The sequence below is a fragment of the Phyllobates terribilis genome, unplaced genomic scaffold, assembly GCF_046119375.1.
Source record: "Phyllobates terribilis strain yellow unplaced genomic scaffold, ASM4611937v1 Scaffold_2__4_contigs__length_985480577, whole genome shotgun sequence".
Classification (NCBI taxonomy): domain Eukaryota; kingdom Metazoa; phylum Chordata; class Amphibia; order Anura; family Dendrobatidae; genus Phyllobates; species Phyllobates terribilis.
The window spans coordinates 380,262,670-380,551,027 of NW_027362762.1; the positions used below are offsets into that span (position 1 = coordinate 380,262,670).

Below are 288,358 nucleotides of genomic sequence, written 5' to 3' on the forward strand. Positions count from 1 at the left end.
ACAGGCAAACACCACAATACCATACAATTGCCATTACATAATATTTACATAAGGCACAAGACACAATTCACATAACACTTTACATCATACAGAGGTGATTGGTGTCTTCAGGAGTAGGAATGTGACCGCAGTGGTCCACCATCCTTACAATTCACTGACAGCAAACCAATATCATGAAAATGTTCTAGAATTGAGACACAAAAGTAACTATTAAGTTGTTGAACTTTCGAATAAGGCCTCATTCGCAAGTTCATTGTTCATGTATGTGTTTTATCTGTAGTTTTTTTTCAAGTGATACAACATGTACCTATTGTCATCTATGGGGCTGGTCACATGTCCATGTTTGTTTTGTGTCTATGACAAAATCAATGATACATGTCGGATTTTATCGAATGATGGATTTTGATCCAAGTCAAACGATCAAAATCACCCATATAATCTATGGGTCCGTAAAAACCATGGACAGCACACGGATGCTATGTGTGTGTAGTCCATGTGCTGTCCGTTTATAACATTGCAAAGTGGAGGAGAAGCTTTGCAAAATTTTTTTATTTTGTTCGTGAAAATCACTGATGAAACGCTAATGGTAAAAAACGGCAAACTGACCAAACACTAATGAAAATTAGATCTAAAACACTGATGAAAATGAGACAGTTTTTTTCATGTATGGTACGGGAAAAATACCCTGATGTAAGAATAAGGCCTAAGCGTGGTAAAGCTTTATTCTCACATACATTTAAAACGTCTTTCACAATATTAAAACGTCCCTAAATGCGGAAATGTCCTAAGCCTAGAGCCCATCACTGAAGATGACTTCAAGCATAACCACACTAAAGTATTTCCACGTAATGTTTTCAGTGAAACGGTTCTACTGCACATGATGGAAATCTATAATCTAACATCTACATCTGATAACAAAAGAAGAACACGTATGGCAACATAAAAGTCATTTCTCACTGATCTCAGACATCAGCACAGTTTATGTAATGTAGCAGTACTGAATGTGATAGCTATTGGACAGGTACGTTTTCCGATCTATCATTATATACTTATGTCTCCAATGCTTTTTTAAATGTTTAACACTTGATGTTTAGAATGACATAATTTTATCTTTTACGTCATTAATAGTTTCTATGTATTACAGCAATGTTTAATTTATTTATTTTCTGTGACATGCTCAATTTTATGTTTAACCCCGAGCCAATTTTGACCTTAATGACCAGGCCACATATTTTAAATCTGACCAGTGTCACTTCATGTGGTAGTAACTCTGGAATGTTTCAACATGTCCCAGTGATTATGAGACTGTACTTTATGTTAGTGGTAAATATAGGTTGATAAGTTTTGCATTTATTTGTGAAAATATTTACATTTTTACATCTTTAAACCAGTTATTCATGTTGTACAAAATAATTAATAAAGAACATTTCCCATATGTCTACTTTATATTACAATCATTTTTCGAACATTATTTTGTTAGGATTTTAGAAGGGTAAAAAGTTGAGCAGCAATTCCATATTTTTTCAAGACATTTACAAAACCTGTTTCTTTAGGGACTTATTCATATTTAAATGGACTTTGAGGGTCCTATATTTTGGAAACTCCCCAGAAGTACTCAAATACTTCAAAACTGTTGTCAGAATTTTTTTTTTATCCCTTCAAGTGCTACACAGGAATTAATGCAAAGTGGAATGAAAAATAAATAAATTGTAATTTGTCCTCTAAAATGTTGCTTTAGCTCCAAATTTTTCACTTTTACCAGGAATAGCACGACAAAATGGACCCCAAATTTTGTCACCTGTTTTCTTCTGAGCATGCTGATAGCCTACGTGTGGCCAGAAACCTTAATTTGGACAAACGGCAGGGCTCAGAAGGGAATGAGCACCATTTGAATATTAGAACAAAAATTTGTCTGAAAAAGATTGCGGACACCATGTCGCATTTGCAGTGCCCCTAAAGTGCCTAAACCGCAGAAGCCCCCCAAAAGTGACCCCATTTTGGAAACTACACCCCTCAAGGATTTTATCCAAGGGTGTAACCCACTTTCTTCTGAGTGTGTCGATATCTCACATGTAGTCAAAAAGTTTGGACACACTGCAGGGCTCAGAAGGGAACAAGAGACATTTGTTATTTAGAATGTAAATTTGGCTGGATAGATTGCAGACACCATGTTTTATTTGCAGAGCCCCTGAGGTACCAGAACAGCAGAAACCCCCACAAGTGACCCCATTGTAGAAACTAGACCCATCAAGAAATTCATCTAGGTCTGTGTTGAGCATGTCGAGCCCACAGGTGGTTAAGGAACTTTTTAAAATGTAGATGTGAAAATGAAAATAATTTTTTTTACACTAAAATGTTGTTTTAGCCCCAAATTTGTAATTTTCACAATGGATAATAGGATAAAATGGGCCCCAGAATTTGTTACACAATTTGACCCTAACACGATACTACCCCATATATGGTCAAAAACTGCTGTTTGGACACATGGCAGGGCTCAGAAATGCAAGAGTGCTGTTTTATTTTTGGAGTGTAAATTTGTCTGGAATAGATTGTGAATGCTATGTCGCATTTGCAGAGACCCTGACATGCCAAAACAGCAGAAACCCCTCATAAGTGACCCCATTTTGGAAACTGCTCCCCTCAAGGAATTCATCCAGTGGTGTACTGAACATTTTGATCTTCCTTGGTTACTTCCTCTACTCTTAGCACAGCTCAGCACACAATTTCGGAGTCTTCTCTCATTCTCAATAATGTCGCTACAGTCCAGTAAGCAACAGTCCTAAACTCCAACCTGCGGCTCCACGTCCTTTTCTCCGTAGGAGAATTTTCTGTGCCAATATGGTGGCTACTCAGCTTCCTTTTCTACTGACGCCTCTAGACTTCCACACAGGGCATTTTCTCTTCATCTTACATCACCTTCCCATTCCTTTCTGTTACCTTACAGGCTGTCGAACCGTCCCGCTAGGCTTCCTGACCCAGGCCCAGGCGACACTTCTTCCTTCGCTCTCTCACTATTTCTATCCTGACTGTTATTCACTTTTCTTACAGCTTTCTCCTTTCTCTGCTGGGTCTTACTATCTGCTCGGTCGTCTCCCTCTCACGAAAAAACACAGAGGGCACCACCAAACAATATATATAAGGGATCAACCCAAAGCATGTCAAACTAAATCAAGATACAAAGGAGAAAAGAGACATCCCAAATAGGGAATCACTTCAAATTAGCTAATATTTATTGATTAGATAGAAAATAGACAAAACACACATCATTAAAAACAATTTAAAAAAAATGTGAATCACGAGAACATGATTATTGACTTGCTCATGGTAAAGCTAATGTCAAAAATACCTTCTGTGGATGATAAACCATAACTGTCGATTAAACCTATGTATAAAATTAAAGTGCAAGGTAAAATACCACAAGTAGTATCCCTTAGATCAAAGTAATAAATCAATAATCATAGATGTGCAACAGCAATAGTGCAGCAGAAAAAATGTGTCAATACACAAATCAGTGTCAAAACATGACCTGCCTAAATATCAAAAGATATAAGGATCAAAGGTTATCTAAGATATATACAGTATACTACTGGCACAATCTGGGAAAATGAAAGCCACAGACAATCCTGGCTGTTCAGAAATAATGCTTATACATGAAAGGTTAAAACAGGTAGTGGAGGTGGGAAAATCCCCACAGGTATTGCCACCGACATTGTGGCTTCTTCAGGGGTAATGCAATAATGCGATGTGTCCTAGATATATATATATATATATATATATATATATATATATATACATTTATCAGGTAATTAATTATGAAAGCCTTACCAGCTGAAGACAGAGCGTCAGCAATTGCACCAATGAAGCTTTGTGTGATCAAAGTGAGTAAAGTGTTGCTGAATGTAACGGGTCTGGGAGGCGGAACCTCTGAGCTACTATACAAGGGGGCGGTCCTTGTAAGGGAGCGGGTGGCGACCAGGCAGGCAGTCACAGCAGGTGACCGGGACAGTCTCTAGAAGAACGGGCAGGAGGTCACGGCAAGTGACCGGGGCAGTCTCTGGATGAACGGGCAGATGGTCACGGCAAGTGACCGGGGCAGTCTCTGGGTGAACGGGCAGATGGTCACGGTAAGTGACCGGGGCAGTCTCTGGGTAAAGGGTTGGTACGACCTGTGGCGGCTGATGGTAGACCTGAGCTCCCAGGTGAGCAGGCGAGAGTCTCTGGATAAACGGGTGGTCACAGCATGTGACGGCGGAGCCTCCAGGAAGACCCACAGACAGGCGGCAGATGAGCGCTCCCAGGTGAGCGGGCAGAAGTCTCTGGACAGGCGGGTGGTCACAGCACGTGACGGCAGAGCCTCCAGGTAGGCTAGCAGACAGGCAGCAGATGAGCGCTCCCAGGTGAGCGGGCAGGAGTCACTGGACAGGCAGGTGGTCACAGCACGCGACGGCGGAGCCTCCAGGTAGGCTAGCAGGCAGGTAGCAGATGTGCGCTCCCAGGTGAGCGGGCAAGCTGGTCCATAGACAGACTGACAAGAGTTGGAAGGCAGACCGTCGGACCTCAGGCAAGCAGGCAGGTAGTTGATGTGCGCTCCCAGGTGAGCGGGCAAGCTGGTCCTTAGACACACTGACAGGAGTTGTAAGGCAGACCGTCGGACCTCAGGCTAGCAGGCAGGTAGCAGAATATCAGGCAGGAATAAGACAGCAAGCTGGCAGGAATCTGGCAGGTATCTGGCAGGTAACTGGCAACGGGACCTGAGGGCTGAAGCAGAGTAGTGAACAGTGCAACAACATTGCTCGGGCACCTCCATTTTGGAGGAGGTGCCTTATATATGGTGAAGTCCTCCGGCCATTGGCCGGGGACTCCTTAGGACGGCGCGCGCGGCCCCTTTAAGAGGGAGGGAGAGCGCGCGCGCGCGCCCTAAGCACAGTGGCCGGGAAGGAGCGCGCGCTGCCAGCAGAGCGGGAGGAGGACGCCGGGCACGGAGCAGAGAGGTGAGGGGAACAGCGTCCCTGCCTAGCGGAGGGCAGGGACGCAGGCGCTACAGTACTCCCCCCTTTAGGCCCCCCCTTTTTTAGGCCAAACAGAAATTTAGCAAGGATGAGCGGGGCATGGATGTTCTCCCGGGGCTCCCACGTTCTCTCCTCAGGACCAAACCCCTTCCAATCTACTAGAAAAAAGGTCTTTCCTCTTACCCTTTTGGTGGCAAGAATGTTCTCTACCTCAAACTCGTCCTCAGCAGAAACCGGAGCAGGAGGCGTACCTGTAGACTTGGAAAAAGAGTTAAGTACCACAGGTTTGAGGAGAGATACATGGAAGGAGTTAGGGATCCGTAAGTTGGCCGGGAGTTTCAATTTATAGGCCACCGGGTTGATCTGACTGATGACCTCCAGAGGACCGATGAACCGAGGCCCTAACTTGTAAGAAGGTATCTTGAGTCGGACATATTTAGATGAGAGCCAGACTTTATCTCCAGGACGAAATTGTGGAGGATCCAGGCGTTTTTTGTCAGCGTGTCTTTTCATCCGTTCGGACGACTGAAGGAGTGCGGATCGGGTACTCTCCCAAATGGAGGAAAATTTGCTAACGAGAGATTCTGCAGCCGGGTTGTCCACAGAGGTGGAGACAGGAAAAGGAATCCGAGGATGCTGACCGAAGACTACAAAAAACGGGGATTTGGAGGAGGATTCGCTCTCGTGACTGTTATAAGAGAACTCGGCCCATGGTAGGAGATCCACCCAGTCTGAATGATGGGCATTAACGAAGTGCCGGAGGTAACTGGTCAGGTTCTGATTGATCTGCTCCAGTTGACGGTTGGACTGTGGGTGGTAAGCGGAAGAGAAGTCCAGGGTGACGTCTAGCAGTTTACAAGTGGCTCTCCAGAAGCGTGAGGTGAACTGTACCCCACGATCCGACACGATGTGGAGGGGCAGGCCATGAAGACGAAAGATGTGACGAATAAAGTCTTTAGCTAGCTCGGGTGCAGACGGGAGGCCTGGCAGGGGAACGAAATGAGCCATCTTGGAGAAGCGGTCAGCGACCACCCAAATGACCGTACAACCGGCAGAGACTGGGAGGTCAGTTATAAAGTCCATTGCTATATGCTGCCAGGGGGCAGCAGGTACAGAAAGCGGAAGGAGGTGACCGGCTGGCAGATGTCTCGGAACCTTGTTGCGGGCGCAGGACACACAGGCAGAAACAAAGTCTATTACGTCCTTGTGCAGGGTAGGCCACCAGTAGTGCCGGGTAATAAGCTGGAGGGTCTTTTTCTGACCGGCGTGGCCAGCCAGTTTAGACGAGTGACCCCAGTGAAGGATCTTCTCCCGATCAGGTACTGATACGAACGTCTTTCCGGGAGGGAGACGATTTAGACTCACGGGAGCCACCTGCATTACTCTGGCGGGATCGATGATGTGTTTCGGATCTTCCTCGAGATCAGACACCAGAAAGGATCGAGACAAGGCGTCCGCCTTGACGTTTTTGTCAGCCGGGCGAAAATGAAGAACAAAATCAAAGCGAGCAAAAAACAAGAACCACCGGGCTTGGCGCGGGTTAAGTCTCTGGGCATGCTGGAGGTAAGCCAAGTTCTTGTGGACAGTGTAAATTATTACCGGGTGAAGAGCCCCCTCGAGCAGGTAACATAGAATCATAGAATCATAGAATCATAGAATGGTAGAGTTGGAAGGGACCTCCTGGGTCATCTGGTCCAACCCCCTGCTCAAAGCAGGATTCACTAGATCAGGGTTCCCCAACTCCAGTCCTCAAGGCCCACCAACAGGTCATGTTTTCAGGATTTCCTTAGTATTGCACAGGTGATGTAACTATTGCCTGTGCTGATGATGGAATTATCACCTGTGCAATACTAAGGAAATCCTGAAAACATGACCTGTTGGTGGGCCTTGAGGACTGGAGTTGGGGAACCCTGCACTAGATCATCTCAGACAGATGTCTGTCCAGCCTCTGTTTGAAGACGTCCATTGAAGGGGAACTCACCACCTCTCGTGGCAGCCTGTTCCACTCATTAATCACCCTAACTGTCAAAAAGTTTTTTCTAATATCTAATCTGTGTCTCCTCCCATTTAGTTTCATCCCATTGCTTCGAGTTTTTCCTTGTGCAAATGAGAATAAAGATGATCCTTCTACAATGTGACAGCCCTTGACATATTTGTAGACAGCTATTAAGTCTCCTCTCAGTCTTCTTTTTTGCAAGATAAACATTCCCAAATCCTGCAACCGTTCCTCATAGGACATGGTTTGCAGACCAGTCACCATTCTGGTCGCTCTTCTCTGAACTTGCTCCAGTTTGTCTATGTCTTTTTTAAAATGTGGTGCCCAAAACTGTACACAGTATTCCAGATGAGGTCTGACCAAAGAGGAGTAAAGACCGATAATGACTTCACGTGATCTAGACTGTATGCTTCTGTTAATACATCCCAGAATTGTATTTGCCTTTTTTGCTGCTGCATCACACTGTTGACTCATGTTCAGTCTATGATCTATTAGTATACCTAAGTCTTTTTCACATGTACTGTTGCTTAGCTCTATTCCTCCCATTCTGTATATGCTTTTTTCATTTTTATTGCCCAGATGTAGTACTTTGCATTTTTCCCTGTTAAAAACCATTCTGTTGGTTGCTGCCCACTGCTCCAGTTTATTTAGGTCTTTTTGAATCCTCTCTCTCTCTTCTCTAGTATTAGCTATCCCTCCTAGCTTTGTGTCATCAGCAAATTTAATCAGTTTACCCTCAATTCCTTCATCTAAATCATTGATAAAGATGTTGAACAATACAGGTCCCAGGACGGAGCCCTGTGGTACCCCACTTGAGACATTCATCCAGCTGGATGTGAAGCCATTTACAACCACCCTTTGAGTCCGATCACTAAGCCAGTTATGAATCCACCTAACAGTTGCCTGGTCCATTGCATACTTGGTCATTTTTTCAATAAGGATGATGTGAGATACTTTGTCAAATGCTTTGCTGAAGTCAAGATATACTATATCTACAGCATTTCCCTGATCCACCCAGTCAGTGATTCTGTCATAGAAGGAAATTAAGTTAGTCTGACATGACTTGTTAGTTACAAACCCATGCTGACTCTGGTTAATCACTTCATTCTTATCCATGTACTTACATACATGTTGTTTAATAATTTGTTCAAAGATCTTTCCTGGTATAGAAGTCAGACTCACCGGCCTATAGTTCCCTGGGTCCACCTTCTTCCCCTTTTTGAAGATAGGAACAACATTTGCTCTTCTCCAGTCTTCTGGGACTTCTCCTGTTCTCCAAGAATTTTCAAAGATTATGGAGAGTGGTTCTAAAATTTCTTCTACGATCTCCTTCAGTACTCTGGGGTGTAATTCATCTGGACCTGGTGACTTGAACTCATTTATGTTAGCTAAATATTCCCTCACAATCTTTCTGTTTACAGATAACTTGGATTCCTCTATTCCTTTAAAAGGACAGTGAAGATCAGTTGATGTTACATTTTCTTTCTGAGAGAAAACAGATGCAAAATAGGAATTAAAAAGTTCGGCCTTCTCAACATCCTCTCTTACCATTTCTCCATTTTCATCCTGTAAAAATCGTATAGCATCTTTGACTTTTCTTTTACTTTTGACATACCCCCAAAATCCTTTTTTATTGCTTTTGACATCTCTTGCAAGCCTTAATTCATTGTCAGCTTTAGCTAACCTGATACGTGCCCTGCAGGATCTGCAGACTGCATTATAATCTTCTTTAGATATGCCTCCCTCTTTCCATTTAATAAACATTTCTTTCTTTCTTTTTAGCATGTGTTTAAGTTCTGTGTTCATCCATCCTGGTTTCCTTAAATGCTTCCCATTCTTCCTACTTTTCGGGATTGTTAACGATTGTGCTTTGAGAATCTCATTTTTAAAAATTTCCCATCCTTCCTGGACATTTTTGTCCTTAAGGACATCCAGCCATTGGATCCCTCCTATTCTCTTTCTGAGTCTCTTAAAATCTGCCTTTCTAAAATCTAACCTTGAAGTTTGAGTCTTCACATGTCTTCCTCCTCTAGTTATCCAAAATTTTATAATAGCATGATCGCTGCCTCCTAGGGTCCCAGCCACCTTTACCTCCTCAACCATTTCCTCCCTGTTTATAAGGATTAGATCCAAAGTAGCAGATCCCCTTGTTTTCTCCCCTACCTTTTGGAAGATAAAGTTGTCAGCAAGAGAGGATAAGAATTTGCTTGACCTGTTAGTTTTACTTGAGAGAGATTCCCAACAAATGTCTGGATAGTTGAAATCTCCCATGACCACTACGTCATATTTTTTTATTTTTTTATTTACGCCACTCCTCCAATGCCAGTTTGATGGCCAATAACTCTCGGTCTCCTATGGAATAATTGCGCTCTGAGGAGGAGAAGAGTTTAGAGAAGAAGCCGCAAGTTACCATCCTCCCGGAAGATGATTTTTGAGTAAGTACCGCTCCGGCTCCAGAGGAGGAGGCGTCAACTTCCAGGAAGAACTGCTTGTTGCCGTCCGGGCGATGCAGCACCGGGGCGGAAGAGAAGGCCTGTTTTAAGGAAAGAAAGGCCTCCTCTGCTTCGGGCGGCCACTCTTTGGGATTAGTACCCTTACGGGTGAGCGCGGAAATTGGGGCAGTCCGGGAAGAGAAGTGCGGTATGAAGAGGCGGTAGTAGTTGGCGAAGCCCAGGAACCGCTGAATGGCCTTCAACCCCTCCGGTCGAGGCCATTTCTCGATGGCAGACAGTTTCTCTGGATCCATTCGTAGGCCGGTCTGAGAAATAATGTAGCCCAAAAACGGAAGCGAGGTCTGCTCAAAGAGGCAGTTCTTGTATTTAGCGAAGAGGTGATTCTGCCTGAGCCTGAGCAGGACCTGACGAACGTCCCTCCGGTGAGTCTGGAGATCCGGAGAGAAGACCAAGATGTCGTCCAGGTACACCACTACGCAGGAGTAGAGAAGGTCCCGGAAGATGTCATTGACCAACTCTTGAAAGATGGCAGGAGCGTTACAGAGACCAAAGGGCATTACCAGATATTCATAGTGGCCGTCCCGGGTGTTGAATGCCGTCTTCCATTCATCCCCCTGACGGATACGAACCAGGTTGTACGCCCCACGGAGGTCCAGTTTGGTGAAGATTCTAGCCCCCCTCAGACGATCAAATAACTCCGGAATGAGCGGAAGGGGGTACTTATTCTTCACCGTGATCTGGTTAAGGCCTCTATGGTCTATACAGGGACGGAGAGAGCCGTCCTTCTTTTTGACGAAAAAGAAGCCTGCTCCCGCCGGGGAGGTAGATTTCCGGATGAATCCCCTGGCCAGATTCTCCTCAATATATTCGGACATCGACCGGGTCTCAGCAGCGGATAATGGATAAATACGCCCACGGGGAGGAGTAGTACCGGGTAACAGGTCGATAGGGCAGTCGTATGGTCTATGAGGGGGTAGTGTCTCTGCCTCCTTTTTATTAAAGACATCAGCATAAGACCAATAAGGAATCAGAAGTCCAGGTAGATTAGCTGGGGTAGGAGAAGGACGGACGGGATGGACGGGAACCAGACAGGTCTTAAGGCAGTCCTGTCCCCAGCGAAGGACTTCTCCGGTCTGCCAGTCAAGCACGGGTGCATGTCTCTGGAGCCAAGGTAGACCTAGCAAGAGGGCGTGAGAGAGTCCAGGCAGAACATGAAAGGAGATACTCTCAGAATGCAGCATTCCCACCTGCAGAGTAATGGATTCGGTGATGAGTTGGATGGGGCGTGGTAAGAGACCCCCATCCACGGCAGCAACAGACAAGGGTACAGCCAGAGGTTTGGTGGGGATGCGGTATTTCTCTACCAGGGACTGTGAAATAAGATTCCCGGCTGCTCCAGAGTCAAGTTGGGCTAGTTCGAAATAACGGTTCTCCCCGCAGAAGATTGAGACTGACAGCAGCAGAGATGGAGAGGATTTATTCTTGTCTAGGTCGACCTCTCTGGGCGAACCTAGACACAGGCGTTTCCCGACCTCTCCGGGCAGGCACGGATCCGGTGCTCCTTACTGCCACAGTAGAAGCAGCTCCCCTCGGCACGGCGTAAGTCCTGACGGGTTTTGACCATCTTGGTCTGGTCGACCTGCATAGGCTCAGGAGAGTGTACCTGGGGAGAGACGGATTTCAGAAAAGTAGGAGCTAGACGTGGAAACCTCCTCTCACGGGTGACCTCTTTGGCACGCTCCTGGAACCGTAGGTCAATCCGGGTGGCAAGAGTTATTAGGTCATCGAGAGTGGTAGGAATGTCCCGACCGGCAAGTTCATCTTTAATACGGCCGGACAGACGCTCCCAGAAGACGGATACCAGAGCGTCGTTATCCCAGGCCAGCTCCGAGGCAAGGGTACGGAACCGTATGGCATATTGGCCCACGGTGAGACTTCCCTGACGGAGGCGTAGCAGTGATGATGCGGATGAGGTCTTCCGTCCGGGTTCGTCGAAGACTTTCCGGAAAGCCGTGAGAAAGGCAGGCAAGTCGGACACCAGGGGGTCTCCTCTCTCCCATAGAGGATTTAGCCAGGCCAGGGCCTCCCCGGTGAGATGGGACATGATGAAGGCAATTTTGGTCCGGTCGGAGTTAAACTGGTGGGACAGGAGTTCAAAGTGCAGGGTGCACTGATTTATGAAGCCCCGAGCCTGGGCGGAGTCGCCTCCAAAGCGAGGAGGTGCAGAAAGCCGGGGTCCGGGGTAGGATACCATGGTATTAGTGGGCAGCGGAGCTGCCGGATTGCGAGTCATGGCACTGGCGGAGGTTGCTGGCGGAGCAGTCAGAGTGTCCAGGCGAGAATTGACATTCCGCAGGTGACCCAGGATGGACTCCTGTTGGGACCTCTGACGGGACAGTTCATGACTCAGGTCCGAGAGCGAGGGAGCTTGGGTGCCACCGAGTTCCATGGGCCCGAGCAAACTGTAACGGGTCTGGGAGGCGGAACCTCTAAGCTACTATACAAGGGGGCGGTCCTTGTAAGGGAGCGGGTGGCGACCAGGCAGGCAGTCACAGCAGGTGACCGGGACAGTCTCTAGAAGAACGGGCAGGAGGTCACGGCAAGTGACCGGGGCAGTCTCTGGATGAACGGGCAGATGGTCACGGCAAGTGACCGGGGCAGTCTCTGGGTGAACGGGCAGATGGTCACGGTAAGTGACCGGGGCAGTCTCTGGGTAAAGGGTTGGTACGACCTGTGGCGGCTGATGGTAGACGTGAGCTCCCAGGTGAGCAGGCGAGAGTCTCTGGATAAACGGGTGGTCACAGCATGTGACGGCGGAGCCTCCAGGAAGACCCACAGACAGGCGGCAGATGAGCGCTCCCAGGTGAGCGGGCAGAAGTCTCTGGACAGGCGGGTGGTCACAGCATGTGACGGCAGAGCCTCCAGGTAGGCTAGCAGACAGGCAGCAGATGAGCGCTCCCAGGTGAGCGGGCAGGAGTCACTGGACAGGCAGGTGGTCACAGCACGTGACGGCGGAGCCTCCAGGTAGGCTAGCAGGCAGGTAGCAGATGTGCGCTCCCAGGTGAGCGGGCAAGCTGGTCCATAGACAGACTGACAAGAGTTGGAAGGCAGACCGTCGGACCTCAGGCAAGCAGGCAGGTAGTTGATGTGCGCTCCCAGGTGAGTGGGCAAGCTGGTCCTTAGACAGACTGACAGGAGTTGTAAGGCAGACCGTCAGACCTCAGGCTAGCAGGCAGGTAGCAGAATATCAGGCAGGAATAAGACAGCAAGCTGGCAGGAATCTGGCAGGTAACTGGCAACGGGACCTGAGGGCTGAAGCAGAGTAGTGAACAGTGCAACAACATTGCTCGGGCACCTCCATTTTGGAGGAGGTGCCTTATATATGGTGAAGTCCTCCGGCCATTGGCCGGGGACTCCTTAGGACGGCGCGCGCAGCCCCTTTAAGAGGGAGGGAGAGCGCGCGCGCCCTAAGCACAGTGGCCGGGAAGGAGCGCGCGCTGCCAGCAGAGCGGGAGGAGGACGCCGGGCACGGAGCAGAGAGATGAGGGGAACAGCGTCCCTGCCTAGCAGAGGGCAGGGACGCCGGCGCTACACTGAACAGACAGACTGCGCATGCGCATTGTTCATTTGAATAAAGTTTGTTCTGAATGAGTACCACGCTAGGTGGAAGCATAATCACGCATGCACAGCGGCCAATGGATACCTATGTCTACGTGTCAAGCTCAAGGACCAGGACACTGAACATTAAAATCCATGCCACAAATGAAGGTATAAATGCTTAAGCGCAGACATCAAATACAAATCCCAAGCCAAGATAAAAACAACCGTGCACATGCTTGAGAGCAGATATACACAAAAGAAAGGGATATGCTATGTGCACATCCCAAATTTTAGAATATGGTCGCATATATTCTTAATTGTAGAGAGATCTTCTATGTATATCATAAAGTGCAAATGACAAGAAATAAAGGTCGTATAATGGTACAAAACCCTGGATAGGTACCTGTCTTTTATGCAAGCTCTCACTTTGAGTCCGTATCTTTCCTGCACATGGCAACTGATTTAATCAGCTGTCATGTGCCTTTAACAGCCGTGGGGGGATCGGAGCCCCCCGCACCTGTTAACCAGTTAAATCCTGCTTTCAATAACTGACAGCGGGATTTAACATGTGCCGGCTGGAAGCACGTTGTAAATCCCACCCATTAGCGTCCCTGTCACATGATCGCAGGAAGCCGATGGGTTGTCATGATAGCCTGGGGGGCCACAGAATCTTCCTGTGAACGCCGGCTTGTGACTGGCATTCATAGGAGATCATGATTTCTGAGAATCACTGCTTTGTATAGCACAAGCGATCAGATGATCGCATCTTCAAGCCTTCTAATGTGTCCATTAAATAAAATAAAAAATTTTAAAAAAGTTTTTAAATGCATGAAAAAAATAACAAAACACATAAGTTCAAATCACCCCCCTTATGCCTCATTAAAAAGAAAACAATTAAAAAAAATAAAATACACATCTGGTATTGCTGCATTCAGAAATGTCCGCTCTATCAAAATATAAAAACAATTAAGGAGATCGGTAAACAGCGTATGTGAAAAAAAATCAAAACGACGGAATTATGTGTTTTTTTGACCTCTGACGCAATAAAATGCAATAAGAGCCGATCAAAACATTGTATCTACCCCAAAAGGGCATCAATAAAAATGAAAGTTCAAGGCGCCAAAAATAAGCCCTCACCCAGCCCCAGATCCTTAAATATGGAGACACCATGAGCCTCGGAAAATAGCGACAAACACAAAAACTTTTTTTCATACAAATTTTAGAATTTTTTTTCACCACTTAAATAAAAAATAAACTATACATGTTTGGTATCAGCATACTCATACTGATCTGGGGAATCATATTGCCAAGTCAGTTTTACCATATAGTGAACAAGGTAAATAAAAAACCCTAAAAACAATTGTGGAATTGCACTTTTTTTACCTGGAATTATTTTCCCATTTTCCAGAACACTATATGGTAAATTCAATGGTGTCATTCAAAAGTGCAACTCGTCCCGCAAAAGAACAAGCCCTCATACGGCTATATTTACGGAAATATAAAAAAGTTATGGCTATTGGAAAAAGTGAAAGAAAAAACGAAAAAAAAAAATGGCCATGGCATGAAGGGGTTTAGCAGCTCGCTTACATTGCTGGTACCCAACAACTAAAGTGTAATAACTAATTAACGTGAATAAAACTGCATGTTTTTTCTGTCTTTATTAGGTTTGCCATGGAATTGTTTTGCAGATTTGTACTACTTGCCTCTTTATTTTCCTGTAAGTATTTCTCAGCCTTTGCAAACCATGTGAATTTTGTGTAGAACATGTAGCAGGTGAATAAATGTGATTGATTGGGTCCCATGTCTCCCAATGTACTGCATTGCTAAATCTCCCTCAATGAGGAGATGCCTGGTGGCTTAGAATGGAAATGTACATTCAGTATTATTCATAAAAATAAAACATTTATTTACCCATCTAAATAGGACGACATTTCTGTAATGATGAAATTCATAATATGTCTTTATATGGACCTTTTCTCCACTTCAAAGAGCTTCAGAATGATTGCCTACCTTCAATTTCCTAGAATTAAAGGGGATTTCTTATGAATGCAGCCCTTTTCTTTCTGCTGAATTTGAACGTCATAGAGGGGAGTTCCCTGGTAAGATAGCTGATCATCTCATTTCCCCATAGTTCCAACTAACTGAATGTCTGTAATGACATGTAATACTGTATTACATACAAGGCCTTCAACGTTTTTTTCCAAGCAATACCAGCTGATTACAGGAGGTTTTAAAAGCAAAACATTATTTGGCAGATTTCTGAGCCAGATTCAATCTGAAAAATGGTTATCATGACATGGTAACTATTTGCTGCCTGCAACCGCCATGAGTCGGAGCTTCTACCATTTGGATTTTTAAGGTTCAAAATGAGCTCAATAATTGCTGTATAAATCAATATGTAAGGAGCTCTATCAATCGGTGACGGCAGACGGCACATGTCATATCTAGAGCAGGATGCATCCAAAATAAAAAACACTAGGAAAATGCAGGAAGAATATGAGCAATTCTCCCTAAAAACCGCCTTTGAATGGGTTGTCCTAAGTTAGAAGGATATTTTTCTCCATAGGATAGGTGATAATTTGCTCATTGCTATAAGTTCCACCACTCCAATCCCAAGAATGGGACACTGCAATACCCCGTTTAATGGAATGGACTGGGGGTAAAATGTATGCACCACCACTCTATTCAATGGTTATGGGACTGCCAGAGATAGCTGAGTACAGCACAGACTATATCTGACAAAGAATATAGAGGTGGTGTGCATGCTCGACTGACTCTTCATTAAAGAAGTTGTCCAGGACTAATATATCAGTGCCCTATTCAAGTGTATGGGAGATAAACGACACTATGCAGCAGTGGCCACTACACAGTATATGGAGCTGCAGTGTTCTTCTCCGTATGCTGCTTATAGACAACCACTGCCGAGCAGATATCAGCTGATTAGTGGAAGTGCCGGGTTTCGACCCCCACACCAATCCCAAATTGCTGACCAATCCTACTAATAAGTCTCCAAGACAATTTGGTTAGGATGGTGTACTTCAAAGTCTTGCTCTCAGAAATAGTTGGAGTCCTTGCGGTGGGACCCCCAGTAATCTATCACCTATCCTGTGGAGGGGAAAGACAAAGGCAGCCACAATTTTTCCTGCAGCTGCCATGGTTTAGGACTGTCATGCAGAGACAAAATAAGGCAGTCAGAACTCTACCAGGAGGAGACATTCTGCCTCTGATCATATTACTCAATTTAGAAAATAGAAGAAAACATACGTATTGCATAGAGGACATGCATGAATGGATTTTTAATGTTACTTTTACAGTTTCTTCTAGTGTAATAATGGATGCAAATGAAGGCGAGGCATATGTTATACAATGCACGAACGATATGTCAATTAAGGCCAATGTCACATGGTATCGGCAAGCACATTCTGAGCTGATTTCTTCAAATGAAAGTGACCGTGTACACAGTACCGGAAATAATCTATGGTTTCTTCCAACATCTTTTGATGACACTGGGATATATTTCTGCATTTTAATGTAAGTTTTCTTGTTATTCCAGTAAAAAAAATTATACACATTCACGTAAATTGTATTTGAATCTTTACAAGTGTTAAGACCACCAGTAAAGGTAGAATGGAGATCCAAATGATGAAAAATATACTAGACAGGAGAAAACTTAGAGTTCAAAAGAGTTTTATAAAATTACAATTTTTTATTTCAAATGGTTAAAAACCATATTCAAAAATTTTATGCGACTCAAGATTTGATCACTGGTGAAAAATTAGTGGTATCAGACATACACATACCAAAAAGAAGATTTCTTTGATGAAATTTATTACAAGGTTTCTTATTTTCACATGTACTATTGATTTATAGAATAAAAATAAAAATGACGGTTTCTCTTTAAATATTGAAATGCTACCCAGAAGTCTTCTTAAAGGGGTTGTCCGGTCAAACTATGTTAAATAAATGAGAAAGAAGTAAATAAATAAAAAATGGGAAAGAAATAATGAAATAAAAAAAAACATTGTCTATCCAAATAGTCCCATCCCCGCTGAAGAAAAAAACAAACAAATGCGTCCAATATATAAAAATAATTGTTACAGAAAGGGAAACACATTTTAAAGTGTATTTTAGTGGTCCTTTGCGGTCATAAAAAAGGTGAAATACAGAAATGCATTTCCTTTATTTTCACACCATTATTACTCGATATCACTAAAAATATAAAAAAAAGAGAGTATGCAAATAACTTCAATATTAAGCCCCATTGTATCACGAAAAGAGATTCAAAAATTACTGAATAATCAAATGAGAAAATTTTTTACAGCTCTTTAAATTGGATGTAGGAAAAAACCCCTCAAAATATGCCTGGTCAGGAACAGGGGTAAATGGCCCAATTCTGAACTGGTTAACTTGTATGAAGCATTGAGATTTTGTATATACAGTATCTTTTAGTATTCTTATGTTATTTGCAGCCTTGATGACAGGTAGTTTGCCACATAATGATTACAAAGGGCAGAACCCTTTCATTCTTTACCTGCATGTATTTTATTCTGACTCTTCCCATATAATAACTTTTATTTTAGTTTGAAATGCGTGAGCGTGAGCCCTTGTTTAGTGGAAGCGCATCCTGGAGCTTTTAACATGAAATAATGATAACATTGTTTTTATTCAGTACTTATTCATTTATTTAGCTATATTTTTCCCATGTTAAAGCATCTGGATGAAACAAAAGCCATCAAAATATTAAAATGCAATAACCAATTGCGCAATATGGTAACGCATGATGATCGACCGTACAAATGTCAATCTTTTTCTTTTTTAATTTTTACAAACTTGAGGGAAAAATTAACTGTGGAGCTCAAAGCTCAAGCGCGCCTACAGAAGTCTATAAATGCTTCTATTTATCTCTGGCACAAATCTTTTTTTCTGTACAATTTTGGAGGTGTTAAGATCCAGAAAAAGAGATCAGTGCATCTTTGCCAGGAGGCATATTTTGTCCTTTGGAGACATGGATATGCTGCGTATAAGAAAATAGACACAGAAATATTCATCTTTGCTACACATTGGCAAAACACATCCCTGGGTGATTTTCAGATTCTCCGATCTTTATTCAAGAGGTTTTAAAGTATAAGCACCAGGTGACAAAAGTAGAATTTACTTAAATAGTGAGTCACAGGCAAGCATAAGAAAATACGGTATGATGGGCTTTATGGTATGATGGGCATTAGCATCATGTTTTCACTTTATAATAGAGCCATCATAGCTAATCAATGTACATTTTTACATGAATATCGGAAAATTATAATAGATTTTAATGACATTAAAATGGATATCTGTTGGTAGGATCAATATTCTGCCACCGATGTACGTGTGGCGAGATGTGTATGAGGGATGTGACACGGATCTCTGTATAAGCAATGGCATATAGCGTCAACTCACTGACCTGCGCTCCTGTTCCTCATGAACTGCACGTGGTAATCCGGAATGATGATGCAGTGATGAATTCAACAGATTTATTTACAGTTCTTGATGAGGTGAGATGAGGGAAGGTGAAGGATGAGGAAAGGGTAGGAATTGTAGGTATTAGAAGCGCCAGGTAAAGTGGTAACAAGAGAATCCTTTCTCCAGTCCTGCAACATGTGTAGTCAAGATGGATGTGATGAAAAAGAAGGAGGTGAGGAGAAGGAGATAGGAGGAGTTACAGACCAAAGGGGTTTGTGGGTAAAACACAAGAATAATACATGTTATAACATACAGTATTATAACAATGGCCAGTAGATGGCAGCAAAGTACAACAATACAATAATCCTGTAACATTAGGTAATACCAAAATGGCTGAAAGTCTTTCAAACAAAAAGCTGGACAGCACACTCCCCGTCTGAAATCCCTGGATTTCACTATGTTAACAGTCTTGAGGTGGAGGTGTTTTCCTGAAGTACTGAGGGATACCTCAACCTGAAAGACAAACAATGCATGCAATGCAACAATAACATATAACAAACGAGGTAGACGAATGTCTATAACAGTTCCTGAAGCAATCCAAAGGATGCCCATCTTGGGATTGGAGAAGCCGCACTAGGCCAAACTGCCTCCAACCCAATTGTAATCCAGTGGTTACAGTTCTTGGAAAGTTCCTTGTGGTTGAATGGATAGTCCTTAATTCTCAACCGACATAAGAAAGATGACCTCTGATATAGGCCTAATGAAAGATTTGTGGTCACCTTGCTTCGTGACTGTTACTTCCACCTTGCGCACCTTGCCATCTTCACTTGCAAAAGTTTTCAATATAAGTCCCATAGGCCATGCGTTTCTTTCCGCTTTCTGGTCTCTCATGAGAACAAGATCTCCTACTTGTAAGCTAGGTTTAACTTGTTGCCATTTTCTCCGTCCTTGAAGAAGATTAAGGTAATCCCTCTTCCATCTACTCCAGAAACAGTTAGCCAGATGTTGCACGTGTTTCCAACGCCTCTGATATTTGTTACCGGACACAGAGTCTTCAGGTGGATTAGGAACGGTTCCAAATTTCTGAGTGAGGAGAGTTGCTGGTGTAAGAATAGCAGGAGATTCTGAATCCGTAGATATGGGAACAAGTGGTCTTGAGTTTACAATAGCAGATACTTCTGCTAAGAAAGTGGTTAAGGTCTCATGAGTGAGTCTCAAGAGGTTTGAGTCCATCAACATAGACTCCAGTATCCGACGAGTGATGCCTATCGTTCTTTCCCATGATCCGCCCATATGGGAAGCGTGAGGAGGGTTGAAGACCCATGAACAGCCATTGTTTGCCAAGAAATCCTGGACTGCTGCTGAATCTAATTGTAGTTCTCGACAGGCATCTACAAAGTTTGTTCCACAATCAGACCTTATTTGCTTGACTGGTCCTCGTATGGCGAGGAATCGTCTTAAGGCATTGATAAAACTGGAGGAATCCATAGATTCTATTACTTCTATGTGTATTGCTCGTACACTCATGCATGTGAACAACACTGCCCAACGTTTACTTTGTGCGTGTCCGCCTCTGGTCCTATGTGCAGTGACTTCCCATGGGCCAAAAACGTCCAAACCAATATAGGTAAATGGTGGCTCTGTGCTTGTCCTATCAGCAGGCAAATCAGACATCTGTTGTTGTTGCAGTTTTCCTCTTGCCTTGCGACACTGAACACAAAGATGAATTAAATGGGAAACTTGTCTCTTTGCTCCCACAATCCAGAGGCCTGCAACTCTTAATAGAGACAGTGGCCTAGTAACAAGGTCAGTGTAACGGGTCTGGGAGGCGGAACCTCTGAGCAACTATACAAGGGGGCGGTCCTTGTAAGGAAGCGGGTGGCTCCCAGGGAAGACGGGCAGGTAGTCACGGCAAGTGACAGGGACAGTCTCTGGGTAGAAGGGCAGGTAGTCACGGCAAGTGACAGAGACAGTCTCTGGGTAGAAGGGCAGGTAGTCACGGCAAGTGACAGGGACAGTCTCTGAGTAGAAGGACAGGTACTCACGGCAAGTGACAGGGACAGTCTCTGGGTAGAAGGACAGCAGGCAGGTGGCTGGTGAGCGCTCCCAGGTGAGCGGGCGAGAGTCTTTGGACAGGCAGGTGGTCACGGCAAGTGACGGCAGAGCCTCCAGGTAGGCTAGCAGGCAGGTAGCAGGTGAGCGCTCCCAGGTGAGTGGGCAAGAGTCTCTGGACGGGCAGGTGGTCACGGCAAGTGACGGCAGAGCCTCCAGGTAGGCTAGCAGACAGGTAGCAGGTGAGCGCTCCCAGGTGAGCAGGCAAGAGTCTCTGGACAGGCAGGTGGTCACGGCAAGTGACGGCAGAGCCTCCAGGTAGGCTAGCAGACAGGTAGCAGGTGAGCGCTCCCAGGTGAGCAGGCAAGAGTCTCTGGACAGGCAGGTGGTCACGGCAAGTGACGGCAGAGCCTCCAGGTAGGCTAGCAGGCAGGTAGCAGATGAGCGCTCCCAGGTGAGCGGGCAGGCTGGTCTATAGACAGACTGACAGGTGTCGGAAGGCAGACCGTCGGACCGCAGGCTTGCAAGCAGGTAAACGGATATCAGGCAGGTATCAAGCAGGAATCTGGCAGGTGAGTGGCAGGAAACTGGTAACGGGACCTGAGGGCTGAAGCAGAGTGAAGGCTTTGCAACAACATTGCTCGGGCACCTCCATTTTGGAGGACGTGCCTTATATATGGTGAGGTCCTCCGGCCATTGGCCGGGGACTCCTTAGGACGGCGCGCAGCCCCTTTAAGAGAGGGGGAGCGCGCGCGCGCCTTAAGCACAGTGTCCGGGAAGCAGCGCGTGCTGCCAGCAGAGCGGGAGGAGGACGCCGGGCACGGAGTGGAGAGGTGAGGGGAACAGCGTCCCTGCCTAGCAGGAGGCAGGGATGCCGACGCTACAGTCAGCTGGGTTAACATGGGATGGAACATACTGCTATTGCTCAGGTTTAGAGGATTTCCTGATTCTTTCAACGCGGTTACTGACATAGACATAGAAGCGTTTTGTCTGGTTGTATATGTAGCCCAGAACAACCTTGCTGTCTGTGTAGAATCTTGTGTCATCCACGTGAATAGCTAGTTCATTCTGTATGAAGTCTGCAATCTCGACGGCTAGTACACCTCCACAGAGCTCAAGTCTGGGTATGGTGTGTTCAGGTTTAGGAGCCAATTTAGCCTTTCCAAATAGAAATCCAACATGGGCTTCATTGTTAGAGTCTATAACCTTCAAATAGGCAACAGCTGCAATAGCTTCCGTAGAGGCGTCGGAGAATATATGGATCTCTTTCCTTTGACTCGTAGCAAGAGATGCTGGAGTATAACAACGTGGTATGTGGATTTTATCTAAGGCACAAAGAGATTCCCTCCATGACTTCCACTTTAGTTGTTTGTCAGCAGGGAGTGGTGCGTCCCAGTCCTTAATAGACTCTGAGAGTTGCCTTAACAGAAGCTTGCCTTGTATAGTTAGGAGTGCGACAAACCCGAGTGGATCGTATAGACTGTTCACCACTGACAGAACCCCACACTTAGTAAATGTTTTTTCTGTACCACTAACCTGAAAGCTGAAGGAGTCCTTTAGCAAGTTCCATCTCAAACCCAGACTTCTCTGTACTGGTGGGTTGTCTGAACCTAGATTCAAGTCTCTGAATTCTGAAGCATAATCATCAGAGTGAAAAGCCTTCATGACAACAGCACTGTTGGAGGCAATTTTATGCAATCTTAAATGAGCTTTAGAAAGCATACCTTGTGTCCGTTTGAGCAGATCTATGGCTTCTTCCGCTGTGGGCAGGGATTTGAGACCGTCGTCCACGTAGAAGTCCTTTTCAACGAACTGTCTGTTGGGCGTCCTTCCTGAATTCTGCTTCACCATCAGAGGCGGTCCTACGTAGGCCGTATGTAGCAACTGCAGGAAAAGGGCTGTTTCCGAACACGTGCACCTTCATGCGGTATTCAACCATTTCCTTGCTGGTGTCGTTGTCTCGGTGCCATAGAAAACGGAGATAATTTCTGTGATCCTGTCGCACGATGAAACAATGGAACATTTGTTCATTGTCAGCAGTAATGGCAGCTGGCTCTTTTCTGAATCTCATGAGCACTCCCACCAGGTTATTAGTCAGGTTGGAACCAGTGAGGAGAACATCGTTCAGAGATACACCATCATGTTTGGCGCTTGAATCGAACACCACTCTGATTTGTTTAGGCTTTCTTGGATGGTATACGCCAAAGGAAGGTAAATACCAGCAATCTTCATTGGCTTGCAAGGGTGGAGCTAGCTCTGCGTGGTCATAGCAAAATATCTTCTCCATAAAGGCTACAAAATGGTCCTTCATTTCAGGCTTATTTCTCAATGTTCTCTGCAGTGAGGTGAACCTTGATAAGGCCTGTTCTTGGTTGTTAGGAAGCTTGGCCCTTGTAGCCTTGAAGGGTAAGGGAGCGACCCAACGGTCAGATTCGTTGTTGAAGAATCCACTGTCCATTATTTTAATAAATTCCTTGTCTGCTATGGATAAGGCCACCTTGTTGTCATCTTGTGTTGTGCGAAACACTGTTCTCCCTAAGTCGTCACCATAGGGAGTGGGAATGATGTCAGGCTCTTGGATGAAGTCAGAGAACCTTTCTTTCACTTCGTAGTGATGAGAGCATGGTTTGAAGTGAGTTGTGCGACCATTTTGAAGTACATACGTTTTAAAGGAGTTGACTTCGGATGCCTTGTGACTCTTATCCAGACATACATTGCCCACGATTACCCAGCCTAGGTCAAGTCTTTGGGTGTATGGAGCATCATCTGGGCCATTGCATTGTTGGCGCACCTTGTGGACCCTTAGAATGTCTCTCCCCAGTAGGATTAGAATATCAGCATTCGTGTCCAGAGGAGGAATTTCGTTAGTTAGGTGCCTCAAGTGGGGATGATGAAGCGTCGCTTCCGGAGTGGGAATTTCTTCCTTGATATCAGGTATCTGGTCACATTCAATTAAAGTTGGTAAAGGTATGTGCACGTTCTCCTTGATTGAAGAGATAATGTACCCAGAGGCTCTCCTACCAGAAGTCTCAATATGACCAGAACAGGTGTTGAGGAGGCGCAACACTGGTAACATACCCCTAGCTCCTTGAGAGTATCTCTGCGTTCCTGCAAAGTCTTTGCCCTGAATCCACAGCATTCCTTAAGTGGGTGAGGTCTTTTGTGAATAGGGCACATACGGTTACTGTCCATAGCCTTAGGAGCAACAGCGTTTGTTTTGGTAAAAGAGGGTGCAGTAAGTGGAACGTCAGTCTTTCTCACGGATACTGTGCTTCTTAACTCTCTACGTTTGGTGATGTTGTTATCATACCTTGTAGATGATGATGATGATAAAGCTGGTGGAGTAAGTTCAGTGAAGTCAAAGCTGGGATCATTCTTCTTCCGAGCTTGATCACTGACGAACCTGGAGAAATAGGAAAAGGGAGGAAAAGACACATTATGCTGTCCTTTATACCGTGAGCCGTGGTCTGCCCATTTATCCTGCATGCCTTTTGGCAACTTGAGAACTACTGGAGTCACACCATGAGCAGTATCAAGGTAGCTCAGTCCTGAAAGATGTGGATCTAATTTTGCCAATTCTATTTCCTTTAACAGGTCACTCAGGTCTTGCAGTTTTCGATTGTCCTTGTTAGTTATTTTTGGGAAGGCTTGCAGTTTCTTAAATAAGGCAAACTCTATGGCTTCTGAGCTGCCGTAGGTTTGCTCCAGTCTCTCCCATGCTGCAATAAGACCTGCATCTGAATATTCCACATGAATTGCCCTTATTGTCTTGATGCGCTCCGCTGATTCAGGACCTAACCAGTTGACAAGCAAATCTAGTTGTTCCTTGCCGGTGAGATTAAGGTCTTGGATTACTGCTTGAAAGGTCGATTTCCAGGCTCTATAATTTTCGGCACAATCATCAAACTTTGAGAGGCTGATGTTTATTAACTCCCTGCGAATCATATATCTGGCGAATTCAGACATGTCCGACCTCCCGGTCATAGTTGCAGGATTAACTTGCGGTATCCCTGGGGAATGTAAGTTCTCTGGCTTATATGACTGAGACGGATCAGGACGGAATGATGCGGCATGAGGGTTAAGTTGTGGTTTAGTCTCAATAGGGTCTACTGGCTGCGGCCTAAATTGTGGGTTAGTGCTGGAAGTTACCTTGTCGGCAGTAGGTGGCGACATTTCTTGGCTTACGGGTGCATCCGTGTGGTGGATTGGAGGTGGCGCTGGTACAGATGGTAAATATTTTAGCACATAGTCTGTAGTGCGATCAGCTGGGTCCTCCATTTCTTCTGGAATAGAGCAGTCCATATTAGCATCTTGACTTAGTGCTTGTTCAAGGACCTTCAGTTTAGCGAGGGCTGCTGCTTCTTCCCTTTCTGCTTGGAGTATTTTTAATTAAGTTTCCATCTCAGCTTCCTGCTTTTTTAATTGGGCTTCCATCTCAGCTTCCTGCTTTTTTAATTGGGCTTCCTGCTTTTTTAATTGGGCTCCCATCTCAGCTTCCTGCTTTTTTAATTGGGCTTCTACTTCAGCCTCCTTCCTAGCAAAGGAGGATCTTACTCTAGCTTCCTCTGCAGATGCACGGATTTCCAGTATCTTGTCAGACAATGTCGACTTCCTGGACTGAGATGATCTGGAAGACTGAGATGTGACTTTGGTCGAGGTTGTACGATGTGACCTAACCTCTTGGAGGTGTGCGATGCGGATACTGCCTTATCCTGGGCATCTCGCACTTTTGCAGTCTTTTCTTGGAGAAGAGTCTCCCTTTCAGCCAGCTCTGCTGGGGCATCATCCATATCACAGTTACTCAGGAATGCAATGTACTTAACAGACAGTCTCTGGTAGCGATCATAGGCGGCAGATAAACTCTTCAATTTGGCGGTTAAATCTGCTGCGTCATTGTTAGCACGTGGAAGAACTGCTAAATAATGATCAACTCTGCCCCATAAATGATCTATGTTATCATGGAGCTCATCTCTGGTTGACTGCAGTTTCTCTCTGACCTTTTGTGTTGGCTTGGTTACACATTTGGGTCGTACATCCTGCTCTGCAGTAAGTGTGGACTCTGCTCCTGGAGCATCTTTGGTGTCAGGAACATGATGTGCTTCTCCCACAAAGGGATCCACTGTGCCCTTTGTAGACATGCTTTAGCTAAGATGGTGGACGGTCATAGACTTGCTAGCAGACATGCATATGCACACAGATACTGAAGACTTAGGTCTCTTGTTACTAATCTACCACCGATGTACGTGGGGCGAGATGTGTCTGAGGGATGTGACACGGATCTCTGTATAAGCAATGGCATATAGCGTCAACTCACTGACCTGCGCTCCTGTTCCTCATGAACTGGACGTGGTAATCCGGAATGATGATGCAGTGATGAATTCAACAGATTTATTTACAGTTCTTGATGAGGTGAGATGAGGGAAGGTGAAGGATGAGGAAAGGGTAGGAATTGTAGGTATTAGAAGCGCCAGGTAAAGTGGTAACAAGAGAATCCTTTCTCCAGTCCTGCAGCATGTGTAGTCAAGATGGATGTGATGAAAAAGAAGGAGGTGAGGAGAAGAAGATAGGAGGAGTTACAGACCAAAGGGGTTTGTGGGTAAAGCACAAGAATAATACATGTTATAACATACAGTATTATAACAATGGCCAGTAGATGGCAGCAAAGTACAACAATAGAATAATCCTGTAACATTAGGTAATACCAAAATGGCTGAAAGTCTTTCAAACAAAAAGCTGGACAGCACAATCAACCCTCCTTTGCCATCTACATGGGTATACACAGGTCATAGATACAGTGGCATATATGTATGTATATATATATATATATATATATATATATATATATATATATATATATGCGCCCTCCTTCCTGGTATATATGTCCCTCATCCTGGTATATATATTGGCCATTCTGGCATTTGTCCCTTATCCTGGGCCCCATCCTGGTATATATATCCCCCAGCTTGGTATATGTCCCCTGTTCTGCCACTGTTCTTTATGTATAGAACAAAGTAAACTTATACATTATACTCACCAGGGGCGTACATAAAAGTCATGGCTTCATAGTTTCAGTATAATGCACCCCTCATAGTCCTCCATATAGTATAATGCATCCTATAGTCCTCCATTTAATATGCTGTACAGACGATAGTCATCCATGTAGTATAATGCACAGTTTATAGTCATCCATATTAGTATAATACACAGACCATATCCTTCATATATAATAATGCACAGCCCATAGTCCTCCATATAGTATAATGCACAGCCCATAGTCATCCATAAAGTATAATGCACCCCATAGTCATCCATAAAGTATAATGCACCCCCATAGTCATCCATAAAATATAATGCACAGCACATAATCATCCATAAAGTATAATGCATAACGCATAATCATTAATAAAGTATAATGCTCAGCCCATAGTGATCCATAAAGTATAATTCACAGCCGATAGTCATCCATAAAGTATAATGCACAGCCCATAGTCATCCATAAGTTATAATGCACAGCCCATAGTCACCCATAAAGTATAATGCACTCCCATAGTGATCCATAAAATATAATGCACCCCCATAGTCATCCATAAAGTATAATACACTTCATAGTAATTCATAAAGTATAATGCACCCCCATAGTCATCCATAAAGTATAAAGCACCCCATAATCACCCGTAAAGTATAATGCACCTCATAGTAATCCATAAAGTATATTGCACGTCTATAGTCATCCATAAAGTATAAAGCACCTCATAGTCATCTATAAAGTATAATGCACCCCTTAGTCATCCATAAAATATAATGCACCCCTTTGTCATTCATGTACTGGTTTGGTGACTGATTAAAATAAATAAATAAATAAACAATTATATTCACCTTCCCTTCACTCCCGGCATCCTCTTGTGAAACTGACAGCTGACTTCGGCGTGCAACGGGAGCATATGACATCACTGGCATGCGCCCCGTCAGATACAGTGACATCAGCTGCTGGCCTCTGATTGGTCAGCAGCATGTATTGTCACGCACTGACCCGAGGACATGCATCCAGTTGAAGTTTCTGCTGGCTTCAGCTGACCCCTCACCTACCGGGCCTATTCGCAGCGATGACTGCTGTCACCAGGGTGGTTACGCCCCTTCATAGAAAGTTGAATAAAGTGATACCTTGATATCTGCGATGTCTTATTCCAGAGAAATCCACATTTTTTTTAATTTTTAAATGAGCTGTTCAGATCTATGGGCCTGACAAAGATCTCCCTAAGAATCTGCCTCCATAGCTTATTTTAAATGAAAGGGGGAGAACTTTGTCTCATACAGTTGTGCTCAAAAGTTTACATACCCCGGCAGAATTTTTGCATTCTTGGCCTTGTTTCAGAGAATATGAATGATAACAAAAAAACTTTTTCTCTACTTGTGGTTATTGGTTGGGTGAGGCCATTTATTATCAAACTACTGTGTTTTCTCTTTTTAAATCTTAATGGCAACCAAAAACATCCAAATGACCCTGATCAAAAGTTCACATACCCTTGTGATTTTGGCCTGAGAACATGCACAGAATTTGATACAAATGGGTTTGAATGGCTACTAAAGGTAACATCCTCACCTGTGACCTGTTTGCTTGTAATCAGTGTGTGTGCATAAAAGCTGAGTGAGTTTCTGGGATCCAGACAGACTCTTGTATCTTTCATCCAGCCACTGACGTTTCTGGATTGTGAGTTATGGGAAAAGCAAAAGAATTGTCAACGTATCTACGGGAAAAGGTAGTTGAACTGTATAACACAGGAAAGGGATACAAAAAGATATCCAAACAAATGGAAAATCAGGGGCTCTGTAAAAACTAAACCACTGTCAGATAGACCAACAAAAATTTCGGCCACAACTGCCAGGAAAATTGTTTGGGATGCAAAGAAAAACCCACAAATAACATCAGCTGAAATTCTGGACTCTCTGAAAACTAGCGGTGTGGCTGTTTCAAGATGCACAATAAGGAGGCATTTGAAGAAAAATGGGCTGCATGGTCGATTTGCCAGAAGAAAGCCATTACTGCGCAAATGCCACAAAGTATCTCGCCTACAATACACCAAACAGCACAGAGACAAGCCTCAAAACTTCTGGAACAAGGTAATTTGGAGTGATGAGACCAAAATTTAACTTTTTGGCCACAACCATAAACGTTACATTTGGAGAGAGGTCAACAAGGCCTATGATGAAAGGAACACCATTCCTACTGTAAAGCACAGAGGTGGATCGCTGATGTTTTGGGGATGTGTGAGCTACAAAGGCAGAGGAACCTTGGTAAAAGTTGAAGGAAAGATGAATGCAGCATGTTATCAGCAAATACTGGAGGCAAATTTGCACTCATCAGCCCGGAAGCTGCGCATGGGATGTACTTGGACGTTCCAACATGACAATGATCCAAAACACAAGGCCAAGTCGACCTGTCATTGGCTACAGCAGAACAAAGTGAAGGTTCTGGAGTCGCCATCTCAGTCTCCTGACCTCAATATCATTGAGCCACTCTGGGGAGATCTCAAGCGCGCAGTTCATGCTAGACAGCCCAGGAATTTACAGGAACTGGAGGCTTTTTGCCAAGAAGAATGGGCAGCTTTACCATCTGTGAAAATAAAGAACCTCATCCACAACTACCACAAAAGACTTCAATCTCTCATTGATGTTAGAGGGGGCAATACACAGTATTAAGAACTGGGGTATGTGAACATTTGATCAAGGTCATTTGGATGTTTTTGGTTGTCATTAAGATTTAAAAATAGAAAACACAGTATTTTGACAATAAATTGCTTCACCCAATCAATAACTATGAGTGGAGAAAAAGTTTTTTTGTTATCATTCATATTTTCTGAAACAAGGCCACTGAAAGCCTATCTTGGAAGCAGGAGGATCAGTATGCCAATCTGAGCAAATGAGGCAGTGAAAGGCAAACGAGGTAATTAGACTGTACATGAAAAATGTATAGCCACTTTTTAGTCCCAGAGTCGATGGTCAATTTAAAGTACCACTCCAACATTTTTTTTATTTTACTGTTGGAGTGGTGTCACTAATCTAAGTTCCCTGCCCCTAGTCTCATACTTACCAGCCGTCATCTTCATCTATAATTGTCGCCACTCTGGTTGGTCTTCTGCAGATTGTAACCTGCTGGATCGCTCCAGTGTTTGCTGGGCATGCCGGAAGTCACTACTCAATGGAAATCTATGAGAGCCAGAATGAGAGCAGAACGAGCCCTTATAGGTTTACATTGAGAGCTTGTGACTTCTGGTCAGTCAGAAGTTGTGGTCACCAGATGTCGGATCAGCACCGAAGCAGTGCCAGGAACAACTGAAGACACCAGCTGGTAAGTACAAGACTAAGGTCAGGGTTCATACATTAGTTGAACCAACAAAAGCAGGAGTGGTGCTTTAAGTTTTGCAGTGGCCATAGTTTGCAGGCAGTATCCTGCATGTGTGTGGTATGTTTAACTCTATCATTTGTAAAGCTCTTACTTTAAAGGGAACAATGTTTGTACCGTCGCATTTCTAGTTTGATTGATATGATTTACATACGTTATTTTATACTTAACATATCCGTGTTATTTTGTTCTTAGAGAATACAACTGGTCTCCTAACTTTACTTTAAAAATACACCCCAAACTGTGCTCAAGTCTGGTACTTTATGAACCATTACGATTTTCATCTCTATCTTACCACATAGTTTGTCCAGATATTGATCTGTATGACAATAAAACCACCATCATTTGGTACAAGGTAAGAGACTGGTCAAATCATTTTAATTCATTTTAAATGTGTTCATGCCATATGCATGCCCAACAGCCATGGTGTCTATTAGGACTGCCACAAGTATGGCGGCATGTGCAAGTCTTAATGCTATGTCCCCAAAGTTTAGGATTTTGAATTGTAATAATAATTGTAAAATGTAGAGTAGATGGTGAGGTATTGCATAGATAAACACTATTTGTTGTATCTACTTTGATTACATACCAGGTTTATCTAATAATTTGACATCAAAACATCCAAAAAATAATAATTACATTAAGATGCTTCTCGGCTGTAGTGTATTTCTTGATTTGCTCAAATGTTATGCTCCTGAAATATGTTTGCGTGGCTTCAAAGTGCATAAAAGCAGGATGACTTCAGGAAACTGCATTCATGGAGCCTTGCTATAATGTTCTGTGGGCCTCAGACAACGCAGGAAGGATGAAGAAAAAAAGGAAAGGAACATACGACATAGGACCCAAATAATGAAAAAATACAAAATGTTTATTAGAGATAGTACATTAAAATACATGGAGCTTATAGGCACAGAGTGCCATGTGTACAATAGACGATAGGGACCCCACCAAGAACCCTCACAACAGCAGGAACAAAATATAGGCCAGCAGGTAAGGATATAGATTCTTTAAGACACTAAACTCCTAGCCAGTATTGAGAGAGCAAGGTGTCATAGAAAGTAGACAGGGTTATTGCAATAGTAAACTAGGCAGATATGGAGATGTGTCTAAATGCTAAAAATAGACCGCATGGCAGAAAGTTCAGGAGGTGATGACTTAGTAAAATATAGTCATAGTCATAACATACCAGAGGGGGAGGGGGGTCCACCCCTACGCACGTTTCGGACGCAGCCTTCTTCAGGGGGGGTGGGGTCCCTATCGTCTATTGTACACATGGCACTCTGTGCCTATAAGCTCCATGTATTTTAATGTACTATCTCTAATAAACATTTTGTATTTTTTCATTATTTGGGTCCTATGTCGTATGTTCCTTTCCTTTTTTTCTTCAGATGTTTATCTACGATACCCTTATACTGACTATCCTTTGTCCGCTCAATATGGTCTGAAATATTTTCTATAATGCGGACTGCTCTGTGGTATATATTCTCAACGCAGGAAGGATGTCAGGACTGAGCTATCAGTACAGGGGAGGAACCAAACTTCCTCCAAATGGTGCACCGCAGGTGGACATGTTCATAGAGACAGAAAAAAAGCCATTTTCACACAATATTTTGGTCAATATTTCGAATCAGTATCTGTAAGATGAAACCAGAATATAAGCAACAATGAATATTGATCTAGATAGAGTAGCGCGACAGAGGCCTCCACCTTACAGCTGTCGGAGGATTTTGGGGTACTATCATCTCTTATCACAGGCATTTGCAAGATATGACTGTATTTCAGATATACTTAAAGGGCTCATCCTGTCACTTGATATTGATTGATCATCAGTAGTATAGGTCATCATGAGTATCAAAATGGTGGGGGTCCAACACCTGACAGCACAACCAATCAAATGCTAGCAGGTCTGGCAGCGGCCAAATGTAAACAATGGACAGAACAGAATATCACAGCTCTGTTCTATGTATAGCAGGAGCAACTGCAGAACAATTCCTAATTAGTTGAATAGGCGATATTCTGCTGTACTCAACAACAGCTGCTACATACTGGACAAAGCAGTGCAGTGCAACCCCATTCATTTCATTGTGCACTTCCAGCCACTGCTGGAGCTGCTAGCAGCTGATTGGTGTAGGTATCGGGTGCGAGATAGGTCCTAAGTATAGGTCATTAATATCTTATGACTGTACAAGCCTTTTGAGTACATCAGCAACTGCAAAAATATCTTGCAAATTCCCCTAACAACAGATGATGGTGCATGGACAACCTCTTTAAAGGAACCTGTAAGCAGCGTTCTACCCCAAACTAATGGCATCTAAGCAAAGTCACGGTAAAGGAGGTAAAATTCAAACCTTAATTGTAGAAAAGCAATTTCCCACTTTTTAAAAATCCTTTGCACAATTTTTATACTACAGTATTGAGCGGCAAGTTCATTGGGGATGGCACTACACTTACAGTTCTCCTGCCTCCCTTCCTCTTTCTTTTGCCTGCCACTGGTCTGCAGCCATTGAACAGGCCACTCTTGTCTGAATGACCTCCCTCCTCTGCCTGAGAGCTCATACACACACCATTATACGCCCTGGCACAGTACATTCACAGTAAGGTCCTGATGACATTCCGAGACCAGGACGATCTGTCCAAGGATTGACGGCACTTGCACAAAATTTCAGGCGGAGAAGACAGGTACCTCAGACAAGAATGCCCTGTTAGTCAATCACCGAAGGCTGGTGGCAGGCAGAGAAAGAGGAAGAGGGGCAGTAGAGCAGTAAGCTGCACTTCCGGCTCATTGGTATAAATATTCTGGAAGGGATTTCTAAAAAATGAGAAATCGTTTATCTACAACAAAAGTATGAATTTAATCTCCTGAAGAGTGACTGCTTGGATGCCATTAGTTTGGGGTAGAAAATCCTGCTGACAGGTTCCCTTTTCTTCTCCTGGAGAAAGTATTTAAAATGCATGTGTATATTGAGACAATTCCTTTATGTGTATATTGAGACTACTCCTTTAATAATGATTTAACACAGGACTGTAAACCCATGAAAGGAAACCATAAAACCATTAAAAATGTTATTGTCGTCAATAATGCTACGTCATCAGATGCTGGAAACTACACATGCACATTTAGCTATGTGCATAATGGCAAAGCATATAATGTAACGCGGACCAGAACAGTAGAGATTGTAGGTAAGCATGCACTTACTATATGTCATCTTCTTATTTAATGTCTTTTTTTCTGAATGTATAGAACAGGGATTATATAGGTCTTTATTTATGCTCCATTATTAAAGATTTACTTTATATTAGTACTCAAGGAAAAATGAATTGCTTTTTAGGGCAATTTGTAGCGGTACAACATAAAATTGCAATTTTACAGTTCTAAAATCACAACTAATGATAGTTAATTTATGCGAGTGTTGCGTGATGGTCATGGCAGCTTGAGGGTTACAATGAATATTCGGTATCAATAGTTGCCAAGTAGCAGTTCGTTACATGACCCTAGTCTTAAACTTTGTAAACCTTGCCCCCCATTAGCAAGAATAATTCCAATCAAACAACTCCTTTAAATTGTATCAACCAATCACAATGAGTTTGAAGAATTTAACATACTCATTTCTTATTCTGACAGAACATCTTTACTGGATTCAGGTCAAAGCTCTGAATATGCAAATCCAAAACTTTAAAGTGTTTTTTTCTGATTTTATATACAAATAAATCATATCTATTAGAGATGATAAAACTTTTGAAATTCTAATTCGCCAGGTTCGGCAAATTTGTCTCAAAAATTCAATATGCAGTGAATACATTTGCCAAAAATTGCAATTGCCCTGAAAAGATGTGTACATACACTGAGGGCTTCTTGGACTGTATCCAATCTATTTCAATCTCTTTAACACAAACACAACCTTAGTAATGTCAGCGTGACCTCACCACAGGAACGAATGGTAACCAAGCAGTAACCAACAGCCCATTTAAGGGGAATCTGTCAGCAGGTTTTTGCTACCTCATCTGGGAGCAACATAAAGCTGTGAAACAGCTCCTGATTCCAGCGATGTATCACTTAGTTTTCTGGGTGCAGCAGTTGTGATACAATCAGAGTTTTTAGATATAGCATGTATCAGAGCTTAGCAAGTTAACGCCACCCACACCACTGATTAGCAGCTTTCTATGTACATTGTATATTGGCAGTGAGCTGCTAATCAGTGCTGGGGGCTGGGTTGGACCAGGATTTATGCGCAGCTAGTCCAGCAGTGATAATCTCCTGCTGAGAGAACACTCATTGTATTGAAACAACAGCACACACCCTAATAAGTGACACATCACTGAAATTAGTGTCTCAGACCCTACCTCTTGCCACCCTTAAATTGCTTAGCAAAAACCTTCAGACAGATTCCCTGGAATGACACAGTGCACTGACAGACTTTTCTTGTTATTTTTTTATTAAAAACAATCCAGAAACAATGATGCTTTCTGATTTGTGATCAGGAGGAACATTCTGTGCAGAACACTGACTCATACTGATGGTATTGCTGACAGAGGTAACATCATCCTGCTGTGACTGAGATGAGTGATGAGCCATATAATCCATAATGTCCTCTGTTTTCTCCCCACTAATATGCACGCTGGAGGCAATTGAGTGCAATTATGGCCTGCATTTGGTAGTACTATTACCTGAATGGCTGGTGCTAGTGGTGGTGCTTCTGCCAATAGCTCCCAGATTTTTGTGGTATGGAGTTTTTTTCTTTTACATTACTCTGTCCATTGCAATTGCCACTATTTTTTTTTACCAAACACTTTATACAACACTATCATTTAACTTTTGACAAGCTTTTCAACCCTTTCCAAAAAGGATGTAATAAGAAATGCAAAATGTAGCAACAGGCTGAAGTATAGGTGTGGGGGGTAAGGTTGTCAGATTGGACTAGCAAAACAACTGTGCAAAAACAGACATGCACAGAAAAAGGAAACCTGACAACTGTATCAACATCTATAAACTAATTATATTGCTGTATCTCTCTTTTAAGGCTGATACCAGGCAACCCCATTATGTGGGGAAGTTTTACAGTATATAATGCTCAAAGTTGCAATGTTCACAAGCAGCCACAGGATGCAAGGTTTTGGGGGGAGAGAGTGAGGTCTGATCAGGGGTCTCAGTCACACCTCAGTGGGAGTGCTATCAGCAGATGGGGCAAGGCTGATCCGCCCATAGTGCACATCTTTATGACTAGTCCTTTGAATATGAGGAAGAAGTTTGAAAAGGTGAGTATCACTATATACTGTAAACTTTCCCCACACAATAAGGTTGCGTGTAATTAACTTTAAAAGACAGATGCAGCCATATAATCAGTTTCAAGGTGTTGATCCAGCTTCAGGTTCCCTTAAAATGTCTACATTTTTTTCTACTTTTTATTAAAATTGAACCACTTTCCCAAAAATAGCAAAATATGAAAAGCTAGGTAGGTATCAACTAAAAATCCGGCACTTGCTACAGTCCATTGTATTGTGTTTAGAAGGAATAAAAATGTTTGCAACATTTTGTGAAGCAGGTAAATGTTGGGGGTTTGGCAAATTTTCTTCTGTATTTTTCAAAAACAAATATTCCACTCTTCACAAAAACAATTGCAGAAGAAATTCAAAAACGTAGTATAGTCACCTATGACAAGCAAGTTTACCATCTGACACCGATTTTCAATTATTTTTTTGTAAAAACTATTGTGCTGTCTTGTTTTTGCTTTTTAGAACATAAAGGATGAAGAAAAAATGTGTAATTGTAATTGAAATGAAGCCGGACAAATTCTAGCAACGCCATATTACGGATCAATTGAGTTTGGCATTGTTGCTGGCACTTCTCCTATCTTTCACGCACCCGTAGCAATTGAATATATGTATTGTTTACAGACAACTATACCTCACCTTCAGTGCTGCAGTTGTACAGCATATTACAGTCTAGACTCTAAGAGTATTTGTCCATTGCCTTAGACTTTTCTCTTCCTATCTATTGCTGAGCTCTGATGTCCAGTTACTGTCCTAAAACCACCCTAAAAATGCAGCTGCATTCACTGCTTAGGCTTTTATCAGGCTTTTATGATATTCCCTCCTAATTGGCTGTGCTATACCATGGGATTTGTTAACTGTAAGGCATACAGGAAAGTTCATGTCAGCCTTTTGTCACTGATACAATATTCTGCAATGTGGCAGTAGGCATTTTTTGGATAATTTGCGTAAATTGAATTCTATATTGTTCAAATTCCCAGAGATCTGTGAAATTCATAAAATTCAACTCAAAATCGATCTACATCATGCTGATTCAATCATCTCTAATATCTATTGTATGGTTGTATGTGAGTGATTCTGTTTTCTAATCTAGTCCATGTTCTATTCTGACACCTCTTTTTACTCTTTCATATAATGGTGACTGAACAGCTTCATTTACCTTTTAAGTTATCTAATCTTTTTTAATTAAACTTTTGAATTTACAGAAAAAACAAAAATGATAGAGCCCAAGTTTTACACTCCATTCAATGGTACTGTAGAGGCAGGACTCGGTGAGTTATGAGAGTTATTTATTCCTTATTCAGTATTGTATAAAATACAAAAAAACTATCTACAACTACCAAACTGCAATACAAAATTGTTGAGTTCAACAAAGTCGTATTTTAGTTTCTGTAATACAGATGATTTAGGTTTTTGGCTGAATTTTGCATGAAATTATATGTAAGGGTGTTTCACCATTTATCTGTGGCAATCACAACTGTGGTTATAAAGGGAGGTAATGTTCTACACAGTGCATAGTGTTTAACACTTTAAAGTCTCATTAATAGAAAAGTGTACGTACATGTCTACCATGTTTCTACTTCCAGAAAGTAAAACTTCTCTTTGATTTTCTGCAAACAACAAAACTTATATAAGCCTATTCACAAAAATATATAGCCAGAAAAATTGAATAATATAATATAACTCTTTATTAGGTAACAATATTAACATAAGGTTAAAAAGGCACAGTGAGTACACACTAAAGGCAACACAAAACAGCAGGAGGGGATGAGATAAATAATAAAGCAGTACAAGTATGTAAAGTAATTAAATGCCTGAAAGAGCATTTACTGTGGTATTGTAGTATATAGAATGAGCAATGAAACAATTGCAAGTTGAAGTTCCCTAAGAGGACTGAAAATGATGTGAAAAATTAACAAAAAAGTTTAAAAATAAAAACGATATTTGGTATAGTCGCATTTGTAAAAGTCTGATTAAAATAATACATATATATTAATAATATAATTAACCCTATCGTTAAAAATAATGCCAGAATTATGAGGTTTTTTTGGTCACGTCACATCCCTAAAAAAATATAATAATAAGCAATAAAGTATCGAATGTACATTAAATTGATATAAATAAAAATGTCTGCTGACCTCACAAAAAGCAAGCCCTCACTCAGCCCCATCAACAGAAAATAAAAATGTTATGGATCTCAGAAAATGGTGATACAAAGCAAAATCATTTTTTTTACAATATTTAGAATTTGTTTTAATCATTTATAGAGAAAAATGCATGTTTGGTATCGCTGTAATTGGACTGACGTGCACAATCATGTTCGAGGTCATTTTTACAGCACAATGAATGCCGCAGAAACAAAACCCAAAAAACAATGGCGGAATTGCATTTTTTTTTCCATATCCTACTACTTGAAATTTTTTCCCATGCTTCAGTACATTTTCTTGGTAAAATTAATGGTGCCATTCAAAACTACAACTCGTTCTGCAAAAAACAAGCCCTCATATGTCTATGTCGATGGAAATATTACAAAGTTAGGGCATTTTGACGAAGGCGAGTAAAAAACTAAACCACAAAAAATAAAAATGTTTGTCTTTAAAGGGTTAATAATAGTCATGGTACGGGACATGGACATTGTAAAGTTAGGCCAGGTTAAGACAAGTGGCTGTAAGCAATCTGTTTTGTCATCCATATTTCATCCATATGTCTGTTTTTACATCTGTATGACATACATATGGCATGCGTTTTTATATATCAACATTCATAAAATTACAAGACCAAATACAGTTTTCTATGTTAAGAATGGCAAAGGATCTATAAAGATTGGATGCTTTACGGATTATCGGCATGGGAACTCATTTTTTTGCACACCCATAGACTTGAATAGATGAGTCTCGTGTGAAATACAGAAGACACTACTGCATACTATGATTTTTTTCACATGGACCCTTGGGCAGTATTAAAAAAAATACTGATGTGAACAGCCCTTTTCAATACCATTAGTTGTTGTGCATACGTAAATAAAATAAAATACGCTTGTCTTAACAAGCCCTTAGGTGGCCTGGCAAGGGTTCAGACAGTGGGAATAGAACAATTTAAAGGGGAATTTATTTAAGGCAAAGTGAGTATGTAAATTAATTATGGTACTATAGTTTTAAGGAAAAGTAGCTGAACCCCAACAACAACTTGATGGATTTCATGATTGGCCCAGGATTCTGTAGTAATCATATAAACTGAAGCAATGACATTAGAAACACTACATTTCTGCTTTTTATTGCCTTAAAAATTTTCAAGATGTAAAATGGTCTATCGTACTTACATATTTCAAGCAAAAGCTAAGATAAAAACAAAATAAGCAAATACCCTGCAGTAGATAAATAAATTGCAATAGTGCATGAAAACAATATAGGGTACTTAGTTAACATAATTTTGATCAAAAGCCATCCCACCACATCAAGTTGACCCTATTCGGGATGGTCCTAACCTCTAGCATTAAAACCTTACCATATGTCAAGTGACGTAATGTGAATAAGGGCCGAGAAGGACTGAGACCCAGCTAATGGACACCCAGCCATGGGGAACTATATGAATGTAATGTCCAGCTTAAGGAAAAGGGAGCCAACATCCTTATTTTCACAAAGCACAAAAAACCTGAAGCAAAAACCTAAAGAGATAAACTGGAATATAAGTTGGTGTGCATGTAGGTGGATCTCAGTCCTTCTCAGCCCTTATTCACATTACGTCACTTGACATATGGTATGGTTTTAATACTAGAGGTTAGAGCAGTCCCTAATAGGGTCACCTTGACACAGTGGGATGGCTTTTACGTTTTTTTGATCAAAATTATGTTAACTAAGTACCCTATATTGTTTTCATGCACTATTGTAATTTACTTTTTTACTGCATGGAGTTTGCTTATTTTATTTTTTTCTTTATTTTTATCTGTTTAGTGGTTAGTGTGCGCCTACTTGCTGCATGCACACCAACTTATATTTCAGTTCATCTCTTTTTGTTACATATTTCAAGACCATTTGACATGTGATATATATTTATACTAGTTTGGGTTGTTTCTTTCCCCATTTATTCTCCATATACTGTATAATATTTATTTCTGGTCTCATGTTATTGTGTTACACTTATACCATGATAATTTTGATTCTTTTCCAGGTACATCAGTAAACCTGACTTGTTCTGCCTTGGTTTGTTTCACTTGTAGGGATTTCTATTATGTCTATTGGCAGATAAATAATACAGACGTGAATAATGGTTCAAGATTCATTGAAGTGATAAGGTACATTTATATATTATTCACTGCAGGGGACAAAAAGTATGATCATGGCTAACGAAAATGAAAGCACAATATGAAACATTTAATGGAATGATTATTAGTGATGCGCGAGCACTAAAATGCTCGAGTACTTGTTGCTCGGGTCGAGCACATTGGAATACTCAAGTGCTCGGTCCGAGTAACGAGCCCAATGTAAGTCTATGGGAAACTCGAGCATTTTTCAGGCGCCCCCCAGCGGTCTGCCGAGGGACTAAAAATTGCCCAAATCGATGTGAACAGTGCTCAAATGACATGAGAACAGCATGGGGAAGACCCCTGGAAGCATCTCTGACTCCCAGGTCACTGCTGTCAACAACGTTGTCAGAGGTATTACGCCACTTTTACGGACTCACAATAAAACATACAAAAACAAAAACAAAATGGATTTTCCTGGGAAAAATGTTAAGAAACATCCTTTCCAGGGTAATGACTTGTATATAAGGCAAAATAAATAACCAAAAACAAAAATGCTCCTCTATACCCTTGGCTATGTGCACACGTACCATTTTTGATTCGTTTTTCCACTTTTGCGTTGCTTTAACGGTGAAAAATGCATTCACCAGGAAATATCATTTTAACATTTTACTACCTTATGTGGCCATGTGGTGTGGGAGACATCAGACACATCCTGTTTCATTTATGATGGAGGGACTCTGAAAGTCACAAACACTATTTTTATAGGAACATCAGGTGGCCCTTACTATTCTTAAAGGGACAGCAGTTGGCTATGCTTTGTTGTTCCCATTATTAAAGAGTGGGTCTCCTATACTGTTATTGCATATGCAGTGACTGCAAGGGCTGCCAAAAATTTGGACACACTCCAATACCCCTTTGAAGAGACATAGAGGAGGGACTCAGTAAAAAAATTTTTCCCATTATAAAAGAGTGGGTCTCCTATAGTGGTAATGCCCATGCAGTGACTGCAAGGGCTGCCAAAATTTGGGAAAAACCCCAATACCAATTTAAAGACACACAGAGTAGGGCCACAGTAACGACATGTTCCCATTAGAAAGGAGCAGGTCTGCTATACAGTTATAGGGTATGCAGTGAGTCCAACGGCTGCCAAAATTTAGGAAATACCCCAATAACAATTTAAAGACTTATAGAGCTGGGCCACAGTAATGACATGTTCCTATTAGAAAGGAGTGGGTCTCCCATACTGTTTGCCTATGAAGTGAATGCAACAGTTGCCAAAAATTTGGAGGAACGCCAATGTTCCTTGCAAGAGACATGGAGGTCGGAGGGCCTCCTGAAAACAATGTTCCCATTATTAGGAAGTGGGTCTCCCATACTATTTGCCTATGCAGTGAATGCAACAGCTGCCAAAAATTTGGAGGAACTCTAATGTCCCTTGCAAGAGATGTAGAGGTCGGAGGGCTTCCAGAAAACAATGTTCCAATTATTAGGAAGTGGGTCTCCCATACTGTTTGCCTATACAGTGAATGCAATGGCTGCCAAAAATTTGGAGGAACTCCAATTCCCCTTGCAAGAGACGTATATATGGTGATATGGTAAATACTGTGGTGATATGGTGGTGGAGGATGAGGATGAGGAGAAGGAGGAGGACAAGAGCAAATAGACAAAATCAGGAAGCTTATACCCATGTCTGGGTGTGAAGATTGAGGTGCATGCAAATAGAGTTAGACCGCCCAAAAAAAAGACACTGTGTTTGAGTTTATGCTATGCTGCTATCATTCAGTGGTGTTGAGAAGTCTGGCCAGTTCATGCCACGTGTCCAGCTTAGATACCCAATAATTATAAGGCACAGAGGAATCATGGAGGACGTTGGTACGGTCGGCAAGGTACTCTCTCACCATCTTCTGAAACTTTGCACTCCTTGTGAGAGTACCCCATGCCTCAGGGCCTGTGCGATGGGAGGGTCTGAGAAAACTGTCCCAGAACTTTGACAGTGTTCCCCTGCCTCTGCTGGATTGCATTTGTGGCTCTCTCGCCTGTACTTCTTGGTTGTCCAACGAACTGTGACCTCTGCCACCAGCGTTTTCAGATGGGAATTGTTTAAATAATTCCGCAACAAGGGCCTTCTCATACTGCCCCATTTTATTAGGCCTGTCCTGCGCGGAAATAAGAAACAGAAAGTTCTGATTGTAGCATGGGTCTAGAAGTGTCACCAACCATTCATGACTGTCACCCAAAATTTGGACAACGCAAGGGTCACGGGAAAGGCAGCGTAACATAAACTCAGCCATGTATGCCAGACTGCAAAGAGGCAAGATTTCCGTGTCCTCACCAAGAGGACAACTGACCCTGCTCTCCTCCTCCTCCCTGTCCTCAGGCCATCCACCCTGAACAGACGGCATGACAGCTGTGCAGGTAGTACCATCTATAGCACAAGAAACTATCTCCTGTTCTTCCTCCTCCTCATTGTCATCCAATCCACATTGGGATGAGATGAGGCTGGGCTATGTGGAATCACCCTGTATAGTTCCTTGCACCATTTCATTGTGCTCCGCCTGCAATACATCCTCTTTCATTGTGAGCAGACAGCGTTTTAGAAGACAGAGAAGCGGGATGGTGAAGCTAATTATGATGTCATCGCCGCTCACCTCTTGGTGGACTCCTCAAAGTTTTAGAGTATGGTACAGATGTCTAACATCCATGTCCACTCCTGAGGTCTTATGTGTGGAGTCTGAACTGAATACCGACGGCCGTGTTGATGCTGGTAGTCAACAACTGCCCTCTCCTGCTCGCAAATCCTTCCCAACATCTGCAATGTAGAGTTCCAATGGGTGGTGACATCGCACACCAGTCAGTGAGCTGGAAGCTGCAAACGCTGCTGAAGCACGGCAAGGGCGGCGGAAGCTGTAGCTGACCTTCTAAAATGGGCACACACGCGGCATACTTTGACAAGCAGATACGACAGATCTGGGTAGGTTTTGAGAAACCGCTGAACCACGAGGTTAAGCACATGGGCCAGGCATGGTACGTGTGTGAGCTCGCCTTGCTTCAGAACCGCCACCACATTCTGGCCATTGTCCCACACGACCATGCCTGGCTGTAGGTTCAGCGGTGTGAGCCACAGATCTGCCTGCTCTTTCAGAGCTGTCCACAACTCTTGGTGTGCGGTTTGTCACCTAAGCATATTAGCTTCAGCACAGCCCGTTGCCGCTTGGCCAAGGCAGTGCTGCAATAATTCCAGCTTCTGACTGATGTGGTCATTTCGGAGATGGAGGCTGAAGAGGAGGAGGAGGTGCAGGAGCTGTAGAATGTGGGGGCAACCCTGATTGACCCAGGGCGTCGGGAGGACGTGTCCTGGCCCAAGGTCTGACTGGGTCCCGACTTCCACTATATTAACCCAGTGTGCCATCAGCGAGATGCACCGCCCCTGCCCACAAGCACTTGTCCTCGTGTCCGTGGTTAGGTGAACTTTCCCTGTAACTGCCTTGTTGAGGGCACTGATAATGTTGTGGGACACTTGCTTATGTAATGCAGGGATGGCACACCAGGAGAAATAGTGGCGGCTGGGGACCGAGTACCCAGGGACGGCCGCCGCCATCAGGTTGAGGAAATCTTCCATCTCCACGAGCCTAAAAGGCAACATTTTGAGCGCAAGCAGTCGCGAAATGTGTGAATTTAGTAGTGTGGCCTGTGGGGCGTTGGCTGCGTATTTGCGCTTGCGTTCCAAGGACTGAGGTAGGGACAACTGAACGCTGCCATGCGCCATGGACAGGGGATTGGCATACACGCACAACAGCGGAAGAAGCAGTGGTGTCACGCACAGACACTGTTTCTGAACCCTGGGGTTCGGCCCACTTAATCGGGTGCTTTGCTGCCATGTGCCTGATCATTCTGGTGGTGGTCAGGCTGCTAGTTTTGCCACCCCTGCTGATGCTGGCCTGGCAGGTGGTGCAAATGGCCTTTTTGGGGTTATCTGCAGAGTCTTTTAAAAACAACCAGATTCGGGAAGACCTATCAGTTGTACTGGCAACTTCCGTCATGTTGGTGTTATGGGGAACGCTTTCCCGCCTTGTGTCTGCGGCCACCACACTGCTTCTTTCTGCCTATTGTGATGCTACGCTCCCCTTCCCCTGTGTGCTGCTGTTCTCACTCTTCATGTCCCCCTGCCAGGTTGGGTCAGTTACTATATCATCCACCACCTCGTCTTCCACTTCCGCTCCCTGGTCCTCCTCCTGACTTTCTGGCAATTATGTCTCATCATCGTCCACCTCTTGCGACAATAATTGCACTTTCCCACCGTTGCCTTCATGTGACCGTGGCTGCTCAAATATTTGGGCATTGCTACACGTGTTCTCCTCTTGACTCTCTTGAAGCTGGCAGTGCGAGAGGCCCAAATCTACAAATGGAAAAGTGAACAGCTCTTCTGAGTGTCCAAGTGAGGGATCAGTTGTCTCCGGGCACTCGGCATGGTGGGAGGAAGGAGGATCAGGGTGAGGAATATGCGGTCCAGACTCACGGCTACTGAGACTTGACCGTGTGAAAGACAGGGTGGAAGTGGTGGTGGCAAAATGACTGGAAGTATTATCTGCTATCCATGCTAACAACTTTTTGACATTGCTCTGGGTTCAATAGTGGTGTGCTGCGGTCCCCTAGCAATTGGGACAGGAAAGTCGGGTGACAAGATGTGGGTGTTTGTTGTGGCACAATTTCAGCTTGCCCACGGCCTCACGCTCTGCATGCACCATCACCATCACGTCCACTTCCCCATCCCTTGCCACGCTCCTTGCCCATTTTAAATACAGGACAATATTTTCCACGTTCATTAGAATGGCTGATTTTGGAACACAGTTATATGAGAGATACGTCTGACAGAGAACCACGGTTTTAAATAGCAGGCTTGTAATTTAGTAATACTATTCTTCTCAGAGACTTAGTGTGAATAGCTTGACCGACACACTGCAACAAAATGAAAATGTAAGCCAATATTTTCCACTTTCAGTTCAAATTTCTGGATTTTTATCGCTGTAATATGGAAAAGATCTGACTGAATTCTGCAGTGCTAACAAGCAAATGGAGCAGAAAAAAATGTGCATTCTGGATTGTTTTTTAAGCAAATAATCAGGATTAAGATTAAAAAAAATTGTCCCTAGCCCCTGATATATGGGGCTATGTCTACAAATATCTGAAAGAACAGCAGCAGCAGGAATGTACTATGGACCCTCTTGCACTGTATCCATTGCAGTCTGCCACATACAGTACACTGCCTGCCTGCCTAACTTCTGCTATCACCTTCTCCACTGAAAATATGCACCTGGATTAGTCCTCAGAAGGACTGTTAGTTCACATGGATATTATAGATATATTTTGTGGAACACCTATTTTAATGCACGCGCCCGGACTGACTAGCGTGTGCGTGTATATGTAGTGATTCCACTGGACCGTACCGGAGAGTGAATGCCTGGAGGGGCGTAACTAAGTATCCACCCGATCCGACCAAGGTCGCACGACGGCATACGATGCCAGTGCACCAAGGAGGAACCGAGCAGAGGGACCAGGTGCTACTCCAGGTCAGACCCCGGACACGGCTGTTGACCCACACCGGGGAATACAGGAACAGGCAGGTTAGGCTGGCACACAGACGGGTGGATGCTGGCAAGCATGAATGGTATGCAAACAGGGAGGTACAGACAGGTACGGCCGGTATGTAGGTAGGTGGATGCTGGTAAGCACGACTGGTATGCAGGCAAGGAGCTACTGGCAGGTATGACAGGTTGGAGCACAGAGTGGATAGGTCCCAGTACAGACTGGGACTCAGGAACAGAACCGCAGATGTGGTGGACAAACACAGCTGAGTGAGGCCGCCCGGAGCGGCGAGCAAGAGCAGAGCAAGACGAGACCGCCTGGAGCGGTGAGCGAGAGTAGAGCAGGACGAGGCCACCTGGAGCGGTGAGCAAGAGTGGATCAGGACGAGACTGCCGGAGCAGTGAGCAAAGGAGCAGAGCGAGACTGCCGGAGCAGTGAGCAAAGGGTCAGAGCAGAGCGAGACTGCCGGAGCAGTGAGCAAAGGGTCAGAGCAGAGCGAGACTGCCGAAGCAGTGAGCAAAGGGTCAGAGCAGAGCGAGACTGCCGGAGCAGTGAGCAAAGGGTCAGAGCAGAGCGAGTCTGCCGGAGCAGTGAGCAAAGGGTCAGAGCAGAGCGAGTCTGCCGGTGCAGTGAGCAAAGGGTCAGAGCAGAGCGAGTCTGCCGGAGCAGTGAGCAAAGGGTCAGAGCAGAGCGAGTCTGCCGGAGCAGTGAGCAAAGGGCCAGAGCAGAGCGAGACTGCCGGAGCAGTGAGCAAAGGGTCAGAGCAGAGCGAGACTGCCTGGAGCGGTGAGCAAAGGCAGAGCAGAGCGAGACCGTCTGGAGCAGTAAGCTAAGGCAGAGCATGCAAGAGCCACCGGAGCGGTGAGCAAGGCAGAGCAGGCAAGAACCGCTGGAGCGGTGAGCAAGGCAGAGCAGGCAAGAACCGCCGGAGCGGTGAACAAGGCAGTGCAGGCAGAAACCGCCGGAGCGGCGAGCAAGGCAGGGCAGAGGGGACAGGGCTCTGTTCACACGGAACAGACAGGAAGGGAAAGGCAGAACCAGATACCCACAGGGTACTTGCAGTGAAGTAGCGAGTGGACCACAAACTCACAAACGGAAGTACAGTGACGAGCAGGAGTTAGGTACGAGTTCAGACTCTGCAGAAAAAGGGAAGATATGGGCGTAGAGAGAAACGGGAAACAGGCTGGAAGATAGTTAGGGCAGGAACAGACACTGGGAAAAGACACAGACAACAGATCTAGGTATGCGGCCCCTAGAGGACAGAAGGAACAGGCTAAGAGCATGTTCACATGGGCCTGGAAATACAGCCTCCAGGAAAGGCAGAAAGACAGCTGGCTAGAGTACACAGACAGGACACAGTTCAGACACGGGAACTGATACCGCAAGGCAGGAAACATAGACAGGACCTGGCACATCAGTGACAAGAAGCCAACTGACAGAACAAGATGCTCAAGCATGGATTCCAAGGAGGAGCTGACAGACAGCAATAGGCTAAGGACGCATTAGAGGTGTGTCTGCAGCAGCTACAAGAAACAGGAAGTTCGACGGGCGTCGCCCTAAGCAGCCAGAGCATAGCAAAGCAGACAGTATGGAAAGAAGCCAGAGTGGCAGTCTGGACTGGAAATCAAGTGCGCGCTCTTGCACAGTGGGAGATGGACCACTATGCAAGGACGCCGCCAGGTATGTTACACCTATACTAACTCTAAACAAGCAAATCTCTCCCTGACTCAGCAGCAGCAGCTCTGCCTACTCTGCCTGATTCCGGAGTGACTGTGACGAGCACAGCGGCGCCAGGTCTGAAATAGACCTGATGACGCTGTGTGGCCAGCCAATCACTGTAATGCCACAACCAACATGGCTACGGCATTACAGTGCAGGCCAAGCAATCCCTGCATGTTCATTGGCTCTCTAAAGAGCGCCAAACATGCATGGTGGGGACCCGAGTTTTCGCCCGAGCAACCCGGAAACACTCGCCGAGCGCCGAGCTTGACGAGCACCGTGATGCTCGGGCGAGTACTGAGCAGTGGCGAGCGCGTTCGCTCATCACTAATGATTATGACAGAAATGATGAAACTTAGTTTCTGATTAATTAGAAAATTAGGCCTTGTATACACAGAAAATATTATTATGTATAGTTTTTTTTACATTGTAAACAGCTATATATTAAATGTATATTAACTGGCAATACGTACCGTTAATCCAGAGAATCACCAGAAGAAGTTTCGGTTGATGCCATTCTAACAATTGTAAAAGTGCTGAAAGAAGACTATAACTCCAATTTTAGCTGCATAGCTGGCAATGATGAAGGAGTGATTCGACAATTTGTAGTCCTGAGACCACTAGGTAAGGCTGGCCATATATAAAACTGAATGCAGCTGCACTGTGAATGTTGAGATGAATGAATTTTTAGAAATCCACACATAGTAATAGTTTTTCACATGCCAACTGCAGCATGATGATGTATAGTCCCTCATACAAAATAGACTAATGTATGCTTTACCCGCCGATATCGGAGGGATTGGACACCGTTCTCATGTGTATTGGGGCCTCCTGTCTCTCCCGACAGATGATGAGAGAACTGGAACGTTAGACTTCTAACAGCCGATACTTTTGTTCTCTGGGACATAAGCTACATCAGGGGAATATAGAAGCAGCTCTCTCATAGAGAACACATGACTGAACACTCCTGTGTATGGAGGAATCTGGGGAGATAGCTGTCTGTCGAACAATCGGTTGGCCTCATATACAGTAAAATTCGGCTCAGCGCCGACTTATCTTCTGAATAACAAAAGGGTCGGCACTAAAATTTAGACTGCCCAAAATTTATCTCCCCTGGCATCATCTCTCAGGTGAGAGGTGGGAGGACAAAGGAATGTGATAGGTGTTATAAGAAGTGTGTATGTGCATCACTTCTTCTGTACTGTTTTCTTTTATAGAAGAAAATTAACATTTTAATGGCATGAATGAATTTAGTGGTAACTTAAAGGGAACCTGTCAGGCGTTTCGTGCTGCCAAACCGGATCTTGAGAGGTAATATATGTTGAAGATCCAGCTGTGGACCATTGCCAGAGACAAGACTAGTCCAGCTCCACCCACGGCTAGCTCTTCTAGCGCCCTAGCTGGTGACTGATAGGTCTATCCCTCTTGTGTTCAGAGGAAGAAACCTGTCAATCACCTGCAGCAGTGATGGGAAGAGCTGGCTGAGGGGCAGCGCTGGACTTATCTTTGGATCTTCAAACTGTATTATCAAAGTATATATTATCTCTGAAATTCTGGAGTTTTTCAGAGACTGTGATTCATGCTGCCTGCGGTTTTGGCTGCATAAATCGCCTGACCGGTACCCTTTAATTACTGGGTAATTTCTAAAGGCTCATTTGCATAGGCCACTGAAGACCCAAATTTATGTTCTTAGTAGTGATGAATGAGCATGTTCTGTTAACCCTTTCGGCCAGCATGCTCAGGTGCTCGCCGAGTATCTTCAGTGTGCTCGGGTGTTATGTTTTAGTCACTCCATGTGCATGATTTGCGACTGTTTGACAGCATTAATACATGTGAGGAATGCCTAAGAAACAAGTATTCCTCACATGTATTAAAGCTGTCAAACAGTCACAAATCATGCGCACGGAGTGATTAAAACATAACACCCGAGCACACTTAAGATACTCAGAAAACACCCGAGCATGCTCATAAATCTTGAGTAACGAGCATGATCGCTCATCATTAGTTCTTAGTAATGATAATAAGTTAATTACCGATCATTGTTCTCTGTAAACATACGCAGCTATCAGTATGTTGATAGTCGTTTCTTTTATTTAGCTATGAAAATCATTATTTCTTTAAATAGAGGATGAGCTGCCTATAATAATGCAAACTATATGATGATTGATGCATGCAACTATGGAAATGTAATAAGCAACAATGCTATATCATCGATATTGTCCTGATATGGCACTTTGTAACTATTGGCAATATGCCACTTGGTTACTATTTGTTCTTCTGTGTGTTATCACTACTTTTTGAAGTGCATATATTGTGGTTGTGTGCTAGATTATATGTTAATGGCTCTTAACTCTTTGCTATGACATTCATACTTAGTTAAAGGGGTATTCCCATCTCCAATATCCTATCCTAATATGTAGTAGGTGTAATGATAATAATATTTGCAAATACCTCCAATTTTAAATGTAGTATAGTTTTTCTGATTCGCTATGTCTCTTTCCTCATGTGACAGCATTGCAGGATCTTAGGTATCCAAGGTTACGACCACTAGTAAGTAGCTAACTGTCACTATATCAGTGGTCATAACCTTGGATACCTAAGGTCCTGTAATGCCTGCACATGAGAAAAGAGACATAGCGAATCAGAAAAACTATACTACATTTCTAATTAGAGGCATTTGCTAAATTTAGTATTATTAAACCTACTACATATTGGGATAGATAATATAAGCAAGGGATAACTAGAACGCCCAAAGTGTATCAAAAAATATCAGCAGCAATTGGACTAATTAAAATGACCTTTATTAGAAAATTATTAAAATCTATAAACTTCACAAAAACAACCAAAGGCTTGGTTTTGTGAAGTTTATAGATTTTAATAATTTTCTAATAAAGGTAATTTTAATTAGTCCAATTACTGCTGATATTTTCTTACATATTGGGATAGAATCTTGGAGATGGGTATACCCCTTTAAGTTATGTGATACCTACATCTACTCTTGTAGCTGTAAGTTAAATCATTATATTTTGGAAAGATTTTATAGATGTGATTTATAAATGATAGGTATTTTACTATTAGTATGTAATTTTGTAGGTATATAGATCCAATTTTTTATGTCTGAAATTTACTGGTTTATTTTCTATTTTATAGCTTTTAATAAAACACAGAACATTATTGTTGTGCTTGTCTGCCTGGGAATTCTATGTTGTCTACTGAATGCATTTAACACACGTCTGAAAATTGATTTAGTCCTACTATTCCGTGACATTTTCAAGAGTTACAGAGCAAGAAATAGTAAGTCTTTTTTTTGCATTTATTTTTTTATATTTATTCACACAGTAGACGGCTACAACTTAAAGGAAAAAAAAAAACAAGATGGAACTTTTGGGATTTAGGAAGGGATCATGGAAATATAAAGAGGAAACATTATAGATATTCTTAACCTTATCACTATTTTGACATTGTGTTTGGCTTTTTATTTTTTTTTTTTACAAAAGTTCATTTGTTTTAAAGACTACATCATACCTTACATTCAAATACTTGATTGCTTTGTTATTCAGATGGGAAGGATTATTATGACGCATATGTTATATATCCAAGAAGTTGTCATGAACAAGTATTGGATAATCCTATGGAATATTTTGTCAACACCATCTTACTTGATGTTTTGGAACATAAATGTGGATATAACCTTTTTCTCCCAGGAAGGAACACAGTTCCAGGAGAAGGTGAGATACATGTTCAGCTTACAAATCACAAGAGCAAGCAAAATAATTTTGCTAAATGAGTTACTTTTTTGCACTGATCCACCATTCCAATTTATATTGTCACCCAGAGCTGCTTTCACAACTTTCTTTAGCCCTCTGATCTACAATATTCTAAATGTGCCAATGCTTTATATGACCTCTGCTAAACCTGCACTTGCCCACTTAGGCTACGTTCCCACAATGAGTTTTTGGTGAGTTTTGTACGCTGTATATTTAAAAAAAAAATGCAAGTAACCTATTTTACTTAATGAATGCAGAAATGGAGCAGAAAATCTGCAACATCAAAAACTCATCGTGGGAAGGTAGCCTACTAAGTTCATTGGTATGCTCATGATGTGTGATAATGTTGTGATACTTAAAGGGAATCTGTCAGTAAGTTTTGCTATGTAATCTAAGAGAAGCATGATATAGGGCAAGAGTGCCTGATTCCAACTATGTGTCACTTACTGGACTGCTTGATTTAGTTTTGATAGAATCAATGTTTTCTCTGCTGTAGATGTAGCAGTGGTCAGAATGCTGAGCTGTGTATAACCTAACTCACATCCCATGAGCTTCCTGTATACAGTGTAGACGTCACTGCCATGCGCCCCCAGTCACGGGCTCGTCAATGTCAGCTGCTGGCCTCAGATTGGCCGGCGTCGTGTCATCAACTTATTCCAATGCAAGGAGCCACCGGATCCCCTGCGCCAAAATACATTTCAGCAGAATGGTGGTGACACCTAAGTCAGCTCCTGGCTCCTGTTCCAACTGTAGAAGACGAAACCACACAGCATGGGAGCGTGGCGAAAGGTGAGTAGAATTTTTTTTTCAATGTATTCCAAAACAGGGCACAGGATGGAGTGTGCCGCCCTCCCTGAGCAGATGGGGGATACTCGGAGCCGAGCCTTGCAGATGTTGGGGGGGGGGGATGCGGTCGTGGCCTTGACCCGTTCCATACCCAGGGCTGTCACATGAAAAATAATGGGCTTTTGGATGAGTGGTTGTTCGACTACGCCACCTGTGGTTCATGGTGAAGGCCACCAGCGCTGCAACAGTCCTCCGATGCTGATGTTCTGGCAGCTTGGTTGGTACTACTCCCCACAGGTGGAGTAGGCCTCAGGGCAGTGTTTGCACTCTGGGGAGTGTGGTGGGTAAAGTGCCGCGCAGGAATGAACAAGCGGAGGCGGTAAATGAAGTCATCCAGGTCTTTACTCACTTTAGATGCACTTTCATTCGCAAAGCTTCTCTCTGCTACACACGGCGCGCTGCGGCCACCAGGAAGGGGGTTCAGCACTTCCCAGGTAGATCAGGAACACCTGTCAAGACCCCGCTGGTGTGTTCCCCTCCTTAGTAAGTTCTCCCACTGGGTCCTTTCCTGACTGTGCGTGGTATGAACGTGGTGTAAGTCTGGGTCCCACTGGATAAACACAGATTGAGAGATACAGGTGGCGACTCCGCTCCGTCCATATCCCCCTGGGATCCACTAAGCCTCTGGGCTTTTCTGACTGAGACGTGAAGTGACAAAGTCAGATATCGGGGGCCGGTTACCCCTCTTGCGGCAGGAGTCCCTCTGGCTAGGCCAGAGTGAAGAATACAGGTGGTGACTCCGCTCCGTCCGTACCCTCCTGGGATCCTTTCGCCTAACTCAACAGCTCCCCTCCAAGGCCTTCTTAGAACAGGACCCTGACCGGGCAGAGACACTTGTTAACTCAGACCCGCTCCTCGTCTCAAGGAAAGAGAGCGAGGACCGTGAATCTTCAGCCAGCTACAGACTCTTGCTGGACCCTGACAGAAGACCCACAATCAAAGACCTTGAACTAAAGATGGCCACCTATTTTATATGATTCTACAAGTGCTTCCTGTAAGTGTTTCCTCCACCCTCACCCACTACTAGGTTCCCCCTATCTTTGGTTCCCCCCCATCTCTTCTATCCCGGAACGGGGCAGCACCCTGGTGCATTTAGGCCCTCTGCAGGACAGGAGTGGTGTAGTGTTGAGTGTGAAGTGGGGTCCTGGGTGATGCTCCATCCTTACCTGGAAAAGGAGATACCACACCTCTATCTGAGGTGCAGTACCCCTGTGGCACCTGAACCCTCAGGGGCGCCACATTCCCCCCTGGTGAAACACAGCACGTCCGCGGGCTGCAATAGAGTAAAGTATTGGTACAGACATTCAGAATTTTAAATGCTTTTGTAAACAGTAAAACAATCTTCCCTTTATGGGAGGTTTGGACACTTTTAACGTTGCAAGATATATATTGTATAAATATATAAAACATTAAAGAGACATTATGCATGTAGAAAATACTGTAAAAAGTACGGTAGAAAGTGCTAGTTCAGCAGCATGAGGCACCTGCCCAAAACCCTCAACGTAGGCCCTGGGGTGGCTGCAGGGCATGGAGATCCCGAGTTGGACCTCCAGTAGAGCCACACCAGACAGATTTTGCTTCTGAGGTCAGAGGTAGAAGTAGAAGTGGTTTTGCATAAAACCAATAAGGGGCACCTAAATAGGTCCAAACTATTTACAACGTGAGTCTGTCTCATGCTCTGCGTCTGCAGGGACAAATGTTTGTAGATATACGGGTGCAAAAAGGAAACACGAAAACAAAGAAAACATTCACACAACAGGGAGATGCATCCTCCGGGGCTGCTTAGCAGTGGTATCCCCACCGGGGAAACGGCTCATTCTTCTCAACGGAGCCTGACCGGTCCTCTGTAGGTAGGTGCGTGGGAGCATCCTCCTTGAATACCCTATGTACATCCAGGGCATACCACCCACGCTACCTGTGGTGGCGGGTGTAAGACACGAGATCACCCGGGTAGAGGTTCCGGCCAGGGTGGCCCTGCTCCAGCCGCGGCTCGACGTCCCGCCGGTTGACAAAGACGTCCCGGCTGAACTGTGGGCTATGAATGAAGCCCCATCTTGTCTCCTGGTGGAAGCGCACAATAAGGCCTTCTTCCCGGGGGCTTGGACGGGTGGCATCCGCCTGACGGGCCTGTGACTTGGCAGCCTTGGTGCGCACCTCTAGGTGCTCGCAGCGGATCCTCCTCCCTCGCCGCTCTTTGTCGAGCTGGAGGAGCTCCTTACGGCAGAACTCCTCCCGCTTCTGCGCTTCGGACTTGGTCTCCTGGGGAAAGCCCATCAGGTCGCCCCCCCTGGTTGTCCCAGGCAAACTCTTCTGCCGCCGGGCAGGTGACCGGAGGTGCAGGTAGCGGCAATAGCGGGGGTCATTGCGGGCCCTCTACTGGTGCGGACCAGTCCAGGTTGGGGCAGGTGTACACCCAGGTGAGTGCAGGGTTCTCCGGATTGGGAGTCGGGAGGCTTAGCAGGCCTCCGGGAGCGGCGGTGGCTTAGGCCTCGGCCTCCGGAGCCAAGAGTTGCTCCCAAACGACGGCGCCCGGGGAGAGGGGTGACGGCAGGAGATCTAGGAGGGCCTCGGTGCGTCCCGCGCCCGGGATAGGGGTTTCATCCTTACCCGCTCTTGGGCTGTACAGGGCCTCCTGGGCTTCCTCCGCCTGGGCTGAGGCCTCCATATTCAGGTGCGACAAGATCTGGCGGCGGGCTTTAATCTTCCGCAGCACCTCTTCCCTCCAACCAGCGGCGGCCAGTCGTTGGGCCTATTCGACCCTCCGGGTAAGATCCTGCGTTTCACCGCGGAGGAACTCGGCCTCCTCCGCAGTCAGGTGGATTCCCTCCATATTGAGGGAGGTAGCAGCTGGTGGGCCAGCGACGGAGGGCATCTCCTTGGCTGCGTCCATCTCTCCTGCAGGGTGCGGTCTGCTTCTCCTCCTCTTTACGGGGCGGCTCCAGGGCGGCTGGCTGACGGGCACTCCTTGGGACGTCCCATCCGTCTTGACGGACACTACTATGTGGACAGTCTCTGCTGGAGGGGGCGGTCGGCACTTTTGGCGCCATTGGGGAGCCAGGCCCACGATGGGAAGTCTTAGGTTGCTGTTGTTTTTGCACATAATGGCGTCCATTCTTCTTGGACGGGCGCCACATTGAGTGTGTAACGACAGTCTTTTGTGAAAGGCGCGCAGTACCCGGCGGCAATGGGGATTATCTTCTTCCATTGCTGCGGGCACGCAATCCTGCCGACTATGCCAGTTTTTGTGACGCCCTCCCTGAGCAGATGGGGGATACTCAGAGCCGGGCCTTGCAGATGTTGGGGGGGGAGGATGCAGTCGCGGCCTTGACCCATTCTGTGCCCAGGGCTGTCACATGAAAAATAATGGGCTTTTGGATGAGTGGTTGTTCGACTACGCCACCTGTGGTTTCTGGTGAAGGCCACCAGCGCTGCAACAGTCCTCCGATGCTGATGTTCTGGCAGCTTGGTTGGTACTGCTCCCCACAGGCGGAGTAGGCCTCAGGGCAGTGTTTGCACTCTGGGGAGTGTGGTGGGTAAAGTGCCGCGCAGGAATGAACAAGCGGAGGCGGTAAATGAAGTCATCCAGGTCTTTACTCACTTTAGATGCACTTTCAGCCGCAAAGCTTCTCTCTGCTACACACGGTGCGCTGCGGCCACCAGGAAGGGGGTTCAGCACTTCCCAGGTAGATCAGGAACACCTGTCAAGACCCCGCTGATGTGTTCCCCTCCTTAGTAAGTTCTCCCACTGGGTCCTTTCCTGACTGTGCGTGGTATGAACGTGGTGTAAGGCTGGGTCCCAATGGATAAACACAGATTGAAAGATACAGGTGGCGACCCCGCTCCGTCCGTATCCCCCTGGGATCCACTAAGCCTCTGGGCTTTTCTGACTGAGACGTGAAGTGACAAAGTCAGATATCGGGGGCCGGTTACCCCTCTTGCGGCAGGAGTCCCTCTGGCTAGGCCAGAGTGAAGAATACAGGTGGCGACTCCGCTCCGTCCGTACCCTCCTGGGATCCTTTCGCCTGTGGAGCCTAACTCCTCTGCTCCCCTCCAAGGCCTTCTTAGAACAGGACCCTGACCGGGCAGAGACACTTGTTAACTCAGACCCGCTCCTCGTCTCAAGGCCAGAGAGCGAGAACGGTGAATCTTCAGCCAGCTACAGACTCTTGCTGGACCCTGACAGAAGACCCACAATTAAAGACCTTGAACTAAAGATGGCCACCTATTTTATATGATTCTACAAGTGCTTCCTGTAAGTGTTTCCTCCACCCTCACCCACTACTAGGTTCCCCCTATCTTTGGTTCCCCCCCATCTCCTCCATCCCGGAACGGGGCAGCACCCTGGTGCATTTAGGCCCCCTGCAGGACAGGAGTGGTGTAGTGTTGAGTGTGAAGTGGGGTCCTGGGTGATGCTCCATCCTTACCTGGAAAAGGAGATACCACACCTCTATCTGAGGTGCAGTACCCCTGTGGCGACTGAACCCTCAGGGGCACCACAGGAGCACATTATACCTGGAAATGGGCCAGGATGGGGCACGTCATACAAGGAAAAGGACAAGGATGGAGAACATTATCAAAGGAAGGGGACCAGGATGGGGAACATTATACCTGTAAATAGACGAGAATGGGGCACGTTATTCCAGGAAAGGGACAAGGATGGGGCACATTATTGCAGGAAGGACGAGGATGGAGTGCATTATCCCAGAAAGGGGAATATTATCAAAGTAAGGGGACTAGGAAGGGACATATTATACAAGAATGGGACACATTATCAAACGAAGGGGACCAGGATGGGGCACATTATACCAGAATAGGGTACATTATACAGGATGAGAACCAGAATGGGGCATATTATACCTGAAAATGGACCAGGATGTGGCACATTATCAGAGGAAGAGGACCAGGATGGGGCACATTATACCAGAATAGGGTACATTATACCAGGAAGAGGACCAGAATGGGGCATATTATACCTGAAAATGGAGCAGGATGTGGCACATTATACCTGAAAATGGACCAGGATGGGGCACGTTATACAAGGAGAGGGACAAGGATGGAGAACATTATGAAAAGAAGGGGACCAGGATGGGGAACATTATAACTGTAAATGGACGAGGATGGGGCACGTTATACCAGGAAAGGGACAAGGATGGGGCACATTATCCCAGGAAGGACCAGGATGGGGTGCATTATCCCAGGAAGGGGAATATTATCAAAGTAAGGGGACTAGGAAGGGACATATTATACCAGAATGGGGCACATTATACCAGGAAGGGGACCAGGATGGGGTACATTATCAAAGGAAGGGGACCAGGATGGGGCACATTATACCAGAATAGGGTGCATTATACCAGGAAAAGGACCAGAATGGGGCATATTATACCTGAAAATGGAGCAGGATGTGGCACATTATACCTGCAAATGGACCAGGATGGGGCATATTATACATGGAGATGGACCAGAATGGGGCATATTACTCCTGGAAATGAACCAGGATGGAGCACATTATACCTGAAAATAGACCAGAATGGGGCACATTATACCTGGGAATGAACCAGGATGGAGCACATTATACAAGGAAGGTGACCAGGATGGGACACATTATACCTGGATGAGGCACAATATACCAGGAAGGGGACCTGGATAGGACACATTATACCTGGAAATGGACTAGGGTGGGGCAGATTATCCCAGGAAGGGGACCAGGATGGTGCATATTATACCTGGAAATGGACAAGGATGGGGTACATTATCCAAGGAAGGGGACCAGGATGGGGCAGATTATCCCAGGAAGCGGACCAGGATGGGGTACATTATCCCAGGAAGGGGACCAGAATGGGGTACATTATCCCAGGAAAGCGACCAGGATAGGGAACATTATCCCATGAAGGGGACCAGGATAGGGCACATTATGCACCATCCTGGTCCCCTTCCTGGTATATTATATGATATGGTATAGTATCTTATACCAGGAAGGGGCCCAGGAATAGGGCACATTAAATCAGGAAGGGAACCAGGATGAGACACATTATACCAGGAAGGTGACATATACCAGGAAGGGGACCAGGATGAGTGACATTATACTAGGAAACGGACCAGGATGGGGGACATTATACAAAGAAGGAAGCCATGTTGGGAGACATTATCTCATTATGGGGAACATTATTACTGGAAGGGGCGCCCCTTATTACGTACCATTCTATCTAATTATGTATGGGGGGGTCCCTTATTACATAGCTTCCTCTGAGTGGCTCAATCTACTGCTTTTTGAATAAATCTGTGCATAAAGACTGAAGAATGCCATGGTTTTTCTACTTCACTGAAGAATAGCATTTAAGTACCAAGAAGTTCCACATCATATTAGAAATGAAGACTGAGTGAACATGTGTGTGATTTGAAGGAGAGATCCTGTCTACACTGTAGGCATCCATTCCAGGTAGTAAACTATATAAGATCAGCTTCTGTACTTACCCTCCTCCTGCAAGTTATGAATGGTGTATAAAAAAGTAAATACCAAAAGTTACTGTCAAGTTGAACTGTTTTGTTGACATTATCCCATTTTATTGCTTTTAGACAAACTGTGTTAAAAAGGGAGCACTATCTGTTTATTGCAAGTGTGAATGGCGTGCACATTACAAGCACACACGAAGGTAGTCATGGGTAATTCTGGAAATGAGTATTGACCTAGTGTTTGCAGAGACTTCCAGAGGCACCAGGGCATTGTTAGACAAAAGGACAAAAAATGATCTAGAGTTTGTGAAACACTTTCTAAAAGCTCGCTCACGCTGCCATATAACACGGCGGAGTGCTGTGCGATGTTTTATCAGACAGCACTCAGCCCAATGTTATATTATGGGGCACTGCAGATTTGTGATTTCTTTTCCTCATGCTGATTCGGCATGACAAAATAATTGCAGCGTGATACGAGTGGCTTTGATATTCGGATCACGTGCACCCATACAAGTCTATGGGTGCGTGTGACACATTGGACTGCACTCGAATTTCATCCCAGTGCAGTCCGATGTACGCTCACAGAGACAATGAAGAAATTAAGTTCACCATCTTTTCTGCATCTGTTTTGCGGATCTCTCATGCGAGAAAATCGTATCACACTCAGATGACACTCAGATCAATCTCTGACAGAGTTTGAGCCGTATCAGCATGATCAGGTCGATTCTCTCGCATGAGAGAATATACCGCAGTGTCAGCGTACCCTTAGAGCAACAATGGCATGTGGCTTTGAGCAAGAGCCTTTAGCCACATTCAGGGTTAAACCTGACTACCAAGCCTCTACAAATGACTTCATAAATGCCCAGCAAGTGTGAGAGCTGTAACATTTTCTACCTCATCTAGAGACTGTAACCTTGCTGGTGTTCCACTTGAAGAGACAGTTACATTAAAGACAAATAAATATAATTTTTTTGCACCAACATATCTCAGTGAAAATCCATTGGTGCATAGTATCCATTTCTACCTGTCAGTAATGTGTCTCACACACGGTTGCTGATAGTTTATAGATTGTAGAAAATTCTGATGAATTAGAGGTCAGTTTTCCACAAAAAAAAAATTGTTGATTCATCCTCATATCTATATCAGATGTTTATTTTATAAAAACTAATTGTAGGAATTGGTTTCTCAACAGATATTGCAAATTCATCTACCGAAAATATAGAGAAAAGTCGAAGGCTCATTGTCATCCTTAGTTCTCAAGTGAAATCTATCGATTCTTTATATGACCAACAAGTTGGACTGCACAATGCTCTACTAAATAATATTAAGATGATTATTATCGCTCTGGATGATATTAATAAGGAGACAGAAATGCAGGAGTCTCTTAGATACATGATCAAGCAAAACGGGATTATAAAGTGGCAGGAAAAGTCAAAGAATAATTTGTCTCCTAACAGTAGATTTTGGAAGCTCGTGAGATATCAAATGCCTGGGTATGTAATATACCATCATTTCCATCAAATTCTATAAAAAAAATATATGTCTTCTAATTGTATCCTAAGAATAATCAAATTAGTCACTGGAGATGGGTTACTATTTTTAAGTTGCACAATAAAGAACCTGTAAACTTTCCAGGTTGGGGGGGGTTATCCTAGAATTTAATAATTTTGCAATCTTTTTTTTTCTTTTTACTGTTTTTTTTTTCCTTATTCATGGACAAACTACAGTGTTTTGTATGAGTTTTCCATGATATGATCACAATGTGTGAATCGACCCTTTAATTTTTTAAAGTTTGTCATGTTTCTATTGTGGATGTGGTGATGCTGCAGATGCATCGGCCTCAAGGTTAGGAAGATGGGGAGTAATATATTTTGGGGCAGATTTATTTATTGCAGCAGTTCAAAAATCTATAAGGGCTCATTCACGCCTGAATTTCACGTACGAATGCTATACATGCTTTTCACCAACAGCACTCGTACCTGTAATAGTCTATGGGGCCATTCACATGTCTGTGGAGACATGTCCGATTTTGATCCAAGGGTCAGATCAACATTGGCAATGCAAATCATTGGACGGCAAAAAAATCGGACGGCACCAGGATAACACCAGATTGTGGTCTGATTTTCGTGAATAACAGAATGAAGAAGGTGGAGATTTTTTTTTTCAAAATGGATAACACTCAGACCACACTGATCAAAGTCTGATCGGAATAATCAGTCCATTTTTCACCACGTGGAAAAAATCAGACACATGAATGAGCCCTACGACTGTGTCAGCAGTGTGGAGATATACAACTTGATTGCAGCTATGTGGCCATGTGTCATGGTGGTATATAGGTGGCTTATCTAGTCTAATACTGTGTGGCCAAGTTGAACGGTGACATGATTCATTTGCAGAATTCATGAGTTTGTTATGCATCTAGGGACATTTTAGATGAATACCGCCTTTGTCAGATTTCTGGATGAGATATCCAATATTTATTCTGTATATTTGGACTGAATTATAGGGACCTGACCACTCTCACCATACAGATACTTGTGATCGCTATATGTATTTTTGATCAATTTTAATTTCTTGTATCATTTATTATTTTTAGTTACTATGGTAACTGGCTGTGATGATTGGAAGCATAATTGGCCACATCTTGGATGTAAAAATGGATGAAATCATATGCAGTGGGATGTTAGATATTGGGTTGAAAATAACCCTATGATGTCAAAACCTTTCCTTTATACCTGAAAAGGTTACTTTAATACAATTGTCAACCAAGGGAAGCACAGAACTACAAGTGAGCGAGGAAGTATGTCCCCTCCACAAATATTGATTCAATTCATAATGAAATCAGAAAACATGGATCCCGGATCGGTGCACAAGGAGTACAACTTTGTCATCAGTTGAGTCGGGCTCAGGCTTTAAAAAACTAACTGGACATAACTGATAATCAGAACCTATCCGTAATACACAGGTATTTGGAAAGCCACCAAGCTGCCTTTTCCATAAGCACAATTTATTCATGCATATTTTTCATGTTCTATAATATTACAATTGTTGTTATACTCAGAAGTACTGGTATTGTGTCTGGAGATTCCCTCAAACAATAATCAGTTATTCTATATTATAAAAAAATTAACACCTTCAGTTAAGCTGTGAGTGGTCACTAAACAAAATCACACTGTTCAGAAAATGCTTTCAGAAGTATCAGGGGTGTGATCCTAGATGATTCTCATGGTCCTGACCCACTTTTCCCTGGATTGTATTTCCGTACCTGAGAGGCACCTATGATAACTGTTGGCTAAACTTCTGAGCTATCTCTCCTGATGCCCCCAAATACATGTTTTCAACAGGAATAGAGCAGAAAGACACATCTGACAGTTGCTTATATCTCTTGAAAACAAAAGGATCATCCATTGAAATTCCAAAGTCCTCTTCCTTCTCAGGAGACTCTCACACACATCACATGGTTGGCAGTTCCTGCCGACATTGGATGAATTTCATCTAATGAGTATTGGGGCATTTGTGATGTCGATACGCTTAGACTAATAGGAGCTAACAGGTGCAAAGGAGCCCCCCAGCACCATGCCACACAATACAACATTTTCTATGTTATGTGGGCAACCCCTATACATTTACATAAGACTGTACTTGCTAACATGCTATGGATTTTCTATACCAGCATTATCCAATGTAACAAGTATACTCTTCTAACAAGATGCTTATTTTAAGTAACATCATGCTAGTCCTACGTAACAAAAAAAAAGAGTATTCTTAGTGGTTAACATTAAAAACTTTTAAAGGGAATCTGTCACCCCCTGGCACTTATCTGACCTCTATTATGGGCAAACAGGTGATAGAAATGTAAATCTATACCTACCTGTATGCCTCATATTAGAGGTCTTGTTGCTCTGAAATGTCTTATTATTCAGTCAAGTTTCTAATGATTGCAGGCCCGAGGTCTCGAAGACTCCTGTGGTAATTACAATGCTTCCCCCCTCCCCTGCACGTCACAGTGCCCTGTGATGTGCAGTTGCAGCAGCCAAATCCTGGCACTGTGACATGCAGGGGAGGGGGAAACATTATAATTCACACAGAAGGCAGGGATTTCTTCCAGTCCTCGGGCCTGCAAGCATCAGAAACTTGTAGGAATAAAAAGACATTTCACAGCAACAAGACCTCTAATATGAGGCATACAGGTAAGTATAGATTTACATTTCTATCACCTGCATGCCCATATTAGAGGTCAGACAAGTGCCAGGGGGTGACAGATTCCCTTTAATGGCTATCTCAAAAGGCAATGACAAATAGTAAGGTCCAAGAGGTGTTTGAAACAGAAAGGAAATATTAAAAATCCAACCATGCAATACCCACTATGCAATAAACTTGTGTTACAGGACTGTTGAGAGACTAAGAATCCATCTTTTACATGTCTTCCGCAGCGTTGAGAGTTACGTCCATGTGTAGTTTGAAACACGGAAAAACTATTTGCCATAACCTTTCACATTTCAGATAAGCACTAAAAAGTAGCAACCACTGAGGACTCTCAATTTTTATTTTCTCCACTGGCTAACTAGATGGTAAAAAAATAAACATTTAATAAGGTTATCCGATATAATACCTGTTATTCATTCTATGTAGAAAAACGTATTATCATGTAATGTAATGCCTACCCTAATCAATGTAAAGTTAGTAACCTTCTTACTATATGTATCCTTATATTTATCCTTGTAGTATAATTCTTATAATACTTGTATGTATAAATGCATCAACATGCTTATCCTATGTAATAACCTTGCCCTATGTATCATTATAATTATCCTATGTAATACAATTCTTAGTCTATGTATTAATACACTTATCTCATGAAATACAATTCCCTTTCTATGTATCCATGCTTACCCAGTGTAATAATCCTCACCAAGTCTTTCCTATGAAACACCTTCTTTATTCCATATATCATGTTTATTTTAAGGAATACCACTTTAACTCCATATATCAACATGCTTTACCCTATGTAGGAACGTTCTTATTTTATGTAACACTATGCTTGTCCTAAGAAATAAACTTTAGTTTTTTTATGTAACACAACACTTATCCTATAAAATAACTTTTTTTTCTATGTTGTTCCTGTGTATTCTTTTTTATATAATGCTAATGCTTTGTAATAATATTAATACATTATGTAATGTTGTCCTCATTCTACATAGCAACATGCTTATATTTTACTCTAGTAATTGATGGAATAGAAAAGGTATTGAATAATTAGTCCACACTTATGATGTTGTATTTTTTATATAGAAATCTCTCAATATTACTATAACTGTACAATGCACTACTTTTATCCAGTATTACAAACAATTATATTCATAGCAACCTCAGCATAACAAGTTATACAAAATATAGAAATCAAAAAGTGCACGTTTCGTCCTTTTTCTCCCAAAAAACAGGCGACATAAATCATATGCAGCATGACTCATAATCTGGCTTTTAATATATGATCTTCTGTACAAATATAATGTTGTCTAATAAAGAATATCTGGGATTATTTACAATCATGGATCAGCAAAAAGTGATAGTATAACTTTAATTTTTACATAAGATTCTCTTTGGAGGAACATAAGGGATGTGTTTTTGGCAGATTTCAGTCATAGGTGCAGATATATGGATTTGTGAGTCTCACATTGGCTTTTAATTTAAGTCACGTAACAAGGCTTGTTAAAGGGTCGATATTGACTTTTAGGATTGCTACTTCCTATAAGTGGCACTAGAGTTCTACTCCTCTTTCGCTCTGAAGAAACAATTTGCATATTTCCCAGAGGAGCATTTCAGTTTAAAAGTCTCCTCACCTTGACATACTTAACATGTCACTCTCCACAAGGAGAAATGTTACCCCTTGGATATGCTAAAGTGCAGAAATTTAAAAAAGTGCCACATTTTGTGTGTTGCATGTCATCATTTTTTATAGCCTATAGGCCTAGTTCCGGCCCCAATGAACATGAAAAAAGTGTGCTTCATTAAACACCACAAAAAATGGTGTTTTTTTCCTAATGAAAAATAAATAAGCTGTGTGTAAAGGCATCCTAACTAGGCAATTCCATTACATTTAGTGTGCTACGTGATTTTGTGAACACCAGCCATGTCCCTCCAGATTGTGATGTGCATATTTGATTTGCAGATTTTAGCAACCAGAGGATTTTATTAAACAGCATGCATGAAAAGCACGCCTGAGTGCACAATGAATAGGTACACTTGCTGATTATATACTGTAGATCTTGTGCATGACTATTTTGGGTTCTAAAACAAATTGTGCTCATGCACAAATTGCTCTGGTAATAAATTATTTCAGTCTGCAATGAGCTGTAATAAGGTCTTCTGTTCCTTTGTTTTAGCGATCAGTGTGCAGGAATATATAAAGTGCAGTTATAGAGTTATTTTCAACTTTCGATACGCATGGTATTTACACACTCTGCCACCAGATGGAGCCATATTAACATAACATGATAAGCCTGCAACATCTGGCAACACAACAATGACAAATCATGGGCAAGATCGGGCTGTTACAATGGCGTCTTATTTAGACTGCAGATGAAAAGATCCTGATTAAATGCAGACTTTTTATTTAATTCTCCTAAAGCAATTTTTTTGTAGTTTTTTTCATGTAGCCATGTATTATTGTGTAGACCACATCCCTGACATGCCTCAGCTACAGCTCTGCATGCTATTAAAGGGAATCTATCACCAGGTATTTGCTATCTCATCTGAGAGCAGCATAATATAGGAAAAGAGACCCTGATTCCAACGAGGTATCACTTAGTTTACTGAGTGCAGCAGTTGTGATATAAGCAGATTTCTCAGATGCAGCATGAAGCAGAGCTGAGAAAGCTAACCCGGCCCACACCACAGCTTTCTGTGTACATTGTCTATTGACAGTGAGCTGCTAATCAATTGTGGGGGTGTGGATGGACCATGTATCACGCGGTGACTAGTCTGGTCAGTGCTGATCACCTGCTGATAAAGCACTCATTGTACAGAAACAACAGCACACAGCCTAATAAGTGACACATTGCTGAAATCAGAGTCTCAGCCCCTTCCTCATTCTGCCCTCAGATTACATAGCACAAACCTGCGGACGGATTCTCATAAAGTGGTCACAAGTGGAGTTCTCAGTGCAAGAAATTTGCCAATTCTCGAAGGAGTCCAGTAACCTCCCTGGTGTTATGGGAAAATGAACAAGTATGTTCTAGATCTTAGCAGTAATCATACAGATCCTAAACCACTGTCATTGTGTTATGAAAAATAAAATGCACCAAAGTTAAAATCTGATTAACAAATGGTCACTTGAAACAATAAAGTAATAAAAAGCAAAAATACATCTTAAAATGTATCCACATAAGAGATACCAGTAGTAAGAAAATTCCTATTGATGAACTCTTTTTCTGCCTTAGACTTATTTTTTGCAAAAAGAATGGGAGAGGGCATGAATCTAAACGTGGTCAATTGTTTTGTTATCATAGATATGAAAAATGAACATATAAATGCAAATGGAACTTTTGTGCTATTTCTAGTGTGTTTAAAAAATACAAAAAAACCCCTAAAGCTACTATTGCCCGATGCCACTATGATGTTTATGGTGCAATTATAAATGAACTACGCAATTTGTTTTGTAGCGTTTTGGTTTAGTGATGTTTTTAACGCTGCATGCTCTGGGTAGGGGACGGACATATCACTGGTGGAACCTGTGCATCCGACAGGGGCACAAGAGGTAAGGGGGGCATAGACAGAACTATTGGCCTGTAAAGGGCCCATATACTGTTCTTGCACAGGGGCCCTTTTCTGTCTGTGTCTGCCACTGACTAGGGTTTGGTGTTATAAAAACTCTATGAAAAACGCTTGAAATGTATGTATTTTACAAAAAATAAAACAATGCTAAAAATGGTGCGAGAAGGAGGCTTGATGCTTCCCTTAATGATAAGCCATTTTAAAAATAGATATCTAGGGATTTGGTAATATTCTGTATAATGCTGTATACAGCCCACTATTACAGCACTTGATGACATGTTCTGATTTCGCTATAGAAACTAGCGCGATTCATGACACCTTTTTTGCCATCTTGTCATCAGCGTACAGATTGCGGTAATGTGAAGTGTAAATGGACCAACAGTAAAGGGGAAGCCGCAGCGTCTTGTAAGTTGAGAAACTAAAATTCAGAATACCTAGAAGTTTTCTTGAATTGCGATAAGTTATACAATTTGTCTTATTCAATTCAATACAATTCAGTGCCATTCAGTTAAAAAATAAACATTTACATTAAACATGTGTTTTTAACAGGGAAGCTTATGGATGATGGATGGCTAATGAATAGTTGAAGTCAGCGGCCATCTAGGATAAAATGCATATGGAAAAGAAAAAAATATATATTTTTTTCAGGTCTGTTAAAGCATTTGGCGCCATACATCTCAAGTTTGGAAACGTCTTAAAAGAGACTGACTGAACTTGTTAAATGGGTTAAATGACAAAGTGCTTATAATATCAAACAATTTTACAATTTATTTTTTTATTAATAATCCTCTCCATTCTCAAAAACTCAGGGATTTTAATTCTACGGTTCTGGGTCATTACCTAGGTTACCGGCCACCATTGCAGCTTATCAGAAGTGGCCATTCTCCAGTGCAAGGAGATTCTATTCCATTCTGCTCTATGCTATAAAACCTGCAAGCACTGCTCTGATACTGGACAGATTGTTGGATTTTTCCAGCTTCAGTGCTCCTGGTGCTGCAGGGACAAAGCTGCATTTACTTGTAGAATGGGAAAACACATAATTTAGGCCAACGCCGCAGCCATACCGCTGGTCCAAACTGACAATCATCAGGCGCACATAGCTCCCCATCAAGCAGTAAGCCGGGAGGCAGGGGAGCAGTGTGCCACCCACTTGCAGTGTGAACATACCCCTATCTGTCCTCTCTGGGCTCCATAGTCTGCCTTTGTCGGCCACAGCAACCAATCATAGTGCAGCTTTTATTTTACCAGAGCTGTTTAAAACATGAAAGCTGAGCTGTGATTGGTTGCTGAGGGCAACAAGGGCAGTTTCTCTTTTAAGATACTATAGATAACTGAGACTCACTGGTATTTTTATTGAATTTAGAGTTTGGTGGAGTCCAGAAACAAATATCTATGCTTTTAATGAGAAAAATATATGATTTAATGGCTGGTATTTTTTCACTTGCTGTAAGGAAGAATAATGGTTATGTAATGCGCATACATGATCTGTGATAAAAGAACTACAGAATGGAACCAAAGTCAATGAGGTAGGCAAAAGTCAGACCTTTATGGATAATATCCAGAGCAGTGAGCACTTTTGGATATTGATTAAATTAGATAAGTTTATTTCAGAATTTTTAAGCCACTGACTTTTTATTGACATTGTTAGAAAGACCCTTTAAAGAAGCACTCCTCCTCCCATCAAAGTTTTTATCCTCTTAATATATTGCAGTCATATTATATAGCACTTTGTACTTACAATTGCTCATTTTGCCTTTCTACCCAGATAATTCTTCTGTTTTCCATTAGGTCTATGGCATCACATGATTAAAAACTGACAGCTGAATCCTTCTAAGCTCTATGTAGAAACAGGAGGTCAATTTTCTCTGCACAAGTCATTGTAAACTTTTATGGCAGGGGAGAGGAGCAGAGCAGCTGTGTCAGGAGGTGGAGGGGGATGATAAATGCAGGGACAAGAGACTTCCTGTTACATAGAGCAGAGAAAACAGAATTATCTGGGTAGAAAGGCAAAATGAGCAATTGTAAGTACACGGTGCTATATTATATGACTGCAATATATTAAGAGGATAAAAACTTTGATGGGAAGAGGAGTGCTTCTTTAAGATATTCATAATCTTTGAAAGTGAAAAGACCCTTAATGATTTATTTTACATTTATTTCAGATTCCTACAGAATGTAATATTATAGGAATAGCTAAGCAAAACTTTGCCGATTCCATGTTAAAGTGAATGTCAGGATGGTTCACTTCCCAAACTAGCCATTTGGGCATGTAAGTCTTGAAACATAAGGCAATCTGTACTTTTAGTTAAGCAATCTGCTGCTCCATTACTGAAAAAAAGGGTATGATCAGAGCACCTCCTGAGCCTTTGTCTCCCTGCCTTTATACCCAGCCATGTGCCACCGAAGCACCAAGCAGATGTCAAGCAGGAGGACCCAGGTGGTTAATAGAGCCTGGAGGCATGTGCTCCGATCACACACAGAGCACTTCAGCTTCATTTGCATAAGGAATAAAAGATTGTTGGGTTTTTTTTGCTTACATATAGATACAGATTGTCTTATCTTTTGAAGACTCTCAGGCTGACAAATTTTCTTTAAGATAGAACTAAATCAAGCTAGTTTGTAATATTCCTATGTATTTCTTGCCATTAATAACACCATTATTATACTTCTAGTTGTATTATTAGTGCTGATAATAATATATTTGTTTGTAAATTCCCATCTGGTAATATTTAACTTGCAACCAGGTCTGGACAAATACATGAGATCAGATAGTGTTTCAAAAATGATGGTTCCACTTTTTTTAGACATCAACATCCAAACCAAGGAGCGAATCCACCTCCAGCTGTGACTTGGAGGATAAATAATGGTACAGATGCTCCAGTGTGAACACATTTTGAGGTTGTCAGACTGTTTGCAGAGTAGTTTCAGGTACTACCAGCTCTATTTGGTCAGAGAGACAATGCAGACGGCATGTTCATAGCTCTTCCTCAATGCACTTCTAGATTCTACAAGTGATTAAAGTACTGAACATTAAGCCTTGTTGTTGAAAACTTGACACAAAGGAAATATTTATAAAAAGGGCTACAAGAAGCACTGCTTGCTGCAGAACGCTGTCCATGTCGAGCCGTCCGTGAGCCCAGAACCATCGCTCCCATTAGCACTAAACAGAATTTCTTTGCAATTTCTTTCTGCAGATGTTGCACAAGTTCACTGTGTAGTGTGACCCCATCTGCTGTCAAGACCCTTATTCTGAAATGGAATAATGAGCAGAAACTGCTGGACCTTTAGTCTGCTGATGATTATCAGGCTTATTACCTGTGATTGTATGTATCATGTGTCTGAGAGACTATTAGTTCTTCTTGGTGTAATCTGCTGCTGTAATCCTAAGGATGCTTGATGCTGGGAGTAAGTGGGCAGAATCAAAGTATCGGTCTGATCTTTTCGTAAAGTGCTTGTTGCTGCCACCTAGTAGTGAATACAATAAAATTAAAACAGTATTTCTATTAGTTTACATTTTCTTTGATACATGTTAGGTTGTGAAATGACATGAAAAGGTCAATGGCGGAATATATCTCTTAAAGCAAACAGTACCTATCATTTCAAGTGACTGTTCAGAAAAAGCTGAAAAACTTGAGGAATATCACTGTTTCTGACCATTATATGACTTGCATGCTGCATTTTCATCAGTTTTCTTCTCTGCAGATTCTCTTCCTAAGGCCATGGCTCCACTAACAGTATTTGGTCAGTATTCAGTCAGTATTTTTTCTCAGGAGTGGAAGCCAAAACCAGGAGTGGGTGATAAATGCAGAATTGGTGACTTGTTTCTATTATACCTTTTCTCTGATTGTTCCTCTCCTGGTTTTGGTTCCCAATCCTGAGAAAAAATACTGACTGAATACTGACAAAATACTGATAGAAGCAGCAACAGCATGGAAGACATTATATAGCAGCATGGAGAATATTATTCAGTAGTATTGAGCTGTGTGTCTGTGAATCCAGCACTGTAGTGAGATATAACAACTGCTTGACACTGAAGTAAAAGTCTGTGTTTGTCTCACTGGCTGCTCCTCATTCCTCTCTCCTGACCTCTACATAGAGTATGATAGGTGGTGTAACCTGACACCTCACTGTGATGGCAGTCCATCTTGCTTTGACTAAAACGGATATGATGCATTTTTTCAGAGTGAGTGGTAAGTTAAATGGAATCTGTCAGAAACGTTTACGCCAGCCCGCCCAGCTCCCTTGAAACATTAATATGATTTTATAAGCAAGTCAATCACTTTTTGACCCGAAGCACTACTTCAGCAGTGGAAAAACATGTTTTGAAGTTGTGCCTGAAAGTTCATTGGGGTGGGATGATTCACTTCCAGCTTCTCAGCCTTGCACTGTATTTCCTACCTAGCAAATCAATCACTTGACTAATTGACAGGTCATTTGCTCTGATACATGGCCATTGACCTGTCAGTCATCAGGGGACGGTGCTGCTATGTAGGAAATACAGTGTGAGGCTGAGAAGTTAGGAGTGCATCGTCACACCCCAATGCACATCCAGACACAACTTCAAAATGTGATTTCTCACTGCTGGAGCAGTGCTTTAGGCTTATTAAGGAATTGACTGTCTCACCTTTTAAAGGGCTACACAGTCATATAAAGGATTTTGGGGGTTAACGTTTTTGACAGGTTACCATTATGAAATCAGAGGAAGAAGAAGTAGATCAGAAGTACAGAAAAAAAAACAGATTTCTCTGATAAGATACATTACAAAGTTTCTTCTATTCGCTTGTACTATAAACTTAGGCTAAGTTTGTTGAAACAACAATGACTATTAAATGGGAAAAGGCTTACGTGAATGAATGGAAAGACTGCCATGCATTATGTGAATGAGAAAGCTGGAATATTCCACTTTGATTTCAATCTAAGAATAACCTGTTTCCTTGACAACTCCTGCATTATCTTCTGCTTACATTATTTCTCAAACGACAATTGCATAAACTATTTTCTTTTTCAGATCAAATAAAACATTTAGCTTTACAAAAAATAGATTTTCTCCTATGTACTCATCTGTAGAACAGCCAAACTACTAAATAGCAGAAGGAAAATGGAACCTGGAATAATTGCAACTTTAGTCCAAGTCAATATTTCTGCTGTCACTCAAGCAATATTAACCCCTTAATGCAATATCACATATATATATGTATGATTTTGGGAGGTTGCAGCATGTGGAGAGGGATCAAGAGCTGAGCTTTCTGTGTTACATAGTGAGTCTTGCGCTAGCGGCCAGAGATGAGCTCCAAACCGCTGTGGTTAACTATTTACACGCCACTGTCAATTTCTGACAGTGAAGTTTAAATAGACACAAGCGTTGGTGCATGGGTGCGCAAGCTACCGTTGGGTCCCTTAGACTCAATCAATCAAATGGCACCAATGTGTTACTATGACAGCCTGGGGCAAGCTGATGCCCCCACAGTTTCCTTTTTGGTAGTCCCTAGCACAAGGCTGATCTCCAAAGGAGACTGAGATTTACATTATATAATACAAAATATTCAGTATTGCAGTATATACCATAAGCGATCTCAGGTTCAAGTCTCCAAAGGGGACTAAAGTAACAAAGTAAAAAAATATTTTAAAAGTTTAAAAAAATATATATTTTCCTCCATTAAAAATAAAGAAATTAAAAAATGAAACAATAATTAAATTTGATGTCACTGAATTAGTAAAAGTCCAGTCTAACAAAATATAAAAAGGAATCTGATCGATAAATGCCATACAAAGAAGAAAAATCAAAATGCCAGGATTGCAGTTTTTCAGGCATCACTCTTCCCTAAGAAAATGCAAAAGCAAAAAAACAAACTAAACATCACATCTACCCCAAAATGGTATGAATAAAACAATTAGCTTTACCATTGCAAAAGCAAAACCAAAATAATATTGGTGGAACTGCAATTTTTTTTTTACAATTTCACCACACTTGGAATTTTTTTTCCCATTTTCTAGTACATTGAATGTTAAAATGAATGGTGTCATACAAATGTACAACTTGTCCCACAAAAAAAACCAAGCTCTCATATATATCGCTATGTTGGTGGAAAAATAAAATAGTTATGGCTCCTGTAAAAAGGGGAGGAAAAACAAAGCACAATAAATGAAAAATTGACAGGGTCCTTAAAGGGAACCGGTCACGTCCTAGTTGCTATGTACACTGCACCCATAGCGTTGTTAGTGATCCAATGTGCATCACTAACAAGCTGTTTTCATGAAAATTGGTGGTAGTATAATGATTTTATAACATTTAGTATACTTAGATCCTACCTGCATTTTCAGTCATAGGGGCGTGCTTGTCATATTCAGTCATGGGCAGTACCACATTCACTCACTGCTGGCGCCGCCCACGTATTTGAATCCTGCTCCCGGCAAGCGCTGATATTGTGGGGTGCAGGCGCACTTGTATATGTCTGGCCGCCTGCGCAGTGAGGCTGTGTGATTACCAGTTTCACTGCACATGCACCGGGAGCATAGCGCGTCATAGAGCATGCGCAGTGAAGCTGTGTAGCTTGCAGCTGCACTGTGCATGTGTAGAACGAGCAAAAAAGCTTGTAAAGGGACTTCAACATGACGTTTCAAGGATGGAGCGAGACTGCCATCTACTGGCCAGAGACAGTCAAGCGGAACCAAAATATACAAAGGAAGTTGCAGGGAGGGCAGATTCAGAGGCTGGACCCGATCAGGTGACTTCCAGGAAGGAGTTGAGAGAGATAAGAGGCCAGCGCGCCAAACCTGAGGGGTCTTTGGCGCCAAGCAGCAGAGAGGAGCAGAGGTGCTCCCTGCGTCCTGAGAAACCCCGCGTGACAGGCCAAATCCAGAGGCCTGAGAGGTGCTCCAGCCGGGCACCGGTAAAAGAGCTCCGGATCCCTCACAGTTGTGACTCGAGTGCTGTGCCTGCTGAGGATACTAGGAACCTGATCGCGGTGCTGAGTGAGTTCGCGGAACCCGACGTCGGCCGCCGACAGACGAGGCCTGGACCCCCCTATCCAAGGCTCGAGAGACTGCCCCCAACAGCCAAGCAGAGAGGAGCTGCATACGTGAGCAGGGCCGTCACTTCCACTGCTCACCCACGGTACCGGGGACAATTGGGTATAAGTACTCAGGTTGGGAGGGGAACGGTTGGGGCTAAAGTAGCACAACATGATTTAATTGAATTCATCTGGAAAGAGACTCACGGCCTAGCGGGAATAACCGGTGACCCCCGCTAGGGCCAAATTCACGGTTAAAGAACTTGTGTGGTGCTTCTCATGCTTGAGGGCATCACCTTACTTTAAGAGACTGCACCTTATTTTAAGAGACTGCGCCTTACTTTGAGAAATTTCGTATTTTTCTGATATTTCAAACCACTGTTCATTACCCTTGTTGCTAATCCCTTGTTTCAGTATACCTGTTGTATAAAACTGTTTACAAACATCTCTGACTGTTCTCGCCTTGTGTCTCTGTGCGTTGCATTCCGGTACCTGCATTACATTTGGCGTAGTCGGCAGGATGCAACATTCAGACGCAGAGATGGCGGATCAGTCTGTGGCTGGGTCCGGCCGGAGCCATATACCCCTGGGGGCTATGCTCAGCCATCTTCCCAAGTTTACAGGGGATGGCATGTCACTTTGGGACTGGGCAGAAAGACTGAGAAGTATGCTACGTATGTATCCCCTTGACCCTCTAGCCCAGGCGGAGCTGGCCCTCCTAACCCTTGATGGAGAGGCCCGACAGACTGTGATGTACCGCCCACCTGGGGACCGTGACACCGTGGATAAAGTGATAAAAATTCTAGAGGACATGCACGGTGACACTACAGATTTGGGACACTGGCGCTTACGGTTGTTTCAGCGGGTCCAAGGGGAAAATGAGACAGTAAATCAGTATGTTAATGCATTACAGGAAGTGACGGCCCATATCACTAAGAAAACTCGAGATGGGAACCGAGGACTGGGACCATTGGATGAGGTGTTGCGTGACCAACTGATTGCTGGCTTGAAAGACCCTTCCCTGAGGCAGATCCTGAAGGAGCGGCTGCGATTGAGCCCTGATATGGGCTTCCTGGAGGTAGGGGCTGAAGCTAGAGTCCTGGAGAGAGAAGTTCCTGTTCTCAAAGCCACAGTTAGAAGTCATGAGGCAATTGCTCCTGGATTCACCAACCAAGAGCCTGATTGTGTACGGGAAATACGTCAGGAAATTCGAGACATTCGGGGTGAGCTGAACTCTATTAGGAAGACTCCTACTGCCCCCTTGCCGACGGACCGTACTGGTCAACGCGGACGGAGACCAGAACGAGAAAGACGTTCCTATCCGGCCCCAGCACGACATGTACCCGACCTATTGGCAGAACGAGGACCGGAGTGCTGGACCTGCGGAGGTAGGGGGCATATCTCCAAAGACTGTCCCAACCGAGAAAGGAGGAGGAGGGGACAGCCGTTAAACTAAAATGCCCCACGGTTGTGGAGCATACCGTGGGGTCTCGAGCTTCAGAGAGTAGAAGAGGGAGCTCTGAAGACATTGTCTCCGAGAGGCCCATTATCTGGGCTGAATTCAATGGACAGCGGATCCGCTGTTTGATGGACACCGGGTCTCAAGTGACCACTATGCCTGAGACGTACTTCCAAAGTCACTTTCCTGAAGTCGCTCGTTCCTGCCGGGAACCCACTGTCAAACTGGTGGCGGCTAATCAACTACCTATCCCAGTAGCCGGAGTAGTATGGATGTCCGTGCGGGCATGTGGAAAGGACCTCGGTCGAAAAGGGATTGTACTGACCACCGGGCCCGGAGGCGATGGGCCCATTGTAACCCTGGGCATGAATGTGCTGAAAGAAGTCGGACAGTTCCTGGCTGAGGGCTGTAGCAAAAACAACTGGATCCGCGCCACTCGAGACCCAGCTAACAAGAGAGTGTTCCAGCACCTCGTGCGGGTCAGTCAGATTCAAAAGTTGCCCACTACCTCCCAGTACCTTGGTAAGGTATCGATACCGCCCGAAGCCACAATGACACTGCCGGTGGGACAGACTGTACTCACTTTGCCGGTGCTGGCACATGTGTCCTTAGAGGGCGTGGACATTCAAGTTGAACCAGTGGAGGGAGAAGAAGCGCCCTCTGGACTCCTGATTGCTCGAACTCTGGCCACCGTGCGGCACGGTCGAGTACCCGTGCGCTGCATCAATTTAAGTGGCACCAGTTTACAGTTGTTGCCCCGACAAGAGGTGGCGCGAGTGTGCGTAATGCCGGAGGCCCTTACTAGAGCTGACGCTATAGGGCTGGCACCTGTGGAAGGAAAACCATGGACCCTAGAGGTGTCCCTCAATAGCCAGGAACATAGAAGAGAACCGTTGGCTGGACGCCACCTCCTGGAAGAAATGGAAGCTAACCTGACTGAGTTTTCTGCTGGACAAGTAAGGCAGATCGAACAACTTCTACAGCGATATCAGGGAGTGTTTGCACAGCATGAAGATGATTTCGGGAGCACTCGGGACATTCAGCACGAAATACCCACCGGAAATACTGCTCCCATCCGAGAGAGATATCGGCAGATCCCGCCTCAAATGTATCAGGAGGTGAAAGAGCTGTTGGCCCACATGTTGCGGAATGGTGTGATCCGAGAAAGCCAGAGCCCCTGGGCGGCTCCGATCGTGCTGGTCCGAAAGAATGACGGTACCCTGAGATTCTGCGTAGACTATCAGAAGCTGAATGCCTGTACAGTACGGGACTCCTATCCACTCCCCCGAATCGAAGAGTCTCTATCTGCACTAGGGAGCGCCAAATTTTTCTCCTCCCTCGACTTGGCCAGTGGCTATTGGCAGGTCCCAGTAGCTGAGAAGGATCGTCCGAAGACAGCTTTTGTTCTCCCTATGGGCCTGTTTGAGTTCAATCGAATGCCGTTCGGACTAACAAATGCGCCAGGAACCTTCCAACGGCTGATGGAGAGATGCTTGGGGGACCTCAACTTTGAAGCCATTTTAATATATCTGGACGATATAATTATCTATTCCGCAACGTTTGAGGATCATCTCCGCCGATTGGAACAAGTGTTAGAACGGCTACAAAGGCATGGCCTGAAAATTAAGCCTCGTAAGTGTCGTCTCTTCAAACGAGAGATTGAATATCTGGGGCACACTGTGTCCAGTGCAGGGGTGCACCCCACTGCAGAGAAAGTAGCTGCCGTGCAGAAGTTGGCCACGCCCGCCAATCTAAGGGAACTAAGGGCATTCCTGGGGCTCGCTGGATACTACCGCAGATTCATTAAAGACTTCGCTAAGATTGCGAACCCGCTCAACGAATTGCTGAGAGGAACAGCCGGGGGAGCCAAGCGGCAGCCCATTCAGTGGGGCCCACGACAAGAAGAGGCATTCCGAGCATTGAAAATGGCGCTAACAGATGCCCCGATTCTGGCCTACGCTGACTTTTCGCAGCCGTTCATGTTGTACACTGATGGAAGCTTGCATGGGCTGGGAGCAGTGCTGGCTAAAGTACAAGGAGGGAAAGAGCGAGTGATCGCGTATGCCAGCAGGTCACTCCGAGATACGGAGAAGAATCCGGACAACTACAGTTCGTTTAAGCTGGAGCTACTGGCACTGGTGTGGGCCATGACCGAGAACTTTGCTGAGTACCTGTCAGGGTCAGAAGTGCAAGTGCGGACAGATAACAACCCTTTGGCCCACTTGGAGAACGCCAAACTGGGCGCGTTAGAACAGCGGTGGGTCGCAAGGATGTCCAAATTCCAGTATAAAATCGCCTATCGGTCCAAGGCCCTGAACACACATGCAGATGCCCTGTCCCGGGTCACTCAGGCGGGGCCGAAGAAGGACAGAGATGAGGAGCTCGAAGGCGACGAGATCCCGGATTTCAGCCAGTTCGCCGCTGCTGTGGTCGACGCCCAAGAGACCAGAGGGGAGCCGAGGCCCACTCAGATTCTGGGCCGTTCAAGAGACGATTGGATACATCTGCAGCAATCCGACCCGGAGCTAGCAAAGTTGAGAGAATGGGTCGCCCTTAATCAGAGACCCGACCAGGAAACCAGAGCCGCTTCACTTCCAACTACCCTACAAATCCTAGGCCAGTGGGAGAGGCTCCTCCTGAAGGACGGCTTGCTATGCCGAAGAATCCAGCTGCCTCGAGAGTTTGATGTTACCTGGCAAGTGGTAGTTCCAGGAGCGCTAGTAACACAGCTAGCCCAAGAAGCTCATAGAAGAGGTGCTCACTTCGGAGTAGAAAAGACCTTCCGGTGGTTGCAACGGCTGGTGTATTGGCCTCAACTGCGACAAGAAGTCGAGGGGGTCTGCCGAACATGTCGCCAGTGTGAGTTGAACAAGCCCCCGGAGCAAAGAGCTCCCATTCAGACCATCCGAACTTCTGCCCCCTTGGAAGTCTTGATGATTGACTACTTGATGGTAGGAACTTCATACAGCGCTTATGGACACTGTTTAGTCATGACTGATCACTTCACCAAGTTTGCAGTAGTGACGCCCACTAAAGATCAGACGGCAGAAGCCGCAGCCAAGGCCATCTGTCAAGATTTCATCCGGATTTATGGGTGCCCGAAGCGAATACATTCTGACCAGGGGGCCTGCTTCCAAGGACGAGTGATGGATGAGCTATACCGCATCTATGGGATCGACCGTTCCCGGACAACGCCCTACCACCCGCAAGGGAACGGTGCATGTGAGCGCTTTAACCGAACCCTGTTGCAAATGTTGCGAACACTGGAAGCGGACAAAAAGATGAAGTGGCCCGAATTCGTGTCCGAGCTGGTGTGGGTGTATAATAATCGAGTTCATGCAACCACCGGCTACACCCCCTACATGTTGCTGTTTGGAAGAAGTGGCCGAGAAATCACCGAACTGGAGCTAGACTCAGAAGACCCCGGTCCGGGCAGTAGCCCAAGTACCTGGATTCGAGAACACCAGCGTCGACTCCATACCGTGAGAAGACTGGTTGCTCAGAAGTTTCAGGAAGTAGAGCATGCAGTTCGGCCCCCGACCACAGGTGGATCGCTTCAGCCAGGAGACCGAGTGCTGGTGAGGGCTAAACGATTTGGGAGTAAGCTGGACCATCGTTGGGAGGCAATACCATATTGGGTGGTGAAGAAGGTTCACCCAGGCAACCCTGTCTACGAGGTTAGGCCCGAAGGGGATGACGCCGCGACATCCAGGGTGTTGCACCGTAATATGTTGCGACCTTGCTCCTCTGAAGCAGAAGTCTGTAACAGGGCTGGGCCCTCAGACGTGTTGGCTGAATTGCCACATACAGGAACCTTGGGGGATGAAGAAGGGTGGGCCACAATGCAGTTGGGCCCATCAGAACCGTTGATGCCACTCCCGAGTGGAAGTCAGAATGAGTCAGGAAATGATTTGCAATCCCCAGTAGTTGATTCCTCGGATCTCCCGGAGTCTCCTCCGCAAGAAGAGCCCCGCAGAACTGAGCGGGCTAATGCCGGAATTCCTCCTAACCGGTATGCTCAGGAAGAGTTTATCTGGTCTCGAATCCAACAGAAAACGCAGGAGTGTGCCCAACTCCTGTCTGAGCTTGCACTGCCTGGAAGGAGACATCAATTCTGCGAGGAGTCCACTCGCCCGAGGACTGGCGAGCAAAAAGGAGGGAGGAATGTAGAACGAGCAAAAAAGCTTGTAAAGGAACTTCAACATGACGTTTCAAGGATGGAGCGAGACTGCCATCTACTGGCCAGAGACAGTCAAGCGGAACCAAAATATACAAAGTAAGTTGCAGGGAGGGCAGATTCAGAGGCTGGACCCGATCAGGTGACTTCCAGGAAGGAGTTGAGAGAGATAAGAGGCCAGCACGCCAAACCTGAGGGGTCTTTGGCGCCAAGCAGCAGAGAGGAGCAGACGTGCTCCCTGCGTCCTAAGAAACCCCGCGTGACAGGCCAAATCCAGAGGCCTGAGAGGTGCTCCAGCCGGGCACCGGTAAAAGAGCTCCGGATCCCTCACAGTTGTGACTCGAGTGCTGTGCCTGCTGAGGATACTAGGAACCTGATCGCGGTGCTGAGTGAGTTCGCGGAACCCGACGTCGGCCGCCGACAGACGAGGCCTGGACCCCCCTATCCAAGGCTCGAGAGACTGTCCCCAACAGCCAAGCAGAGAGGAGCTGCATACGTGAGCAGGGCCGTCACTTCCACTGCTCACCCACGGTACCGGGGACAATTGGGTTTAAGTACTCAGGCTGGGAGGGGAACGGTTGGGGCTAAAGTAGCACAACATGATTTAATTGAATTCATCCGGAAAGAGACTCACGGCCTAGCGGGAATAACCGGTGACCCCCGCTAGGGCCAAATTCACTGTTAAAGAACTTGTGTGGTGCTTCTCATGCTTGAGGGCATCACCTTACTTTAAGAGACTGCGCCTTATTTTAAGAGACTGCGCCTTACTTTGAGAAATTTCGTATTTTTCTGATATTTCAAACCACTGTTCATTACCCTTGTTGCTAATCCCTTGTTTCAGTATACCTGTTGTATAAAACTGTTTACAAACATCTCTGACTGTTCTCGCCTTGTGTCTCTGTGCGTTGCATTCCGGTACCTGCATTACACATGCGCTATGACGCGCTATTCCCCGCACATGCGCAGTGAGGCTGGTAATCACACAGCCTCACTGCGCAGGCGGCCAGACATATACAAGTGCGCCTGCGCCCCACAATATCAGCGCTTGCCGGGAGCAGGATTCAAATACATGGACGGCGCCAGCAGTGAGTGAATGCTGCTCCCGCCCATGACTGAATATGACAAGCACGCCCCTATGACTGAAAATGCAGGTAGGATCTAAGTATATTAAACATTATAAAATCATTATAGCTGCACCAATTTTCATGAAAACAGCTTGCTAGTGATGCACATTGCATCACTAACAAAGCTATGGGGGCAGTCTAGAGGGCAGCTAGGACGTGACAGGTTCCCTTTAAGAGGTTAAATAACTTTTCCAACAAATGTAGTGAATCTATCAAGACCTCATTGGAACATACCTGGATAAATTGCCGTTGTGGCTGCTGAACTTGCATATGTGGGATGTTTTGCTGTTGGGTAGAATGTGGTGTTGTAAAGCCAGGGTGTAAGATTGCTTGACCCATTAGCACAATAGGACCATTATTGACAGAAGTTTGCACTTCCAGGCTTCTGAATATTTGTGGGCTTTGTGAATATCTGCTACATAAAAGAAGAAAGAATGTTAAGTCTTTTGCATCTAAAGATGCATATTCTTTTAGATGAAAGTTTCACAAGGTTCCCTAAAGGTGGGCTATTAGATGAATGTTCATTTGACTATCAGATGTCTCTTGAGCAGTGCACATCTTTTCCAGTCTCTTTAACATCCTCGCTGTGAGTGGGCGGGCATTCCTCTTTGATGGACAGTTCTGGTCAGTAGCAGAACTTGTGCTGAGCTTTATCTTTCTACTGTAACACATTGAGCTGTCAGTGCTTTTTCTTCTACCCTGTTATCACTATATTTGCATGTATTGACAACAGGTCATTGAAAAAGCACATGGCTCTGGAAAGTGAGAGCAATGATTAGGAGAGCTGCTGTGGAAGCAGCTATAGATAGTTACATAGTTACATAGATACATAGTTTATAAGGCCGAAAAAAGACAAGCGTCCATCCAGTTCAGCCTATTTCTTGTGCACTGCAGCTATTCCGCAGCGTTGATCCAGGGGAAGGCAAAAAAAAAACATGCGGTATAGGCCAATTTACATCATTGAGGAAAAATTCACTTCCCGACACCAATCTGGCAGTCAGATTAAATCCCTGGATTAATTAACTATCACTAAGCATAAGATGTAATTTTATTGTTCTCAAGAAAGGCGTCCAGGCCTCTCTTGAACTCATTAAGTGAGTTGGACATCACCACTTCCTCTCCCAGAGAGTTCCAGAGTCTCACGGCTCTGACCGTAAAGAATCCCCTTCTATGCTGGTGCAGGAACCTCCTTTCCTCCAGACGCATAGTGTGCCCACTCGTCTTTGTCAACATCCTTGGTATAAACAGGTCATGGGAGAGATCTCTGTACTGCCCCCTGATGTATTTATACATGTTTATGAGGTCTCCCCTAAGCCTTCTCTTTTCCAACGTAAATAGGCCTAATTTTGCCAACTTCTCTGGGTATTCTAGTCCCTCCATTCCCTTTATTACCTTAGTCGCCCTCCTTTGTACCCTCTCTAGCTCCAATATGTCTTTCCTGAGCACCGGAGCCCAGAACTGTGCACAATATTCTAAGTGCGGCCTTACCAGCGCTTTATACAGAGGAAGAACAATGTTCTCATCATATGCCCCTATTCCTCTTCTGATGCATGCCATGACTCTATTTGCCTTCGCAGCTGCTGCCTGACACTGGGCACTCCAATTTAATTTGCTATTAACCAAGACGCCCAGGTCCTTCTCCATGTCAGATTTCCCCAACGGTTTCCCATTTAATATGTATGGGTGACTGCAGATGGGGGCTAGGGCCTGTGATTTTGCAGTACAGATAACAAGTCAGGAGTTGACAGGGAGAGGGAGGAGCTAACTGCTCTTTAGAAGTCAATGGCCTTGAAGGAAGTGGCTGGGATTTCAGGAGTTAACTCCTCAGACAGGAATGTAACTACTGTTCATACTAGGACAGTCTCTGGTGGTCAGTCTCCTTGGCAACACACTGTACACTATGTAAGATAAAAGTGCTCATGGCAGAAGAATGAAAGCAGATAGAAAAAGAAAGTCAATTTCAAACTTATGTATTTTCATGCTGCCTAAATAAATATACTAATTTCATAACATGAGAATATCCCTTTAATCACTTCATAATATGGGTTTAAAAGTTATAATACAGATTGTCATAAATATGTAGTAGGTGCCACCTCTGATGACCTCCGTACGTGACCCTCTGATGTTTTATCTTGATAATTTTGCATAATATAGATTACAATGTTTCAGAAACAGGAACAGTTCAAGATGCTCTTTAATGCATTATTTAAAAGAAACATTCAAATAGTATTTTTCTATATTAGTGACCACTCTAGTTACATACTTAGTCTGATGTCCACTATCTGACGATCTTCTTGTGCTACATGAGCTTGGCATCATTGGCTGGATAGGTTGACTGAGGAGAAGTCTAAAGTATAAAAACAAAATCAATGATTCAATTAACACGGTATTGCAAACGTCCACAAATATAAGAAACAGAATTATTGAAGGAGTGTTCAATACTTTTTTCTCTGCATGGCTTAGTCTTTCCTGCTTTCTATGTGTCCCACTCTGAATTAATTCTCACTTTAAAATAAGAGCAGAGAGTTGAGGCATATAACAGAAGGTTGATTTGCAGCAAACAATTTGCATTATAACAAAATTTTATTAAATACTATAAATAGATTATTACATACAGTATATATAGTACTTTACATACGAGTTGACCTTCTGACGAAACTACAGAGGCGGTGAAACGCGCGTCAGGTGCCACTAGCAGAGTGCATATTACTCTCACTATGTCTACAGGTAATTGACTACACTATTATGATCCTATACAGCATTATACATAATTGATAAGGATCTATTGACATTTGTGAACATACATATTTTATTTGGACCTGTTACCAATACATGTCATCACTTTTGTTGCAGATACATTATTCTCTATGCAAACTCATAATATTTGATTGATATATCTAATTATGTTAGGGAAAACATTTAACTGCTTCTTAATATCTACATGAGAGGATATGCATCTCTTCCTTATGGTTTCTGTTATCACACTCCACTACGACAATGGATTTTTAACTCGTATGTAAAGTACTATATATATTGTATGTTATAATCTATTTATAATATTTAATAAAATGTTGTTATACTTTATCATTTTTGATCTTGTGCTCCTTCATGGTCCCTTTTGGTTATATCACTAAGTTTGAAGGGATCATTTTATTGTTATGAGGAATATTGTTGGTTTCATAATTTGCATTATAAATGAACAAAAAGGGTTCCATAGGATGCCTCACTGGAACCTATTGCTCGCCTCTGACAGATCATGTCAAGAGAGGTGATGGTAGGGCAATCTAAACTTTAACACCTGATTTGATGATCTTCAGGAGATAAGTTGCTGCCAGAGGTATCTAGCAGCAGCTTTCTCCAGACACCCCTTTGAAAACATATGAACACTTGGTCTAGCCGAATATTCATGGATATGAAGGGGGTGTTGGGTGAGATAGATGAAGGCTGAATGAGCACTCAGTCATTAGCTATTTATCAGCTATTTTATGTGTATGTCTAGCTTTAGAATTCAAGTATAACCTGCATTAAATAAGCATCTAAGAAGATGATTTGTATAGAGCAGGGGTTCCCAACCCGTGGTTCGGGAGCCACATGTGGCTTGCGGGCCCCTAATGTGTGGCTCGCGGTTGTCTAGCACCATGTCTAGCAAACCGTTATGAAGAGAAGGTCTCCAGATGGTGACTTTGGTGTGTTGTCCCGGACAGTATATGCATATACAGGCCGAGGGGGCAGAGGAGGATATATTGTAGGCTGGAGATAGGATGATACTGCTATTTAGAGGAGTGCTTCATGCTGGATGCAGAAATGTGAAGATGCTTGATGCGAGAATACCAAATGGGTGTAAAGTGGAAACCTCTGAATCTAAGTATACTGCTTATAAGGGAGGGAGGCACATGATCTCCGTATGCTTTCCATGTCGAAGCTTTGGGTGGGTGGAAGGTGCTGAATGTGGCTTGTGATCATATCTCAGGGCTGAAAGTCGCTCTCAAGGTAAGAAAGGTTGGGGATCACTGGTATAGAGCCTAAAAGGAATATCATTGTGATAGAGAATAAAGAGACCTTGACCCAAAAGTTCATTATTACTTGGTATACAAATTACTTCTCTTCAGATATATGTAATTTTTTGGGAGCCTATGGAAGCTTAATTGCCAAAAGATGGCATGTAATGAAATATATGCTAGAGATATACTTTTTTTAAAAAATATTCAACATACAAGTCATACATCTCTGGATATGATAGATTTAGGCCATGTTCGTGTAGGCATTGGAGGCTTCAACAGGTCAGAGCTTCCATTAAAAATACCGGATTGAATGATGGACACCATCGCAGAAACCGAAGAGCCCTATAATATACAATAGGTTCCATCGGGCGATGTTCTTTGATGGAGCAGAGCAATGCAGATAATAAAGCCAGTGACAACAGAGGACTTCGATGTAAAGAAGGGCACATCTGTATGGAAATGGGTGTGGAGGATTATGGAAAACCCACATTATTGTTTATATGTGTTATTTTATATTATTTTCTAGTTGTAATTGTAAGTAACAAAATAATGGTTGCAGAAATACTAGTTGGCAAGAATTAGTTCAGTACCTTATTCAAGGTGTAAAAGTATTGATTACATTTAGGAAGCATTTTAAATCAGGAAAATACATGCAAAATGAAATATAATAAAAAAAATACACAAAGTATTATATATTGTGATGTTACGGAAAATGTTGGTATAGGAATATTCTCACCTGAGCTGTCTGTCATGAGACTCATGACTGAAATTTGGAGTTCTTTGCTGGCTGTTATCCTGCTGCACACCAGCAGAGGGTGCTGTATTTATATTCTGGGACAATGATGTGGGAGAGTTGAGTTGAGAGGTAGGAATTATAGTGGATGAGTGGCCACTGCTTGATAGTCCAGACATGCTTCCCAATGCTTTCTGTGCCTAAAACACATTCCCATGTTTTAAAATCACAGTAGTTAACAATCAGATAATTTAGGTAATTTAGTTTCATTAATTAAGGGCTTGCTGGTCTTTAACATTAACTTTTTGTTACATATAGAGAGTCTCCTGGCAGTAGGTTGTCTCCCTGCAGGAGCCCCTAGAGATCAGCTATTCAGTTCTCCTGCAGCCCCAATATAGGAAAATAATACATTACAGTCATTCAGTAGGAACTTCAACCCCCTTAATAATGCAACTTTGTTTCGGCCTTAAAAGAGTGTTCCAATGGCCTTAAAAGAGTGTTCCAACATACAAAGCCATTTTCCTCCTAAATCCCTATCTATTTAATGCCATAATCTAAACTAATTTCTAATATACTTGAATTAAAAATTCCCTATCCTTCCCTAACTACTCTAACTGCTTTTCTATATTTTTTTACTACTTTTACAATCTTTTTTAAGTATCCCAATGCATGCTGGGATACTGAAATAAAGCATCAAGATGCAGAGGCTGCAGTCACTGTCATAGCCTCTGCTCTCTCCCTGAAATGAAGTGTCATCAGTGACACTCGTTTCAGAATCTGGGCTAGTTCCTGAGCAATGTGCACAGTGCACAATATCAGTGCGCACTAACAGTGTGCTCTGGTGTTGGCTCGTTATTGAGGATTTGAGCCGGCAAGAGAGCGCACGCTGTCATTGTGCACATCGTACAGTGACAAAGCAGGACTAGCCGAGCTCCTGAAACAAGCATCACTGATGACACTTAGTTTCAGGCAAGAGGCAGTGACTAAGATAATCAAACGAAGCAACATCAAAAAAGGAAATAGTAGAAAAACATCACTCTACATCATGAGGTAACAAAAACCTGGTGACAGATTTCCTTTAAAATTTTATACAGAATTAAAAAATCATTGCATTTTTTTCTAAAAACAGCGTCACACAAGGCTGTATGTGGTATTGCAGCTCAGCTCAATTCAGTTCAGATTGAGCATTAATATCATACACAATCCAATCAATGGACAGGAGTGATGCTATGTCTGGAAGAAATGAAACATGTTTTTTTGACATTTTAAGAACATGACAATGTTTTATAAAATCAGTAACTTTTACGTAGCTATATGAGGGTTGTGCTTTTCAATACGAGTTGTAATTTACAATGTCACTATTTTGGAGTACATATACTGTAAGTTATTGATTCATTTTTATCAACTCTTTCTGAAGGCTTGGCATAAAAAAACAGCAATTCTGCAATTATTTCTTTTACGTTTTCATTTTTGCATCTTCCACAATGCTGTATAAATATGTTACGTTTATTCTGCCGGTTGATACGATTATGGTGTTACTAAACTTATAGAGGTTTTTTTATGTTAGGAGTGTTGTGGAGATAATACTTGATATTGATGTTTTTAAAAAAAAAAAAAAAAAAAAAAATAAGGAAACATCCTCTTGACAGCTTTTTATTCCCTTTTTTTAAGGGAGAGGGCTTAAAAAAAGCAATTCTGCCTTTTCTTTTTTAGTTTTTTTTTTTTTAGATTTTTTATCAAAGAATAAAATTATATTCAGAAAAGCTACTATATCATAAAATAATAAGAAGGTAAAGCAAGAAGCCACCGATAAGTGTTCCTTGAGAAGCATAAATAAAAATGGCATGCTACCTTGCAGGATTTGCCATCTCTCATCACTGAAGCAGGTGGCATCAGATGCTGGTTTGGAATCTGAGAGATTGGCATCTGCCCTGGAGCTGAAGTAGTAGACATCATTTGTTCTTGTGGAGGTATTGTGCCAGATCTAAGATGCATTTGCTGTTGCTGGTGGTCACTCTGTGGTATATTACTAAGGCTCACAGAAATAATCTGAGGCTGGCAGAAAAGTTCAAAGGATATTATTTAACAAAATTGAAGAGTGGACCAGCATCAACACAGCATTTTTTATTGTGCTTTTAAGGTGGCTATCAATTATCACTCCAAAGTCAATATTAAATTTTAAAAAATGTCTAAATATATAACATTTTGGTTTTTGGCGTTTTGGTTGTGCTTTTGGAGTCAGTGTTACCATAGTACCATGTGAATGAGTTCTATTCCTGACAGAATGGTGGAGCGATGACACTCACTTGTAATGTAGGATCCTGAACCATACTCAGCTGCTCCTGGATCTTTTGCAGCTCCTCCTGTTGCCACCTTATATTGGCCTGGATGTTCAGTCTCCTCTGTTCCAGTTGGTTTTTTAAAGTTTGGAAAATCCCATGTGTAGAAAACTAAGAATGTAAAGTAAATTTCCTGTGTGAGAATTGGTCATCATGAGAGCACATCTACAATGTGTTCTTACAGTGCCGCTCACCATTATTGGCACCCCTTCATTTTTTTTCATAGACTGTACAATATCTTCAGAAATAAAATTTATTCTTTTTCAACCATTCCTGTGTACTTTAGATGTGTGTGTGGACGAGGATGGACAACCCATCTGCCGCCGCTGCAATCAACCCGGACATATGGCAAGGTACTGTCCTTTAAACTGGCACAACCTGGGGTAGAGGGCCAACCCCCAGGAAAAAGATCACCAGGCCCATCGAACTGGCGCGACAAATATGTGGGAGGACGTCCAGTCTTGCCTGTGGTACTGGATGGCATTCCTATGAGTGCCCTACTGGACACCGGGTCACAGGTCACCACCATCCCGTACGTGCTCTTCAAGCAGTACTGGAATGACTCGGATATAACCCGCTACCCTGACGACGACTTGAGTATTATTGCCAGCAATGGTCAACCCGTGCCGCAGATCGGATTCAAAGAGGTGACCATTAAAATCGGTAGAGTCGAACTGGCAGCACAGGGACTGATCATTGTGGACATTGACAAGCGCGAGAGTCACCCAAAGATAACGCTAGGAACTAATGTGATTGAAAATTGTCTTGCAGAGGTGATTTTCATTTTACAGCAGGTTGCCAAGAACGCCAGCTCCGGCCAGCAGCGAGTGCTCCAAAAAGAGATCCGGGCACTGATGCGACGGCAACAAGTGGAACTCTCCGGCGGTGAGATTGGTAGCGTAAGAATGTGTGACCCTTTCCCTATTGCCATACCCCCGAAAAGTGAAATGATGATTTGGTGCCGGGCAGCTATTGGTCTGAGAGGTAGAGATTACCAGGCCATGGTAGAGCCAGTCTACTCAGACAGTAGGCCCACCATTTTGACAGCCCGGGGGGTAGTTGATGTACGCCATGGGAGGGTACCCGTTCGCATAATAAATATTGGGAAAAGGGAAGTATACCTGCCCCGGTATGCTACGCTAGCCAAATTATATACTATCAACCAAAATTCTATACAGTCTGTGGAACCCTTGCCTCCATCTCATCCGGAGGAAGGTAACGGCTCTGAGAAAATAATGGAGGATTGGTGTCAGCAACTACATTTGGGTACTGACTCCACTCCCTCCCACCAGAAACAGGGAGTCTACCGGGTGGTTCAAGAGTACGAGAGAGTGTTTAGTAAACACCCGTTAGACTTCGGGCGAGTCAAGGGGGTAGAACACCACATCCCCACGGGAGACCATCCTCCCATAAAAGAGAGGTATCGGCCCGTACCCCCTGCACACTACCAACACGCCAAGGGGATGCTTAGAGACATGAAGGAGGCTGGGGTAATCAGGGATAGCTGTAGCCCCTGGGCAGCTCCACTAGTCTTGGTCAAAAAGAAAGACAACACCATGAGAATGTGTGTAGATTACCGGAAAATTAACTGTATCACACACAAAGATGCGTACCCCTTACCAAGAATAGAGGAGTCTTTGGCTGCTTTAAAATCTGCTAACTTCTTCTCCACCTTGGAGGGTAGCGGGTACTGGCAGGTTCCTGTAGCAGAGGCGGATCGGGAGAAGACCGCATTCACCACCCCGATGGGACTTAGCGAGTTTACCTGCATGCCGTTTGGACTCTGCAACGCACCAGGAACCTTCCAGCGATTGATGGAGTGCTGTCTGGGACACCGGAACTTTGAGACGGTCCTGTTATACCTGGACGATGTCATCGTCTACTCCAAGACCTACGAGGACCAGCTGAAGCACCTGGCGGAAGTGTTTGAAGCTCTGGCAAGTTACGGCCTAAAGGTGAAACCTTCCAAGTGTCACCTCCTGAAGCCAAAGGTGCAGTACCTGGGACACGTGGTGAGAGCTGACGGAGTGGCTCCCGACCTTGATAAGATCACCGCAATTAAGGAATGGCCAAGCCCCTCCAGCGTAAAGGAAGTGAGGCAGTTCCTCGGGTTGGTAGGCTACTACCGAAGGTTCATTCCCGGTTTCACCAAAAAGGCAGCTCCTATGCAGGACCTCCTGATAGGCCAGTCCAGGAAGGCCAAGAACCAGAAGCCGCCCTTCAGATGGGAGAAGTTGGAAGAAGAGTCCTTCCGCCAGCTGAAGATGGCCCTCACGGGGGATGAAATCCTGGTGTACCCTGATTATAGCCAGCCCTTTATCCTCTACACCGACGCCAGTAACATCGGGCTAGGAGCCGTACTATCCCAGATCCAGCAGGGGAAAGAACGGGTAATTGCTTACGCCAGCCGAAAACTGCGACCCACCGAAAGAAACCCTGAGAATTACAGCTCATTTAAGCTAGAGTTCCTGGCAGTGGTGTGGGCAGTCACCGAACACTTTAAGCACTACCTCGCTTCTTCCCGGTTCACCGTGTACACGGATAACAACCCGTTGACACACCTGGACACTGCAAGACTCGGTGCCCTAGAGCAGAGATGGATGGCCCGCTTGTCCAACTATGAGTTTACAATCAAATACCGGGCAGGACGCTCCAATACCAACGCAGACGCCCTGTCCAGGATGCCAAACCTACCGGACGTAGGGGAAGATTCAGAGGAACTGGAAGAAGTTGAGCTCCCCGCGTTCCACCGTCATGGGACTATCCAGTATTCCCACCGTGTAAGAAGTAAGCAAACCGCTACGTTCAACCCCTTACCTCATTACAACTGGGTGGAGACGCAAGACAGTGACCCTGCCGTCCATCTGGTAAAGGAGATGCTGACTCGGCCAGATGCACGCCTTGACCCAGACGCTCCGGAGGAAGCCAAGCAACTGTGGGCTGAGAAGAGTCGACTGTTCCTTTACAAGGGAAAGTTGTGCCGCAGAATGGTTAACTCCCGGACGCATGAACTAATCTGGCAAGTAGTGGTGCCAAGAAGAGACGCAGCTATGGTGATGGAGGCATACCACGACGGAGCTGGGCATTTCGGATGGAAGAAGCTGGAGTTCCTGCTGCGCGGGCGGTTCCATTGGGTAGGCATGAGAGGAACCATCGAGAGGTGGTGCAGAGACTGTGGCCCATGCAACTTAAGAAGGAGGGACCGTGCCAGCCAGAAGACTCCCCTGCGGTCCATCATCACCAGACAGCCGTTGGAACTGGTAGCCTTGGATCATGTAAAACTGACCCCAAGCAGAAGTGGCTACGTCTACGCGTTAACCATCGTGGATCACTACTCCCGGTTCTTGGTTGTCGTCCCCGTCAAGGACTTAACGGCTCACACAGCAGCTAGAGCCTTCCAGCAGCACTTCTGCCGTCCGCATGGATACCCGGAGCAGGTGCTGACGGACCAGGGGCCTGCCTTTGAAGCGGAGGTCTTCCAGGAGTTCTGCACCCTGTATGGATGCCGGAAGATAAGAACAACACCCTATCACCCGCAAACTAATGGACTTTGTGAGAAAATGAACCAGGTGGTGATAGATCTCCTGAAAACATTGCCCCTGGAGGAACGCAGTCTGTGGCCTGAGAAGCTGCCCGACCTGGTGGACCTATACAACCACATCCCTGTAGGTTCCACCAACTGTACCCCGGCTTACCTAATGAGGGCAAGACCTGGTAAGCTTCCTGTTGATCTGGAGATAGGAGTCCTGACACCCGAGGACACTTCACCAGAAGCCAACTGGGACACAGAGAGGCAGCAGCAATACCGAAAAGTACAGGAGAGCGTGGAGCGTAGTCTCTGTCAAGCTAGGGAAAGACAAGAGAAAACTTACAACCAGTATGCTCCCGCTGTTCCCCTGGTGCCCGGAGAGCAGGTCTTGAAGAGGAAAAGACGGCTCCACAAGTTGGACGACCAATGGGAGAAGGACCCGTACACCGTACTGCCCTCAAGCCACGACAACCCGAAGATCTGTACAATCAGTAAAGACGGAGGGGAAACCACAGCCATTGTATCCCGGGATCACCTAAAGAAGTGTCCCGAACAGCTACGGAACCCTGAAGAGGAACAAGAAGACCCTCGACCCGTAGAGGAAAGGGAAGATATGGTTAGCACTGTGCTCGGAGACTTCCCTCGGTCTTGGACTCAAGTCAATGGTGCTGTTGTGGTACCCGTCCTCACGTTCCTCCAACCAGCATCCCAAGTGCCTACGGAGACACAGGTAGAACTGGAAGAACAGCCGGTCCAGGAGGCAGAAGGCCCCACACAAGCAGACCAGGAAAATCAACCCTCTGCTTATAGTGAGCCTGCCATACCCCTAGTGAGCCAAAGAGTCCGTAGACGGCTGCCCAGTTTACCCTTGACAGCCCCTATACCCTGTAGCTCAGGACCAATCAACCAGCTCCGTAGGTCCACTAGGGTCACTAGAGGCCAGCTGCCCATACGGTGGAGGATCTAAATGTTCAAGCTATTTTATTAATGTTTACCTGTTTATTGTTGCTTGTGTATAATTATGTGTTTCTAGTTATTTATAGGAGTCTTTGGTGGATTTACCGGGAATCCTTTGTGCATATAGTTGGAGCGTAACCCAGGACGGACTGAAAGACTGTTAAGGACTCGGGGCAGGACAGACCCCTACCTGGTTACGTCTCCCTGTGTTGGTGAAATGGACACCCTTGTTTTCCTCAAAAGTTACACCCGGTTGCAGACACGCCGTGACCACCTTATGTGTTGTCTCTATCAGAATGTTATTGTTTGCACCTTGTTATGTTTACAAAAGTATGTTTAGTCCCGGAGTACTAACTTTCACTAGGGGGGAATGTGGCACCCCAGGGGTCTGGTCTCCACAGTAATAGCAATGTTATGTCTGAGAGCAGGTGGGAGGTCTCTTGGTCAGGAATCCTATGCATGCCACACCTCCTGCCCAGTCCTGGGAGGGGAAGAACTTCCCCTATATAAAACTGGGGCTGAGGCAGGGTTAGAAAGAAGAAGAGGAGCAGCATAGGAAAGAAAGATCAGGAGCTCAGTGGGAGCAGTGCTAAAAGGAATCAGGGGCTGGCAGCTGAAGAGCTCGCCCTGATTGAAGAGTTACCACCGGACCCGGAGTCCGAGGCTGTGGGGATTAACCCAGACCCAGCAGCAGAAACCGCCCGGCAGGGGATTTCAGGTCCTCTGGCCAAGAAACCCGAAGGCACGGTCACACGCGTGGGACCAGCACCGCCGTCGTGGAGCGGAAGCCACTAGAAGGCCCCGAGTCACCGGCCATACGGGTGAGCACCACACGGTACACTCAGGGACGTGGGCTACCTTTACCCGCCTCTAGCAAGGAAGCCAGAAGAGTACAATTAGTTGGGGAGGCCTACAACTCCGCCTGGCCAAGGGGGATCCCATCTGCTCAAGGACTGACCAGGCCCCGACCGCTAGCCAGTACTCCGGGAGGGTCTATCTTTGTCACCAGTAAAGACCCTGAACTACACCGCATCGTCTCTGAGTGGTTCCTACTACCCCCATCATCCACGTCGGCTGCCCTGAGGCCATACCCCTCCCGTTGGGGGTTATACCATCCACGCTGCACCATCCTTCCACCGGCCTCAGCGGTCTGCCCTGCAGCGGCAGCTCCATAGCTGCATTCAACGGGTGGCGTAGTCGTCCTACATCTACTGCTAATATACTGCCACTCAGCTTGACTCCCTGGGCACGGACCGGGTCACCGCCACGAGACTACTACCCCTATCAGATCCGGCTCCGGGTAGGCTCCCGCGTGCGCAACGCTACTCAGCACAGGCCCAGGGGCGCGTCATGTGCTTTTGGGTCTTTGTCTTGCTGGAAGGCCCATGATCTTCGACTCAAACCAAGTTTTCTAACACTAGTTACCTACTCTAGACTGGTCATAGATGTGGAAAATTCTTGCTGCAACCATGTTTAACATGCATAAAAAGTCACATATGAGCATTTTTAACCTACAGGTGATTCACGAAACTTTATAAGATTTAGATGTGAAAACGAAAAAATTTGATTTTTTTCCACTAAAATACTGATTTAGCACCAAATTTATAATTTACACAAGGGGTAATAGGAGAAAATGGACTCCATAATTTGTCATGCAATTTTTACCGAACGTGGCAGTACCCTATATGTGGTTGTACACTACTGTTTGAGCACAAAGCGGGAATCAGATGGGAAGGAGCACAACTTGGCTATAAGAACACAGATTCCGTTTCAATAGATTGTTGGTGCCATTAGTCGAGCCCCTGAGATGCCAGATCTTCATAGATTATTTTAATGGTTAATGGACTTTTTGAGTTCAAGTTCGATGCAGCTCCAAGACAAGAGAAAGTAAGCATTACACAGTTTCCATTAAAATCCATGGGCTATCTAAGTAATGCTGACTGCACAGATCTTTCAGACAAGAATAAACTGTTAATATTCACTCCCCAATATTGCCAAAAAAAAGAGAATCCTGAGGAGTAGAAGCCCCACTATGATCTTAACAGTCCCTAACAAGGTGTATGAAAATGGGGTTTTCTAAACGAGACAACTACTTTCAGTACTCCTCATATCTGATCTTATACTATGTCATCACATGCTCTTTTTATTGGTGATTTTAGAGAAGATTCAGCAATTAACGTGAGGTGTATATTGAGTTATGCTTTTCCAAGTGACTCACAATGAATGGTTCTGCGTTCAGTCGCCTTCTCAGTGCCGGTCACCTACCTGGGAAATACAAGTTGTCTCACTTTGCAGAGGATTTTCTGGTATCAAATGTTGTTGGACATCACATTGCTGAGCTGGAACCGAGGCCTATGACAATGACACAATGTGACAACCTGAGCCTTCATGAACAGACCATTGATGAGTTGTATGTATGTTATCAGGTCTAAATGTTACTTTATTTACTTTATACAATTTTTCAAAACAGAATAGTTGTAAGGTAAGTTACAATTAAAATGTATTTTTTTGTTTTTTTAGGAGGAGACTGTATGGAAAAGACAAAAACTTCAGTTCTTCAATGCATAGACTATATTATAAATAATCACTGATTAAAAAGTACCTGACAGCTGATATAACCAGGACAGCATGTATCATTTTATCAGGCACTAGTGGCATGATTCCAGCCAGATAGATTTAACTCTTAATCACAGTTTAATTTCCGCCAGGGACCGAGTAGCATGAGAGACTAGTCGTACAGGCAAGTATCCGGGGTTCCTCCCTGCCCGCTGCCAGTAACTGACAGATCGCTCTCTGCGAGCGTATATAGGGGGAGCCCTATCACTCCAGGGGAGAAGTCGCTGGGAACCCACCTGCCCGACTAGTCTCCTGTGCGGTGGTTTTCAAACTATATTTTTTTTTTAAACGCCGCAGCATTTCAGAGTTAAACATATACAGTGCTGGCCAAAAGTATTGGCACCCCTGCAATTCTGTCAGATAATACTCAGTTTCTTCCTGAAAATGATTGCAATCACAAATTCTTTGGTCTTATTCTCTTCATTTAATTTGCTTGCAAGGAAAAAACACAAAAGAGAATGAAGCAAAAATCAAATCATTGATCATTTCACACAAAACTCCAAAAAAGGGCCGGACAAAAGTATTAGCACCCTCAGCCTAATACTTGGTTGCACAACTTTAGCCAAAATAACTGTGAACAACGGCTTCTGGTAACCATCAATGAGTTTCTTACAATGCTCTGCTGGAATTGTAGACCATTCTTCTTTGGCAAACTGCTCCAGGTCCCTGATATTTGAAGGGTGCCTTCTCCAAACTGCCATTTTGAGATCTCTCCACAGGTGTTCTATGAGATTCAGGTCTGGACTCATTGCTGGCCATCTTAGAAGTCTCCAGTCCTTTCTCTCAAACCATTTTATAGTGCTTTTGGAAGTGTGTTTTGGGTCATTCTCCTTCTGGAAGACCCATGACCTCTGAGGGAGACCCAGCTTTCTCACACTGGACCCTACATTATGCTGCAAAATTTGTTGGTAGTCTTCAGACTTCATAATGCCATGCACACGGTCAAGCAGTCCAGTGCCAGAGGCAGCAAAGCAACCCCAAAACATCAGGGAACCTCCGCCATGTTTGACTGTAGGGACCGTGTTCTTTTCTTTGAATGCCTCTTTTTTTTTCCAGTACACTCTATGTTAATGCTTTTTACCAAAAAGCTCTACTTTTGTCTCATCTGACCAGAGAACATTCTTCCAAAACGTTTTAGGCTTTCTCAGGTAAGTTTTGGCAAATTCCAGCCTGGCTTTTTTATGTCTCGGGGTAAGAAGTGGGGTCTTCCTGGGTATCCTACCATACAGTCCCTTTTCATTCAGACGCCGACGGATAGTACGGGTTGACACTGTTGTACCCTCGGACTGCAGGGCAGCTTGAACTTGTTTGGATGTTAGTCAAGGTTCTTTAGCCATCATCCGCACAATCTAGCGTTGAAATCTCTCGTCAATTTTTCTTTTCCGTCCACATCTAGGGAGGTTAGCCACAGTGCCATGGGCTTTAAACTTCTTGATGACACTGCGCACGGAAGACACAGGAACATTCAGGTCTTTGGAGATGGACTTGTAGCCTTGAGATTGCTCATGCTTCCTCACAATTTGGTTTCTCAAGTCCTCAGACAGTTCTTTGGTCTTCTTTCTTTTCTCCATGCTCAATGTGGTGCACACAAGGACACAGGACAGAGGTTGAGTCAACTTTAATCCATGTTAACTGGCTGTAAGTGTGATTTAGTTATTGCCAACACCTGTTAGGTGCCACAGGTAAGTTACAGGTGCTGTTAATTACACGAATTAGAGAAGCATCACATGATTTTTTAAAGGGTGCCAATACTTTTGTCCACCCCCTTTTTTAGGCTTGGTGTGGAATTATATCCAATTTGGCTTTAGGGCAATACTTTTTGTGTTTTTTTCATTGAAGACAAATTAAATGAAGAGAATAATATCAAAGAATTTGTGATTGCAATCATTTTCAGGAAGAAACTGAGTATTATCTGACAGAATTGCAGGGGTGCCAATACTTTTGGCCAGCACTGTATGCATGAGATCATACAGCCATGGCCTGATAAATGCTGCCTCTTGGATCGGGCAGCATACACCTGCTGTCTTGTTCCCTTTAAAGTGAAAAGCAGTGAAATTGATCTAATGTGTCATAGATACACACCACATTCTAAGCACATTAACAATTATTTCCAAGGGCTGTTATTACTAAAGAAGCACTACTCCTGCCATCAAAGTTTTTATCCTCTTAATATATTGCAGTGATCATATTACCGTATTTTTCGGACCATAAGACGCACTTTTTTTCCCACAAATTTGGGAGGAAAATGGGGGGTGCGCCTTATGGTCCGAACGCAACTTACCGGTGGTGGTGGAGCGGGATCGCAGGGCAGCGGCGGAAGAAGAGGTGAGGCGGGCCGGTATCTGGCTGGGGGCCGGGCCTGGCCGGGTACCGGGGCTGGTGTATTGCTGTGAGCGGAGTTAGCAAAGCAGAGTGAGAGGCTTCCGGTGGCCGCGGCCATGTTCCTGAAGCTGTGCTCTACAGGAAAATGGCCGCCGGAGCCAGCGCATGTGCTCTGTCGAGTCGGCGGACATTTTCCTGTAGAGCACAGTTTCAGGAACATGGCCGCGGCCACCGGAAGCCGCTCACTCTGCTCTGCAAACTCCGCTCACAGCAATACGCCGGCCCTGGTACCCGGCCAGGCCCGGCCCCCAGCCAGATACCGGCCCGCCTCACCTCTTGTTCCGACCGTTGCCCTGCGATCCCGCTCCACCAGCACCCCAGGCCAGGCACCTGCACCCCAGGCCAGGCACCTGCACCAGCACCCCAGGCCAGGCACCAGCACCAGCATGCCAGGCACCAGCACCCCAGGCCAGGCACCAGCACCCCAGGCCAGGCACCAGCAACCCAGGCCCCCGCACCAGCACCCCAGGCCCCCAGCACCAGCACCCCAGGCCCCCAGCACCAGCACCCCAGGCCCCCAGCACTAGCACCCCAGGCCCCCACACCAGCACCCCAGGCCCCCAGCACCAGCACCCCAGGCCACCAGCACCCCAGGCCCCCAGCACCAGCACCCCAGGTAGCAGGGCACCAGATCCCCAGCCACCAGGTACCAGCATGCCTACACTTCCGCCGGCTTCCTGAAGGACCCAGCCTCCTGTGACCCCCAGCTCCACCGCCCCCCAGGTAAGATACCTATTCAGACTATAAGACGGACCCCCATCTTATAAAAAATTATTTTTTCCTATTTTCCACCCTAAAATTTGGGGTGCGTCTTATGGTCCGGTGCGTCTTATAGTCCGAAAAATACAGTATATGGCACTGTGTACTTACAATTGCTCATTTTGCCCTTCTATTCAGTTAATTCTTCTCTTTTCCATTAGATCTATGACATCACATGAGTAAAAACTGACTAGATGAATCATTCTATGCTCTGGGTAGAAACTGGAAGTCAATTTTCCCAGCATGACTCATGAGACACTGCAAAAGTCTATGGCAGGGGGACGAGGGAGTATATGGGTCAGGAGCTGAAGAAAGGAATGATAAGTACAGGGAAAAGAGACTTCCTGTTTCTACAAACAGAGAAAAGAGAAGAATTAGCTGGGTAGAAAGGCAAAATAAGCAATTGTAAGTACACGGTGCTATATAATATGATGACTGCAGTATATTAATAGGATAAAAACTTTGATGGGAGGAGTGTTTTTTTAATGTTTTGTCAGTTTTTCAGTAATTCTTGAAATCAATGGTGGTTCAAGATTACGGACATCATTTATTTAATCTCAAAGGTATCTGGATTAAACCCCTGAGGGTTTGGTCGCCACAGAGGTACTGCATCTCACCCAGAGGTGTGTTATCTCACTCTCAGGTAAGAAAGGAGTACAGCTCAGGACCCTAACACCAGCATTCACTACACCACATTTCCGGGGGACAGGGCGAGATTGCTCCTATGGGAGAGCACAGTCCCTGGCTGGAGTGGGGGGAACCACCTAGAAAGGGGGAAACATGTAGTGGATGGGGTGGAGGAAGTAGACCCTGGGAGCACTTGAAAGGAAGCTGTATAAAAGAGGGAACCATCTTAGATCAGTGTTCAGTCAGAGGAGGAAAGTGACAGGAGCAGAGGCTCTGTATGAGCTCTGCTCCAGAGGCGGGCCTAGTCAGGAGGCCCAAGTCTGAAGAGAAGGAGAAGCAAGGAGGAGAGGGAGCAGGAAAGGCTCCAGGAGTGGAAGAGAAGGGACCCTAGGGGTACGGGCTGTGCAGGAAGCCACCACCCGTATGCCCGCTGCTACCAGGAGGTAGAGGGGTCAGGCCAGATAAGGGGAACCGGTCCCTCAACTAGTGGAGAACTGCAAGGCTCAACTAGAAACCGGAGGCTGCAGCACTTTATGTACCGTTAGCCAAAAGTCCACACCAGTCTCACTAAGAAGGTAGCCACATAGGACCCAGGGGACAGAACATACGTCGCCCGCCAAGGCCCGCGGGTACCGGATTGGAGTCACTAGGTGTGAGGTGCAGGGAAGAGGCCAGTGAAAGGACACACAGAAGGGGGTCCTGCTAAGTACTCCGGAGCTACCTGGGGGTGGACTGAGCCCCTCACTGAGTAAACACAGGACGACTTGGGAAGTCGTGATCTGCAGCGATGACTTGGAATGAAACAACTGTGAGTAAAGTACCTGAGACTGCATCCCATTGACTCCGCGTTTATTACTGACTCCCTGCACAATAACCACCATCATCCACACACACTGCCCTGAAGCTACACTCTTCCTGTGGGGAGTTATACCACCCTTGCTGCCAAACGATCAGTTTCAGAGGACTGTTCCACAGTGGCGGCCTCGTCGGCCGCACTCCACAGGTGGCGTAGTCGGATATTATAAAAACCCATATATACAAATTCCCCTTGGATTGACCGCCCTGGGTCACGGACCGGGTCACCGCCACAGTGACTACAACCCCCTGCATCTACCGGCCCGGCTCCGGGTACCCCATGGCCCAGGGGGCGCGTCAGATACTCAGTAGATTCCTTTAAAAAATTGAGAATAACAAAGTATGGAATTCAACAAGATTGGTGATTTATAGGTTGAGGCCATGTGCACACGTTGAGTATTTGGTGAGTTTTTTACCTCAGTATTTGTAAGCCAAAACCAAGAGTGGGTGATAAATACAGAAGTGGTGACGTGTTTCTATTATACTTTTTCTTTGACTGTTCCACTCCTGATTTTAGCTTAGATATACTGAGGTAAAATACAGACCAAATACTGAACGTGTGCATGTGGCCTTAATGTTTACTTGCTGTTACAATGGTTTGCATATTGTAGGGCCAACTGGCTCTTATCTCACTCTAGGAAATGAATCATCTGATTTTTAGATAATTTCCAACACCAGTTACAGCTGTTAACTATCCATGATTCCATGATTATATTTTACCATTCTCACACCTCATCAGTGGTGATATAGTATCTTTAGATGCACCTCTAGCCACATTTCTTTAAGATGAAAGCATAAGTAAGCAACAGAACTAACAACGTAGGTGGCAATTCATCAAAGCTTTTCTGCTACAAAAGTGGCATAAAAGATTTGAAAAGTCGCAAAAAATTTGTGAAACCTGGAGTTGTGCAAAGTTTTATCAACTTTTGGCATCTTCAAGCCAATTTGAATCTCGTAACGGTTGAGCTGTGGAGAAGCTGGGAGCGGAACAGGGCATGGCTATGCGCACCTGTCAAATTCATGAAACTAGCATTTTCTACACCAGAAATGCTACTCCAGCATTTCCGGTAAGGTACACAGGCGCAGGCCACTGTGATAAGAAGCAGAATTCATTAAGTCTCTCTTCTGCTCCAGTTGGTCTCTTCTACTCCAGCAAGACTGGCAAACACCAGTTTCGATTAATCATCCCCATTATCTTTTACTGAGAGCCCATGTTTATGTACAGTATATGTTGGTTGAAAAAGAAAGACAGAATGTTTCAGCAATGTTAAGAGAAGAAACAATAAAAAGCTGAAATTTCCAACTTAAAAGATCACCACTTTCTGCTGGTAGCCTAAGAGCCTGCATAACAATTTAACAATTTTATTTTTATTTTTTTTAATATTTCTACCTGCCAAGTAGCTGCTGATCTATTGTGTTAATAGGATAATATTGTTCACTTATGAAATTTAAATAAAGCCATAGAATAAAGTTAATCAAATTGAAATGAAATAGTTGAAATAGTGCATCATGGCAGAACAAATTACATTTCAAAGAATTATACTAAGCAATGATAAATTTACTAGCTCGCAAGCTCTTAAACCCTTATTCATAAAGGCAAAAAAACACAAAAGAAGATACAATGTAGATACATTATTCTGTAACTCAGAAACTTATATTATTTCATTAGAATCAACCATTACAGATTCATACCTGAACTGGGGCGGGCTGATTCATTCTCTGTAGTGGAACGTCATGCTGAATACTAGAAACTCTTTCAAATGACTTAATGCCTGAGGTCTGCTTTGAAGGTGTAGCTGTTAAAATAATACTTTAGCTGTTAGATAATCTTTTTATATAAGGATGCCTATACACATTAGTCTAATGTTGATAAAAATGTCCAATTTCAATTGTAACGAACGTTCGTTAGCTGAAATGTAACAACAAATGGGCATAGGGAGCACTGAATATTCATTCTCCTTAATAGCACGCACAGTGTCAGCAGCCGCTAGCTTCCTGCAGCGGCCGGGCGATCACGTGTTCCAGCTATTAGAGCGTGAATATTCACTACTCCCCACTCCCATGGGCGTGAGGAGTAGTGAACATTCATGCTCTTTAATTGCGGGCACACGCGATTCCCCAGCAGCTGCTTGCACTATTAAGGAGAGCGAACAGTCACTGCTCCCCACGTCCATAGTCCTGGCGTGGGGAACAGTGACTATTCTGGTTGCTGATCTCAGCATCTGAGGGTGCATAGCAGTGACGTTATGCGCGGCTCACATGCTGAGATCAGCTGCTGGCAGCAGAACAGGACGAAGCACTGGAGCAGAGGGAAGTAAGGTGAGTAGAATCGTTTATTTTTTTGTGTGCAATGTGATGGGGATGGGGGTGCCATGCATGCCAATATGGGGGTGCCATGCATACCAGAATGGGGGTGCCATGCATACCAATATGGGGGTGCCATGCATACCTGGATGGGGGTGCCATGCATGCCAGGAAGGTGGTGCCATTCATACCAGGGTGGGGATGGGGTCGCCATGCATACCAGGATGGGGATGGGAGTGCCATGTATACCAGGATGGTGGTGCCATGTATACCAGGATGGGGATGGGGGTGCCATGCATACCAAGATGGGGATGAGGGTGCCATGCATACCAAGATGGGGGTGTCATGCATACCAGGATGGGGGTGCCATACATACCAGGAAGAGGGTGCCATACATACCAGAGTGGGGATGGAGTCGCCTTGCATACCAGGATGGGGATGGGGATGCCATGCATACCAGGATGAGGAGCCATGCATACCAGGGTGGTGGTGCCATGTATAGCAGGATGGGGATGGGGGTGCTATGCATACCAGGATGGGGATAAGGGTGCCATGCATACCAGGATGGGGGTTCCATGCATACCAGGATGGGGGTGCCATGCATACCAGAATGGGGGTGCCATGCATATGGGGGGACCATGTATACCAGGATGGGGATGAGGGCCACGTATAACAGGAAGGTGAGGCCATATATACCAGGATGGGGGCATATATATACCAGGATAGGGGATATTAGTACAGAATTGGGGAACATTACCCCTATAACAGTGTCAGCAGCAGACCCCCTCCCCCATAACAGTGAGTCATGACCACATTTTTTGCTTTCATTTTTTTTTCTACTTTTCTCCTCTAAAACCTAGGTGCGTCTTAGGCTATGTTCACACATGTTGGGTTTATCAACGTCACAAATCTGCAGCAAAACCTAATTTCTGGCGGGAAATCAGCTGCATAAAAAACGCAGGTTTTGCTGCATTTTTTGTGCGTTTTTTTCATGTCCTTCTGTTTCTATTTATGCATGTACATACAGTTCTGTGAAATAAAAGAACCCCATTCTATTTTGCCATCAAAAATGCTGAAAAAACACTGATGCAAATTTTGGTGCATTTTTGATGCGTTTTTTCAGAGTTTTTTCACCACCCATTACTTCCTATGGGTGAAAAAACACTGACAGAAGTGACATTCTCTGTTTTCCAAAAACCCAACCAAGGCACAAAATACGCAACAGCAAAAAAAAAACATGATGTGTGAACAAAGAATTCTGGTTTCTCATAGACTTTGCTGGTACTGCAAAAAGCAGCTGAAAATATGCATAAAAATCTTCAGAAAAAAGCGCCGAAAAATCCAACATGTGTGAACATAGCCTTATGGTTTGGTGTGTCTTATAGTCTGAAAAATACGGTATCCACTACAGTGCATGAAGACTGGTAACCCATACTGATTATGCAACATCATTGCTTATTGCACAACATTAATATTAATGTCTTCCATAATATGTAATTCTAAGATGGGATATGGATTTTTAGATTTGTAAGCTAGCAGCAGACAGACATTTGCATCTCCCTTTTATGTCATGGTGCATGTCACAAAAAGTTTAAAGCGCAATATTAAATATCACTTCTCCATATCTGGTTGTTTCACACTCTGAAACAGTGATCATCTTATCTTAGTGATCATCTGCTCCTGATGCACTTCCATTTCACTTCTTTACTTACATGCAGCTTCTGCGGTTTGAGAAGATATATGTGAGCTCCTTGAGGAAACAGAGGGGGAACAACTGCGACTGAGTTGTGAGGCACTGACTTCAAGCATGTTAAAATGCTTTTCACTGTCCACACTTAGGTCTTTGTCCTGAACGTTTGTTGGAAAAAAGAAAAAAGTGATTATATAATGTGCTGGTCTAACCTTTCACACGGAATAAAGGCTGTACCCTATCATCTACTTACTATTACTATGATTATTTATTCTTACTGGTGTACGTTCACTTTATAGTTCTGGAAACATAAGCAGAACATCACACTGACCTAGAATTATGCCGTAATGGATCCATCTTATGAAAAGAATGGACATAAAGAACACTAGTCATCCGAGAGAGATAGTCCAGGGTCGGCCTTTCAAAGTATGTTTTCTCAGAAATGCCACTGCATTTCAGATTTAGGCCATGGCCCCACTATCAGTATTATATTATTGGTCAGTATTCGGTCAGTATTTTCGGTCGGTGGGGGTCAAAACCAGGTGAGGATCAATCAGAGAAAAGGTATAATAGAAACAAGTCACCAATTCTTCATTTATCACCCACTCCCGGTTTGCCTCCCACTCCTGAGAAAAAATACTGACTGAATACTGACCAAATACTGATAGTGGGGCAGTGGCCTAAGGCTGTGTTCCCATGATGAATTTTTGGTGAGTTTTGGGTGTTGCTTATTTTCTGCAGCATTTCTGCATCTATCAGGTAAATTAGGTTACTTGCGTTTTTTTCCATGCATTTTTAATCGCGTTTTTGATGCTATAATTTTTTACTCTAGATGGTATGTCATGTTTTATATAATGCTGCTTTGTTTGCCCCCTGAGGAAGCAAGACGGCGAAAGCGCGCGTTTGGGGTCTGGGCAGGAGATCCACCCTTGCAGCTTGTCATGGGTAATTTTCTGTTAATTTTCTTGACATTGGTCTTAACTGTATGTGATAACTGATGTGCACGCCATGGGACTGTATATGTTCACTTAGAACTCTGATCCCCCTTTTTGCATTACTCTATATTTGCCCCTCGTTGGTGCACCTTGAGGACAAACGAAGATACTTATGGGGTTTTGTTTCTGACTAGGTCCCTAGTCTCACTTAGATAATTTCTGCATACCCTTGTGCACACATACCTAATCTATTGAGTGGTACTAAATAGGTTGTGTGATATCATGTTTTTCCACATAAGTATAGGTTGCTCTTTGATCAACTGCAATTGAGGTTGTTTTTCCTTGCCCTTCTACTGGGTTCTGTGCACTGTTTTACTTTAATTTATTATTGGTTATGTATAATGTGCCATGCAATATAATTTTTAATGAAAATCAATAAAGTATTATTTTTTAGAAATAGCTTCAACTCTATGTCCTCTGTTTTCTAATATAAAATAAGTAAGTTTATTGCTAACAGACCAACACAAAAAAATTAAAACCACTAAAAAGGAACAAAAAAGGCCATAGTAATTAGACAGACTGGAACACTATATTCTTAAATCATCTGCCTGAGTATACAAAAAAGCCCATTAGAAAATACAGCATGATATTAAGAAAACATGATGTAAGCAATGCAAATTTAAGCAAACTGTAGTCTATCTTGTCTATCTGCCAGATATAAAGAAAGTGCAATAGTGCATTCCAAAAAATGGTAATTATATATTCAGATGTCTTGTTTAAATATATAAAGTGTATAAGATAGATAAGTATATAATGGCTATGTACATATAGTCTAATGGAAAGACACACTGCTATATAGGTTAAGGTATGTATCACCTAGATAGTAAACCTAATTGTATTATACTGCTTGCACAATGATCAAATAAAATACTTAAACATTGCTATAATATATCAAGGCTAAAAAGGTAACCTGTCAAAATAAACAGAACAGACCACTATGGAAGGAAATGCCCAAGTGCCGTACGCGTATTGCCACTCAAAGATGTGGCTTCATCACGGCCTCACAGAAAGGAGAAGATGGAGAATTTTTTTTTCTCCATCTTCTCATCTGAGAGAATCGGATCACACTGTGTCTGTGGTCACAATCTGATCAAACTCTGACCAGAGTTTGATCAAAGTGTCATTTGCATAACTAACCCGATTCTCTCAGATGAAAGAATATACTGCCGTCTACACCTGCACTAACACATACTGTTCAAAGCTTACTTTACATGTCATTTCATGAATTTTTAATGGTTTTAAATTGTTTTTTGGCTATGTTTCTGTATCAATAAAATTATAATTTCATTTTATGGTGATCCCTGTATATATGGCATGTTTCTTTTCCTTGTTGTTCAATACTGTGCAAGGGTGCAATAATACAGCCAGTATCAGACTCATACTGCCCATTGTTCAGGCAGGATGAATCTCATGATCTGTTCCCTTTAATCGCCTGATCTTTTTGTTCTGCAGGCAGATTACTTCACTCTGCCCATAGTGAACACATCAACACTCAATTTAGATCACAATTCCTACTGTATGCAATCGTGCCGCCAGGCTTTACTTCATGCTGGACAAGGTTTGGGCAGAATGAATCAAGAGACAGGTTCCCTTTAGACAGAGACCCACTGCCTAAAACAAGGAAACCTATATTGAAAATGAATGCATAATAATGCATAATAATTTCCAGGAAAATAGATAGTATATAATTAAATAATGGTATCCAACTAGAGAAATCATATATATTTTTTATTACTGCTACAAAATAAAACCTTATAATTGTATCAATTTTTCAGTTGAAAAATCACTACATTTCTAGTTTTTCAACTACAAAGAGAAAAGTACACCTAGCTACAGTAATTGTTTGCACAACTAGTAGATGACAGGCCATCAGCGCTTATATCACAACAAAAAATCCACCCATAGGCGTAGGCGTATTATGATTACAAAGGGATACTTCAATTTAGTCCCACATCATTTTATATTTATCTGCTGGCTGCGTTTGTATTTTTCCTCAAGTCAGAGATCTGCTAAAATGGTTGTCATTAAAACAATATAACATTCTCCCACATCATAAACTATATATTCCTCAGTGCTTAAAAGGTATTCCCATCTCCAACATCCTATCCTAATATGTAGTAGGTGTAATAATAATAATATTAGCAATTAGAATTAGAAATGTAGTATAGTTTTTCTGATTTGCTATGTCTCTTTTCTCATGTGCAGGCATTGCAGGACCTTAGGTATCCATGGTTATGACCACTAGCAACTAGCTGTCACTATATCAGTGGTCATAACCATGAATTCCTAAGGTCCTGCAATGCCTGCACATGAGAAAAGAGACATAGCAAATCAGAAAAACTATATTACATTTCTAATACTAATTGCTAATATTATTATTATTACCATAAAGTTAAATGAAGCATGAAGAAGAACGGTGGCACTCACCATGGGCTGGAACAAACGACAATCTTTATTACAAAGAAAACATCAAGGGATGTGGACCAGTAGAAACGCATTCCAGCTCGAAATGGCTGTAGTCCAGCTGCACACTCCCCCGCATTCCTCTGGTCCCCGCAGCTCCTTGATGTTTTCTTTGTAATAAAGATTGGCGTTTGTTCCAGCCCATGGTGAGTGCCACCGTTCTTCTTCATGCCTCATTTATCTTTATGGGACTGTTTGCTTTCGTGAAGCACCGCGGACCATTGGGCTTCTTACGACTTGATTCGAAGTGAGGACTGGTGGATCCTGATTTAATGAGGTTTAGTGCCGGCTTTTTTCTTTTTTACTGTAAACATTATTATTATTACTAGTGTTGAGCATTCCGATACTGAAATATCGGGTATCGGCCGATATTCGTGGTATCGGAATTCCGATACTTAATTCCGATACTTTTACAATATCGAATACCGGAATCGGAAGTTCCCATAATGCCTGCGCTCTGCAGTGTCTGTGAAGGATGACAAGTTGGATGGCAGCGCGATCCAGCCTGTCATCAGAATGCCATCCCAGCGGGGGAGAATTCTCCTGATTGTTTAAAAGCCGGCACGCGGTAAAAATTAGGACCGGGCGGGGAGCACAGCACCAAGGAGCGGGGAGCGAAGGACCCGGGCGGGGAAGCCGGCAATGAAAAGACTTCAACGCCGGCTTTCCCGTTCTGTGCTGCGCCTTCCCGCCGGTTATTTCAAATGAACAGCTGAGGTATCAGGTGATGCTGATCAGCTGTTCATTTGAAGTAGCCGCGGTGCCCTCAGAGGGTTCATGTGAGTTCATGCTTGACTGCATTGCATGAACTCACATGAACTTTCCCACGGCCGCACAGGTCAGCCTCACCTCCCAGACCATCAGACCGGTCATGATTAGTGTGTGTGCGGGTGTCTGTGCGAGTGTGTGCGGGGTGTCTGCGCGATGTTTGTGCGGGTGTGCGCGGTGTCTGTGCGTGCAGGCAGACATAGGCCGATGTGACACTACTACTCCCATCGGCCTATGTCTGTCCCCCGTCCACTCCTGCCAGCAGGATCAGCTCGATGGGAGCAGTAGTTCCCATCAGCCTGATCCTGCTATTTAAATTGCCCTACTGTGCCCCACAAAAATAGGGAGAAGCTCCACGTTTTTTTTTTTTTTTTAATTATTTCATGAAATTCATGGAATAATTAAGAAAAAAAGGGCTTCCCTATATTGTTGTGTCCAACCAGGTACAAATAGGCAGCTGGTGGTTGGGGGCAGCCCGTTCCTGCCTGCTGTACCTGGCTGGACACAAATATAGTGCGAAGCCCCACGTCAATTGTTTTTTAATTATTTCAGGAAATTCATGAAATAATTAAAAAAAATTGATGCGGGGCTTCGCCCTATATTTGTGTCCAGTCAGGTACAGCAGGCAGGAACGGGCTGCCCCCAACCACCAGCTGCCTATTTGTACCTAGCCGGACACAACAATATAGGGAAGCCCTTTTTTTCTTAATTATTCCATGAATTTCATGAATTTAAAAAAAAAATACGTGGAGCTTCGCCCTATTTTTGTGTCCAGCCAGGTACAACTAGGCAGCTGGGGGCTGGAATCTGCAGCGCAGGGAGGCCCAAGCTTTCTGGGCCCCACCCGCTGCAAATTGCAGTCCGCAGCCGCCCCGGAAAATGGCGCGTTCATAGAAGCGCCATCTTCTGGCGCTGTACCCAACTCATCCAGGGCCCTGGTGCGGTGGCTCACTGGGTAATAAAGGGGTTAAGGCCAGCTTGGCATTATCAGCTGGCCCTAAGCCCGAAATTCATGGGGTCACGCCAATATTAGACATGACCGCCATGAATTTCTAGTAAAGTATTTAAAAAAAACACAAACACCCAGAATAAAGTCCTTTAATTGAAATAAAGACACAATTCTTTATTGTTCTAAATTAAACCATACTTACCGTCACGCCCATTCCAGCTGAAGCCAACGATCTCCTTCAATAAAAGAAAAATAATAAAGCAACATCATCCTTACCTTTCCATGGTTCCCACGACAGCTTCAGCTCTGCTACATCGAGATGACAGGCTGGACCGCAGCAGAACGCTGCCATCCAGCCTGTCATCCCGCACACACTGAGAAGCGCAGGCATGCTTGCGCTCCTCAGTGTCAGGCTGTGACGGCATCCAGATGAGCCGAGGTCATGTCCAATGAACTCGGCTCACCTCATGCACGTCACTGACAGCGTGGGAAAATTCGTTGGCTTCAGCTGGAATGGGCGTGACTGTAAGTATGGTTTAATTTAGAACAATAAAGAAATGTGTGTTTATTTCAATTAAAGGACTTTATTCTGGGTGTTTGTGTTTTTTTTAACTTTGACTATGGGGTTAGTAATGGGGGCGTCTTATAGACGCCTCTCCATTACTAACCTGGGCTTGATGTCAGCTGGCATTATAAGCTGACATCAACCCCAACCCTATTACCCCCTGCCACCGCTACAGGGCAGTGGGAAGAGCGAGGCTAAGTGCCAGAATTGGCGCATCCTATGGATGCGCCATTTCTGGGGCGGCTGACGGCTGGTGTTTCTAGCCTGGGAGGGGGCCAATATTCATGGCACCCTTCCTGGGCTATTAAAATCAGCCCCCAGCTGTCTGCCTAGCCTTTGCTAGCTATTAAATTAGGGGGGACCCCACGTTATTTTTTTGGGGGGGTTCCCCCATTTTAATAGCTAGTAAAGGCTAGGTATTCAGCTGGGGGCTGATATTAGTAGCCTGGGAAGCTCCGTGGGTATTACCCCCTTCCCAGGCTTCAAACATCTGCCCCAGCCGTCTGCTTAACCTCCGCTAGAGCCTAAAATTAAGGGGAACCCCACGCCAATTTTTTTTTAAATAAATCCTTTATTTTAACACTAAATGACAAGTACAGTAATCAACACTGTCACTGTACTTCATATATATGTGACTGACATGTTTCTATCTATCTAATCTATGTGTGAAGCTCTATTCTTTCTGTTATAAATTATCGGGTACCGCTGCTGAATTGCCGGCCGGCTTTTTTAAAGAGATGGTGCACGAAAACACTAATATTTTTTTAAATAAATCCTTTACACTAAATGACAAGTACAGTAACCAACACTGTCACTGTACTTCATATATATGTGACTGACATGGTTCTATCTACCTAATCTATGTGTGAAGCTCTATTCTTTCTGTTGTAAATTGTCGGGTACCGGTGTATGCCGCTGATGAATTGCCGGCTTTTCATGTCATTCTACATTATTCTTAGTTGTTTTACTTCATGTAGAATTAACCTACAAGGAAAGAAAGGGTTTATTTTCATTCCGATATTTGTGTCCCATTGACTTGCATTGGTTTCCGGTATCGGAATCGGCGATATCCGATACTTTTTGGGTATCGGCCCGATCCAATCCGATACGATATTTCCTGACATCGGAAGGTATCGCTCAACACTAATTATTACACATACTACATATTGGGATAGGATGTTGGAAATGGGAATACCCCTTTAACTATTAAATTGTTTGAAAGATTATATTGTGAAAATTCAGCTTAGTGTATTTAGTTTATTGAGGTGATAAACTAAAATGTTAATATACTGGTTACTAGGAGCAAACTAGAGAAAAGTCCTGCTTCAGAGCATAATAGATTGCTTCACTGTCGATAATAAGCAAGTGACAGGTGACCCCTTAGGCTGGGTTCAGGCAGTTATCTAAAGAGGATTTTAAAATGGATCCTTTTCCAAAATATTTCATATTCATGTCTATAGAAAACCAACTTTTCTGCTCATATGATGAGGTTTTTTAACTTTTTTTGCTTTTACTTGCATGCAGGCGGTGACCGGAAGCAGGAAGCAGCGGGACCGGAAGTGGGACCGCGCGGGGAGTGTGCACGTGGGCTGTGGTGAGTGGCGTGCGGCGTGGTCCGACTAGGCTCGCGGCCCTCCGGTGAGGGAGCCAGGCGGAGGTGACCGAGTGGACCGGAGGCGACCGGAGGGACGAGCGATAGAGAGCGCTAGAGAGCGCTGTGACAGCGTGCAGCGCCGGCCGGCGGAGGGCGCCAAGTGGTGGTGACCAGGAGGACCGGTAAGAGGCGACCGGAGGGACGAGCGCGCTGTGATAGCGTGCAGCGTCCCTAGAGGAGGTGAGTGAGGGGCAGGAGGCCGCGATAAGCGGCCCTACTGAACCCAGTGTGTGCTGTACTGTATTATATTTGTATCTGTATTGTAATTGTATTGTATTCCCCAGTCCATATTTAATTGATCACCCCCCCATCCATATTTAATTGATCACCCCCGTCCATATTTAAATTGTTCCCCCTGATCACCCCCCGTCCATATTTAACTGATCCCCCTGACCACATTTAAATTGACCCCCCCGTCCTCATTTAATTGATCCCGACCACCCCCCGTCCATATTAAAGTGATCCCCCTGACCACATTTAACTGATTGACCCCCCCAGCCCATAATCGATTAATCCCCCTTGTCCTATTTAATAGATTCCTCTTGTCCACTTTTACTGATCCCCAGTCCCTATCTATTTGCCTTATCCCCCACCATATTTAATTAACCCATGTCCATAATTAATCGATTGATTTCCCAGTCCACAATTAATTATTTCCCCAGTCCATATTTATTGATATTATTGATACTTATTGATCCCCAGTCCTCAATTAATTAACCCACCGTCCATACATATTTATTTGCTTTACCCCTTATCCTATTCAATTAACCCCCAGACCATAATTAATTGATTGATTCCCCCGTCCACAATTAATTATTTCCCCAGTCCATACTTATTGATCCCCAGTCCATAGTTAATTGACACACCGTCCATACTTAATTAATCCACCTGACCCACTCAGCTGATTCCCCCGTCCATACTTAATTGATACTTAATTGATCCCCCGTCCATACTTAACTGATCCCGTGCCGATATCTAATCAATACACTTGAACATCCCTAATTGATCCCCGTCCATACACCTATATATAAATAATTGTGTTTTGTACTTGTACATATATACTGACTGTATCCCCATATTTAGAATGACGTCCATGTTGGCCGGTGCCGTGCAGTGTACATCTTGCGCAATGTATGCATCTCTCCATACCGCTGCGAGAGATGTGAGCATATCGTGCACTTGGAAGCCCAAATCCTGGATCTAAGTGCTCAGATAGCGGTACTGAGGAGCATCGACAACATGGAACGGAGTTTGCTGCTCACCGAGCAGACACTCAATGAGTCAACACTGGGGGTGGAGCATAGACCTAAATAAACTGGAGCAGTGGGCAGCAACCAACAGAATGGTTTTTAACAGGGAAAAATGCAAAGTACTACATCTGGGCAATAAAAATGAAAAAAGCATATACAGAATGGGAGGAATAGAGCTAAGCAACAGTACATGTGAAAAAGACTTAGGTATACTAATAGATCATAGACTGAACATGAGTCAACAGTGTGATGCAGCAGCAAAAAAGGCAAATACAATTCTGGGATGTATTAACAGAAGCATACAGTCTAGATCACGTGAAGTCATTATCGGTCTTTACTCCTCTTTGGTCAGACCTCATCTGGAATACTGTGTACAGTTTTGGGCACCACATTTTAAAAAAGACATAGACAAACTGGAGCAAGTTCAGAGAAGAGCGACCAGAATGGTGACTAGTCTGCAAACCATGTCCTATGAGGAACGGTTGCAGGATTTGGGAATGTTTAGCTTGCAAAAAAGAAGACTGAGAGGAGACTTAATAGCTGTCTACAAATATGTCAAGGGCTGTCACATTGTAGAAGGATCATCTTTATTCTCATTTGCACAAGGAAAGACTAGAAGCAATGGGATGAAACTAAATGGGAGGAGACACAGATTAGATATTAGAAAAAACTTTTTGACAGTTAGGGTGATTAATGAGTGGAACAGGCTGCCACGAGAGGTGGTGAGTTCCCCTTCAATGGACGTCTTCAAACAGAGGCTGGACAGACATCTGTCTGAGATGATCTAGTGAATCCTGCTTTGAGCAAGGGGTTGGACCAGATGACCCAGGAGGTCCCTTCCAACTCTACCATTCTATGATTCTATGATAGTGCGGAAGTGCAGGCTGAACAGGCAGGGAGCTGGGTAACAGTTAGAAGGGATAGAGGGAAGAAGTATAGGAAGGCTGGTTCAGAACCGGCATTATTGGAGCACGACAGATCCTCTGACCGCCGGGGGAGTGTATGCTCCAGTAATGAGGGGGAGGGGGGAAGTGTACAGTCATGGCCAAAAGTATTGAGAATGAGACAAATAGTAATTTTTCCAAAGTTTACTGCTTCATTTTTTGTAATGGCAATTTGCATATACTCCTGAATGTCAAAGAGTGATCAGCTTAACAGCAATTACTGTACTTGCAAAGTCAATATTTGCCCAGAAAATAAACTTTAACCCCCAAAACACATTTCAACATCATTGCAGTCCTGCCTTAAAAGGAGCAGCTAACATCGTTTTAGTGATTGATCCATTAACACAGGTGTGGGTGTTGATGAGGACAGGGCTGGCGATCAATCAGTCATGATTAAGTAAGAATGACATCACTGGACACTTTAAAAGGAGGCTGGTTCTTGGTATCATTGTTTCTCTTCAGTTAACCATGGTTATCTCTAAAGAAACACGTGCAGCCATCATTGCACTGCACAAAAATGGCCTAACAGGGAAGAGTATCGCAGCTACAAAGATTGCACCTCAGTCAACAATCTATCGCATCATCAAGAACTTCAAAGAGAGAGCTTCCATTGTTGTCAAAAAGGCTCCAGGGCGCCCAAGAAAGACCAGCAAGCGCCAGGACCATATCTTAAAACTGTTTCAGCTGCGGGATCGGACTACCAGCAGTGCCGAGCTTGCTCAGGAATGGCAGCAGGCTGGTGTGAGTGCTTCTGCATGCACTGTGAGGCGGAGACTCTTTGAGCAAGGGCTGGTTTCAAGGAGGGCAGCAAAGAAGCCACTTCTCTCCAGAAAAAACATCAGGAACCGACTGATATTCTGCAAAAGGTACAGGGAGTGGACTGCTGAGGACTGGGGCAAAGTCATTTTCTCTGATGCATCCCCTTTTCGATTGTTTGGGACATCTGGAAAACAGCTTATTCGGAGAAGAAGAGGTGAGCGCTACCACCAGTCTTGTCTCATGCCAACTGTAAAGCATCCTGAAACCATTCATGTGTGGGGTTGCTTCTCAGCCAAGGGAATCGGCTCACTCACAGTCTTGCCTAAAAACACAGCCATGAATAAAGAATGGTACCAGAATGTCCTCCAAGAGCAACTTCTCCCAACCGTCCAAGAGCAGTTTGGCGCCCAACAATGCCTTTTCCAGCATGATGGAGCACCTTGCCAAGGTGATAACTAATGGCTCATGGAACAAAACATAGAGATTTTGGGTCCATGGCCTGGAAACTCCCCAGATCTTAATCCCATTGTGAACTTGTGGTCAATCATCAAGAGATGGGTGGACAAACAAAAACCAACAAATTCTGGCAAAATGCAAGCATTGATTATGCAAGAATGGACTGCTATCAGTCAGGATTTGGTCCAAAAGTTGATTGAGAGCATGCCAGGGAGAATTAAAGAGGTCTTGAAGAAGAAGGGGCAACACTGCAAATATTGACTTGCTGCATTAACTCATTCTAACTGTCAATATAACCTATTGGTACTCATAATATGATTGCAATTATATTTCTGTATGTGATATAAACATCAGACAAACACTAATAAAAACCAGAGGCCAGCAGATCATGTGAAAATATAATTTTGGTGTCATTCTCAAAACTTTTGGCCATGACTGTAGGGCAGGCTAGACAGGTCCTGGTAGTGGGTGACTCTATTATTAGGGGGACAGACAGGGCAATCTGTCACAAAGACCGGGATCGCCGAACGGTGTGCTGCCTCCCTGGCGCTCGAGTCTGGCACATCGCGGATCGGGTTGACAGATTACTGAGAGGGGCTGGCGAAGACCCAGCGGTCATGGTCCACATTGGCACCAATGACAAAGTGAGTGGTAGATGGAGGGTCCTTAAAAATGATTTCAGGGATCTAGGTAGGAAGCTTAGGGCAAGGACCTCCAAGGTAGTTTTCTCAGAAATACTACCAATCCCGCGAGCCACACAGGAGCGCCAAAGGGAGGTTAGGGAGGTGAATAAGTGGCTAAAGAGTTGGTGTAAGGCAGAAGGGTTTGGGTTCATGGAGAACTGGGCCGACTTCGCGGTCGGCTACAGGCTCTACCGTAGGGACGGGCTGCACCTCAATGGGGAGGGTGCAGCCGTGCTGGGGAAGAAGATGGCTAACTGGTTGGAGGAGTATTTAAACTAGAGACGGGGGGGGGGATAGTGAATATAATGAGGGTGGAGAGGGGGGTGGGGATAGCACAGTTAGATCATTAGAGAAGAGTAGGATGCTAAATAACCCCAAAATTTTATCTTGCATGCTGACTAACACAAGAAGCCTGGCCAATAAGGCGGATGAGCTACGGGCGCTTATATCGGAGGAGAGGTATGACATCGTAGGTATAACAGAGACTTGGCTAGACGATAGCTACGACTGGGCGGTAAATTTATTAGATTATAGTTTATTTAGAAGGGACCGGAAACAGGGGAAAGGCGGAGGAGTCTGCTTATATGTAAAGTCATGTCTAAAGCCCAGACTAAGGGAAGATATAGGAGAGGGAGAAGAGGGGGTCGAGTCCATGTGGGTAGAGATAGAGGGAACTAAAAATAATAATAAAATATTACTGGGGGTCTGCTATAAGCCACCCAATATAACAGAGGAGAATGAGAAACTGCTATTAGGACAAATAGACAAAGTAGCAAAAAATAATGAAGTGATTGTAATGGGGGATTTCAACTACCCGGATATTGACTGGGAAACAGAAACCTGTAGATCTCAGAAAGGAAAAAGGTTCTTGACAAATATTAAGGATAATTATCTCTCCCAACTAGTGCAGGAACCAACGAGAGGGAAGGCCGTGTTGGACTTAATATTGACTAATAGGCCTGATAGAATAACTGAGGTACAGATAGGGGGGCACCTAGGTAATAGCGATCATAATATTATCAATTTCAAAATGCCCTTCAGTAGGGTTATCAATAAGGGAACAACAAAAACATTAAACTTTAGGAGGGCGAAGTTTGATCAGCTGATAGAAAACCTTCAACTTATTGACTGGGACAAAGTACTTAATCAAAGGAATACGAATAGTAAATGGGAAACCTTCAAAATAATTCTGAATACTCAGTGCGAGAGGTATATACCGTATGGGAATAAAAGGGCCAGAAACAAGAGGAAACCAATATGGTTGAATAAGAACGTAAAAGGGGCGTTAAATAGCAAAAAAGAGGCATTCAAGAGATTAAAACAGGAAAACAGTAAGGAGGCACTAATGTGTTACAAGGAAAAAACGAGAACCTGTAAAAAACAAATAAAAATAGCGAAGGAGGAAACAGAGAGACGTATTGCTAGGGAAAGTAGATCAAATCCCAAACTGTTCTTTACGTATATAAATAGTAAAAGGGTTAAATCGGATAATATTGGACCGATAAAAAGTGATGAAGGCAAAATCATAGAGAAAGATGAGGATAAAGCTAATCTATTAAATACATTTTTTTCGTCAACTTTCACAAAGGAAAAAGAACTAACAGGCGAAATGAGAAGGGACAAGCTTAATCCACCACTAAGTATGACAAATCTAACCCAAGTTGGGGTACAGAAACGCCTCAGTAACATTAAAATAAACAAATCACCAGGACCTGATGGCATACACCCACGGGTACTAAGGGAACTAAGTAATGTGATAGACAGACCATTATATCTTATATTTAAGGACTCTGTTGAGACTGGGTCTGTACCACTTGATTGGCGACAGGCGAATGTAGTGCCAATATTCAAAAAGGGAGCAAAAAGTGACGCCGGAAACTATCGGCCGGTGAGTCTGACGTCCGTTGTGGGCAAAATTTTTGAAGGCTTTATTAATGAGGCAATTATGGAGCATCTTGATGCTAATAATCTTTTAATCCCGAACCAACATGGATTCATGAGGAATCGCTCCTGCCAAACAAACCTGATTGACTTCTACGAGGAGGTTAGCTCTCGATTAGATCAGGGGGAACCAGTGGATGTCGTGTATCTCGACTTCTCAAAAGCGTTCGATAGCGTGCCACATAATAGGTTGGTATACAAAATGAGAATGATGGGGCTGGGGGAAAATGTCTGTAAGTGGGTAGCTAACTGGCTAAAGGATAGAAGGCAGAGGGTGGTTATAAATGGAATATACTCAGAATGGGTAAGCGTCACTAGTGGGGTACCACAGGGGTCTGTACTAGGCCCAATGTTATTTAATATCTTTATTAACAACATAGTCACCGGGTTAAATAGTAAAATATCAATATTTGCAGATGACACAAAGTTATGTAAAACAATTAATACAAAAGAGGATAGTGAAGACCTACAGAGGGATTTGGATAAGCTGGGTAGGTGGAGCATTAAATGGCAAATGAGGTTTAATGAGGAGAAATGTAAGGTCATACATATGGGAAGGAAAAATGGAAGTCACCAGTACTCACTGAATGGGAAATCATTGGGGAATTCAGAGATGGAGAAGGACTTGGGCATCTTAATTGATAGTAAACTAAATTGGAGTGCCCAAAGTCAGGCGGCTGCTGTAAGGGCAAACAGGGTAATGGGATGTATCAGAAGAGGTATAGCTGCAAAGGATGAGAACATTGTTCTTCCACTGTACAAAGCACTGGTCACACCACACTTGGAATACTGTGCTCAGTTATGGGCCCCAATATATAGAAAGGATATAAATGAGCTTGAAAAGGTACAAAGGAGGGCAACAAAATTAATAAGGGGAATGGAGGGACTGCAATACCCAGAGAGGTTGGCAAAACTAGGACTATTCAGCCTGGAAAAGAGAAGGTTGAGGGGGGACATAATAAATGTGTACAAATATGTTAGGGGACAGTATAGAGATCTTGCCAGGGATTTGTTCAAAAGGAGGGATATTGCGGTAACAAGAGGGCACTCACTAAGACTGGAAGAGAAAAGGTTTCAGCACCAGCATAGGAAGGGGTTCTTTACGGTAAGAGCAGTGAGAATATGGAATTCACTGAGTGAGGAGACGGTAATGTCGGATTCACTACACCAGTTCAAGCGGGGACTGGATGCTTTTCTAGATACCAGGCAGATTTCAGCATATACTTAAAAATAGAATAAAATAGTAAGTTGATACAGGGATTTATTCTGACTGCTGGTTTCAGAGTCGGGAGGGAATTTTTCCTCAGGTGAAGATTGGCCAAATCATTTGGGGTTTTTGCCCTCCTCTGGATCAACTTTAGCAACCACATAACTTACAGGTCGAACTTGATGGACGCAAGTCTTTATTCGGCTTTACTAACTATACTATATATAGCACCATTAATTTCCATAGCGCTTTACAGACATCATCATCAAATGTCCTCATTGGGGCTCATGATATAAATTTCCTATCAATATGTCTTTGGTGTGTGGGAGGAAAGCCACAAAAAATGGGAGAATATACTAACTCCTTACAGATGTTGCCCTTGGTGGATTTGAACCCTGGACCCCAGCAATATAAGGCAACAGCATTAACCAACTGAGCGCTGTGCTGCCCCAATGAAGTTTTGGAAACCTTACTGTGGAAAAAAATAAGTGGTACGGACATCACTTTTTTGAAGCTGATTCCTCATGGATAAAAGTCAAGTCAAAAAGTTACAAAACGAAAATAAAAACCACTCCAAAAACCTATTCAAAATTGCTTTTGGAATAAAATAATGTTTCTAAAAAAGAAACAAGGCATTGGATTTTTCCACCTCCAGGCCTAGGCCTGGTTCAGACTGCTGTATTGTCAGTCAGATTGCTGTCCGTGTGCTTGACAGACAGGAATACTGATCCAATGATAACCAGAGTGCCTGTGGACACCAACAATTTTTCACATGGAAAAAAATTTCAGCAAACGGACCAGACTACTGCACCTCAATAGCTTTCAATTTGCATTCAGGACTGGCTCAGGTTTTAGTACAGCTGTCTGAATGTGGCCTTAGGCTGAAATCACACACTTTGCATTTTTCACTTGATGGCATTTTGGAATGTTTTTTGTTTTTTTACAATGTTCTTTGGTGTGTTTATTTTTCAAACGTATATGACTGTGTGTGTATGTGCCTGCAATAAAACAGCCCTGTATTACAGATAGGCAACGGAGACAAGTACTGTTAACACCTGTCAATCACGCATTTGAATATAAAAATAGAATTAGTACCTTTAGTGAGGATGTGACAATGGCTTCTGATGAGGTATTATCTATATTCATTTTTTGTCTCCTTTCCACTCGAACATCTGCATAACTGCTTTTTAAATAACATAATGTTAGTTTAAAGCGTGACATGCAAGTAATATTACTTAAAATCCATTACCAGTTAATAATATTCATAATTCCTAAAATTGTATGCCACGATATGTCTACTGGCATGTATACACACAAATATATTTCAATAATATTCATTGTCAGAACAACGGCATGTAATTCCAAGTGTTGAATATGAAACACTTCTTTCACCTAGATATCCTAGATGAAATTAATGACATACATATAAATCAGTGTCTGACTGTGGTGCCAGGGCCCCCCACTATCCAACTCTAGGGCCCCACTTTTCAGCTACATGCAAATGTGATATTATCCTCAATCACAAATTTATATAACAATGAACTGGGTAGATTGGTAAATGAATAAGATGCTGCCTTTGTCTGTACATAGTGATTCAAGTATATTGTACCAAGTATTGCTCATATTAGAGGGTGGTGGCCACTCTGCACAGGGGCCCACCAGAGGATTCTCCTGTTCTCCTGTGGGCCAGTCCAAGCCTGCATACAATTATATATGTATAACTGCAAATATTGAAAGAAACACTCCCTTTAGTTTTTTCCCTAAATCGATGTAAATGTTAGTGTATTGTCAGTGTGTTAATAAATTCACCGACTGCCATCTTCCCTGTTTTCCAGCTCCATTCTGCTTTTCTGAGTCACTTGAGGCAGATTCCAACTTTCCAGATCACACTGAGCTTTTTGTGTGAGCCAGAAGTGGCTTTTACAATGTAAGTCTATGGCGCCTTGTTCTGACGCTCAATAGGCGTATACTGTAAAAGACTCATCTGAGTAACACAGAGGGCAGTGTGATCTGGAGAGTCTGAATTGCTGCCACTTGGCTCGAGAAGAGCAGAATGGAGCTATATACCGGATGAGATGGCTTGTGAGTATATGAACATATTAACATTACACTAACATTTACACAGGTTTAGGGAAAACAATTACCCGGAGCGCTTCTTTAAGTGAAAATGCAACTAAAAGTTTCCTATTTCTGCCAATTTGTTTAACTTTACAACAACTTACACCAATTTCATGCCCATTTGTATAACTTTTTGCACAATTTACACCCAGATCTAACAGATCATTTTGGCACATGAATAAAAAGTATTTGAAAACATTTTATGTAATTAAAAATGGTGCTAAGTTTAGTAGTCACGTGCCAAATATAAAGAAGAGTAACTAAACCTTTAAAAATGGTTTTTTTCATCCTCTTAATGGAATGCAGATCGGTGAAGTGTGCAGTTCAGGAGACAGGAGAGCACATTTCCTACCTGAGTGTGCACTAGGGTGGTCCTTACTTTCTTAAGTGTGTTTTCTTCAGTAGCCACCCCTTGATTCTGTTTCTATATGTAAACTAAAAATGCAGAAAATATTTCAGCCAGATACACACAGATCAAGGCTGTGTGCCCACGATGCGTTTTTTAAGCGTTTCCGCAGCTGCAAAAACACTGCAGAAACGCTTAAAAACCGCATGGTAGAAGGTTTGCCATGTTCCCCAATGATAATCCGCATGTGCTGTGCACATGCTGCGGAAATTTCCGCTGCGGATTATCATTGCGGAAAAAAACGCAGCACTACCACTTATTTTGCGGAAGTGCAGCGTTTTAGCCGCCATTGACTTGCATTAGAACGCATGTATTCCGCTTCACTAGATAAGCACATGCGGAATACATGCGTTCAATGTGCGGATGGTACCCAGGTCTAGAGGAGAGGAGACTCTCTTCCGGACCCGGGTACCATAGAAAACTGTGAAAAAAAAGAATAAAATAAAAAATATACATTATACTTACCTTCTGATGGCCCGCAGTGCGCTCGTCCTCCCTTGCCGGCAGATCGCGATGGACTGGAGGACCTGCGCTGACGTCATAGTCATGTGACGGGTCACGCGACACTGATGTCGGCAGGTCCTTCAGTGTACCGCGATCTGCCGGCAGCCAGAGCGCGAAGCAAAACTGCGGGGGCCATCGGAAGGTAAGTATAGATTGATTTTTTATTTTATACCATTCTTTAGGTCACAGTATATAAATCCATGCCGGTTGCTTGGATTTATATAGTGTGGCCAAGTTGTCAAGCACTTTCCAAGTGATGCTAAAATCGCTTGGAAATCGCTTGTCAACCCGCATGCGGAAATGCAAGTGAAGAACGCATCACATCCGCTTGTCCCTGGCAGGAAAAACGCATGTACAATCTGCATGTACAATCCGCATGTACAATCCGCATGTACAATCCGCATGTACAATCAGCATGTACAATCAGCATGTACAATGCGCATGCGTTTTTTCTGCCAGGGAGATGCAGAAACGCTCAGGAAAAAATCCGGAGCATTTCTGCATCATGGGCACATAGCATTAGGGTTCCCTAGCAATAGCCGAGTCCCATATGCACCTAGTCTAAAAGATCTGAATGTGGCAGGACAGCGCAAGTAGGGATACAATAGAAAGCATAATCTATGCTATTTTTTTTACACTCCACTTTGTATGTGCAGCTGCTATGCAGTTCTGTCTCCTGGTCGATCTGCTTGCAATTAAGAGGATGAAAAAAATATAATACATTTTATCAAAGGTTTACCTATGTTATGCTGGCGTGTCCTTTAATAAAATAAAATAAAACTTAAAGGACACGTTGGGGTCCACCGGACTGCAGAGGAGCTGCAGCAGCTGAGTCCCAGAGGAAAGTTCAGCTAAGCACAGAGAAAGAAATGAACTAGTGTGTTAAGTGCACACACTAGTAGTAACTGAACAAGGTACAATGCTGGGAGTTAACAACACTCGAGAAACGAAACTAATAAACTTCTGCACTGCAAGACACCGCTATGCAGAGCAGGAAGGATTTGGCAGCATGAAACGCCAGAGCACTAGATGGCGGCGTATAGAGCTGCAGATAGCTGCAGGCCAGGAAAGGCCTGGAACCTAAGTTCCTAAAGAGGAGGAGGATCTCTGCAGCACCCAACACATGGGTGTAAAAGCGGCAGTGTGACCACACATACAATGGCGGACCCTGGAGTACTGGATCGGTAGCAAGGACGCCTCCGTGGCGTGGACACCAACCGGTGAACAGACACGGTAGAGAATTCTGCTCACAGCATTCCCCTAGCCCTAATTGATGGATAGGATAATTATGGAGCTTTCAGCAGGAACCCTTGACAATGACTCACACACACTGCATTTACTGCCAGAGACCTCACCCCAGGTTAGAAAGAGATATACTAGGCACCGGGGTGGAGCCCACGGAGCCCTTAAATACACTAGAGACAGCCCCAGCCCCCAAGACAACCAACCACGCTGTACCAGACAGCAGGGGGCATGGCTTAGCGGCACATGCCCGCAAGGGACGTGGCTTAGTGGCACATGAGCAGAAATGCAGAAACCACACTTAGATTCCCTAGAACGGAACCTAAATGCTGACAATTACTGACCAGCAGGAAAGGGCCTGGCCGGACGCCACGAGAAAGCCCTTCTCTTGCGTACCGGCCTAACAACCTACTCTTTGACGAATGTACGTAGCCTTAGCATTAACAGTCGCCCAAAAATCTTCTTTTGATGTGTGGCACCCCAGGGGTCTGGTTTCCACAGTAATAGCAATATTACGTCTGTGAGCAGGTGGGAGGTCTCCTGGGCAGGAATCCTAAGCATGCCACACCTCCTGCCCAGTCCTGGGAGGGGAAGAACTTCCCCTACATAAACTGGGGCTGAGGCAGGGTTAGGAGAGAGGAGTTCCAGACAGAGACGGAGTCTGGTCTGGACACGCAGAAACAGGGACAGAGAGACATCAGGAGCTCTGTAGGAGCCAAGGAGAAGCGCCAGGGGCTGGAGCTGTGCAGAGCTCGCCCTGGGAGAAGGTACTAAAACCGGACACAGGAGTCCGAGGCTGTGGGGACTAAGATATACCCAGCAGCAGAATCCATCCGGCAGGGGATTCCAGGTCCTCTGGCCATAAAAGCCCAGAGGCTCAGTCACAACGAAGGGACCAGCACCGCCATTCCGGAGCGGAGGCTAACAGGAGGCCCCAGGTCACCAGCCACACGGGTGAGCACCACACGGTATACCCAGGGACGTGGGCTACTTGTAACCGCCGAAAGCAGGGTAGCCAGGAAGGGTACAGACTAACGGGAAGGCCTACAACTCCACCTGGCCAGGGGAACTCCGGCTTACTCGCAGACTAACCAGGCCCCAACTACTAGCCAGTACTCCCGGGGGAATTTGCCTTGTACCATCAGTAAAGACCCTGAACTGTACCCTCGCGTCTCCGTGCTTCCTTGTCGCACCATTAGTGCTGGGACATCCACACCATCACTCCCAACATCAACCTCATCCTCTGCCCTGAGGCCATACCCCTCCCGTTGGGGGTTATACCATCCACGCTGCACATCCGTACCACCGGCCTCAGCGGACTGCCCTGCAGCGGCGGCTTCATAGCCGCATTCAACGGGTGGCGTAGTCGGACACTAATACCATCATACCAATAACTGCCACTTAGTTTGACCACCCTGGGCACGGACCGGGTCACCGCCACACGAAGACTACTACCCCCATCGGATCCGGCTCCGGGTATTCCCCGCGCGCACGCGCGCCACACTACAGCACTGGCCCAGGGGGTGAGTCAGATGCATTACAGGCAGTTGTCAAGAGATCAAACTGTTAGAGCTCCATAAATAGAGGCTTGAACCTCTTTGGCTTCCTTTGGGAACCTATCACCAGAAAAATGCTATTAACATGGGGTTTATCTACAAGTTAATAGTGTTATTAACCTGCCCGGCGCCTGCACTTAGCCAAAAGCTGCGGGAAGAAAATTAACTTTATTCCCCCCCCGCAGCATTCCGGGTTCAGTCAAGTGGGCAGCGCAGACGCAGGTCCAGTCACCGCTCTGAGAATACGATGTGTGATATGCTAATGACACTCGGCTCCAGCTCTACAGCGAGCGTGAGCCCAGTGTCAGTGCTCTGTGCTCCGGTTCTCGCATGAGAGGATCACAGCACAGGTGCGGAGGAGACAGGGAAAGTAATTTCTCCATCTCCTCCATGACCTGACTTGGCGTGTATCGGACTGCACTGGGATGACATCCGAGTGCAGCCTGATGTTTCACTCACACCTATAGACTTGTATGGGTGCGTGTGAGATGAGTCTCGCTGCCAATCGCAGCATGCCGCAATTGTTCTCTCATGCCGAATTGGCATAAGAAAATAATCGCTGATGTGCACTGCCCCACAGTATAACATTGGGCTGAGGCTATCTGATAAAACATTGGATAGCACTTGGTCATGTCATACGCTCGTGTGAGTGATGCCTGAAAATAGCACCGTTCCTTGTAGGGAACCTTACAGGAAGAGGAACCATGGCTTTAGTTTAAAAACCTATTGGATAGTTTATGTTCAAATGCAAATGAGGTTCTCATGACACATTAGGTGGGGCAATGTAGTCCGAAGCACCCGAATTTCAAAAGTTTCCCCAGTTAGCTCAGCACTCAGCAATGCAGCGGGGGCAGAGCTAGCTGGCAAAACTGGTAGAGGAAAGGCAATGCAAAGGGCAACTCCATTGTATATGAACCTAAAGAATGTTTTCTCCAAATATTATCAAGTGCATACTAAAGGTATCAGCTTAGCATAAGGTCCCTTCCAAAGACACATGCTTACTCTAATAGAGATCAGACTTATTTTGAAGGTGAAGATTCACATTAACAGAAAATACTACATAAACTACTGTACCTCACAACAGAATGTGTGCAAACAATGAACTCGGGCTTGGAATTCCACTGATGGTAAGTAATATAGTAATGAGTCTGAAGCCAGATCCACTGTTGACCTTTGGTAAGAAATCGATAGCAGCAAGACTTTCCTTTTCCAAATTGCATTACTTTTCAAAGAAATAAATACATTTTGTTAATTTTTTTTACTAAAAAATAAGATTCCAATTCAATCTGCTTTATCAAAATACTATAAATAAGCAACACATTTTCAACACATAAAATAAATTGACACATTCAATTTGTCATACGTTAACCCCTTCACCCCCCCCCCCCTGTTTTCAACTTCCAATTTCACCTTATGAGGTAATGACTCTGGAACACTTCAACGGATCCCGCTGATTCTGAGACTGTTTTTTCATTACATATTGTAATTTATGTTTGTGGTAAATTTAGCTCGATATTTTTTGTGTTTATTTGTGAAAATATCAGAATTTTGGTGAAAAGTTTGCAGTTTTCAAACTTTTACATTTTATTTCCTTAAACCAGAGTTATATCACACAAAATAGTTAATAAATAACATTTCCTACATGTCTACTTTAAATCACCATCATTTTTTAAACATAATTTTTTTTTTGTTAGGAAGTTAGAAGGGTTAAAAGTTTATTAGTAATTTCTCAGTTTTCAAATAAAATTTACAAAACCATTTTTTGCAGGGACCACATCACATTTGAAGCGACTTTGAGGGGCCTATGTGACAGAGAATACCAAAAAAGTATTCTCCATACTGTATCCATACTGGGGATACAGCAGGGTTCAGAAGGGAAGCAGCACCATTTGACTTTTTGAGCGCAAAATGGACTGGAATCGATATTGGACGCCATGTCACATTTGCAAAGCCCCCAGTGTGCCTAAACAGTGGAAAGCTCCCATAATTACCCCATTTTGGAAACTACACCCCTCAAGGAATTTATATAGACGTGTAGTGAGCACCTTGAACTGTAAATTGAGCGGAGAAAATAAAAAAATAAAATTTTCCCACAAAAATGTTGCTTTAGCCCCAAATTTTGCATTTTCAGAAGATTAACAAGAGAAAATGGACAGTACAATTTGTTGTGCAATTTCTAATGAGTACACCGATACCCCATAGGGTATCCCCCATGTTTGGGCGCATGGCAGGGCTTGGAAGGCAAAGAGCACTATTTGACTTTTGGAGCACAAAATTGGCTGGAATAGATAGCGTCACTATGTCAAGTTTGCAGAACCTCTGATGTGCCTGAACAGTGGAAGCTCCCCAAAAGTGACCCCATTTTGGAAACTACACCCTTCAAGGAATTTATCTAGAGGTGTTGTAAGCACTTTGAACGCGCAGGTGCTTCACAGAATTGCATTTTTCCCACAAAAATGTTGCTTTAGCCCCAAACTGTTAATTTTCACAAGGGTAATAGGAAAAAATGAACCATATAATCTGTTGTGCAATTTCTCTTGAGTACACCGATAACCCATATCTGGAGGAAAACAACTGTTTGGGCAACAAGCAGGCTCGGAAGTGAAGGATCGTTATTTGACTTATCGAGCACAGGTTTTGCAGAAATAGCCTGCAGGCGCCATGACGCATTTGAAGAGCCGCTAAGGTGCCAAACCAGCATAAACCACCCACATGTGACCCCATTTGGAACTCCTCAGTACACCTCTTGAGGAATTCGTCTAGGGGTGTAATGAGCATTCTAAACTCACATATAATTCACAGAATTGTCTAACACTAGGCTGCAGAAATGAAAAATATTTTTTTCCATTAAAATATTATTTTCAAAAGGGTTATTAGGAAGGAATGGACCACATAATTTTTGCCTGAGTTCGTCAATACACCATATGTGGTTGATAACTTCTTTTCAGGCACAGTGCAAAGCTCAAAAGGGAAGGAGCGCCATATTGAAATGCAGATTTTTCTGCTACGGTTAGTGGGCATCATGTCACATTGGCAAGACCCCATTTTACAAGCTGAAACCCTCAGTGAATACATCTAGTTATGTAGTGAGCATATTAACACTACAGGTGTGCCACGGAATTTTAAACCATTCTGTGAAGAACTAATAATTACATTACATTTTTATCATTAAAGTACTGCTTTAGCCCCAGATTTTAATGTCAAACATGTGGATGCTAACTAACTGCGGTCAAAGCACATTGTGGGGCTCAGATGAGAGGGAGACATTTGAATTTAGGAGCACAGATTTCCCTAGATTACTTTTGGTGGGAGCCATGTCGCTTTCCAGAGTCTTTGTGCCACCAGTAACTTAGACACCCCCTATATTTCTGTTAACAGGTGACAGACCAGAGTGGGGACTTGTTTTTTGTGGGTTGAGGTGAAGCTTTTATTGGTGGTATTTTGGGGTTCAGAACATTTTGGATCAGTTCACATTTATCTTGTGCTCTACGCTGAGCACTTACATCAGGGTTTCGACCTAAATATCTAAAACACATGATTCAAATGAAGCCCCAGACAGATCCATTCACTATAATGAGGCAGCAGAGTTACTTTGGCCTCTGTTTAGCGGTGTCCGATTTTTCAGAAGCGCACAAAACTGTGGCCAACAATATTTTTCTCATATGTATTATTAGAGAAATCTGCTTCTTTTCTGTCCTCAAAATTCTCATTTCATCGGTAAAATGTGTCTTTAGTGAAGACAGACTTTCCCATTACTTACATAGAAGATGGCGGTTGGTGCTCATAATGTTGTTTGGAGAGTAGTAACTGACGTTTCAGGAGAACTTGCAGCAGAATGCCTGTGTCTGCCATCAAGCATCTACCTCAAGAAAGTTTTAACAAACCAACTGCCATCTCCTATTTCAGAAATGGGAAAATCTGTCTTCATTAAATACGATGATAATGTATGTAAAGAACTGCGGAATATGTTGGCGCTATATAAAAATAAAGATTATATTATTATTATATACAGATTTTATTCATGAATTGAGAATAAAAGGTCAATCCAGGAAAGAAAAGAAGCACATTTTTCTGATAAGATATATTACAAAGTTGATTATTTTGATATGTACTATTGATATATGAAATAAAAATTAAAATGATGTTTACTCCTTAAAGGGAACCTGTCATGTCCCAAAACGCTATTATCCTGCAGATATAGGGTTAAGCTGCAGGCTAATAGCATTCTAAAGCCATGCTGCTGCTGCACTAGAGGGCTGGCTGCCAGGAGAAAATAGATTGCATTCCTTCCTGTAGCCTCCAGCTTTCAGTCACAGAGGCTCGGCCGGCCTGGCTTCAGTCACCGCTCAGTATATAGTGAGTGGTGGTTGTAACCATGCCCCAGCATTGCCTGACAACCAACTCTGCAAAGCATCAGTACAAAGCAGGTTATCAGTTAGTGCCGGTGGCGTGGTTAAAGCCGCTGCTCACTGTGTACTGAGCCGTGACTGAAGCCACACTTGCCGTGCCTCTATGACTGAAAGCCAGAGGCTGCCGGGAGGAATAAAGTTAATTTCCTCCCAACAACCCAGCTTTCAGTGCGGCAGGTGCACAGCTTTAGAATAGCGTTTTTGGACATGACAGGTTCCCTTTAACAATGGTACTGGAGAATGTGAAAAAAGTTCCCTACTGCTGCATGCTCGTATATAAACAACTATAAAGAGGAAAAAACTTTTCTTATGGGTTGGTAGATTTATTGAAGCACTGTTTATCACATGAAATGCAATGCAACAGCTGGGCAATAATTACTATTTGTAGCTATATAGCAAAGTGAACAAAAATCTATTGTTTAATACATTTTAATTTATGAATTTAATAAATGTAGTTTAATCAATTTAGAACATCCAGATTTCAGTTTGATCACCTAATCCACATATGAACCATCATTCATAATTCATTGAAAAATAATTCATAATTCATAAACAGGATAGGTGATAAATATATCACCTACTGTACTATATCACCTACCACCATTTCTGTATTCTATGGCACTGACTAATAGAGGCATTCTGTCAATTTCATACAAGTGATTAGAATGGTGCTAATGCACCTCTACATCTCATAACCCCCAGCGATCATACATTTATCATCTATTCTGTGGAGTCCAGTGGGCAGTCCTATACAGTAATTGACAGCTATCGCTACAAGCACATCTATGCATAGAATTCTGCCAATCAGTGAGCCTGATTACTGTACTCCTAAGTAAGCTGAGAAGTAGAAATTTCAATGAAAAGATTGCATCATACCAAAGTTGTCCCATAAATTACTATATATGTAGACATCATGACTACATCATGTATATACTATTATAAGAGCACTTACAATGTTCGTGACATTTGGCTAATATATCTAGGTCATCTACATGATAATAATCATATCCTGATGTTCCAAGAACCTCAAAAGGTAAGTATCCTATAATTGGTGGAGCCCTGTATGGAAGAAGAAAACAAATGCTTAAAGGGATTTAGCTTTTTTCTTTCTATTTATATAAGTGTCATGAACATTCGAGCGTTAGATAATTATAACTATTATTGTATTACGCTACACAATGCAGATATAGCTGTAAAATTGCACAACTGTTAGAAAACAGAAATTCATCATCTGAAACCTTTTACTGAGACACTTTACAGTATAGTTAGACACAAACACCAGTGCTTTGGCCCATGGACATATTCTCACCTGTGATCGAGAGATAGAAATTTCCATTCAAGACTATGTCTTGAAGTAAATTCTTCATATGAATCCTCCACAGTACACATTTCCTAGAAATTAAAAGAAAAATCAGTTTTCTTTTTCCATTACACAAAATAATCTCTAGCTCAAATTACTATCACAAGATATATGGGCAAAAACTGCAATACAATTGATGGAACACTTACTGCACATGCAACGTGAAGACGTTTTATATCCCATGTCTTTCGTACTGATATTTTTGAAAAAAGACAAATAACATATTTTCTTTAAGATATTTCAAGAACAAGTGATTGGGATTAGTCTACTACTATGTGTAGTAATACACCAACCAAAGAAATTGGGAATAACTGCAGCACTAGACACAAGAGTGTGGATGAAGAAGCGTCCTCTTTCCTGTACTCAAGTGAAACTGCTATTTTTGCAGGGCAATCCCCAACATACCGGTACAGTTGAAAATGATCTTTATGTAGCTCTATAAACCTAATGATGCTGCTCTTTAGCTGTCATATCTTAGTCCAATGTAATGTAATTTTTTTACACTTAGTAAGTTATAAAGGAACCATCACTCACCTTTAGGAACTGTGGTGTTGCAAGTCGGACTGTAGCAATGAAGCACACTTGTTTACCAAGCTGTGCTCGGTACGTTCTTGAAACTGCCCCCTCAAAGCCATTACATGAAGATAGAGGCACTGAAACGACACCATATATATGATAACTAGTGGCAATATATATAGATTACCAGGTCGCATACATTCATATAAACAAATACTTATTTTCAAGTCTCAAAAACATCAGCATCCTTCCTAAGAAATGAGAAAAAAATATTCTGACTTATTTTGTTATGAAAGAATGCAAAAGAGTGGAGCATCACTGTAGCAGGGTACTTCACAAAGTGTGGGTGAAAATCAATGTCGTATCTGGGGGGGGGGGGGGCAGACGGGGCATGTGCCCTGGGCGCAGCTGGCAGAGGGATGCAGTCAGGCCGCCTAATGCGGCCGTCCGATGTGTCTCCCCCAGGGGCTGCATTCTGCCGCCTCCCGGACTGGGAGTCGGCAATTGTCTGAGCAGGGTGTCAACTTGACACCCAGCTCAGAGAAGCTGCAGCTTGCCGGCTCCCAGAGTTGAAGCTCTGATCTCAGGACCAGAGCGACACAAGCAGCGTGATCAGGTCATGTGATCACGCTGCTGATGTCACTCACCGGCGCTGCAGCTGCAGAGGTGCACATTGATGGACAGTGCTCTGTGCTTCAGAGCTGAAGACACCGAAGATGGAATGAAGGTGAAGATTCATTGTGGGGGGTGATTTACTATAGGGGGGTGATATATTGTATGGCTGGGAGAGTGATTTATTATGGGGGGTGATTTATGGCATGGCTGGGGGGTGATTTACTGTGGGGGTGATTTATGGTATGGCTAGGGGGTGATTTACTATGGGGGGGTGATTTATTGTATGGTTGGGGTGAGATTTACTGTGGGGGTGATTTATGGTATGGCTGGGGGTAAATTTAATATAGGGGGAGATTTATTGTATGTCCGGGGGTGATTTACTGTGGTGGGTGATTTATGGTATGGCTGGGGGAAATTTATTGTATGGCTGTGGGTGATTTACTATGGGGGGTGATTTATGGTATGGCTAGGGGGTGATTTACTATGGGGGGTAATTAATTGTATGGCTGGGGGGAGATTTACTGTGGGGGTGATTTATGGTATGGCTGGGGGGAGATTTCCTATAGGGGGAGATTTATTGTATTAATGGGGAGAGATTTATTGTATGGCTAGGGGTGATTTACTAAGGGGGGTGATTCATGGTATGGCTGGGGAGAGATTTATGGTATGGCTGGGGGGAGATTTATGGTATGGCTGGGGAAGATTTACTATGGGGGTAATTTATTATATGGCTGAGAGTGATTTTCTATGGGGGTGATTTATGGTATGGCTGTGGAAGATTTACTATGGGGGGAGATTTATTGTATGGCTAGGGAAGATTTACTATGGGGGGAGATTTATTGTATGGCTGGGGAATGTTTATTATATTGCTGGGGGAGATTTATTGTATGGCTGGGGGAAGATTTAGTGTGGGGGAGATTTATTGTATGGGTAGGGGAGATGTACTGTGGGGGAGGGGTGGAGGGGATTTTGTGTGTGGGTAATTGGTGCGGTAACAGAATGGGTAGAATGGGTGCATACGCAATATGGGGAGCGAAGGAGGGGAATGTATGCGGACACAGTATGGGGAGCGAGGGTGATGTGATGTGATATGTGCAGGCACAGTATGGGGAATTGGGAGGGATGTGGGAGGGTAAATATATGAGGAGACAGTATGGTTAGCAGGGGGATGTGAGGGAAGACAGTATGTGGAGGGGAGGGGTAAATAATGGGGGGATAAAAGTGTGAGTGGGCACAGAATAGAGACTGAGTAGTGTTGGGGGTGTAGTATGGGACACAGTGTGAGAGGATAGTGTGAAGTAAGGGCCCAGTATGGAAAGAAGAGGGCAGTGTGGAGGGCATGTACCATAAGAGGGACAATGTGGGGGTCATATTTTGTGCAGGGAATATAGTGAAGGGCAATTATTTATTCAGGGGCTCAGCATATTTTTATTCAGGAGCATTATAATGACACTTTTATCTTTAAGGGCGTCATGTGGCTGCAGAAGACCGGACAAGGTGGAAGTCTGCAGAGACGAGCTGTGGACGAGAAAAGTCATCATGGCGTCTAGACAAGATGAAAAAGAAAGAGAACGACTCCAGAGACAGTGTCATCCAGGTACCTGAATGTAAATGTTTTTTGTGACACTGACTAATTCTCATATTTTTATTTATGTTAGGAACATTAAAGGGGTTGTTTAAGTTTCTGATGAGTCTGCAGTCATTCTATGTGACTTGCAGACTTTAATCTCAAACCTGGACAAGCCCTTTAATTATAAAATGAAGCCCTGTAGCCAATTCTAACAGTGTGTAATATACTCGCTGTCAGGATTCAGCTCTGCTTGCAGGTTCCAGCAGTCATCACATGGATACCTCACTCATATGCGATTTTCAATCTTACGGTCATGTGACAATGAGCTTCTCTTTCTGCTTCAATCAGTTTTTCACCGAACATTGAAAGAATTAGGAAGAGCAGCTCATCAGCACGTGACTAAGTGTGCAAATCGCATATGTGCTTGGAGGGCGCCAAACTGAACTCTTGCCCCGGGTGCCATAAAGCCTAGATACACTTCTGGTGCAAATCCTTCCAAAGGCCAGAGTTGAAGATATCTAAAGCAACCACTCACTATATGGTTCCCAACTCCTAATATAGTAATCAGAATAAAACCCTGGTTCATCCTCCCATCTGTAGAAACCGTATTTTTCAAGAAAGGCTTTTTATTCAAGGGAATCTGTCAGTAGGATCAACCCACCTAAGCCGTCTATATGGGCATGTAGGTCAAAGTAAGCTGAATAAAATGATACCTTGATATCTGTGATTTGAAGTTCTCTTCCAGAGAAATCCACATTTTTCTTATATGTAAATGAGCTGTTAATATCTATGGTATCTCATAGATCTCCCTGAGATTCTGCCTCCAGAGCTTATTTTAAATGAATGGAGGCGTTACCAATGTGAGACATGTAATAACTGACAGTCTGTTCTTCTGTAACACATGTGCCGGAATGCAACGCACAGAGACACAAGGCGGGAACAGTCAGGGGTTGATATAACCACTTTATATGTATAACAACTATTATGCAAGGGGGTTAGTAACAAGGGTAATAAAAATCAACTTGGAATAACAATAAGAAATATCTTTCAGTGAATAACAGTAAAGTTCTTCGCAAAAGTATGATGTATCCAGTCGTGGGAGTCACCATGTGAGTTCTCTTTGTATGGCCCTAGTGGGCGTCACCGGTTCATCCCGCTAGGCTGCAAGTCTCTTCCGGATAAAGTCTATCAGATTCCGTTTAGCCTCCCACGCACCAACTGGCCCCCACCCAACCTGAGATCTTAATCCCAACTGTCCCCAGTACGGTAGGTGAAAGTTGCAGTTCCCTCTCAGCTCGTCTCGGCTTGACCATCGATGGTAGTCTCTCACGCTTGCAGTAAGGGGATCCAGACCTCGGATCTCGACAGGCGGAGTCGGATCCCGGGAACTTACTGTGTGGGGCGCAGGTCCTGACTCTAAGCAACATGCGCAGGGCTCAGGGTGCTTCTGTAAGGGATCCGGGGCTTCTCAGGCAGTGTTCGGCTCTGGTGCAACACGAGCCTCCGGCTGAGGCCTGTCGCTCTGTGCTCCGCAGTCCCTCTGGAGCACGTCTGCTCCACTCTGCAGCCTGGTGCCGAATCTCCCTATGTCTTGGCATGCTCTTTCTCCTTCCTGGATGTCACCTGATCAGGTCTAGCATCTGAATCTGCTCACCCTTCAACTCTTCTAAGATAACTTGGTTCCGCTTGATTGCGTCTGGCCAGCAGATGGCAATCTCTCCTCATCTTTGGCATATCCTGCAAGAGTTATTATGATGGCTTTTTGCCTCCTACTACATTTTTGATCTACTTGTCTCACACTGGTAACTCCCCCTTTCATTTAAATAAGCTCTGGAGGCAAATTCTCATGCAGATCAGTGTCCTGCCCATAGATCCAAACAGCTCATTTACATATTAAGATAAATATGACTTTCTCTGGAATAAGACATCAGATCGCAGATATCATAGGTATCATTGTATTCAACTTTCTGTGACTTACATGTCTATGTAGATGGCTTAGGAGGGATGATCCTACTGACTGATTCCCTTTAACTTTAATATACAAACCATAACAATATCGTGTGGAGTAGATTTAATAGTTTCTCTCCCCTGGCAATAAAGAATCCCATCTGTGATGATGGTGAAACCCTCAACTGAAAATCCACATTGGTGGTGCTTGTTCTCTTTTGATGTGCAGTGCATTATCTAATTGCTCAGTGGTACTACTTAATGTCACTAGAGTGGTAGAACTGAATCAATAAGGATACTTTCACAGGACAGTACTTGACCGGTATTATTGCAGTGTGGTCTAACCATCTAACCTGTAGGATGGGTTTATATGGGTGACTGAAAAATTGTTCATTTTATAGCCAGAAAAAAACAGAAGATTTTTCATCCACATTGTCATCCATATGTACGTTTTATATATCTGTTTGGCATCCATTTTTTACATGAGCAATTTAATAAGTAATAAAGGTCAAATACAGTTTCCTATCATTAGAATTGCAATGAATCCGTCAAAAACGCATGACATACAGATGATGACCTATATGTGATCGTTTTTTATGCACCCACTGCCTCATAATGATGGAACTCTGATCCAAAATACAGACCAAAGTAATGCATGCTGGGATTTCTTACACTCGGATCAGTGGTCCATGTGTAAAAATATCCATGTGGACTACCACATTGGTTTGCATTGGTCAGTGTGCTGTCCGTATGCTATCAGTTTTGCATGTGGACAGCAAACAGACGTTTAATACATTCATCTGAATGAGCCCTGATACAGAATCTGTCAACAGGGTTTTGCCACTTAATCTGAGAGCGGCATAATGCAGAGACAGACTGTTTTATCATCTGTAGATTATCGCTAGAGGACTAGTAAACTTGCAAACAAGCAGTCCTCTATATTCATGAGCTCTGTATAACCCCGCCCCCATCATCGATAGGCAGGTTTCTGCCTATGCACAGTGTACACAGAAAGCTGCCAATGGGTGCTGGTGAGGATATGCAGAGCTCAGCATTCAGAAAACTGGTAGATCTGTAAGAGATTTGATATAAACTACACTAAGCATCCTAGTAAGTGATACATCACTGGAAACAGGGTCTCTTCCCCTACATCATGCTGCTCTCTGATGGAATAGCAAAATCCTGGTGACAGATTCCCTTTCAAAACACAGGTGAAGTGCCAGAAAGTCTAAACCTGCTTGGGTCTCTTATTCTCTTCAAATCACTACAATAACAGAATATAACCCAGTGTATGAAGGACCCATAATACAACAATAGTTTACACAACTGCTACCCTTCTTTTTGCATTTGGATATGTTATAGTTGTATATAAGCTAAGTAGTCGTGTCCTGTAAAATAAGAACAAGTTGCCTAAAACAATAAATCATTTAAAAAATATTGTAATTCTTGTATAAACATAAACCGAAGTAAAAAGCCAAAATCAGAATTAAACTCTGCCTTTGCTTTGAATTCTTTTTGCCACGAAGGGCTTGATGAGATATACTGGGCGGCAGCTCTCTGAACACAATTATGCATTCCTCCCACCACTGTGCTCTTTACATGCTATAAACATGCTTTGGGCCTCAGAGGTGAAATGAGGGCAATGAATATCACCGCCCGAGGGGACGGGAAGGAAATGCAGCGCGGTTTCTGGAAGGCACACTGAGGAATTTCTAAAGAGGATGACCTATTTGGAAAGACACCAGTGGCATTACAATTGCTGGTGTATGGAATAAAGCACAGCAAACAAAGAATAGAAAATCATGATCAGATTACTCTCAAGCTTGTGTTGTATTCATAGGAAAAGAAAGTGCAAAAGTCTCTAACTAGTGACTCATGTAACTAACAATGCAACAAAAATCGCCATTTACTAAAAACTAAACAGGTAAAGCCATGCAAGTCATTAATAAGGAACATAAGGCTACAACAGAGGCTTAGAGGGGTTGTCCGGTCTTCTAATTAAAGTCTACAGTCACTCTAAGTGATATCAGACTTCTGAATCTTTACAGCATGCACGCCGCCTGCTGTCAGGATTCCCCAGAATTGCCAGCGAGAGCCAGAACTGCAATTATGAGATTTATACTTCTGGTCACATTCAGACTAGACGTCCTCGGCCTCGATCAATTCACTTGTATTGAGCAACGCCAAGCATGTCCTATCGGCACAAGACTGCGTGTATGCAAATCACATACTTGACCAGCAACACTAGAGAATCCTGTAAAGATTCAATCAATAGCCAAATATGGACAAAAACACCCATAATTAATAATAATTACCAAAATATATATATAAAACATTTAAAGAGTAACCAATGAATAGAGAATACCTATAAATTACTCCTTAAACTAAAAGAAATACTTAACAATACACATATGTTAATAAAACAAATTTTAATACATACAGAATTACTCAAATAAAAAGGTTAAACCACCCCATAAAACCCAGAAAGAAGGGGATGGTGTGGTAAATGATAAATCTCAATATGATTTAATGTAATCAATCAAGTATATCGTATACCATTCAGGCAGTAAGGATACAATGCCAACAAATATACATGACAATGGGAAACATGATGTAGGAACTCAAAGCATGAAGTAAAAACTGAGCAGCATAATAAACATAACTGAAAATCCCCAGATATGAGTATATACCACTCAAAGAGAGCTCCTAGCACTGTCCAGCAGTACAAAAGCAAAAGTACCCATGAGCCAAAGAAACACCACACTGCCCAGTACCCTGATGCGCGTTTCTCATGCAGCTTGTACAGGGAGTTAATCCCTGCAGCGTGCACACTGTATGCTGTCAAGATTCTCCAGTATTGCCAGAGCAAGCAGTCACATGCTATGCAAACTTCAGGCCACATTCCAACTAGATGTGCTCTGCCTCGCTCAATTCACTTGTAATTTGTAAGGCCAAGCATGTCCAATCAGCATGTGACTGCACGTATGGAAATCTCATATTTGCGGTCACATGACTACCTGCTCTCACCAGCAACAGTAGAGAATCCTGACAGCATGCAATGCATGAATGCATGCTCTATAAAGATTCAGAAGTCTGCAGTCACAGAGTGATTTCAGACTTCATTACATTAAAAAATGTATTGACAATTGTAACTTTTTGCTATGATTTTCCATAGGGAATACTTTAGTAGTTAGCCACATTATAGTATGGGCAGACTTTGACAAACTTCCAGTGACAGATTTGTGTGTTATTCTCGGGCACAATCCCTACCACAAGCACTGGACCAGCAGATCTGTTAAAAAGATTGTCAGAGAATAAGATACAGATCCCACTATTGAATCAACAAATCTTTTGAAGCAACCTATTATCTGTTGGCGTATGAACAGCTGCTGAACAGTGGGGAGTCCACTCTACATGCAGCTGGGTTCTGGGACCCCAAATAAGTGCAACTCTTCCACTCTTGACACACTGATAGCAACACCGCAGAAAAATGCTAGCACAGGCTTCCAGTATCCGTTGTTTCAGATGCTGCACATCTCGTATCTTCACAGCATAGACAATTACCTTCAGATGACCCCAAAGATAAAAGTCTAAGGGGGTCAGATCGGGAGACCTTGGTGGCCATTCAACTGGCCCACGATGACCAATCCACTTTCCAGGAAACTGTTCATGTAGGAATGCTCGGACCTGACACCCATAATGTGGTGGTGCACCATCTTGTTGGAAAAACTCAGGGAACGTGCCATCGTCAGTACATAAAGAGGGCAACACATCATCATGTAGCAATTTCAGATATCCAGTGGCATTGAGGTTTCCATTGATGAAGAATGGCCCCACTATCTTTGTACCCCATATACCACACTATACCATCAAGATACAAGATGGGCAGCATCTGAAACAACGGATACTGGAAGCCTGTGCTAGCATTTCTTCTGTGGTGTTGCTATCAGTGTGTCAAGAGTGGGAGAAGAGGGTTGCATTGACAATCCAACACAATGGGCATCACTTTGAACACATTTTATAAGTGGTCATAAACTTGTAAAAAACTCATGAAAGAATAAAGTTACGTTAAAACCAAGCACACCAAATTATCAATAAGTTTAATGTGTCACATGACCCTCTTCCCATTGAAAAAAATAAAGTTGGATCCAAAATGGCCGACTTCAAAATGGCCACCATGGTCACCACCCATCTGGAAAAGTTTTCCCCCTCCCATATACTAATGTGCCACAAACAGGAAGTTGATATCACCAACCATTCCCATTTAATTTAGGTGTATCCATATAAATGGCCCACCCTGTACTTTTCCTTTGATTGTTCCTCTCCTGATTTTGGTTTATAAATACTGAGGCAAATACTGAATGTGTGAACGTGGCCTTACACAAATTCCTAGAAATTTCCTTGACTTGAATCCTTATTTGTAAAGGAGAATAGCTGCATAATATGGTGCCATATTCAGACATTATGTGGCAGCACGTGGATGGCCCATGGCTCTGTAGGAGCAGGTATTGCGCATGCGCCCGACTCTGACAGACACTTGAAACTTTATTTCTTTTTCCTTTGTCCTGTCCGAGGTACTGATGCCCCTTTCTGAACACTATAGGGCCAGATGTGCAGTTTTGTATTAACTGATATGGCACGTGGCATACTTTTTTTAAGAATCAATTAATAAATGAGTGTGCATAGAGTGCAACACAATGAATAAAAGACAGTCTGAAAGAATAAAGAATGTTTTACCGGTACTTACCATTGCTACAAGAACGGAAGTTTCCCATAAACTTTATATATTCATATGTTGGAAATTCTTTGGGATTTAGAGTTCCTCTCAAAAGATGACAACAAAATTCCAGACTGTTGTCAGCTTTATAGAAAAAAAAAAGATCATTAGAAAAGTCTAAAAAAAAAGTGCCATTAAAAACCATATAAAGAAAAAATGTCAAATGTCTGAACATATTAGCTGTTTTCATTATATAACTTGAAAATTGTTGATGTTCGTTCTTTAATTTTGGATATTGGAGGTGGAGACAAACAATCGTGACTACGGTTATCTGAGGTCATTATATACAATTTTCCATTTTTAGTGCCCTGTGACTCACTTAATCACATCCATCAAAGAGTGATGTCACCATCTGTAAAATACTTAGAATTATAGGACCTATGATAAGATTTAGAAGTTTCCTGAATGAAGGTAGAAATTAAAATGTAAGTTGTCTTTTTGATGAAAAAATATAATTACAGAGTGAAACATTTAAGACATTTGCTGACAGGACATGACAACTCACAAAAATTACCAGTATTGCCTGTTTAGGTGTGTGGATCAGCAATGTTAACAAAAGCTAAAGTGGATGTAACAAAGAGCAGTACTCCTTGTAAATTTCCAAGTCAAAATTCACACTTGCAAAAATTTAGCAGATTCCATTGCAGAAATGCTGCAGATTTGTTGCATATTTCACCCTTTGCATTGAAGAAGGTCGAAGACACTGCGACATCCGCAGTTTAAATTGATGGGCTGTGTTCAAATCCACAGAGCCGGTCAATTGACGCGGTGGATATTCTCCACAGTGTTTATGTGAGATTTTCTGAAATCTCATTCACAGCGTCGCTACTATAATACACAGTGCCAGAAAATCCCAACAGAAAATCCGCCATGTCGGAATACCATTAAAGGGAATTTGTCAGCAGGATTTCACCCCCTCCAAACTATTTACATGCGCATGCACATGTAAGTCCAGCAATACCTATCTTTTACTAAAAAACTCAGGATTTCAATTGATATGCAATTGAGACTGAAGAGCTGTTTTTAGATTTGACGCCTTTATCACTCCAGCTCTATTCCCCCCAACCCAGCACCAATTTCTTATGCTTCACTGACAGCCTCTATGTTACAATATATACAGTACATATTTATCTGTATGTGTGTCTCCAAATGTGGTAAGAAGACACATACTGTAAAAAAATAGGGGGTGGTCTATTCTAAGATATATACACTGCTCAAAACAATAAAGGGAACACTCAAATAACACATCCTAGATCTGAATGAATGAAATATTCTCATTGAATACTTTGTTCTGTACAAAGTTGAATGTGCTGACAACAAAATCACACAAAAATCCAAAATGGAAATCAAATTTATTAACCAATGGAGGCCTGGATTTGGAGTCACCACCAAAATTAAAGTGGAAAAACACACTACAGGCTGATCCAACTTTGATGTAATCTCCTTAAAATAAGTCAAAATGAGCCTCAGTATTGTGTGTGGCCTCCACGTGCCTGTATGACCTCCCTACAACGCCTGGGCATGCTCCTGATGAGGTTGCGGATGGTCTCCTCACACCATTACTGACCCACAGCCAAACTGGTCATGCTGAAGGATGTTGCAGGCAGCAGATCGCTCTCCACGGAGTCTCCAGACTCTGTCATGTCTGTCACATGTGCTCAGTGTGAACCTGCTTTCATCTGTGAAGAGCACAGGGCGCCAGTGCCGACTTTGCCAATCCTGGTGTTCTGTGACAAATGCCAAGCGTCCTGCACGGTGTTGGGCTGTGAGCACAACCCCCATCTGTGGACGTCGGGCACTCATACCACCCTCGTGGAGTCGGTTTCTGACCGTTTGTGCAGACACATGCACATTTGTGGCCTGTTGGAGGTCATTTTGCAGGGTTCTGGCAGTGCTCCTCCTGTTCCTCCTTGCACAAAGGCAGAGGTAGCCTGATGGGTTGTTGCCCTCTTACATCCTTCAGCATGACCAGTTTGGCAGTGGATCAGTAATGGTGTGGGGAGGCATTTCTTTGGAGGGACGCACAGCCCTCCATGTGCTCGCCAGAGGTAGCCTGACTGCCATTAGGTACCGAGATGAGATCCTCAGACCCCTTGTGAGACCATATGCTGGTGCGGTTGGCCCTGGGTTCCTCCTAATGCAGGACAATGCCAGACCTCATGTGGCTGGAGTGTGCCAGCAGTTCCTGCAAGATGAAGGCATTGAAGCTATGGACTGGCCCACCCGTTCCCCAGACCTGAATCCGATTCAGCACATCTGGGACATCATGTCTCGCTCCATCCACCAACATCACATTGTACCACAGACTGTCCAGGAGTTGGCGGATGCTTTAGTCCAGGTCTGGGAGGAGATCCCACAGGAGACCATCCACAACCTCATCAGGAGCATGCCCAGGCATTGTAGGGAGGTCATACAGGCACGTGGAGGCCACACACAATACTGAGCCTCATTTTGACTTGTTTTAAGGACATTACATCAAAGTTGGATCAGCCTGTAGTGTGTTTTTCCACTTTAATTTTGGAGGTGACTCCAAATCCAGGCCTCCATTGGTTAATAAATTTGATTTCCATTGATGATTTTTGTGTGATTTTGTTGTCAGCACATTCAACTTTGTACAGAACAAAGTATTCAATGAGAATATTTCATTCATTCAGAGCTAGGGTGTGTTATTTGAGTGTTCCCTTTATTTTTTGAGCAGTGTACATATATATATGCATATACATATATATATATATATATATATATATCTGTATAGACTATGATCGAATTAAAAATTTGTAACAGATCTAGATCAGGGAGGATTTATTTTAAAGGTGTTGTACAGGACATATTGATGACTAGTGTTGAGCATTCTGATACTGAAATATCGGGTATCGGCCGATATTCGCGGTATCGGAATTCCGATACTTAATTCCGATACTTTTACAATATCGAATACCGGAATCGGAAGTTCCCATAATGCCTGCGCTCTGCAGTGTCTCTGAAGGATGACAAGCTGGATGGCAGCGCTCAGCTGCGATCCAGCCTGTCATCAAAATGCCATCCCAGCGTGGGAGAATTCTCCTGATCGTTTAAAAGCCGGCGGGCGGTAAAAAGCCGGCGGCTTTAAAACAATCGCACAGCCCCATACTGCTTCCCCGCAGCCTCCCACCCCGATCCTCCGCTCCCCTCGCCACCTCCCATCCCGATCGTAAGTTAGGACCGGGCGGGGAGCGCAGCACCAAGGAGCGGGGAGCGAAGGACCCGGGCGGGGAAGCCGGCAGTGAAAAGACTTCACCGCCGGCTTTCCCGTTCTGTGCTGCGCTTTCCCGCCGGTTATTTCAAATGAACAGCTGAGGTATCAGGTGATGCCGATCAGCTGTTCATTTGAAGTAGCCGCGGTGCCCTCAGAGGGTTCATGTGAGTTCATGCTTGACTGCATTGCATGAACTCACATGAACTTTCCCACGGCCGCACAGGTCAGCCTCACCTCCCAGACGATCAGACCCATCATGATTGGTGTGTGCGGGGTGTCTGTGCGTGTGTCTGCGAGTGTGTGCGGGGTGTCTGTGCGATGTCTGCGGGTGTGTGCGGTGTCTGTGCGATGTGTGCGGTGTCTGTGCGATGTGTGCGGGTGTGTGCGGTGTCTGTGCGATGTGTGCGGGTGTGCGGGTGTGTGCGTGCAGGCAGACATAGGCCGATGTGACACTACTACTCCCATCGGCCTATGTCTGTCCCCGGTCCACTCGTGCCAGCAGGATCAGCTCAATGGGAGCAGTAGTTCCCATCAGCCTGATCCTGCTATTTAAATTGCCCTACTGTGTCCCCAATAAATTTTAAATACATGTCATTGGTGGCCAGTGGTTACCTACAATAAATTAGTTTATACATTACCTGTCCCCGCCGATCGCCACCTAAAATAAAGTAAAAAATAAAAAACTACACCTATACTCACCTAGACACCTAATTCCCTGAAGCCATCAATCTCCTGTAATAAAATATAAAATAATAAACCACAACCTTATCATTACCACTCCGTAGTAGTCCACGAGTGTCCCACGATGATCTCCAGTTTAGAGCAGCCACATAGAATGTGACCGCTCTGAACCGCTGCCGCCGCTAGAATAACGGGGCCGTAAAGCAGCCCCGTCATTGCATAAGCGGGTTCGCCGGAGTTCAGGCAGCGCTGCTCCGGTTAGCTCCTTTACGGCCCTGCTGTATCGTGAGAAATTCCCACGGTACAGCAGTGCCGTAAAGGAGGTCTCCGGAGCTGCGCTGCCTGAATGCACTCCGGTGACCTCAGTCAGTGGCTCCCGCTGCCGGAAGCGGACGTGTTCCCGGCAGCGTGAGCTTACAGCAGCCATGCACAGCTGTCACCATCTCCAGATGTGACAGCTGTGCATGGGAGATCAGCGCAGGAACGTGGACAGGTAACTATTTTTTTTAAGCAAACTAAGAATTAAATAAAATGGTGTGTTTTATTTCAAATAAATTATTTTTTTCTGGGTGTAGTGTGTTTTTTCTTTTTAACACTTTGTAGGTTAGTAATGGGGGTGTCTTATAGACGCCCATCATTACTAACCTGGGCTTCATGGCAGCTGGCGCTGACATGAACCCCAACCCTATTGCCCCCTGCCACCGCACCAGGGCAGCGTGGAAGAGCGAGGCTAAGTGCCCGAATTGGCGCATCCTATGGATGCGCCATTTCTGGGGCGGCTGACGGCTGGTGTTTCTAGCCTGGGAGGGGGCCAATATTCATGGCACCCTTCCTGGGCTATTAATATCAGCCCCCAGCTGTCTGCCTAGCCTTTGCTAGCTATTAAATAGGGGGTACCCCACGTCATTTTTTGGGGGGGGTCCCCCATTTTAATAGCTAGTAAAGGCTAGGTATTCAGCTGGGGGCTGATATTAGTAGTCTGGGAAGCTCCGTGGGTATTACCCACTTCCCAGGCTTCAAACATCTACCCCAGCCGTCTGCTTAACCTCCGCTAGAGACTAAAATTATGGGGAATCCCACGGCAATTTTTTTTTAAATAAATCCTTTATTTTAACACTAAATTACATTTGAGGAGTCAATAAAGATGCAGTCCCTAAATTATTATTTATTTTTTAATTAATTTTTCCCAAAAATTTTTACGTGGGCTTTGCCATATTTTTGTATGCCAGCCAGGTACAGCATCCAGCTTCTATGAACGCGCCATTTTCCGGGGCGGCTGCGGACTGCAATTTGCACCGGGGGGGGCAGAAAGCTTGGGCCTCCCTGTGCTGCAGATTCCATCCCCCAGCTGCCTAGTTGTACCTGGCTGGACACACAAATAGGGAGAAGCCCCACGTATTTTTTTTTTAAATTATTTCATGAAATTCATGAAATAATAAAGAAAAAAAGGGCTTCCCTATATTGTTGTGTCCGGCCAGGTACAAATAGGCAGCTGGTGGTTGGGCGCAGCCCGTTCCTGCCTGCTGTACCTGGCTGGACACAAATATAGTGCGAAGCCCCACGTCAATTTTTTTTTAATTATATCAGGAAATTCATGAAATAATTTAAAAAAAATTGACGTGGGGCTTCGCACTATATTTGTGTCCAGCCAGGTACAGCAGGCAGGAACGGGCTGCCCCCAACCACCAGCTGCCTATTTGTACCTGGTTGGACACAACAATATAGGGAAGCCCTTTTTTTCTTAATTATTTCATGAATTTCATGAAATAATTAAAAAAAAAAATACGTGGGGCTTCGCCCTATTTTTGTGTCCAGCCAGGTACAACTAGGCAGCTGGGGGCTGGAATCCGCAGCACAGGGAGGCCCAAGCTTTCTGGGCCCCCCCGCCCGCTGCAAATTGCAGTCCGCAGCCGCCCCGGAAAATGGCGCGTTCATAGAAGCGCCATCTTCTGGCGCTGTACCCAACTCATCCAGGGCCCTGGTGCGGTGGCTCACTGGGTAATAAAGGGGTTAACGCCAGCTTGGCATTATCAGCTGGCCCTAAGCCCGAAATTCATGGGGTCACGCCAATATTAGACATGACCACCATGAATTTCTAGTAAAGTATTTAAAAAAAACACAACACCCAGAAAAAGTCCTTTAATTGAAATAAACACACAATTCTTTATTGTTCTAAATTAAACCATACTTACCGTCACGCCCATTCCAGCTGAAGCCAACGATCTCCTGCAATAAAAGAAAAATAATAAAGCAACCTCATCCTTACCTTTCCATGGTTCCCAGGACAGCTTCAACTCTGCTACATCGAGATGACAGGCTGGACCGGAGCAGAACGCTGCCATCCAGCCTGTCATCCCGCAAACACTGAGAAGCGCAGGCATGCTTGCGCTCCTCAGTGTCTCTCTGTGACGGCATAAAGGTGAGCCGAGGTCATGTCCAATGAACTCAGCTCACCTCATGCACGTCACTGACAGCGTGGGAAAATTCTCCTGCACTGAGCGCTTCAGCGTGAGAATTTTCCCACGCTGTCAGTGACGTGAATGAGGTGAGATCATGTCCAATGAACTCAGCTCACCTCATGCACGTCACTGACAGCGTGGGAAAATTCTCACGCTGAAGCGCTGAGTGCAGGAGAATTTTCCCACGCTGTCAGTGACGTGCATGAGGTGAGCCGAGTTCATTGGACATGAGCTCACCTCATGCACGTCACTGACACCGTGGGAGAATTCTCACGCTGAAGCGCTGAGTGCAGGAGAATTCTCCCACGCTGTCAGTGACGTGCATGAGGTGAGTTGAGTTCATTGGACATGAACTCGGCTCATCTGGATGCCATCACAGAGAGACACTGAGGAGCGCAAGCATGTCTGCGCTTCTCAGTGTCTGCGGGATGACAGGCTGGATGGCAGCGTTCTGCTGCGGTCCAGCCTGTTATCTCGATGTAGCAGAGCTGGACCCGTCCTGGGAACCATGGGAAGGTAAGGATGATGTTGCTTTATTATTTTTCTTTTATTGCAGGAGATCGTTGGCTTCAGCTGGAATGGGCGTGACGGTAAGTATAGTTTAATTTAGAACAATAAAGAATTGTGTGTTTATTTCAATTAAAGGACTTTATTCTGGGTGTTTGTGTTTTTTTTTTAACTTTGACTATGGGGTTAGTAATGGGGGTGTCTTATAGACGCCTCTCCATTACTAACCTGGGCTTGATGTCAGCTGGCATTATAAGCTGACATCAACCCCAACCCTATTACCCCACTGCCACCGCTACTGGGCAGTGGGAAGAGCGAGGCTAAGTGCCAGAATTGGCGCATCCTATGGATGCGCCATTTCTGGGGCGGCTGACAACTGGTGTTTCTAGCCTGGGAGGGGGCCAATATTCATGGCACCCTTCCTGGGCTATTAATATCAGCCCCCAGCTGTCTGCCTAGCCTTTGCTAGCTATTAAATTAGGGGGGACCCACGTCATTTTTTTGGGGGTTCCCCATTTTAATAGCTAGTAAAGGCTAGGTATTCAGCTGGGGGCTGATATTAGTAGCCTGGGAAGCTCCGTGGGTATTACCCCCTTCCCAGGCTTCAAACATCTGCCCCAGCCGTCTGCTTAACCTCCGCTAGAGACTAAAATTAAGGGGAACCCCATGCCAATTTTTTTTTAAATAAATCCTTTATTTTAACACTAAATGACAAATACAGTAATCAACACTGTCACTGTACTTCATATATATGTGACTGACATGTTTCTATCTATCTAATCTATGTGTGATGCTCTATTCTGTCTGTTATAAATTGTCGGGTACCGCTGCTGAATTGCCGGCCGGCTTTTTTAAAGAGACGGTGCATGAAAACACAATTATTTTTTTAAATAAATCCTTTACACTAAATGACAAGTACAGTAATCAACACTGTCACTGTACTTCTTATATATGTGACTGACATGTTTCTATGTATCTAATCTATGTGTGATATTCTATTCTTTCTGTTGTAAATTGTCGGGTACCGGTGTATGCCGCTGATGAATTGCCGGCTTTTCGCGTAATACATTCTACATTATTCTTAGTTGTTTTACTTCATGTAGAATTAACCTACAAGGAAAGAAAGGGTTTATTTTCATTCCGATATTTGTGTCCCATTGACTTGCATTGGTTTCCGGTATCGGAATCGGCGATATCCGATACTTTTTGGGTATCGGTCCGATCCAATCCGATACGATATTTCCTGATATCGGAAGGTATCGCTCAACACTATTGATGACCAATCCGTGAGTACATCTGGCACCCCCATCAAGCAGCTGATTTCTGCTCCAGCAGCGGCTGGATGTAGAGAACTGCAGCTCCATTCATTGTTCAGTGGTTGCAGCAGAGTACTATAGTTTATCTCCCATTCAAGAAAATAGATTTTAGAGAAATAAGCGAAAGGTGAATACTTATTGTTAAAGGGGTCTTCCAGTGAAGATAATTTATCACCTATTGAGAGGAAAGGTGATAACTTATTGTGCTTTCACATTGTGTTTTGATACCCTGTCGGGGCTTACATCCGAACCTTCTGCAGAACAGGATTCGGATGTATGCGCTGATGGACTATAGTGGTGCTCACAGAGTAAACGTGTGCTCTGACGTGCAACATTTTCGGGCATATACACCTACTGGAGGCGGACACCCAGATATAGTAGACTGTGTCTGAGTGTCTACTTCCAGTAGACATATACGCCCGAAAATTATGCACGATAGAGCACACATTGACTCTGTCAGCACCATTATAGTTTAATGATACACCGATGCACCGATGCCTCTTCCCTGTGCCAGTCATTGCACTGGTTGCCCACCCAATACAGAGTTCAATATAAACTTATCACTCTTACCCACAAAGCTCTCCACGATTCAGCACCACCCTACATCTCCTCCCTCGTCTCAGACTACCACCCTACCTGTGCCCTCCGTTCTGCTAATGACTTAAAACTAAAATCCTCCTTAATCCGAACCTCCCACTCCTGTCTCCAAGATTTCTCAAGTGCTGCGCCAATTCTTTGGAATGCACTACCTCGGACAATTCGATGAATTCTCAATACCCGCAGTTTTAAGCGTGCCCTAAAAACCCATTTCTTTAGACTGGCCTATCGCCTCCACACACTTATCTAACTGTCCCAGTTTGGCCTATATCAAAATTTTCTTCAAAATCATGTTCATACCATCCATGCACTGATTAACCTCTGTCTGTACTGTACACATACTGGCTGATGACCAGTTCATGTAGTGTTTTGTACTTACCCTGTTTATTATATTAAGGCTTTATTATACAATATATGTACATTTTACCCTTTGTGCCCCCCTCTATTTCCTCATAGACTGTAAGCTTGCGAGCAGGGTCCTCACTCCTTTTACTGTAATATCTGAGTTATGCTTATTCTGTAATGTCTTTTTGTCTGTTCAAGACCCCCATAAATTGTAAAGTGCTGTGGAATATGTTGGCACTATAGAAATAAAAATTATTATTATTATTATAATGTCCGAATCCCCTTTTGCAGGGGGGAGGTTCGGACATAAGCCCTGACTGGGCCACCGAGCATGTAGCAAAACACAATGTGAAAGCACCCTTATAGATCGGTAGGGTCCAACAACGGAATGGGACACTTTTATCCCAGTTAGAATTGAATAACAATGCCCATGCCTGACCGCTGCTCCATTTATTCTCTGTGAGGCGGCTGAGCGCTTTGTTTGGCTTTTTCTGACAATGCCATAGAAAATAAATGGAGTAATGTTCGGTGATGAAAGTTCCATGTTTCTTCGAATGGTGTGAATTTCAATGGACGCACCCTCATCGATCAATAAATGATCACCTATCCCGAAGATAGGTGATAACCGATCTTCACCAGACAGACGCTTTAATTGTACTAAGGTTTTTGTATAAGCATTATCAATAAGAAATCAATTTACTCTTCTTTTCCTTTAATACATTTGCCAGTCACTGTGACTGTCAGGAGGTGGGTCCACACTTCACATCATGTCCACACTTTGGCTGCGTAGTGACCACTATGTCTGGCCCCATCCCAAGTATATTATTATTTTTTGCGTGAGCACATAGGAAGGAACATTAAACTTACCATTTAGATAGCTGAGAGATGCAGAATCTGTTACAAGCATATGTGAAGACAGAATTTTATAGATGTCAGAATGCTCTTGCTCTGGTAAAAAATTCAACAGATTTTGATCCAAGATATCTGACTGTAGAGAGAAAAATAACTAGGTAAGTTAACATTTAATCTAATGAATGTACTTCTGTCATTTTATATATGGTTGTAGCAAAGAAAGCAAAATATAATATTAGAATAATATAAGGAGAAATATACACCAGTGCCTATTTCTACATACAAGTATGTCCTTATACAGTAGGTAGGTCCTTACAGTCCCAAGCCCTTTTTCAGGTCCTGAACAGTTTTCATGGTGATCCAAGCCTGGCAAGGTGATCCAAGCCTGGCAATAACTTTTACAAGGGGTCTCCACTGTTTTAAAATGCTAACATCAGAGAAGTTAAGTGCCGGTATGAGAAGTTTGCTCCTATCCTGGCAGCTGGAGCACAAGCAATAACTTCCACCGCTGATTTCTTAGATACACTGGCAGTACCAGCAGAATCACAAATGTGCAAGGATAACATGGAAATCTGCCTGCTGCTTTTCTGTTTGTAGAAGCTCTGAAGTTTAACAAATAGACTTCACTTATCTTAGTTCTCATTTTTAAAAATGTTCACTTTCAAAATGTTATCCATAGAGGACAGATAATTCTGCAACTCGACTGTCTGATATGACAGAAAACCAAATTCAGACAATAAGCACAGTGTAAACAGAGCACATACACTGTGTGCACAATTATTAGACGAGTATTTCGACAATATCATCATTTGATGCATATTTTTCAATTCCAAACTGTGTAAACTTCAATTCTTATTGGATTAAGCAAATCTGGTGATGTGTACTTGTGTCATGGGGAGAGTGTTGCCTAAGGATATCAACACCCTTTAGTCTTACAGATGGACGCAGCACTCTTGAAATTGCTAAGATATTGGGGAGTGATCAAAAGTTTTGATGTAAATAGTCAACAGGGTCGTAAAAAACATGTTGAGAAAAAAAGACGCACATTAACTGCCAAAGATTTGAGCAGAATCAGGTCCAAGAACCCATTATCCTCCAATGCTGTCATATTCCAGAACTGCAACTTCCATGGAGTGCCCAGAATTACAAGCTGTTCAGTGCTAAGAGACATGGCCAAGGTAAGGAAGGCTGAAACCCGACCACCACTGAATAGGATACTAAAGTAGAAACTTCAAGACTGGGCCAAGAAATATCTGAAGACAGATTTTTCAAAGGTTTTATAGACTGATAAGATAAGAGTGACTCTTGATGGACTAGATGGATGGGCCCGAGGCTGGTTCAGTAAAGGGCACAGACCTCCACTTCAACTCACACATGAGTAAGGTGGGGTACTGCTATGGTCTGTTATTATTAAAGATGAGCTAGTTGGACCTTTTTGGGAAAGACGATGTACTCAAAATTAACTCCCAAACCTACTGCCAATAGTTGCTCAATAATTATGCAACCATAGATATTCTCTTAAGAAAGACAAAGCCTCACATTTACATTCTTAAATATTCAGGTTTATTAACATTTCGGATTGACTGATAGCACTGTAGTTGTTCAATAATAAAATTGGATATCAAAAATACAAATTGCCTAATAATTGTGCACACAGTGTATACAAGGGTTGACTCTTCTGCTCAACCTCTTCTTAGAACGAAGCTGCGATGATGAAACAATTGACGTGGATTCAGTTTCTCTAAAACTGAATGATCAGCTGCTATTATTGGGGGAAGCGCAGAATCTAATTTTATATGATGCCTTATCAATATGTTTGCCACCTTTTTACCAAAAAATACTTGGATTAACAAGGAGTGGGATTTTATGCTTTGATCTTTGAATTTACCTGCCATGTATGATCTTGGGTCATAGGAATTGTAACTGCAGCAGACTGAGTTATTTGATCTAGCAGTAAAATGTGTAGACAGGCCAAAGAGATATATACACCAAACAGACCCTGCAAAATACAGTTTTAACCCACCCTAAGTGAGTATGCTCCTATGCTTCTGATTACAGGCAGTGTACTATTTCTAGCTCTGTACCCATTACAATCCACTATAGGTGAAAAACCCACACTTGTTCTAGTCCTGACACTCCTAACCTTCAAAGAGTTGGATGGCCTGCAAAATAGGAGGTAAATTGAGTATTCACTGTTTTTTATAGAAAAATTCAATTGCAGGTAAAAATATTTTACTTTTTCCAGTCACTAAATCCAAATATCAGCTGTGGCAGGAATTTATTTGCCAGGTGGAGCAGCTATCTGCTGTGGGGAATAATTAGAGTAGGTGCAGATCGATTCGCAGAAGTGGACGGGGTCCTGCAAATCGATTTGTACCAGCTTTAATATTGAGACCAATAACAATAGACAAGTCATGAAAAATAAACATCCAGACACCAGGAAAATGTAACAAATATTGTAGTCTGTACACTAAGTGAATGCCATCATAATAAACTTATCTAGAAATTACTTATCTAGAAATGAAGTGCTCTTGTGTCCTGCACAACTTTGCGGTTTTCATGTCAATTTGCAGATTTTTTCTTATGTGCAAGACAGAAAAAATATGTTGTTGCCTGGAAACTATTAATAAGTAGGCTAGCTTCAGAAGACTGTCCTTTATTTTGCTTTTTGTTTATTCTACGACATGGCAGGCTCTTTTATTTCTGTGATTCCCATTAATCCATACCCATTCAAATGGACTGATATTACATGCCCAAGTGACAGCAATGGCACGTTTTTGTTGCAGTGTGAAGGTGAAAATTATACAATATTGTAGAACATGCTAGAACTATTTTGAAAGACACAATTAGGGCAAAACAGTTATAAAAACTATATTTACACAGGACTGGTGTCAACACTTGGCATTGCAAGGGTGCAGTATACACAAGGGGGTTCACTACTATCTGTCCCATTGCAGCATCCTCTCCACTGCATCTTGCGGGCTTATGGCAATATATAGGGAGCCGGCAACGAATCTGGTTGACCTCTTTAGTTTCACACCTGACAAATAGCTGTGGTGCCAGATCACTGTCTTTAAGGGTATGTGCACACAATGTCTTTTTCAGAAGGATTCCAACTGAAAGTGACCTGAATAAGCGCTAAAAAATGGATAAATATACAGTACAGACCAAAAGTTTGGACACACCTTCTCATATAAATTTTTTTCTGTATTTTCATGACTATGAAAAATGTACATTCACACTGAAGGCATCAAAACTATGAATTAATACATGTGGAATTATATACTTAACAAAAAAGTGTGAAACAACTGAAAATATGTCTTATATTCTAGGTTCTTCAAAGTAGTCACCTTTTGCTTTGATGACTGCTTTGCACACTCTTGATGAGCTTCAAGAGGTAGTCACCGGAAATGGTTTTCACTTCACAGGTGTGCCCTGTCAGGTTTAATAAGTGGGATTTCTTGCCTTATAAATGGGGTCCTACTGAATAGACTGTTAGAATTTGTATTATGGCAAGAAAAAAGCAGCTAAGTAAAGAAAAACGAGTGGCCATCATTACTTTAAGAAATGAAGGTCAGTCAGTCTGAAAAATTTGGAAAACTTTGAAAGTGTCCCCAAGTGCAGTTGCAAAAGCCATCAAGAGCTACAAAGAAACTGGCTCACATGAGGACCGCCCCAGGAAGGAAGACCAAGAGTCACCTCTGCTTCTGAGGATAAGTTTATCCAAGTCACCAGCCTCAGAAATCGCAGGTTAACAGCAGCTCAGATTACAGACCAGGTCAATGCCGCAGAGAGTTCTAGCAGCAGACACATCTCTACAACAACTGTTAAGAGGAGACTTTGTGCAGCAGGCCTTCATGGTAAAATAGCTGCTAGGAAACCACTGCTAAGGACAGGCAACAAGCAGAAAAGTCTTGTTTGGGCTAAAGAACACAAGGAATGGACATAAGACCAGTGGAAATCTGTGCTTTGGTCTGATGAGTCCAAATTTGAGATCTTTGGTTCCAACCACCGTGTCTTTGTGCGACGCAGAAAAGGTGAACGGATGGACTCTACATGCCTGGTTCCCACCGTGAAGCATGGAGGAGGAGGTGTGATGGTGTGGGGGTGCTTTGCTGGTGACACTGGGATTTACTCAAAATTGAAGACATACTGAACCAGCATGGCTACCACAGCATCTTACAGCGGCATGCTATTCCATCCGGTTTGCGTTTAGTTGGACCATCATTTATTTTTCAACAGGACAATGACCCCAAACACACCTCCAGGCTGTGTAACGGCTATTTGACCAAGAAGGAGAGTGATGGGGTGCTACGCCAGATGACCTGGCCTCCACAGTCACCAGACCTGAACCCAATCGAGATGATTTGGGGTGAGCTGGACCGCAGAGTGAAGGCAAAAGGGCCAACAAGTGCTAAGCATCTCTGGGAACTCCTTCAAGATTGTTGGAAGACCATTTCCGGTGACTACCTCTTGGAGCTCATCAAGAGAATGCCAAGAGTGTGCAAAGCAGTCATCAAAGCAAAAAGTGGCTACTTTGAAGAACCTAGAATATAAGACATATTTTCAGTTGTTTCACACTTTTTTGTTAAGTATATAATTCCACATGTGTTAATTCATAGTTTTGATGTCTTCTGTGTAAATGTACAATTTTCATAGTCATGAAAATACAGAAAAATCTTTAAATGAGAAGGTGTGTCCAAACTTTTGGTCTGTACTGTATGTACTGCAATGTCAAAATGACTTGCTGTGCTGTTCCGTCTTTTTGTCATTTCTTTTAACCGCCTAAGGCTTTGAAAGCTGTGAAGCGGCTAAAATAAGTGACTGATCCATTCTTCTGGCAGCTTATGTCACTATGCTACATATGGTGTAAAAAACGCAGAAGGCAAGACCATCGCAAATGAAGTCCAAAAAGACATCCACCACAAAAAAATTCAGATACTGCTGGTGTTTTACTGAAGTTTCTTCTGCTTCAAAGTCTATATGGGTATGCCAACATCCTAAAGACGTCATGTTCATATCAGTTTATACGTCTATTACTTTCAGCCAGCCTTCTCCAGTCATGGATGTAAAACATTGGTCTCCCTTGCAATCTTTCCCAGTAACACTAGTAGGCCCACAACCCAGGCAACCCCATTATTATTATTTTAAACCTGCAATGGGCACAGTTCCCCCTTGCCCCAGTAGCTTTGCTTCACACTATCCTTTCCAGCAGCCAAGTGACCATGAGGCCGCATCCACACATCCGTGTGTCATGGTTTGTGATTCATGAACTGGCCGCGGTCTCCTGACCCAACGCCAACAGCCTCATAGGCAAATATGAGGTTGTCCAGTTCCTGTAAGGAGATCTGCAACCAGTCCATGCATCGTAGTCCGTACTGTAGAGCAACGCATGGACGTGTGAATTTGACCTTATATTGTATGTCACAGGGAATATCTGTGAAGAAGCAGCAGCGCTCAACCAAAACACAAAACAAAAAACTACAGAGCCTGGTGCAAATGACTTTTCAACAAAAATACTTTCCCACAGAATATCTTTAAATTACACCAATTAGTGATATCATATTAATTGTCATCAGCAATATGTCTGCACATTTAATAGGAACACCCCACTTTCGGGACTTACTACACTGCTCAAAAAATAAAGGGAACACTCAAATAACACATCCTAGATCTGAATGAATGAAATATTCTCATTGAATACTTTGTTCCGTACAAAGTTGAATGTGCTGACAACAAAATCACACAAAAATCATCAATGGAAATCAAATTTATTAACCAATGGAGGCCTGGATTTGGAGTCACCCCCAAAATTAAAGTGGAAAAACACACTATAGGCTGATCCAACTTTGATGTAATGTCCTAAAAACAAGTCAAAATGAGCCTCAGTATTGTGTGTGGCCTCCACGTGCCTGTATGACCTCCCGACAATGCCTGGGCATGTTACTGATGAGGTTGCGGATGGTCTCCTGTGGGATCTCCTCCCAGACCTGGACTAAAGCATCCACCAACTCCTGTATAGTTTGTGTTGCAACATGACGTTGGTGGATGGAGCGAGAGGCTACCTCTGGCGAGCACATGGAGGGCTGTGCGGCCCTCCAAAGAAATGCCACCCCACACCATTACTGACCCACGGCCAAACCGGTCATGCTGAAGGATGTTGCAGGCAGCAGATTGCTCTCCACGGAGTCTCCAGACTCTGTCACATCTGTCACATGTGCTCAGTGTGAACCTGTTTTCATCTGTGAAGAGCACAGGCACCAGTGGCGACTTTGCCAATCCTGGTGTTCTGTGGCAAATGCCAAGCGTCCTGCACGGTGTTGGGCTGTGAGCACAACCCCCATCTGTGGACGTCGGGCCCTCATACCACCCTCATGGAGTCGGTTTCTAACCGTTTGTGCAGACACATGCACATTTGTGGCCTGTTGGATGTAATTTTGCAGGGTTCTGGCAGTGCTCCTCCTGTTCCTCCTTGCACAAAGGCGGAGGTAGCGGTCCTGCTACTGGGTTGTTGCCCTCTTACGGCCCCCTCCTTGTCTCCTGGTGTACTGGCCTGTCTCCTGGTAGCGCCTCCAGCCTCTGGACACTATGCTGACAGACACAGCTTGCATTGATGTGCCATCCTGGATGAGCTGCACTACCTGAGCAACTTCTGTGGGTTGTAGAGTCCGTCTCATGCTACCACGAATGTGAAAGCACAACCAACATTCAAAGGTGACCAAAACTTCAGCCAGAAAGCATTGGTACTGCGATGTGGTCTGTGGTCCCCACCTGCAGAACCACTCCTTTATTGAGGGTGTCTTGATAATTGCCAATAATTTCCATCTATTGTTTATTCCATTTGCACAACAGCATGTGAAATTGATTGTCACTCAGTGTTGCTTCCTAAGTGGACAGTTTGATTTCACAGAAGTTTGATTTACTTGGAGTTATATTCTGTTGTTTAAGTGTTCCCTTTATATTTTTGAGCAGTGTATATATCAGGTGCTGTATTGCACATTTGTAAAATACAACATTTAGTAAAATGTATTTGCTGACATGAATATATCTCTATTTAGTTCATTATATCTGCTGTCTATTTATTCAGCTTTACTTTTTAAGAAGTATGACCATACATTTTTCACATATTGAGTCTCTTCTGATATGATGAGTACATTTGATATTACAAATATACAAGTGCATCTCACAAAATTAGAATATCATCAAAAAGTTAATTTATTTCAGTTCTTCAACAGAAAAAGTGAAATTCATATATCATATAGAGTCATTACAAACAGAGTGATCTATTTCAAGTGTTTATTTCTGTTAATGTTGATGATTATGGCTTACAGCCAATGAAAACACAAAAGTCATTATCTCAGTAAATTAGAATACTTTATAACAACGGCTTGAAAAATGTTTTTAAAATCCGAAATGTTGGCCTACTGAAATATATGATCAGTAAATACACTCAATACTTGGTCGGGGCTCCTTTTGCATCAATTACTGCATCAATGTGGCGTGGCATGGAGGCGATCAGCCTAATTTTGTGAAAAGCACCTGTATGTAACTCTTGTACTATTTTTGGTAAAAAAGAAAAAAAAACTTACTGGTAAATGCCCAAGTAGTGGTGTGATACTATCAGAGACATAGATGATACTCCCATCTGTTGTAACCACTATAATAAAGCCATCAAGTGCCTATAGAATCAAGAGAACAACAGCTTGTTATCAGCAAAGAGAGGACATCAAGTATTTGACATTTTTTTATTTTGTTTGTTTGTTTGTTGTGTAATACCTTAAAGCTATTAGAAGTCAAATAAAAAGATAAGAAAGAGAGAAAATTGTATATATAATTAATTATACTGCTTAAAGGGGAACAAACTCTGGTAATAACAAAAAGTTCATTCACTAAATAGAGTACGGAGTATGTCTATTGTCTGTACTGTCCTATTTTGTTTAAGGAAGCACTTCCGGAAAACATTGGAGCCCCTAAATCTTTTTAAACATGTCTGTAATGTAGTATAAACTATTTCAATAGAACTATACTACATTAGGTGATAACATTTTTGCTGGTATGTAGGCAGTGATATGATTAATGTAAAAATTATATGTTTTATATATGGGCAAAAGTGGTTCCCTCAATAAATAGCTTTGGTAGTCCCCTTATTGGATGGCTAACATAGTGCCTGGAAAAATCAGCCTTGGCGCCATGTTGCTGGAGGCTATTGTCACTGCTCCACTATGGGCAAAGCCTGTGATGATGTGATGCGGAGACCCTTTGCACCTGGACTTGGAGGGCTACATGTGTGTCTATATAAGGGTCTCACTGAGTTTGTCCCACTTATTAGATGGATTTGAGCTTTTAAGGTATAATGAGATCTACTTGCTGATGGAAGCTTCTTTTGGGGGGTGAGAAACTACAGTGGCTGCACAGAAGTTGATTTGTATCAGTCAATAGTTATGGCTTTTTGATTTTTTTTTACTGTGGCTTATCTTATAGGTTAAATAATATTACAGTTTGAATGATTGGAGTTTTACGGATGTGGCAATATCACATTTTTTGTTCTTTTTTAATTTCTTTATTTTTGTTTTGGAAAAAACTGATTTAAAATTTTAGGATTTTATACATTTTTTTATTTTTAAAAACTTTTTAAAATTACTTTTTATTTTTTTTAGTTTTCTTAGGGAACTTAAACCTACAATCTTTTGATCACTTTTACTATATACTGTAATACTTTAGCATAGCAGGATATCCTGAAAATAATGATCTCTTCTTAAGCTCAACTATGTTTGAATACGCATACATAGAATAAAAATAATCTATTGCTTGGTTTTGTGTTAATGTTATTTTTAGTTGTTAGTAGAGATGACCATTGTAAATATTTAGTGCAAAATGTATAAAAAGATATATATACCTGTAGCAGAAAAGCTTTCTTTCTGGGCATGCATATGTTTGTGGAGATTAATGGTAATGTGGGTTCTATGCTATAATATAGCCTCTATGCAATCTATCTCTTGCTGTGCAATCTAAGAGCAGCGTGATGTAGGGGCAGAGACCCTGATTCCAGCGAACAGAATCCTTGTTTTCTCTGCTGTAGATGTAGCAGTGGTCAGAATACTGAGCTATCTATATCCCCACCCACACTCCTGATTGTCAGCTTCCTGTGTACACTGCGTATTGTCAGCAAGCTGCCAATCAGTGGATGGGGCCAGGGTTACACAGATTAGGAGGACTGCCCTGCATGTGAGACCTGGTCCGGCAGTGATAATCACCTGCTGATAAAGCACTGATTGTATTGAAACTACAGCACACAGCCTAATAAGTGAGACATCCTTAGAATAAGGTTTCTGTCCCTACATTATGCTGCTCTCAGATTAAATAGCAAAAACTGCTGACAGATTCCCTTTAAACGTTCAGCTAGATTATGGTATATTACAAATGTATTTAGCAACACATAAATAGCATCTCTACCCAAACACATACCACACACATACACTTTTATATTCAGCTTATGGTCTTTCTACTCTGAAGTGATCATGATCCACAATGCTCTACACCATGGTCGAGTGATTTTTTTATGAGAGACTAATAGTTTGTCATCAGAGCACAAATCCACTAAACATTGTGTAATTATTGTCAAACTTTTGTATTCTAATGACAGTCTCAGTATTTGCCCAATTTGATTTACAGAAATGTGAAAAATTATGTAGACTTTAAATACAAGTTATAATTTTTCCAACCAACTTGAATTTTTTTCATAAGTGGCAAGACTGTAAGAACATTATAATCAGTATAAAAGAACACAGAATGTTGGGCACCAATAGCAGATTTATAAACCTACTAATTGTCCAACACTAAAGTATTGAAACTATCAGCTGTATCTGGAATTTGCACCTACAGCCTTGAGAACGCGCTTACCTCCAGCATCAATTGGGTGAACTCTTCATTACTAAGGAATGATGGTTTCCAGTCTGGATGGATGTCGCTGCCCTCTGTTTCAGCTGTAATTTCTGCACCAGAAGACAAGATATAAAAACCTCTTAGGATATGCATCCCAGTAAAAGAATCTAATCAAGAAGTAAAGAATGAATGCTCTATGCTGTTTATTAGATTCATTCCCTAGCAGGTTGCACACTAGAGTACATTATTTCAGTAGGGTGCAGAGCAGGAGGAAACTTGATTTACTGTAGCCCTTTACTTTCTCTCTGCTGAGAGAGATAGATATTACAAAAGTGAAAAAGATAGCTACAAATTATTTATATCAAAATGATCCATGATGTCACTGATGCTTTTCAGAAATGACAATGGAAACCAAACTAAGTAAATCATCTGGTGTTATTTTGCCACAATCTTAGCAGCAAAACCCTCATGGCATCTGCTGATCAGCCTTCAGCAGCATTTGGTCTCATTTCTCAGTACCTTACGGTTTTAGAAAAAGATTTTGGTGAGATTATTTGAATGAACTCTTAAGTCCTGTCTCAACCTTTTAAGAAAATAATGTTTCTTGCTTAGCATGGTTTTCTTCCTCCAAATACTGTTGCGATTAAATTTGCACAAGGGCGCCTTAAAAGGGTTTTCCATTTTCAGGAAAGTCGTGTCCCCAGGTGAAGTTTGTTGTAGAAAAAAAACCACCAACTTTGCTTTATTAACCCTCTGCAGGTTCAGCACTGTGTCTCCACCACCGTCCTGCGGTGTTATTGTCGGACGCTCTGATGTTACATCAACAGCACTGTAGCCAATTAATGAGCTCAGCGGCTCATGCTGTCTACATGGGCAGAGCCGCTAAGCTCACTGATTGGCTGCAGCGCAGTCAACATGACATCAGCATTGCCAACAACAACAGACGCTGGGGCAGCAGTGAAGACTCAGCGCTGGATCTATGGGGGGTAAATAAAGCACAAAAACTTGGACACATCTTTCCTAAAGACAAATAACCCTTTAAACATATTCCTGCAGAATTTGATGTCCCAATTTAGAATTTAGTTTCATCAGTAATCAAATGTAAATAAACATCTCCACACCAGAATATTGCTATTGTATTTCATAATTCATATAAATCCATGTTACAATTGAGTATTTTTTTCTTTGTCCTAAGCATTGCTTTATATTTTTCTTGTTTTACAATATTTTTGGCTAAACTTTAAAGTAAATAATTCACGACTACAAGAGCTCAGATCCTTTGAAATGATTTTGTGTTCTTTGGTGACCCTATCATGTTACTTACTGTTGGAGTTATTTTTGTTGAACGTCTGACTACTCTTGAGTAGTGTTGAGCATTCCGATACTGTAATATCGGGTATCGGCCGATATTCGCAGTATCGGAGTTCCGATACTGAGTTCCGATATTTTTACAATATCGGACACTGGAATCGGAAGTTCCCATAATGCCTGCGCTCTGCAGTGTCTCTGAAGGATGACAAGCAGGATGGCAGCGCTCAGCTGCGATCCAGCCTGTCATCAGAATGTCATCCCAGCGTGGGAGAATTCTCCTGATTGTTTAAAAGCCGGCGGCTTTTAAACAATCACTCAGCCCCATACTCGCTTCCCCGCAGCCTCCCACCCCGATCCTCCGCTCCCCTCGCCACCTCTCATCCCGATCGTAAGTTAGGACCGGGCGGGGAGCGCAGCACCAAGGAGCGGGGAGCGAATGACCCGGGCGGGGAAGCCGGCGGTGAAAAGACTTCACCGCCGGCTTTCCCGTTCTGTGCTGCGCTTTCCCGCCGGTTATTTCAAATGAACAGCTGAGGTATCAGGTGATGCTGATCAGCTGCTCATTTGAAGTAGCCGCGGTGCCCTCAGAGGGTTCATGTGAGTTTATGCTTCACTGCATTGCATGAACTCACATGAACTTTCCCACGGCCGCACAGGTCAGCCTCACCTCCCAGACCATCAGCCCCGTCATGATTGGTGTGTGCGTGCAGGCAGACATAGGTCGATGTGATAGTACTACTACCATCGGCCTATGTCTGTCCCCCGTCCACTCGTGCCAGCAGGATCAGCTCGATGGGAGCAGTAGTTCCCATCAGCCTGATCCTGCTATTTAAATTGCCCTACTGTGTCCCCAATAAATTTTAAATACATTTCATTGGTGGCCAGTGGTTACCTAAAATAAATTAGTTTATACATTACCTGTCCCCGCCGATCGCCACCTAAAATAAAGTAAAAAATAAAAAAATACACCTATACTCACCTAGACACCTAATTCCCCGAAGCCATCGATCTCCTGTAATAAAATATAAAATAATAAACCACAACCTTATCCTTACCCCTCCGTAGTAGTCCACGAGTGTCCCACGATGATCTCCAGTTTAGAGCAGCCACATAGAATGTGACCGCTCTGAACCGCTGCCGACGCTGGAATGACGGGGCCGTAAAGCGTCCCCGTCATTGCATAAGCGGGTTCGCCGGAGTTCAGGCAGCGCTGCTCCGGTCAGCTCCTTTACGGCCCTGCTGTACCGTGAGAAATTCCCACGGTACAGCAGTGCCATAAAGGAAGTCTCCGGAGCTGCGCTGCCTGAATGCACTCCGGTGACCTCAGTCAGGGCTCACGCTGCCGGGAGCGGATGTGTTCCCGGCAGCGTGAGCTTACAGCAGCCATGCACAGCTGTCACCATCTTCAGATGTGACAGCTGTGCATGGGAGATCAGCGCAGGAACGTGGACAGGTAACTATTTTTTTTAGTAAACTTTATTGTTCTAAATTAAACCATACTTACCATCACGCCCATTCCAGCTGAAGCCAACGATCTCCTGCAATAAAAGAAAAATAATAAAGCAACATCATCCTTACCTTTCCATGGTTCCCAGGAGGGCTCCAGCTCTGCTTTATCGAGATGACAGGCTGGACCGCAGCAGAACGCTGCCATCCAGCCTGTCATCCCGCAGACACCGAGAAGCGCAGGCATGCTTGCGCTCCTCAGTGTCAGGCTGTAACGGCATCCCGATGAGCCGAATCTCTCACGCTCACCGCATGCGCAGGAGAATTCTCCCACGCTGTCAGTGACGTGCATGAGGTGAGCTGAGTTCATTGTCGGCTCATCGGGATGCCGTCACATCGGCTCATCGGGATGCCGTATTACCCTCTTCCCAGGCTTCAAACATCTGCCCCAGCTGTCTGCTTAACCTCCGCTAGAGACTAAAATTACGGGGAACCCCACGCCAATTTTTTTTTTAATAAATCCTTTATTTTAACACTAAATGACAAGTACAGTAAGCAACACTGTCACTGTACTTCATATATATGTGACTGACATGTTTCTATCTATCTAATCTATGTGTGAAGCTCTATTCTTTCTGTTCTAAATTGTCGGGTACCGGTGTATGCCACTGCTGAATTGCCGGCTTTTCATGTTTCACTGTGAGCACTGTTCCCATCGATTTGGGCAACCACCTCCCCCAATACATTCTACATTATTGTTAGTTGTTTTCCTTCCTGTAGAATTAACCTACAAGGAAAGAAAGGGTTTATTTTCATTCCGATATTTGTGTCCCATTGACTTGCATTGGTTTCCGGTATCGGAATCGGCGATATCCGATACTTTTTGGGTATCGGCCCAATCCAATCCAATCCGATATTTCCTGATATCGGAAGGTATCGCTCAACACTACTCTTGAGTAAACCATACGGTCCACATTTATTAATAGAATTGTGGAATATTTTACTCCTAAATAGTGTCTTATTTGCTGTGTAGTACATTTATCAGTCACTTGTGTTAGACTTTAGAGCCATTTGCATCATGAAAATCAGTATGAAAAAGTGGAGTGAGAAATGCATGTGACTTATTGTTTGGCCAAGATTTAGATATGTTGAAAAAAAACCCTGCAAATTACAAAAAAAGCTACATTTCCACTCCTCACAGACCCTTGTTACTGACTTTTCAAAATGTGTTTCATTTTGTACCAGTGGTTTTCCTAGGGATTTTTATTTTGTTTAGAAATGCCAATGTGACTGGCAGCAGAAGTGAAGAGACTGACAGAGAGGAAAGATATGGTGGAGCAAGAAAGGAGACAAACCTTCATATAGTTATGGCCGAAAGTGTTGGCACTCTTGAAATTGTTCTAGAAAATGAAGTATTTCTCCCAGGAAATTATTGCAATTACACATTTTTTGTTATACACATGTTTATTTCCTTTGTGTGTATTGGAACAACAGAAAAAAACTGAGAAAAAAGGCAAATTGGACATAACCCCAAAAAACCCATAGCAAAGAGAGCAGGCAACGCTGACGAGAATATTCACCAGATGGCGCCTCTGTATAGCGGTACCATTACTGCTATCCACAGGCGCCAGAGACAAAGAAGAAGATGAATGTGTATTACTTCGTGGAATCATTTTATTAATACATAGATGAATGAGGGCTAGTGTGGGGGGTCTTTATTCAAATAAAGTTTTTTTTCTGTGCGTGTGTTTATTTATTTTTACTATTGGGCTAGCAATGGGGGTGTCTGATATTTGCAGGTTGGGAATGACCCAATAACCATGGGCATTTCCAGCCTATTAATATCAGCTCACAAGTGTCTGCTTTTCCTTAGCTGGTTAATAAAAATAGAGGGGATCCCACGCAGTTTTCTTCATTTATGTATTTATTTGTTACTAATTAACTAATAAATAAAAGAAAAACTAAGGTTACCTGAGTTCACAGCATCGGGTGTCGTGGCAGCTGTGAGGCCCAGAAACCTTAAGGCAGACTTTAAGGTTACTGGAGTTAACACCTGGAGGCTGTGAACTGAAGTTACCAGAGTTCACAGCCTCCATGTGTTCCAGCAGCTGGAAACTCCAGTAACCTTAAAGTCTACCTTAAAGGCTACCTTAAGGTTTTCGAGCCTCACAGCTGCCTGGAGTCCCGGTGGCTGTGAACTCTGGTAACCTAAAGGGCCTCAGTTCAGTTCACCACAGTTCACAGCGGCCGGTTCTCACAAGGACAGTGTGAGTGCCGGACTGATGAGTGCCGATTTCGGACTTGTGCTCACTCATTAGTCTGGCACTCGCACTGCCCTTGTGAGAACCGGCCGCTGTGAGTTGAGGTGATGTCAGTAAGGATACCTCAGTTCACAGCAGTGCTGCCCTTGTGAGAACCGGCCGCTGTGAACTGAGATAACCTTACTGACGTCACCTCAGTTCACAGCAGCCGGGTCTTGCAGAGCTCAGCGCAAGACCCGGCAGTAGCTGCTGCTCCAGTCTATGGAGCTGCGTTCTCTGAACGGAGCTCCATAGACTGGATGAAGAGGACTGGGATCGTCAAGGGACCTGCAGATTATGTATTATGGCAGACCTTGTGGATTATTGTTTTTTTATTATTAATTATTTTAATAAATGGAGGAAAGAGGGAAATTGTTTGGGAGTTTTTTTTTTAAATAAAGATTTTTTTTCAGTCTGTTTTCTTCTCTTTTTATTTACTTGGTTAGTAATAGAGGTGTCTGATAGATGCCTGTCCATTACTAACCTGTGGGCTTGATGTCAATAGACATTATACAGCTGACATCAACCCCACAATCCCATTACCCCGATTGCCACCTCACCAGGGCAATCAGGAAGAGCCGAGGCTAAGCGCCAGAATGGATTCGCCATTTCTGGGGTGCATGAGGGCTAGTCTTTTTAGGCTGGGAAGGGGCCAATATCCATGGCCCTTCCCAGCCTACTAATATCAGCCCCCAGCTGTCTGTTTTCCCTTGGCTGGTTATTAAAAATAGGGGCGGACCCCACATATTTTTTTCATTTATTTATTAGTACTTTTCATTCATTTATTCATTTATTGGTCATTAATTGATAGACGCCACCCCATTTCTAACCTCTGGTCTTGATGTCAGTGAACATTACACAGCTGACATCAACCCCAAATATTATCCTGCATGCCAACGCACAAGGACAAGTGGGAAGAGCCGGGCAAAGCGCCAGAATTGGCGCATCTAATGTATGCGCCTTTTCTGGGGAGGCTGTGGGCTATTTTTAGGCTGGGGAGGGCCAAATATCCACGGAAATTCCCAGTCTGAGAATACCAGCCCTCGGCTGTCTGCTTTACCTTGGCTGGTTATCAAAAATGAGGGGGACCCCACGCCATTTTTTTAAATGATTTATTTAAATAATAAAATCAAACGGCGGTGGGGTCCCTCTATTTTTGATAAACAGCCAAGTTTGGGTTCACTCATCCCTAATTGTAAGCCATTTAAACAATTTTGTCCGTGGACCAAAAACCTATGTACACTTTCTCAACTACATTTTTTTATTGTCCATTTAAAATGAAAAAATGCAACTTTGCAATAGGACTTGATGCAAAATGTCCTAAAGTTTTGTTTCTACTCTGTCTATGCAGACTTATGTGTCTCCATTGTAACAAGTTACAGACAAAACCTGTATAGTCTGCTCCTGCAGTTATATTTCCTTCTATCTGTAAGTTACTTCTTGGTAACTTTCCAAATGTATGCTGACTAGTGTTGAGCGATACCTTCCGATATCAGGAAATATCGTATCGGATTGGATCGGACCGATACTCAAAAAGTATCGGATATCGCCGATTCCGATACCGGAAACCAATGCAAATCAATGGGACACAAATATCGGAATGAAAATAAACCCTTTCTTTCCTTGTTGGTTAATTCTACATGAAGTAAAACAACTAAAAATAATGTAGAATGTATTATGCGAAAAGCCGGCAATTCATCAGCGCATACACCGGTACCCGACAATTTACAACAGAAAGAATAGAGCTTCACACATAGATTAGATAGATAGAAACATGTCAGTCACATATATATGAAGTACAGTGACAGTGTTGCTTAATGTACTTGTCATTTAGTGCAAAGGATTTATTAAAAAAAATATTAGTGTTTTCATGCACCGTCTCTTTAAAAAAGCCGGCCGGCAATTCAGCATCTGTACCCGACAATTTATAACAGACAGAATAGAGCATCACACATAGATTAGATAGATAGAAACATGTCAGTCACATATATATGAAGTACAGTGACAGTGTTGCTTACTGTACTTGTCATTTAGTGTAAAGGATTTATTTAAAAAAATAATAGTGTTTTAATGCACCGTCTCTTTAAGAAAGCCGGCCGGCAATTCAGCATCGGTACCCGATAATTTAGAATAGAAGGAATAGAGAATCATACATAGATTAGATAGATAGAAACATGTCAGTCACATATATATGAAGTACAGTGACAGTGTTGCTTAATGTACTTGTCATTTAGTGCAAAGGATTTATTAAAAAAAATATTAGTGTTTTCATGCACCGTCTCTTTAAAAAAGCCGGCCGGCAATTCAGCATCTGTACCCGACAATTTAGAATAGAAGGAATAGAGAATCATACATAGATTAGATAGATAGAAACATGTCAGTCACATATATATGAAGTACAGTGACAGTGTTGATTACTGTACTTGTCATTTAGTGTTAAAATAAAGGATTTATTAAAAAAAAATTGGCGTGGGGTTCCCCTTAATTTTAGTCTCTAGCGGAGGTTAAGCAGACAGCTGGGGCAGATGTTTGAAGCCTGGGAAGGGGGTAATACCAGGGCCGGCGACAGCACCCGGCGCACCCGGACAAGTGCCGGGGCCCTGAGCAGGCAGAGGGGCCCACTGGCAGTCGCGCACCCGCCGGGCTATGGGCGGAGGAGAGCGATGTCAGCGCCCGCCCTTCTCTCCCGCTTGCTCAGGGCCCCAGCAGCCGGATACTTACCTCTCCCCGTGCCTCCGCAGATCCACTGTCTTCCTGCTCTGCGCTCCCTGTGACGTCTCAGGTCAGAGGGCGCGGTGACGTCCTTCCACCGCGCGCTCCCCTGATCCGTCACAGGGAGCGCAGAGCGGGAAGTCGCCGCCGACGCTGGAGTCCGGACCCGAGCAGCTGCAGCAGGTGAGGAGGAGGGAGCTGAGTATTTGAGTTTTTTTTTTTTTTTAATGTATGGAGGCATGGGGCATAATATGGGGGGTGGGGGGGGGGGTGACATTCTGCATGGGGCATTATAAAGAGAGGGGGTGACATCCTGCATGGGACATTATAAAGAGGGGGGGTGACATCCTGCATGGGACCTTATAAAGAGGGGGGGTACATCCTGCATGGGGCATTATAAAGAGGAGGGGTGACGGCCTGCATGGGGCATTATAAGGGGGGGTGGGACAGCCTGCATGGGGCATTATAAGGGGGGGGGGGACAGCCTGCATAGTGCATTATATGGGGGGAACAGCCTGCATGGAGTATTATAAGGGGGGGGGACAGCCTGTTTGGGGCATTATGTGGGGGGTAACAGCCTGCATGGAGCATTATAAGGGGGGGGACAGCCTGTATGGGGCATTATGTGGGGGGTAACAGCCTGCATGCAGCATTATATGGGGGCCAGTATCCTGTATGGAGCGTTATAAGGGGACCAGTATCCTGTATGGAGCGTTATATGGGGGCCAGTATCCTGTATGGAGCTTTATAAGGGGGACCAGTATCCTGTATGGAGCGTTATATGGGGGCCAGTATCCTGTATGGAGCTTTATAAGGGGACCAGTATCCTGTATGGAGCGTTATATGGGGGCCAGTATTCCGTATGGAGCCTTATATGGGGGCCAGTATTCCGTATGGGGCCTTATATGGAGGCCAGTATTCCGCATGGGGCCTTATATGGGGGCCAGTATTCCATATGGGGCCTTATATGGAGGCCAGTATTCTGTGTGGAGCGATTCGCCGGTTTCTGAGCTATTGTGGAATTTACAATAGATATCGCTCATGTAATGTAAGAAGTGAAATCTTTGCATTGTGCTATATATATATATTTCTCTGCGGTATCTGTGCATCATGAATCGTGGTATGTATTAAAGGGGCCCACTGAGACTCTTTCGCCCGGGGCCCAGAAAAACCTGGAGCCGGCCCTGGGTAATACCCACGGAGCTTCCCAGGCTGCTAATATCAGCCCCCAGCGGAATACTTAGCCTTTACTAGCTATTAAAATGGGGGACCCCCAAAAAAAATAACGTGGGGTTCCCCCTAATTTAATAGCTAGCAAAGGCTAGGCAGACAGCTGGGGGCTGATATTAATAGCCCAGGAAGGGTGCCATGAATATTGGCCCCCTCCCAGGCTAGAAACACCAGCCGTCAGCCGCCCCAGAAATGGCGCATCCATAGGATGTGCCAATTCTGGCACTTAGCCTCGCTCTTCCCACTGCCCTGTAGCGGTGGCAGTGGGGTAATAGGGTTGGGGTTGATGTCAGCTTATAATGCCAGCTGACATCAAGCCCAGGTTAGTAATGGAGAGGCGTCTATAAGACACCCCCATTACAAACCCCATAGTCAAAGTTAAAAAAAAAAACACAAACACCCAGAATAAAGTCCTTTAATTGAAATAAACACACAATTCTTTATTGTTCTAAATTAAACCATACTTACCATCACGCCCATTCCAGCTGAAGCCAATGATCTCCTGCAATAAAAGAAAAATAATAAAGCAACCTCATCCTTACCTTTCCATGGTTCCCACGATGGCTCCAGCTCTGCTACATCGAGATGACAGGCTGGACCGCAGGAGAAAGCTGCCATCCAGCCTGTCATCCCGCAGACACTGAGAAGCGCAGGCATGCTTGCGCTCCTCAGTGTCTCTCTGTGACGGCATCCAGATGAGCCGAGTTCATGTCCAATGAACTCAGCTCACCTCATGTACGTCACTGACAGCGTGGGAAAATTCTCACGCTGAAGCGCTGAGTGCAGGAGAATTTTCCCACGCTGTCAGTGACGTGCATGAGGTGAAGTCATGTCCAATGAACTCGGCTCACCTCATGCACGTCACTGACAGCGTGGGATAATTCTCCTGCACTCAGTGCTTCAGCGTTAGAATTTTCCCACGCTGTCAGTGACGTGCATGAGGTGAGGTCATGTCCAATGAACTCAGCTCACCTCATGCATGTCACTGACAGCGTGGGAGAATTCTCACGTTGAAGCGCTGAGTGCAGGAGAATTCTCCCACGCTGTCAGTGACGTGAATGAGGTGAGCTGAGTTCATTGGACATGACCTCACCTCATGCACGTCACTGACAGTGTGGGAAAATTCTCCTGCACTCAGCGCTTCAGCGTGAGAATTTTCCCACGCTGTCAGTGACGTACATGAGGTGAGCTGAGTTCATTGGACATGAACTCGGCTCATCTGGATGACGTCACAGAGAGACACTGAGGAGCGCAAGCATGCTTGCGCTTCTCAGTGTCTGCGGGATGACAGGCTGGATGGCAGCGTTCTGCTGCGGTCCAGCCTGTCATCTCGATGTAGCAGAGCTGAAGCTGTCGTGGGATCCATGGGAAGGTAAGGATGATGTTGCTTTATTATTTTTCTTTTATTGCAGGAGATCGTTGGCTTCAGCTGGAATGGGTGTGATGGTAAGTATGGTTTAATTTAGAACAATAAAGAATTGTGTCTTTATTTCAATTAAAGGACTTTATTCTGGGTGTTGTGTTTTTTTTAAATACTTTACTAGAAATTCATGGTGGTCATGTCTAATATTGGCGTGACCCCATGAATTTCGGGCTTAGGGCCAGCTGATAATGCCAAGCTGGCCTTAACCCCTTTATTACCCAGTGAGCCACCGCACCAGGGCCCTGGATGAGTTGGGTACAGCGCCAGAAGATGGCGCTTCTATGAACGCGCCATTTTCCGGGGCGGCTGCGGACTGCAATTTGCAGCGGGTGGGGCCCAGAAAGTTTGGGTCTCCCTGCGCTGCAGATTCCAGCCCCCAGCTCCCTAGTTGTACCTGGCTGGACACAAAAATAGGGCGAAGCTCCACGTATTTTTTTTTTAAATTATTTCATGAAATTCATGAAATAATTAAGAAAAAAAGGGCTTCCCTATATTGTTGTGTCCGGCCAGGTACAAATAGGCAGCTGGTGGTTGGGGGCAGTCCGTTCCTGCCTGCTGTACCTGGCTGGACACAAATATAGTGCGAAGCCCCACGTCAATTTTTTTTAAATTATTTCATGAATTTCCTGAAATAATTAAAAAAAAATTGACGTCGGGCTTCGCACTATATTTGTGTCCAGCCAGGTACAGCAGGCAGGAACGGGCTGCCCCCAACCACCAACTGCCTATTTGTACCTGGCCGGACACAACAATATCGGGAAGCCCTTTTTTAAAAAAAATATTTCATGAAATAATTAAAAAAAAAAATACGTGGGGCTTCTCCCTATTTTTGTGTCCAGCCAGGTACAACTAGGCAGCTGGGGGATGGAATCTGCAGCGCAGGGAGGCCCAAGCTTTCTGGTCCTCCCCCCCACTGCAAATTGCAGTCCGCAGCCACCCCAGAAAATGGCGCGTTCATAGAAGCTGGATGCTGTACCTGGCTGGCATACAAAAATATGGCAAAGCCCACGTCAAAATTTTTGGGAAAAATTAATTAAAAAATAAATAATAATTTAGGGACTGCATCTTTATTAACTCCTCAAATGTCATTTAGTGTTAAAATAAAGGATTTATTTAAAAAAAAATTGGCGTGGGATGCCCCATAATTTTAGTCTCTAGCGGAGGTTAAGCAGACGGCTGGGGCAGATGTTTGAAGCCTGGGAAGTGGGTAATACCCACGGAGCTTCCCAGACTACTAATATCAGCCCCCAGCTGAATACCTAGCCTTTACTAGCTATTAAAATGGGGGACCCCCCAAAAGAAATGACGTGGGGTCCCCCCTATTTTAATATCTAGCAAAGGCTAGGCAGACAGCTGGGGGCTGATATTAATAGCCCAGGAAGGGTGCCATGAATATTGGCCCCCTCCCAGGCTAGAAACACAAGCCGTCAGCCGCCCCAGAAATGGCGCATCCATAGGATGCGCCAATTCTGGCACTTAGACTCGCTCTTCCACGCTGCCCTGGTGCGGTGGCAGGGGGTAATGGGGCTGGGGTTCATGTCAGCGCCAGCTGCCATGAAGCCCAGGTTAGTAATGATGGGCGTCTATAAGACACCCCCATTACTAACCTACAAAGTGTTAAAAAGAAAACACACACTACACCCAGAAAAAAATAATTTATTTGAAATAAAACACACCATTTTATTTCATTCTTAGTTTACTAAAAAAAAATAGTTACCTGTCCACGTTCCTGCGCTGATCTCCCATGCACAGCCGTCACATCTGGAGATGGTGACAGCTGTGCATGGCTGCTGTAAGCTCACACTGCCGGGAACACGTCCGCTCCCGGCAGCGGGAGCCACTGACTGAGGTCACCGGAGTGCATTCAGGCAGCGCAGCTCCGGAGACCTTTACGGCACTGCTGTACCGTGGGAATTTCTCACTATACAGCAGGGCCGTAAAGGAGCTAACCGAAGCAGCGCTGCCTGAACTCCAGCGAACCCGCTTATGCAATGACGGGGCTGCTTTACGGCCCCATCATTCTAGCGGCGGCAGCGGTTCAGAGCGGTCACATTCTATGTGGCTGCTCTGAACTGGAGATCATCGTGGGACACTCGTGGACTACTACGGAGGGGTAAGGATAAGGTTGTGGTTTATTATTTTATATTTTATTACAGGAGATCGATGGCTTCGGGGAATTAGGTGTCTAGGTGAGTATAGGTGTAGTTTTTTATTTTTTAATTTATTTTAGGTGGCGATCAGGGGGGACAGGTAATGTATGAACTAATTTATTGTAGGCTACCACTGGCCACCAATGACATGTATTTAACATTTATTGGGGACACAGTAGGGCAATTTAAATAGCAGGATCAGGCTGAGGGGAACTACTGCTCCCATCGAGCTGATCCTGCTGGCACGAGTGGACGGGGGACAGACATAGGCCGATGGGAGTAGTAGTGTCACATCGGCCTATGTCTGCCTGCACGCACACACCCCCAGACATCGCACAGACACCGCGCACACCCGCAGACATCGCACAGACACCGCACACAGCCGCAGACACCGCACACACCCGCAGACACCGCACACACCCGCAGACACCGCACAGACACCCCACACACCGCGCACACCCGCACAGACACCCACACACACCAATCATGACCGGTCTGGGAGGTGAGGCTGACCTGTGCGACCGTGGGAAAGTTCATGTGAGTTCATGCAGTCAAGCATGAACTCACATGAACCCTCCGAGGGCACCGCGGCGACTTCAAATGAACAGCTGATCGGCATCACCTGATACCTCAGCTGTTCATTTGAAATAACCGACGGGAAAGCGCAGCACAGAACGGGAAAGCCGGCGGTGAAGTCTTTTCACTGCCGGCTTCCCCGCCCGGGTCGTTCGCTCCCCGCTCCTTGGTGCTGCGCTCCCCGCCCGGTCCTAACTTACGATCGGGATGGGAGGTGGCGAGGGGAGCGGAGGATCGGGGTGGGAGGCTGCGGGGAAGCAGTATGGGGCTGTGTGATTGTTTAAAAGCCGGCGGCTTTTTACCGCGCGCCGGCTTTTAAACAATCAGGAGAATTCTCCCACGCTGGGATGGCATTCTGATGACAGGCTGGATCGCAGCTGAGCGCTGCCATCCAGGTTGTCATCCTTCAGAGACACTGCAGAGCGCAGGCATTATGGGAACTTCCGATTCCGGTATTCGATATTGTAAAAGTATCGGAATTAAGTATCGGAATTCCGATACCGCGAATATCGGCCGATACCCGATATTTCAGTATCGGAATGCTCAACACTAATGCTGACATAAAATAGCATCAATGTGGGGCACGGCAATAAAAATAGCTAATTATGATATACTACTTATCTTCATTTTAAATGACCACTCTGAATTAGTAAGCTGGACACTTTTGGAATGGAAAAGTTATTTCAACTTGCCATTGCAAATATTAATTGATAATTTGCTTTAGTCTTTTTTTGAAGAAAGGATGGGAGTGAGTAGTTGTGTGTGGCACTGGATTTGGTTTTAGCTGCCAGGAAGAGTAATGTGGCGGCCAAAAGCTGCACAGCGGATTATTTAGGAAGTAGGATTGTTGTTGTTTTTTAATAGTTTTCATTTAAAATGTTATCAAAGGGTTCTGGGTAAGGCAATGGTAGCGGAATCCTGCACCATCCAGCAAAAAAACATTTATATGTTAAACATGTACTTTTTAAAAAAAACATTTGAGCCCATGGGTTACAGATGAATGCCGACTGCCTGGTGGATGGAAAAAAATGGATATGGTAAATATATGTTTTTAGAAGGCATCTGTCAGATGTATCTTGCCTGATAAATATCAAATTTAGAGACAAATTAAAGAAGGACACATCAGTGCTCATCCGAAATAAGTAATAATATCCATTCATTGTGGAAACAAGTGACTTTACCATTATGTTTTTGTAGGAAGCCAATAACTTTTTCCAACACGGTGGTTTTGTCCATCTTGCGGGCATTCCCGGGAAGCATGATGCTGAGCTCCTTGATAAGTACATTGAACTGATCACGCCTCTTTTTCTCAGACCTGTTACGTACAGCCCTAGAGAAACAAACATGTCAGTAAAAGTGAAAAAATAAAGGGGTTAGGAGATTGAGGAAGGAGTATACGATTATAAATGTAGGAACTTGCACATGTTGCTGTTCTTACCTCTTTGCTCTATCTTTCTCATCTCCATCCATTAGCTTCTCCACCACACTATTCTTCCTGTGAAAAGAGAAGGGAGTTGCTGTTTAAATGAGAAAAACAAAATCAGACTTTGTTTCTTTTTCTGTAATTCCAAGTGAGTCATGTCATCATTTACTGGAACATAATCCTTTGACATACAAAAAATGTTTCTGACAACACCTTGAGTATTCATTTCATGGGCAAGTTTCAAATAATGGGGAATGTAGACATCATTTTGAGAAAACACTTTTTTTAGTTCCATAGTGCTTTACAGACATTATTTTCACTATCCCCATTGGGGCTCAAAATCTAAAATCCCAATCAGTATGTTTTGGAGTGTGAGAGAAAACCAGGATACCCAAAGAAAACCCATGCAAACACAGAAATGCAGATGTTGTCCTGGGTAGGATTTGAACCCAGGTTCCCAGCACTATAAGGCTACAGTGCTAACCACTGAGCTACCATGCTCACTAGGTCATTTAAGTTACATTTTAGCTATCAATTATAAAAGTATCATTTATTAATCTCCTTAATACCACAAACAACATCTACAACTTAGTTCAGAATTTAGGGAAAGAAGTGGTGGAGGGGAAGAAGTGGCTCATAAGTGAAGAAAGAATCATATTTCTCTGATAAAATATGTTAAGAAATTTCTTATATTCTCTTGTACTATTGATTTATGAAAAGTTTGTTGACAGTACAGTTCCCATTTAAGTACAGTAGAAGAGTGACTGAAAGGATTATATACTGTATTATGAATTGTTACCTTTTTATGCAGCATCGAACAATAAAATGTTGTTAAAAGAATGTATATTTTCATAATCATAGTAATAATACGTTTTTATTAAAGTTATTGTTTAAGCCTAAAAATTGTGGTATATCTCTGGGAGATGCTTTAACCATTAACGACTGCTGATATTCCTTTTAACAGTGGTCATTAATGGGCCTTATTCCTCGGTGCTGAGGAACAAGTGAATAGCATCGCCCCGTGGCTGATATTCCCACGGGTGACAGCTCTACATGACAGCTGATACTGCGGTATTGGCCCCTGCTGGTTTTGAATCCGATCAGGACCGATTAACCCCAGGTATCTAAGTGGTTAAAAGGGGCTTAAAAAAAACATTGCCAGGACAAACTACCCGCGATTGTAATCCTGGGTGCAGATTGTTACCAGTGTACTCTGAGGTCATCTGATGACCCAAGGGTACGGTGGCCTGTGAGATCCTGCTATAAGCAGGATCAAAGCAAAAATTATACTTGTCCCACAGTGAGACTAAAAGGAAAAGTAAAAAAAACAGTTACATAAATATGTAAGAAAGTAAAAAAAACAGAAAAAAGAGCACAAAAATCTTGAAATCCACTAAAAAAAAGGTTTTGTAATAAAACAAAAATAAACAAAAAAAAAGTACACATAATTGGTATCGCCATATCAGGAACCACCTGATCTATAGGACTGGCATGTTATTTATTCTGTACGGCGAACACTGTAAAAAATATTAAAAAACACGCCAAAAATGTTGCTTCTTCATCATACTGACAAAAAAAAGATTAAAAAGCGATCAAAAAGCCATAGGTAGAAAAAATGGTATAAATGAAAACACTAAACCGCCCCACAAAACACAAGCCCTAATATGGCTCATTCGGCAAAAAAATGAAAAAAAAAATTACAGCTCTCAAAATATGGAGGTTCAAAATCAAATTAATTTTAGTAAAATATTGATTTTAATCTGTAAAAGTAGCAAAGCATAAAAAAACAATATACACACATGGTCAAAATTGTTGGTACCCCCCCCCTCCCCGTTTAATGAAAGAAAAACCCACAATGGTCACAGAAATAACTTGAATCTGACAAAAGTAATAAATTAAAAATCTCTGAAAATGAACAAATGAAAGTCAGACATTGCTTTTCAACCCTGCTTCCACAGAATTTAAAAAAAATTAAACTCATGAAATAGGCTTGGACAGAAATGATGGTACTCTTAACTTAATATTTTATTGAACAACCTTTTGAGGCAATCACTGCAATCAAACGATTCCTTTAACTGTCAATGAGACTTCTGCACCTCTCGACAGGTATTTTGGCCCACTCCTCATGAGCAAACTACTCCAGTTGTCTTGTGTTTGAAGGTTGCATTTTCCAGACGGCATGTTTCAGCTCTTTCCAAAGATGCTCAATAGGATTTAGGTCAGGGCTCATAGAAGGTCGCTTCAGAATAGTCCAATGTTTTCCTCTTAGCCATTCTTGGGTGTTTTTAGCTGTGTGTTTTGGGTCATTATCCTGTTGCAAGACCCATGACCTGTGACTGAGACCAAGTTTTCTGACACTGGGCAGCACATTTCTCTCTAGAATCCCTTGATAGTCTTGAGATTTAATTGTACTCTGCACAGATTCAAGACACCCTGTGCCAGATGCAACAAATAAGCCCCAGAACATAACAGAGCCTTCTCCATGTTTCACAGTAGGGACAGTGTTCTTTTCTTGATATGCTTCATTTTTTCGTCTGTGAACATAGAGCTCATGTGCCTTGCCAATAACTTCCATTTTTGTCTCATCTGTCCATAGGACATTCTCCCAGTAGCTTTGTGGCTTGTCAACATGTAGTTTGGCAAATTCCAGTCTGGATTTTTTATGATTTTTTTTCAACAATGGTGTTCTCCTTGGTCGTCTCCCATGAAGACCACTTTGGATCAAACAACGACGGATGGTGTAATCTGACAGTGATGTTCCTTGAGCTTGAAGTTCACCTTTAATCTCTTCAGAAGTTATCCTGGGCTCTTTTGTTACCATTCGTATTATCCATCTCTTTGATTTGTCATCAATTTTCCTCCTGCGGCCACGTCCAGGGAGGTTGACTACAGTCCCATGGATCTTACATTTCTGAATAATATGTGCAACTGTAGTCACAGGAACATTAAGCTGCTTGGAGATGGTCTTATAACCTTTACCTTTAACATGCTTGTCCATAATTTTCTTTCTAATCTCCTGAGACAACTCTTTCCTTTGCTTTCTCTGGTCCATGTTGAGTCTGGTACACACCATGTCACCAAACAGCACAGTGAGTATCTGTAGCCCTATATAGAGGCCCACTGACTGGTTACAAGATTGTAGACACCTATGATGCTAATTAGTGGACACAACTTGATTTAATATGTTCCTTTTGTCAAATTATTTTCAGGGGTACCATCAGTTCTGTCCAGGCCTATTTCATGAGTTTAATTTTTTTTTTAATTTTGTGGAAGCAGGGTTGAAAAGCAATGTCTGACTTTCATTTGTTCATTTTCATAGATTTTTAATTTATTATTACTTTTTGTCAGATTCAAGTTATTTCTGTGACCATTGTGGGATTTTCTTTCATTTAACGAGGGGTGGGGTACCAACAATTTTGACCACGTGTGTAAATATAGCATCGCTGTAATCGAACTGACCAGAAGAATAAATCGGTCTTATCACTTTTACCACATGGTGAACTGTGCAAAACATGAAAAGTAAAAAACAATAATTGAATTGCTGGTTTTTGTTCATTCTGCGTCTGAAAAATGTGATTAAAAAGCAATCAAAAATTGCTATGTACCCAAAAATAGTACCAAAAAATCTCCAACTCGTTTCGCAAAAAAAAGCCCTCATACAGTTCTGTTCGCCAAAAACTAAAATAGTTACAGCTGTCAGAGTATGGCGATGAAAAAACTATTTTATAAAAAAGCATTATAACTCTGTGATAGCAGCAAAACATAAAAAAAAACTATTATATACAGTACAGACCAAAAGTTTGGACACACCTTCTCATTTAAAGATTTTTCTGTATTTTCATGACTTTGAAAATTGTACATTCACACTGAAGGCATCAAAACTATGAATTAACACATGTGGAATTATATACTTAACAAAAAAGTGTGAAACAACTGAAAATATGTCTTATATTCTAGGTTCTTCAAAGAAGCCACCTTTTGCTTTGATGAATGCTTTGCACACTCTTGGCATTCTCTTGCTGAGCTTCAAGAGGTAGTCAACGGAAATGGTCTTCCAACAATCTTGAAGGAGTTCCCAGAGATGCTTAGCACTTGTTGGCCCTTTTGCCTTCACTCTGCGGTCCAGCTCACCCCAAACCATCTTGATTGGGTTCAGGTCTGGTGACTGTGGAGGCCAGGTAAAAAAAAATGAAAAATTTTAATATGACGACCTAATGTTATCAAATTCTGTGTAGTACCTGTGAGTTTAAAATGCTCACTAAACCCATGAACAAAAGGGGTGAGGATTCCAAAATTGCATCACTTGTTGGTGGTTTCTGCTGTTTAGGTACCTTAGGGGCCCTGTAAATGCGGCATGGTGCACGCAATATATTTCAGCTAAATTTGTGTTCCAAAATTCAAATGATGCTCCTTCCCTTCCAAGTCTTGAAATTTGTCAGGTTTCTGACCACTCAAAGGAAACTTGATAACAAATTGTGGAGTCCATTTTGCCATGCTATCCCTTATAAAAGTGAAAAAATTGGTGCTAAAGCAACATTTTAGAGGCAAATTTAAAAAAAAATTTTCTCATTTCACTTTGCATTAATTCCTTTGTAGCACCTGAAGGGTTAAAACATTTCCTGACAGCAGTTTTGAAGTATTTGAGATGTGCGTTTTTTAAAATGGTATCACTTTTGGGGAGTTTCCAATATATAGGCCCCTCAAGATCCATTTAAATCTGAATAGGTCCCTAACTAAACAGGTTTTGTACATTTTTTGAAAAAATTGTTGTTTTAACCCTTCTAAAATGATGTAGATGTAAAGTAGACATATGGGAAATGTTATTTATGAATTGTTTTCTACAGCATGACTAACTGGTCTAAGGATATAAAAAGGTAAAGTTTGAAAATTACAAATTTTTTTACATTTTCCCCAAAATTCCAATATTTTTGCAAATAAATGGAAAATGTATCGACCTAAATTTACCACTAATATAAAGTACAATGTGTCACGAAACAATATTCTCAGAATCACTGGGACATGTTGAAGCGTTCCAGAGTTATTACCACATGAAGTGACACTAGTCATATTTTGCCTGGTCATTAAGATCACTAGCATCACTAGCGGGTTAATAGGTGTGGTTTGCTGTGACCCACACCTGAAAAGTATTGCCTCCTATCTGCCTCTCTCATGTTGACTACAATGGAGCAATCATGCATCCTCCAAAGTAAGGTGAGTAAAACCATCAGGAGATGAGACAGCATAGCATTTTTCATGCTTTTTCTTTGCTCTAGCAATCAGCAAACAGAAGTTGGACCCTAAGTGATTGGTGGTATACTACAGCAGTGAGCCACTATTGTCTACAGACGTGACATGTAAAATTTGAGTATTTAGATGTTGTATAAGACAACCTAAAATCCATCAACAGCAATGGAATAACAGATTCTTCTGCAGCACCTATTTATTAATTATTATTTATTTCACTCATTTGTATTAATTCTACAGCTCTGTACAGACATCATCATCTCTATCCCCATTGGAGCTTACAAACTTAATTCCCTATCAGTCTTTGGAGTGTGGGAGGAGACCGGAGAACCCAGAGGAAAATCATGCAAACATATGGAGAACATACAAGCTTCTTGTAGATGTTGTTTTCCCTTCCATTATATTGTTAAGTAAAACTAAACACAAGTAATGCTTGAAAGACAATAAAGAAAGCGGAGATATGTGGAATATGAGTATTCAATATTTTATATATCCCCTTTTGAAAAGTGATAGTATGAAAATAATAAAAAATAACATTTCAAAGTCTTATGCTTGCTTTTAAGATGTATCCAATTTTTAGGAAGCAGAGGAAAAAAATAAACATTTTTCATTAATAAAACCAATTTAGCTATATATAAACTGAGGTTTAAGAGTATCATGATCCATGGTAAAACATTTTCACAAAATATTGTATTGGGAATAAATCCTATATACTTAAGACATTGCTTGAAAACATAATACAGTCAACTGAGTCACACACATTCTGATGCGACGGCCAAAGGAAAAAGCCACCATATTTCAGAGCTTTTTCTTATTCCCCTTAGTGAACAGAGTACTGCATGCCATCTTACAGAATATCTTCAGTTTCTTTCATCAGAAATATTTCCCGTGCCCATCCTCCTTTAGCCATGCTAAACTGGATTAGCCTGCTCTCTGCAAACACTAAAAGTAGGTCAGTTTAGGAACATTATTATACGGTGACAATGTGACTGCTGAAGTCTGCTCCCAATCATATTTTATATGAGCTGACAAGTCAGACTGTGGATGTAATGACTGATACCAATTCTTTGCTTCACAATACTCTATAAAAGGGATTTTCTACACCTCTGACTATCAACAGGAATGTCAACCACATTCCAGGAGATTCTGAACTACACTCTTCATGCTTCAAAGGGCCTTCAAGGCTAAATATTCGGTCTAGGGCTCTACTTCATGCTTGTCACATATTTGGAAAACAAAGTAGGGCACATTTTTTAGAACTTAGTTGCCAGTTTTATTTTCCCAGAAATGGTAGTGGATCTCTGGTGTGAATTTTGCATGGGTATAAGGGGCAACATTTATCATTGCGGAGAGTGACATGCCAGTATGAGGAATTGTATAGGATTTACAATGCTCCTCTGGGAAATTTAAGTATGCAGAAAAAAAGAAGACTTGAATTCTAGTGAAACCAATTGGAAGTAGCAATTGTAAAAGTCAATATCGACCCTTTAATGAGCTTTGTTGTATGACTTAAGATAAATGTCAAACAAAACACTTTAATTGCAGATATGTATTTCAGGGTGTTTGCCCCTCATCAGTGCAAAGCAAGAGGTCTGATTTGGCTGGATGACAGGCCTCTGACATAGGTCTAAGGGGTAATGTATTTTACCATGTGATAGAGATAATGGTGTGGACTGGTCAAAATTGTATTATTAATATATTGAATAGTTAAAAATGAAGAATAAAAGAAACATGTTATGGCAAATTATACAGATATGTCTGAACATTTGTTCATAAGTACTCATACTATTCACATGAATTAAATGTATACCAACTAGTATATGTATTTAACAGTAAAGGACAAACTTCCTTTCAGCTTCTGACAAGCTGCTGTTATAAATCTTGCAAAATCAATAGCCAGCAAAATCAGCTTTTCCCACAACAGGAAATCATGGCTCTCGCTATCCAAAGCTGTGCGCTTTTTCAAATGCCATGCTTCCTCTACTTGGAAATATACTGATAAAATTGTACACTTCAGAACAAATCACTGATAGCTGAATGTGTTCTAGCGGAACTTGTGCCGAGCTTTATAGTTCTACTAATACTACAGTTCTGCTGCTCACCACAACTGTCACTCAAGGTGGAGTGCACACCCTGCCAAAAATCAGGAAGTAAGAAGACTGCATAGCCCCGAGTTGCTCAAGAGACAACTTGAGAATACCCCTTTGAAGTGTAAATCTATGCCAGATAATAGTTGGTGTAAATTTTACTTTTTGGTGCACGAGCAGGCAATGATGTGTAAATTTATTAAAAGGAGATCGTTCTTAAAAAAAATATGGGCATTTTAACAAAGTATGGCTCAAGTCTGACATTTAGATCCAATAGATTGTAAGCCCATGAGGGCAGGGTCCTCTCCCCCTCTGTACCAGTCTGTCACTATTTGTTCATTGTACTTTATATATGTATTTTGTATGTAAACCCCCTTCACATGTACAGCACCATGGAATCAATGGTGCTATAAAAATAAATAATAATAAGGTAGAACAGACTTAAATTTTCCCCATTATACATCAGTTGGAGCACATTGTCGGGACTGCAAATCCTCAGTAGTTTTACCACATGTAATGTACAATACAAAATTATACATACCATATGCAATACAACTCAAGTGTCAGGGCACTATTATTTGCAGAGCCTACATAGTAAATTTCCCTTGAAGCGACGCCACGTTGGTAACACTGCTCTAGTTTTCATAATAAATGTCATTATTAAAAAGTAAACTAGGTGTGATGCTAATTCTGTGTATTTTACCTGAAGTCATTATAATACCCCACAGCATGTTTCTAAACGATTTTTCTCATATTAAACTGCATACTTCTTACCAGCATTTTAAAGTCACGTTTAGATCTTCTATATTAATGTTTTGTGGGACCTTTAAGATTATGGCAAATGATGAGATCTTGGTTGATATACTGCATTTAGAATAAACCATTATAATTAAAGAGTTGCAACTGTTTAGATTGTAAACTTTCTTTCTTTGTTTTATATTAGTCTGTATTCACGTTTTCCAATCTATTGGAAATATATGTCAGGAGAATTCTTCTTCCTATACAGTACCTTCATCAGAAGGCTGAGATGTATGCCATTGTGTGGGCACATAGTTGGCATACTTAACCCTTCGTCTGCTTTTGTGAGCAGTTTTTTTTAACTGTATCCCTCTGCATAGGCAAGCACCGGAGTATACACTTTCCTACATGGTAAATAGAAGTTATGTTGGTTCCATACTAGCCTGGCATATGCCAGATGGACACTTAGGTATAAATTGGGTGAATGGGGCCCTATGTACAATTTCTCTTAATACAAAATTATTTGCAGTGCAGTCCCTTGACGTCAAAATTGCTGCTAGAATCTAAATTGTTACTTTCTACTAATATGCCTATTATAGACCACCATCAATGCATCAGTCAGCAACTGTAGACTATATGTGCATTTAATCAAACCATAAGAAATGAAACATGGAAAAGTGAAGCCAAAGAGAACAAAGAGATAATCAATCATTGCTTTCCTTAAAGAAGACCTGTCAGGTCCCCCAAGCCTCCAGCATTACTATTTAGAGCCCTAAATCCTGCACTCCAATCATGTCTCTGATAAGTGTTTCTATTCCTTGCCCTTGCAGATTTCACCTCTTCTTTCCCTTGATGATCCTTTCTGACTCTCAAGAGGTGCTCAAAGTCTTTGTTCACAAGTGACTATTGTGGCCAGTCAATGGCCAGCATTATGGTGCCACACTACTGGCATCATCGTTTAGTGATAACAGCCGAGATGCCAGAAATATGGCATATGCCATTAATAGCTTATGTAACCAAAGATCGGGAGCACTAATGGAGGGTCAGCACCAGATCGTACTGCTTTTCACTAACCCTTTGAAGGATATAAATATTTTACAAATTCCTCATTTTCAGCTAAATTTAAAGTCTCAGGTTGCATCTCTGTCTTTGTCCTGACACCTATTTTCTGCTATAGTCCAGTAAACAGCTCATATGCATCTCTTTGACAAGAACCAAGAAAGGCCCAGACATTTGTCTGCACCACCTTTTTTTGCAATTGTTAAAATCTGCTACCCCAATTGATTATAACCACATAATTATTATTATTTATTGTTATAGCGCCATTTATTCCATGGCGCTTTACATGTGAAAAGGGGTATACATAGCAAAAACAAGTACAATAATCTTGAACACAATGTGACAGCGACTGGTACAGGAGGAGCGAGGACCCTGCCCGCGAGGGCTCACAATCTATTAGGGATGGGTGAGGATACATTAGGTGAGGGTAGAGATGGTCATGCAGCGGTGGTTACTGCAGGTTGTAGGCTTGTCGGAAGAGGTGGGTCTTCAGGCTCCTTTTGAAGGTTTCCACGGTCTACGAGAGTCTGATGTGTTGAGGTAGAGAGTTCCAGAGTAGGGGGGAAGCACGGGAGAAATCTTGTGTGCGATTGTGGGAGGAGGAGATAAGAGGGGAGTTGAGAAGGAGATCTTGTGAGGATCAGAGGTTGCGGTCGGGTATGTAACGGGAGACTAGGTCAGAGATATATGGAGGAGACAGGTTGTGAATGGCTTTGTATGCCATGGTTAGGGTTTTGAACTGGAGTCTCTGAGCAATGGGGAGCCAGTGAAGAGATTGACAGAGAGGAGAGGCCGGGGAATAGCGGGGGGACAGGTGGATTAGTCAGGCAGCAGAGTTTAGGATAGATTGGAGGGGTGCAACAGTGGTAGAAGGGAGGCCACAGAGCAGGAGGTTGCAGTAGTCGAGGCGGGAGATGATGAGGGCATGCACTAGTGTTTTTGAAGATTCATGGTTGAGGAATGTGCGGATCCGGGAGATATTTTTGAGTTGGAGTCGGCAGGAAGTGGAAAAGGCTTGGATATGTGGTTTGAAGGAGAGATCAGAGTCCAGGGTTACTCCAAGGCAGCGAGCTTGGGGGACTGGGGAGAGTGGACAGCCATTGACATTGATAGATAGGTCAGTTGGGGGAGGTGAATGGGATGGCGGAAAGATGATGAATTCTGTTTTGTCCATGTTAAGTTTTAGAAATCTATCAGAGAAGAAGGATGAAATGGCGGACAGACATTGTGGGATTTTGGTTAGTAGGGAGGAGATATCGGGTCCAGAGAGGTAAATCTGTGTGTCATCAGCATAGAGGTGATAATGAAAGCCATGGGACTCTATGAGCAGCCCCATAATAGCATCTAGTCCTTTGATAGCAAGGCCTCTATATAAGTGACAATTTACAGATGGACAAATAAACATTAAAGAGGATCTGTCACCAGATTTTCACAATGCAAACTTCATACGTTAAAATAGATATCAGACTCGATGAGGTTGGTGTACTTATTTTGAAAATCTATGTCAAAATAGCTGTATTATCATTTATGAAAGTTTAACTTAATTCCAGCCCACCTAGCCTGACCTGATTGGCAGCTCCTCAGTGTCCCTCCTGCTGTGGAGATCTCACACTGCTCAGTACAAGCTGCAGCTGTCAGTCAGGCTGGGTGGGCGGTGACTGAATACATTTGGAATCATAAGCTATGTCAATCTATAAATTAACTTATAATATGTTCATTTAAATATCTGGATTATACAGCCATGCTGACATGGATCTTCAAAGTAAGTACACCAGTCTAATTAAGTATAAGATATCTTTTTAACAAGGTATGCAGTTTACATTGTGAAATATGGTGACAGGGTCAAGATATTATGTTTTAAAGTCTGCATTCATAGATTTAGTGGAGCACAAATTCTTTAATTATAACTGCCTGTGATTGACCTGAGAAGGATTCTTCCGACAAAAAATGGGGAGGAGTATATAAACGGTAACCCTGTTTCTGACTTAAGCACTTTGTAATTTTAAAGGGAACATGCCATGTCAAATAACAATATTTACCAGCAGATATAGGGTTAATCTGTAGATTAATAGAAATAGGAAGGTGCCCAGCCCAGTCACCATACTGAAAGCGTCGCTCCTGGGAGAAAATGAACTTTATTCCTCCTGGTAGCTGCTGAATTTCAGTCATTCAGTCATACATGTGGAGGCTACAGTCACTGCTCGCAGCAATGTAAGGTGGCTATAAGCACGCCCCAATACTCTGACTGACAGCCGGCTCTGCAGTGCATCTGTGTACAGCAAGTTGTCAGTCAAAGTGCAAATGCTGACAGTTGCTCCACAGTGCTGTGAGTGATGACTGTAGCCTCTCCATGCACACCTTCATGACTGAAAGTCGACAGCTACCTGGAGGAATAAAGCTCAATTTCTCTGGGTACCCGCGGTTTCAAAATGACGGCCGGGCACCTTCCTAATGCTATTTGCCTGCAGATTTACCCCATATCTGCAGGTAAATAGCATTATCTGACGTGATAAGTTACCTTTAGGCTGAGTTCACATGATGCGTTTTTAATGCGTTTCCGCGGCGTTTTTGCAGTTGCGTAAACGCCGCGGAAACGCATTAAAAACGCATGGTAGAAGGGCAGCAATGTTCCTGTAGCACCCTGAGGGCTCGGTTGCTACAGGGGTATTGCACCTCAACCCAGAGGTGTGGTATTCCACTCCCGGGTAAGGATAGAGTGTGGGACTGAGCTCAGTAGGCTGCATGCACTACATTCACCTCATTTCCGGGGGACAGATCAATGGTACTCCCACTAGGTGAATGTGCAGGTACGACAGTGTCTGTCCCTGGCTGGAGTGGGGAGGGGGGTGGAACATCCCAGCAGTGTAGGGACAGATAGGGGAGGGCTTCTGGACATAGAGGTAGGAGCCCATTGGGTGCTAGTCACCTGGGCTCACACATAGAGGGAGTATATATGGTGGGCACCATCTGGAGACAGGGTCAGTCTGTCAGGAGAGTGAGTTCAGAGAGGAGCTCAGCCAAGAGGGCTGACAGGGAGCTGTGGCTCCGGCTGGGCCCAGCTCCAGAGCCAGGCTTCAGGAAGAAGGAGACAGAAGGGCCCAGAGGCACAATAAGAGAGGGAGCCCTGAGAACCCATGAGTGACCAAAAAGGGTGAAGGGTTGGCACAGTGAGGTACCGGATCCCAAGCTGGCAGAGGCGAATAATCCTTAACCAGGAACTGGAGGTCGCGGCCAAGCTTTGGCACGACCCCCCACCACATCCTTCAGAAAGGCAGACCACGCATAGGGTCAGGGAAGCCGGGAAAGGTTTCACCATCAAGAGGCCCGAGGGAGCCGGACAAAGGTGGATCCCTGGTGGGGACGGCCGGTAGAAAGGCAGAGAGGGGAGCTCTGGACCACGCTCTAGAGATACCTGGGGGGATGGCCGAGTCCTTGACCTGGTGGATGCAGCACGGCTCGGGTGGTCACTGCTGGCCGAAGTGACCGGAACAACAAAAGTGAGTAAAGCTTGGAAACCGCACTTCACGTCTCTGTGTTGATTACCGCACCGGCACCATCAGTCCTGGGACACCCACATCATCATTTCCCACAAACACTGCCCTGAGGCCATACCCCTCCCGTTGGGGGTTATACCAACAAAGCTGCACTGATATACCACCAGCCTCAGCGGACTGTTCTGCAGCGGCGGCTTCAGAGTCGCGATCAACGGGTGGCGTAGTCGATCAATTTAACATCTACTGCCATAGACTGCCACTTAGTTTGACACCCTGGGCACGGACCGGGTCACCGCCACAAGGACTACTACCCCTATCCAGATCCGGCTCCGGGTATCCCCTGAACATGGCCCAGGGGGCGCGTCATTCCCCAATTGAAATCCGCATGTGCTGTGCCCATGATGCAGATTTTTCCGCAGCGAAATCGCTGCGCTCAAAAATCCGCAGCATGTCAATTAATTTTGAGTAAACGTGGCGTTTTCGCCGTCATTGACTTGCATTAGAAAGCGCCAATTCCGCAAGACTGCATTTGTACTTGCGCTATTGGCGCGTTCTAATGTGCGGATGGTACCCGGGTGTGAAGGAGAGGAGAGTCTCATCCACACCCAGGTACCATTAAAAAAGCTGTAGAAAAAGAATAAAATAAAAAATAAATGTATACTTACCTTCTGTCGGCCCGCGCTGCGCTCCTGCTTGGTTCTCAGCACTTTGCAGTGAGTTGAAGGACCTGCGCTGACGTCAGAGTCATGTGACGGGTCACGTGACGCTGACGTCGGCAGGTCTTTCAATTCAAAGTTGCCGGCGAGGGAGAACGGATTGAGCAGGACAGCGCGGACCATCGGAGGGTAAAGTATACATTTATTTTTTATTTTTACCACTTTCTCGGGTCACACTATATAAATCCATGCCGGTTGCATGGATTTATATAGTGTGACCTAGTTGTCAAGCACTTTCCAGGTGATGCTATAATCGCCTGGAAAGCGCTTGTCAATCCACATGCGGAAACGCATGTGGAAACGCATGGGAATCCGCATGTATTCCGCAGGAAAAACGCATGCACAATCTGCATGCGTTTTTTCTGCCAGGGAGATGCAGAAATGATGCAGAAATTTTCTGCTTCATTTCTGCATCGTGTGCACATACCCTTAGGCTATATGCCCACGATGCAGAAATGCTCCGGATTTTTTCCTAAGCGTTTCTGCATCTCCCTGGCAGAAAAAACGCATGCGGATTTTACATGCGGATTGTACATGCGGATTGTACATGCGGATTGTACACGCGGATTGTACATGCATTTTCCTGCCAGGGACAAGTGGATGTGAAGCGTTCTTCACATGCATTTCCGCATGCGGGTTGACAAGCGCTTTCCAAGCGATTTTAGCATCACTTGGAAAGTGCTTGACAACTTGGTCACACTATATAAATCCATGCAACCGGCATGGATTTATATAGTGTGACCGTAAAGAATGTTAAAATATAAATATTATGCTTACCTTCTGATGGCCCCCGGAGTCTTTATCCGATGCGTCTCGGCTTGCCGGCAGCTCGCGGTACACTGAAAGGACCTGAAGACGTCAGCGGTCGCGTGACCCGTCACATGACTAAATGACGTCATGGCAGGTCCTTGAGTCTACCGCGATCTGCCAGCAAGCCAGGACAAAGACACCAGGGGCCATCAGAAGGTAAGTATAATATTTATTTTTTATTTTATTCTTTTTTTTACAGTTTCCATGGTATCCGGGTCCGGAGGAGAGTCTCCTCTCCTCCAGACTCGGGTACCATCTGCACATTGAAACGCATGGAATCCGCATTTACAGATCCAGTGATGCGGATTCCATGCGTTCCAATGCAAGTCAATGGCGGCGAAAACGCATCACTTTTGCAAAATAATTGGTAGTGCTGCGTTTTTTCCGCAATGATAATCCGCAGTGGAAATTTCCGCAGCATGTGCACAGCACATGCAGATTAGGGTTGGGGAACATGGCTGACCTTCTACCATGCGTTTCTGCAGCGGAATTGCCGCTGCGGAAACACTTAAAAAACGCATCGTGGGCACACAGCCTTACAATTGACATTATTCAACCTCTAGTATGAAAAGAGTTAATGAAATAATAGTTGTTTATACATACACACAACACATTTGTTTCCCAGCTAATGATTGCAAGATAAATAGTTTTGCAATCCTAGTTCAACTTGAGTCATTTACCTCATGTGCCCTGAAGAAATAAGCTTGCTAAGAAAACAAGAGAGCGCCAATTGTGAAACTACCGCACACTCGCCTAATTGATTTTTGGATCAAGTCTGCAAAAGAACAAGAATGAAAATCATAGCTGTAATAAAAACACACATTTGGTATAGCAAGTATGAGTTGTGATGAGAGGTGGAAGGATCACCCAAGACAGATCTGGTGGCCACTAAATTACTTGAACAACCTGAATAGGGTGATGGGGCGATAGCTTGAAAAAAAAGGCTGTCTTTGAAGATGGATATGATTGTTGTATGCTTATGACGCGCCCCTGGGCCTGTGTCACGCTGCGTTGCGCACGCGGGAGCTTACCCGGAGCCGGATCTCTTGAGGGTTGTAGTCTCGTGGCGGTGACCCGGTCCGTGCCCAGGGAGTCAAACTGAGCGGCGACGTATCAGCGGTAGATGTTGTACGACTACGCCACCCGTTGAATGCAGCTATGGAGCTGCCGCTGCAGGACAGTCCGCTGAGGCCGGTGGATGGATGGTGCAGCGTAGATGGTATAACCCCCAACGGGAGGGGTATGGCCTCAGGGCAGCAGATGTGGATGATGGGGGTAGCAGGAACCACTCAGAGACGGTGCGGTGTAATTCAGGGTCTTTACTGGTAACAACGATAGACCCTCCCGGAGTACTTGCTAGTGAACGGGGCCTGGTCAGTCCTTGAGCAGATGGGATCTCCCCTGGCCAGGCGGAGTTGTAGGCCTCCCAAACTGACTGTACTCTTCTGGCTACCTTGCTAGAAGCGGATATAAGTAGCCCACGTCCCTGAGTGTACCGTGTGGTGCTCACCCATATGGCCGGTGACTCGGGGCCTTCTAATGGCTTCCGCTCCACGATGGCGGTGCTGGTCCCACGCGTGTGACCGTGCCTTCGGGTTTCTGGGCCTGAGGACCTGAAATCCCCTGCCGGTCGGCTTCTGCTGCTGGGTAAGAGTTAGTCCCCACAGCCTCGGACGCCGGGTCCGGTAAGAAAGCTTCTCAGTCAGGGCGAGCTCTGCAGCTGCCAGCCCCTGACTCGTAGTAGTATTGCTTCTGCTGTTTCTTGTCTCTACTCTCCTTGACTGCTAACCCTGCTTCAGCCCCGGGTTTATATAGGGGAAGTTCTTCCCCTCCCAAGACTGGGCAGAAGGTGTGGCATGCACAGGATCCCTGACCAAAGGACCTCCCACCTGCTCTCAGACATAATATCTCTATCACTGTGGCAACCAGACCCCTGGGGTGTCACACTTAATTGATTAAATAGTATAAGTCGTGTGATTTAATGCAAGTGAGACAAATTATAACACCAAAGTCGCAGCTAACTTCTGAAAGGGCTTTCTATGACAATTGCAATCTGTTGTGCGCATCTGTCAAAGATCACCTCTTTTCACTTACTGTAAATGTGGATTTACTTTAAGATTTTTCAGTTCATGTTGCAGATAAAATCTGCATTATGTGGAAATCAGCGTTGTGTAAATTTGCATTATGCTTTTAAAATGCCAATCAAGAAATCTCAGTGAGGACATCACGATTCATCATCATTTCCAGTTGCAGGGACTGTAACTTTGGGTCTGGAAGAAATCCCTTTAAAACTATGCTCCTCAAGGTACGTTGCAGGTTTTACCTTATGCCTTGTGTTTCATTTGTAAGTTTGCAATGCCTTTTTTCTCTTTAGGTGGTTTTAAAATGACTTTTGTGGTGTTGAAGCCAGCAGGTATGTAAGAGGGTTAGAAAAGACTTTTCTTCATCCCTTCTACAAGTGTTGTTGAGCCGGATTGACCCCACTGATATTTCTATGTTTACATATCTGCAGCAATGTTGCCATTGTTTCCGTTAGCTATATTGCCCACTAATTGCATATAAAACACTGTTGCGTTTTTTTCTTACACTAACATTCTGTGCGTGTTGTTTTGGAAATGGGATGAAGGGACAGTACAGAAATCTTTCTAATGATTTTTTTACACCTAGGGAACATCCTTTTTGTCTAGAGGACTGTAAAGACCCTCATACAAATGCGACTAATGTTGGCAGAACCCGCCAATATTGATGGGTTCGGCCAACAGTCTAATGTGTATTGACCAACTGATGGTCAGGGAAAATGTCAATTGTGCATGCCCAATTTCGAAATTCTGTCAGCCAGCAGCTTGTACATGGGAGAGTCGAACAATGGACTGAAGCATCGTTATGTGTATGGTCAGCTTTAGTTTCATCATTATCATAGACGGTGACTCTTTATTGTACAAACAGTAAGATTATGGAACTCTCTGCCACAGGATGTTGTAATGGTTGATTCATTAAAAATGTTCAAAAAGGGCGGGATGCCTTTCTTAATAAAGATAATATTACAAGGTATGACTATAACATGCTGAAGATGGAATGTTGATCCAGAGAACTTGTTTGGTTGCCATATCTGGATTTGGGAAGGAATTTTTTGTGGGGTTTTTGCCTTTTTCTGGACCAATGTTAGATTATGTTGAACTTGATGGACTTATGTCTACTTTCAACCTTAAACAGAATTGCTGGGTGTGTACATGGGTGGTCCTGAAATAACTGAAGGAACACATGTAAATTGTTTGGCATGAAAACATGTCAAATGCATTGGAATATGAAGGACACGTGATTCAGACAGGTGGGATGTGTGTGTGAGGAAGAGTGAGAAAGCTCCCAGCTGAGTGCTTATAGCAAAGTGTTTCTCACCGCCCAGATTCAGCCATGGAAGACTTCCAACAGTGAGAGAGTACCACACAAACTGAGACAGTCTGTGATGTGCAGGTGAGGGATGTGCAAATATGCTGTAACAGCATGCAGACAAAGGCTACCTCAATGGAAGGGTACTGTTTGAGACGAGTGGAGTTGCCACTGAAATAGAAAGAGTATGGTGAGCGACTGGCTGCATAGAAGAGGGTGTGTGTAGGCCTGGCGAGACATTGCTGCGAGCTGAAGTGCCATACCCGGGAGATGAAGAGTAGGACCTCTGAGACTTAGCAAGGCGTAAAGACCTTTTTATGAAGGGGCGCATGACACCGATTTAAAGAAGTTTCAAAGGGGTATATCCAGTGGAAACTGACACTGCCTCTGCTACAGCGAGAGCACACAGAAGAGATGTAGTGAGTTTGGTAAAAAGGTGAGGTCTGGTTAGGCCTGAGTGGAAGCCTAAGAGTGCCATGCCAAAGACATTGAGCACAGATGTAGCTTGAAGTGAGTGAAAGGTGAAGACTAAACATATCTTGCATTTGTGAACTGGAAATGATTCCTGAACTGTGCAAATGAGCACATTTTTGTTTTTCTGATTCTCCATCTGTTAACAACGATTAATGTTTGTGTAGACAGTGTATTGAAATACACACCCAACACCATCTTCTGCCATTTTCAGCGTCACTCTGGTCCGCATCACGTGACCACATTTGTAACCTGCTGGGTCACACAGAATCTTCTATGTGGACTGGTTTTCACTTTCTCAATGTAAGTGTATGCACTGGCAGGTCACAAATGTTGTCACGCAATGCCAGAGTGGACCAGAGTGGCGCTGTCAATGGCAGAAGACAGCGACAGGTAAGTATTTTGATACAATCTCTACACACACATTAAAGGAACACTTTAATTAAGATTTTTTTTTACAAAATCTGTGTATATATATATATATATATATATATATATATATATATATACAGTACAGACCAAAAGTTTGGACACACCTTCTCATTTAAAGATTTTTCTGTATTTTCATAACTATGAAAATTGTACATTCACACTGAAGGCATCAAGGCTATGAATTAACACATGTGGAATTATATACTTAACAAAAAAGTGTGACACAACTGAAAATATGTCTTATATTCTAGGTTCTTCAAAGTAGCCACCTTTTGCTTTGATGACTGCTTTGCACACTCTTGGCATTCTCTTGATGAGCTTCAAGACGTAGTCACCGGAAATGGTCTTCCAACAATCTTGAAGGAGTTCCCGGAGATGCTTAGCACTTGTTGGCCCTTTTGCCTTCACTCTGCGATCCAGCTCATCCCAAACCATCTCGATTAGGTTCAGGTCTGGTGACTGTGGAGGCCAGGTCATCTGGAGTAGCACCCCATCACTCTCCTTCTTGGTCAGATAGTCCTTACACATCCTGGAGGTGTGTTTGGGGTCATTGTCCTGTTGAAAAATAAATGATGGTCCAACTAAACGCAAACCGGATGGAATAGCATGCCGCTGCAAGATGCTGTGGTAGCCATGCTGGTTCATTATGCCTTCAATTTTGAATAAATCCCCAACAGTGTCACCAGCAAAGCACCCCCACACCATCACACCTCCTCCTCCATGCTTCACGGTGGAAACCAGGCATGTAGAGTTCATCCGTTCACCTTTTCTACGTCGCACAAAGACACTGTGGTTCGAACCAAAGATCTCAAATTTGGACTCATCAGACCAAAGCACAGATTTTCACTGGTCTAATGTCCATTCCTTGTGTTCTTTAGCCCAAACAAGTCTCTTCTGCTTGTTGCCTGTCCTTAGCAGTGGTTTCCTAGCAGCTATTTTACCATGAAGGCCTGCTGCACAAAGTTCCCTCTTAACAGTTGTTGAAGAGATGTGTCTGCTGCTAGAACTCTGTGTGGCATTGACCTTGTCTCTAATCTGAGCTGCTGTTAACCTGTGATTTCTGAGGCTGGTGACTCAGATAAACTTATCCTCAGAAGCAGACGTGACTCTTGGTCTTCCTTTCCTGGGGCGGCCCTCATGTGAGCCAGTTTCTTTGTAGCGCTTGATGGTTTTTGCAACTGCACTTGGGGACACTTTCAAAGTTTGCCCAATTTTTCGCACTGACTGACCTTCATTTCTTAAATGAAGGCTGTGTAAGGGCTATTTGACCAAGAAGGAGAGTGATGGGGTGCTACGCCAGATGACCTGGCCTCCACAGTCACAAGACCTGAACCCAATCGAGATGGTTTGGGGTGAGCTGGACCGCAGAGTGAAGGCAAAAGGGCCAACAAGTGCTAAGCATCTCTAGGAACTCCTTCAAGGTTGTTGGAAGACCATTTCCGGTGACTACCTCTTGAAGCTCATCAAGAGAATGCCAAGAGTGTGCAAAGCAGTCATCAAAGCAAAAGGTGGCTAATTTGAAGAACCTAGAATATAAGACATATTTTCAGTTGTTTCACACTTTTTTGTTAAGTATATAATTCCACATGTGTTAATTCATAGTTTTGATGCCTTCAGTGTGAATGTACAATTTTCATAGTCAAGAAAATACAGAAAAATCTTTAAATGAGAAGGTGTGTCCAAACTTTTGGTCTGTACTGTATATATATATATATATATATATATATATATATATATATATATATATATATATATATAGTGTAGTGTGAGTGTGTTTAAATACTAACCTATCACCACCTTCTCCAGGATCTAGTGCCACATAGAAGAAGGAGAGGAAAAAAAGAAAATGCAAAAATGGAGAATAGCCATGTAGGGAAGGGCTTAATAGATGGAGCAATAAAAAAACAAAACGCTGGAGCACTTTTTTGCTTATTCACCATCCGGACTATCCTGCATTGCTACCTTTCATCAATTTTTCTCTTCCGTCCACATCCAGGGAGATTAGCTACAGTGCCATGAGTTGTAAACTCTTTGATTATGTTGCGCACCATGACCAAAAGAACATAAAGATCTCTGGAAATGGACTTGTAACCTCAATATTGATGATATTTTTCAAAAATGTTTGTTCTCGAGTCCTCAGACAGTTCTCTTCTCCTCTTTCTGTCCTCCATGCTTAGTGTGGCACACACAGACACACAATGCAAAGTTTGAGTCAACTTCTCCCCTTTTTATCTGGTTTCAGTTGTGATTTTCATATTGCCCACACCTGTTACTTGCCACAGGTGAATTTGAACAAGCATCACATTCTTGAAACAAAGTTGTTTACTCACAATTTTGGAAAGATGCCAACAATTTTGGGGTTTTGTGTGAAATTATGTCCAATTTGTCTTTTTTCTCTTTGTGTTTTTTTGTGTTGTCTCAATACACATAAAGGAAATAAACATCTGTAACAAAATATGTTTAACAGCAATAATTTTCTGGAACAACTTCAAGGGTGCCAACAGTTTTGGCCATGACTAATAAATTGTATATGTATATATATATATTTATATATATATATATATATATATATATATATATATATATATATACACACACACACACACATATATATATGTATATATAAACTGTATATATATTGTGAAATTAATGAAGAAAATAGAAAATTGATCTTTAGCATATTAACATGAGAAATGTATAAGCAACACAGAGTGCTCTAAGTTACTTGATTACTGAACAGCTCAATAAAATAGATGTTGCCATGGTGACAGCCAGGATCCATGCACACAATGATGATGCGGCACTGTTACTTTTATACATGCTGAACGTTAAAATCTGACTATAGCCAGACCTTGAAATGAAAACAAGTGTCTTTTTTAAATTATTGTTGGTTTGAATTTATCTATTGCACCATATTAATTGTAGTCAATTACACAAATGTTCACCAAAACTGCTTTGATGATTCACATAATACTATTCTTGCTCTTGCAAATTTGGGCCTTCAATGTATAGCCTACTGAATCTTCCCCTGGCAAAGCCATCTGTTATAGTCAGATAATACCAAACAACCACTGTCTTTTTTATGGAATTGTCAGGTGATTAGTCCCTAGCAGCTATATTGTGCCAGGTTACCCAGGCATCTGGATTTAACCAGAGCACAACTGAGAAGTGGCATGGAGGGTTGGTAGTATAGAAGCCCTTTATTTCAATCTGTATCTTTGTAAGAGTAAATTTAGATAGAGACACCCTAAGAAACTTTTCTTTTAATGCCTACTCCAAAGGCTGGTTTTACGTGTCCAACTTTGCAATCCTAGTATGTAAAGAGATGACCGCACCTGCCTCAGGTTTCCTTACACTATGACCTCATTCATATGTAAGTGATTTTTCTGGTGCACAAAAAAACATAGTCTGATTTACATCAGTATTTGGTCAGTGTGTCAGTTTTTGCCATCAGAATTTCATTAGTGATTTTCCAGTATGAAAAGATAGGTAACTTTCCTCCCGCCTCTCTTCCAACTTGCTCTTTAACAACCTAAAATCCGGGATATACTATGTCACGGCAACCATGTAGTATATCCCGCACGTGCGCACTACCCATCCGCTCCCCGGGCATGCGCACTGACTCTGGGTGTACAGCCCCAGCTTCATACCAGCTGTGCGCATGCTCCGGAGCCGCTCTGAGTCAGTGGCTACATGGCGTGTGAGCACGCACGCTATGCGCGTCACTGTGTTCCTCCTCCACGGGGAGCAGATGGGCAGTGCGCACGCGCGGGATATACTACGTGGTTGCAGTGACGTTGGGCCAGCCATGGCAATCAAATGCAGTGCTCTGGGCGTGCCTAATTTTAAAAGTCCGTGACTGAAAATATAAAATTGCCACCCCTATGACTAAATGAAAAGATATGTGAGGGGGTCCTCTAATGATATAACGTGTTTTTTTAAACCTAATACTGGGAGCTTTTCTTTGGAAAAAAATTGTTAGTGATGCATATTGCATCACTAACAACACACTGGGGCCAGTTTAATAGCTAATAATGAGATGACAGGTTGCCTTTAAATTTAGCTCGTCCCAGAGTCTAACTTGTAACATAAACAGATAATAAGTTATAAAGATTGAACACATGAGAAACGTGTTCATTTACATCTATGGTAAACATAAGAAATGTAATAAGGCAGGCATGGGAGCCACAACACCCACTTGAATGAAATCTTGGAAGAGAGAGGCCAGCTTACAGTCCATGACTCCTGAGTGTAGCTGGGGCCGGCCTCTGAAGGGTCAAATCCATAGGTACAAAGGTGTATGGGTACAGTTCATGCCCATCCCTTAGTACCTACATAGAGGGAACAGGAAGGTCCTTACTAAGTTGCAAACAGTAACATTTTTACATTTCAAGACATTTCAGTCTTACTGACATATGCAGGACAGGTAACTATTTTCTAGTTACTGTCTGTATCTAGCAGGTAGCTGACCTCGGGTACTGCATTCTGAGTGGCGATTAAGGGAAATACCGGATGTACTCGGCAAGCGTCTTTTAACCATTGGACTTACATGGAACTCGCCATTGCTGGGGGTTCTTGATTAAAGATCATAGTGGGTATCACTACAGCTTCTCTGAATATCAACTAACTGTCAGGGAACGTACCAATTAAAGTGGACATTTCTTGCCTTTTCGCTTCTTGTTGTTTAGGAGGTCCAGTCTGCTCAGGTCTTTCCTCTTGACATAGCTGGGATGGACTCAGCTTAAGATTATCAAGAGAAACCACTTTGTACATTTTCCCTCCATCTCTTGTGATCCGGTAGACTTTAGGATCTTGATGTTCTTGGGGACAAGTGGTATACGGTTCTGCTTCCCATTGATCATACAATTTATGGGAACTGGCTTTGCTCTTTAGAACATGGTCTCCAGCTTGCAGTGGCCACGCAGGCGCGTTTGTTATATTCGTTTGCTTCTGTTTTGCTTTGTTCTGATGTTCCGCAACGCATTGTTGTACTTTCTGAAAATCTTCTTGTTCTTCTTGGATTCCATGGGCATTGGAAGGGTTAAAGATATCTTCAGGTCTGATGGCTCCCATTTGGTGATCTACTGGCAACTTGCCTGGTCTCGCTCTCATCAAGTGGCAAGGTGAATAACTGGTGGAATTGATGGTGACTTGATTGTAAAGGTCCACTAACTCAGGCAACTTCTCTGGCCACTAGTTAAGCTGTTCTAGGGGTAGGGTCTTCAATAGTTCCAGGACAACCCTATTCATTCTTTCATATAATACATTCCCTTGCGGCTGGTAAGCTATTGTTCTTATTTTCCGACATCCATATAACGCACAGAATTCTTTGAAAAGTTCTGCTTCAAAGACTGGACCTTGGTCAATCAGTACCTGGTCGAGGTAACCATGAAGGCGACAAAAATGTGCTTTGAAGGCCTTAGCTGCCATCTTAGCAGTGAGATCCTTAACTAGAATGACCACTAGAAATCAGGAATAATGGTCTACAATAGTCAATGCATACTGATGTCCAGATTGACTGAGTATCAGTTTCGCATGATCCAGGACTACCATCTCCAATGGCTTAAGACATCCTAAACAAGAACAAGACCTCCACACTTTATGTATGACAAAACATAATACTTTATTGTACACATATTAAAAAACACCATAAAAACGTGTATAGAGGATACAAAAACATGATTGACACAAGGAAGAAAGCTGGATTATAGAGACACACCAAAGTATACATATGGGGTCAAAATGTATTCCAAGGCTATGCTCAGAGTTGTCACATATTGCACTCTACCCATATGGCAAACAAAGATAAATGTAAATAAGATATAAATGTTTTTTTGTGACACTAATTCTGACACTAGTTCTCATATTTGTATTTATGTTAGGAGAGTTAAAGGGGTTGTTTAAAGGGGTTGTCCACTACTTTATATGATCCCCCAATGTATTCCTCAAGGGCCCATAAGGGTTTTTCTAAATACCTTGTGGTGCCTTTTCTGCCTTTGAGTGGCGCTATCACTGGCCACTCACAGGCATCACATGACTCCAGGCTGCAGCCGGCTCTGACATCGGCTGATGTCACGTCAAGTTCTGCCTGCAGCAGGGGGTACTCACTTCTGCGTTCCACGGTGGATGCTGGGCTGTGGGTGGGGTTCCCCAGCATGTCACACCCGGCATCCACCGTCCGCTCTCCCTCTCCTCATTCACTGGGGAAAGCGAGCGGTGGATTCTGGGTGTGACGGACGGGGTAACTCCGCCCACAGCCCAGCATCCACCGCGGGGAGCACGTCACTGATGTCACGCCTCACTTGACGTGACATCAGTGACGGGTCACGTGATGCCTCTGAGCAGCTAGCGATAGCTCCACTCAGAGGCAGAAAAGGCATCACAAGGTATTTACAAAAACACTTCTAGGCCCAGGGAGGATACATTGGGTGGTTCATATAAAGTAGTGGACAACTTCTTTAAGTTTGTGATGAGTCTGCAGTCATTCTATGTGACTGCAGACTTCTGAATTCTCACAGTGCGCACAGCACACTGTCAGGATTCTCTGTTTGTATACTTGCGGTCACATGCTGACTAGACATGCGTGGCCTCACTCAAAGGCAATGAATTGAGCGAGGCCAGACACGTCTAGTCGGAATGTGGCCAGAAGTATACAAATCACATACTTGTTCAAAGCAGAATCCTAAAAGTGTGCAGTGCATGTGCTGTGAGAATTCAGAAGCCTGCAGTCACATAGAATGACTGCAGACTTTAATATCAAACCTGGACAAGCCCTTTAATTATAAAATAAAGCACTGTAGGCAATTATAACAGTGTGTAATATACTAGCTGTCAGGATTCAGCTCTGCTTGCAGGTTCCAGCAGTTATCACATGGATACCTCACTCATATGCGATTTTCAATCTTACGGTGATGTGACAACGAGCTTCTCTTTTTGCTTATCTCAGTTCTTCTCTGAACATTGAGAGAATTAGGCAGAGCAGCGCATCGGCAAAGTGAATAAGTGTGCATATTGCTTTTGATTTTGGGGGGGGGGAATGAGGCGCCAAACTGAACTCTTGCCCCGGGTGCCAGAAAGCCTAGATACACCTCTGCATTTGATGACTGTGCTTCTTTGTAGATTAGCCCTTTATGTGGCACATCTGCCTGTTCATACATTAGGGCAAACATTCTGTGTTTTTTGGTAACTGTACACATCTATAATGATCTATTCTTAATATATGCAATCTAAACGTTTAGGATGGTATCATGGATTACAAATAGATGTATTATTATTTCTTTGTTATACCAACCACAGTGTTGTATTTATTCTATGGAGATACAATACAGACCAAAAGTTTGGACACACCTTCTCATTTAAAGATTTTTTTCTGTATTTTCATGACTATGAAAATTGTACATTCACACTGAAGGCATCAAAACTATGAATTAACACATGTGGAATTATATACTTAACAAAAAAGTGTGAAACAACTGAAAATATGTCTTATATTCTAGCTTCTTCAAAGTAGCCACCTTTTGCTTTGATGACTGCTTTGCACACTCTTGGCATTCTCTTAATGAGCTTCAAGAGGTAGTCACCGGAAATGGTCTTCTAACAATCTTGAAAGCTCACTTTAACTGGAGCAGTTGATGACAATGATGATTGATTACAGCTCTCCAGTCATTCAGTACACTGAGCCAACAGCCCCTCATGGTGTGATGAACCCAGCTCTTTTCCGACAAGGTGTAGCAGCTCTCCTCACTCCTGCTGTATATAGCACTATACGTGCACTAAAACTTCTCCTCTCAGCCTGGACCTTGGCATCCACGGCACGTCAGGCTTAACAGGAAAATACCTCAGCTCTCTTCCCACCGTTGACAACTAAGGATCCTCGTTAGACACTCCTAATCTGACCCCTAACTGACGTCTTCTGGCAGGTAGCCAATTTTTGTACCTCGCAGGACACTATGCCCCATGTGGCTGCACAGATTTCGCTGTAGTCCTGACATCAACCACTGCAAAGGCACTGGCTGGCCTCCTTGATCTCTAGCACCACTGAATCCCAGGGGCGCAGGGTTGCTTCTCTTGGGCTTAGTAGTTCTCCTGCAGGGGCTGCTACCCACCAGACTTCACAATAGCCCTTACACTAATTACATGTATGTGTGTAGAAATGGCTGAAGAGCTGGCTTCTCACACCATCAGCATTCACAGATATTTGTGATGCCTGTCTTTGCAGGGTCCCACATATACGTTAGGAAGATTTTTCAATGTATACCTCCTATACAGTTTCCTTTGGCCGAGTATAGTTTGGAAACTCTTAACGCCAGTGACAAACATGATGTGGTGACTATTACCACCCTCACACAATCTGAATATCTGTACTGGCAGAGGCCTGTGTAGTGTGGTGAAGGGGACGCGCAAGGAAGCAGGAGAGGCCATTATAGTTAACAACAGAAAATTTGTTACTAAGGTAGTAGAACTTACATAACAGATAACTGACATCATACTGGATGGTATTCACAGATAACATTGATAGGGTTTTCTTATGGATGGTTATACATGGCAGCGTTTGACATTTCTTCTTAATTACGATCGCAAAATGATAAAGACCCATATCAGCCAAATCCATCTTTACTTCTTCCTGCACACCGGCTACAGCAGCTACCTTTCTAGATGCTTCCATGAGGCAAGACATAGACTTCTCTTATTAATCCTTCACACTAGGCTGACTCTTTACAATCCACCACTGTGACAGGGCAACACTGTTCAACCCACAGCAGTCTCAGGACTACTAGTAGCTCGGCTCCACTGTTGTTCCCACTTAGGCTCCCATTGGGGCCTCTCCCAGCTTCCCACTAAGCTGTACTCACATTACCGGATAGTGCTTCTGCCATTTTTTTGGATTCCGGTTCTGGTAGAATTTGGTCTGACTGACCGACGCTTACTGTGCTGTAACTACAGGCACTCTGGTGTACTAGGCCTCTACCGCCCCTTTTATGGCTAAAGCACCTCTCTGAGCTTCCAGATAATTACTAATCTTTTCCTTACCAAAACTGCTTAAGTTACCATTAGTGTTCATAGTACACTTTATTAAGCAATTCTGCAACTGAAAATTGTACTAACATGACACATATATTAACATCTTCAGGAGATGCTAGGACCACATCTGCAAGGAGTTTGTATGTTCTCCCTGTGTTTGTGTGGGTTTCTCTGGTTCTCCGGTTTCCTCCCACACTCCAAAGACATACTGATAGGGAATGTAGATTGTGAGCCCCATTGGGGACAGTGATGATAATGTCTGTAAAGTGTTGAAGAATATAATAATGCTATATAAGTAATGCATAATAATAATAATAAATAATAATGCTAGTCGCCCTTCCACTCTCTAACACTCTTACTGAAGGCTGATACATGTCCCTCTTTATTGGAAGCCATTGTAAAAAAAAAAGTATCATGCACATCATACATTTTTCTACTGTGTTCTTCTGTATTGTAATGTGCAGTAGACTATACTTTCTTATATTCTGAAAAAAGGACAATGACCCATCTTATAGTAAAACGACATTCTGTTCATAGCTGGGTGCATAGGGGCCTATAGATATGTCAGAGGTATATACTGGATATTACTCCTGATGTACAGGTTTAGCCATTCTTAAGCTAACACACAAGAAATATATCACAGAGAAGAAAGTTAACTTAAAGGAGCTGTTCCGTGAAAACAAGTTATCACCTATCTTGATTGGTGGGGGTTCAGCCACTGGCAACCACACCTCTCAGCATAACAGAGCACTTTTATCCCCGTTAGAATGGAACGCCAGTGGATATACTCGACCTCCATTCTATCTAATATATTTATTTGTGGGGCTGCCGAACAATACACTCAGCTTTTTCTGGAAGCTTCATAGAGAACAAAACTGAATGGAGCGCTGTCCAACTTGGTACTTCATTTTGTAACGGAGATAAAGTTTCCCCATTGGGGATAAAATTTCCAGTTTCTGATGATCGGTGCGGGTCCAGGGGGACCCTCAGCAATCAGTAAGTTATCAGCTATCCTATAGATAGGTGATAACTTGTTCTCTCTGGACATCTCCTTTAACACAACAAAGCCATTGAATTTGTATTGTTAGGTGTTGAATAACACTCTTTCACTTCGGAATATCTTTCTGCATTGTGATATCTTTGTCATTTTAAGAATGTCTACATCCATATACCTCCGATGTGTAAAAAAATTAAATGTGGACTGAGCCTAGCAGGTATGAATAATACTACATGCATAATAATTATCTCCCAGATCTTTAAATGACTTTATATAATACAGAACTGAAATACATCTTCAACCTCTGTTGGAGTAGCTTTGAGAAAAGCGCAGCCACATATAATATCCTAAAAACAGGGAGGAGGGGGTTAAGACTCTCACTTTTCCTATGTTCTGCTTTCTACGTCCCCTCCTCTTCCTCCTTCTTTTTTTACCAACAGGCAAGGCTCCATAGTCCAGCATGATACCTCTGTTTCCCGACAGTAATCTATGTATTTTTAGCCAGTGCAGGTAGTGTGCGCCTCTGCTGTCTTGTCGTCGTGACGCTACACTGCTGCTTACAGTCCTGCTTGTCCCTGAGCTGAGTCCCAGCAATGTCCTTATGTGAAATACAGGTAATTACTATTGCCATTGAAAACTTTTTTTCTGCACCAGGCTCCTCATGGATTATCAGGTGAACTGAGGATTCACTGGCCAAGTGGCAACCCTCGCCATATAATATAACACCACCAATTTATAGTACGCCTCTAAATTGAAACCAATTTAATTTTTGTTTCAAGCAATAATTGCTATATCTCAAAAAAGTTACCTACTGATTACGTGATGGTGGCACTAGGAGTCTACCATCTGCTGCTACAACAGTAGACAAGTGCACACAGAACCAATACCATTCATGATGAAGAATACAAAAATGTAAGAAAACCGAATGGTAGCGACAAAGAATGATGACAGTTATCCACATGATATTAAAAAATGAGGCACGTATTCCTTTTCTAGGCACTGAATTAGGTGTGATCTTCTATCCTTAGATCCCAATCCTCTTACCTGACAGCGCCGCGGTCTTCTGGCCACTGTGCAGTTTTGGCTCTTAACTTTGCGTGGTGCTTCTGGATCACTGTGCTGCTGTCCACAGAGGCGAGTTGAGGGCAAGGCGACCAGCAGCAATTCTTTGCTCCTTTTGGGTAGTTACACTGACTGTTGGTAGTGTCCAGTGATAAAGTTTTGGTGGTTCGGGAGACAGTGGTCCCCTGAGTTTTACTGTTTTTGCCTTCTGTGCCACTGTATCTCATGATGCAAGAGGGCACTGCAGACCAGGTGTGTTAGTGCCAGCTTGAGGTTTCTGCAGCACACAGGCAATGACAGCGATATGCACGATCCTGGACTCCGAAAAATGATTTCTCTGTTTAGTCCAGCAGTGTGACCAAGATGACAAGACCCAAATACAGACGGCATTTCCGCAAAGTTATTGTCCTTGTACCAGTCAAGGGCATGTTAGTGTACTCCGTTCCTATCAGCTGCTGACTGCGACGACAGCATTACTTTCTTGTTGTCATATGGCTCCAATACCATTGGTTGTATAGTTGGGAGCCAAGAGGGGTGTTAGTTGAGGGGACCACTTAGCCGATGAATCACAGGAAGAAGCTGATGCTGGTAAAAGTTTTTCACCATCAACAATAATTGCCGCTACTTCACAAATGGACATTTGCTGAAACTCAGCTCAGCAGGACGGGGGTCTGTGTGCAGCAGCAGCAGCAGAGTGGTCTCATGAAGAATAGACGGTGGAGGTTGCACTCTGCCTGCATGGTCTGAAAACAGATTACTGACAGGGAAACAGAGGTATCAGACAGGCAGGACTATCAGAGCCTGGCTTGCCTGCTAGGAAGGAGGAGGAAAAGGAGGTGGGACCCATAAAGCAAGCAGGGCTGCATTGACTGAGTAGAGAACATAAGAAATGTGATTGTTTTAACCCCCTCCTACCTGTTTTACGGACATTACATGTGGCTCTGACAAACTGCTCTGATTCCTTTAAGCTTCCCCAGCTAGAATTAAAACAGAACATTTTTAAATCTGTAAGATATGACGTTATTTTGCTATTTTTAAGTATCTGAGCAAGAAGGTCTACACAGTACGGTGATGATGTCGTTTTTCTACACATTGGAGGCATACATCAGGAGTAGAGATGATGCAAATCAATTTACAGTCCCTTGTCCAGCGGCCACATTAATAGTCTGTGACCGCTGGACAGGAGCGTTGCGAACTGCCTCTTTGCTCTCCTTAGATTAGCCTGGCACTACGTCATTGTTGCGGCAGGACGCATATGTGATGTATCACCGCGCCAGCTAATCAAAAGAAAAGCTGGGATGCCAGAAATTAGGAGTCTAAGGCTATGTTCACACGTTGCATTTTTGCTGCATTTTTTATGCAAATTAAAGCTGCGTTTTACAGTACCAGCAAAAGCTGTGAGATTTCAGAAATCTCATGCGCACATCGTTTTCTTTTCCTGACTGAATTGGATAACTGCTGCGTTTTTGACAACTCTTTCAGCGTTTATACAGCGGTTTTGCAGCATTTTTTCACCCATAGAAAGCAATGAGAAAGTGCAAAAATGCAGGTATCAGGTTTTACTGTGCTTTTGGTGCAGAAAACTTAGGAACAACAGGCTCTAAACTGTATCAGCAAACACAAGAGGCAAATGTACCTGATATATGCAGCAAAAATGCTGCAAAAATGCAGCGAAAGACGCAGCAAAAACGCAGCGAAAGACGCAGCAAAAATGCAGCGAAAGACGCAGCAAAACCTGCTTTTTTAAGCAGCTTCTTTACTGCCAAGAGAGCAGGCTTTCCCTGCAGAGAAAAATGCAGCAAAAAGCAACGTGTGAACATAGCCTTAGGGTATGTGCACACAGCTAGTATTTGGTGCAGAAATTTGCAGCGAAAACGCTGAAAGAATTGACATGCTGCAGATTTAAATCTGCAAGTCACAAATTCACCTTGGTGGCATCAGGAAACCCTTCAGGTTTTATGACAAATCTGCATTGAAAAAAAAAATGCAGCAAAAACACAATGTGTGCACACAGCCTAAGCCTAAGGGTTCCCGATCAGGAGCCACAGATTACTGCCATGGCCGCTGGACCGTGACCTGCAAATCAATTCTCACTAAATCTAATCAGGGCTATTATCCAATATATACCTCTGATATGTCCATAGGCAGGCATGCACCCATTGTATCAAAAGAGTGTCCTTTTTCCATACTGTGGGTCAGTGGTGGACACAGACAGAAGTGGACCCCTGTACAGGAGCAATATATGGGCCCTATGCAGTCCTATAGTTCATCATTGCACAATTATTCTGGCTTTAGAGGTGGAAAAGGACCCTCTTACTTCTTGGGCCCCTGTGGAGCTGCATATGCTGCACCAATGATATGTCCGCCCCTGCTGTGGATCAGTATGCATTGGCAAACGATTTTCAGTGTATTAGGAAAGAAGTTTTCTCATACAGAGGGCACAGTAGAAAAGAGTATCCTGAATGATTTACCACTTTTATACTAGGGAGTTCTATTGCATTTGAAATGCTTGTTTTTTTTAAGTAACTCTCATATACTACAATCAAGATAGCTGTGCTTATGTGAGGCCATCTTGACTCCTTTGGTCTAAAGTGTTATATGAGCAATAGACATCCATTCTCTGGATAAAATTGGTTTCACACTTCTGATATTCACTTTCTGAGAATGGAGAACAATGACTGGGCCGGCCACAGATCTCCTGACCCAGACATAGCCTCGAAGGCATATATAAGGCTGAGTTCGGGTCAGGACTCGAGGCTGCTCTGGACATTGCGGCCGTACTAGGACCGTGAATGTTGGACATATAAAACCAACGTTATTGAAACTCCCTCGAATGGAGTCCCCTTCCTTTTTACATATTAGATATTCATGGCATGTACTGGTAGATCGAAATACCCCTTTACATTTTAATGCAGCTCTAGGGAATGGTTCAATTAACCTTTAATTAGTTGCGTGGCGTCCATTGGACCCCTAGAGAATTTGTTTCAGTCATATTTACGTAAGTATGGAAGGTAACAGTCCGTTTCAGTAGGTTCCTCTTCAGTGCATTGCGAGAAGTGGCGTCGACTATACGTGCCACAGAGATGTGCATGCGACTAATAGTGTAAGCATTTTGGCTCGGCTAACTGAATGTTAAACATTGTGGCTCTCAGACCAAAAAAGTTGTGCACTCCAACCTTAGAGCAATGCAAAACCAAAAGATCTGACATTATAGGGGCTGGAGCACCTGTGGCCTGGGTCGCCTTCCACGGACCCCTCTTCTTACTGATTCCATTCCCTGTAAGGCTACGACCTTAACCAGACCTATTTTATTACTCGGATTAACCTGATTGGTATTTTTTTATAGAAAAGCTGGGAACCTCAGTGCTAGAAGCAGGCAGTGTGGGTGGGCGGGTGTTTGCCGGCTGTGGAATTGGGTCAGGAATAATATAATAAAAGTAAACATTTAATAGCAAGAGAGGAGCCTGGTGTAGGTGGTGTCAGCTGGGCTCCAGCTCTCCAGCACAGGAAATGTTCCACTGACCTACATATTTCTCCAAACATACGTGACCTTTTTTTCTGCTGTGTGGGAGGAGGAGGAGACAGGCGAGGATCCAAGATGAGGAGGAGGTAATGACGGGAGAAGAAGAGCAGCATGACTGCAAATGGAAGCACAGAAAACTCTACAGGCAACAGCAGCAGCAATACCACAGTCTTTAACCCTGATCGCACACACTCAATTCATGACAGATGTTCCTGACACATTAGGAGGAGCAACAATGGCTGCTCTCTGCTACTAGGTGTATTCCTCGCATTACGTATAAGGAGGATGAAACAAATTAACCCTAAGAAAAAAAAATCAGCTGAATAAATATTTCATTTGTCTATATGACTGCACATTGCGGCCATGCACTGCGGTCATCATGTACACAAAAAAATAGTCCCAGAAAAAGTTAAATGTTAATGTTTTCAGAGTCCCCCAGACAAAGCCCAAAGGAGAATCCTGACATGCATCTGATATGCTGATATCTGTATACTTTTAATCAACTATATAGGAAATCGCAATAGACTGCTCTTTTCTTTACAAAGCGTCACTGTAAAAACATATGCTGTTCCCTGGAGTGGGATTTAGCTGGTTCTTAACAGTTCGAAGGAACCTATTGTTAAAATAACCGCCGGTTCCCCGAACTGGCAAGAAGCAGTGCCCCGATCCAGTACTAAAGACTGGGGGCTTGCCAGATTCAACTGAATGTGCGTCCGAGGAATAGTTAAAATGACCACCAGCCAATGGGCCGGCACCCAACATCAGTTGTTGGCTTCTTCCACACCACATATGAGCAAGAACAGGACGCCACGGTAAAGCGGAGAAGTGAAAAGAAGCTTTTCTTTTTTTTTTTTTTAATCTTGCGAGTTACACAATAGGGGATGTAGGACTTAAAGATTTAGGATGAGGGGACATACGGGCCCAGTATGAAGGACATACTAGCCCAGGATGGGAGACATGCGTGCCCCGAATGGAGGACATATGGGCCCAGAATGGGGGACATAGTGGACCAGGATGGAGTCCCAGGATAAAGGAGTAGTGGTATTTCTCCCTTGTATGTGGTACTATTCTGTCACTGTTTGGTGGTAATATGGGGTCTAGTCATGGTGTGATGGTATTTATCCCTTGTATGTGGTATTACTCAGTTACTATGGGATGTTAATATGTGGTCTGGTCAAGGTGTAGCAGTATTGGTCCTCTCTATGTGGTATTATTCGGTCACTATGTGGTGGTATTATGTAGTCTGGTCAAGGTGTAGCAGTATTTGTCCTCTGTATGTGGTATTATTCGGTCACTATGTGGTGGTAATATGTGGTCTGGTCATGGTGTAGAGGTATTTTTCTCCTGTATGTGGTGCTATTCGGTCACTATGTGGTGGTAATATCAGGGCCGGTGTCACCACCCGGGCAAGTGCTAGGACCCTGGACAAATAGGGGGGCCCACTCAGCGGCATACACCGCTCCTCCCTCGCATCATACCTTCAACTGTTTCGGCATCCTGGATCCTCCATCGTTCCCCCTCTGCGTCTGAGCTCTGTGACATCTCAGCGCAGAGGGCTTGATGATGTCACTACAGTGTGCCCTCTATGCTGAGCAGTGCAGTGGGTCAGAAGACGTTGAGGAGACCGGAGCAGCAGGGAAATGGGGAGAAGTGAGTGTTTTATTATTTTTTATGTATAGAGCAATATATGGGGCCCATTATACTGAATGGAGCAATATATGGGGCCCATTACCAGAATGGAGCACTACATGGGGCCCATTATACTGATTGGAGCACTATATGGGGCCCATAATACTGACTGGAGCAATATATGAGGCCCATTTTACTGTATGATGCACCATATGGGCCCATTATACTGTATGGAGCACTATATGGCTCCCGTTATACTGTATGGAGCACTATATGGGGCCCATTATACTGAATGGAACAATATTTGTAGCCCATAATTCTGTAGGGAGCACTATATGGGGCCCATAATACTGTATGGAGCACTATGTGGTAGTAATATGTGACTATGGTGTAGTTGTATTTATCCCTTGTATGTGGTATTATTCGGTCACTATGTGGTGGTAATATGTGATCTGGTCATGGTGTAGCGGTATTTGTCCCCTGTATGTGGTACTATTCGGTCACTATGTGGTGGTAATATCAGGGCCGACGTCACTACCTGGCACACGCAGGCAAGTGACCGGGCCCTGCACAAACGAGGTGGCCAACTCAGCAGCGTACAACCCTACCCGCATCGTACTTTCAACTGTTTCGGCAACCTGGATCCTTCCATCATTCCCCCTCTGTGTCTGAGCTCTTTGATGTCTCAAAGCAGAGGGCGCGATGACATCACAACAGTGCGCCCTCTCTGCTGAGCGGTGCAGCGGGTCAAAAGACACTGAGGAGACCAGAGCAGCAGGGAAACGGGGAGAGGTGAGTGTCTGATTATTTATTTTTTATGTATGAGGAAATATGGGGCCCATTATAATGAATAGAGCACTATATGGGGCCCATTATACTGGATGGAGCAATATATGGGGCCCATTGTACTGTATGGATCACTATATGAGGCCCATTGTACCGTATGGAGCAATATATGGGGCCCATTATATTGTATGGAACACTATGTGGGACCAATCATACTGTATGGAGCAATATATGGGACCCATTATACTGTATGGAGCACTATATGGGGCCCATTATAGTGTATGGACCAATATATGGGGCCCATTACACCAAATAAAGCAATATATGAGGCCCATTATAATGTGTGGAGCACTATATAGGGCCCATTATACTGAATGGAATAATATATGGGGCCCATTATACTGTATGGAGAAATATATGGGGCCCGTTAAACTGACTAGAGCAATATATGGGCCCCATTGTACTATATGGAGCACTGTATTGGCCCTATTATACTGAATGGAGCAATATATGGGGCCCATTATATTGTATGGAGCACTATACTGTTTGTAGCCCATAATACTGTATGGAGCACAATATGGTGTCCGTAGTACTGTATGGGCAACTATAGGGGGCCCATAATACTGTATTGAGTGCTATATGGGGCCCATTATACTGTATAGGGACTATATGGTGCTCACAATACTGTATGGAGGACTATGTGGTTACCATAATACTGTATGGAGAACTATATGGTGACCATAATACTGTATTGAGGACTATGTGGTGCCCATAATTCTGTATAGAGGTCTATGTGGTACCCATAATACTGTATGGAGAACTATATAGGAGGAAAATGACTTTTGTAAAGGGTACACTGCTGAGGACAGTTTCTACTGGTAGTGTACACTTATCAATATCCCGTTTACTTCTAATACTACAGGTACTGAAACCTGTGGACCCTAGATCACCTGAATCCCCTTTGCTGTATGGTATTGTACAATTTACAATAGATATCACTCATGTAATGTAAGAAGTAAGTGAAATCTTTGGTATTGTACTGTACCTATATTTCTCTGCCGTATCTGTGCATCAAGAATCGAGGGATGTGTTAAAAGGGCCCACTGAGACTCTTTCGCCTGTGGACCAAGAAAACCTGGAGCCGGCCCTGGGTCACATCTTGTCTGGTCATGTTATGGTGGTATTTCTCCCTTGTTTGTGGTACTATTTGGTCACTATGTGGTGGAAATTTGAGGTCTGGTCATGGTGTGGCGGTATTTGTCCCTTGTATGTGGTATTATACGGTCACTATGTGAGTGGCCCTTACTCATAATTTTAGTCTCCACGGACTTGAGCCAAATCAGAGTCTCGCAGGCCGAATTCACTGCTCCCTCCATGCTTAAGGTGATTCCGTGGGTTTTTAGTGCTGCTGGGGGCATAATAACTGATAGGCGTATCCGCATGCCAACTGAAAATGTTGACAGGCTGACTGTTCTCAAAATAAAAAAGTCCTGGATTGGCCCAGACTTCTCAACCCCAGAGGATGACAGTAGCGGATCATATAGCCAAATAAAATGTTCCATTTTTTTCTGGTGTATTCGGATGCACCCCATCCCACCCAAAAAAGGGTATACAGTTCATAATTTATTATTTTTCTTGCCCTTCTCCTCCTACACCATATCAACAGCGTTATCATGTGGCCCTCCCTCGCTCCAAATTTTTTGAGGGCAGTCAGGCATCCCTCAGTCATACATTTTGGAGGGCCATCAGGTGGCCCTCACTCACACTTTTTTGAAGGCCATCAGTCTGCCCTCAAGCAAAAAAAATAACACCATACAGTTTGCAGGCTGGAGCACAATAAACAGTCATTCACGAGACCTAGCTTCCTGTCCCACTTTGCATAAGGGCATGGGACACTACTCTTAAGCCAGAACAGTGCAGACAGGTGGTTGGATGGATGGCAGATAATGCTTCCAGACTGTTTTCCAGCACCACCCTGTCTTCCAGACGGTCCAGTCTTACTAGCCAAGAGTCTGGACCATATAATTCTCACCCTGATCTTCCTTCCTCCCACCATGACAACTCCCAGGAGACAAGTGATCCCACACTCGGAAACTCTGAGAAGCTCTTTACATTTACATTTATTGATTCTCGGCCTCTTATCCTGCATGTTTTAAGAGGGACTTGAGTTGATAGTGTGTATTGATGCCGAAATATTTGAGCAGCCATGGTCAGAAGAAGATGACACTGGGGAACGGCAATTAATATCTCAAGAGGTAGATGATGATGAGACACAGTTGCCAACAAGTGATGTTGTTAGGTCAACAAGTCAGGAGGATCAGAGTGCGGAAATGGAAGACAATGTGGTGAATGTACAGAGTGGGAGGGATCTGCAGCCCCGCAACAGGCAGACAGAGGCAGTGGGGTGACGAGAGAGAGAAGGCAGACAACTATTCCCTAGAGCACATGTAGAACAGGCAAGAAAGCTTGTAAAAGGACTTCAACATGACGTTTCAAGGATGGAGCGAGACTGCCATCTACTGGCCAGATACAGTCAAGCGGAACCAAAATATGCAAGGGAAGTTGCAGGGAGGGCAGGTTCAGATGCTGGACCCGATCAGGTGACTTCCAGGAAGGAGTTCCAGGAGATAAGAGGCCAGCGCGCCAAACCTGAGGGGTCTTTGGCGCCAAGCAGCAGAAAGGAGCAGACGTGCTCCCTGCGTCCTGAGAAACCCCGCGTGACAGGCCAAATCCAGAGGCCTGAGAGGTGCTCCAGCCGGGCACCGGTAAAAGAGCTCCGGATCCCTCACAGTTGTGACCCCAGTGCTGTGCCTGCTGAGGGGACTAGGAACCTGATTGCGGTGCTGAGTGAGTTCGCGGAACCCGACGTCGCCCGCCGACAGATGAGGCTTGGACCCCCCTATCCAAGGCTCGAGAGACTGCCTCCAACGGCCAAGCAGAGAGGAGTTGAGAGACGGTTGCCCCAGGAAAGTCACGCCAGCAGAAGCAGAGGAGCTGCATACATGAGCAGGGCCCTCACTTCCACTGTTCACCCACGTTACCGGGGACAATTGGGTTTATGTACTCAGGTTGGGAGGGGAACGGTTGGGGCTAAAGTAGCACAACGTGATCTAATTGAATTTATCCGGAAGAGACTCACGGCCTAGCGGGAATAACCGGTGACCCCCGCTAGGGCCAAATGCACAGATTGAGGACATCACCTTACTTTAAGAGACTGCGCCTTACTTTAAGAGACTGCGCCTTACTTTGAGAAATTTTGTATTTTGCTGATATTTCAAACCACTGTTCATTACCCTTGTTGCTAATCCCTTGTTTCAGAATACCTGTTGTGTAAAACTGTTTACAATCATCTCTGACTGTTCTCGCCTTGTGTCTCTGTGCTTTGCATTCCGGCACCTGCATTACACACACACACGCGGCAAGTTTCCAAGCCAAGGGCTAGGTGTTCCCCAGTCTGGGCTTTTTTTAATAAAGTGCGAACAATAAAGTAACCGTTATTGGCAACCTGTGCAGTAACAAGATGAGCAGTGGCCAGACCACTATCAGCCTTGCCACCACCAGCATGCTCAGGCACATGTCACCAAAGCACCCGACTTTGTGGACTTAACACCTGGGTCCACAGTCAGTGTCTGCAGGTGACACCTCTGCCTCTTCCACTGTGCTACATGCTTGCCAATCCCCTGCCCTGGATGCAGGCGCAGATGCCTACAGCCCTGCACCTGTTGTTACACATTCGAAAGCACCATCAGCAACCAGGTTTAATTCCTTGTCCCAGTGCAGCGTTCAGCTGTCCCTACTCAAGGCCTTGGAACGCAAAAGAAAATACCCAGCCACCCACGCACAGGCCTAAACAGCAAACGGGCACATTGTCAGACTGCTTGCCCTGGAAATGTTGCCGTTTAGGCTTGTGGACACTGAGGTTTTCCGCAACCTCATGGCGGCAGTTGTCCCCCGGTATTCAGTCCCCAGCCGCCACTTTGTTTCCTGGTGTGCTGTCCCCCCTTACACCAACACATGTCCCATAACATCACCCATGCCCTGACCAATGCAGTTACTGGGAAGGTCCACGTAATGACCAACACGTGGACAATTGCTTGTGGCAAGAGATGCTACATTTCCCTGATGGCACTCTGGGTGAGCCTTGTGGAGGCCGGGACCGAGTCAGACCCTGGGACGGCACATGTGCTACCGATGCCGCAGATTCCATCAGGGTTTCCTCCACCTCCTACACCAGTTCCTGTACCCCCTCCTCTTCCTCAGCCTCCATCTCCGAATTGCCATCTCAAAGCACATCGTTCATATCAGTCACAATCTGGAAGCACTGCAGCACTGCCTCGGTGAAGCAGCAACAGACTCTGCTGAAACTAATTTGTTTAGGTGACAAACAGCACACTGCCGCAGAGTTATGGAAAGGTATAAGAGACCAGACAGATCTGTGGCTTTCTCCGCTGAACCTACAATAAGGCATGGTTGTGTGTGATAAAGGCCGTAACCTGGTGGCGGCTCTGAAGCTTAGCAACCTCACACACTTACCATGCCTGGCCCACATGCTCAACTTAGTGGTTCGTTTTTTTCTGAAAACCTACCCAGATTTGCCTGAGCTACTTATGAAGGTACGCCTCGTGTGTGCCCATTTCCGCAAGTTAGCTACAGCTGGTCTAGCGCTTGCAAGTGCCAGCTCACAGACTGGTGTGCGACGTGACCACGCACTGGATCTCCACAGTAGATATGTTGGCAAGACTTTGTGAGCAGCAGAGGGCAGTAGTTAATTACCAGTTACAACATATCCATTGGTATTCCGTTCAGCCTCCGCATATAAACAATGAGTGAACATGGATGTCTGACATCTGTGAGGTTCTCCAAGACTTTGAGGAATCAACCAAGATGTTGAGTGGGGGTGATACCATAATCATTGTAAGGCCATGGTCCCACTATCAGTATTTGGTCAGTATTCAGTCAGTATTTTTTCTCAGGAGTGGGAAACAAAACCAGGAGTGGGTGATAAATGCAAAATTGGTGACTTTTTCTATTATACCTTTTTTCTGATTGTTCCTCACCTGGTTTTAGCTCCTACTCAGAAAAAATACTGACTGAATACTGACCAAATACTGATAGTGGGGCCGTGGCCTTACCATCCCACTTCTTTGTCTACTCAAACGCTCGCTGCTCACAATTAAATAGGAAGCTTTGCATGTGGACCAGGTGCAGATGGAGAAAGAAAATATAGAGGGTGATATTACCCAGCCCAGCCTCTTCTCATCTTCTCAGTGTGGATTGAGTGATAATGGGGAAGTGGAGGAGGAAGAGGAGCAGGAGATGGTTGTCTGCACTACAGAGGTTGCTACCCACAACAGCTTCATCCCGTCTGTTCAGCATGGATGGGCTAAAGAGAACGAGGAGGAAGAGAGGAAGTAGGAGGAGATGGAAAGTTGTCCTCCTGGTGGGGACAGAGAAGTCTTGACTGTTGGAAGTCTAGCAACCTGGCTGACTTTATGTCCTACTGCTTTTCCCGTGACCCTTGCGTTATATGCATTTTGGCCAACACAGATTACTGGATGTTCACACTTCTCGACCCACGCTATAAGGAGAACTTTCCATCTCTCCTTCCTGCGGCGGAGAGGGCTAGTAAAATGGGGCAATAATAGAAGGCCCTATTCGACCAATTAGTACAAAAATTCCAATCTGACAACGCTGGCGACAGAGGTCATAGTTCCTTGGGCAACCAAGGATGAGAGACGAGAGTGACACACACCAGGTCTAACGAAGGCAAGGGAACACTATCAAAGTCTGGGACAGTTTCATTTGACCCTACCAGCGCCCAGGCCCTGATGCACTGGGTAGTCTGAAAAGGAGGGAAATGTTTTGGAAGATGGTGAAGGAGTATGTAGCCGACCATACCAGCATCCTCCATGATTCCTTTGTGCCATACAACTACTTGGTATCCAAGCTGGACACGTGGCATGAACTGTCCCTCTATGCCTTGGATGTGCTGGCCTACCATGCCTCTAGCGCTTTGTCAGAGCGTTTTTAGTGCCACCAGGGGCATAATTTATGATAGGCGCATCCGCCTGTCAACTGAAAAGGCTGACAGGCTGACTCTTATCAAAATGAACAAGGCCTAGATTGGCTCAGCCTTTTCAACCCCACCGGATAACAGCAGCGGAACATAAAGCCAATTGAAATGATTCTTTTTTGTCTGGTGTATTCCCATGCACCCCTTCCCATCTAAAAAAGTGAAGGTTCATGGTTTCTTCTTTTTCTTGTCCTTCTCCTCCTCTAAGCCAAAACTATCGCTACTCCAGCACCTATCCGTACACTAAATGCAGCAAACAGTAGTAATAATAGGGAAAAGAATAGAATAGATGTAACTTTGATAAGGACTGTTGGTTTTAGGTTGCAGCAACAAGGACTGTAAGGCTATAAACCCTGCATCTAATACACAACTATCCCTTCTCCAGAAGCTATCCCTACACTAATTGGAGCTATTAATGAACAAATTCCCATATACGTATTGGTGGTTGATATATCCGTACATAAAGATGTACGTATATCAGCACTGGAAAACCGCTCCGAAAAGCATGATAGACTATAAAGAGAACCAAGGAGCTTTAAGGTTGCAATTAAAAGCATATAAATATTTATTAAATTCATATTATAAAATCAGTATATAATAATGAGTGAACAATAAACGTATACAATCATGGCAAGAGTAAGGGATAGGCGTACCATTTTCATACCAGGGGTAGGCAAAAAAGAACAAGTAAATATAAATATAGAAAACACTGTAATAAGATCGCTAGTTGATTCCTAAGCCTAGAGTTCTTTGCAGTAGTCAGGCATAGTGTCTTAGCAAACTAGGGAAGACCATCAATACAGAACGCCATATTATTTAGTCTATATATACAGTACAGGCCAAAAGTTTTGACACACCTTGTAAGATGAGGAGAAAAGAAATAAATGGAAAACAAAAATTGGCGTTGGGTTAAATATTACCAGCCATGGATCCTCCTATTTCTCTCTGGGAACCTTACATTATCGTATAACCAGAAATTATCAATGTAAATTAGAAACTAGTGAGAGCTGGTATGTATGTGTCAGTAAAGCCCAAAAAGCATCCTGCATCCGAAAATATGAATTATACTGACATACTGTGAGGTGCAGCGGCATATGGCTGGCATGTCATGTAATACTAATGCCTTAATACATTCTTGTGGTAGTTTTCCATATTTCATTCCTGCACACATTCACTCATAGTTCTTAGTGCTGACAGATTCGTTAACGTAGTGGAAAGCTCTGGGCACATTCTAATCAGAATTAATCCAGGACAGTTCTGTGCAGCGCGGGTTGTGAAGAAGACCGCCTAGTGATTGCTGTGACTCTCCTCACGGTTTTTCAGAGCGCGATGATTAACCCTCATTGCCTTCCGGGTTGTCGAGCTTTGAAGAAAGGGTCATATTTTCATTTCTTTCAATTAACCTCCTTGTCATTTTCACTGCGTTTCAGTATATGTGCTGGGAGCTCATTCTTTAACAAGTGAGAATAACTATTTGGCAGATATATTTTTAAGTTAATGAGAGCGGCTTTTGTGCATTTAGTCGCTTTAGTTGCTGTTCTAGAAATATAAAAAAAATAAAAATTGCTACAGACATTTGAAGTTCCTAATAATTACATTTTAATGTTACTTTTTTTTTTTTTTTCAAGGCACTAGTTTGCATTTTTCTATGGAAAATCACATTTTATTATTATCAAGATAATACTGAATTTGCAAAAATGTACCCGGAACACATATTTTATACAATGCTATATACAGTTATATGAAAAAGTTTGGGCACCCCTATTAATCTTAAGCTTAATGTTTTATAAAAATTGGTGTTTTTGCAACAGCTATTTCAGTTTGATATATGTAATAACTGTTGGACACAGTAATGTTTCTGCCTTGAAATGAGGTTTATTGTACTAACAGAAATTGTGCAATCTGCATTCAAACAAAATTTGACAGGTGCATAAGTATGGGCACCCTTATCATTTTCTTGTTTTAAATACTCCTACCTACTTTTTACTGACTTACTAAAGCACTTTTTTTGGTTTTGTAACCTCATTGAGCTTTGAACTTCATAGCCAGGTGTATGCAATTATGAGAAAGGCTACTTAAAGTGGCCACTTGCAAGTTGTTCTCCTGTTTGAATCTTCTCTGAAGAGTGGCATCATGGGCTCCTCAAAACAACTGTCAAATGATCTGAAAACAAAGATTATTCAACATAGTTGTTCAGGGGAAGGATACAAAAAACTGTCTCAGAGATTTAACCTGTCAGTTTCCACTGTGAGGAACATAGTAAGGAAATGGAAGAACACAGGGACAGTTCTTGTTAAGGCCAGAAGTGGCAGGCCAAGAAAAACATCAGAAAGGCAGAGAAGAAGAATGGTGAGATCAGTCAAGGACAATCCTCAGACCACCTCCAGAGAGCTGCAGCATCAACTTGCTGCAGATGGTGTGACTGTGCATCAGTCAACTATACAACGCACTTTGCACAAGAAGAAGCTGTATGGGAGAGTGATGCGAAAGAAGCCGTTTCTGCAAGCACGCCACAAACAGAGTCGGCTGAGGTATGTAAAAGCACATTTGGAGAAGCCAATTTCTTTTTGGAAGAAGGTCCTGTGGACTGATGAAACCAATATTGAGTTGTTTGGTCATACAGAAAGGCGTTATGCATGGCGGCAAAAAAACACAGCATTCCAAGAAAAACACTTGCTATCCACAGTAAAATTTGGTGGAGGTTCCATCATGCTTTGGGGCTGTGTGGCCAATGCCGGCACCGGGAATCTTGTTAAAGTTGAGGGACGCATGGATTCCACTCAGTATCAGCAGATTCTTGACAATAATGTTCAAGAATCAGTGATAAAGTTGAAGTTACGCAGGGGATGGATCTTTCAGCAAGACAATGATCCAAAACACCGCTCCAAATCTACTCAGGCATTCATGCAGAGGAACAATTACAATGTTCTGGAATGGCCATCCCAGTCCCCAGACCTGAATATCATTGAACATCTGTGGGATCATTTGAAGAGGGCTGTCCATGCTCGGCGACCATCAAACTTAACTGAGCTGGAATTGTTTTGTAAAGAGGAATGGTCAAAAATACCTTCATCCAGGATCCAGGAACTCATTAAAAGCTACAGGAAGCGACTAGAGGCTGTTATTTTTGCAAAAGGAGGATCTACTAAATATTAATGTCACTTTTCTGGTGAGGTGCCCATACTTATGCACCTGTCAAATTTTTTTTGAATGCAGATTGCACATTTTCTGTTAGTACAATAAACCTCATTTCAAGGCAGAAACATTACTGTGTCCAACAGTTATTACATATATCAAACTGAAATATCTGTTGCAAAAACACCAATTTTTATAAAACAATAAGCTTAAGATTAATAGGGGTGCCCAAACTTTTTCATATAACTGTATGTAAAATTAAATAAATGGTATGATAATAATAATTAAAAAGATGTGAGGACAAAATAAAAGTGGAGAATTTCCTGCCAAGCACTTTATTATTTAAAGCTCAAAGAAATGTGCCACAAGGTTGGCACTAAAGGAAAACCAATGCAACAAACATCTATGTGGACACCTATATGGAAACATAACATTGGAACCAGAATCATGATAAAGGGTGGCACAAAATTGACATTTTTGTATGATAGACTTTAGCCCACCTTAATGTTAAAGTAACTAGTGTTGAGCGAACATGCTCGACACTGCTCGGTACTCGCCCGAGCATCACGCTACTCGGGATGTTCGGCGAGCACCGAGCATTTCCGGGTTACTCGGGCGGGAGCTCGGGTCTCCGCCCTGCATGTTTGGTGCTCTTTACAGAGCCAATGAACATGCAGGGATTGCCAGCCAGTCACTGTAATGCCGCAGCCATGTTGGTTGTGGGCATTACATTGATTGGCTGGCCGCACAGCATCACCTCGAGTATTTAAAACCAGGCGCCGCCATCTTGGACACAGACAGCTTGGATCAGACAGTGTAGGGACAGCGCTGCTGATTTAGGGAGAGATATATACTGCGAAATAGTTAGTGTAGGGTCTGTAAAGGCTGCCAGATCAAACAAACAGTCCTTCTCAGGACTAATATACATCCCAGATATCAGGCAGGCAGGCAGGCTGTATAGGAGACGAAGTGGTTATACCAGCAAACACTGCATTACAGTCCTGTGTAGTGTTGAGCCACCCCCGTAGTGTTCGAGTTCGGTTTGGTTCGTCGAACACCCGTGTGTTCGCCGAACTGTTCGTCGAACTGTTCGTCGAACACCTTCGAACACCGTTAAAACCAATGGCAGGCAAACAAAAACACATAGAAACACATAGAATACACTTTCAAAGGTGTCCAAAAGCTGACAAACTGCTCAGAAGACACAACTAACACATGGAAAAGTGACAAGTACATATAGTCATGCGAAAAGAAAAGAGGTGGAGGAGTAAAAGGAGGGGGAGACACAGATATAGGCATGTCATGCCCTTCTAAAATCCAAAAAGTGAGAAGCCGACACGTTCAGTCCGCTCCTGCCCGTGCCACCTCCGTGTCGCCGGGTTTGTGCCAGAGCCGCGGTGAACCCTGACGGCCAGCCCCCCTCTCCCAATACTGGTGCCTGTCCGCTGGTGGGTCGAGCGAGCCCCCCTGTGGTGGAGGCAGCTCTAAGCTTTTTAATTTAAATTGTCTCTCTAATTTGAATGAATACACTTTAAATCCATTTACAAGGATCTATTGGAGGGCAAGTCTCATGCCAGCAGCCGTGTAATTCCAGCTCCAGTAGCGTCCACTAAAGCTGCTGCAGTTAAAAAGCTTTTATAAGGATCGAGCTCGGCTGTCCACCGCAAGGCATCCTACTGCCAGTCCCAGCCCCTATGCCTTGGGGTGCCTACTGATGCTCTTCACTGAGCATCCCGTGGTCCCGAAGCATTTCCTTTGAAAAAATTAAGTGTCCAAACTACAGGTGGTGTAGCTTGCTTAACAGCCGGGATAATCCGCTGACTAGCAGACACTGCTACTAGGCACAAAGTATTTCCTGGGCTAGATGCAGTTAAAAATTTGTAATTAGATACTCTCGTTGGATGCTGAGAAAGCATTCAATAGAGTCTCCTGGCACGCCATATATGATTCTCTTAAAAAGCTTGGGGTAGGGGTCTAGGGGACCCTTTTATAGCCAAAATCACGGCCCTGTATCACAATACGTCACCTAGGCTGAAGATAAATGGAACTGTAGCACCCTGAGGGCTCGGTTGCTACAGAGGTATTGCACCTCACCCAGAGGTGTGATATCTCACTCTCAGGTAAGGATGGAGTGTGGATCAGGACCCGACACCTGCATGCATTACACAACATTGCCGTGGGGCAGGGCGACCAATATGCCTCTGAGATGGGCACGACAGTCCCTGTCCCTGGCTGGAGTGGGGGGAGGGAACACTGAGGAAGGGGAACCCTGTAGTGCAGGACCAGGGAGGAAGCAGTTCCTGGGTGCATTGAGAAGGGAGTATAAAAGGTGGGCACCATCTTAGTTCAGTGCAGAGAAGTCTGAGCAGAAGTGGCAGGGAGCAGGGGCTCTGCATGAGCTCTGCTCCGGAGGCGGGCCTAGTAACAGAGGCCCAGGCCTGGAAGAGGGAGAAGGAAGGATGAGGAGCGGAGAAGGCTCCAGGAACGAGGAATGAAGGGATCCCAGGGGTGCGGACGGGCGAGTCGCCACCGCACGCCCGAATCCACCTGCGTGGAGGGGTCAGGCCAAAGGGGGAGACCGGTCCCCGAAACTAGTGGAGGCAGGAAACGACCCTCAGCTAGAAACCAGAGGCTGTGACATTTTATGTGGCGCAGCCCCTCGCTACACCCGCTAGGAAGGCACCACATAGGGTCAGGGAAACTGGCGCCAAGTTTACCAAGAGGAGGCCCGAGGCAGCCGGACAGAAGGGTTGGTAAGAAAGGCCAGACAAAGGACACACAAAGGAGGTCCTGTGAAGCGCTCCAAAGTTATCTGGGAGTTGTCTGAGCCCCTCACCTGGTGAGCACAGTACGACGTGGGCAGCCGTTACCTGCAGACGTGGTCTGGATAATAAGAACTGTGAGTAAAGGCCCTGGACTGCATCACTGACTCCGTGTCGTTACTGCTGCTGCCCTGCACCATCACCCCCATCCTCCGCATACACTGCCCTGAGGCTATACTCCTCCCGTGGGGAGTTATGCTACGCTCTGCTGCACCCACAACACCAGCCTCAGCGGTCTGCCCTGCAGCGGCGGTTCACTCTGACCGCAATACACGGGTGGCGTAGTCGGACATTTAAACATCAAAACCACATAAATAGTTCCGCCACTGGTTTGACCACCCTGAGCCACGGAACCGGGTCGCCGCCACGAAGACTACAACCACCAGCATCCACCAAAAAGGGTCCGGCTCCGGGTGTCCCAAGGCCCAGGGGGTGCATCAGAACATTTTCATCACCTTTCACAATCACCAATGGGACAAGGCAGGGATGTCCTCTGTCCCCTCTCTTATACATCCTAGTGACGGAGCACCTGCTCTCATCAATTCGCCATAACCCCAATATTAGGTGGATTGAGGTGGGAGGCACCGAGTACAAGTGCTCTCTATTTGCTGATGATGTCCTAGTATATATCACTCAATCACATATATCCATCCATGCTGTTATGGCTGAAATAGATCACTTTGTTACATGGTCAAATTTTAAAATCAATGCAGCGAAGTCTGAGGCCCTCGATGTCTCCCTCCCCAAATCCATATAGGATTCCATCCAGTCCAACTTTCCCTTTGCCTGGCCCTCACAGGGTATCAAATACTTAGGAATTCCTATTCATAGAGACCTCTCCCATCTATGTTATCTTAATTTTGGACCCTTTATTGAACAACTCCATACAGACCACGGTTGGCAAGTTAGAACTGTAAGATTCACTACGTGAACCACTGGTGTTTTGTGGAAAAGCACATATACACTGTGTTCCAAATTATTATGCAAAAAGTGTTTAGGAGTGATAAGGGAAGAATTTGTTTGTTTGTCAGTTAAACTCATTGATGGTGATGTGTGTCAGGGCTCTTTATATCACTGTAAGCAATTGCAGACACCTGTGCTAATTAGTTTGGCAGGTGTGTCCAATGAAAGGCAAGACTACTTAAGAAGGCTGTCTCACATTATTAAGCAGCCTACATTTTCTGCCAAAATGGGAAAGAAAAAGGATGTGTCGGCTGCTGAGAAGCAACAAATTGTGGAGTGTTTAGGTCAAGGCATGACTACAATCAACATTGTGCGATGATCAGGATGAAGTGTCTTGGCAATCAAGAAGTATGTAGCTGATTCACAGTACACACGTGTGCGTGCTGATAAGGGCAAATTGAGGACTCTTTCCTACAGGCAATTACGTCAGGTTAAAAGAGCAGCGGCAAAAAAGCCTTGTCATAGCAGCAGACAAGTTTTTGAAGCTGCTGGTGCCTCCAACGTCCCCCGAACAACAAGATGCAGGGTCCTTCAGAGGTTTGCAGCTGTGCATACGCCATCCTGTCGACCTCCTCTATCCACTTCACACAAGCAGAAACGGCTCCAGTGGGCCAAACATTACATGAAGACTGATTTCAAAACTGTTTTGTTCACGGATGAGTGCCGTGCAGCGCTCGATGGTCCAGATGGATGGAGTGGAGGATGGCTGGTTGATGGACACCCCACGCAAACACGGCTACAGCGCCAACAAGGAGGAGGTGGAGTAATGTTTTGGGCTGGAATCATGGGGAGAGAGATTGTCGGCCCCTTTAGGATCCCTGAAGGCGCTAAAGATGAACTCCATAATGTATGTGGATTTTCTCAAACAGCACTTCCTGCCATGGTTCAAGAAGAAGAACCGTGTATTTCACAACAAGATCATTTTTTTGCATGATAATGCACCATCTCATGCTGCACATAAAACATCTGCATCTCTGGCTGATATGGGCATAAAAGGGGACAAACTTATGGTGTGACCCCCATGCTCCCCTGACCTCTACCCCATTCAGAACCTCTGGAGCATCATCAAAAGGAGTGTCTATGATGGCGGGAGGCAGTTCACATCTAAGCAACAGCTCTGGGAGGGTATTCTGTCCTCATGCAAAACAATTGAAGCAGAAACCATCCAAAACCTGACAAATTCAATGGACGAGAGAGTTCAGAAGCTCCTTTCGAACAAGGGGTCCTATGTGAAAATGTAACATCACCTAGAATAAAGTTTTGAGTTGAAAACTGTTTGATTTCAGTTTCTAATAACCTGCTAATGCTTATAATTTCAAAAATGACCATTTTTTTGGTCTTTATTAAAATGAAAAGGTTGATCGAAAAGTTTGGGGGATCTAAGAGTGTGGCAACTAGAGATGAGCGGTGTTCGACTAGAACTGTTCGCCAATCTCAAATTCGAGCTGTTTTGGGCGGTGTTCGAGTTGTTCGACGAACCCGAACGATTTGCAAAAAATTCGGCTGTTCGAGGTTATGTTCGATAACTGTTCGTGCACCAAAAGCTTGTCCTGCATGTCTGGCGCTATTTAGAGCACCAATCATGCAGGGATTGTCTGCCACTCACTGTAATGCCACAGCCATGGTGGTTGTGGCATTACAGTGATTGCCCAAATCGATGGGAACAGTGTCAACAGTGAAACATGAAAAGCCGGCAATTCAGCAGCAGCATACACCGGTACCCGACAATTTAGAACCGAAAGAATAGAGCTTCACACATAGATTAGATAGATATAAACATGTCAGCCACATATATACGAAGTACAGTGAAAGTGCTGCTTACTGTACTTGTCATTTAGCGTAAAGGATTTATCAAAAAAAATAATAGTGTTTTCGTGCACCGTCTCTTTAAAAAAGCCGGCCGGCAATTCAGCAGCGGTACCCGACAATTTAGAATAGAAGGAATAGAGAATCACACATAGATTAGATAGATAGAAACATGTCAGCCACATATATATGAAGTACAGTGACAGTGCTGCTTACTGTACTTGTCATTTAGCGTAAAGGATTTATCAAAAAAAATAATAGTGTTTTCATGCACCGTCTCTTTAAAAAAGCCGGCCGGCAATTCAGCAGTGGTACCCGACAATTTATAACAGACAGAATAGAGCTTCACACATAGATTAGATAGATAGAAACATGTCAGTCACATATATATGAAGTACAGTGATAGTGTTGGTTACTGTACTTGTCATTTAGTATTAAAATAAAGGATTTATTATTAAAAAAAATGGCGTGGGGTTCCCCTTAATTTTAGGCTCTAGCGGAGGTTAAGCAGACGGCTGGGGCAGATGTTTGAAGCCTGGGAAGGGGGTAATACCCACGGAGCTTTCCAGGCTACTAATATCAGCCCCCAGCTGAATACATAGCCTTTACTAGCTATTAAAATGGGGGACCCCCCAAAAAAAATGACGTGGGGTCCCCCCTAATTTAATAGCTAGCAAAGGCTAGGCAGACAGCTGTGGGCTGATATTAATAGCCCAGGAAGGGAGCCATGAATATTGGCCCCCTCCCAGGCTAGAAACACCAGCCGTCAGCCGCCCCAGAAATGGCGCATTCATAGGATGCGCCAATTCTGGCACTTAGCCTCGCTCTTCCACGCTGCCCTGGTGCGGTGGCAGGGGGTAATAGGGTTGGGGTTGATGTCAGCTTATAATGCCAGCTGACATCAAGCCCAGGTTAGTAATGGAGAGGCGTCTATAAGACACCCCCATTACTAACCCCATAGTCAAAGTTAAAAAAAACACAAACACCCAGAATAAAGTCCTTTAATTGAAATAAAGACACAATCCTTTATTGTTCTAAATTAAACCATACTTACCGTCACGCCCATTCCAGCTGAAGCCAACGATCTCCTGCAATAAAAGAAAAATAATAAAGCAACCTCATCCTTACCTTTCCATGGTTCCCACGACAGCTTCAGCTCTGCTACATCGAGATGACAGGCTGGACCGCAGCAGAACGCTGCCATCCAGCCTCTCATCCCGCAGACACTGAGAAGCGCAGGCTTACTTGCGCTGCTCAGCGTCTCTCTGTGACGACATCCAGATGAGCCGAGTTCATGTCCAATGAACTCAGCTCACCTCCTGCACGTCACTGACAGCGTGGGAGAATTCTCCTGCACTCAGCGCTTCAGTGTGAGAATTCTCCCACGCTGAAGCGGTGAGTGCAGGAGAATTTTCCCACGCTGTCAGTGACGTGCATGAGGTGAGCCGAGTTCATTGGACATTAACTCGGCTCATCTGGATGCCCTCACAGAGAGACACTGTGGAGCGCAAGCAAGCCTGCGCTTCTCAGTGTCTGCGGGATGACAGGCAGGATGGCAGCGTTCTGCTGCGGTCCAGCCTGTCATCTCGATGTAGCAGAGCTGAAGCTGTCATGGGAACCATGGAAAGGTAAGGATGATGTTGCTTTATTATTTTTCTTTTATTTCAGGAGATCGTTGGCTTCAGCTGGAATGGGCGTGATGGTAAGTATGGTTTAATTTAGAACAATAAAGAATTGTGTGTTTATTTCAATTAAAGGACTTTTTTCTGGGTGTTGTGTTTTTTTTAAATACTTTACTAGAAATTCATGGTGGTCATGTCTAATATTGGCGTGACCCCATGAATTTCGGGCTTAGGGCCAGCTGATAATGCCAAGCTGGCCCTAACCCCTTTATTACCCAGTGAGCCACCGCATCAGGGCCCTGGATGAGTTGGGTACAGCGCCAGAAGATGGCGCTTCTATGAACGCGCCATTTTCCGGGGTGGCTGTGGACTGCAATTTGCAGCGGGGGTGGCCCAGAAAGCTTGGGCCTCCCTGCGCTGCGGATTCCAGCCCCCAGCTGCCTAGTTGTACCTGGCTGGACACAAAAACAGGGCGAAGCCCCACGTCAATTTTCTTTAAATTATTTCATGAAATAATTAAGAAAAAAAGGGCTTCCCTATATTGTTGTGTCCGGCCAGGTACAAATAGGCAGCTGGTGGTTGGGGGCAGCCCGTTCCTGCCTGCTGTACCTGACTGGACACAAATATAGTGCGAAGCCCCACGTCAATTTTTTTTAAATTATTTCATGAAATAATTAAGAAAAAAGGGCTTCCCTATATTGTTGTGTCCGGCCAGGTACAAATAGGCAGCTGGTGGATGGGGGCAGCCCGTTCCTGCCTGCTGTACCTGGCTGGACACAAATATAGTGCGAAGCCCCACGTCAATTTTTTTTAAATTATTTCATGAATTTCCTGAAATAATTTAAAAAAATTGAAGTGGGGCTTCGCACTATATTTGTGTCCAGCCAGGTACAGCAGGCAGGAACGGGCTGCCCCCAACCACCAGCTGCCTATTTGTACCTGGCCGGACACAACAATATAGGGAAGGCCTTTTTTTCTTAATTATTTCATGAATTTCATGAAATAATTAAAAAAAAAGTACGTGGGGCTTCGCCCTATTTTTGTGTCCAGCCAGGTACAACTAGGCAGCTGGGGGCTGGAATCTGCAGCGCAGGGAGGCCCAAGCTTTCTGGGCCCCCCCCCCGCTACAAATTGCAGTCCGCAGCCACCCCGGAAAATGGCGCGTTCATAGAAGCGCCATCTTCTGGCGCTGTACCCAACTCATCCAGGGCCCTGGTGCGGTGGCTCACTGGGTAATAAAGGGGTTAGGGCCAGCTTGGTATTATCAGCTGGCCCCAAGCCCAAAATTCATGGGGTCACGCCAGTATTAGACATGACCGCCATGAATTTCTAGTAAAGTATTTAAAAAAAACACAACACCCAGAATAAAGTCCTTTAATTGAAATAAAGACACAATTCTTTATTGTTCTAAATTAAACCATACTTACCATCACACCCATTCCAGCTGAAGCCAACGATCTCCTGCAATAAAAGAAAAATAATAAACCAACCTCATCCTTACCTTTCCATGGTTCCCACGACAGCTTCAGCTCTGCTACATCGAGATGACTGGCTGGACCGCAGCAGAACGCTGCCATCCAGTCTGTCATCCCGCAGACACTGAGAAGCGCAGGCATGCTTGCGCTCCTCACTGTCTCGCTGTGACGGCATCCAGATGAGCCGAGGTCATGTCCAATGAACTCGGCTCACCTCATGCACGTCACTGACAGCGTGGGAAAATTCTCACGCTGAAGTGCTGAGTGCAGGAGAATACTCCCACGCTGTCAGTGATGTGCATGAGGTGAGCTCATGTCCAATGAACTCAGCTCACCTCCTGCACGTCACTGACAGCGTGGGAAAATTCTCCTGCAATCAGCGCTTCAGCGTGAGAATTTTCCCACGCTGTCAGTGACGTGCATGAGGTGAGCCGAGTTCATTGGACATGAACTCGGCTCATCTGGATGTCGTCACAGAGAGACGCTGAGCAGCGCAAGCAAGCCTGCGCTTCTCAGTGTCTGCGGGATGACAGGCTGGATGGCAGCGTTCTGCTGCGGTCCAGCCTGTCATCTCGATGTAGCAGAGCTGAAGCTGTCGTGGGAACCATGGAAAGGTAAGGATGAGGTTGCTTTATTATTTTTCTTTTATTGCAGGAGATCGTTGGCTTCAGCTGGAATGGGCGTGATGGTAAGTATGGTTTAATTTAGAACAATAAAGGATTGTGTCTTTATTTCAATTAAAGGACTTTATTCTGGGTGTTTGTGTTTTTTTTAACTTTGACTATAGGGTTAGTAATGGGGGTGTCTTATAGACGCCTCTCCATTACTAACCTGGGCTTGATGTCAGCTGGCATTATAAGCTGACATCAACCCCAACCCTATTACCCCCTGCCACCGCACCAGGGCAGCGTGGAAGAGCGAGGCTAAGTGCCAGAATTGGCGCATCCTATGAATGCGCCATTTCTGGGGCGGCTGACGGCTGGTGTTTCTAGCCTGGGAGGGGGCCAATATTCATGGCTCCCTTCCTGGGCTATTAATATCAGCCCCCAGCTGTCTGCCTAGCCTTTGCTAGCTATTAAATTAGAGGGGACCCTACGTCATTTTTTTTGGGGGGTCCCCCATTTTAATAGCTAGTAAAGGCTATGTATTCAGCTGGAGGCTGATATTAGTAGCCTGGGAAGCTCCGTGGGTATTACCCCCTTCCCAGGCTTCAAACATCTGCCCCAGCCGTCTGCTTAACCTCCGCTAGAGCCTAAAATTAAGGGGAACCCCACGCCAATTTTTTTAATAATAAATCCTTTATTTTAATACTAAATGACAAGTACAGTAACCAACACTATCACTGTACTTCATATATATGTGACTGACATGTTTCTATCTATCTAATCTATGTGTGATGCTCTATCTTTCTGTTCTAAATTGTCGGGTACCGCTGCTGAATTGCCGGCCGGCTTTTTTAAAGAGACAGTGCATGAAAACACTATTATTTTTTTAAATAAATCCTTTACACTAAATGACAAGTACAGTAAGCAACACTATCACTGTACTTATTATATATGTGACTGACATGTTTCTATCTATCTAATCTATGTGTGAAGCTCTATTCTTTCTGTTCTAAATTGTCGGGTACAGATGCTGAATTGCCGGCCGGCTTTTTTAAAGAGACGGTGCATGAAAACACTAATATTTTTTTTAATAAATCCTTTACACTAAATGACAAGTGCAGTAACCAACACTGTCACTGTGCTTCTTATATGTGTGACTGACATGTTTCTATCTATCTAATCTATGTGTGATGCTCTATTCCTTCTTGTCTAAATTGTCGGGTACCGGTGTATGCCGCTGCTGAATTTGCCGGCCGGCTTTTTTAAAGAGAGTGTCTTCTGAGCAGTTTGTCAGCTTTTGGACACCTTTGCAGGTGTTTTCTATGTGTTTCTATGTGTTTTTGTTTGCCTGCCATTGGTTTTAACGGTGTTCGACGGTGTTCTAAGGTGTTCGACGAACAGTTCGACGAACAGTTCCTCGAACATCCCGGTGTTCGGCGAACCGAACCGAACCCGAACACTACGGGGGTGGCTCAACACTAGTGGCAACCCAGTAGTCATGATTACTTCGAATTCTGACAATATGAGGGTCATGTTGCAGGTAGTGCAGCAAGAAGGCACTTATGTGTCTTGCGCATCTCGGAGCCCCAAAATTATTTTCCGGGCTAGATGCAGCTAAAAATTATTATTAATTTTAAATCTGGTGGAGCTTAGTATAGATGGCCTAATAGGATCAGTGCTGCACACTGCTACAAAGCCCAAATTATTTTCCAGTCAAGATACAGATAAGCATGATTAGTAATTTTAAATCTGGTGGAGCTTATTATAGATGGCCTAATAGAATCAGTGCTGCACACTGCTACAAAGCCCAAATTATTTTCCAGCCAAGATACAGATAAACATGATTAGTAATTTGAAAGCTTAAAACGGTTGGTAGGGTGATTTTAACCAATCATCAAGCTTTTACTCTCCCCAGGATGACACAGGGGTAGAAAAGTCGTTTCGGATCCATGATTTGTTCATCTTTATGAACGTGAGTCTGTCTACATTATCAGTGGAGAGCCGCGTGCGCTTATCTATCAGCACACCACCAGCAGCGCTGAACACACGTTCAGACAGAACGCTGGCTGCGGGGCATGACAAGATCTCCAAGGCGTAAGTGGCTAGCTCCGGCCATTTATCCAGATTGGAAGCCCAAAAAGAGCAAGGGTCCAGTGACACAGTCATGGCTTCAATGTTTACTTGGAGATACTCCTGTACCATCGTCTCTAGGCGTTGACTATGTGTCAGACTTCTTGTCTCCTGTGGCCTTGCAAAGGATGGGCTAAAAAAGTGGTGAAATGATTCCGCAAAATTGATGCTACCAGCAGATACTGTGGTTCTGTTACAGTTTGAGTGCTGAACACTTGACGGTCCCACGGTTGGCAAGTTGGAACTGTGAGATTCACTACGTGCACCACTGGTGTTTTGTGGAAAAGCACATGTAAGATTCTGCAACAGTCTCTGCTGATACTCCTGCATGCGTGCATCCCTTTCTATGGCAGGAATAATTTCTGCAAATTTACTTTTGTACCGGGGATCTAACAGTGTGGCAACCCAGTAGTCAGGATTATTTCTAATTCTCACAATTCGAGGGTCATGTTGCAGGTAGTGCAGCAAGAAGGCACTCATGTGTGTTGCGCATCCAGGAGCACCAAGTCCCTGTTGTGTTGGTGGCGAGGTAACAATCATGCTTTCTTCCTCTGTCCTCTCCCCCCAACCTCGCACAACAGAAATGTGATCAAGGTCTCCCTCATCTGATGAGTCTTCCATCAGTTCGTCCTCCACTTCTTCCTGGGCTCCTGCACCTTCCTCACTAGTTTGGCTGCTACCATGCGCCCTGGTAAAACCATCTCCCCCACCCTCACATGCCTGCCGCCTTGGTGCTGCCGACCGTCTGGACCTTGCAGATGTTAGCCCTTCCGCATACAACTCCTCCTCCTCTACTTCCTCCACCTCCTCTTGCGCCACCACCTGACTCCGAATTCTGTTTAACATGTGCTCCAGCATGTAAATCACCGGAATAGTCATGCTGATAATGGCATCGTCAGCACTAAACATCTTCGTCGCCATTTCAAAACTGTGCAGAAGGGTGCATAGGTCCCTGATCTGAGACCACTCCTCCAGCGTGATTTGCCCCACCTCTGGATCTCGTTGGCCCAGGCTATACGTCAGAACGTATTGCACCAGGGCTTGTCGGTGCTGCCACAGTCGCTGCAACATGTGCAGAGTTGAATTCCACCGGGTAGGCACATCGCATTTTAGCCGGTGAAGTGGCGGGCCCAACGACTTCTGTAGAGATGTAAGTCGCTGAGCTGCGAGATGCGAACGGCGGAAGTGAGCACACAGCGACCGTGCCCTCTGCAGGAGGCCATCTAGTCTGGGATAGTGGGCTAAAAATTGCTGGACAACCAGGTTCAACACGTGAGCCATACAAGGCACGTGTGTGACATTGCCCCGGCGAAGGGCCGCACCCAGGTTTGCAGCATTGTCGCACACGGCCTTCCCTGGTTTCAGGTCCAGTGGAGACAACCATTCATGAAATTGGTTCTCCAGAGCTGACCACAACTCCTCAGCTGTGTGACTCACATTTCCCAGACATTTCAAAGTAAAAACCGCCTGATGACGTTGAGCCCTACTGCCAGCATAGTAAGGAGGTGTGCAGGATCCCTTCTGCGCAGTTAGAAAGCTTGTGGCATGACCAGACAGGCTTTGGGTGCAGGTGGAAGACCGAGAGGAGGTTGAGGAGGCAGAAGCAGTGGAGGAACTTTGACATAAAGAGGATTGACGCACAACTCGTGGGGACGGCAAGACTTGGACAGCAGCCCCTTGTCCTGCTGTCACCATAGTTACCCAGTGCCCAGTCAGCGACATGTAACGCCCCTGTCCATGCCTACTCGTCCAAGTGTCTGTGGTGAAATGCACCCTGTCACACACAGAGTTTCTCAAAGAAGCGGTGATGTTGTGTGCGACATGCTGGTGGAGCGCAGGCACACCTTTCTTTGAGAAGTAGTGCCGACTGGGCATCTGGTACTGGGGCACTGCGACGGACATAAGGTCTCGAAAATCCTCTGTGTCCACCAGGCGGAAAGGCAGCATTTCTGTAGCCAAGAGCTTGCAGATGGTGAAATTCAACCTCTTAGCTTTCTCATGGCTAGGAGGAAATGGTCTTTTACTTGTCCACATCTGAGGGACCGAGGGCTGGCTATTGTGCTTAGACGGGGTTGATAAGGGTGTTCCCGGCAAACTGCCGGTCTGTGAGGAAGATGCAGGCGGACATGTTAGGTTGCCTTGATCCAAAGGTGGTGCTATCGATGTCGGACAGCGCTCAACACCAGCTGGTGTTACCACCTCCAAAGAAAATGATGACCTGCCAATCACGCTGGCTGTTGCGGGTAAAGAGGTGGCAGGTCTGCGCCCCAAAACAGGTGTGACTGCTGTCCCCCCAGTCACAGAGGATGAAGAGGCAGCGGATGCACAAGATATGGCAGACGGTGGTTGGCCCGGCCGGCTAGGCCGCATTGTAGCACACTGAGCTTCCCACTGCAACTTATGCTTCATGTCCATGTGTCGGTTCATGCATGAAGTACTCAAACTATGTATTTTTTGGCCTCTACTTAGCTTTTGCTGACAAATGTTACAGATAACACGAGTTGGGTCATCTTTATCGATCTGAAAAAATGCCCAGGCTATGCAAGGCTTAGCACCCATGCGACCTGAAGAGCCACCACGACTTGTGGTGAGAGGCAGAGTTGTGTTTGAGGATGCAGTTGTTGACGTGCTTCCAGTACTACGTCTCTGTCCAGGAAGGCGCAACCTGACCTCGTCGTCACTAGCATCTTCCTCCACCTCCTCTTGGCTGACTGTGGGTTGACAGTAAGTGGGATCTCCAACCTCATCATCATCACCCTGTGCGTTATCACACCCGTCGTCCTCAGAGCCAACCTGTTCCTGCCCTGACAAAAAACTAAAGTTGTCGCTCCAATCAGGTATTTGAGTCTCATCATCGTCTTCCTCATTGTCTCCACCAACAGGAGTTACAGTTTGGGAATGAGGGTCTACATTATGGTCAGAACCTTCTGCGTCTGGTCCTGGATCCGACTCATAAAGATTCTGGGCATCAGTGCAGATCATTTCCTCGTCTGGATTCACAGAAGCGCTGGAGTCGACCTCTGATTCCCAGGCTATAGTATGAGTAAACAGCTCTGCAGACTCAACCATCTGTTCTACCTCATACTCAGACGGGCAGCTGGAGATTTGGGAGCTGTGAGGAAGCAAGTGCGATTGGGGTGACACCTTTGAGGACTGGAGTATTTGTGATGTTGAAGTTGATGTGGAGGAGAGCCCACTTAAAGGAGCACTTGATATCCGTTGAAGCACCTGCTGTTTTTGTGCCTCATCTGGAATTTGTAGCGATTGGCGTGGCCGTAAGAAAGGGATCTTATCACATTGTCCGCTAAAAGAAGTAGACATTTTAGTTTGGCTGGAAGATGGTCTTTCTTCTGCAGATGTTACTGTTGCTTTAACACCTACCCCACGGACACAACCTTTTTTCCCCTTCCCAACACGCCTATTCCCCTTTCCACCAGCAGCAGGCTTTTTTCCACTCATTTTGGTGGTTAACTAATTCACAACTCTGGAGTTGTTTGCACAAAAAAACAATGGATGGGAACCGAGCAGAGCTGAGTGGCCAAACTGTGGTATTAGGCCAAAACTATTGGCTGGGTTAGATGCAGAAAAAAATTATATTCAATTTGCAACCTGATGGAGGTCAGTATAGATGGACTAATAGAACAAGTCCCACACACAGCTAGAAGCCCAAATATTTTTTCAGAGCTAGATGCAGAAAAAAATTATATTCAGTTTGCAACCTGATGGAGGTCAGTATAGATGGACTAATAGAACAAGTCCCACACACAGCTAGAAGCCCAAATATTTTTTCAGAGGTAGATGCAGATAAAAATTATTTTTAATTTGCAACCTGATGGAGGTCAGTATAGATGGACTAATAGAGAAAGTCCCACACACTGCTAGAAGGCCAAATATTTTTTCAGAGCTAGATGCAGACAAAAAATTATTTTGAATTTGCAGCGTGATGGAGGTCAGTATAGATGGACTAATAGAGAAAGTCCCACACACTGCTAGAAGGCCAAATATTTTTTCAGAGCTAGATGCAGAAAAAAATTATATTCAGTTTGCAACCTGATGGAGGTCTGTATAGATGGATTAATAGAACAAGTCCCACACACAGCTAGAAGCCCAATATTTTTTCAGAGGTAGATGCAGAAAAAAAATATATTCAGTTTGCAACCTGATGGAGGTCAGTATAGATGGACTAATAGAGAAAGTCCCACACACTGCTAGAAGGCCAAACATTTTTTCAGAGCTAGATGCAGACAAAAAATTATTTTGAATTTGCAGCGTGATGGAGGTCAGTATAGACGGACTAATAGAGAAAGTCCCACACACTGCTAGAAGGCCAAATATTTTTTCAGAGCTAGATGCAGAAAAAAATTATATTCAGTTTGCAACCTGATGGAGGTCTGTATAGATGGATTAATAGAACAAGTCCCACACACAGCTAGAAGCCCAATATTTTTTCAGAGGTAGATGCAGAAAAAAAATATATTCAGTTTGCAACCTGATGGAGGTCAGTATAGATGGACTAATAGAGAAAGTCCCACACACTGCTAGAAGGCCAAATATTTTTTCAGAGCTAGATGCAGACAAAAAATTATTTTTAATTTGCAACCTGATGGAGGTCAGTATAGATGGATTAATAGAGAAAGTCCCACACACTGCTAGAAGGCCAAATATTTTTTCAGAGCTAGATGCAGACAAAAAATTATTTTTAATTTGCAACCTGATGGAGGTCAGTATAGATGGACTAATAGAGAAAGTCCCACACACTGCTAGAAGGCCAAATATTTTTTCAGAGCTAGATGCAGATAAAAATTATTTTTAATTTGCAACCTGATGGAGGTCAGTATAGATGGACTAATAGAGAAAGTTCCACACACTGCTAGAAGGCCAAATATTTTTTCAGAGCTAGATGCAGAAAAAAATTATATTCAGTTTGCAACCTGATGGAGGTCAGTATAGATGGACTAATAGAGAAAGTCCCACACACTGCTAGAAGGCCAAATATTTTTTCAGAGCTAGATGCAGATATAAAGTATTTTTAATTTGCAACCTGATGGAGGTCAGTATAGATGGACTAATAGAGAAAGTCCCACACACTGCTAGAAGGCCAAATATTTTTTCAGAGCTAGATGCAGAAAAAAATTATATTCAGTTTGCAACCTGATGGAGGTCAGTATAGATGGACTAATAGAACAAGTCCCACACACAGCTAGAAGGCCAAATATTTTTTCAGAGCTAGATGCAGATAAAAATTATTTTTAATTTGCAACCTGATGGAGGTCAGTATAGATGGACTAATAGAGAAAGTCCCACACACTGCTAGAAGGCCAAATATTTTTTCAGAGCTAGATGCAGAAAAAAATTATATTCAGTTTGCAACCTGATGGAGGTCAGTATAGATGGACTAATAGAACAAGTCCCACACACAGCTAGAAGCCCAAATATTTTTTCAGAGGTAGATGCAGATAAAAATTATTTTTAATTTGCAACCTGATGGAGGTCAGTATAGACGGACTAATAGAGAAAGTCCCACACACCGCTAGAAGCCCAAATATTTTTTCAGAGCTAGATGCAGACAAAAAATTATTTTGAATTTGCAGCGTGATGGAGGTCAGTATAGATGGACTAATAGAACAAGTCCCACACACTGCTAGAAGGCCAAATATTTTTTCAGAGCTAGATGCAGAAAAAAATTATATTCAGTTTGCAACCTGATGGAGGTCAGTATAGATGGACTAATAGAACAAGTCCCACACACTGCTAGAAGCCCAAATATTTTTTCAGAGCTAGATGCAGAAAAAAATTATATTCAATTTGCAACCTGATGGAGGTCAGTATAGATGGACTAATAGAATGATGCTAGGCCCAAAAGATTTTACTTCACTAGGTGCAGTAAAAAAATTGGTATTCTATACACAGGTGGTATATCTTGCAACACAGATAGGCTACTCCACTGACTAACACACTCTGCAATAGGCCAAAAAGGATTAGCTTTGCTAGATTCAGCCAAATGCTGTGAAAAAAACTTGCACAGCACTGGCACAGACCTGCCTGGCAAAAACTGATAGGAACTGATGTAACCTAGTCCTGAAAAGGACTGCAATTACAATTAGTCTTTACTCCCACAATCTATCTATTTAAGAGCACAGACCTGCCTGATAAAAGTCGTAGGAAATGCTGTAACCTAGTCCTTAAAAGGACTGCAATCACAACTATTCCCTTCTCCCAAGCTATCTGTAGATTTGTGCGAAAATTGGCTTGAAATTAACAAGGTATAGCGCACACAGCAACAGCGGTGCCGTCTAACACGCAGCTGCAGCAGTGAGAAAATGGTGGCGACGGGGAAAATGGCTTGGTCTTATAGGGCAAGGACATGTGACATACACTGCCAATGACACATGCCCTTGCTTGTGTGAAAAAAAGCACTTCGCTCCGTGTGTGCGCTGCTGATAGGCTGACAGATTGCACCTCCCCACTGTAAATGCGGGAAAGAGAAAAAAAAATGGAGATCTTCATTATTCCTGCAGAGATCCATCCCCTGCCCCTCCCCCCACCCCGCTGTACACTCAAACTGCGTATTAACATTAATTTTCATCATTACTGAGAAAAAATCCAGTTATGATTTTGGTGCACGAACAGTTATCGAACATAACCTCGAACAGCCGAATTTTTCTCAAATCGTTCGTGTTCGCCGAACGGCTCGAACACCGCCCAAAACAGCTCGAATTTGAGATTGGCGAACAGTTCGAGTCGAACAACGCTCATCTCTAGTCCTGTGTGCTCCTGTTGCTGAAATTGCTGGACTTAGCTCCAGGTCTCGGGGGCCAGGAAAAATCCTTTTTTTTTCATCTAAATCCTCATTTTTTTTCCTCCTTCACACCGTACAAATATCCATCTTATTAACCTTTTGGCGTCCCTCCCCCCTCCAAAAAAAAAAAAAGTGTGTCTGTGACAGTTCAGACACAAATATATATTTTTTAAAAGAGTCTGGTGTAGGCCAGAGAAATAGAAGTGTGGTTTTGCAGTTCCACGGTTCAAACCTCTGTATTATCCACTTTTGGGCCATTTTTACCTAAAAAAAACAGTTTGAGTGTGTCGCTCACTGTTCAGCCGCAAATCTATCTATTTAAAATTGTTTGGTATATCCCAGTAAACAATAACTGTGGTTTTGCAATTCCACTGTAAAAAATCTCTATTATTCAGCTTTTAGTATTTTTTCCGTAAAGAAAAACAGTAATAGTTTCTCCCTGATTGTTCAGATTGTTTAAAAGAGTCGGGTGGTTTTCCTCTTCCACGGTTCTAATCTACTTTTTGTTACCCTTTTTTCATTGATAGTGCGAGTGTAAGCTATTTTACTTCCTTTACAATGGGCAAGGCGCTTAGCAGGGGACGTGAAACTGGACGTTCTGGTGATGGTGCGTGCAGAGGACGGGGCGTGGCCAAGGTGAAAATGTGCCACAACCAACAGCCACATCTTCTCGCTCCCACTTCTTGACCGAATTACTAGGGAAGCACAGAACAACACCAGTATTGAGAACTGATCAGTGTGAACAGGTTATTAATTGGATGGCAGATAATACTTCCAGTTACCTGGGCACCACCACCTCCGGTCTGTCTTCCACATGGTCAAATCTTAGTAGCCATGAGTCTCGACCGCATACTCCTCCTCACCCTGATGCTCCTTCCTCCCACCATGCCGAGTGTCGTCAGACAGAAACTGATCCCACACTTGGACACTCTGAAGAGCTGTTCACTGGTCCATTTCCAGATTTGTGCCCCTCGCCTGCTTCGCTTGAAGTGGTGGAAGAGGAGATCCCATGTAGCGATGCCCAAATATTTGAACAGCCACGGCCACAGGAAGTCCACGCTGGCAATTTGTCACAAGAGGTGGACGATGACGAGACACAATTGCCAGGAAGTGAGGAGGAGGATCGTGGTGCGCAAGTGGAAGAGTAGGAGGTGGTGGATGATCTAGTAACTGACCCAACGTGGCAGGAGGACATGCAGAGCGAGGCCAGCAGCACACAGGGTGAGGGAGGCAGAGTACCCCAACAGGCAGGAACAAGCAGTGTGGTGGCCGCACACAGAAGGCAGGCAACTGTTCCCCGTAACACCAACACGAGGGACATTGCCAGTACAACCTGTAGGTCTTCCAGATTCTGGAATTTTTTTAAAGATTCTGCTGATAACCCCAAAAAGGCCATTTGTACCACCTGCCATGCCAGCATCAGCAGGGGTGACAAAACTACCAGCCTAACCACCACCAGCATGATCAGGCACATGGCAGCAAAGCACCCGACTTTGTGGGGTGAACCCCAGGGTCCACGACTAGTGTCAGCGGGTGTCACCACTGCTTCTTACGCTGTTGTGCATGCAATAGAACCCCCTGTTGTGTGTGCAAGGCAATCCCCTGTCCATACTGCATGCAAAGATGCCCCCTCCTCTCAGTCTTCACTTGTTATGGCAGTTTCTCAAGAAACAGCATCAAAGTCCACGTCCATGTCCCACCGCAGCGTTCAATTGTCCATATCCCAGACCTTTGAACGAAAGCGGAAATTCGCAGCCAACGCCCCACAGGCCACAGTCCTAAATTCACACATTTCACGACTACTTGCGTTGGAAATGCTGCCTTTTAGGCTAGTGGAGAAGGAATCCTTCCGCAACCTTATGGCGGTGGCGGTCCCTCGGTACTCGGTCCCCAGCCGACACTATTTTGCCCGGTGTGCCATCCCCGCCCTACACAAGCACGTGTCCCAAAACATCTGCCGTGCCCTCAACATCGCAGTTACTGTGAGAGTCCACCTGACAACGGATACGTGGACAAGTGCTTGTGGCCAGGGACGGTACATCTCCCTGACAGCATACTGGGTAAATATAGTGGAAGCCAGGACCCAGTCGGACCTTGGGACGGAAAACATCCTCCCCACACCAAGGATTGCGGGCCTTATGTCAGTCAGAGTTGCCCCCACAGTGTACAGCTCCTGCGCATCATCCTCCTCCTCCTCCTCATGTTCAGCCTCCATCTCAGATATCACCACATCAGTTACAAGCTTGAAGCACTGCAGTACTGCCTCCGCCAAATGGCAAAAGGCTGTGCTGAAACTCATAAGCTTTGGTGAGAAACCTCACACTCCTTGTGAGTTGTGGACAGCTGTGAAAGAGCAGGCAGGTCTGTGGCTGAGACTGCTGAACCTACATCCAGGCATGGTCGTGTGTGACAATGGTCGTAACCTGGTGGCGGCTCTGAGGCGATGCGAGATCACACACTTACCATGCCTGGCTCATGTGCTTAACCTCGTGGTTCAGCGGTTTCTTAAATCATACCCCGAGTTGCCAGACCTGCTCGTCAAAGTACGTCACCTGTCAGCTCATTTTCGCAAGTCGGCTACAGCTTCCGCCGCCCTAGCTGTGTTGCAGCAGCGTTTGCAGCTTCCGTGACACCGACTGATGTGTGATATCCCCACACGTTGGAACTCTACCCTCCACATGTTGCAAAGGATTTGTGAGCAGAAGAGAGCAGTTGTGGAGTACCAGCTGCAACAAGGCCGTCGCTATTCAGGTCAGACTCCACACATAAGACCTCAGGAGTGGACCTGGATGTCTGAAATATGTACCATCTTGACAAACTTTGAGGAGTCCACCAAGATGGTGAGTGACGATGACGCCATCATTAGCGTCAGCATTCCACTTGTCTGTCTTTTGCAACGCTCTCTGCAGAGAATTAAAGAGGAGGCATTGCAGCCAGAGTATGATGAGATGGATCAAGAAGCCGTAGAGGGCGATTACACACAGCCCAGCCTCATCTCATCCCAACATGCATTGGGGGGCAATGAGGGAGAGGAAGAAGAGGAGGAGGAGGAGGAAGAACAGGAGCTTGTATCATGCACTGTAGACGGTAGTACCTGTACAACTGTCATACCGACGGTTCAGCGTGGGTGGCCTGAGGATAGAGGGGAGGAGGAGGAGGAGGAGGAGGAGGAGAGCATGGTCAATCGTCATCTTGGTGAGGACACGGAAGTCTTGCCCGTTACCAGTCTGGCACGCATGGCTGAATTTATGTAACGCTGCCTTAACCGTGACTCTCGTGTTGTCAAAATGTTGGGTGACAGTCATTACTGGTTGGTGACACTTTTAGACCCCCGCTACAAGGAGAACTTTCACTCTCTTATTTTTGAGGTGAAGAGGTCTACAAAAATGGGGCAGTACCAGAAGGCCCTTGCTACAGAACTGTTAAAAAAATTCCCATCTGAACATGCTAGCGGCAGAGGTCACAGTTCGTTGCCCAACCAAGGCGTACATGCGAGAGAGACGCAACTCCAATCCAGCAGAGGCAGGGGAACACTGTCAACGTTTTGGGACAGTTTTCTCAGACCCTCCCTTCGGACAGACCCTGAGGCGTGGGGTACTCTCACAAGGAGTGGAAAGTTTCAAAGGATGGTGAAGGAGTACCTTGCCGACCGTACCAGCTTCCTCCGTGATTCCTCTGTGCCTTTTAATTATTGGGTATCCAAGCTGGACACTTGGAATGAACTCGCTCTGTACGCTTTGGAGGTCCTGGCCTTCCCTGCCGCTAGAGTGTTATCGGAGCGTGTTTTTAGTGCCGCTGGGGGAATTATAACTGATAAGCGCACTCGCCTGTCAACTGACAATGCTGACAAGCTGACCCTTATCAAAATGAACAAGGGCTGGATTGGGCCAGACTTCTCATCACCACCAAATGACAGCAGAGTAACATAAAGTCAAATCCACTGTGTTATTTCGGGAGGTGTATTCACATGCACCGCTTCACACCCACACATGGGTATACGCTTCCTCATTTTGGCTGTTTTATGTTCTTCTCCTTATCCTCAGCCTCCACCACCACTATACCACCAGGGTGACCGTGGTCTGTGTTGCCATTATTGAAAGTTCCTCCATCCTAATTTTTGTCAGCTTTTGCTTGGAAGGCATAAGCAAAGACTATGGGAGACCCACTCCCCAATAATGGGAGTAATGTTTGTAATATGCTGTACTGCATGGCTCTCGTAAGGGGCATTGCAAGTTCCTCCGTCCTAATTTTTGGCAGCTTTTGCTTGGAAGGCATAAGCAAAGACTATGGGAGACCCACTCCCCAATAATGGGAATAATTTTTGTAATATGCTGTACTGCATGGCTCTTGTAAGTGGCATTGCAAGTTCCTCCATCCTAATTTTTGGCAGCTTTTGCTTGGAAGGCATAAGCAAAGACTATGAGAGACCCACTCCCCAATAATGGGAATAACGTTTGTAATATGCTGTACTGCATGGCTCTTGTAAGGGGCATTGCAAGTTCATTCGTCCTAATTTTTGGCAGCTTTTGCTTGGAAGGCATAAGCAAAGACTATGGGAGACCCACTCCCCAATAATGGGAATAATGTTTGTAATATGCTGTACTGCATGGCTCTTGTAAGGGGCATTGCAAGTTTCTCCGTCCTAATTTTTGGCAGCTTTTGCTTGGAAGGCATAAGCAAAGACTATGGGAGACCCACTCCCCAATAATGGGAATAATGTTTTTAAGATGCTGTACTGTATGGCTCTTGTAAGGGGCATTAAAACCGTCTTGTTAAGCTACTGCGACCTCCACCACTTTTCCAAGGGGCATTCAAACCGTCTTGTTAAGCTACTGTGACCCCCACCACTTTTCCAAGGGGCATTCAAACCATCTTGTTAAGCTACTGCGACCTCCACGTCTCTTCCGAGGGGCATTAAAACCGTCTTGTTAAGCTACTGTGACCTCCACCACTTTTCAAAGGGGCATTCAAACCATCTTGTTAAGCTTCTGTGACCTCCACCACTTTTCCAAGGGGCATTAAAACCATCTTGTTAAGCTACTGCGACCTCCACGACTCTTCCAACGGGAATTGCATTTCCTCCTAATTTTAGTCAGCTTTTGCTTTTCAATGCATAGGCAAACACTAAGGGAGACCCACTCCCCAATAATGGGTAGAAGGTTTTTAGTATGCTGTAATCCACGTCTGTTTCAAGGGGCATTGCAGTTCCTCATAATTTTTGGAAAGCCTTCCATTCACTGCTTAGGCCAACAGTGCACAGGAGACCCAGTTGCTATAAATGGAAAAAATGGTTTACTTAAGGCCCTCTGACCTCCATGTCACTTCCAAGGGGCATTGGAGTGCCTCTAAATTTTTGGTAGGCATTGCACTCACTATATGCCCTATAACTGTGTAGCCGAACCGCTTCTTTTGGTACAGAAACATATCCTGCAAGACATGTGTGGTTGACTGGCCTGATATTGATGTGAATGGTCCCTGTTCCTCCTGCCCTTTCTCCTTTGCCACCACCTCATCCATCATTTATCACCTGAAGCTTTGTTTTAACGGGAGTCATAGAACTGGGATAGTAGCAGGAAAACATCCAGCAATCCTCGGAGGAGGTAGGATATGCACCAAAACGCTGACCACCTCAGGCCTAGACGCTACTACATACATGCGCTTGCATTCCAAGAAAACAAAGCAGATGCTAACTTCTATCATCATCATCATGCTCCTCACCTTGGCACTCTCAACTCCCCTGATGGAGAAGCCAGGGCCCACCGGAGGAGTCTGGTTCTCTGGTGGGCTCGTCCAATGCTGCCCTAAAGCAGGCCAGGCTAAGAAAAGTGTGTGGGAAGATGACAGTAGAAATAGGGGCCGCTGGGGACCATTTATGGACACCCGGCCGCGGGGCGGCTGGGGACCGAGTATGGACACCCGGCCGCCCCCTGGCGACTGGGGACCGAGCGTGGACACCCGGCCGCCGGGCGGCTGGGGACTGAGTATGGATACCTCGCTGTCGAACTAGCCATGAGGTACTGGCCAGCTTCGGCCTCCTCCAAACTAAAAGGCCCCATTTCAAGTGCAAGCTAGCAGTATGGTATTGCAGCCTGCGGGTGGGTGGGTGGTTGGCTGCATATTTGTGCTTGCATTGCAAGGAATGGGGGAGGTACAATTGAACACTGCCCTGGGACAAGGACTTGCACGGGGATAGTTGCAAGTCTGCATCTTCTGATGCGGCAAGGATCACTTCTGATGGGCACACTTTTAGGCAGTGACCTGGGAGTCAGAGATGCTTCCAGGGGTCTTCCCCATGCTGTTCCCATGTCTTTTCAGCACTGTATGCATGTGTCACACAGCACATGGCCAGATAAGGTTGTAAAATGTTAAAATGACATTTCCCAGTGAATTCATTTGTCACGGTTGAAAGCAATACAAAAGTGCAAAAACGCATGAAAAATACTACTTGTGAACATAGACCAAGGTGTGGAGGAGTATTTTTGTTTTTGGCTATTTATTTTACCTTATACACAAGTCTTTACCCTGGAAAGGATGTTCCTTAACCCCTTTCCGACCTGGTCAGTAATAGTACGCACCAGGTCGAAAAGGCCGGTTCAGCGGGGGCTCCGGCGCTGAGCCCGCACTGAACCGAGCACATGTCAGCTGATTCTTACAGCTGACATGTGCCCGCAACAGCCGCGGGTGGAATCGCGATCCACCCGCGGCTGTTAACTAGTTAGATGCCGCTGTCAATTTCTGACAGCGGCATTTAACTCGCGCTTACGGGAAGCGCGTCCTAGGCCCCGCCCATCGGTGACCCCGTCACGTGATCGCGGGTCACTGATGGGTTGGCATGACAACCCAGGGTCTGCAGCAGACCCCTGTGGTTGTCATGTCTCGCTAGCTATGAGCGCCACCTAGTGGTCGGCGCTCATAGTATAGGAGCATTTCTCCTGCATACAGGCAATCAGACAACTGCTGCTTTTTGTCTCCTATGGAGACTATTGAAGCATGTAGTAAGTGTAACAAAAATGTTTTTAAAAATATAAAAAAAATAAAAAATATATAAAAGTTTAAATCACCCCCCTTTTGTCCCATTCAAAATAAAATAATTTAAAAAAAAAAACCACACACACATATTTGGTATCACCGCGTTCAGAATCGCCCGATCTATCAATATAAAAAAAAATTAATCCAATTGTTAAACGTCGTAACGAGAAAAAATGTTCTAAACGCCAGAATTACGTTTTTTTGGTCGCTGCAACATTGCAATAAAATGCAATAACGGGCGATCAAAACATCGTATCTACTCCAATATGGTATCAATAAAAACGACAGCCCGGTGCGCAAAAAATAAGCTCTCACCCGGCCCCAGATCCCGAAAAATGGAGACGCTACGGGTCTCGGAAAATGGCGTAATTTTTTTTTTAGAAAACTTTGGATTTTTTTTTCAATGCTTAAATAAAAAAGAACTTATACATGTTTGGTGTCTACGAACTCGTAATGGCCTGTAGAATAATAATGGCAGGTCAGTTTTAGCATTCAGTGAACGTGGAAAAAAATAAAAAAAAAAACATCTGTGGTATTGCACTTTTTTTGCAATTTCACCGCACTTGGAATTTTTTTTCCATTTACCAGCACATGATATGGTAAAACCAGTGATGGCGTTTAAAAGTACAACTCGTCCCGCAAAAAATAAGCCCTCACACGGCCATATTGACCAAAAAATAAAACGCTATGGCTCTGGGAACAAGGGGAGCAAAAAATGAAAACACAAAAACAGAAAGACCCAAGGTCGTTAAGGGGTTAACATATTTCACAGGAAAACTGTTTCAGTTTCGTTTTTGAACGTTTTATTGTGAGCCTGTAAAAGTGGCTTAATACCTCTGACCACGTTGTTGACAGCAGTGACCTGGGGGTCAGAAATGCTTCCAGGGGCGATCCCCATGCTGTCCCCATGTCATTTGAGCACTGTCACTATCGTTTTGGGCACTTTCTAGGCTTTCTACAGACTGCCGGGGGTGCCACCGCAAAAATGCTCGTGTCTCCCATAGACTAACATTGGGCTCATTGCTTGGGTCAAGCACCCGAGTATCACGGTGAGCTCGGCCCGAGCTTCGAGCACCCGAGCATTTTAGTGTTCGCTCAACACTAAAAGTAACCTGTTGGTTCAAGTTTAAGACCAAGGAAGCCTATTTAGAGACAAGGTTGCTAATGTTTACTCAATATGTGCGAAGGACCTCTTGGGCAAATTTAAATCAGGTTTCAGATTTGTTAGAGGTTTACTAATTTAAAAATGGGTAAGGATATATGAAGACTAGAGTAGACATATCGGAGTTGCAAATGTCATAGTAATCTACATGGAAAGACCTATCTCTGCAACAGGCTAATTCTCCACAACCTGACATACTATTCAAGAAGTCAATCTCAAAACTAAGTCACTAAGCCCCAATGTTTGGTTCCTGATGAACATGAGTAGAGAGCTTATATATTTTATACATCCTTATATACAGCGAGTGAAATAAGTATTGAATGCGTCATCAATTTTCTAAGTAAATATTTTTCTAAAGGTGCTATTGACATGAAATTCTCAACAGATGTAAAAACCCATCCAATTCACACAGGTGCAGAAATCAAACCATAGATGTCCATAAATTAAGTTTTGTGTAATAATGAGAAATGACACGGAAAAAGTATTGAACATGCTTACTGAAATTTACAGTAATACTTTGTACAAAAGCCTTTGTTGGTGGTGACAGCTTCAAGATGGAGAAACTAGTCACATGCATTGCTCAGGTGTGATTTTTTTTCCCCATTCTTACACACAAAACACTCTTCAAATTCTGAAGGTTCCGTGGGCTCGTTCTATGAATTCTGAGCTTTAGTTTATTCCATAAGTTTTCTATTGGATTCAGGTCAGGTGATAGGCTGGGCTATTCTAGCAGCTTTATTTTCTTTTTTCTGAAACCAATTGAGAGTTTCTTTCGCTGTGTGTTTGGGATCATTGTCTTGCTGAAATGTCCACCTTCATTTCATTTTCATCATCCTGGTAGATGGCAGCAGATTTTTATCAAGAATATCTGGGTACATTTCTCCATTCATCCTTTCTTCAAACATATGCAGTATGCTAGTACCGTATGCTGAAAACAGCCCCACACCAGATGTTCCCTCCTCCAAACTTTCCCAATTATATTCCCAATGTTTCAACCTTGTTTGTGGCAATATATAGAGAGAAATAATAATGAGCATCAAAAATAAAAGTATAACATAAATAAGGGTAAGGGAAATAGAAGGAACAAACATAATCCACAAACACAATGCATGAAAAATGTTGTACAAATATATATATAACAAAAATATTTATATGGACATCACTTAAGAACAAACTGTAATCCTAAAGAAATCTCACAAAGATCATCTTATGCTGATATCATGTACTAAGATCTGAAGGTGACCACTATTCCAGTATACACAAATAGAGATGGCAAAGCAATTTATGAGATTGTAAAAAAGAACACTATAATTACAGAGTGAGCCCACACTCACATGTCCATCCATGTGATGGATGAAATAATTGAAGCAATGATGATGAGATGAGCATACCTGCGAGGTCAGCCGGTAAATGTGTGAAAAGCAATTGCCTGGTGAATCTAAGTCATTGCATGCAAACTGTAAAGTGTTTGTGAAAAGCGAATTTTTTTTTTAGGAATTTCAGATCTTTTTTTTTAACATTTAAATTAAAAAAACTGCATGTTTGATAACACCGTATTCAAATTGACCTGGATAATTATATTGCCAGATCATTTATACCATATAATGAACGTTGTAAAAGCGAAACCCCAAAAAACAAAGGCCGAATTGTGCTTTTTTCACAATTTCTCTCCACTTTGAGTTTTTTTTTCCGCTTTCCATTATATCTGGCAAAAAAAACAAGTCCAAGACTAAAAAAAGTTACGACTCTTGGAAAGAGAGGAGGAAAAAACAAAAGGACAAAGGTGGAAAATCTCCTGATTGGGAAGAGATTAAAACTTTATGGAAGGGATTGGGGAAAAATAGCAATAGCACAAGTTTTAACATTTTTGGAGTTTACTTTACTGTATGACGTTAACTTTACTATATGAGCCTGACCACAAACTCTCAATTGAATTAAGGTGTAGCCTTTAACTAAGCCACTCCAAAGCATTTACACGTTTCCCCTTAAACCACTCTAGTGTTGCTTTAGCAGTATGCTTTAGGTCATTGTCTTGTTGAAAGGTGAACCTCCGTCCTAGTCTCAAATGACTGACAGACTGAAACAGATTTTACTCAAGAATATCCCTGTATTTCGCACCATCCATCTTCTCGACTGAGCCCATTTTTCCTTTCCCTGTTGCCAAAAAACATCCCCACAGTTTGATGCTGCCACCACCATGTTTCACTGTGGGGATAGTGGTTTTGGGGTGATGAGCTGTGTTGGTTTGGCGCCACATATAGCGTTTACCTTGGTAGACAAAAAGTTCAATTTTGGTCTCATCTGACCACATCACCTTCCTCCATACATTTGGGGAGTCTTTTGGCAAACTCAAAACGAGCTTTACAATTTTTGTGCACAAGTAAAGGCTTTTTTCTGCCCACTCTTCCATAAAGGCCACCTCTATGGAGTGTACAGCTTATTGTGGTGGTATGGACAGATGCTCCAATCTCTGCTTGGGAACTCTGCAGATACTTCTGGGTTACCTTTGGCCTCTGTACTGCTTCTCTGATAACTGCCCTCTTTGCTCGGGCTGAGAGTTTTGGTGGGTGGCCCTTTCAATTTGATGATGATGGATTTGATGGTATTCCAGGGGATTATCAAAGATTGGGATATTTTTCCTTTTATAACCCCACCCTGACTTGTACTTCTCAACAACTTTGTCCCTGACTTGTTTGGATATCATTTTAGTCTTCATGGTGCTGTTTGGCTAGTGGTGCCTTTTGCTTAACGGTGTTGCAGCCTCTGAAGCCTTTCAGAAAAGGTGTGTATACACTGACAGAACATGTGACACTTAGATTGCACACAGGTGGACTTCCTTTCACTAAACATGTGACTTATGAAGGTAATTGCTTGCACCAAGGCAATGACCCTAAGCACACAGCTAAAATAACAAAGGAGTGGTGTTAGAACCCTCCTGTTTGTTTTTTCCATCTTGTGTTTTGCGGTCACGTGACCATCTGCCTTTATATTCCTGCTCATCCCTTCTGGCTGTGTTGGACTTCAGTGTTTGACTGTTTCTCTAGCCTGGTGCTTCGGTGCCTTTCTCTGTCAGTTTGCTTGGTCCTTCTGGGACCTCTAGTACCTTTTTGTCAGTTTGTCTTTTTGTGTTTTGCAACAACTTCTCTGTTTAGGAGGTGTCCCATTTTTGTCCCAGTCCTTAGTTCTTTTAGGGACCCCTCCCTTAATGCTATAGGTCTTCGTTCAGACTAGCCGAGGACTAAGGTGGGTCTGTTCGCTAGGAACAGGCAGCCTGCTACATCATAGGGATTCAGCTTAGTCTTACTGTAGGAACAGTTTTCCCCTATCTTTCCTTAGTACATGTTGCAGATCATAACAGTAAGTTCAGCGCAAAAAACTAAAAGGAAAGAAATTCGGGGATCAGTATGGTTTCCATCCAGGATTTGGCTCAACGCCTGCAGGGATTGTCTCTGGAGGTGGCCGAGCTTCAGCAACACGTGAGTAGCTGTTCTGGAGCGCATTTTGTTGAACCCAAGGTAGGACTGTCTGATGTTTTTTATGGTAAACAGCAAGATTTTTTTTCCTTTAAAAATGCTTGTTTGTTATATTTTCGTTTGAGACCAAGGTCCTCTGGGAATGAATTACAGCGCATTGGTTTTATTATGTCACTTTTGCGCAATGAATTACAGGGGTGGGCCTTTTCTCTCCAACCTAATGATCCGTGTTTAAGGTCTGCAGATTTTTTTTTTCTGCTATGGGTCTATTATATGATGATCCTGACCGAGTCTCATCTGCTGAGGCAGAACTCAGGCGTTTGAATCAGGGGTCAGGTGATGTTGAAAATTATTGCACACACTTCAGGAGATGGGCTTCAGAGGTCTTATGGAATGATCCTGCGCTGAAATGTTTATTTCTTGCTAGTCTGAGTGAAAGGGTTAAGGATTTGCTAATTGCATTCCCCGCACCCGAGACTCTGCAGGATGCCATGCAGTTAGCTGTTCTTGTGGACAGGAGACTGAGGTCCAGGGTGAATGAGGTATAGACTTCTGTAATGTCAGGTCCTAGTCCCCAGAAAATCTGCTCTGACGGCGGAGAACCAATGGAGGTGGGGGCGAAGTCGCTCTCCTCTCAGGAAAGAGACCGGAGGTTCGCTGAGGGATTGTGTCTTTATTGTGGTAAAGCTGACCATTTGATCAAGTATTGTGAGCTTCGTTTAAGTAAAGATTAAAAAAAAGTCAGTTACGCCCGTATAGCTTGTTTACGCTCTGCAGGAGTATTTCTTTCTGGGAGTACTACTTTGCAGGAAAATTTGATTGAATTTCAGGTATTTGTGGATTGTGGTTCAACACTTAATGTGATTGATAATGGGTTTTTGGAAAACCTTAAATTGAAATCCAAACCTTTGTCATCACCTATTTCTGTGATTGCAGTTGATAACACTCCCTTGAAATGTATTACTCACAAGGTTGCTGCATTTCCAATCACTATCAATGGAGTTCACCAAGAAATTTTGGACTTGGTTGTATTAGATAATTTACCCTCTCCGGTCGTTTTAGGTTTGCCTTGGTTAAAACTGCACAATCCTTTGCTGGACTGGTCTACTAATGCGATTAAGTCTTGGAGTCCGAAGTGCTATGATAAATGTTGTAATGGTCGCATTGCGGCTGTGGAAAAAAGGGAATTACCTGTACCTATTCAAGATTTTTGGAGGGTTTTTTCAGAGGAGGAGTCGCAAGTTTTACCTCCTCATAGGGATTATGATTGCGCCATTGAGTTTGTTCCTGTAGCTACTCTTCTCAAGAGTCGCTTGTTTAATCTGACTATTCCTGAAAGAAAGGCCTTGGAGGAGTACATACAGACTAGCCTGGCTGCTGGTCACATTGGACCTTCTAAGTCGCCTGTGGCAGTTGGATTTTTCTTTGTTAAAAAAAAGGACAGGGGTTTACGTCCATGTCTGGATTTTCGTGAAATTAATAAGATTACCATACGCAATTCCTACCCATTACCATTAAATCCTGACTTGTTTAACCAGTTGGTGGGGGCCAAGTGGTTCTCTAAAGTTGATCTCCGGGGGGCATATAATTTGTTACGAGTGAAGGAGGGTGATGAATGGAAAACTGCTTTTAACACTCCGGTAGGTCATTTTGAGAATCTGGTGATGTCTTTTGGTCTTACCAATGCACCTGCATTTTTTCAGAACCTTATTAATGACATCCTGAGACCTTTGATTTGTAAGAATGTGGTTGTGCATTTGGATGACATTTTGATTTATTCACCAGATTTAGAGTCCCATTGGCAGAGTGTACGTGAAGTTTTGCAGTTATTGAGTGATAATTCACTCTTTGCTAAGCTGGAGAAATGTGAGTTTGCTGTGCAGAAAATTAGTTTTTTGGGCTACATTGTCTCCAGCGAGGGCTTTGAGATGGACCCGGTGAAGGTTCAGGCTGTGCAGGAATGGCCTAGGCCTATTGGTTTGAAATCTATACAGAGATTTTTGGGTTTTGCCAATTATTACAGGAAATTCATTAAGAATTTTTCTATAATTGTTAAGCCTCTAACCGATCTCACCAGGAAAGGTGTGAATACGGCCCAGTGAACTACTGAGGCCATTGAAGCGTTTGAGTATCTCAAAGAGAGGTTCAGTTCTGCCCCTATCCTTATGCAGCCTAATGAGACCAAGCCTTTTTGATCGAGGTCGATGCTTCATCGGTGGGGGTCGGAGCAGATTTGTCTCAGGAGAACAAGGGTGGAGTACATCCTTGTGCCTTCTTTTCGAAAAAAAATTCGGAAACCGAACTGAATTATGATGTTGGAAATCGGGAGTTGCTGGCTATTAAATTCGGGTTTGAACATTGGCGTCATTTTTTGGAAGGCGCTAGATTTCTTATTCAGGTTTTCACAGATCATAAGAATTTAATCTATCTGGATGCTGCCAAGCGCTTGAATGCCCGTCAAGCTAGGTGGGCACTTTTTTTTTCTCGGTTTCATTTTTCTGTTACCTATATGTTTGGTACTAAGAATGTTAAAGCCGATGCTTTTGTAGCACCCCGAGGGCTTGGCTGCTACAGGGGTATTGCACCTCAAACCAGAGGTGTGATATTCCACTCCCGGGTAAGGATGGAGTGTGGACTAGGGCTCAGTAAGCTGCATGCACCACACACACCCCATTTCCGAGGGACAGCTCAACGGTGCTCCCACTAGACAGAAGTGCAGGCACGACAGCATCTGTCCCTGGCTGGAGTGGGGAGGGGGGAGGAAAACCCAGTGGTGTAGTAGCAGATAGGGGAGGGTTTCTGGGCATAGGTAGGAGCCCATTGGTTGCAAGTCACCTGGGCTCACACATAAGAAAGGTATATAAGGTGGGCACCATCTTAGGACAGTGTTCAGTTCAGTCAGGAGTTCAGCCAGAGAGGGCTGACAGGGAGCTGTGGCTCAGTCTGGGCCCAGCTCCAGAGGCAGGCCTGGAGTGGAGGCCAGAAACAGCAGAAGGAGAGAGGAGAAGGAACGGAAAGGAAAGTAAGAAAGGAACTGGAACAGAGGAGAAAGGAAGCAAGGAACACAGAGAAAGGCCCAGAGACACGAGGACAGAAGGAACCCCATATGCCCAGGAGATACAGGGTGAAGGGTTGGCAGAGCAGGGTACCGGAACCCAAATTGGTGGAGGCGACTAATCCTCAGCCAAAGACCGGAGGTTGTTACCACATCTTGGTGCGACCCCTCACTACATCCACCAGGAAAGCATGCCACATAGGGTCAGGGAAACTGGAGAGAGGTTTCGCCAACAGAAGGCCCAAGGAAGCTGGACAAAGGTGGGTCACTGGTGGGGACGGCCAGAGAAAGGTAGAGAAAGGAGTCCTGTGCCACGCTCTGGAATTGCCTGGGAGTTGGTTGAGCCCCTTGCCTGGTGAACGCAGCACGGCTCAGGCGGTCCTTCATGTGCACAAGTGACCTGGATGAGAACTGTGAGTAAAGCATTGGAAACTGCAGGCACACGTCTCTGTGTTTCATCGCCGCACCAGCACCATTAGTACTGGGACGCCCACACCATCACTACCATCATCTACTCTAGCTGCCCTGAGGCAATACTTCTCCCGTGGGGAGTTATCCCATTCTTGGCTGCGCATATAACATCAGCCTCAGCGGTCTGCAGCGCAGCGGCGGTCCCCACTGACCGCAATCCACGGGTGGCGTAGTCGGACAATTACAATACCAATAGACTGCCACTGGTTTGACCACCCTGGGCACGGACCGGGTCAGCGCCACGGAGACTACAGCGGGAGGCCGCACGGCGCCATCTATACACAGCGGGAGGCCGTACGGCGCCATCTATACACTGCGGGAGTCTCAGTGCTTTGCAACAGCAGTCAATAAATTCTGCTTGACTAATTCTGAGCACCATAAAGTCTGGTTCGCTTCTAACCTGCTGTCTTCATTTTCAGCTTGCTGAATTCTAACTCATTTACTGTCATTCGAGACGATGCCTTTGCTGGTCTCTTTCACCTTGAATACCTGTAAGTGCTCCAATTAATGTCATATTTTTGATTCTGTTCTTCTTCATCTTTTGGCATGTGCAATTGTATGAGCAAGTATTCATATGAATTTATGACCTACTTAAACATTGGAGGACCTTAAATTTTATTCAATCAAATTTTTTTCCAGTTTAAAACTATGGGACATATATGTGCCTTGGTCCTCAAAGGGTTTTTAAAGGGGCTGCAAACATAAATACTAAAAAAATAATTCAGTTAGTGCTTTTTGTGTTCATTTAATTTTTATTTGAAGTCCATTTTTTTATATACCTTGAAATTAAGCCCTACCCCATGGATTGAAGCCCTACCTACATGACATCTGAGAGCTACATGGATCCCGCTTGTGAGGTGCCTGTCCGTCACTACTATTCAGTTTTAGGGTCCACTCACTAAGCCATATATTCTCTCATGCAAGAGAATAGGGCCAATTATGCTAATGACACTCGGCTCAAACTCTGTCAGAGCTTCAACTGAGTGTGATCCGATTCTCTCGCAGCACAGATATGGAGAAGATGGAGAACTTAATTTCTCCATCTTCTCCATAGTCTCTGTGAGTGTTCATCGGACTGCACTTGGATGACATCCGAGTGCAGTCCAATGTTTTACGTGCACCCGTAGACTTGTATGGGTGCACATGGTCCTAATATGGAATGAGATTATTTTCTCATGTCAATAATCGCAGATCTGCACTGTCCCATAGTATAACATAGGGCCGAGTCCTATCCGATAAAACATCACATAGCATTCGGCCGTGTTATACGACAGTGTGAGCGAGCACTTAGAGTCAAGGAATATTTACATGCAGATGATGATATTACTCTCCAAGTGTATATTTTTTTAAGCGAGTTCATAGTAAATGCTTTGCCTTTTTGACATGTGATCAACTAAAGAACAAGAAAGATTTAGGACCTCCCCTATACAGAAACGGAAAATAGTTTGGAGGACTTGCATGTCCTTTTTTATTTATTATGAGAAAATCATAAAAGATCCCGTTTTTTAACCATGCTGTGACTTTCTGCTGAGGGAGAGGGAGAGAGCTGCCCTATGCAGAGTCTGTAATAAGACCTGCTGACAAAAGTGTTGAAGATACAGTCTAATGTGAATTAACAATGAAAAAAAGTTAATTTCACAAATGGCTTGTATTTTTTTTAATACAAACTTTTTTGTCTTCACAGCTCCTTTAAAGGGAATCTGTCATCAGGTTTTTGCCACCTAATCTGAGAGCAGCATAATGTAGGGTTAGAGGCACTGATTCCAGTAATGTGTCACTTACTGGGCTGCTTAGTGTTGTTTTGATACATGCATAGGCGGATTATAATGAGGGCAATCCGGGCGACCGCCCGGGGCCCCGAGCCGGCAGGGGGCCCGCGGCTCCAGGCGAGGTGTCTAATGCCGGATTGCCCTCATTATATGTGCGGGCCACCGCGGCACATAGCGGTAGCAGTGGCGGGAGGGGGGGGCCCAGACCGCTCCCCCAGCAGCGGCCGCCGCTACTTCTTCATTGGCCGGGCCAGCACTGCAGCAGTTTACTTCCCTGTGCTGGCCCGGCTGCATCACTGCTAGGAGACACGGCCCTGTGCGCGGCTGTGTCTCCTAGCTGTGACGTCACGCAGTGCGCCCCGGCCTGCAGTGCTGCACCGGAAAAGAGACCGAGCAGGCAGGAGGAATGGAGCCGGGGGATGGTGAGCGTGTGTGTGTGTGTGTGTGTGGGCGGGCAGATGTGTGTGTGGGCAGGTGTGTGTGTGTTTGTGGGCAGGTGTCTGTGTGGGCAGGTGTGTGTGTGTGTGTGTGGGCAGGTGTGTGTGTGTGTATATGTGGGCAGGTGTGTGTGTGTGTATATGTGTGCGTGTGTGGGCAGGTGTGTGTGTGTGGGCAGGTGTGTGTGTGTGGGCAGGTGTGTGTGTGTGTGTGTGGGCAGGTGTGTGTGTGTGGGCAGGTGTTTGTGTTTGTGGGCAGGTGTCTGTGTGGGCAGGTGTGTGTGTGTGTGTATATGTGTGTGTGTGTGTGTGTATATGTGTGTGTGTGTATATGTGTGTGTGTGGGGGCAGGTGTGTGTGTGTGTTTGTGGGCAGGTGTGTGTGTGGGCAGGTGTGTGTGTGTATATGTGTGTGTGTGTGTGTATATGTGTGTGTGGGGGGGGCAGGTGTGTGTGTGGGCAGGTGTGTGTGTGTTTGTGGGCAGGTGTCTGTGTGGGCAGGTGTGTGTGTGTATATGTGTGTGTGTGTGTGTGTGTATATGTGTGTGTGTGTGCAGGTGTGTGTGTGTGTGGGCAGGTGTGTGTGTGTGGGCAGGTGTGTGTGTGTGTTTGTGGGCAGGTGTGTGTGTGTATGTGTGTGTGTGGGCAGGTGTGTGTGTGTGGGCAGGTGTGTGTGTGTGTGTGTGTGGGCAGGTGTGTGTGTATATGAGTGTGTGTGTGTGTATATGTGTGTGTGTGTGTGTGTGGGCAGGTGTGTGTGTGGGGGGGCAGGTGTGTGCGTGTGGGCAGGTGTGTGTGTGGGCAGGTGTGTGTGTGTGGGCAGGTGTGTGTGTGTGGGCAGGTGTGTGTGTGTGGGCAGGTGTGTGTGTGTGTGGGCAGGTGTGTGTGTGTGGGGGCAGGTGTGTGTGTGTGTGGGGGCAGGTGTGTGTGTGTGGGCAGGTGTGTGTGTGTGGGCAGGTGTGTGTGTGTGTGGGGGCAGGTGTGTGTGTGTGGGCAGGTGTGTGTGTGTGTGGGCAGGTGTGTGTGTGTGGGCAGGTGTGTGTGTGGGCAGGTGTGTGCTGGTGTGTGTGTGTGTGTGTGTGTGTGGGCAGGTGTGTGTGTGTATGTGGGCAGGTGTGTGTGTGTGGGGGCAGGTGTGTGTGTGTGGGCAGGTGTGTGTGTGTGTGGGCAGGTGTGTGTGTGTGTATATGTGTGTGTGTGTGGGCAGGTGTGTGTGTGTATATGTGTGTGTGTGTGTGTGTGGGCAGGTGTGTGTGTGTCTGTGTGGGCAGGTGTGTGTATATGTGTGTGTGTGTGTGTGGGCAGGTGTGTGTGTGTGGGCAGGTGTGTGTGTGTGTGGGCTGGTGTGTGTGTGTGTGGGCTGGTGTGTGTGGGCTGGTGTGTGTCTGTGTGTGTATATATGTGTGTGTGTGTGTGCGTGTGGGCAGGTTAGAAAGTCTTGCCCTGTTGAACACTACACCTGACTTGAGGCCACCACCTCTTGGTTGTCCAATGTTCTTGCTTCTCTAGGGCTCTTCTCAGATATTCATTATACCAGCTCCCCAGAATACCAAAGCTAGGGTGGATGACCGCGAGCCCTGGTGGTGGTCATAACTGCGGCCACCCAGGGGCAATACTCCATAACAACAATCCCCTGAGGTGGTGTAGGATGTAAGGACCTATTCACACTACATTCAGCGCTGCATTCAGGTCTTTACACAAGGCTTACAACTGAATCCCTGAAATTCAGGATTGTGCTGTCTGAAATGAGACATCTGAAAGCAGAGCAAATGGAGCCTAAAGATTCAGACTTTAGCCTCGGTTTGTCTTTGTTCAAATCAATGGCTATGTCAAGGCCCATCTGAATGCCATTTTTCAGGGATTTAGATAGAAGCCTGGAAAGAGGAGATGAATGCATTGCAAAATTCAGTGTGAATAGGCCCTTATATCTGGAGTCTTGATATTGATGCCACATGCATTTTACTTGTTTTTAACTTAAAAAAAAAATACACACACACAAATTATACACACACACACACTATACATACACACACACTATACATACACACACACACTATACATACACACACAATATACATACACACACACACACTATACATACACACACTATACATACACACACACTATACATACACACACATTATACACACACACACACACTATACATACACACACACAGATGTGTGTGTGGGCAGGTGTGTGTGTGTGTGGGCAGGTGTGTGTGTGTGGGCAGGTGTGTGTGTGTGTGATGTCTGTCTGTTTGTGTGTGTGTGTGATGTCTGTCTGTTGGTGTGTGTGTGTGGGCAGATGTCATTGTGTGATGTCTGTTTGTATGTATTTTTGTGTTTCAAATGTGTTTATGCGTGTCTGTATATGTTTGTGTGCGTGTATGACGGCATGCGGCCTCCTGCTGAGTATAGTTGGCGCAGTGCGGCCTCCTGATGTCTCTGGGGGGAGCGCCGTGCGGCCTCCCGCTGTGTATAGATGGCTACGTGCGGCCCCCCGCTGTGTATAGATGGCTATGTGCGGCCCCCCGCTGTGTATAGACGGCGCCATGCGGCCCCCCGCTGTGTATAGATGGCTACGTGCGCCCCCCGCTGTGTATAGATGGCTACGTGCGCCCCCCCGCTGAGTATAGATGTCGCCGTGTGGCCTCCTGCTGTGTATAGATGGCTACGTGCGGTATCCCGCTGAGTATAGATGGCGCTGTGCGGCCTCCTGCTGTCTCTGGGGGGAGCGCCGTGCGGCATCTATACTCAGCAGGAGGCCGCACGTAGCCATCTATACACGTATACTCAGCAGAAGGCCGCACATAGCCATCTATACGGTGCCATCTATACACAGCGGGAGGCCGCACGGCGCCATCTATACACAGCGGGAGGCCGTACGGCGCCATCTATACACTGCGGGAGTCTCAGTGCTTTGCAACAGCAGTCAATAAATTCTGCTTGACTAATTCTGAGCACCATAAAGTCTGGTTCGCTTCTAACCTGCTGTCTTCATTTTCAGCTTGCTGAATTCTAACTCATTTACTGTCATTCGAGACGATGCCTTTGCTGGTCTCTTTCACCTTGAATACCTGTAAGTGCTCCAATTAATGTCATATTTTTGATTCTGTTCTTCTTCATCTTTTGGCATGTGCAATTGTATGAGCAAGTATTCATATGAATTTATGACCTACTTAAACATTGGAGGACCTTAAATTTTATTCAATCAAATTTTTTTCCAGTTTAAAACTATGGGACATATATGTGCCTTGGTCCTCAAAGGGTTTTTAAAGGGGCTGCAAACATAAATACTAAAAAAATAATTCAGTTAGTGCTTTTTGTGTTCATTTAATTTTTATTTGAAGTCCATTTTTTTATATACCTTGAAATTAAGCCCTACCCCATGGATTGAAGCCCTACCTACATGACATCTGAGAGCTACATGGATCCCGCTTGTGAGGTGCCTGTCCGTCACTACTATTCAGTTTTAGGGTCCACTCACTAAGCCATATATTCTCTCATGCAAGAGAATAGGGCCAATTATGCTAATGACACTCGGCTCAAACTCTGTCAGAGCTTCAACTGAGTGTGATCCGATTCTCTCGCAGCACAGATATGGAGAAGATGGAGAACTTAATTTCTCCATCTTCTCCATAGTCTCTGTGAGTGTTCATCGGACTGCACTTGGATGACATCCGAGTGCAGTCCAATGTTTTACGTGCACCCGTAGACTTGTATGGGTGCACATGGTCCTAATATGGAATGAGATTATTTTCTCATGTCAATAATCGCAGATCTGCACTGTCCCATAGTATAACATAGGGCCGAGTCCTATCCGATAAAACATCACATAGCATTCGGCCGTGTTATACGACAGTGTGAGCGAGCACTTAGAGTCAAGGAATATTTACATGCAGATGATGATATTACTCTCCAAGTGTATATTTTTTTAAGCGAGTTCATAGTAAATGCTTTGCCTTTTTGACATGTGATCAACTAAAGAACAAGAAAGATTTAGGACCTCCCCTATACAGAAACGGAAAATAGTTTGGAGGACTTGCATGTCCTTTTTTATTTATTATGAGAAAATCATAAAAGATCCCGTTTTTTAACCATGCTGTGACTTTCTGCTGAGGGAGAGGGAGAGAGCTGCCCTATGCAGAGTCTGTAATAAGACCTGCTGACAAAAGTGTTGAAGATACAGTCTAATGTGAATTAACAATGAAAAAAAGTTAATTTCACAAATGGCTTGTATTTTTTTTAATACAAACTTTTTTGTCTTCACAGCTCCTTTAAAGGGAATCTGTCATCAGGTTTTTGCCACCTAATCTGAGAGCAGCATAATGTAGGGTTAGAGGCACTGATTCCAGTAATGTGTCACTTACTGGGCTGCTTAGTGTTGTTTTGATACATGCATAGGCGGATTATAATGAGGGCAATCCGGGCGACCGCCCGGGGCCCCGAGCCGGCAGGGGGCCCGCGGCTCCAGGCGAGGTGTCTAATGCCGGATTGCCCTCATTATATGTGCGGGCCACCGCGGCACATAGCGGTAGCAGTGGCGGGAGGGGGGGGCCCAGACCGCTCCCCCAGCAGCGGCCGCCGCTACTTCTTCATCGGCCGGGCCAGCACTGCAGCAGTTTACTTCCCTGTGCTGGCCCGGCTGCATCACTGCTAGGAGACACGGCCCTGTGCGCGGCTGTGTCTCCTAGCTGTGACGTCACGCAGTGCGCCCCGGCCTGCAGTGCTGCACCGGAAAAGAGACCGAGCAGGCAGGAGGAATGGAGCCGGGGGATGGTGAGCGTGTGTGTGTGTGTGTGTGTGGGCGGGCAGATGTGTGTGTGGGCAGGTGTGTGTGTGTTTGTGGGCAGGTGTCTGTGTGGGCAGGTGTGTGTGTGTGTGTGTGGGCAGGTGTGTGTGTGTGTATATGTGGGCAGGTGTGTGTGTGTGTATATGTGTGCGTGTGTGGGCAGGTGTGTGTGTGTGGGCAGGTGTGTGTGTGTGGGCAGGTGTGTGTGTGTGTGTGTGGGCAGGTGTGTGTGTGTGGGCAGGTGTTTGTGTTTGTGGGCAGGTGTCTGTGTGGGCAGGTGTGTGTGTGTGTGTATATGTGTGTGTGTGTGTGTGTATATGTGTGTGTGTGTATATGTGTGTGTGTGGGGGCAGGTGTGTGTGTGTGTTTGTGGGCAGGTGTGTGTGTGGGCAGGTGTGTGTGTGTATATGTGTGTGTGTGTGTGTATATGTGTGTGTGGGGGGGGCAGGTGTGTGTGTGGGCAGGTGTGTGTGTGTTTGTGGGCAGGTGTCTGTGTGGGCAGGTGTGTGTGTGTATATGTGTGTGTGTGTGTGTGTGTATATGTGTGTGTGTGTGCAGGTGTGTGTGTGTGTGGGCAGGTGTGTGTGTGTGTGTGTGGGCAGGTGTGTGTGTGTGTTTGTGGGCAGGTGTGTGTGTGTATGTGTGTGTGTGGGCAGGTGTGTGTGTGTGGGCAGGTGTGTGTGTGTGTGTGGGCAGGTGTGTGTGTATATGAGTGTGTGTGTGTGTATATGTGTGTGTGTGTGTGTGTGGGCAGGTGTGTGTGTGGGGGGGCAGGTGTGTGCGTGTGGGCAGGTGTGTGTGTGGGCAGGTGTGTGTGTGTGGGCAGGTGTGTGTGTGTGGGCAGGTGTGTGTGTGTGGGCAGGTGTGTGTGTGTGGGCAGGTATGTGTGTTTGTGTGGGCAGGTGTGTGTGTGTGTGTGGGCAGGTGTGTGTGTGTGTGTGGGCAAGTGTGTGTGTGGGCAGGTGTGTGTGTGTGGGCAGGTGTGTGTGTGTGGGCAGGTGTGTGTGTGTGGGCAGGTGTGTGTGTGTGTGTGGGCAGGTGTGTGTGTGTGGGCAGGTGTGTGTGTGTCGGCAGGTGTGTGCAGGTGTGTGTGTGTGTGTGTGTGGGCAGGTGTGTGTGTGTGTGGGCAGGTGTGTGTGTGGGGGGGGCAGGTGTGTGTGTGTGTGTGTGGGCAGGTGTGTGTGTGTATATATGTGTGTGTGTAGGTGTGTGTGTGTGTATATGTGTGGGTGTGGGCAGGTGTGTGTGTGTATATGTGTGTGTGTGGGCAGGTGTGTGTGTGTGTGGGCAGGTGTGTGTGTGTGTGTGTTGGCAGGTGTGTGTGTGTGTGGGCAGGTGTGTGTGTGTGTGGGCTGGTGTGTGTGTGTGTGGGCTGGTGTGTGTGTGTGTGTGTGTGTGGGCTGGTGTGTGTGTGTGTGTATATATCTGTGTGTTTGTGTGTGTGTGTGCGCGTGTGTGTGTGTGGGCAGGTTAGAAAGTCTTGCCCTGTTGAACACTACACCTGACTTGAGGCCACCACCTCTTGGTTGTCCAATGTTCTTGCTTCTCTAGGGCTCTTCTCAGATATTCATTATACCAGCTCCCCAGAATACCAAAGCTAGGGTGCGTGACCGCGAGCCCTGGTGGTGGTCATAACTGCGGCCACCCAGGGGCAATACTCCATAACAACAATCCCTTGAGATGGTGTAGGATGTTAGGACCTATTCACACTACATTCAGCGCTGCATTCAGGTCTTTACACAAGGCTTACAACTGAATCCCTGAAATTCAGGATTGTGCTGTCTGAAATGAGACATCTGAAAGCAGAGCAAATGGAGCCTAAAGATTCAGACTTTAGCCTCGGTTTGCCTTTGTTCAAATCAATGGCTATGTCAAGGCCCTTCTGAATGCCATTTTTCAGGGATTTAGATAGAAGCTTGGAAAGAGGAGATGAATGCATTGCAAAATTCAGTGTGAATAGGCCCTTATATCTGGAGTCTTGATATTGATGCCACATGCATTTTACTTGTTTTTAACTTAAAAAAAAAAAATACACACACACAAATTATACACACACACAGACTATACATACACACACACTATACATACACACACACTATACATATGCACACAAACACACTATACATACACACACACTATACATACACACACACTATACATACACACACATTATACACACACACACACTATACATACACACACACAGATGTGTGTGTGGGCAGGTGTGTGTGGGCTGGTGTGTGTGTGCGTGGGCAGGTGTGTGTGTGTGGGCAGGTGTGTGTGTGTGTGATGTCTGTCTGTTTGTGTGTGTGTGTGATGTCTGTCTGTTTGTGTGTGTGTGTGTGGGCAGATGTCATTGTGTGATGTCTGTTTGTATGTATTTTTGTGTTTCAAATGTGTTTATGCATGTCTGTATATGTTTGTGTGTGTGTATGACTGCATGCAGCCTCCTGCTAAGTATAGTTGGCGCAGTGCGGCCTCCTGATGTCTCTGGGGGGGGCGCCGTGCGGCCTCCCGCTGTGTATAGATGGCTACGTGCGGCCCCCCGCTGTGTATAGATGGCTAAGTGCGGCCCCCCACTGTGTATAGACGGCGCCGTGCGGCCCCCCGCTGTGTATAGATGGCTACGTGCGCCCCCCGCTGTGTATAGATGGCTACGTGCGGCCCCCCGCTGAGTATAGATGTCGCCGTGTGGCCTCCTGCTGTGTATAGATGGCTACGTGCAGTCTCCCGCTGAGTATAGATGGCGCTGTGCGGCCTCCTGCTGTCTCTGGGGGGAGCGCCGTGCGGCATCTATACTCAGCAGGAGGCCGCACGTAGCCATCTATACACGTATACTCAGCAGGAGGCCGCACGTAGCCATCTATACGGTGCCATCTATACACAGCGGGAGGCCGCACGGCGCCATCTATACACAGCGGGAGGCCGCACGGCGCCATCTATACACTGCGGGAGTCTCAGTGCTTTGCAACAGCAGTCAATAAATTCTGCTTGACTAATTCTGAGCACCATAAAGTCTGGTTCGCTTCTAACCTGCTGTCTTCATTTTCAGCTTGCTGAATTCTAACTCATTTACTGTCATTCGAGACGATGCCTTTGCTGGTCTCTTTCACCTTGAATACCTGTAAGTGCTCCACTTAATGTCATATTTTTGATTCTGTTCTTCTTCATCTTTTGGCATGTGCAATTGTATGAGCAAGTATTCATATGAATTTATGACCTACTTAAACCTTGGAGGACCTTAAATTTTATTCAATCAAATTTTTTTCCAGTTTAAAACTATGGGACATATATGTGCCTTGGTCCTCAAAGGGTTTTTAAAGGGGCTGCAAACATAAATACTTAAAAAATAATTCAATTAGTGCTTTTTGTGTTCATTTAATTTTTATTTGAAGTCCATTTTTTTATATACCTTGAAATTAAGCCCTACCCCATGGAATGAAGCCCTACCTACATGACATCTGAGAGCTACATGGATCCCGCTTGTGAGGTGCCTGTCCGTCACTACTATTCAGTTTTAGGGTCCACTCACTAAGCCATATATTCTCTCATGCAAGAGAATAGGGCCAATTATGCTAATGACACTCGGCTCAAACTCTGTCAGAGCTTCAACTGAGTGTGATCCGATTCTCTCGCAGCACAGATATGGAGAAGATGGAGAACTCTGTGAGTGTTCATCGGACCGCACTTGGATGACATCCGAGTGCAGTCCAATGTTTTACGTGCACCCGTAGACTTGTATGGGTGCACATGGTCCGAATATGGAATGAGATTATTTTCTCATGCCAATAATCGCAGATCTGCACTGTCCCATAGTATAACATAGGGCCGAGTCCTATCCAATAAAACATCACATAGCATTCGGCCGTGTTATACGACAGTGTGAGCGAGCCCTTAGAGTCAAGGAATATTTACATGCAGATGATGATATTACTCTCCAAGTGTATATTTTTTTAAGCGAGTTCATAGTAAATGCTTTGCCTTTTTGACATGTGATCAACTAAAGAACAAGAAAGATTTAGGACCTCCCCTATACAGAAACGGAAAATAGTTTGGAGGACTTGCATGTCCTTTTTTATTTATTATGAGAAAATCATAAAAGATCCCGTTTTTTAACCATGCTGTGACTTTCTGCTGAGGGAGAGGGAGAGAGCTGCCCTATTCAGAGTCTGTAATAAGACCTGCTGACAAAAGTGTTGAAGATACAGTCTAATGTGAATTAACAATGAAAAAAAGTTAATTTGACAAATGGCTTGCATTTTTTTTAATACAAACTTTTTTGTCTTTACGGCTCCTTTATAGGGAATCTGTCATCAGGTTTTTGCCACCTAATCTGAGAGCAGCATAATGTAGGGTTAGAGGCACTGATTCCAGTAATGTGTCACTTACTGGGCTGCTTAGTGTTGTTTTGATAAAATCATTGATTTGTCAGAAGGTAATTGACTAGTAAGTTCTGTAGGACCCCACCCCCATCACTGATCAGTAGATTTCTGTGTACACTGAGCATGGGCAGAAAGCTGCCAATCAGTGGTGTGGGCGGGGCTATACAGAGCGCTGCATTCAGAGAGCTGCTAGATCTGCAGCAGATAAAATGGTGATTTTCTCAAAATTACAACAAGCAGCTGAAAAAGTGACACATCGCTGGAATCAGGGTATCTGCCCCTATATTGTGCTGCTCTCAGATGGGGCAGCACAATTAATATTGTGCCAAATTAATTTCCCGTGAACTATCACATGATCTATCACAGGGGATCATGTGACATGTCACGTGATAAATCAGGTGGGGGGGGGCCCGCGCCTTCTAAACTGCCCGGGGCCCTTGCTACTCTTAATCCACCCCTGTGCACATGGGATTCCAAAGGTGCATTCCAAAAATCTTCAAGCCCTGGATAGGGGGTAATTAAAAATGAGTTGCTGCTTATCATGCCCTCTTCGTGGATATTCCCGCAGCACATTGGTGGTACGTCCAAAGGCCTCATCTGCTGTCTGGACAAATAGTGGACCTCGCAATCAAGGAAATGGTAGACTTCTTTACCAAAAATTCTAAATGCAACAATGCAAAAGAAGCTCAAGTTGAAAGAAACCTGTAGACCAAACAAAAGTATACATCAATTTCAAAGCTAATTTAACATAACTCATAACATAATATTTTTTAATTTACAGTAAGGGAGCACATAAACTTCTTGGATTAGGGCCACACTGACAGAATCTATATAACTCACAGTGTGCATCAACATTATATCGGTGGTTTAAGTTTCTTTTGAGCAATTTGTATGCACACCCATGGGAATTATATGGTGCCTGGTATGCTTAAGATATCATTTAGGAGAGGGGAAGGCCATGCAATAATGTGTCTCAAAGTATTGTAAAATTACTATAAAACACTACATATGTATGTAGCCACAAGCAGACATGGGCACTGAAAACAATCAGATAGAAACATAAGTGAAGGCACACCATGCTCCTTAAATTTATGGGGCCAAACAGACCTGATTGTGCGCAACACCATTTTGTTATATCTTTGTACCATCTTGTTAGGGAGCCATAGCACTCCACACAGGAAGGGCTACAGCACCTCTGTTATAAAATGGGCCCCACCAAAACACATAACATTACTGACTGATCTAATTAATGAGACTAGTCAACTTTTGTCATTTTTACATTAGCCCCAACCAACCCTGCTAATGCTTTGAAAAGTGGGGGTAGTTCAGCAGGGAGGGGGCATGGCTGAGCAGTGTCTGACATTTGGACACTCCAGCCCCTGAATGGCATACATTTTTTGTGGTGTCAATAAAATCAGGGGCGGACATACCACCGGTGCAGCCGGGGCCCGGAGGGTCAGGGGGAGCCCATGCATGGTGGCTAACACTGAGGGCAATCTGGCCAGTGTCTCCGGGCCCTTGGCCAGATTGCCCTCATTATACAAGGCAGGCAGGGAGCAATCACTGTAGCTCCGCTTCCTATAGGAGAAAATGTCAGCGGAGCTGCAGGGATCTATCCTCTGCTTCCTGCCCGCCTGGCACTTTCTGTCTGACACAGACGTGCGCAGCTTGATGACTTCATCATGCAGCGCGTGCCTGTATCACAGAGAAAGTTGCCGGTGAGGACGATGCTGCAGGGGAATGGGCTGAGAGGTAAATGTTTTATTTTTTTTCTTTTTATGCAATACACTGGGGAGACTGAGGACACTGAGGAGTGGTGGGGGAGAGCAATGATGGAGGGAGAGTAATGATGAGGGTGATGGGGAGAGCAATGATGAGGGTGATGGGGGGAGAGCAATGATGAGGGTGATGGGGAGAGCAATGATGAGGGTGATGGGGGAGAGCAATGATGGGGGTGAAGGGGGAGAGCAATGATGGGGTTTATGGGGGAGAGCAATGATGGGGGTGATGGGGGAGAGCAGTGATGGGGAGAGCAATGATGAGGATGATGGGGGAGAGCAATGATGAGGGTGATGGGGAGAACAATGACGAGGGTAATGGGGGAGAACGATGACGAGGGTAATGGGGGAGAGCAATGATGAGGATGATGGGGGCAGAGCAATGATGGGGGTGATGGGGCGAGAGCAATGATGGGGGTGATGGGGGAGAGCAATGATGAGGGTGATGGGGAGAGCAATGATGGGGGTGATGGGGGAGAGAAATGATGGAGCTGATGGGAGAGACCATCCTGTCCCCACCATCCAATCCTGGTATGCATGGCACGCCTCATCCCCATCCTGGTATGCATGGCACCCCTCACCCCCAATCCTGGTATGCATGGCACCCTTCACCCCCAATCTTGATATGCATGGCACCTCTCACCCCCAATCCTGGTATGCATGGCACCCCTCACCCCCAATCCTGGTATGGATGGCACCGCTCACCTCCAATCCTGGTATGCATGGCACCCCTCACCCCCAATCCTGTATGCATGACACCTCTCACCCCCAATCCTGGTATGCATAGCACCCCTCACCCCCAATCCTGGTATGCATGGCACCCCTCACCCCCAATCCTGGCATGCATGGCACCCCTCACCCCCAATCCTGGTATGCATGGCACCCCTCACTCCCAATCCTGGTATGCGTGGCACCCCTCACCCCCAATCCTGGTATGCTTGGGCTGCTCACCCATATCCTGGTATGCATGGCATCCCTCATCCCCATCCTGGTATGCATGGCCCCTCATCTGAATCCTGGTATGCATGGCACTCCTCATCCCTATCCTGGTATGCATGGCCCCTCATCTGAATCCCGGTATGCATGGCAATCCTCAACCCCAATCCCGGTATGCATGGCACCCTTCATCCCCAATCCTGGTTTGCATGGCACCCCTCATCCCCAATCCTGGGATGCATGGCACCCTCATCCCCAATCCTGGTATGCATGGCACCCCTCATCCCCAATCCTGGTATGCATGGCACCCCTCATCCCCATTCCTGGTATGCATGGCTCCCCTCATCCCCAATCCCGGTATGCATGGCACCCCTCATCCCCAATCCCGGTATGCATGGCACCCCTCATCCCCAATCCCGGTATGCATGGCACCCCCTCATCCCCAATCCCGGTATGCATGGCACCCCTCATCCCCAATCCTGGTATGCGTGGCACCCCTCATCCCCAATCCTGGTATGCGTGGCACCCCTCATCCCCAATCCTGGTATGCATGGCACCCCTCATCCCCAATCCTGGTATGCATGACTCCCTCATCCCCAATCCTGGTAGGCATGGCACCCCTCATCCCCAATCCTGGTATGCATGGTTCCCTCATCCCCAATCCTGGTATGCATGGCACCCCTCAACCCCAATCCTGGTATGCATGGCACCCCTCATCCCCAATCCTGGTATGCATGGCTCCCTCATCCCCAATCCTGGTATGCATGGCACCCCTCATCCCCAATCCTAGTATGCATGGCACCCTTCATCCCCAATCCGAGTATGCATGGCACCCTTCATCCCCAATCCGGGTATGCATGGCACCCCCATCCCCAATCCTGGTATGTATGGTACCCCTCATCCCCAATCCTGGTATGCATGGTTCCCTCATCCCCAATCCTGGTATGCATGGCAACCTCATCCCCAATCCTGGTATGCATGATACCCCTCATCTCCAATCCTGGTATGCATGCCACCCCTCATCCCCAATCCTGGTATGCATGACTCCCTCATCCCCAATCCTGGTATGCGTGGCACCCCTCATCCCCAGTCCTGGTATGCATGGCACCCCTCATCCCCAATCCTGGTATGCATGGCACCCCTCATCCCCAATCCTGGTATGCATGGCTCCCTCATCCCGAATCCTGGTATGCATGGCACCCCTCATCCTCAATCCTGGTATGCATGGTTCCCTCATCCCCAATCCTGGTATGCATGGCACCCCTCATCCCCAATCCTGGTATGCATGGCACCCCTCATCCCCAATCCTGGTATGCATGGCTCCCTCATCCCCAATCCTGGTATGCATGGCACCCCTCATCCCCAATCCTAGTATGCATGGCACCCTTCATCCCCAATCCGGGTATGCATGGCACCCTTCATCCCCAATCCGGGTATGCATGGCACCCCTTATCCCCAATCCTGGTATGCATGGTACCCCTCATCCCCAATCCTGGTATGCATGGTTCCCTCATCCCCAATCCTGGTATGCATGGCTTCCTCATCCCCAATCCTGGTATGCATGATACCCCTCATCTCCAATCCTGGTATGCATTTCACCCCTCATCCCCAATCCTGGTATGCATGGCACCCCTCATCCCCAATCCCAGTATGCATGGCACCCCTCATCCCCAATCCTGGTATGCATGGCACCCCTCATCCCCAATCCCGGTATGCATGGTACCCCTCATCCCCAATCCCGGTATGCATGGCTCTGACGCACCCCCTGGGCCATATTCTTTAGGGGAATACCCGGAGCCGGATCAGATGGGGGTTGTAGTCTTCCGAGTGGCTGTGACCCGGTCCGTGCCCAGGGTGTCAAACTCAGTTGTATGTGGCAGTCCTACAGATGTTATTAAGTTCTTAATGTCGACTACGCCACCCGTTGTATTGCGGTCACTATGGCCGCCGCTGCAGCAGGGTCCGCTGAGGCTGATGGTGTTGGTGCAGCTTTTGGTGGTGCAACCCCCAACGGGTGGGGTATAGCCTCAGGGGGTCAGGTGCAGAGGATGGGGGTTGTGGTGGTGCAGCATAGATGGTAATGAAGACAGAGTCGGGTTGTGCAGTTTAGGGTATTTACTCACTGCTGATGTTCCGGTCACTCCAGCTTCAAGTGACCACCCGAGCCGTGCTGCGTCCACCAGGTCCTGGATCCAGCCAACCCCCAAGCAAGTCCGGAGCGTGACCCTGAGCTCTCCTTCTGTCCTTTCCTCTGGCCGTCCCCACTAGTGATCCACCTAGGTCCAGCTCCCTCGGGCCTTCTGTTGGGAGACCCTTGGCCTTGGGTTCCCTGACCCTCCACGTGGTATGCCTTCGGGGTGGATGTGGTGGGTGGCCGTGGCAGACGCTGCCCACGGCCTCCGGTCTCTGGCTAGGGTGTGCTTTTGCCCCCACCAGCTTGGGATCCGGTACCCAATTGCCGACTCTTCACCCGGGGATTGAATTTGGGTTCTTAGAGTCCTTTCTCTTCACCCCCTCTGGGTCTCTCTTTCTTCTCCTCTCTCACTCTGGCTCAGGCTTCTCTGCTCTGCTCTTCTGCTCTCCAACAGACTCTTTGCAAAAGGCTGACTCACTCCTCCTCTACAGCAGACTGACCCTGATCTTTGATGGTGCCCACCTTAAATACTCCCTCTATGTGTGAGCTCAGGTGACCAGCACCCAATGAGCTCCTAACTTTACCCAGGCTGCTCCCCCTATCTGCCCCTACACTACTTGGGATGTACCACCCCCCTCCCACTCCAGCCAGGAACAGACTCGGTCGTACCTGCACATTTCTAAGTGGGAGTACCGTTGGTCTGTTCCCCGGAAATGGGATGTGTGTAGTGCATGCAGCCTACCGAGCTCAGTTCCACACTCCATCCTTACCCGGGAGTGGAATATCACACCTCTGAGTTGAGGTGCAATACCCCTGTAGCAGCCGAATCCTCAGGGTGCTACATTCCCCCCTGGTAAATCACAGCACGTCCTCGGGCTGTAAGACATAACACCAAAAACATACAAATTTTTGCATAAACATATAAAACATATAAAACATTATATATATATATATCAATATAAAACATTCTCGTCGCCTCTGGCTCCTTCTCCGGTCACTGTGCAACGTGTGACCGGGTAAAGTGCGACAGTCGCTCTGGAAAACTGGTTTTCCTATAAAACCGGTAGGGGGCGCTTTAGGACGCGCAACTATATACAGGGGTATGGCCGCTCTCAGTCCTCGGCCAGTGGGATTTAGGGAAATACGGGTAACAGTTCACACATGCTGGTCCCAACGGGGACTATATTAGCAACAGCAACAGTTTCAGTTTCAGTTTCAGTTTCAGTTCACGGTGCCCCGACGGGCAACTATATACAGCTTCTGCTTCGCTGTCCTTAGCGACGGCGTCCTCCTGCTCTTGCTTTATTGTTACCTTTGGCTCTAGTTTCAGACCCGTCCGGGTCCTCTTGCTCCTCCTCCCCGCACTGCAACTCCTCCTCCGTCAGGCGGTGTACGTGGAGGGCGTAAGGTCCTTTGGCACAGTTGTGCCGGGTAAAGGTGACCTCATCTCCGATGTAGAGGTCACGACCTCTGTGCCCCTCCGGCAGATGAGACTCCACGTCTCTGCGCGTGACAAAGACGTCGCCGGGGGTGTTGTTGTCTCTAATGAAGCCCCACCCATGCTGCTGGTTGAACTTGATTACAGTCCCGGTGGTACGGGGACTGTGCGCTGCACGGGGGTCCCTCCTGGTCCGGCTCTTTTGCTCGGCGCTCCTTATTTGGGCCTGTTGTTCCCGGACCCGCCTCTCTCTCCGCTCCCTCGCAAACTCCTCGAGCTGTTGGCGGCAGCACTCCGCACGCTCTGCTGCAGCTGCCCTAGTTTCCTGAGTGAACCCCATTAGATCTTCTCCGGTGGGGTCCCACTCAAACTGTGCTTCCGCTAGCGGGGGCGAGATCCTTATTACGGGCTTCGGAGCCGGAATCAGGGGTGCACACATGGCCCCAACCCTCCTCTGGTGCTCCAGTTCGTAATACTTCTGGGGCCAGATGAAAGGCTGCCCGTCCGGCCACGTGTGCTGGGCAAACAAGTCCTCTCCCAGACGCGGCACCCTTGGTTTTACGGGTGCGGGCGCGGTGGTGGTGGCGCCCGGGTTGCCCAGGCCTTGCGGCCAGGCCTGGGGCACCTGGAAGGTGAAGGGCACCGTTAGGACGGCGGCGCCCTGGGCTACCTGGCCTTGCGGCCAGGCCGGAGGCTCCGCGGAGGAAGGAGGCGCTGTTGGTGATTCGGCGCCCGGGGGTACTAGGCCTTGCGACCAGGCTGGTGGTATTTCCTGCTTGGTCACGCTCGGGGTCGAGGCGTGTGACGTCACAGGGGTCGCGGCGGCGGCTTCCGGTTGGGGCCTAGTCTGCGTCGGTGACATGGCGTTTTCGGGCACAGCAGGGGGACTTTCGGGCTCTGCGACGGGGAGCTGGGGCAGGTAAGCGGTGTCACGGCTTGGGGTATAGGCGTCCCCTTTACCTGCCTCCATGCGTTCGGCTCCCTTCTCGGCGCCGTCTCCGGCCTTGGGTCCTCCCGCGCCATCCTCAGAGGCGGTCTCCTTCCTCATCTCGGCTGGCGTGCTCCGGGTCTTGGTTTCAGCTTGCGTCTTGGTTTCAGCTTGCTGGGCCATCTCCCGGCTCCATTCCGCCAATATCTCGCGCTGTACCCGGGCCATCCTCCGTGCGAGGCCCTCCAGGGCAGTCTGCGCACACTCCCGGTCTCGGGGGAGCTGTGCAAGGACCTCCACTAGGCCTAGTGGGGTCGTGGTGTCCAGCAGGCTCCTGACCAACGGGTCGGTGCTGCTCTGCTCTTCTTCCAGCAGGCTCCTGGCCAGCGGACCGGTGCTGCTCTGCTCTCTGGACATCTCCGGGTGAGCTTTTCTGCTGCTCTTCTCCAGGCTTCCTGCCTCCGGGTGCGCTCGCTCCAGACTGCCCAAGCGACACCCATCTTTGCTCTCTCCTTTCGTCTCCTCCCCCTTCGAGGGCGGTCCCGGGGCAACTTGGTGATTGTCAGCTCCAGGGGCTGTTCTTTCACGCTGACAGACACCTCTAGCATCACAGTCTCTGTTGGTGGGGGCGGTTTCCACTTTTGGCGCCATTTTCGGTCCTGGCCCACGATGGGAGGTGGCCTCTTGCCACCCTCTGGCACGCCCATAATGGCGTCCGCTCTTCCAAGGCGGGAAACCTTTGGAAATGGCGGGAATCGCTTCCCAGTGGCGGGAAACTCTGCAGATGGCGGGAAAACGCTGTTAATGGCGGACAACCGGTGGAAATCGACTGGTGATGGGGTCCGATGGCGGGGACCCTCCGGAACCGGCGGGAGACTTCTTTTTGAGGTAAACTCGTTCTTTTCTTCAGGCACGCAGTACCCGGGTGTTGCGGGCACGAAATCCTGCCGACTACGCCAAAGTTGACGCACCCCCTGGGCCATATTCTTTAGGGGAATACCCGGAGCCGGATCAGATGGGGGTTGTAGTCTTCCGAGTGGCTGTGACCCGGTCCGTGCCCAGGGTGTCAAACTCAGTTGTATGTGGCAGTCCTACAGATGTTATTAAGTTCTTAATGTCGACTACGCCACCCGTTGTATTGCGGTCACTATGGCCGCCGCTGCAGCAGGGTCCGCTGAGGCTGATGGTGTTGGTGCAGCTTTTGGTGGTGCAACCCCCAACGGGTGGGGTATAGCCTCAGGGGGCCAGGTGCAGAGGATGGGGGTTGTGGTGGTGCAGCATAGATGGTAATGAAGACAGAGTCGGGTTGTGCAGTTTAGGGTATTTACTCACTGCTGATGTTCCGGTCACTCCAGCTTCAAGTGACCACCCGAGCCGTGCTGCGTCCACCAGGTCCTGGATCCAGCCAACCCCCAAGCAAGTCCGGAGCGTGACCCTGAGCTCTCCTTCTGTCCTTTCCTCTGGCCGTCCCCACTAGTGATCCACCTAGGTCCAGCTCCCTCGGGCCTTCTGTTGGGAGACCCTTGGCCTTGGGTTCCCTGACCCTCCACGTGGTATGCCTTCGGGGTGGATGTGGTGGGTGGCCGTGGCAGACGCTGCCCACGGCCTCCGGTCTCTGGCTAGGGTGTGCTTTTGCCCCCACCAGCTTGGGATCCGGTACCCAATTGCCGACTCTTCACCCGGGGATTGAATTTGGGTTCTTAGAGTCCTTTCTCTTCACCCCCTCTGGGTCTCTCTTTCTTCTCCTCTCTCACTCTGGCTCAGGCTTCTCTGCTCTGCTCTTCTGCTCTCCAACAGACTCTTTGCAAAAGGCTGACTCACTCCTCCTCTACAGCAGACTGACCCTGATCTTTGATGGTGCCCACCTTAAATACTCCCTCTATGTGTGAGCTCAGGTGACCAGCACCCAATGAGCTCCTAACTTTACCCAGGCTGCTCCCCCTATCTGCCCCTACACTACTTGGGATGTACCACCCCCCTCCCACTCCAGCCAGGAACAGACTCGGTCGTACCTGCACATTTCTAAGTGGGAGTACCGTTGGTCTGTTCCCCGGAAATGGGATGTGTGTAGTGCATGCAGCCTACCGAGCTCAGTTCCACACTCCATCCTTACCCGGGAGTGGAATATCACACCTCTGGGTTGAGGTGCAATACCCCTGTAGCAGCCGAATCCTCAGGGTGCTACAGCTCCCTCATCCCCAATCCTGGTATGTGTGGCACCCCTCATCCCCAATCCTGGTATGCATGGCACCCCTCATCCCCAATCCTGGTATGCATGGCACCCCTCATCCCCAATCCTGGTATGCATGGCTCCCTCATCCCCCATTCTGGTATGCATTTCACCCCTTATCCCCAATCCTGGGTTGCATGGCACCCCTCATCCCCAATCCTGGTATGCATGGCTCCCTCATCCCCAATCCTGGTATGCATGGCACACCTCATCCCCAATCCTCGTATGCATGGCACCCTTCATCGCCAATCCCGGTATGCATGGCACCCCTCATCCCCAATCCTGGTATGCATGGCTCCCTCATCCCCAATCCTGGTATGCATGGCTCCCTCATCCCCAATCCTGGTATGCATGATACCCCTCATCTCCAATCCTGGTATCCATGGCACCCCTCATACCCAGTCCTGGTATGCATGGCTCCCTCACCCCCATCCTGGTATGCATGGAACTCCTCATCCCTATCCTGGTATGCACATGCCCCTCATCCCCAATCCTGGTATACATGGTACCCCTCATCTCTATCCTGGCATACATGGTACCCCTCATCCCTATCCTGGTATGTATGATACCCCTCATCCCTATTCTGGTATGTATAGCACCCCTCATCTTGGTATTCATGGCACCCCTCATCCCAATTCTGGTATGTATGGCCTCCCCATCCCAGAAACCTGGTATGCATGGCACCCAATCCCTCATCCTAGTATGCATGGCACCCAGTCCCTCATCCTAGTATGCATGGCACCCCTCATCCCTATTCTGGTATGCATGATACCCCTCATCCTGGTATGCATGGCACCCCATCCCTCATCCTGGTATGCATGGTACCCCGCATTCCTATCCTGGTATGTATGGTACCCCTCATCCCTATTCTACTATGCATGGCACCCCTCACCCCCCAATCCTGGTATACATGGTACCCCTCATCCATATCCTGGCATACATGGTACCCCTCATCCCTATCCTGGTATGTATGGTACCCTTCATCCCTATTCTGGTATATATAGCACCCCTCATCCTGGTATGCATGGCACCTCTCATCCCAATTCTGGTATGTATGGCCTCCTCATCCCAGAAACCTGGTATGCATGGCACTTAATCCCTCATCCTAGTATGCATGGCACCCAATCCCTCATCCTAGTATGCATGGCACCCCTCATCCCTATTCTGGTATGCATGATACCCCTCATCCTGGTATGCATGGCACCCCATCCCTCATCCTGGTATGCATGGTACCCCGCATTCCTATCCTAGTATGTATGGTACCCCTCATCCCTATTCTGGTATGCATGGCACCCCTCACCCCCCAATCCTGGCATACATGGTACCCCTCATCCCTATCCTGGCATACATGGTACCCCTCATCCCTATCCTGGTATGTATAGCACCCCTCATCCCTATTCTGGTGTGTATAGCACCCCTCATCCCTATTCTGGTATGTATAGCACCCCTCATCCTGGTATGCATGGTCCCCTCACCCCCCAATCCTGGTATGCTTGGTACTCTCACCCCCCAATCCTGGTATGCATGGGCCCCTCATCCCCCAGTAATGGTATGTGTGGTACCCCTCATCCTGGTATGCATGGTCCCCTCACCCCCCAATCCTGGTATTTGTGGTACCCCTCACCCCCCAATCCTTGTATGCATGGTTCCCTTACCCCCCAATCCTGGTATGTGTGGTACCCCTCACCCCCCAATCCTGGTATGCATGGTCCCCTCACCCCCCAATCTTGGTATGCATGGTCCCCTCACCCCCCAATCCTGGTATGCATGGTCCCCTCACCCTCCAATCCTGGTATGTGTGGTACCCCTCACCCCCCAATCCTGGTATGCGTGGTACCCCTCACCCCCCTATCCTGGTATGCATGGTCCCCTCACCCCCCAATCCTGGTATGTGTGGTACCCCTCATCCTGGTATGCATGATCCCCTCACCCCACAATCCTGGTATGTGTGGCCCCTCATCCCTTTCACACTGTACACATTTACAAAATAATAAACACTTATGCTCACCTTTCTTCTCTACTCCAGCACTGCTGCGTCCTGTTCTGCCGGAGGCCGGGGGAGGAGTGCGGCGCCGGAGCACTGTAAATGTGTCTTCAGTAAAATGGCGCCGGATAGCGCTATGCGCATGTGCTGATTCCAACGCCTTCACTCCTGCCCCGGTCTCCAGCGAAGAGAGGCGCCGCGGCAACGCTCCTCCCTTTCAGGTAAGTTTGTAAGTATTGTGCCGAAGATCGCAGTATGCGTTCAGTACCTACACATACCGCGATCTCCGGCGCCATACACCTCCTCTTACCTATAACGGCTGGATGCCTGCTTCTGTCTGGAGCCAGACTGCGCATGTGCAGAGACACGCATCCCCGGTTATATTATAGATGTGTGTGGCTATATATATATATATATCTGTAGCTTTGCCGCAATAAAGGAGGGGGGCTCAGACACATTTCTTGCACAGGGGCCCCAAGCTGTCAGTGTCCGCCCCTGATAAAATGATGCTGCTGTCAATAGTGACTATGGCATCTCAATGGTTAACAGAGTGTGAGAGCCTGTCCCTTCAACCCCATCGACACCATGAGATCATGCTTGTGTGGTACTCATGATTGCTATGGCAATTCACGGTCAAATAACGGCCTTAGAGTCTGCCGGCTATAGGGGGCCTCTTAAGATGTTAGCAACATTTAGGTGGTAAAAGTTTTAATTCCTGTCATGCCACTTTGCATTAACTCCTAAAAGGCACCTGAAGGGTTAATGAACAATCTGACAGCAGTTTGGTGAGGGGTGCCGTTTATAAAAATGGCATCACTTTTATTCCCCCCAAAGTCACTTCACATCTCATTTTTAAACCCCTTAGCGTCCTAACAAAGTAAAAGAACATTTTACAAATGGTGCTGATGTGAAGCAGACACGAGGGAAATGTTATTTATTAACGTTTTTGTGCGGTGTGGAAAGCAGGATTAAAGGGATAATCATTCAAAATTTAAAAATTGCACATTTTTTTACATTTTTGTTACATGTCGGATATTTTTATAAATAAATACAAAACATATTGACCTAAATTTGTCACTAACATGAAGTACGATGTGTCATGAAATAAACAATCTCAAATTCACTGGGATATATAGACACATTCCAGAGTTATTACCACAAAAAGTGACACACGTGTCAGAATTGAAAAAATTGGCCTCGTCACTAAAGAGTTGATGATCTCAACCGTCACTGCAATTTGGTGAAGAATACTAAATATCAGCATTCATAATAGACTGATACAACTGAATATAGTACATAAACTTTATTCACTGCAGAATACACAGATTTCGTTTCATCCTCCTCACAAGCTGAAGTTCATTTCCATACAACCTACCTCATCTCTCTCACTCTTTTTAAAATTGAAGGGCTTGTCCCCTGAACAAAATGCATTTTCATCAATAGCTCTTGGATGTTTGTTATCCAGTTACTGCAGACATCATTGGTTTCTAAGTTATAGAGCATAAGCACATTTCACAGATCTGCCGAAAGAGCAGTTTTTTGGGGATTTTTTTTGGCATAAATGAAGTTAGTCTGTAGGAGGTGTAGCTTTGGCACCTAGCCCAGTGTATCCCATTGAAAGGAAACCTGTCACCAGTTATTTGTAACTTAATCTGAGGACAGCATAATGTTGGGGCAGAGACCTTGATTCCAGCGATGAGTCACTTACTGAGCTGGTGGTGTAGATTTTATAAAATCACAGTTTTATTAACAGGAGATTATCATAGTCTAGCAAACATGCTGCCATGTAGTCCTCCATATTCATGAGCTCGGTATCACCACGCCCCCATCACCTCTGTCAATCAGTGGTGTGGGTGGGGTTATAAACAGCTCACCATCCAGAGAACTGGTAGGTCTGCCATAGCTAAAACTGATTTTATAAAAAGGAAAGCAAGCAGCCCAGTAAGTGATGCATACCTGGGATCAGGGTCTCTTCCCCTACATCATGCTGCTCTCAGATGGGGTAGCAAAAACTAAGTGACAGATTCCATTTAAAGGCATTGCCTACAAAGGCTGAATTGCAACCTGTGACAATCAGATATGTATGGAATCTCTGCTATGGAAGTCTTTATAAAGGAAATGGCAGCATTTCAATTTCAAGATTTTCCTTGTTGAATTTATAATGTTTAGGTCATCATTTAATCCTATCATTATCTTCTAAAAACAGCACAAAGTAATTATTTAGAACATGATAGCTATTCCTTAAATAAGCAAACTATGCTGACTCCGCTTTTTCCTCTTAAAATTTTCCTCCAATTCCTTTCACAGTCTGTTTTGTGCTTTGGTTGCCTGACCTAGTGACCTAGTTTTAATCTCTGAGAAGAGAAACTGAGATGTTATCTATTTTACATCCAATTCTAAATGGAATAATTTTAGAAGTGATATATACACACATGGACAAAATTGTTGGTGCCCTTCTGTGAAAGTAAGAAAAACCCACAATCTTCACTGAAATAACTTGAAACTGACAAAAGCAATGTTCACTTTAAATTTACTGAATCAACAAATGTTAACTTTTTTTCTGTTTCCTGTTTTAAAATATGTTATCTCTTTGTATTTTGAGGAGCTGATTTCAGAAATGTTACTTAAAATACGTTTCCTTCATTCACACATTGACTTTTTCCCGCCAAACCTCGGCGCTGTAAGTGATGAACATGGTGAAAGGTTTAATCAAGACATTTCCCAGATGGAGAAACGGTACCAGGGGAGGTGGAGTCCCTTGATGCTGGGTGACTATTGTTGGAATCTTGTCCGTGAATCATCGGACAGTGATTATAAACGAAAATCAATGGCAAAACATTTCTAAACTTGATCGCTGTTGCTGACTTTTGCATTCGGAACATCACATGCCACTACAAATTTGACAGTATTCAATGCATACATATAATTGCATTTTTCTCAAAAATCTTATGTGATAGAGCAATTCAGAAAGTTATTTCTGATCTCAGCATGACAATTCCGATAAGATTCATTCAATTTCATGCAGGAAACAAAAATCTTCTTGAACAGTGATATCAGCTACTGAAAATCAGACATTGCTTTTGAATTGTGGTTCAACATAAAAATGTAAAGAAACTATCAAATGAAAATGGCCTGGACAAAAATGATGGTACACTTAACGCAGGGGTCTCAAACACGTGGCCCGCGGGCTGCATGCGGCCCCTCCGGCTGCTTCATGCGGCCCGCAGGCACACAGACCCCATAACGATCGCGGCTCGCTCCAGCAGCAGCCGACATCAGTGCTGTAGTGCAGTGTATTGCCGCGCAGAGACCGGCTCTCTGCACAGCAATACCAGTGTCAGCTGCCGGCCTATCAGAGGCCAGCAGCTGACATTAGCACATGGCAGTGACGTCATACGCCGCTGCGCTGTGACGCACATGTCAGCTGCTGGCCTCTGATAGGCCGGCGGCTGACACTGGTATTGCTGTGCAGAGAGCCGGTCTCTGCGCGGCAATACACTGCACTACAGCACTGATGTTGGCGGCTGGGGACCTGTGCGCAGTGTGGGAGGGGGAATCTATCTGTGCGCAGTATGGGGGGGAACACCTGTGCTCAGTATGGGGGGGGGAAACACCTGTGTGCAGTATGGGAGGTACCTGTGCGCAGTATGGGGGGAAGGGAACCTGTGCGCAGTATGGGAGGGGGAGCCTGTGCGCAGTATGGGGGGGAACACCTGTGTGCAGTATGGGGGGGAGGAAAACACCTGGGTGCAGTATGGGGGGGAGGAAAACACCTGGGCGGAGCAAAAATTAAAGATGTGTCTGACAGGATATCAAGACTCTTCAGACCTACAGATCACTACCCATTCCTGCTAATACATGTGGGGACAAATGACACCGCAAGAAAGGACCTGGAAACCATCTGCAGTGACTTTGAAGACTTAGGCAAGAAAGTGAAAGAATTGGGAGCGCAGGTGGTCTTCTCATCCATCCTCCCAGTGGATGGCCATGGAACAATGAGATGGAATAAGATTCTACAGGTGAACAACTGGCTACGTCGATGGTGCCGTCAAGAAGGATTTGGATTTCTGGATCACGGAATGAATTACCTATACGATGGACTACTTGCTAGAGATGGGGTGCACCTTACGAAGACTGGAAAACATGTATTTGGAAGTCGCCTTGCTACACTCATCAGAAGAGCTTTAAACTAGAACAATGTGGGAAGGGAAGCAAAAGGCCAGAAAAAGCCATACAGCTGACAAATACTATTGAGATCTCTGCTACTGGAAGTGGAAAGGAAGAACAAAGACAAAACAATTTAAATAATAAAAATATGGGAGGAAGAGAAACCAATCACAAACTAAAATGTTTTTATACAAATGCACAAAGCATGGGCAACAAACAAGGAGAATTGGAACTACTAATGCAGGAAAAGGAATATGATGTCATTGGAATCACTGAAACTTGGTGGGACGATACACATGATTGGAATAAAAGGCTAAAAGGATACAACTTATTTGCAAGAAACAGACTTGATAAACGAGGAGGAGGTGTTGCATTGTATGTTAGAAAAGCGTATATCTGCACAGAGATTGAAGCTTCAGAGACTGGGAGTTCTGTGGAAACTGTTTGGGTAAGACTACAAGGAGAGAACAACGGAAAGGACACCATTGTAGGCATTTACTACAGGCCACCTGGGCAAGCTGAAGATATGGATGAACTCTTTATGTATCAAATGACCAAGTTCTCCAAAAAATATTGACGCACCCCCTGGGCCATATTCTTTAGGGGAATACCCGGAGCCGGATCAGATGGGGGTTGTAGTCTCCGAGTGGCTGTGACCCGGTCCGTGCCCAGGGTGTCAAGCTCAGTGTGTGGCAGTCCTTACTGATGTTACTAAAGTTCTTTATGTCGACTACGCCACCCGTTGAATTGCGGTCACTACGGCCGCCGCTGCAGCAGGGTCCGCTGAGGCTGATGGTGTTGGTGCAGCTTTAGATAGTATAACCCCCAACGGGAGGGGTATGGCCTCAGGGGGTCAGGTGCAGAGGATGGGGGTTGTGGTGGTGCAGCGTAGATGATAATTAAAGACAGAGTCGGGTTGTGCAGTTCAGGGTGTTTACTTACTGCAGATATTCCGGTCACTCCGGCCTTGAGTGACCACCCGAGCCGTGCTGCGTCCACCAGGTCCTGGATTCAGCCAACCCCCAAGCAAGTCCGGAGCGTGTCCCTGAGCCCTCCTTCTTGTCCTTTCTTCTGGCCGTCCCCACCAGGGATCCACCTAGGTCCAGCTCCCTCGGGCCTTCTGTTGGGAGACCCTTGGCCTTGGGTTCCCTGACCCTACACGTGGTTTGCCTTCAGGGTGGATGTGGTGGGTGGCCGTGGCAGATCCTGCCCACGGCCTCCGGTCTCTGGCTGAGGTATGCTTTAGCCCCCACCAGTTTGGGATCCGGTACCCTGTTGCCAACTCTTCACCCTAGGGTTGTACTTGGGTTCTCAGAGTTCCTTCTGTCTCCCCCTCTCTGGGTCTTTCTTGTTCTCCTCTCTCACTCTCTCTGGGCCTTGGGCTGCTCTGCTCCTCTGCTTTCTTCCACTGCTCTGCAAAGGCTGACTTCTCACAGACTGACTGACTGACCCTGATCTTAGATGGTGCCCACCTTTTATACTCCCTCTATGTGTGAGCTCAGGTGACCAGCACCCAATGAGCTCCTATCTTTACCCAGGCTGCTCCCCCTATCTGCCCCTACACTACTGGGATGTACCACCCCCCTTCCACTCCAGCCAGGAACAGACTCGGTCGTACCTGCACATTTCTAAGTGGGAGTACCGTTGGTCTGTTCCTCGGAAATGGGATGTGTGTAGTGCATGCAGCTAACTGAGCTCAGTTGCACACTCCATCCTTACCCGGGAGTGGAATACCACACCTCTGGGTTGAGGTGCAATACCCCTGTAGCAGCCGAATCCTCAGGGTGCTACATTCCCCCCTGGTAAATCACAGCACGTCCTCGGGCTGTAAGATATAAAACATCCAAAACATACATTTTTTTTCATAAACATAAACATATAAAACATATAAAACACCATATATATCAGCATAAACTTTTCATATAAACTTTTCATAAAAACATTCTTGTCTTCTGGTACCTCCGGTCACGGTGCAACTTGTGACCGGGTAAAGTGCGACAGTCTCTTGAAGAAACACGGTTTCCTATAAAACCGGTAGGGGGCGCTTTAGGAAGCGCAACTATATACAAGGGGATATGGCCGCTCTCAGTCCTCGGCCAGGTATTTAGGAAAGGGATGACCGCTCTCAGTCCTCGGTCAGAGGGATTAAGGGAAATACGGGTAACAGTTCAATTCTCTGGTCCCAACGGGGACTATATTAGCAGCAACGGTTCACTGTGCCCCGACGGGCAACTATATACAGCTTCTACTCCGCTGTACTCAACGACGACGTCCTCCTGCTCTTTCTTTGTGATTAACTTTAGCTTCAGACCCGTCCGGGTCCTCTTGCTCCTCTTCACACCGCAGCTCCTCCTCCGTCAGGCGATGCACATTGAGGGCGTAGGGTCCTTTGGCACACTTGTGCCGGGTGAAGGTGACCTCGTCCCCTATATACAGGTCACGTCCTCTGTGTCCCTCCGGTAGGTGGGACTCAACGTCTCTTCTTGTCACGAAGACGTCGCCTGGGGTGCGGTGATCTCGGATGAAGCCCCACCCGTGCTGCATATTGAACTTGATCACAGTCCCGGTGGAAGGGGGACCATGAGCTGCACGGGGGCTCCTCCTGGCCCGGCTCTTCTGCTCCGCGCTCTTTATTTGGGCTTGTTGTTCCCGGACCCGCCTCTCTCTCCGCTCCCTCTCGAAGACCTCGAGCTGCTGCCGGCAGCACTCTGCACGCTCCGCTGCGGCTGCCCGAGTCTCCTGAGTGAACCCCATGAGGTCTTCTCCGGTGGGGACCCACTCAAACTGTGCCTCCTCTAGCGGGGGCGAGGTCCTCTTTACGGGCTTTGGAGCCGGGATCAGGGGTTCGTCTAGGGGTCTCTCTTTCCGGAGTCGGGGATGGTGAAACTCCGGTGGCCATATAAAGGGCTGCCCATCCGGGCACGTATGCTGGGCGAACAGGTCTTCACCCAGGTGCGGCACTCTTGGTTTTATGGGCGCGGTGGTGGTGGCGCCCGGGTTGCCCAGGCCTTGCGGCCAGGCCTGGGGCACCTGGAAAGTGAAGGGCACCGTAAGGACGGCGGCGCCCTGGGCTACTTGGCCCTGCGACCAGGCCGGTGGCTCCGCGGAGGTAGGGGGCGCTGTTGGTATTGCGGCGCCCGGGGGTACTAGGCCTTGCGACCAGGCTGGTGGTTCTTCCTGCTTGGTCACGCTCGGGGTCGAGGCGTGTGACGTCACAGGGGTCGCGGCTCCCGTTTGAGGCCTAGTCTGCGGCGGTGACGTTGCAGCGACGGGCACGGCAGGGGATACTTCGGGCTCTGCGACGGGGAGCTGGGGCAGGTACGCGGTTTCCCGGTTTGGGGTAGAGACGTCCCCTTTACCTGCCTCCTTTCGTTCGGCTCCCTTCTCGGCGCCGTCTCCGGCCTTCAGTCCTCCTGCGCCATCCTCAGAGGCGGTCTGTCTCCTCGTCTCGGGTGGCGTGCTCCGCTGACGGGTTCTTGTCTGCTGGGCCATCTCACGGCTCCACTCCGCCAACGTCTCTCGCTGCACCCGGGCCATCCTCCGTGCGAGGCCCTCCAGCGCAGTCTGTGCACACTCCCGATCTCGGGGGAGCTGTGCCAGGACCTCCACTAAGCCTAGTGGGGTCGTTGCTTCTAGCAGGCTCCTGACCAACGGGTCGGTGCTGCTCTGCTCTCCTTCCGTTGTCTCCAGCAGGCTCCTGGCCAGCGGGCCGGTGCTGCTCTGCTCTTCTTCCATCTCCGGGTAAGCTTCTTCTGGACTCAGCTCTAGGCTTCTTGTCTCCGGTTGCGCTCTCTCCAGACTGCTCCAGGCGACACCCATCTTTGCTCTCTTCTTCTCAGTCCTCCCACTTCGAGGGCGGTTCCGGGGCCACTTGGTGATTGTCAGCTCCAGGGGCAGTTCTTTCACGCTGACAGACACCTCTAGCATCACAGTCTCTGTTGGTGGGGGAGGTTTCCACTTTTGGCGCCATTTTCGGTCCTGGCCCACGATGGGAGGTGGCCTCTTGCCACCCTCTGGCACGCCCATAATGGCGTCCGCTCCCCCAAGGCGGGAAATCTTCGGAAATGGCGGGAATCGTCTCCCAGTGGCGGGAAACTCTGCAGATGGCGGGAAAAAGCTGTTAATGGCGGACAACCGGCGGGAATCGATCTGTGATGGAGTCCGATGGCGGGGACCCTCCGGAACCGGCAGGAGACTTCTTTTTGAGGTAAACTTGTTCTTTTCTTCAGGCACGCAGTACCCGGGTGTTGCGGGCACGAGATCCTGCCGACTACGCCAAAGTTGACGCACCCCCTGAGCCATATTCTTTAGGGGAATACCCGGAGCCGGATCAGATGGGGGTTGTAGTCTCCGAGTGGCTGTGACCCGGTCCGTGCCCAGGGTGTCAAGCTCAGTGTGTGGCAGTCCTTACTGATGTTACTAAAGTTCTTTATGTCGACTACGCCACCCGTTGAATTGCGGTCACTACGGCCGCCGCTGCAGCAGGGTCCGCTGAGGCTGATGGTGTTGGTGCAGCTTTAGATAGTATAACCCCCAACGGGAGGGGTATGGCCTCAGGGGGTCAGGTGCAGAGGATGGGGGTTGTGGTGGTGCAGCGTAGATGATAATTAAAGACAGAGTCGGGTTGTGCAGTTCAGGGTGTTTACTTACTGCAGATATTCCGGTCACTCCGGCCTTGAGTGACCACCCGAGCCGTGCTGCGTCCACCAGGTCCTGGATTCAGCCAACCCCCAAGCAAGTCCGGAGCGTGTCCCTGAGCCCTCCTTCTTGTCCTTTCTTCTGGCCGTCCCCACCAGGGATCCACCTAGGTCCAGCTCCCTCGAGCCTTCTGTTGGGAGACCCTTGGCCTTGGGTTCCCTGACCCTACACGTGGTTTGCCTTCAGGGTGGATGTGGTGGGTGGCCGTGGCAGATCCTGCCCACGGCCTCCGGTCTCTGGCTGAGGTATGCTTTAGCCCCCACCAGTTTGGGATCCGGTACCCTGTTGCCAACTCTTCACCCTAGGGTTGTACTTGGGTTCTCAGAGTTCCTTCTGTCTCCCCCTCTCTGGGTCTTTCTTGTTCTCCTCTCTCACTCTCTCTGGGCCTTGGGCTGCTCTGCTCCTCTGCTTTCTTCCACTGCTCTGCAAAGGCTGACTTCTCACAGACTGACTGACTGACCCTGATCTTAGATGGTGCCCACCTTTTATACTCCCTCTATGTGTGAGCTCAGGTGACCAGCACCCAATGAGCTCCTATCTTTACCCAGGCTGCTCCCCCTATCTGCCCCTACACTACTGGGATGTACCACCCCCCTCCCACTCCAGCCAGGAACAGACTCGGTCGTACCTGCACATTTCTAAGTGGGAGTACCGTTGGTCTGTTCCTCGGAAATGGGATGTGTGTAGTGCATGCAGCTAACTGAGCTCAGTTGCACACTCCATCCTTACCCGGGAGTGGAATACCACACCTCTGGGTTGAGGTGCAATACCCCTGTAGCAGCCGAATCCTCAGGGTGCTACAATATGACGTAGTGGTCATGGGAGATTTCAACTATCCAGACATTTGTTGGGAATCTCTCTCAAGTAAAACTAACAGGTCAAGCAAATTCTTATCCTCTCTTGCTGACAACTTTATCTTCCAAAAGGTAGGGGAGAAAACAAGGGGATCTGCTACTTTGGATCTAATCCTTATAAACAGGGAGGAAATGGTTGAGGAGGTAAAGGTGGCTGGGACCCTAGGAGGCAGCTATCATGCTATTATAGAATTTTGGATAACTAGAGGAGGAAGACATGTGAAGACTCAAACTTCAAAGTTAGATTTTAGAAAGGCAGATTTTAAGAGACTCCGAAAGAGAATAGGAGGGATCCAATGGCTGGATGTACTTAAGGACAAAAATGTCCAGGAAGGATGGGAAATTTTTAAAAATGAGATTCTCAAAGCACAATCGTTAACAATCCCGAAAAGTAGGAAGAATGGGAAGCATTTAAGGAAACCAGGATGGATGAACACAGAACTTAAACACATGCTAAAAAGAAAGAAAGAAATGTTTATTAAATGGAAAGAGGGAGGCATATCTAAAGAAGATTTTAATGCAGTCTGCAGATCCTGCAGGGCACGTATCAGGTTAGCTAAAGCTGACAATGAATTAAGGCTTGCAAGAGATGTCAAATGCAATAAAAAAGGATTTTGGGGGTATGTCAGAAGTAAAAGAAAAGTCAAAGATGCTATAGGATTTTTACAGGATGAAAATGGAGAAATGGTAAGAGAGGATGTTGAGAAGGCCGAACTTTTTAATTCCTATTTTGCATCTGTTTTCTCTCAGAAAGAAAATGTAACATCAACTGATCTTCACTGTCCTTTTAAAGGAATAGAGGAATCCAAGTTATCTGTAAACAGAAAGATTGTGAGGGAATATTTAGCTAACATAAATGAGTTCAAGTCTCCAGGTCCAGATGAATTACACCCCAGAGTACTGAAGGAGATCGTAGAAGAAATTTTAGAACCACTCTCCATAATCTTTGAAAATTCTTGGAGAACAGGAGAAGTCCCAGAAGACTGGAGAAGAGCAAATGTTGTTCCTATCTTCAAAAAGGGGAAGAAGGTGGACCCAGGGAACTATAGGCCGGTGAGTCTGACTTCTATACCAGGAAAGATCTTTGAACAAATTATTAAACAACATGTATGTAAGTACCTGGATAAGAATGAAGTGATTAACCAGAGTCAGCATGGGTTTGTAACTAACAAGTCATGTCAGACTAACTTAATTTCCTTCTATGACAGAATCACTGACTGGGTGGATCAGGGAAATGCTGTAGATATAGTATATCTTGACTTCAGCAAAGCATTTGACAAAGTATCTCACACCATCCTTATTGAAAAAATGACCAAGTATGCAATGGACCAGGCAACTGTTAGGTGGATTCATAACTGGCTTAGTGATCGGACTCAAAGGGTGGTTGTAAATGGCTTCACATCCAGCTGGATGAATGTCTCAAGTGGGGTACCACAGGGCTCCGTCCTGGGACCTGTATTGTTCAACATCTTTATCAATGATTTAGATGAAGGAATTGAGGGTAAACTGATTAAATTTGCTGATGACACAAAGCTAGGAGGGATAGCTAATACTAGAGAAGAGAGAGAGAGGATTCAAAAAGACCTAAATAAACTGGAGCAGTGGGCAGCAACCAACAGAATGGTTTTTAACAGGGAAAAATGCAAAGTACTACATCTGGGCAATAAAAATGAAAAAAACATATACAGAATGGGAGGAATAGAGCTAAGCAACAGTACATGTGAAAAAGACTTAGGTATACTAATAGATCATAGACTGAACATGAGTCAACAGTGTGATGCTGCAGCAAAAAAGGCAAATACAATTCTGGGATGTATTAACAGAAGCATACAGTCTAGATCACGTGAAGTCATTATCGGTCTTTACTCCTCTTTGGTCAGACCTCACCTGGAATACTGTGTACAGTTTTGGGCACCACATTTAAAAAAAGACATAGACAAACTGGAGCAAGTTCAGAGAAGAGCGACCAGAATGGTGACTGGTCTGCAAACCATGTCCTATGAGGAACGGTTGCAGGATTTGGGAATGTTTAGCTTGCAAAAAAGAAGACTGAGAGGAGACTTAATAGCTGTCTACAAATATGTCAAGGGCTGTCACATTGTAGAAGGATCATCTTTATTCTCATTTGCACAAGGAAAGACTAGAAGCAATGGGATGAAACTAAATGGGAGGAGACACAGATTAGATATTAGAAAAAACTTTTTGACAGTTAGGGTGATTAATGAGTGGAACAGGCTGCCACGAGAGGTGGTGAGTTCCCCTTCAATGGACGTCTTCAAACAGAGGCTGGACAGACATCTGTCTGAGATGATCTAGTGAATCCTGCTTTGAGCAGGGGGTTGGACCAGATGACCCAGGAGGTCCCTTCCAACTCTACCATTCTATGATTCTATGGGGGGAGGAAAACACCTGTGCGCAGTATGGGGGGGGGGACCTGTGCGCAGTATGGAGGGGGGGAACACCTGTGCACAGTATGGGGGGAGGAAAACACCTGTGCGCAGTATGGGTGGGGACCTATGCGCAGTATGGAGGGGAGGGAACCTGTGCGCAGTATGGGGGGGAACACCTGTGCGCAGTAAGGGGGGGGGGAACACCTGTGCGCAGTATGGGGGGGGGACCTGTGTGCAGTATGGAGGGAACCTGTGCGCAGTATGGGGGGGAACCTGTGTGCAGTATAGGGGAGCCTGTGCGCAGTATGGGGGGGAACCTGTGCGCAGTATGGGGGGGGACCTGTACACAGTATGGGAGGGTGAACCTGTGCGCAGTATGGGGGGGAACACCTGTGCGCAGTATGGGGGGTCCTGTGCGCAGTATGGGGGGGACCTGTGCGCAGTATGGGGGGAAAGACCTGTGCGCAGTATGGGGGGGACCTATGCGCAGTATGGGGGGTACCTGTGCGCAGTATGGGGGGGTCCTGTACACAGTATGGGTGGGGAACCTGTGCGCAGTATGGGGGGGAACCTGTGCGCAGTATGGGGGGGTCCTGTACACAGTATGGGTGGGGAACCTGTGCGCAGTATGGGGGGGACCTGTGCGCAGTATGGGAGGGGGAACCTGTGCGCAGTATGGGGGGGGACACCTGTGCGCAGTATGAGGGGGAGGAAAACACCTGTGCGCAGTATGGGGGGGAGGAAGACATCTGTGTGCAGTATGGGGGGAGGAAAACATCTGTGTGCAGTATGGGGTGGGAAACACCTGTGCGCAGTAAGGGGGGGGGACCTGTGCGCAGTATGGGGGGGACCTGTGTGCAGTATGGGGGGGAACCTGTACGCAGTATGGGGGGGAACCTGTACGCAGTATGGGAGGGAACACCTGTGCGCAGTATGGGGGGGAACACCTGTGCTCAGTATGGGGGGGAGGAAAACACCTGTGCACAGTATGGGGGGAGGAAGACATCTGTGGCCAGTATCGGGGGGGGGGGAACATCTGTGTGCAGTATGGGGTGGGAAACACCTGTGCGCAGTAAGGGGGGGAACCTGTGAGCAGTATGTGGAGAACCTGTGCGCAGTATGGGGGGGAAACCTGTGTGCAGTATATGGGGGGTGACCTGTGCGCAGTATAGGGGGGAGGGAACCTGTGCGCAGCATGGGGGGGACCTGTACGCAGTATGGGGGGGAACCTGTGCGCAGTATGGGGGGGGCCTGTACACAGTATGGGAGAGGGAACCTGTGCGCAGTATGGGGGGGAAAACCTGTGCACAGTATAGGGGGGGTACCTATGCGCAGTATGGGGGGGAGGGAACCTGTGCGCAGTATGGGAGGGGGAACCTGTGCGCAGTAGGGGGGGAACATCTGTGCGCAGTATAGGGGGAAGGAAAACACCTGTGCGCAGTATGGGGAGGGAGGAAGACATCTCTGCGCAGTATGGGGGGGAGGAAAACATCTGTGCGCAATTTGGGGTGGGAAACACCTGTGCGCAGTATGGGGGGGGACCTGTGCGCAGTATGGGGGGAACCTGTACGCAGTTTGGGGGGGGAACCTGTGCGCAGTATATGGGGGGTGACCTGTGCGCAGTATGGGAGGGGTGACCTGTGCGCAGTATGGGGGTGGGTGACCTGTGCGCAGTATGGGGGGGGTGACCTGTGCGCAGTATGGGGGCGGTGACCTGTGCGCAGTATGGGGGGGTGACCTGTGCGCAGTATGGAGGGGGTGACCTGTGCGCAGTATGGGGGCGGTGGACCTGGATGGAGACATGTGCGCAGGATGGGGTACATGTCTGCAATATGGGGACCTGGATGGGGGACATGTCTGCAATATGGTGACCTGGATGGGGGACATGTCTGTAATATGGGGACCTAGATGGAGGACATGTCTGCAATATGGGGACATGGATGGGGGACATGTCTGCAATATGGGGACCTGGATGGGGGACATGTCTGCAATATGGGGACCTGGATGGGGGACATGTCTGCAATATGGGGACCTGGATGGGGGACATGTCTGCAATATGGGGACCTGGATGGGGGACATTACGACAAGAATGGGACCAGGATGGGGACGTTACTTCAAGATGAGGACCAGGATGGGGCCATTACTACAAGATGAGGACCTGGATGGGGACATATCTACAATATGGGAGCCAGGATGGGGATATACCTACAATATGGGGACCAGGATGGGGCACATTACTACAAGATAGGGACCAGCATGGGGCGTTACTACAAGATGAGGACCAGTTCAAAAGGTGTATAGAAAAAAAAATGGTATCACTAAAAATGTCACTTTGTCCTGCAAATAATGCGGCCCCCCAAATTAAATGTTTTTCCGTGTGAGGCCCATATAACCAGCTGAGTTTGAGACCCCTGACTTAACGTATAATCGTAGGCAGATTATAATAAGAACAATTTGGGCTACCACCCTGGGTCCAAGGCTCTGGGGGTGCCCATGGCCAAAATTCCCTCATTATGATATTTTGTGCGCTACCTTTGGACCCCACTGGGTAGGGAGCCTTCCTGAAGCGCCTCTGCCAACAATAGAGAATGAGAGCGAAGACATGACTCAGCCTGTGCCAGCGTGATGACATCATCGAGCCCGCATGTATGCGCCAGACACAAAAGGATGTGGAGCCGCAGAAGATCGTATTGAGAAGAATGTATTAAAAACGTTTTTTTCCACTAAAATGAATGAAACAGGGGTGGAGGAGAGAAAAATATAATGAATTGAGGGTAGGGGATGAGAGAGAGGAAACTATAATGAATTAAGGGTGGGGGGAAGAGAGGAAATTATAATAAATTGAGGGAGGGGATGGCAGAGAGGTCATTTTAATGAATTGAAGGTGTGAGGTGGGAGAGAGGACATTATATTATAATGAATTTAGAGTGGGTGTGGGAGAGAGGATATGACAATGAATTGGGAGGGGCATGTAAATATAATGAATTGGAGGTGCACAGTGGTGGGGTGTTGAGGATGTAGGAGAGTGAATGGTAATGAATTAGGGAAAGAGTACAGTGGCTAATTAATTTATATATTTATTGGGCTGGGGAAAAGTGGTTAATT

At 44.8% G+C, this 288,358-nt stretch overlaps 2 protein-coding genes across 7 annotated transcripts; one reads left to right on the forward strand and one right to left on the reverse strand.

The window, feature by feature from the left end:
* Window positions 1–916: 916 nt before the first annotated feature.
* On the forward strand, window positions 917–61,657 carry LOC141252373 (interleukin-1 receptor-like 1). The gene is made up of 12 exons (XM_073670500.1): window positions 917–1,021; window positions 14,723–14,775; window positions 16,373–16,589; window positions 30,145–30,304; window positions 32,970–33,129; window positions 36,423–36,488; window positions 39,385–39,508; window positions 47,247–47,386; window positions 49,913–50,056; window positions 50,323–50,490; window positions 59,018–59,318; window positions 60,422–61,657. Exons 2-12 carry the CDS (start codon window positions 14,730–14,732, stop codon window positions 60,441–60,443), a joined length of 1,548 nt encoding a protein of 515 aa, XP_073526601.1. The 5' UTR covers window positions 917–1,021; window positions 14,723–14,729; the 3' UTR covers window positions 60,444–61,657.
* A 5,661-nt stretch (window positions 61,658–67,318) lies between these two features.
* Window positions 67,319–202,616, reverse strand: NPAS2 (neuronal PAS domain protein 2). Of its 6 annotated transcripts, none has more exons than XM_073664793.1 (20): window positions 201,760–202,616; window positions 172,275–172,331; window positions 172,018–172,166; window positions 157,707–157,798; window positions 155,396–155,485; window positions 147,822–147,942; window positions 137,785–137,898; window positions 128,924–129,042; window positions 128,339–128,421; window positions 127,982–128,088; window positions 123,695–123,842; window positions 117,890–117,974; window positions 102,183–102,318; window positions 99,859–99,962; window positions 93,193–93,279; window positions 86,409–86,552; window positions 84,106–84,302; window positions 81,632–81,715; window positions 79,603–79,780; window positions 67,319–69,063 (listed from the first exon to the last, which is right to left on the reverse strand). In XM_073664793.1, the coding sequence occupies exons 1-20, from the start codon at window positions 202,002–202,004 to the stop codon at window positions 68,929–68,931; spliced, it is 2,475 nt and encodes an 824-aa protein (XP_073520894.1). In that variant the 5' UTR covers window positions 202,005–202,616; the 3' UTR covers window positions 67,319–68,928. The 6 variants fall into 6 exon arrangements, with proteins under 6 accessions (XP_073520894.1, XP_073520890.1, XP_073520892.1 ...); XM_073664789.1 differs by having other exon boundaries at window positions 117,890–117,977; XM_073664788.1 differs by having other exon boundaries at window positions 67,320–69,063; window positions 79,603–79,783; window positions 201,760–202,615.
* Between the last annotated feature and the right edge of the window lie 85,742 nt (window positions 202,617–288,358).

Excerpts from the sequence above, each read along its gene's own strand:
- LOC141252373 (XM_073670500.1), top strand. The coding sequence starts at position 14,730 with ATGGAATTGTTTTGCAGATTTGTACTACTTGCCTCTTTATTTTCCT. Across the intron at positions 16,590-30,144 it reads ATATATTTCTGCATTTTAAT|AGAATACAACTGGTCTCCTA; the intron begins GTAAGTTTTCTT and ends TTTTGTTCTTAG. Across the intron at positions 36,489-39,384 it reads TACTGTAGAGGCAGGACTCG|GTACATCAGTAAACCTGACT; the intron begins GTGAGTTATGAG and ends ATTCTTTTCCAG.
- NPAS2 (XM_073664787.1), bottom strand. The coding sequence starts at position 202,004 with ATGAGATACAGTGGCACAGAAGGCAAAAACAGTAAAACTCAGGGGACC. Across the intron at positions 129,043-137,784 it reads CTTCCGTTCTTGTAGCAATG|TGCCTCTATCTTCATGTAAT; the intron begins GTAAGTACCGGT and ends GTGTCGTTTCAG. Across the intron at positions 93,280-99,858 it reads ATCAGCCCGCCCCAGTTCAG|GCCTCGGTTCCAGCTCAGCA; the intron begins GTATGAATCTGT and ends TCATTGTCATAG.